We start from the raw sequence: 288,358 nt of genomic DNA, 5'->3' as shown, positions 1-288,358 counted from the left end.
AACCCTAAAATGGACACATAGATTCCTATCAGTCACTCCTATGGCAGGCCTTAACAATCCTGAAGGCAGAGTGCTTGGAATCATGTGAGATGGTGCTCTGGCATGAGCTGAGCCCGTTTGCAGCTTGCTGAACCAAGTCCTAATAGCTGTACCATATACTCAAGTGCATTATAATCCTCGCGGTTATATGCCAACTCTGGTATCGCTTTATCAAAACATGTCGAGTAAGGTGTCATACGAATTGGAATACTAACCCCTCGCCAATTCTGGCGACGGGGTTAGCATTCCACCCTTCTAGAGGGACACGACATGTATGTAACTGTGAACCCCAGTTAAAGTTAACTCGAGCCTCAGCATCACAAAATGGATGCTGCCACCACAGGCACAAGTCTGACCCCCTACAGCTGGGAGTCCTTCCAGCAAGGGGAGCTTGGACAAAGGGTTTCCTGTCAGGGGCGGTGCTAGCACCATCCCAGACAGGGTTTTGTGTATCCTGGGTAGGCAGGGCTTTAGAGGAAGGTGACTGCAAGTGGCACCCCGGTGCTCACTATGCATAGGCCGGCTAGAACCAGTTCCAGGGGCACACCAGCCCCTGGCCTGGGGAAAGTCCGGCATGGGAGAGGGGTGTAACCACCCCCCTTCCTGGTCCCACCCATGGGCAGGACCTAGTCGCGTGCCAGCCCCTTTTTCTAGTATAAAGATAGGAGCGGGCCCCCTTCCAAATTAGATCATCTTTGAATCCTGAAACTACTTTCTACGAAAGGAACTCTCGACTTCTTCTCAAGATTTCTCCCTTGTGACTAAGAGTAGTCACCCTGCACCCGCAGGCACCATCTAAGAACACTGCGGTTTGCTGCACGTCCTTCCTCCGGAATCCGAATGACCAGCATGACGAGACCCGGCTTCCCTGGCACCTCTGACCTCTACCTACCTCTATATCTAAGCTGAGAACTGTAGGTGCGACGAGACCTCGAGGGACCGGCCATCATCAGAACTGCACGACTTCTATCCAGCACGACCGCCGAGGGATCCTCGAGTGAGTGCTTTGGGGTCCGAGAAGCCTCGACCCAGAGCAGCTCCAGCACCGAAGTCCAGCCCCCCAGCATCCACGAGATCTACGTGGGGCCCTTCTGCTCTTTGCTGCTCACCGCGTTGTCCAGGTCACTTGCCCGTTGGCTACTTGCCCGTTTGACGACGAACTTCGACACTTCCGCCTCTGGTCTGGTTGCTCCAGGCTGGCCCTTGCTCCCCTCCAACAGAGGAGCACCCCGGTCCCTCCTGGTCCACTCCAGACGCCATCTTAGGTCCACCGCGTGGGCTTGCATTTGCCAAGACTTGTTGCCCCAATCCTGGGCCCAGCGACGTCGACAGCAGATACCACCGTGGGACAGCTCGCCCTCCATCCTGGTCGCCGACAACGCCTCCTGGTCCGAGAGACTGCAGAGCACAGCGTCGCCCACTCACCTGGTCGAGGTGACTCCATCCGGTGCCATCCTGGTGCCCATCTAATCACTGGCTTGTGATTCAGAACTTGGTCCCCTCTGCTTACAGGTATCCATCTTCATCGACCCAGGCTTGGGTTACATCGAACAATCTTCACTGGTCGCCTGCCAGCAACTTCTTCTTTCAGGCTCCTGGTTCATCAACGAGGATTCCCGACGACACTTGAACCCTATGCAGCCGCAGCCCCTGGGCTAGGTAAACCGAGTACCACGGTGCTCCAGCGTAGATCCACTCTCTAAGTGTCTAGATCCACTTTCGTTTTTGACCTACCTAGTCGGGTTCGCCCGAGAACACTAACTTTTGCTTTTACTAGCCTCCATAGACTTTGTCCCGCATCCCGCATGAGAGTGCACACTCTGCACCCGAGTCCCCTAGGCCTCCTGCTAGTAATCTGAAGGTTCAGTAGTCCAGTCCTAGCGATTCCAAACCCTATGAGATTAGTACTTACCTGCTAGTAATTTCGCATTCCACTTTTAGAGTATATGGTTTTTCGTGCCCCTCGGGCATATGTGTAAATTGTGCAACTTTGCGTATTTTCGTAAGAGTTTTGTTGTATGCTTAGTACCCTGTCCTCATAAAGAGTACAGGGCTGTTGTGATCTAAATAAATACACTGTTTATTTTCATAACACTTGTGTGGTGTCCTTTCACTTGGTGTTCAAGGGGTATATGTGATGGTATAACAGCTGGCTTAACACGCCCTCTAGAGCTTAGCCTGAAGACTGCTCGTATCCACGCTACTAGGATAGCTGGTCTATAAGGTTGACTTACAACCAATCATCAATAAGGGTTGTTTGGACTGATACACAGTGCTCACTAGAATAGTGAACTTTATATATCAGGCCAACTTCTCACACCTCCCATCTAGCCGGCAGTTGTATCCTGGACAAGAAAGCCCTGCTGATCTGATCGCGGCTGACCTTGAGGAGAACAGACTCTGACCCACCGAGCCCTGCTGACGTCATCGCGGCTCCCCCCTCGAAGAGTAAGACCTGAACCATCGGAGCCCTGCTGACCTCGTCACGGCCCACTCTTGAGAACGAGAGACTCTTGCTACCATCCTGAGCCCTGCGGACGCTGTCGCGGCTCCACCTGCCTACGAGTACTACGGAGTACTCCTGATCAAGCCCTGCTGACCTCGTCGCGGCTTAAAGAACCCTCTGGTCCAGCTGGACCATCGACGCTACCCTCACGACAATCTTGAATAGAAGTGAGTAGGACAGCAAGTACCATCGCCAGCCCCCGTACCCCCCAGTTCGAGGATTGAGAACTGTGCGCAGGGTGCGTGGCGTGCCTACTGGCCCTCTAAGACTGTCCCGCTTCCCCGGTCCCTTGTTACGAGACTTTCGCGATCCCTCGATCGCTGTGTATTGCTTCTTACTTTTACTTTGATAAAATTCATACTTGATAAAGATTCACAGTGTGGTGTCCGTTCGTAAGTGTGGTGTGTCGACAGTGTGTACGATCAGTCCTCCCCGGCGAGGACTTTCCCTCGATAAGACTCGGCAGGAATTGTGGGAGAGGAGAGTCTCGGTGGTTAAGAGAGCAATCTTGACCAGTGGGGTCACCGCCTTCCAACAACCAGTCAATGGGGATGATGTTGGATAAGGAAGCTAGATCAGGTTTGGAGATGATGGCGTCAAGGGTAGCTCTTTAGCGTGGGTGGGGGCATTGCAAATCTGCTTGAGGTCGCTAATCTAGAGAAGGTTATTGAGAAGGTTGGTAGTAGGATCATTGGGTTCATTCCAGTGGAAGTTGAGATCTCCAAGGAAGAGTTCATTGGAGTTGGAACGCAGTAGTGAAGAGGAGATAAGATCAGAAAGTTCTTATGCAAATGTGAGGTAATCGCCAGGAGGGTGGTATATGTTATGGAGTCGTATTGGGGGGGCGTTTTTTATTTTGAGGTCGGCTCCTAAGTATTCCAAGGTAGAATAGTCAGGGTTGTTACTTTGGGCGAGTTGTAATTCTTCTTTGAAAATAATTGCTAGGCCTCCCCCTATTTTTTCAGGTCTATCTTTTCTGAGAATAGAGTAGCCAGGGGGTGTCAGAAGGACAAGGATGGGTGTTGATTGGTCTCTGAGCCAGGTTTCCGAAAGGAAGGCAATGTCCACGTCCTCATTGAGGATGATTTCTGAGATTTCTGTCGCCTGACGGACTGCTGAGCGGCAGTTCACGAGCATGCATGAAAGGGGTTTCGGTTTGGAGTTAAGGGCAGGGAGGAGTTGAATGCTGATAAGTTGCTGTGGGGACTGGGGGAACTCAGAGACTCCGGGTTTCTGCAGGTCCCCAGAATGACAGGGATGTTGGAGTGAGGGGGGGAGGGGTCTATAGGAGGGGGAGTGTTAAGGTAGTCGTACCATAGGGCAGAAATATCGGGGCGGAGTAGGTATTTGTGGTGCAAAGTGGTCTGTCAGAGCGTGGGAGGAGGGGCGTAGTAGACCAAAGTTTGGGGTGTGGGTGCTTTCTGTGAATAGTGTTAATAGCATGGGGCCAGGGGGGGCGCACATAGGGTTTGATGGATTTAATCCGATTGAAGTAATTTCTGAGCAGTGTTATTTCAGCTGCTAGGGTCGAAAGATTGAAATCTAGGTTGCGAAGTAGCTGGAGGAGGTTGGGGAGGGGGGGCGGAGTCGGGGCTAAAGGAGGGGTTGTGGACGGATGGAGTGGTTTGGTATTGAGGGTTGGAGGCATGGAGTCGTAGTTTTAAGAGGGGGTGGTAATGTGAGAGGTTCTATGTTGGGAGGAGGATTGGGGAAGGCCAGGGGATGGGAGGGGAGTATAAGCCTGGGAGTGGTGGGGGGCGTTAGGTGCAATGTGTGCTGGACTGGAAGGGGGAAAGGGGGAAGAGGGGGTAGGTGGAGGCAGGGTATGCGGGGCCAGGGGGGGAAGTGGGAGCGGTGAGGTGGATGGGCGTGCAGTTTATGAAGACAGGGGAGGAGATATGCAGGGCATTGTTTGATGAGGGGCTAGTAAGATGGAGAGGAGGAGTAACAGGGAGTGTCGGAATTGGTCGGTCATTAGGGGATGTGGGGGTTTGGCGGAGTGAATTGTGGGGGTGGCTGGGGGATGGTTCAGGAGAAGAGGGAAGGGTAGGATAGGATTAAAGGTGAGGGGAGTGTTGTTACGGGCAGGAGTTTCAAGGAGGAGTGGAGTAAGAGTCTGGGGGGCAGAGGAGAGTTGGCGGTGGGTCTGGAGGGGGCAGGTGAGGAGAGGTGGAATTGGATAGTACTAGGGGCTGGTTCGAGTGCGGCTGACAGGGTAGGAGCATTTGCCAGGGGACTGTCATTTTGGAGAGGGTTGGGAGTAGTGGCGGCCGAGGGGGGTCCAGAGGGGGATTGGGACTGAGGGGATGTTGGAGGGGGAGTAGAAAGTGCCAGGTGGTCGGACAGAGTGTTGAAGAGGAGTTCGAAGATTAGGAGGTGCTACTCAGAGGCTTGGATCAGGATATTTTGTAGATGGAAATGGTTAATTCACCAGGAAAAAGAGAGGAGGGGGAAGTGGTGAGTTTATGACCATGAGGGATTTTAATCGAGCTAGAAACTGGAAGGTGTTGTAGGAAGGTGCTCTTCCATTTAGATGGGCGTTTGGTGTAGAAAATGTTATTAGTTTTAATGGGGGATGTGAGGCTGTGATAGTTATCTTCAAAGAGGGTTTCAGGATGACGGGTGAGTTTGTTTGAAGTTCTTTTTGGCATTTTTAGAGAGGATGGAGGGGTATGGAATTGTCCAGGAGTTGGGACCATGTTTGAAGAGTGAGGGGGGATTGTTAGTTAGATCCTGAGTGGGGGGAGGTGTGTAGGTGGTGTTGAGGTTGGACATGGTGGTGAGGCTATATTCGGGGAAAAGAAAATAAAAAGGGGAGAGTGGACAGGGAGGGGCAGGCAAGGAGGTGGGGGTAATAGCGGAGGGAGGTTATGGTGAGTAGTGATGCGTGGGAGGATATGAGAGGGGTGGGGGAGGGAAGTTATATCTGGGTCTTTAGCAGGCGGGGTGGTGAGTATAGGAACGGGAGATGCAGTGATAGCCCGTATGAAGGTCGGGGAAGTGCGGAGTGATAAAGAGAGTACGTGAGAGAATTGTGCAGGATACCAGGGGGCACAAGATATCCACTGATTTCGTTAGAGCTAAGATTTATCTCTCAAATATCAGCTTTAAATATATTTGCAAAATTATTAGCTTTCAAAATACTTGTAGTTTTGTGTTGAATAGACACTTTTAAATTTTGGTGAACACGACTAATTCAACCAACCAAAAGTGTGGAATTTAGTAGGTTGGCTGCACACAGGAGAGCTACATACAGGTGGGTGGAGAGCTACCAGTAGCTCATGAGCTACTCATTGGAGAAGCCTGGCTTAGAAACACCGATCATCATGATGGAATCAGCACTGGCAGGTCTACTTTTAGTGGGGCGCAGGGAGTTGTTAGGTTTATGACCGAGATTGGCCCCAAAGGAAGAAGAAGAGGGAAAACTATCCAGAGTCAAGAGCCCAGTATGAGCGCCTAAGCTTTGAGTACTCGAGGTATTGGAAGTTACCCCTTTGTAGTTAAGCGCACATAAAGGCACATGACTGGGAATTTGCTGATGGTGATTAGCAGTGGGAACATCATCGGATATGGGATCGGCACCCTTATTCACAGGAGTCACGGTCTGGGTACAGCAGCGGATGGCCTGGAAATGGTTGCTGGTAGATCAATTTGTCCAATAACTGCATGCTTGTTGCTAAAAGCTAGAAGCTGTTTCAAACAATTGGTCAGTGATGTAATCATGGATTTTAGAAGCCCCTACCTCAGTTTTCAAATCTATACTACTAATATAAAGAGAGAACTGTGTCCTTTGAGCCAGGTAAACTCGAAAAGTACACAACCAATCGCAACACCCAATACAGCGTTGGAAAGGGGGGTCCTGTAGATGGACATATGCTATAAAAAAAAAAAACGTTATTTAAAAAATAAACAATTAAAAAAAAGTAGTCCCTAAGAAGTAGCGCCGGCCGTGAGAGCAAACAATGTGGACGTGCGTGCTGACATCATCTAGCGCGGGGAGGAGCGGCGGACAGCAGCGGTGAAGTCGGGCTGAGATAGATGAAGCGCGGGGAGGAGCGGAACGTGTGCGGCTGACTGAAGCAATGGGAGGAGGCGGAACGAGGAGCGGTGAAGTCGGGCTGAGGTAGGTGCGGAACGTGTGCAGCTGACTGAAGCAATGGGAGGAGGCGGAACGAGGAGCGGTGAAGTCGGGCTGAGGTAGGTGAAGCGCAGGAGCGCTGGGAGGAGGCGGAATGTGTGCGGCTCAGTGAAGTGCTGGGAGTAGGCGGAACGTGTGCGGCTAAGTGAAGCGCAGGGAGGAGTGGCCCGTTAGCGCGGGGAGGAGCGGTGAACTGTGTGCGGATGATTGGGGTCCATGAAGGTGGCGGTTCGGCTGATTGGGGGCCCTGAAGGTGGCGGTTGCGCTCCAAGGGATCCCTGGACAATGTCGGGACAGGCTACGGCCCTGAAGCAGCGTTTTGCTCCCGGACAACGTCGGGACGGGCTGCTAGTCTAAGATAAAAGCAGTGTAAGAGGCCTGGTCAGAGGAGATGGGAACAGAAACCTCAGGTGCCGTGGAAGAACGCACCAAATTATTAGCGACATCCTAATCGTTTGTCATCTCGGCCAATGGGCAAAGCGGTTACTGCAAGGTAAATCATCCTCAAATGTAGACTGTAGTTGATAGACAGAATTGGAGTGTACTAGTGATGTTAGGTTATGTTAGGGAGATTTATAAAGCGCACGTACACCAACAGGTCTCTTGGTGCTAAGTTGGCACAAGTGCGTTTGTTAACAGTGAGTGTGCTTTACCCACAGTATGTTGCTCCTGGGCCTGAAGAGTATGGGCCATATGTATGAAGATACCCATTTGCGATTCTGAACTAGCGATTTTTAGAGAATCGCAACCTCAGAATCGCAAATTGGTATGTATGTAAGAAATCGCAATTAAATAGCGATTCGGTAAAAATCGCTATTTAATTGCGAGATTCCCAATAGCGATTCCTTCACCATAAGAAATCGCAATTTTGCGATTTCTTAACGGAAAAAATCGCAATTTTGCGAATTTTTCGAATCTGCCAATCGTAAACTCAGGTGCAGCTTGATGACATCACAACCAGGAAGTGTGACTACCCATGCTGCACCTGAGTTGCTGAGTCACAGTCAGAGAGAAGGAGTGGTGGAGAGGGAACTGTGCAGTTTTCTACAGAATGGCTGAAACTGGAGACATGGCCAGCCAGGAAACTCAGCAGCAGCAGCAGTGTGACGGTGCAAGGAAGAGAAAGCAGAAATTCTCAGAGTCAGAGTTGGAGGTATTAATTCAGGAAATGGTGCCCAGCCATGAGCTACTATTTGGAAAAAAATCATTGAGAGTGCCGGAGACTCGCAAGAGGAGCATTTGGGCTGACATCCAGCAGAAAGTCAATGCAATGGAGGTGACACACAGGAGTGTCGATGAACGGAGAAAGCGATGGTACGATCTGTGCCAGCGCTGGAAGGAGAAGTTTGCCAGGCTGGAGCAGTCCAGGAACACCGGTGGAGGGACCTCAATAGTCTCTGACTCTACACCACTGGAGGAACTGGTGGAGGGGACCCTGCAACCAGAAAGTGTCATGGGCGTGGCTGATCTCGACAGCTCCGAGCAACAAGTACCAGGACCAGGTAAGAAGCATGCCATCCCACCCCTGACACCCCCCAAACACCCCCCAGCAGCGACCAGGGGGCAGGAGTAAATTTGTAGTCCAGAGCAGGTACACAGGCACACACAACAATGCATTATGGGAGATGTAGTAACATGAACAGTGAAGTGGCGCCTTGTCACCCAGCCAGTCCCCAATTGCATGTGCACATCAGGAAAGAAAAGTACATGACACATGTAACCCCAAGCAGTGAAATGTATTAATTGCCAAATGCAAGTGAGAACAGTTATTGAATGTGTGCATTTACGTCCACAGCACCATCTGGAACACAGCCTACAGGCAGTGGGACACTGGCCGAAAGTCCAAAAGTAGGAGACGCAGGGCAAGAGGAGAACACAGATGGGGAGGATAGCCCCGTCATCCCTCCGAGCCAACGCAGGAGGGAGACAGGGAGTGGTCTGACATGTAGTCAGACCAATACCCCCATTGGAGGGCGAGGGGGAGGACAGCGACGTCAATGTGCACCCAGAGCCAACACAGCCACAGCAACAAGTCCGTGCACGTGCTGACCAACTCCCACAAAGCACAACCAGGCGCAGGCCTCGCACACCCAGCAGTGCTGCAGATCCGGGGGAGGGAACAGTCTTTGCCAGCCTGGAGATGCATATGTTGCAGGTGCAGCGCCTGCAAGCAAAAAACATAAATTCTTTACAGAGAGAAGTGAGGGCAGGCTTCAGGGGCATGACGGGTGAACTGACGGGTGCCCTACAGGCACTCTGTGAAGAACTAAGAGCAGACCGTGCTGCAAGGTGCCGAGAATTACAGAGCATGGACCTCTACACAAGGGCCATGACCGCCTGGCCTCTGCCACCAATGCCCTCTCCAGGCGCAGCATACACATGCAGCGCGAGGAGGCACACGGTAGCCAGGACGTAGCTAGGGCACTGGTGCAGGTTACATCTGCTGTAGACGAGCTGCGGGCAATGGGTACAACTGGGCCAGAAGTCCTAACTCCCACTGAAGAGGAGGCACTGCAAAGGCGGAGCAGCACCACCCCCCCACCCATCATGGAGAGGCGCCGTAGTAGCAGAAACAGTCGGCCTACCATGCCTAATGAGGAGGACAATGTGCAACCACCAACAGGTGCTTCATCTCGCCAGCGACGCATGTGAGGTGCAAAGTTTGTGACCACTGGAAGGGGGCAGCTAGCCACTTGACTTGTACACTACCTCCTGTTTACAGATGTGCACTGTGACTTTAACATGTGCAGGAAATATGGAGTGTGATTGGTTGGCTTTCAAGCTGTGTGACACAATTGATCCTGCAGTTAATGAATTAAACACAGTTGCACACATGAGATCTGGCATTGTGTCATACTTTCTTACCTAGAAATAGTTGTGTGTTATTTCAACTCGCCTCTGGCGTCCAGCTGCTGCACCAGCTACACCAGCTGGCATACGTCCTGGGCCAGGCCCCTCCACGTCTGAGGAATCCGATTCACTGACCTCCACTGGTGTGCCTTTCCTGGTGGCGATGTTGTGCAGCATGGCACATGCTACCGCTATTTTTTTTTTTTTTTTGCCAGCGGCCTGTTTTCTTTTTATTGAAATGAAAAATGGAGTGAAACAAAGAAAGCGGAGTCAGAAATCAGTCATGAGCACTGCAGTATACATATAGTCATACACGATCAAATAAATCCCTTTTAACGCACAGGTCTTCCCACAGGTCCGACACGGGACATAGCCAGTTCAGCTGTAGGAGAGTCACATATTTCCCCCCGATAAGCATTCCAATGCCCCCACTTCTTGTCCCACGTTTTGGGGCATCCTCGAACTTTGTAGACTGTCTTTTCAGCGATCATACATCTATCCATTTCAGCCACCCATCTCACCACTAATAGCCTGTCTGGCGATCCCCACTTCATCGCTATAGAACGCTTAACCAGCAAAAATCCTAACGCTAACCATTGCATCTCATGATCATTCAGGTCATTGGCCCCCCAGATATTAAGGACACATTCATTGGGCAGTGGCGAGAGTGGCTTACCCACGGCGCTACTCATTTTCCGAAGTGCTCCGCTCCAAATCTGTTGCACCACCGGGCAGTCCCAAAAGATGTGGTAGAAGGTGCCAGGAAGACCACAACCTCGCAAACATAGCATATCAGGGTGTCTCCCAATCTTGGCCAGGGTAAGGGCAGACATATACGCTCTATGCAACACCTTCAATTGAATCAACCTAAACCTATGGCAGATAGCCGATTCCCTCAGGGACATTAAGGCCGAGCGCCATTCCTCCTCCTCTAAGGGGCCCAGGTCTGCCTCCCACTTGGACCGTAGTGACTGGAAGGGATCAGGAAGATTATTGCATAACTTGCGATAGGTAAGGGAGATGGCTTTCTCGGGGAGAGGCTCTGATAGCAGCCTGTCCTCGAGAGGAGAGGTTTCAGGCAAGAGGGCAAGATCTGGGACAGCCGCCTGAATAACGTGGGTAATTTGCACATAACGGAAGAATTCAGTGGGCGCTAGAGCATATTTCGTCTGGAGGTCACTAAAGGTCAGCAATTTACCCTTCTTGACAAGGTCCCCCATCTCCGAAATTCCAATCATGTCCCATCTGTCAAAGCCTCAAAGGAAGCAGAGGGAGCCCAAGCTTTGCGCTGACCACAGCGGCGTCGCCATAGTGAGCCTATTCGACCACCCCAGACATCTATTTGCCTTGTGCCAAATGGCCACTGTATGAGCCATTGGCCCCACGTATCTAGCTTTAGTAGGTTTACTATAGAGAGCCCCCATATAACCTTCTCGAAAAGTCTGACATCTATCCAGGAGGAAGGCCGGGTTCAAGGGGGAGCCGTGTATCCACTGATTTACAGCCACCAACTGCGAAGCCCAATAATAGAGGCGGAGGTTTGGCAGGGCAATGCCCCCGTCATACCATCCCTGAAAAAGCTTACATAGGGCAATCCGGGCGGTACCCCATTCCACAACAAAAGCCGGAGCTCGCTCTTCACCGTCCGAAAATAGGAATCTGGAATCAAGAAAGGGCAATTCTGCAGGATATATAAGAAGCGCGGTAGCGCCAGCATCTTAAACAATGCCGCCCTGCCCGGGAGTGACAGTGGGAGCGAGCGCCAGTGGGCAACATCCCTGCGGAGCCTACGCAGTGGGCCCAACAAGTTGCGATCGTAAAACACTTTGGGATCGGGTGTAATAAAAATACCAAGATACGTAAAACCCTCCGTAGCTATCGCGATGGAAAAACCTCTGGGCAGACGGGGCGGGGGGCCATGTAACACATACAGTACCGACTTAGTCCAGTTTATAGAGTATCCTGAGTACTTCCCGAAATTGGAAAGAACATGAAATAGACTATTAATAGAGGATCGGGGAGATGACACATATATTAGGATGTCGTCCGCGTAGAGGGAGATTTTATCCGTAACAGCCTCGTTCCAGTGCAGGCCTCGAATAGAGACGTCAGTGCGGACCCAATGAGCCAGGGGTTCCAAGGTAAGGGCGAACAACAGTGGGGACAGGGGGCATCCCTGCCTGGTACCCCGATGGAGTTGAAACCTCTGAGATGTGTGATTGTTGACTCGGACTTGACCCCACAGGTCCGTATAAAGGAGTCGCACCCAGCTAATGAACTGAGGTCCAAAGCCAAAGCGGCGGAGAACCTCGAATAGGTAAGGCCATCTCGTCCAGGAGGTGTCTGGATTCGTCAGCCGTGTAGCCATCACCCGCCGTATAGACACGTTCCAAGTGGTCGGCAAAGGCCTCCGCGATGTCTTGTGGGTCCACTATTGTGGAGCCGTCTGGCTTGATGATGGTCGACACCCACCTGGACCCTTGGTCACGACGCTCCAGCCAGGCAAGCATCCTCCCCGAGCTGTCCCCGAACTCATAGACCCGATGGCGCGTATGAAGCCGTCGCCATTGTGCCTTCTCCTGTGACAAGGCCTTATAGGCCAGCTGCTGGGTACGGAGCCTAGTAGCAGTGGCATCTGATGGATTCGCGTTATGGGACGCCTCAAGGTGGATGAGGTCAGATTCAGCCTGAAGGATTTGCTTGTCATGCTTCCGCAGATAGCCCATCTTAAGGGCCAGCGCCTCTCCTTTTATCACCGCCAAGTAAGCCTCCCAGAGTGTGACCGTCGAGTCCACAGACCCAACGTTCTCGGTGAAATAGAGTTCAGTGCGTTCATGCAACGCCTCTCTGATATCTGGGATCTGAATTAGCCAGGGATTGATGATAATTGGGCCCGCGTAAATTGCCGATTATAGGTGAGGTCCACACTAAGCGGTGAGTGATCGGAGATGCCATGGGGAAGGCCCCTCGGGCGAACGAAACATCCGACGTCCTCGGTGGGGCAAAATAAATAATCGATTCGAGACATACTGTTGTGTGCATTAGAATAATGTGTGAAGTACGGCGTTTCCGGATAGTGCCGGCGCCATATATCTTCCAGCCCCATGGCGTTCGCAAAGTCTGCCAAGTCCGAGCCATGGCTATGGGAACCTCGCTTGGGCCTAGGGTCTATGTCATCACACATTGTCATATTAAAATCACCTCCTATCAGGAGCGTAACCGGGGAAAGGCCTAACAATTGAGCGCCCAGCTCCTTAAGGGAGTCTCGAACTAAAGTCGGCGGAAGATATGCTGAGATGATGTTTAAAGGGCGCCCTTCCCACGCAGCCTCAACCAGCGCAAACCGGCCCAGTGGGTCAGCCCAAGTCCGAGTGTGAGTAAGTGCAAGAGACTTTCTGACCAGAATCCCGGTGCCGCGGGAGCTAGAAGAGAACACTGCGTGGACTAGTAATTTGTACCCTCCTCTTTGTAGCGCCTGACAGGTATTGCCCACCAGGTGCGTTTCTTGTAGCAAGACAATATCGGGGGAATGACGTCGGAGAAATTGGAGGACCACGCTTCTCTTTATTTTGTGACCTAGACCATTGACATTCCAGGATAGGATATTGAGGGTTCTAGAAAGAGGCTGTGTTATGTTGGTGGAAATGGTGGAGCTGATAGGAAGGGTGACCGCCTGTGACGGCGAAATCTCGGGATACATCGAAGCGCATGACCAGGAGGAGCTCCGACCCCAGAGGTACCAATGGCATGTCTAGGTGGCCAATCTGTCTGCAAGGGACCGTGAATGAGCAGAACATCAGGACTAGATAGGACTCCGTTGATAACATAAAAAAGCATCAATGCAACAACAAAACCTTCCCAAAACCCCCCTCCCATCCCCACTCCCTCCATTGCCAACCCCCTCGACCCCACACCCCACCCGACCCCCCCCTCCCTGCTTCCCTGCCCGCGGATTCAAAACTATCCACCCCCCAACTAGGCAGAGTGCCTGTCGCCCTCCCACTCATGAACGGGATACTTGGTGAGCCGTCAGTGCCACTCGCCCGACCCATAGAATCAATGTAAATAACATACTTATAGAAAACCACTACTTAAGCTCTGTGCACCATTCACATAGTAGAAAAGTTACTTGTTAGTCAGCCGGTGCGGCCCGATCGGGCCGGAGGAAACAGGAACTCAGGAGCAGAGATCAATGCAATACGGGAGCCGGCAGCCCCCAACAGTCACAACAGACCGCTAAGGACCCTCCAATCAAAGATCACAGCTGCCTCAAAGTATTCTCTACCGCAGCATGGAGGTGTCACTCCTCTCCGTCAACGAGTCTGGTAAACAGTTCTTGGTTTCCTGGCATGAGGTCCCCCCGCCGATGCTCCTCTGGAGCAGGTCTGTCTCGTGGGGATCCTCCGACTCGGCGCCAGCCCTCCAAGCAGTCCCACACCTCCTCTGGCGAGAGAAAGAACCAGGCTTTGCCATCCATTTCGATGCGTAGCTTCGCAGGGAAGAGCATGGAGTATTTGATGCCTTTATCACGCAGAGCTCTTTTGACCTCCAGAAAGCTACGGCGCCTTGCTTGTACTTTTACCCCTAAAGTCCGGGAACATGGATATGTGAGTGTTGTCAAGGAGAAGAGGTGGCCCAGATCAGGCGGCTTGAAGGATAGCATCCTGATCCCGGAAGTTGAAGACCCTCGCGATGATGGGGCGGGGGGGGGGGGGGGCCCGGGCCTCGCTCTACCTCCCGAGACCCTGTGCGCTCTTTCAATGGAGAAATAGCTCGAGAGCTGTTTCGGCTTAAGATGTTTAGTAACCAGGTCCTCCACAAACAGATCCGTTGATGGCTCCTCCATTCGCTCCGGAACTCCCAAGATACGGATGTTGTTCCTTCTCGCCCACCCTTCATAGTCGACTAGCTGTTCACTCATCTGCTTCTGCTGCTGTTGAAGCGTGGACGTGTCATCGATTAGGGCCGCAGTCTTGACCTCCACATCTTTAACTTTAGAGTCTATTTTGCGCAAATCCGCTTGCAAGAGAGTCACCTCAATATTCACAGAGTCAATTCGGGTCTCCAGAGAGGATCTGACTCCAGCAATAGCCTCCATTAGATCCTCAAGGGTGAGCGCCTCCAATCCCTGCGATGGGGACGCAATCTTCGGGTCTCCGGGGGGGGGGTTCCGCGTCCTTATTATCTCCCCTAGCACCCCACGAGTTATGCTACCACTATCTTGCAACAGGTCTGGGGGCTGTATTGTAGTGCCCCTCCGCTCTTGTGGATGCATCTGAATCTGCTCTTCAGTATCCCAAATGTGCGATCAATGGTGCCTCTGGTTGCTATGTGTGCTCTGTTGTATCGCCGCTCCCCAGCGTTGGCAGGAATCAGGTAGGGCGTCAGTATGAAATCCCGTACAGCATATGCACTGTCACCTGTGGGGTAGGATGGATATAGTTAAACACTGTCCTGCACATGCTATCCTAAACAAGTGTGGCCTCTGTTCAAATGTATTTACCTAGTAGATATCCCTCACCAAACTCCCCTCTTGTGAGTCTACGGTGTATCCCACTGTGGCGGAAGATGTAAGAGTCGTGCGTGCTGCCAGGGTATTTGGCAACAATGTCTGTGATGATGTGTTCGGCATCACACACCACCTGTATGTTCAGTGAATGGTAGCATTTGCGGTTTCTGAACACGTACTCATTCAGGGAGGGGGGAGATATTGCAACGTGTGTCCCATCTATACATCCGATAACGTGGGGAAATTGGGCTATTTGATAAAAGTCCTGTTTGGTCTGGTCTAGTGCCTGTGGGGTGCTTGGGAAGTAAATGTGGTGTTGCATTCTCTGTACCATGGCATCAAGGAACGCATGGAAAAAGCGCGATAGTGTACTTTGTGACACCCCTCCTGCTGAGGCGATCCCCCCTGAAAACTGCCTGATGCCAAGAGGTGTACTGAGCACAGGACCTGAATGTGAGTGGGGATGGAATGTGTCCTGCATGTGGAGTGTTCTAGGAAGGGTTTGAGTTCCTCAATTAAATCATGGATACTAACTTCATCCAGTCTGTAGTGTGTGTAGATGTCCTCCTCAGTGCGCTGGAAGATTGTAATGCGCGCACGGAATATCCTCTACTGGCGTCTCCTCCTTTGTGCAGCAGCTCTGAGCCGCTTCCTCCTGGCTATCACGTATAGCCCAGCCATTGTGGAAAAAGTCAGTTGCATTCCGGGACTCCTTAAATAGTTTGCACCTGGTTACCACCTGCTCCTACTTGGTGGTAATTGCGATTCTGTAAATTGCGAATTTCCGGAAATCGCAATTTGTGATTTTTTCATACATTCCATTGCGATTTCTTGATTTGCGATTTCACATTCGCGAATTTCAGACACGAAGAAATCGCAAAATGAGAAATCGCTAGGAAATTCGCAGATTTTTGATGCTCGCAAAATAAGGAATCGCATTATTTTGCGAATTCTCATTTTGCGAGGCACTTTTGCTTCATACATTTGAAATAGCGCATTTTCATTCGCAAACGCTGTTGTTTGTGATTCGCAGCGCTTGCGAATGAAAATTGTCTTGATACATATGGCCCTATGTTTCTTAAACATCCCCTAGATTTGCTTTTGTTTGTTTGTGCTGCCTGGGGGTGAAACACTAATGGGGGGAGGGCGCGAGGCAGCGGGGGGCTGCTGCAAGTATCTCCTCACATTCAACCAACAGATTGTCATGGCGGTCAAGCACACAATTGCCTCCAGCATGTGGTTTTCTTTTTTACCAACCCCCCTCCCCCATCCCCTTCAGTGGCATTCCTTTTTCCCCATTTGTAGATGACAAGGGGCGTATACCAGAGCTGAAAACAGAGCTATGAAATGGTGGATTTAAACATTTTCAGTGAGGCAGACTAGAACAATCAAGGCAGCAAACTTACTTATCAGATCAATGCAAACTGACCCAGTCAAACAGCTTAAGATGCTTAGATGCAACTAGGGGTTGCAAGATATAGCAAACAACAGTACATTTTGGTTGGGAAAATAGATGTTAGGGAAGGCCCAGCCTCCTCCGGGTATGGACGGGCCCGCCCTTGGCCCAGGCTTTGTGAAATAGCGCTGTTGATGAATCCCAGGTGAGGGTCCCAGGGTTGTGGGACTTGGAGTCCCTATAGGTGGTGGCAATCAGCTGCAGCAGCTCCCCCGTTAGGCTGATGACAGCGTGGGTTCAGTTCTGAAGCCCCCACTTAGCAGGTCTTCAAGAAGGTCTGTCCACCACCCCCAACAAGCGCAAATGGTCCCTAAGGGAACAGCAATACTCCCTCCTCTTGTGACTTTAGAATTGTCCCCCTTAGGTTACAGAGTTTTGTGTAACACGATTGAAGGCTCAGACGGAGACACCCTAGTTCAGTAATGTTTGAGCTCAGCTCAATCAGGAGAGAGGAGTTAGCCTAACTGCTAGGGCGGTCGACCTGGAATCTGGGGAACTGGGTTCGAGTCTCCGCAATAACGCTGAACATCCTGTGATTCTGGGCAAATCACTTAATTCCCCTATGTCTAACAAAAAATGAATGTGTCCTCATGTAATGCAACTGGTGCTATGTAAAGCGTTCTGATACCCGCTTTGGGTCAAGTTTGTGCTATATAAAACTCTGTCAAAAAAAATATCCAGTTTCCTTTGATACAGTCTCACCACAACACTATCTACATGTCCTTTTGACAGCAAGTGTCTCCTATCCCTCTCACTTCTGGGATGTGACGTGGTGGTTGCAGAAGAGGCCGTTGATCTTGGTGAGCTGTTAACAGCATGGGTAGTTCAAGAATACTCCCAGTGATCAACCCGCCCCACCCCCTTCAGATCCCAGTCCTCCAACTAACAACCTCAGTGCCTGGAACCCAATCACCACTGAAGACACCATTCGCCTCATGAACTCAATCCACTCTGGCTCGCCTTCCGACCCCTGTCCCCACCACATCTTCAACAAAGCTGACTCCATCATCGCACCCCAACTCCGCGATGTCATCAACTGCTCTTTCAACTCTGCCACCTTCCCAGAAATCTGGAAACACGCCGAACTCAGTGCCCTTCTGAAAAAACCTACAGCAGACCCCTCAGAACTGAAAAACTACCGACCCATATCCCTCCTCCCTTTCCCGGCCAAAGTCATCGAGAAAGCCGTCAACAGCCAGCTCGCCGCCTTCCTTGAATCCAACAACTCCCTTGATCCATCTCAATCCGGATTTCGAGCCAAACACAGCACCGGAACCGCCCTCATTGCAGCGACCGACGACATCCGAGCACTCCTGGACAACGGAGAAACAGTGGCCCTCATCCTACTCGACCTCTCCGCCGCTTTCGACACAGTCTGCCACAGCACCCTTATACAACGCCTCAGCAACATCGGCATACAAGGAAAAGCCTTGGACTGGATCATCTCGTTCCTAGCTGGGAGAACTCAGAGAGTCCGACTTCCCCCATTCTACTCAAAGGCCACCAAAGTCATCTGCGGTGTACCTCAAGGATCCTCACTCAGTCCCACCCTCTTCAACGTCTACATGAGTCCTCTCGCCTCTATCGCGCGTCAACACAACCTCAACATCATCTCTTACGCCGATGACACCCAGCTAATCCTTTCCCTCACCAAAGACCCCAACACCGCCAAAACCAATCTTCACGAAGGCATGAAAGAAGTAGCCGAATGGATGAAACAGAGCCGCCTAAAACTCAACTCAGACAAAACGGAGGTGCTCATCCTAGGATCCTCCCCCTCAGCTTGGGATGACTCTTGGTGGCCTTCCGCTCTGGGCACAGCACCCACACCCACAGACCATGCACGTAACCTTGGCTTCATTCTAGACTCCTCTCTCTCAATGTCCAGACAAGTCAACGCCGTCTCGTCTTCCTGCTTCAACGTCCTTCGCATTCTCAAAAAGATCTTCCACTGGATCCCCCTCGAGACAAGAAAGACTGTCACCCATGCACTGGTCACGAGTCGTCTGGATTATGGCAACACACTCTACGCCGGAATTACAACAAAATTACAGAAAAAACTCCAGCGCATCCAAAACGCGTCAGCGAGACTCATATTAGACATCCCGTGCCAAGATCACATCACCGGACACCTGAAAGACCTCCACTGGCTTCCCGTCAACAAAAGAATTACTTTCCGCCTTCTCACCCACGCACGCAAGGCCCTTCATAATCTAGGACCTGAATGCCTCAACACTCGACTGCCCTTCTACAAACCCACCCGCCAACTAAGATCATCCAATCAAGCCCTCGCCGCAGTCCCGCGCATCCGAAAATCCACCATGGGTGGCAGATCCTTCTCCTTCCTGGCTACCAAGACCTGGAAGTCACTCCCCACCCACCTCCTCCTTACTCAGAGCCACATCTCCTTCAGAAAAGAACTGAAAACCTGGCTATTCGACAAATAATGAACCCCTCCCTCTAGCGCCATGAGACCCTCTGGGTGAGTAGTGCGCTATATAAATGCCCGAACTTGAACTTGAACTTGAACTTTACCCGCGAGGACACTCGCATTCGTTCTTATTGCACTGCCGCTAGGTTAGCGGCCAATCCGCAATTTACGTTTGTCACCTCATTTCTGGAGAGACTGTGCCCATGCTATAGGGCTCACCAATCAGTCTTTGCCGTCTCCATGATTCCCTTGGTTTGACCCTCAGCACTAGGGTCTGGGTCTGTTACTCCAACACCTCCTGCAGGGTTGGCAGGATATTTCTCTCTCTCAGTAGGCCGGCTGACTTCCAGACACTTAAGGTCAGAGATACAGCTCTCCCAGCAAGACAAGACTCCAGGGAATAACCCCTGTCATCTAGGAAGTTGGCTGTAAGACACCATCTCTGGGTGCACAGCAGTCCTCACGGTATGCTGCAGAGCAGAGTGATGCTCCCTGTAGTACGGTAGTCTCCATCCAGGAGTAACCACAACAGAGGCACAAGAGGTGTGAGCTTTCTATACCTGGGGTATCAACAACCACACTATGCAGTGATCAGAGGAAATACAAAAGGCTGGCTCACCTAAAAGATCCTTTCCATACTGAAAAGGAGACTTCAGTCCCACCCTTCACCGCCACCACCTTCCAAGTGGCAGTGCTACAGGAAGACTAATCAGCAGCTCCTCTCAGCAAACGGGCTTCAGGGACTTTCTGAAGGTGTCTTGTCTCCGCCCTCCAGCTTTAGGAATGTCAGCAAAACACTTCCACCGTCTGGGAAAACAATCTCACCTCCATCTTGTGCACAGGAGCAGATTCAGGGCTTCCAGAATGGAATCCAGAGGAATCCATTACACGGGCACACGTGTACATATTGCATGTACCAAACAAGACACAACATAAACACACACAGCATATATTTGGAATGTTAGCACAAGGGTTAGGATTAGTGCACTGAAGCAGAACTTCACATCGGTGGGGCCTCCACTCCAGTGACACAGATAAAAAGGTCTGATCATGACTATGCATTCACAAAACACAGTATGCTGTGCCATCGATCTACATGCTTAACCCGTGACAGGCTGGTAGTCCACTATCAGGACAATGAGGGCATACTTGACATGTCCCTCAAGGTCACAGGATAGGTGCATGACCTCCATCACGTCAAGGGACAGCATAGGCCTCTATGCACTAGATTACCACAAGGCTAGGGCCAAAATTAAATAATCTCTGGATTACCAGCTACTCACAGTTGAGTTTTCAGGATAGGGCAACATGACTTGCACCTCACAGGGGATATTCCCGTCCCAATAGCATGTTCTGGCAATATTATGTTTTCCTAAATTAACATGGCTTCCCTTATGGTCTTTCCACTCTGTAGGTGTAAATCTGATGTTTTGTGGATTCTAAACATGTGCACATGTGTGTCTTAATGTGTAGTCACTGGTCTAAACGAACATTATTTCTATGCACACATGTGGTAATAGCCGCTCTGCAGCCTGTAAACGGCAAACAATGTGGAGAGCTGCTGAGTGGCCTGTAAACCTCATTAGGGGCCTGTAAGTCACAAGCTACAGGCCCTCTACACGAGTTCAGAGCAGAAAGGATCAGCCAACCGCAATACCTGAAGTGGTGGTACCTAAGGACATCTTGGTTCCTTGGCAACACACTAAAAAGGCCTTCACACCACTGACCCTGGCTGTCTGCAGGACACACCTGAAATAATTCCCACTCACCCGTGTCAGTCTTCCTCCTTGCCTTCCCACTGCTCAACCACAATTCTAGCAGCACAGCTCAGTCCACCAGAAAACAAAACATGAAAGCAACTACAATTAATCACCTTTAACCTTCCTAACCATGGAAGAATTCATCAATGCTGAAAACTCTTGCCTTTGGGAGGAGTCTGTCTGCTCGTGCCTAGCTACCCAGGGGGTGAGCAGGGGTTATCTTGGGTGTGTATCCCCCTTACCCTGACTAGAAGCAACGGTCCCAGTTTGGACAAAGGTACCTACCTCTGCCAAGTAGAGAACCCATTTCTAACAATAAAGTAACATGTCATAAATCGAAATATTCATGTGCTGCAAAAGGATCAAACACTGCTATGAACACACTGCTATGAACAATTTGGCCTTAGTAGCTAGCCCCGCACATAACTCTAGTGAGGAATATAAGGGTAACCATGGAATCTTTCAATCATAAACAGATTGGGTTTGTCCAATGTGTCAAAACTACAAAATGTGTCACTTCTTTCCCTCATATTGGCTATAAAGATGGCTCTACCCGCATTGCCTGAAATTCTTGGCCCGCACCACTTGCTGGAAGTGTTAGCCTCCCTTCCCTGCCCCTCCCCCCCCCCCCCCCAATCCCCCTCGCAGGCCTGCCAAGTTTTCTGGGTCCATCCGTGTTGTGCTGCTCCAGTCCACGTTTTTTTCCTGGAATTCTGGGACTTGTAGTCTTGTTTATTTCATTATAAAACAGGACTACACGTCCCATAATTCAGAGGAAAAAACCTGGACTGGAGCGGCACATCACACAATGACCGCAGAAACTTGACAGCCATGCCCAAGACTCACAGGGAAAGTAGAAGCACCCCGGAGCAACACACAGTAAAGATTGTTCTAGAAATTCAAACAAGTGAGACCCCATTACGAGCCTGGTGAAGAATGAGATCTCCTGCTGTGAATGATATACCGTCCACGGGGGGAGACCCATCTATCTACGCAGGGACGCAACAACTGCTCCCGGGTGTGATTGGTTCGAAGTTATCTCACTGTGACCAATGAAGAGTGGCCCTCACTGGGCTCTCTTGGTGAAGTTCATAATAAATTGTAGCGTATGACCCCCCTGTGTGAGTGTCTTCGCACGTGCGTGTATGGATGTGTGTGTGTGTGCATGTTGTGACAGCCTTAGGGCCGCGCCTTCCCAGCAGCATAATCCTGTGGAATGAGCACCTGTGACGAGCCAGGCCCTGCACTGTGACGTCACGAGGTCGATGCCAGCACCAGCAGGGGAATCCTGTGGATGGAACACCTGTGACGTGCAAGGCCCTGCACTGTGACGTCATGAAGTCGAGGCCAGCACCAGCAGGGGAATCCTGTGGATGGAACACCTGTGACGTGCCAGGCCCTGCACTGTGATGTCACGAGGTCCAGGCCAGCACCAGCAGGGGAATCCTGTGGATGGAACACCTGTGAGTGCCAGGCCCTGCACTGTGATGTCAGGAGGTCGAGGCTAAGTGCAGAGGGGAGGCCTCCGCCGCAGCAGAGACAAGGAGAGGGCACTGAGGGGGGAGAAGGTCGGGCAGGATTAGATCGTCTTTGAGGCTCATCGCAGGATCCTTTTGTGACTAAATAGATTTTTGCTTTTTTTAGGTGATTGAATTAAAACCGTTTCAAGGCTGCTCCCCCTCCCCCCTTACACTGCCACACTTGTCATCGCCCATAAGCCTGTGATGCATGATGACAGGTTGAAGGTCTCTATTGTGACGTGTCCGTGGTATACAAGGCTGGTAACCAGGCAGCCGCAGCATTGCACTCATGAGCACCGGCCAGAGAGGACCACATCTGGCGGCCGCAGCCGAGGCCCTGAGAGGCCGAGGGGGCCGGGGCCTCACAGCTCCAAAAGAACTGGGCGGGGCTGGGTGAAAGGGACAAGGTGAGTATAGAAACCAAATGAAAACGAACTTGAAACTGAACTGAAATCAAACTTTAAACTGACTTGATACTGGCTTGATACTTACTTGATACTGACTTGATACTGGCTTGATACTGACTTGATACTGACTTGATATTGGCTTGAAACTTCCCTTCCCTTCCCTTTTCCTTTCTCTTTCCCGTTTTTCCTTCTCTACCTTACATTCCTATCTCTCCTCTCATATCCCCTACCCCTTTCTTTTAAGTTCCCTTTTTCTCCATCACACTTTAATCCTCTCCCCTTCTGTCACTCCCTCCCCTTCCCATTCAATCCATTCCGGTCCCATCCTGCACTCTCTTATCTCCTTTTGCATCTCCACCCCTTCCCTTCTCTACACCTCCATTCCCTCCCATTTGCAGCCTCTTTCCCTTCCAATCTGTTCCCATCGCCTCTGCTCCTTTTCTGCTCCCCTTCCACTTACCCATCCTTTCTTCCTATTCTTCCTTCACCTCCCTTCCTCTTCACCATTCCCTCCCCTTTCCCCACACCCATCCCTTCTTCCAAACCCGACCCTTCCCCTCACTACCCTTCCCCTCACCTACCTCTCTCATTTGCCCTCTCCCCTCTCTTCCTTTCCCTGCCTTTCTCCTCCTTTTTCTTCTCCGCTTTCTTCCCCTCATTCTTCGTTGCCTTTCCTTTCCATTCCCTTCCCCCACCCTTCCCTAACCAATCCCTTCTTTCTCTTTACCCCACCCTCCCACTACCCCTCTCCCGCCTTGTTCCCCTCCCCCTCCCCCTGTACTTCCCTTACTTTTTTACCTTTTTAATCCTCTCCCCTTCTGTCACTCCCTCATCCCTTCCATTCACCGTCTCACCTCAAATCCGATTCTGTTACCCCACACACACAACCCCACACAAACACCCCCCACACACACAACCCCAAACACACAACCTCCCCACACACAACCCCCCAAACACACAACCCCACACACACAACCCCGCACACACAACCCCACACACACAACCCCCCACACACACAACCCCCCACACACAACCCAACACACTCACACACAACCCCACACACACAACCCCCCACACACACAACCCCACACACACAACCCCATACACACACAACCCCCCACACACAACCCCCCCACACACAACCCCGAACACTCGCACACACAACCACACACACACAACCCCACACACAACCCAACACACACACAACCCCGCACAAACACCCCCCACACAAAACCCCCTACATATACAACCCCACACACACAACCCCCACACACACACAACCCCACACACACACAGCCCCACACACACAACCCCAAACACACAACCTCCCCACACACAACCACCCAAACACACAACCCCACACACACAACCCCGCACACACAACCCCCCACACACACAACCCCACACACACACAACCCCCCACACACACAACCCAACACACTCACACACAACCCCGAACACTCGCGCACACAACCACACACACACAACCCCACAAACAACCCCACACACACACAACCCCGCACAAACACCCCCCACACACACAACCCCCCACATATACAACTCCACACCCACAACCTCCCCACACACACACAACCCCACACACACAACCCCACACACACAACCCCACTCACTCACACTCACACACAACCCCCCCCCCCACACACACACACACAAGCCCCCACAGCAACAACCCCCAACACACACAACCCCCCTGTACACACAACTCCACACACTCACACACACAACCCCCTACACAAAACACAACCCCACACACATAAACAACACCACACACACAACCCCACACACACACAACCCCTCACACACACAACCCAATACACACGACCCCCCACACACACAAACCCACACACACAACCCCACACACACAACCACACACACAACCCCACACACACAACCCCCCACACACAACCACACACACAACCACACAGCCCCACACACAACCACACACACAACCAACCACACACAAAACCACACAACCCCCCACACACACAACCCCACACACACAGAAACCCCACACACCACACAACCCCACGCACAAAACCCCACACACAACCCCCCCACACACAACCCCTCCACTCACAACCCCCCACACACACAACCCCACACCCCCCCACACCCAAACCCCCCCCACACACACAACCCCCCACAGGCAAGCCCCCCCACACATGGCCCCACACACACAAACCCCACACACACACACCCCCACACACAACCCCACCCCACACACATACACACACACGCAACCCCCCCACACACAACCCCCCCACACACAACTGCACAAACTCACACCCACACACACAACCCTATAACCACACACACAACCCCCACACACACAACGCCCCACACACAACCCCCACACACACAACCACACACATATAACCCCACACAACCACACACACACAACACACAACCACACAACCCCACAACCACACAAACACACAACCACACACACAACCCTATACACACAACCCCACACACCACACAACCCCACACACCACACAACCCCCCACACACACACAACACCCCTACACACACACACACCACACACAACCCCCTACACACAACCCCCTACACACACAACCCCCGACATACAACCCCACACACTACCCCACACACACAAACATCCCCACACACTCACACACAACCCCCAACACACACAACCCCCCAAACACAATCCCCCACACACAAACCCCCACACACACAACTCCACACACACACAACCCCCACACACGACCCCACACACACACAACCCCTCACCATCACACACAACCCCCACACAAAACCCCCACCCACACACAAATCCACACAGACACAACCCCACACACTCACACACAACCCCCTCACACACAGCCCCACACACGCAACCCCCCACACACACAACCCACCACACACACAAACCCCCACACACCCATCCCCACACACACAACCCCCCACACACACAACCCCACACCCAACCCCACACACACCAACCCACACACAACCCCACACACTCACACACTCTACCCCCACACACAACCCAAAACCCCCCACACACAACCACACAACCCCACACACAACCACACACACACACAACCCCCCACACAACCCAACACACAAACCCTTACACTCACACAACCCCATGCACTCACACACACAACCCCATGCACTCACAACCCCACACACACAAACAACCCCATACACAAACACAACCACACACACAACCCCACACACAACCCCCCCACACACAACCCCCCACACACAACCCAACACACACACACACACCCACACACACAACCCCACACACAACCCATCACACACAACCCCACACACACTACCAACCACACACTCAACCCCACTCACACAAACCCCCCCCACACACAACCAAACACACACAACCCCCCACACACACAACACACCCACACACAACCCCACAAACAACCACACACACCACACCACTCACACAACCCCCCACACACAACCCCACACACACAACCCCCCCACACACAACCCCACAGACTCACACACACAACCCCCTACACACAACCCCCCACACACACAACCCCATACACAAACACAACCCCACACACACAACCCCCCACAAACACAACCCCACACACAACCCCACACACACAAACCCACACACACAACCCCACACACAACCACAACCACACAACCACACACACAACCACACACACAACCCCCCACACACAACCACACACACAACCACACAACCCCACACACAACCACACACAACACACACACAACAAACCACACACAACCACACAACCCCCCACACACACAACCCCACACACACAGAAAACCTACACACCACACAAACCCACGCACACAACCCCACATACACACAACCCCCACACACAACACCCCCCACACACAACCCCTCCACTCACCCCCCCCCACACACACAAACCCACACCCCCCACACCCAAACCCCCCGCACACACAACCCCCCCACATGCAAGCCCCCCACACACACGGCCCCACACACACAACCCCCAAACACACACTCCCACACACACAACCTCACACACACAACCCCACCCCACACACACACACACACACACATGCAACCCCACACACACAACCTCCCCACACACACAACCCCACAAACTCACACCCACACACACACAACCCCATAACCACACACACACAACCCCTACACACACACAACACCCCACACACAACCCCCCACAAACAACCACGCACACACAACACACAACCACACAACCACACAAACACACAACGACACACACACAACCCCACACACCACACAACCCCACACCACCACACAACACCCCTACACAAACCACACACAACCCCCTACACACAACCCCACACACACAACCACACACACAACCACACACAACCAACCACACACTCAACACCACTCACACAAACCCCCCACACACAACCCAACACACACAACCCCCCCACACACACACCCACACACAACCCCACAAACAACCACACACACCACACCACTCACACAACCCCCCACACACAACCCCACACACTGAACCCCACACACACAACCCCCCACACACCCAACACCCCCCACACACAACCCACACACAACCCCACACACAACCCCACAAAAATGACCTCCCACACACACAACCCCCCAAACACAACCACACACACAACCCCACACACACAACCACACAACCACATACACTCTCTCACAGATACTCTCTCACATACACTCTATCAAAGACACTCTCCCACAGACACTGTCAGACACTCTCACAGACACTGTCTCACTCTCTCTCACAGACTCTCACATTCTCACAGATACTCTTCCACAGATACTCTCTCACAGACACTCTCACAAGCACTGTCTCACAGACACTCTCACAAGCACTCTCTCACAGGCACACTCTCACAGACACACTCTCACAGACACTATCACAGACTCTCACAGACACTCTCTGACAGACACTCACACTCTCCCACAGACACTCACAGACACTCTTTCACAGACACTCTCAGACACTCCCTCACAGACTCTCTCAGACTCTCACAGACTCTCATAGTCTCTCACAGACACTCTCTCTTAGATACTCTCTGACAGACACTCTCACAAGATATCTCACAAGCACACTCTCACAGACACACTCACAGATGCACTCTCTCACAGACACTCTAACAGACTCTCACAGACACTGTCTCACACTCTTTCACAGACAGACTCTCACAGACATTCTCTCACAGATACTCTCTCACACTCTCACAAGCACTCTCACAGACACACTCACAGACAATCTCTCACAGACACTCTCACACACTCTCACAGACACTCTCACAGAATCTCCCACAGACACTCAGACATTCTCTCGACACGCTCACAATCTCTCACAGACTCTCACAGACTCTCTCACAGACACTATCACAGACACTCACAGACTCTCACAGACTCACAGACACTCTCTCACAGACACTCTCTCACAGACACTCTCTCACAGACACTCTCACATTTACTCTCTCACAAACACTCTCTCACAGATACTCTCTCACAGACACCCTCTCAAGGACACTCTCACAGACACTCTCTCACAGACTCTCACAGACACTGTCACAGACACTCTCTCAGACTCCCACAGACTCTCACAGACATTCTCTCGACACTGACACTCTCTCACATACAATCTCTCAATCTCAGACTCTCAGAGATACTCTCTCACAGACTCTCTCACAACTTTCAGAGACACTCTCACAAACTCTCACAGACACTCTCACACTCTATTACAGACACTCCTTCACACTCTAACAGACTCTCACAGATTCTCAGACACTCTCAGACTCTCACACACTCTCTCACAGACATGCTCACAGACACTCTCTCACAGACTCTCTCACAAACTCTCACAGACTCTCTCACAGACACTATCCCAGACACCCAGACACTCTCTCACAGACTCCTACTGACACTCTCACAGACACTCTCACCGACACTCTCTCACAGACACTCTCTCACAGACTCTTACAGACACACTCTAACAGACAGACTCTCACAGACACTCTCTCACAGACACTCCCTCAGACATTCTCTCAATACTCTCACATACTCTCACAGATACTATCTCACAAACTTTCACAGACTCTCACAGACACACTCACAGACTCTCACAGACACACTCACAGACTCACACTCTCTCACAGACACTCTCTCACACTCTCAATGACACTCACAGACACTCTCTCAGACTCTCACAGACATTCTCTAGACACTGAAAGACACTCTCTCACAGACATTCTCACACTCTTAGACTCACAGACACTCTCACACTCTATCACAGACACTCCCTCACACTCTCACAAACACTCTCACAGACTCTCACAGACACTCTCACAGACTCTCACAGACACTCTCTCAGACTCTAACACTCTCTCACAGACTCTCCCATAAACTCTCTCACAGACACTCTCACAGACACTCTCTTACAAACTCACAGACACTATCACATACACTCTCTCACAGACTCTCACAGACACTCTCACAGACTCTTACAGACACACTCTCACAGACACTCTAGACACTTACAGACAGACTCACAGACACTCTCTCACAGACACTCCCTCACAGACACTCCCTCACAGACACTCCATCAGACATTCTCTTGATACTCTCACATACTCTCACAGATACTCTCTCACAAACTTTCACAGACTCTCTCACAGACACACTCACAGACTCTCACAGACACACTCACAGACTCACACTTTCTCTCAGACTCTCACAGACACTCTCTCACACTCTCAGATACTCTCACACTCTCACAGACACTCTCTCACATGAACTCTCTTACACTCTCTTACAGACACTTTCACAGACACTCTATCACAGACACTCACAGACACTCCCTCACAGACTCTCACAGACACTCACAGAAATTCTCTTGACACTCTCACAGACTCACATACACTCTCACACTCTCACAGATACTTCCACACTCTTTCACAGACACTCTCTCAGACTCTCACAGACATTCTGACAGACTCTCATACACTCTCACAGACTCTCACATACACTCTCTCACAGACACTCACAGACTCTCTCACAGACACTCTCCCACAGACACTCTCACAGAAAGACTCTCACAGTCTCTCACAGACTCACAGCTAGTCTCACAGACACTAGTCTGTAATAGAGTGTGAGTGAGAGTGAGAGTGTGTTTGTGAGAGAGTGTCTGTGAGTGTCGAGATAATGTCTGTGAGGGTCTGAGAGAGTGTCTTTGAGAGTGTCTGTGAGAGTCTGTGAGTGTCTGTGAGAGTCTGTGAGGGAGTGTCTGTTAGTGTCTGTGATAAAGTTTCCGTGAGAGTGTCTGTGAGAGTCTGTGAGAGTGTCTGTGAGAGTCTGTGAGGGTGTCTGTGAGAGAGTGTCTGTGAGTGTGAGAGTGTGACAGTATGTAAGAGTGTCGAGAGAATGTCTGAGTGTCTGTGAGAGAGTGTCTGTGAGTCTGAGAGAGTGTCTGTGAGAGTCTGTGAGAGAGTGTCTATGAGAGTCTGTAGGAGAGTGTCTGAGAGTCTGTGAGAATGTCTGTGAGAGAGGTCTGAGAGTCTGTGAGAGTGTCTGTGAGTGTCTGTGAGAGAGTGTCTGTGAGAAAGTGTGTCTGTGAGAAAGTGTGTCTGTGAGAGTGTGCTTGTGAGAGTGTGCTTGTGAGAGTATCTGTGAGAGAGTGTCTGTGAGAGTGTCTCTGAGAGTCTGTCTGTGAGAGAGTGTGAGACAGTGTCTGTGAGAGTGTCTGTGAGAGACGGAGAGTTTCTGTGACAGAGTGTCTGTGAGAGACTATGAGAGAGTCTGTGAAAGTATCTGAGAGTGTCTGTGAGAGAATGTCTGTGAGAGTGTGAGAGTGTTTGAGAGAGTGTCTGTGAGTCTGTGAGAGAGTGTCTGTGAGACATTATCTGTTAGTGTCTGTGAGAGTGTCTGTGAGAGTCTCTGTGAGAAACTGAGAGTGTCTGTGAGATAGTGTCTGTGAGAGAGTGTCTGTGAGAGAGTGTCTGTGAGAGTGTCTGTGAGCGAGTGTCTGTGAGAGAGTGTATGTGAGAGTGTGACGGAGTGTGAGGGAATGTCTGTGAGAGAGTCTGTGGGAGTTTGTGAGTGTCTCTGAAACTTTGTGAGTGTGAGAGAGTGTGAGTCTGAGAGTGTGAGAGGGTCTGTGAGAGAGTGTCTGTGAGTGTCGAGAGAATGTCTGTGAGAGTCTGTGAGAGACTGAGAGAGTGTCAATGAGAGAGTGTCTGTGAGAGAGTGTCTGTGAGAGAGTGTCTGTGAGAGAGTATCTGTGAGCCTGAGAGTGTCTGTGAGAGTCTGTGAGAGAGTGTCTAGGAGTCTGTGAGAGTGTCTGTGAGAGAGGTCTGTGAGAGAGTGTCCAAGAGTCTGTGAGAGTGTCTGAGAGAGAGTGTCTGTGAGTCTGAGAGAGTGTGAGAGTCTGAGAGAGTGTGTATGAGAGTGTTTGAGAGTCTGTGAGAGTGTGTCTGAGAGAGGTCTGTGAGAGAGTGTCTGAGAGTCTGAGAGTGGCTGTGAGAGAGTGTCTGTGAGAGAGTGTCTGTGAGAAAGTGTGTCTGAGAGTGTGCTTGTGAGAGAGTGTGTCTGTGAGAGTGTGCTTGTGAGAGAGTATCTGTGAGAGAGTGTCTGTGAGAGTCTGTCTGTGAGAGAGTGTGAGACAGTGTCTGTGAGAGTCCCTGTGAGAGATGAAGAGTGTCTGTGAGGGACTATGACAGAGTCTGTGAAAGTGTCTGAGAGTGTGAGAGAGTCTGTGAGAGTGTAAGAGAGTGTTTGAGAGAGTGTCTGTGAGTCTGTGAGAGTGTCTGTGAGACAGTATCTGTTAGTGTCTATGAGAGTCTCTGTGAGAGACTGAGAGTGTCCGTCAGACAGTGTCTGTGAGATAGTGTCTGTGAGAGAGTGTCTGTGAGAGAGTGTCTGTGAGAGTGTCTGTGAGAGACTGTGAGAGTCTGTCTGTGAGAGTGTCTGTGAGACAGTGTCTGTGAGCGAGTGTCTGTGAGGGAGTGTATGTGAGAGTGTGACGGAGTGTGAGGGAATGTCTGTGAGAGAGTCTGTGGGAGTTTGTGAGAGAGTGTCTCTGAAACTGTGAGAGGGTCTGTGAGAGAGTGTCTGTGAGTGTCGAGAGAATGTCTGTGAGAGTCTATGAGAGACTGAGAGAGTGTCAATGAGAGAGTGTCTGTGAGAGTGTCTGTGAGAGTGTGAGAGAGTGTCTGTGAGAGAGTATCTGTGAGAGAGTGTCTGTGAGAGAGTGTCTGTGAGAGTGTCTGTGAGAGAGTGTCTGTGAGTGTCGAGAGAATGTCTGAGAGTCTGAGAGGGTCTTTAAGAGAGTGTCAATGAGAGAGTGTCTGTGAGCGAGTGTCTGTGAGAGAGTATCTGTGAGAGTGTCTGTGAGAGAGTGTCTGTGAGGGAGTGTCTGTGAGAGTGTCTGTGAGAGAGTGTTTGTGAGTGTCTGTGAGTCTGTGAGAGTGTCTTTGAGAGAGTGTCTGTGAGAGAATGTCTGTGAGTCTGAGAGAGTGCCTGTGAGAATCTGTGAGAGAGGGCCTGTGAGAGTCTGTCAGAGAGTGTCTGAGAGTCTGTGAGAGTGTCTGTGAGAGAGTGTGTCTGTGAGGGTGTGCTTGTGAGAGAGTGTGTCTGTGAGAGTCTGTGAGAGAGTGTGTGAGTGCCTGTGAGAGTGTCTGTGAGAGACTATGAGAGAGACTGTGAGAGAGTATCTGTGAGAGTGTCTGTGAGAGTCTGTGAGGGAGTGTCTGTGAGTGTCTGTGATAGTGTCTGTGAGAGAGTGTCTGTGAGATAGTGTCTGTGAGAGTCTTTGAGAGTGTGAGTCTCTGAGAGTGTTTGTGAGAGAGTGTCTGTGAGAGTGTACGTGAGAGTGTCGAGAGAATGTGAGTGTCTGTGAGTCTGAGAGAGTGTCTGTGAGAGTCTGTGAGAGAGTGTCTGTGAGATTCTATGAGAGAGTGTCTGAGAGTCTGTGAGAGTGTCTGTGAGAGAGTGTGTCTTTGAGAGTGTGCTTGTGAGAGAGTATGTCTGTGAGAGTGTCTGTGAGTGTCTATGAGAGAGTGTCAGAGTGTCTGTGAGAGTGTCTGTGAGAGAATATCCGTGAGTGTCTGTGAGAGAGTGTGAGAGAATTTCTGTGAGAGAGTCTGAGAATCTGTGAGAGTGTGATAGTGTGAGAGTCAGAGAGTGTCTGAGAAAGGATGAAAGAGTGGCTGTGAGAGTCTGTGAGAGAGGGTATCTGAAAGTCTGTGAGAGTGTCTGTGAGAGAATCTGTGAGTGTCTGTGAGAGTCTGTGAGAGAGGGTCTGTGAGAGAATGTCTGTGAGAGAGCATCTGTGACAGAGTGAGAGAGTCGTGGAAAGAAAACGTGTATGTGGTTTTGTGCTTGTGTGTGGTTGTGTTTCTGTGGGGATATGTGTGTGGTTGTGTGTGTGGGGTTGTGTGGTGTGAATGTCTGTGAGAGTCTGTGAGAGACTGAGAGAGTGTCAATAAGAGAGTGTCTGTGAGAGTCTGTGAGAGTCTGTGAGGGAGTGTCTGTTAGTGTCTGTGATAAAGTTTCTGTGAGAGTGTCTGTGAGAGTCTGAGTGTCTGTGAGAGTCTGTGAGGGTGTCTGTGAGAGAGTGTCTGTGAGTGTGAGAGTGTGACAGTATGTAAGAGTGTCGAGAGAATGTCTGAGTGTCTGTGAGAGAGTGTCTGTGAGTCTGAGAGAGTGTCTGTGAGAGTCTGTGAGAGAGTGTCTATGAGAGTCTGTAGGAGAGTGTCTGAGAGTCTGTGAGAGTGTCTGTGAGAGAGGTCTGAGAGTCTGTGAGAGTGTCTGTGAGTGTCTGTGAGAGAGTGTCTGTGAGAAAGTGTGTCTGTGAGAAAGTGTGTCTGTGAGAGTGTGCTTGTGAGAGTGTGCTTGTGAGAGTATCTGTGAGAGAGTGTCTGTGAGAGTGTCTCTGAGAGTCTGTCTGTGAGAGAGTGTGAGACAGTGTCTGTGAGAGAGTGTCTGTGAGAGACGGAGAGTTTCTGTGACAGAGTGTCTGTGAGAGACTATGAGAGAGTCTGTGAAAGTGTCTGAGAGTGTCTGTGAGAGAATGTCTGTGAGAGTGTGAGAGAGTGTTTGAGAGAGTGTCTGTGAGTCTGTGAGAGAGTGTCTGTGAGACATTATCTGTTAGTGTCTGTGAGAGAGTGTCTGTGAGAGTCTGTGAGAAACTGAGAGTGTCTGTGAGATAGTGTCTGTGAGAGAGTGTCTGTGAGAGAGTGTCTGTGAGAGACTGAGAGTCTGTCTGTGAGAGTGTCTGTGAGCGAGTGTCTGTGAGAGAGTGTATCTGAGAGTGTGACGGAGTGTGAGGGAATGTCTGTGAGAGAGTCTGTGGGAGTTTGTGAGTGTCTCTGAAACTTTGTGAGTGTGAGAGAGTGTGAGTCTGAGAGTGTGAGAGGGTCTGTGAGAGAGTGTCTGTGAGTGTCGAGAGAATGTCTGTGAGAGTCTGTGAGAGAATGAGAGAGTGTCAATGAGAGAGTGTCTGTGAGAGAGTGTCTGTGAGAGAGTGTCTGTGAGAGAGTATCTGTGAGCCTGAGAGTGTCTGTGAGAGTCTGTGAGAGAGTGTCTAGGAGTCTGTGAGAGTGTCTGTGAGAGAGGTCTGTGAGAGAGTGTCCGAGAGTCTGTGAGAGTGTCTGAGAGAGAGTGTCTGTGAGTCTGAGAGAGTGTGAGAGTCTGAGAGAGTGTGTATGAGAGTGTTTGAGAGTCTGTGAGAGTGTCTGTGAGAGAGGTCTGTGAGAGAGTGTCTGAGAGTCTGAGAGTGGCTGTGAGAGAGTGTCTGTGAGAGAGTGTCTGTGAGAAAGTGTGTCTGAGAGTGTGCTTGTGAGAGAGTGTGTCTGTGAGAGTGTGCTTGTGAGAGAGTATCTGTGAGAGAGTGTCTGTGAGAGTCTGTCTGTGAGAGAGTGTGAGACAGTGTCTGTGAGAGTCCCTGTGAGAGATGAAGAGTGTCTGTGAGGGACTATGACAGAGTCTGTGAAAGTGTCTGAGAGTGTGAGAGAGTCTGTGAGAGTGTAAGAGAGTGTTTGAGAGAGTGTCTGTGAGTCTGTGAGAGTGTCTGTGAGACAGTATCTGTTAGTGTCTATGAGAGTCTCTGTGAGAGACTGAGAGTGTCCGTCAGACAGTGTCTGTGAGATAGTGTCCGTGAGAGAGTGTCTGTGAGAGAGTGTCTGTGAGAGTGTCTATGAGAGACTGTGAGAGTCTGTCTATGAGAGTGTCTGTGAGACAGTGTCTGTGAGCGAGTGTCTGTGAGGGAGTGTATGTGAGAGTGTGACGGAGTGTGAGGGAATGTGTGACGGAGTGTGAGGGAATGTCTGTGAGAGAGTCTGTGGGAGTTTGTGAGAGAGTGTCTCTGAAACTGTGAGAGGGTCTGTGAGAGAGTGTCTGTGAGTGTCGAGAGAATGTCTGTGAGAGTCTGTGAGAGACTGAGAGAGTGTCAATGAGAGAGTGTCTGTGAGAGTGTCTGTGAGAGTGTGAGAGAGTGTCTGTGAGAGAGTATCTGTGAGAGAGTGTCTGTGAGAGAGTGTCTGTGAGAGTGTCTGTGAGAGAGTGTCTGTGAGTGTCGAGAGAATGTCTGAGAGTCTGAGAGGGTCTTTAAGAGAGTGTCAATGAGAGAGTGTCTGTGAGCGAGTGTCTGTGAGAGAGTATCTGTGAGAGTGTCTGTGAGAGAGTGTCTGTGAGGGAGTGTCTGTGAGAGTGTCTGTGAGAGAGTGTTTGTGAGTGTCTGTGAGAGTGTCTTTGAGAGAGTGTCTGTGAGAGAATGTCTGTGAGTCTGAGAGAGTGCCTGTGAGAATCTGTGAGAGAGGGCCTGTGAGAGTCTGTCAGAGAGTGTCTGAGAGTCTGTGAGAGTGTCTGTGAGAGAGTGTGTCTGTGAGGGTGTGCTTGTGAGAGAGTGTGTCTGTGAGAGTCTGTGAGAGAGTGTGTGAGTGCCTGTGAGAGTGTCTGTGAGAGACTATGAGAGAGACTGTGAGAGAGTATCTGTGAGAGTGTCTGAGGGAGTGTCTGTGAGTGTCTGTGATAGTGTCTGTGAGAGAGTGTCTGTGAGATAGTGTCTGTGAGAGTCTTTGAGAGTGTGAGTCTCTGAGAGTGTTTGTGAGAGAGTGTCTGTGAGAGTGTACGTGAGAGTGTCGAGAGAATGTGAGTGTCTGTGAGTCTGAGAGAGTGTCTGTGAGATTCTATGAGAGAGTGTCTGAGAGTCTGTGAGAGTGTCTGTGAGAGAGTGTCTTTGAGAGTGTGCTTGTGAGAGAGTATGTCTGTGAGAGTGTCTGTGAGTGTCTATGAGAGAGTGTCAGAGTGTCTGTGAGAGTGTCTGTGAGAGAATATCCGTGAGTGTCTGTGAGAGAGTGTGAGAGAATTTCTGTGAGAGTGTCTGCTAGAGTGTCTGTGAGAGAGTGTCTGTGAGATTCTGTGAGAGAGTGTCTGTGAGAGAGTCTGAGAATCTGTGAGAGTGTGATAGTGTGAGAGTCAGAGAGTGTCTGAGAAAGGATGAAAGAGTGGCTGTGAGAGTCTGTGAGAGAGGGTATCTGAAAGTCTGTGAGAGTGTCTGTGAGAGAATCTGTGAGTGTCTGTGAGAGTCTGTGAGAGAGGGTCTGTGAGAGAATGTCTGTGAGAGAGCATCTGTGACAGAGTGTGTCTGTGAGAGTCTGTCTGTGAGATAGTGTCTGTGAGAGTCTGTGAGAGAATGTCTGTTAGGGAGCATGAGAATGTCTGTGAGAGAGTGTCTGTTAGAGTGCCTGTGAAAGTTTGTGAGAGTCTGTGAGAGTGAGAGAATGTCTGTGAGAGTCTGTGAGAGTGTGAGTGTCTGAGTCTGTTAGTCTGTGTGAGAGAGTGTGAGCCTGTTGAGAGAGTGTCTGTGAGTCTGTGAGTGTCTGTGAGAGTATGAGTCTGTGAGTGTCTGTGAGAGTGTGTGAGTCTGTCAGTGAGTGTCTATGAGAGACTATGCTAAGACTGTGAGTGTGTCTGTGACAGAGTGTCTGTGAGAGAGTCGTGGAAAGAAAACGTGTATGTGGTTTTGTGGTTGTGTGTGGTTGTGTTTCTGTGGGGATATGTGTGTGGTTGTGTGTGTGGGGTTGTGTGTGTGGTTGTGTGGGGGGTTGTGTGTTTGTGGAGGGTAGTGTTTGTGGGGTTGTGTGGGGTTGTGTGAGTGTGGGGTTGTGTGTGTGGGGTTGTGTGTGTGGGGTTGTGTGGTGGGTGTTGGGTGTGTGTGTGGGGTTGTGTGTGTGCGTGGGGTTGTGTGTGTGAGTGCGTGGGGTTGTGTGTGTGGGGGGTTGTGTTTGTGGGTTTGTGTGTGTGTGGGGCTTGTGTGTGGGGGGTTGTGTGTGTTGGGGGGGTTTGTGTGTGGGCGGTTGTGTGTATGTGTGGGGTTGTGTGGGTGGTTGTGTTTGTGGGGGGTTGTGTGTGGGGGTGTTTTGTGTGTGGGGTTGTGTGTGTGGGGGGGTTGTGTGGTGTGTGGGGTTGTGTATGTAGTGTGTGTGTGTAGGCATGTGTGTGGTTGTGTGTGTATGGTTGTGTGGGGTTATGTGTGTGTGGTTGTGTGCGGGGGGTTGTGCGTGTGTGGGGGGGTTAAGTGTGTTGGGGCTTGTGTGTGTGTGTGGGGCTGTGTGTGTGGAGTTGTGTGTGTGTGTGTGTGGTTATAGGGTTGTGTGTATGGGTGTGATTTTGTGGGGTTGTGTGTGTCGGGGGTTGTGTGTGGCGGGGGTTGTGTGTGGGGGGGTTGTGTGTGTGTGGGGTTGTGTGCATGGGGTTGAGTGTGTGGGGTTGTGTGTGGGGGGGGGGTTGGGTGTGTGTTGGGGGGTTGTGTGTGTGGGGGGTTGTGTGTGTGTGGTGTTGTGTGTTTGTGCGGGGGTTGTGTGTTTGTGGGGTAGTGTGTGGGGTTGTGTGGGGTTGTGTGTGTGGGGTTGTGTGTGTGGGGGGGTGTGTGTGGGGGTGTTAGGTGTGTGCGGCGGGTTGTGTGTTTGGGGTTGTGTGTATGGGGGGGAGGTTGTGTGGTTTTATGGTTGTGTGTTTGTGTGGTTGTGTGTGGGGTTGTGTGTGAGTGGGTGGGGTTGTGTGAGTGTGGGGTTGTGTGTGTGGGGTGTTGTATGTGGGAGTGGGTTGTGTGTGTGGGTTTGTGTGTGGGGTGTGGTGTGTGAGTGTGGGGCTGTGTGTGAGTGTGGGGCTGTGTGTGTGTGTGGGGTTGTGTGTGTGGGGGGTTGTGTGTGTGGGATTGTGTGTGTGGGATTGTGTGTGTAGGGGGTTGTGTGTGGGGTTGTGTGTGGGATTTGTGTGTGTTTGGGGCATGGGGCGTGTGTGTGGGGGGGGGCGGTTGTGTATGTAGGGGGTTTGTGTGTGTGGGGGTGTTTTGAGTGGGGGGTTGTGTGTGGGGTTGTGTGTGGGGGTGTTGTGTGTCTGGGGTTGTGTGTGTGTGGAGGGGACTGTGGTGTGTGGGGGGGTGTGGTGTGTGGGGTTGTGTGTGTGTGGGCGTGTGTGTGGTTCTGTGTGTGTGGTTGTGTGGGGGGGTTGTGTGTGGGGGGGTTAAGTGTGTGGGGGGTTGTGTGTGTGGGGCTGTGTATGTGTGTGGGGTTGTGTGTGTGTGGTTATGGGGTTGTGTTTGTGGGTGGGATTTTTTGGGGTTGTGTGTGGGGGGTTGTGTGTGTGGGGGGTTGTGTGTGTGGGGTTGTGTTTGTGGGGTTGTGCGTAGGGTTTGTGTGTGGGATTGTGTGTGGGGGGACTTGTGTGTGGGGGGGTTGTGTGTGCAGGGTTTGTGTGTGTGGGGGGTTGTGTGTGTGGGGGGTTATGTGTGTGGGGGGTTGTGTGTGTGGGGGGGTTGTGTGGGGGGTGGGGTTGTGTGTGTGGGGGGTTGTGTGTGGGGGGTTGTGTGTGGGGGGTTGTGTGGTTGTGTGTGGGGTTATGGGGTTGTGTGTGTGGTCGTGGTGGTATGTGTGGGGTTGTATGTGTGGGGTTGTGTGTGGGGGGGTTGTGTGTGTGAGTGTGTGGGATTGTTTGTGTGGGGGATTGTGTGTGTGGGGGGGGGTGTGTGTGGGGTTGTGTGTGGGGTTTGTGTGGGGGGTTGTGTGTGTGGGAGGGGTTTGTGTGTGTGTGGGGGGTTGTGTTTGTGGGGGGGTTGTGAGTGGGGGGGGTTGTGTGTGGGGGGGTTGTGTGTGGGGGTGTTGTGTGTCTGGGGGTGTGTGGGGTTGTGTGTGTGGGTGTGTGTGTGGGGGTGTGTGGTGTGTGGGGTTGTGTGTGTGCGTGTGGTTGTGTGTTTGTGGGGTTGTGTGGTTGTGTGTGAGGTTGTGTGTTTGTGTGTGGGGGGGTTGTGTTGGGGGGTTGTGTGTGTGTGTGTGGGGCTGTGTGTGTGGGGGTTGTGTGTGTGGTTATGGGGTTGTGTGTGTGGGTGGGATTTTTGGGGGTTTTGTGTGTGGGGGGTTGTGTGTGGGGGGTTGTGTCTGTGGGGTTGTATGTGTGGGGGGGTTGTGTGTGTGGGGTTGTGTGTGTGGGGGTTGAGCATTGGGTTTGTGTGTGCGTGGGGACTTGTGTGTGGAGGGGGTTGTGTGTGTGTGTGAGGTTGTGTGTGTGGGGGGTTGTGTATGTCGTGTGTGGGGTTGTGTGTGTGGTTGTGTGTTGTGTGTGGTTGTGTGTGGGGGGTTGTGTGTGGTTGTGGTTGTGTGTGTGGGGCTGTATGTGTGGGGTTGTGTGTGTGAGTGTGTGGGGTTGTGTGAGTGTGTGGGGTTGTGTGTTGGGTTGTGTGTGGGGTTGTGTGTGAGTGAGTGGGGTTGTGTGAGTGTGTGGGGTTGTGTGTGGGGTGGTGTGTGTGGGGATTTTGTGTTGGTTTGTGTGTGGGGGGTTGTGTGTGCGAGTGTGTGGGGATGTGTGTGTGGGGGGTTGTGTGTGGGGGGTTGTGTATGGGGGTTGTGTGTGTGGGGTTGTGTGAGTGTGTGGGTGTGAGTTTGTGGGGTTGTGTGTGGGGGGGGTTGTATGCATGTGGGATTGTGGTTGTGTGTGGGGGGGTTGTGAGTGGGGGGTTGTATGTATGAGGGGGTTTGTGTGTGTGGGGTTGTGTGTGTGTTGGGTTGTGTAGTATGTGGGGTGTGTGTGGGGTTGTGTGTGTGTGGTTGTGTGGTTGTGTGTGGGGGGTTGTGTGTGTTGTGTGTGTGGTCATGGTTGTGTGTGATGTGTGTGTGGGGTTGGGTTGTGTGAGTGTGGGGTTGTATGTGTCGGGTGGTGTGTGTGGGGGTTTGGGAGGAGATGTGTGTGTGGGGGGTCATGTGTGTGGGGTTGTGTGTGTGTGGGGGGGGTTTGTGTGAGTGTGTGGGGTTGTGTGAGTGTGTGGGGTTGTGTGTGTGTGGGGTTGTGTGCGTGTGGGGGGGGTTGTGTGTGGGGTTGTGTGTGGGGGATGTGTGTGGGGGGGTTGTGTGTGTGTGTGTTGGGGTTGTGTGTGAGTGTGTGGGGTTGTTTGTGGGTGTGGGGTTGTGTGTATGGGGTGGTGTGTGGGGGGTTCTGTGTGTATGGGGGGGTTTTGTGCGTGGGGGAGGTTGTGTGTGTGGGTTTGTGTGTGGGGGTTGTGTGTGGGGGGTTGTGTTTGTGGGGGGTTGTGAGTGTGGGGAGAGTGTGTGTGTGGTGGTGTGTGTGGGGGGGGGGTTGTGTGTGTGTTTGGGGTTGTGTGTGTGGGCATGTGTGTGTGTGAGCATGTGTGTGTGTGGTTGTGTGTTTGTGTGTGGTTGTGTGGGTTTATGTGTGTGTGGTTGTGTGTGGGGGGGAGTTGTGTGTGTGGGGTTGTGTGTGGGGGTTGTGTGTATGTGGGGGGGTTGTGTGTGGAGCTGTGTGTGGGGGTTATGGGGTTGTGTGGGGGTGTGTGAGTTTGTGTGGTTGTGTGTGAGGGGGGTTGTGTGTGTGAGGGGAGTTTGTGTTGGGTTGTGTGTGTGTGGGGGGTTGTGTGTGGGGTGGCTTGTATGTGGGGGGGTTGTGTGTGTGGGGTGTTTGTGTGTGTGGGGGTTGTGTGCGTGGTGGGTTGTGTGTGTGGTGGGGTTGTGAGTGGGGGGTGGGGCAGTGGGGGTGTTGTGTGTGGGGTTGTGTGTGTGGGTTTGTGTGTGGTTATTCGTGTGTGTGTGTGGTTGAGTGTAAGGTTGTGTGGGGGTTGTGTGGGGGGTTGTGTGTGTGGGGTTGTGTGTGTGGTTGTGTGGTTGTGGTTGTGTGTGGGTTTGTGTGTGTGGGGGGGGTTGTGTGTGTGGGGGGTTGTGGGGGGTTATTTGTGTGTGTGTGTGGTTGAGTGTGTGGTTGTGTGGGGGGTTGTGTGGTTGTGTGTGTGGTTATGTGTGGGGGGTTGTGTGTGTGGGGTTGTGTGTTTGGTTGTGTGGTTGTGGTTGTGTGTGGGTTTGTGTGTGGGGTTGTGTTTGTGGGGTTGTGTGTGGGGGGTTGTGTGTGTTGGGTTGTGTGTGGAGGGGTTTTGTGTGTGTGTGGGGTTGTGTGTGGGGGGGTTGTGTATGTGTGGTGCATTGTGTTTGTGTATGGGGTTGTGTGTGTGGGGGGTTGTGTGTGTGTGTAGGGGGGTTGTGTGTGTGGGGGGGGGGGGTGAGTGTGGGGTGTTTGTGTGGAGGGGTTGTGTGAGTGTGTGGGGTTGTGTGTGTGGGGTGGGGTGTGTGGGGTTGTGTGTGTGGGGGGTGTGTGTGGGGGGGTTGTGTGTGTGGTGTGTGGGGTTGGGTGTGTGGGGGGGTTGGGTGTGGGGGGTTTGTGTGTGTGGGGGTTGTGTGTGGGGGGTTGTGTATGAGTGTGTGGGGTTGTGTGTGTTGGGTTGTGTGTGGAGGGGTTGCGTGTGTGGGGGGTTGTGTGTGTGTGGGGTTGTGTGTGTGGGGGTGTGTGTATATGTGGTGTGTTGTGTTGTGTATGGGGTTGTGTGGGTGTTGTGTGTGTAGGGGGTTGTGTGTGTGGGGGGGTTGTGTGTGGTGTGTGGCGTTGTGTGTGTGGGGGGGGGTTGTGTGAGTGTGTGGTGTGTGTGTGGGGTGGTGGGTGTAGGTTTGTGTGTGTGTGGGGGTTTGTGTGTGTGAATGTGTGGGGTTGGGTGTGTGGGGGGGTTGTGTGTGTGGGGTTTGTGTATGGGGGTTGTGTGTGGGAGGTTGTGTGTGGGGGTTGTGTGTGGGGGGTTGTGTGTGTGGGTTTGTGTTTGTGGGGTTGTGCGTAGGGTTTTTGTGTGTGGGATTGTGTCTGGGGGGACTTGTGTGTGGGGGGGGGGTTGTGTGTGCAGGGTTTGTGTGTGTGGGGGGGTTGTGTGTGTGGGGGGTTATGTGTGTTGGGGGTTGTGAGTGGGGGGTTGTGTGGGGGTTGTGTGGTGGGTGGGGTTGTATGTGTGGGGTTGTGTTTGTGGGATTGTGTGTGGGGGGGTTGTGTGTGTGAGTGTGTGAGATTGTTTGTGTGGTGGATTGTGTGTGGGGAGGGTTGTGTGTGTGGGGTTGTGTGTGGGGTTTGTGTGTGTGGGGGGCTTTTGTGTGGGGGGTTGTGTGTGTGTGGGGGTTGTGTGTGTGGGGGGTTGTGAGTGGAGGGGTTGTGTGTTTGGGGTGGTTGTGTGTGGGGGTGTTGTGTGCCTGGGGTTGCGTGTGGGGGTTGTGTGTGTGGGTGTGTGTCTGGGGGTGTGTGGGGTTGTGTGTGTGGGGGGGGTGTGCGTGTGGTTGTGTGGTTGTGTTTGGTTGTGGGGTTGTGTGAGGTTGTGTGTTTGTGTGTATTTGTGTGTGGGGGGGGTTGTGTTGGGGGGTTGTGTGTGTGTGTGGGGCTGTGTGTGTGGGGGGGTTGTGTGTGTGGTTATGGGGTTGTGTGTGTGGGTGGGATTTTTGGGGGGTTTGTGTGTGGGGGGTTGTGTGTGGGGGGGTTGTGTCTGTGGGGTTGTATGTGTGTGGGGTTGTGTGTGGGGTTGTGTATGTGGGGTTGTGTGTGGGGGTTGACCATGGGGTTTGTGTGTGCGTGGGGACTTGTGTGTGGAGGGGGTTGTGTGTGTGAGGTTGTGTGTGTGGTTGTGTGTGGGGTTGTGTGTGTGGTTGTGTGTTGTGTGTGGTTGTGTGTGGGGGGTTGTGTGTGTGGTTGTGGTTGTGTGTGGGGCAGTATGTGTGGGTGTGTGTGGGGTTGTGTGTTGGGTTGTGTGTGTGATTGTGTGTGGGGTGGTGTGTGTGGGGTTTTTGTGTTGGTTTGTGTGTGGCGGGTTGCGTGTGCGAGTGTGTGGGGATGTGTGTGTGGGGGGTTGTGTGTGGGGGGTTGTGTGTGTGGGGGGGTTGTGTGTGGGGGGTTGTGTGTGTGGGTGTGAGTTTGTGGGGTTGTGTGTGGGGGGTTGTGTGCATGTGGGATTGTGTGTGTGTGTGGGGGGGGTTGTGTGTGTGGGGGGTTGTGTGTGTGTGGGTTGTGTGTGGGGGGGTTGTGAGTGGGGGGTTGTATGTATGAGGGGGTTTGTGTGTGTGGGGTTGTGTGTGTGTTGGGTTGTGTGGTATGTGGGGTGTGTGTGTGTGGGGTTGTATGTGTGGGGTTGTGTGTGGGGGGGTTGTGTTGTGTGTGTGTGGTTGTGTGGTTGTGTGTGGGGGGTTGTGTGTGTCGGGTTGTGTGTGGTCGTGGTTGTGTGTGATGTGTGTGTGGGGTTGGGTTGTGTGAGTGTGGGGTTGTATGTGTCGGGTGGTGTGTGTGGGGGTTTGGGAGGAGATGTGTGTGTGGGGGTCGTGTGTGTGGGGTTGTGTGTGTGTGGGGGGTTTTGTGTGAGTGTGTGGGGTTGTGTGAGTGTGTGGGGTTGTGTGTGTGGGGGTTTTGTGTGAGGGGGGTTGTGTGTGGGGTTGTGTGTGGGGGGTTGTGTGTGGGGGGTTGTGTGTGTGTGTGTTGGGGTTGTGTGTGAGTGTGTGGGGTTGTTTGTGGGTGTGGGGTTGTGTGTATGGGGTAGTGTGTGGGAGGTTCTGTGTGTATGGGGGGGTTTTGTACGTGGGGAGGTTGTGTGTGTGTGGTGGTGTGTGTGGGGGGGTTGTGTGTGTGTTTGGGGTTGTGTGTGTGTGGGCATGTGTGTGTGTGTGGGCATGTGTGTGTGGTTGTGTGTTTGTGTGTGGTTGTGGAGTTGTGGAGTTGTGTGTGTGTGGGTTTATGTGTGTGGTTGTGTGTGTGAGGGGAGTTGTGTGTGTGGGGTTGTGTGCGGGGGGTTGTGTGTATGTGGGGGGGGGGGGTGTGGGGCTGTGTGTGGGGGGTTATGGGGTTGTGTGGGGGGTGAGTTTGTGGGGTTGTGTGTGAGAGGGGTTGTGTGTGTGAGGGGGGTTTGTGTTGGGTTGTGTGTGTGTGTGGGGTTGTGTGTGTGTGGGGTTTGTGTGTGGGGGGGTTGTGTGTGGGGTGGCTTGTATGTGGGGGGTTGTGTGTGTGGGGTGTTTGTGTGTGTGGTGGTTGTGTGCGTGGTGGGTTGTGTGTGTGGTGGGGTTGTCAGTGGGGGGTGGGGCAGTGGGGGTGTTGTGTGTGGGGTTGTGTGTGTGGTTATTTGTGTGTGTGTGTGGTTGTGTGTGTGGTTGTGTGTGGGGGGTTGTGTGTGTGGTTGTGTGGTTGTGGTTGTGTGGTTGTGGTTGTGTGTGGGTTTGTGTGTGTGTGGGGGGTTGCGTGTGGGGGCTGTGTGTGGTTATTTGTGTGTGTGTGTGTGGTTGAGTGTGTGGTTGTGTGGGGGGTTGTGTGGTTGTGTGTGTGGTTGTGTGTGGGGGGTTGTGTGTGTGGGGTTGTGTGTGTGGTTGTGTGGTTGTGGTTGTGTGTGGGTTTGTGTGTGGGGTTGTGTGTGTGGGGTTGTGTGTGTGGGGGGTTGTGTGTGTTGGGTTGTGTGTGGAGGGGTTTTGTGTGTGATTGGGGTTGTGTGTGTGTGGGGTTGTGTGTGTGTGGGGTTGTGTGTGTGTGGGGTTTGTGTGTGGGGGGGTTGTGTGTGGGGTGGCTTGTATGTGGGGGGCTGTGTGTGTGGGGTGTTTGTGTGTGTGGGGGTTGTGTGCGTGGTGGGTTGTGTGTGTGGTGGGGTTGTCAGTGGGGGGTGGGGCAGTGGGGGTGTTGTGTGTGGGGTTGTGTGTGTGGTTATTTGTGTGTGTGTGTGGTTGAGTGTGTGGTTGTGTGTGTGGTTGTGTGTGGGGGGTTGTGTGTGTGGTTGTGTGGTTGTGGTTGTGTGGTTGTGGTTGTGTGTGGGTTTGTGTGTGTGTGGGGGGTTGTGTGTGGGGGCTGTGTGTGGTTATTTGTGTGTGTGTGTGGTTGAGTGTGTGGTTGTGTGGGGGTTTGTGTGGTTGTGTGTGTGGTTGTGTGTGGGGGGTTGTGTGTGTGGGGTTGTGTGTGTGGTTGTGTGGTTGTGGTTGTGTGTGGGTTTGTGTGTGGGGTTGTGTGTGTGGGGGGTTGTGTGTGTTGGGTTGTGTGTGGAGGGGTTTTGTGTGTGTGTGGGGTTGTGTGTGTGTGGGGTTGTGTGTGTGGGGGGTTGTGTGTGTGCGTGGCTCTGTGTGTGGGGGGGGGGGCTCTGTGGGTGGTTATGTATGTGTGTGTGGGTGGCTTTGTGTGTGTGTGGCTCTGTGTGGGTGTAAATGCAATAGGTCATGCATTTGCGAGCGATTAACTTATTGGCATTGTAAATGACAATGACATTTATTTCAGATTTAAAAAAAAATAATTACTAATATCATGAGCAATGCCAATAGCTCTACCTTTAATAATGCCGAGACCATTGCAATGTAAATGCTTGTTATCTCTGTGTGCTGGCAATGTGCACAACTATTGGCCTGTTAAGATACATGAAATGGTTATCATTTCTGTATCTTTTTTATTTTTTTTAATAAATACATACCCAGAAACAGGTTATTTTCTATGTGAATTCATGGCTGAACAAAACTGTAACCTTTGGGCCTAAATTGTAGGTTAGTCTATCAGAACAATTCTGGAGGCTGCTACAATGAGTGGCCACAGAAGGCCAAAATATTAAGTATTAAAAGGCCAGGAATGGTCTACAGTATCATACCAGAGAGAGATACGCTCCCCTCAAGTGAACAGCAGAGATGTATAACAATTAAATTCGCTATGTGGAAAAGCGGGGAACAAGGAATAAGTATGTAGTGCTTAATTTGAGCCAGTGGTTGCAGGCGGGTCCCACTGGTCCTCATTTTTTGAGACCTGTTTTTTTTTCCCTAAACAGACTTTGATCAAGAGACAAAACACACATGAGGAAAGAAGGAGGAAGAGAATAATGGATAAAATGTGATCAAGGGAGAAAGCAAGCATGAAAAAGTAACTTAAAGAGGGAGATGAAGGGACAGCCAGAGTCTGATAGTGAATTAAAGAGGCGTGAGGTGTGGCCAAGACTATGCACCCTTGGTATTCTGCACCCCAAACTTTGATAGCACAGGCAACAAGCTTGTGAGCAAATCCTTGGGCCCCGGCACATAGGGCCAGATGTAGGAAGCCTAATACCGGTCGGTAACGGACGAAATTACCAAATTTCGGCCGTTACTGACTGGTATTAGGCATCTGGGATGTAGGGGCCTAATTTAAGGATTCGGTAATTTAGCGAATCAGTCATTTAAGGAATCGGTAAATTACTGAATTCTTAAATACCAATTCGGTAAATTACCGAATCCTTAATGTAGGGAGCACTCAAATGAGTGCTTTTCCCATTTTAGGATTCGTTATTTACCAGCAACTACAAGAAAACCCCAAAAGAAGCAATTTTTTGCAAATTATTACAGTGGCATGTGGCAGACATACATGCCCTTAGCGCATGTATGTGTGCCACATGTGCACCCATACACAATTCAGGGGTGCAACAGGGTGTCAAAGTGACACCCTGCCACCCTTCAATGTGTTCCCCTTTTTACTGAATCGGTATTTACTGATTCAGTAATTCCCATTCATTACTATGGGCCTCCAGGCCCGTAGGAATGAATGGGAATTACCGAATCGGTAAATACGGATTTGGTATTTACCGAATCTTACCGATTCAGTAATATTTACCGAATGAATACCTACATCCCATTTACCGATTCTAAAATACCGAATCGGTAAAATTCGATATTTTTGAATCAGTAAATCTGGATTACCTACATCTGGCCCTTAGTCTTTTACAAATTAAGCTAGATGTTTTTAGAAACATTGAACTACACCGTGGTGTAAAAACATTAGATATTTTTGTCAATTTTTAGCCTGAGTGTTGCTTTGGAAAAAGGGGGTGTCATAAGATGTGTCAGTAGACTCAGGAGTATTACAAGAAAATGTTTCTTTTTAAAAAGAATGAAAAATGTATTGAATCTCCTAGCTAGAGAAGGGACAAGATTAGAAACAATTATGAGCAGTTTAGGAAAAGAAACTAAGGAATCAATATAATCAGGACACTTAAATGTGGTAAGAAGGGCCAAAGCATGTGGCAGGGTTATTTAAAATATGTGGTAAAGGCAGATTTTGCAGGAAAAGGTAAATTATGCTGCATATGACCAGCTGCGGTCCATGCAGGTAAGAGGGGTGGGATCCGGTGGGGGGATTTTGACGGATGATGACGAGGGAAAATTAAACAAATAATTAATGTTCCCTTGTCATTGTCTGTCGAAATACAGACAGTGGTAAATTGGGCATCTCTGTGTCATGGTTCTGCCTGGGACTACGGAGTGCTTGCGGTGGGTTCCGGTTTTCCTGTGAGCAGCGCGCCGCTAGACAAGTCAGCAGTCTAGCCTTCAGCACAGGAAGTGCACCAGTACTCGAGAAGCACTTCCGGGTGGACCACTTATAGCTGCGACGCATAGACCCGTCGTTGCTTCTAGTACTGTTGATTACTGGCGCTCCTGCTGCTTCTGAGGGCCCGTGAGTTCCAGCGACCTCCGGACCCTTATGGATCACCGTATTCCCCCTGCTGGAGTGCCTCGCTGACCTTAAATCTACCGCGTCACGCTGGGATAGCGTGGACGCGACTTTGCTTGTTTCCAGGTGCAGGATCACCTTGACCCCTACCGCATCACGCTTGGATAGAGTGTACGCAGCTTTGTTTGTTTCCAGGTGCAGGAGCACCTTGCCCCCTACCGCGTCACGCTTCGATAGCGTGGACGCTGCTTTGTTTGTTTCCAGGTGCAGGAGCACCTTGCCCCCTACCGCGTCACGCTTGGATAGCATGGACGCAGCTTTGTTTGTTTCCAGGTGCAGGAGAACCTTGCCCCCTACTACCGCGTCACGCTTGGATAGCGTGGATGCGGCTTTTGTTTGTATCCAGGTGGAGGAGCACCTTGCCCCCTACTAGCACGTCATGCTTGGATAGCGTGAACGTGGCTTTGTTTGTTTCCAGGTGCAGGAGTACCTTGCCCCCTACTACCGCGTCACGCACTGGGATAGCGTGGACGTAATTTGTTACTTTCCACAGCACAGGAGTGTCTTTTTCTCCCTCACCACGACATGTACAGGGAAGCGTGGTCATGTTCTGAACTGCTGTTTTTGAAAGCATCATTATCAGTGAAAGTACTGGCACCGACTTTCCTCCTTGGGGAGCCACTAAAGCCGAAGCTACCTGGTTATCCTATACTATTCCGTGAAGGTCTTCTTTCAGGAGGACACGTCTACAATCCAGGTGACTGCAGTTCTTGTTTACACTCTGGTTCTATTGTATGGTTGTTGTGTGTATGACCTAGGCAGAGGGGCTGTAGACTCACTAACCGCTTGCTTGTCCCTATATAGCTGGCGACACACAGAAAAAGTCCTCTGACTGATAGGACTTCCACCCGGTCTTCACTGACGACATCCCTGCCCTGCTTCATGACAGCTTCCCCTGGTCCCATCCTTGCCTAGGTCTGGACGTTCTGCATTGGATCAGGTAGGGAGGGGAACGGAGGAGGTTGCTCACGTTGTCCCTGCGAGATAGCTCCACAAGTAACAGGTGAGACTTGTGGGGTCCTGACAGAACTAGAAGCCCACGTTGAGTATCTCGCCTGGACTTCATGAGCAACCCCGATATCACCCTACAGGACATCGCATCCATGTTGACCTGCATACAGGCGGATAACTTGAGTCTGCGACAGGACATTACGACACTGCAGGAACAGGTAGCTGCGGGACAAACAGGGGCTTGGGGTCCAGACCCTGTCAGTAGACCCACACATGGAGGAGTCTTACACCCTCCTACATTTACCTACGGGGGGCCAGTTACGACCCACACCACCAGAACCCACCCATACAGGTGGTTACTCCACACCCAGTACAGCTAGCACCCCAGAACGCTTCTATGGTGACAGCACCAAATACAGCATTTTCCTGAATCAATGCCAGCTGCACTTCATGGCACGTGCTTCTGCCTTCCCCGACGACGCCTCTAAGATTGCTTTTATCTTGTCCTACCTCGGAGGAGATGCCGCCCAGTGGTCCACAGCCTTGGTCGAAAACGATGACCCTATGCTTTATCGCCTTCCCATCTTTAAGGAAACCCTCCGGCGAATGTTCGCCCGCCACACGTTCGTACAAGCCGCAGACAATGAGCTCTTGAACCTGAAACAAGGCTCCTCCGACCTGCTGCATTATATTACCACCTTCAACAGACTGGTTATTGAAGCCAGATGGCCAGGGTCCAAACAGGTGTCTGTGTTCTATAGAGGGATACGGGACGACATCAAGGATCTTCTCTCGCAACAATAAGAACCTCCAGATGACATCGGCTCCTTCATTGACCTGGTGGTTAGGTTGACCTTCAGGCTGCAGGAGCGGAAAAAAGGAAAAAGCCAAGGGCACCGAACCCCGATTCATGTTGTTCCGAGAGAAAACCAGGAGTGAACCAGGGAAGACCCTCGAAGCACCCGAACCAATGTAAATCAGCGGCATCCAAGGTCCCCTAACCCGGGAAGAAAAAGAAAAACGAAGGAAACAAAACCTATGCCTGTACTGCGACAAGAGTGGGCATTTTGTCAAGGAATGTCCTGTGAAACCCACTAAGACCAGAACCAACAAACCCTACGCCCTTTCCGTAACCCGCAGAGAAGAAGCAGGAATCGACAAAACACAGTAGACAAAGGGGTCGGTCTTCTGGGTTCTTCCTCCATGCGGGCCCCTCTCCTGGAATCCCTTACTAACATCAGACATATGGGAATCACAGTTACATTACAGTCATTGACAGGACAGACATGGACGGTCACATCCCTCATCGACTCTGGTGCCACCGGAAACTTCATAGATACCTGTTACATGGAGGGACTGGGCATCCTGACTATAACCAAGAACAAACCAGAAAGCGTGAAAGCGGTGGACGGCACCGACCTAACCTCTGGGCTGATACGGTACCAGATGGAAGTTCTGCAAATGACGTGCGTGAACAAGCATACAGAACCTATCACCTTTGCCGTGATTGACGCTCCTCAGTTCAAGCTTATTCTGGGGCTTCCTTGGTTGGTGACCCACAACCCCCACATCGATTGGAAGACCCGGATCGTGACCCTTGACTCCGACCATTGCATCACTACCTGCTATCCACAAGAAGGCACATCAGGGGGCGATGCCATACAAGTCCGTTCAGTACCCTTGATGGGGATGGGGACGGTCACTCTGGAGGACATACCAGAAGCATATGCAGACCTGGCCTCGGTTTTTGACAAGAAGGGGGCTAACACTTTGCCACCACATCGCCCCTTTGATTGCAGGATAGACCTCATTCCTGGATCAACTCTTCCTTGTAACCATGTGTACTCACTCATGGAGAAGGAAAACCACCACTTACGTACCTATCTGGATGAGTTCCTACAAAATGGGTTCATACGCCACTCCAAATCACCTGTCTCTTCTTCTCTCTTTTTTGTGTCAAAGAAAGAGGGGGACTTAAGGACGTGCATCGACTTCAGAGCCATAAACACCATAACGATCAAGAACCGGTACCCTTTGTCGCTCATTTCCAACCTCTTGGATCAAGTAAAAGACGCTGCCATATATACCAAACTGGACCTACGAGGAGCCTACCATCTCGTCAGAGTCCGAGAGGGCGATGAATGTAAGACCGCATTCCGCATGAAATACGGTCTATTCGAGTACCTAGTCATGCCCTTCGGATTCTGCAACGCTCCCGCAGTGTTCCAGTACTTCATCGACGAAGTCTTGAGAGAGTACCTCGACCGCTTTTGTGTTGTTTATATCGACGACATCTTGATCTTCTCCAATACCATTCCAGAACACATAAATCATATTTGTTCTGTGTTGCAACAACTTCAGCTTCACGGCCTCTATGTGAAGCTGGAGAAGAGTGTTTTTCACACCACCATGGTCGAGTTCCTGGGACACATACTCACCCCTGATGGGATCAGAATGGACACTAGAAAAGTGGACGCTATCCTATAATGGCCATCGCCCTGTTCCGTCAAACAGGTCCAGAGGTTCCTGGGGTTCGCCAATTATTATAGGCGTTTCATCACCGGTTTCTCTAAAATTGTTACGTCCATCACCAGCTTACTGTGCAAAGGGGTGAAGTTCTCCTGGAACCCAGAAGCGGAGGAGGCGTTTTTGGAACTAAAGAGAAGGTTTTCTAGCGCTCCTCTTCTACGGCACCCTAATCCCGAACAACCCTTCATAGTGGAATCAGACGCATCACTAAACGCCCTGGGAGGGGTGTTATTACAACGCAACACCGAAACAGGCCTGTTACATCCTGGGGCCTTTTTCTCCCGCAAATTGCTACCAGCGGTATGCAATTACACTGTATCAGACCGGGAATTACTTGCCATCAAAGCCGCTTTTGAGGAATGGCGTCATTACCTCAAGGACGCCCGACACCCAGTGACCATATACACCGACCACAGAAACCTGCAATTCCTCCGTTCTGTTAGAGCCCTCACTTCCAGACAATTAAGATGGACCCTGTTTTTCAACGAATACCAGTTCCGGATCACTCATCGCCCTGGGAAGGAAAACGCCAAGGCAGACGCCCTGTCCAGACTGGATGACACCGAAGAAAGCATATCCAAAGCCGAACCCATGCTGATCCTTCCTGAACATAGGTTTCAAGGGGTCGTCCTTTCCTCTTCCTTCTTCGACCAGTTGCAGGAAGACCTAAAGAAAAGGAAACAGAGGAGTGGCTCGGGGACACAGAAGGGGCCACAGCACGGGATTGGTTTCTGTTCAAAGGAGACCGGTACTACCTCTCCCTGGAGGACCATCAACAACAAGCCTTGTACCTATGCCACGACCATCACCTATCATCCATCCAGGGGTCCACAAAACCCTGGACCTCTTACGCAGACACTTCTGGTGACCTTCCATGGACAATGCAGTCCAGTCCTACATAGCTCGTTGTACTGTCTGTCTCACAAGGAAAGATCCATTCCAGTCCATTGGTAGGGCTTTTGAACCCAATCCCTGTACTCCCCTTACCCCTGGCATACGGTGTCCATGGACTTCGTGGTTGAGCTACCCAAAACTAAAACCGGCTTTACCACCATCCTTACTATTGTAGACCACTTGACGAAAATGGCACACTTCGTTCCCTTGAGAAAACTACCATCAGCATCCGAATTAGCCCTGATCTTCGCACACAACGTGATCCATTTGCATGGGGTGCCTTCAGTTCTCATCACGGACAGGGGTTCCCAATTCGTATCCAGGTTTTGGGGTGAGACATGCAGAAACATGAGCATGGAAACTCGTCTATCAACAGCTTACCATCCACAGACCGATGGGCAAGCAGAACGAACAAACCAAACCCTGGAACAATACCTCCGTTGTTTGCTGTTGTCTATAGAACAAGAATGGTCGGAGGTACTCTGGATGGTAGAGTACGCATACAACAACAGCAAACATACGTCCATCGGCATGTCACCCTTTTTCTGTCTGCAAGGACGACATCCCCGATCAGAGCCATGGGAAAAGCCATTATTCTGCCATATACCCACAGTACAAGAGTACCACACCCTTTTCCATGACTTGTGGCAAAAGGCCCGGTTCAAGCTTGCAAAATTCAAAGAAAACTACAAACACCACGCTGATGCTCACAGGCTACAAGAACCAGAATACAAAAACGTGAACGAGGTATGGGTGTCAATAAAGAATCTCAATGTTCATGGACCCAAAAAGCTGCTTCCGAGATACATTGGTCCCTTTCCCATTGAGAATATCATCAGCCGGGTAGCTATGAGACTCACACTACCAAAACACATGAAAATTCACCCAGTGTTCCATGTTTCTCTCCTACGTCCTGCCCATCCTGAGACACGTGTTACTGGTCCTCCGCCCCCCATCCTCAGGGACGATCACGAGGAATATGAGGTGAGGTCCATCCTTGATTCCCGTAGAACCAGGGGGTGACTTTATTATTTAGTGGACTGGAAAGGGTATGGACCGGAGGAGCGGTCCTGGGAACCCCTGTCCCATGTGCGTCATGCACCCCTGCTGGTTCGTGCCTTCCACACACAGAACCCGTGCAAACCCCGCCCTGCTACTCCCGTTTAGGTGGGGGTTTCTTCTTGGTTGGGGGTACTGTCATGGTTCTGCCTGGGACTACGGAGTGCTTGCGGTGGGTTACAGTTTTCCTGTGAGCAGCGCGCCGCTAGACAATTCAGCAGTCTAGCCTTCAGCACAGGAAGTGCACCAGAACTCGAGAAGCACTTCCGGGTGGACCGCTTATAGCTGTGGCGCATAGACCAGTCGTTGCTTCTGGTACTGTTGGTTAATGGCGCTGCTGCTGCTTCCAAGGACCCGTGAGTTCCAGCGTCCTCTGGAGCCTTATGGGTTGCCCTATTCCCCCTGCAGGAGTGCCTCGCTGACCTTTAATCTACTGCGTCACGCTTGGATAGCGTGGACGCGGCTTTGTTTGTTTCCAGGTGCAGGAGCACCTTGCCCTCTACCGCATCACGCTTGGATAGCGTGGACGCGGCTTTTTTTGTTTCCAGGTGCAGGAGCACCTTGCCCCCTACTACCACGTCACGCTTGGATAGCGTGTATGCGGCTTGGTTTGTTTCCAGGTGAAGGAGCACCTTGCCCCCTACTACCACGTCACGCTTGGATAGCGTGAACGCTGCTTTGTTTGTTTCCACAGCGCAGGAGCGCCTTTTTCTCCCTCACCACGACACGCACAGGGAAGCGTGGTCATGTTCTGAACTGCTGTTTTTGAAAGCATCATTATCAGTGAAAGTACTGGCACCGATCTTTCCTCCTTGGGGAGCCACTAAAGCCGAAGCTACTTGGTTATCCTATACTATTCCGGGAAGGTCTTCTTTCGGGAGGACACGTCTACAATCCAGGTGACTGAAGTTCTTGTTTACAATCTGGTTCTATTGTATGGTTGTTGTGTGTATGACCTAGGCAGAGGGGCTGTAGACTCACTAACCGCTTGCTTGCCCTATATAGCTGGCGACACACAGAAAAAGTCCTCTGACTGATAGGACTTCCACCCGGTCTTCACTGACGACATCCCTACCCTGCTCAATGACAGCTTCCCCTGGTCCCATCCTTGCCTAGGTCTGGACATTCTGCATTGGATCAGGTAGGGAGGGGAACGGAGGAGGTTGATCATGTCATCCCTGCGAGATAGCTCCACAAGTAACAGGCGAGACTTGTGGGGTCCTGACACTCTGGTGTAGTTCATGTGGTTTTGTAACTTCTCCATCCTTGGTGTCTGCTGGTTGCGTAGGCAATAGCAGTTGAATATAGGCAAGCTAACTCTACTAGAGGGACAACTAAAGTATGCATTAGGACAAACCAATTCCAGAGTATTCATGCCTATGTGGATGCAGATGGAGGTTCCCTGTTGATAATGCATTTAGGGATTTTCCATGGAGTCGTAACTCTTTACGGGAGAGCAAACATGTGGCTGACATATTCTTGTAGTAAAACATTTACACTTTAAAAAAATAAAAACACTTGTGTGGCTATTCACACCACTTTGCGTTTGCAACTTCTCTGTGAAACACTTACACCCTATTTCTCTCTATATATTTCTGAATTCTTCCATCTGCCTATTTCACACCTCATCTCGTTCCTCTTTAGCACCCACTTTTCACGCTGTCCTGCTGTGCCTACTTCTTGCATTTGCTTCACTTCACCATCCCCTACACACATTCACCTCTAAGCACTTAGCTTTCTTTTAGTTTTGCCCTGGCAGTACTTCAGCAACTTTATACATCTTTTGCACGCTTTCACATATACTCACAATTACAAGTGGCATGTGCAACATTGCTGTGTGGGTTCTGCAGAAGGGACGTGGATTGGATGAACGTGTATTATGAACAACTTGATGACACAGTGCCAGGCACTGTGAAATCTCTAGAGCTCTTAATACTGGTCCGTTATGAACGACTAAACACAACCTGAGCTCGTACAGTTCACGGTACCCACAAGTAGAGCCACTGAAAGCTCGAGCCAGGTTTGAGCCTGAAGCCGGGCTCTGGCTCAGCTTGAAGTCCAGTTGGAACCTCGAGCCTGTAAAGAGCTGAGCTTTCATGTGGCTTCTGGCTGACTCCTTCCCTCTACCAAGGATGTGGAGTTACTGTCAGAGCTGCCACCTGTGGAACCAGGTGAGCCTCAGCGTTGGCACAACATTCTGTGGTTCTGGGCAAAATCACTTAATCTCCACATGCCTATAAACAATGCATATGACCTTCCCTGTAATGTAATGGCCGCTCATGTAATGCGCTCCGCCTTCGGGTCGAGTTTGCGCTACATTTAAAAACTACAGAAAAATGCACGGAGGTAAAAACAAAGCCTTGACATAAGTAGACTAAGAGATATCCATTTACTGGCTGATTTGTATGAAGTGAAACCAGAAAACCTGAATAAATCACTCCTTCCCCGTGTAAATTTTGTGATCTTTGGCAAATATTTTGTTTCACCAAAACTCTTTTTTTTCTAATAGTGTACGACAACACTTTCAAATATTTGAGTTCAGAATAGGAGCACTACAAAAATATCACGTTTAAATAAGTACATCTCAGTGCTATAATGTGCCTTATTAATGTCAAAGCTTCCACGTGTTAACGAACTAAACTTTTTTGAATTTTGAAGAGACTTTATTATATTTTACGTGATGCTCATTGTATGATTTACATGGCAAATATTTTCAGAGCTCAGCTTGTGCATGGGCTCCAAGATCCGAGCTAGACCCTTGACTGGTTCAGCTCTCCCTGTTAATTTGTCGCTCACCTACAAAATTAATAGGATGCGTTAAAAAAAACGACATAAAAACAGCATCTTGAGAAAAGAAAATACTCTCAGAGAAGTAAATGAAGTGAAACGGTTAAGGCAATTTTCATTTCAGTGAGGTCACTGAAATGGTCACCTTACTGGTTTTATAATCCTTTTTCAGATAGCCATTTTGAGACATCAATCAGCGTTTCCTGTGTAAAGTGCAACAAATGTAAAGGCCGTTTCCAAGACAGTTGTGAGACCCCGAGAGACCCGACCCACTTAAAGCCTGTGCTCCCCGTCCTATTAGCTTGCAGCCTTCAAACTTGCAGGATATCGTTGGCTACGAACAAGCGAGGAAAGCAGAGAGTATCACGCGTGAAAAGTGCTCGCCCTGCAGCTTTCTCCTCTGTAGCGCAGGTGCGCGGTTTTCTCCCACAGCTGCCATGAAGGCCCTGTCGCTCAGGCGAGGGTGGCGCCGAGGTGTGGCAGGTGCACAGCGGCTCGTTTCTTTTTCCGTCGGAGGACAGAAAGCCGTCCCCTGCCTCCGCCCCCAGCGGCCGCCTCTCGCCTCGACACCATGGCGGCGGAGCGGACCCCGAGCCGCGGGCGGCAGTGCCTCTTCCGCCGGGCCTTCGAGCGCTTCCCCTTCGGCCGCTGCGAGCGGAAGGCGCGGAGCCGCAGCTACGGTAAGGCGCTGCCGGGAGAGAGGGAGGTCGCTGCCGGGGCGGGGAGCGGGAAGAGACTCCATAACTTAAGTAAACTTTCCCAAGACCAATATATTTGTTACGAGCGCGTTTATTGCACCAACCACATCGGAGCCCAAATGGGGATCCCTTTACAACCTTATAGTGACGACGCACTGCAAGCACCAGACATTTTTATCTTGGTGCATTCTGGGAGTTGTAGTTTCTGTTTACATCTAGTGTACAGAAGTGCAGGATCACAAGAGTGTGTGGCAGAAATCCCCACGAACTACCTGGTATGTCCCAGGTGATATTAGGGGAATTTATTGTACCTCTAAACCGAACAGTAGCTTTGCAGGAAGCAAACTCCCCTATAACCATGGTGACCATCTGGTGTAGATGAAGTTCTCGTGGCGAGTCCATATGGAGTGTCAAAAGTTGCAGTAACAAGGCTACAGTGCACGAGTTCTCGCGATAACGGTTGTTTTATGTTTTTTTACTCTGGGGGTGGGACTTGTAACCAACTGTCCATATGTTTATCGAGAAGAATCAACATTACAGGCCGTGCTTTAAATGGGCCGGTACTGACTGGTACTGGTACTTTTTTATTTTGAGGGGGAGAGTACAGGCACGTCTCAAGAGAAATGCAATACTTTTTAATGGGATAGTACCTGCACTTCTCATAAACAAGCATGTACAAATGTAATCCCAGCCTCAAGCCCATCAAAGGTAATGAAGGGTAGGTCAAGCATCAGAATTGGCACCACACAGCCCCCACCAAGCCCAGGGTGGAAGCAGGGCTCGGAAGGGTGCATAAGAAAGAAACACTGGGTGTACATCTCGGAACCCCTCCAGCTCTGCGCGGAGTACTGGAGAAAGCACAAGGATAGCCCACATCCCAGCAAGTAAAGATGTGGTAATTTGTTGGTTACTACTGATGGGCAGTGTTGACTTGCTGTTAATGGGACAGCATATGTGTGTGTGCGCGTACATATGTGTGTGTGCGTATATATGTGTGTGTGTGTGTGCGTATATATGTGTGTGTGTGTGTGCGTATATATGTGTGTGTGTGTGTGTGTGTATATATGTGTGTGTGTGTGTGTGTGTATATATATGTATATATATATGTGTGTGTATATATGTGTATGTATAGATGTGTGTGTGTGTGTGTATGTGTGTGTATGTATAGATGTGTATGTATAGATGTAGAGATGTATATGGGTGTTTGTATGTGTGTGTATATCGATGTGTGTGTGTATAGATGTGTATGTGTGTGTATGGATGTGTGTGTGTGTATATATATGGGACTGGATTGAAGCAGCAAATGCATTACCTGGCCGTGTCCTTTCATCAAGGAGACTTTGTTGCAGAAGTTATTTCATTTGGCGACGAGCTTAAAAAAATACGAACTTTATTTGCAAATAAAAGAATTAAGCTGTCCTCCAGCTGCAAGCCCCACCCGTGTCTTCCTGGCCAGGTGGTTACAGCTCCTTACTATACAACCGGTTTGAGTCTATTCAGCCGAAGAGATAGTGGGGTGTGTCTGCAAACAAGTATGTCTTGCAGCCATTATCTTGCTACCCCTCCTCTCCCCCGCCCCCTTCTTATGGACAGGAGCCAAACGAAAAGGGCACAGCACAAACGACATGCCCTACCCCTTTCACTGCCTGCAGAGTTTACTCGTGGTTCACCTCTAGCCTGGGTGAGAAGGCGCCTCTAAATTTATAATGAACCTGCTAGTGTTTCCGGAGTATTGGGTTGTTGCTGAGGGGAGACTTTTTGTTTTACATTTTTTATTTGGAGCAGAGGAAAAATAAATAATATTTACAAAACGAGTAATATATTCTGACCTTTTCTTCTTTTTTTTTTATATTACATCTGCAAATGAAATCAAAATACTTCTACAGTAGCTTTTAACACTTTCCTACACGATTCGCCGCAATGAGGTCTCTCCCTGAGCTGAAAATATTCACTAGATGCTTGGCGTCTACTAACCATGTCATATCTGCTCTCAAAAAAGAGGTATAATATTGATTCGGTGAGGAGAAGCTCCCTAATTTACAAACAATAAAATACATGATGTATCCAATAATGCACGGGATTATTAGAGACCCATATCCATACAGGTTGACACATCTGAAGTCAAGATATAACCAATCCCATCTTGGCTATTATGCATTTTACTTATAAATAAATAAAAAGTACAATCAGTTCCCCACTGATGAGATCCTTTTCAGACATCGACCGATCCATATCTAGTTTGCAGTAGTTTGAAATAGTTTGAAGTGAGTGTGAAAATATAGTATCATCCCATTATACTTGTTGTGGGAAGCATTTTGCCAGCTCCAGCATAACCTGTTTGAGTGGATTCTGCTCATTGGCTATTGGAGAGTTATTTTATTTGTAAATTGTATTTATATAGTGCTTACAAGCCCTAACGAAGCATTGAAGCGCTCTCTGGCGAGTAGCACACTATTCTGAAACCCTGGATCAAAGGTTAATAGTTATCAAATTAGTTAAATGATTTTTGTGTGCATTTTATGTGTTAGGTTTGTGTTCTTGATTTCTTTTCCGTGCTTAATAGAGTTTAGAGCAGAGATAGAATGATGGTAATGGATTTAAAAGAGGTAGTAGTAAGTTGTTTTTGTAAGTAGTAGTAGTTTGTGCCTGTTAGTTGGTTGACATAGCTAAAAATAAAAGGAACATTAGAATACAGCACTTCTGTACCCATGGCCAAGTCTTTATACATTGGGGATACCCGAGACACAAACTGAGATTCTTACATCATGATTACACCAGCTTTAGTTTTCTCAAAAAGGGTGCAAAGACCTCCTTAGTGCCAGTCCATTCCATATCAATAGATAATAATTTTCCTAGTCACTATTTTAAATTTTTACTTAGTTATGTAATCTATACTTACAGAATTACCTTGCCACCTTCTTTATGGTCCCTTAACCCCTTAAGTGCTGCCGTCGGCCAACGGTCGTCGCAAGCACTACCTTGCCAGTGCTGCGCACGACCGTTGGCCGACGGGCCAGCATTCGTTCTTCGAACGTTCAGCACTGGGCGCTGAACGTTCGACGCAGCTATGAGGTTAATCGATCACCTCCCACCATCTTCCACCCAAACTTCACATGTCATAATCTTACACCCCTTCCCACCCATCTTTGAACTTTTTGACTCTCGGATTAGCAGATAAGTGCGACCATCAACCCCATTGCACCTCATAAAGCGTTCGTAGGGGTTATCTAATAGAAGTTGTGGGTTTAGTGTTTGGGCTATGCCAGTGTTTAATTTGTAAAAAAGAAATTAGTGCTGGGGCCCTTGACAAGCGGGCAGCGCAGTGTGCACCACACATTGCCACTGTACTACACAATTACTAACCATCATAGTGCTACAAGTGTGACATTTCAGACTGTTCAAGGCTGCCAAAGTTTTAAGAATGGCTTGGGTGGCAGGTATTAGTTGTTTTGAATGTATATTGAATTAGCAAACAAATGTTTTTCCGCTCATCTTTAAATTACACAAACAGCGCCTCCATGCGGCAGCTGTCGTAAGTGCAGGTTCCGGCAATTAACTGCCGGTGCCGAGCACCGTAAACCACAGGCTCAAATTAATCACTGGGCTATGCACTTCACCTGCCAGCTCTGCTATGACCTATTCACATATCAAAATCAATTGTAAAAGACATAGATGGCTAAATATTTCCCTTAATTTTTATAATGTATCTCCTCATCATGTTGTTTTCCTGCCCTTTCTTGGTCTCTGTTCCAGGGAGTGGCTATACTTTTCACACTTGCCTATCTTTCATCGTTTTATTCCTAAAGTTAATACTTTAATTTTCATATGCTCATTTTGGGTGGGAATAGCTAAACCTCTTAGCTAGGTTCTCAGCCACCGTCAAGATATTCAGTAGCCCTAAAAAAAGAAAGACATTTTGAAGGTGGCATTCTTACTTTGGTTTTTGGAACTAGATTAGTTCCAACCTAGTAACTGCCAATTTCCTCTATCCTGAAAGGCCTTCGGGAAACCATTCTTTCATAAGATTGCTCCAAACTCTTTAATTCCACTATTAATCTCTCTCCCCTCAGAAACCTCCATAAAATGCAAAATTGAGGTTTCTGAAACAGTTTTCTAGTTTGTCTATCTGATTCTGGAGCATTTTTAGGTGAATATTCCTGGTATTAAGTGCTGACAATGCTGTTCCAGAATCTCCATCCTTTCTTCTACAGCATGGATCCCACTGGAAAGTCTCAATGTTGTTCCTCAAGCCAAGCCACTGTTTTGATCTCCAAGACGTTTTTTTGGCATTTGCTGCATATGATTAATCCAGTGGAGATCTAGAAGGATGAGGTCCTCCATTGTGTCGGTGACGACCACTTTTCTTTGGCCCAAGCAATAGTTGACTTCTGATGTGGTTGCTCTTCACACTCTTCTTTAACGTCTGATGTCAAAGAGACCAATACCTTAATTTCTGAATTTTATGTCATAGTAATAACTTGCTACTGATTCAGAGTTAGACTACATATGAGGATAGTTGTTCATTTCAGGCTTTGTTCCTTTCTATTGGTGCATCTTTGTTTCGGGTATGCAGAGAGTACGAATTTGCTTAAAACAATGCTGGTTTTCTCAGGGTAGCTCACGCCTCGGCAATGATTATCTAACACCAGTTTTGCCTTGTAGATTGCTGAAGCACTCTTTGGTTCAACAACGCCTTTGGGTACCAATCTCCATTGATCTTTGTTGCTAAAGTGTCAGTGTTGTTCTGATCAAGTTGAGAAAGTGGAACATTTCAGAGATGTATCTTCTTGACCTTTCAGTCTGTAGAGATCAGCACCTTAACACCTCTTTTGCTGCATCTTTTCTTGTTTTTTTAAAATTAGTTCCGTACTTCACATGTCTACAGAAGACCAGTTGGAGTCTGACCAAAAGTTTTATCGTTTGTAGATGGTCTTGTACTATCTTTCCGGTGCCCGTCATTCTGTGTTAATTCAATCCCGTTCTCCTGAGCCGAGATGGGTATGATTGGTAGAGGGGCAGTAAAGCATGTCCCAAATTCTTTGGACTTCTGATTAAACAATGGGAAAACTGAATAGGGACCAGATACCCTATTGTTTGTATATCTAGCATGATTTGAAAAGTCAGTGTAGAGGAGCTTAAGATGTGGACTTACTTTACTCTCCAGAGATGGCCTTGACCATTTTTCTATTCACTCTGCTGGGACATTGAGGTGAAGTTTCTTCTCCCTCTCCTTCTGTTTCTTTTTCTCGAGGACTCAAGCGTTTTTCCCCTTGCGGCATGAGTTTGTAGCCATCTTTTCCCCAGCTGATCATGCTAACATCCTTCTTACGCTCTTACTGTCTATTGTAATTGTCACTTTTTGATGAAATTGTTATACTTTTATAGAAACAGCCACACAACATTGTCTTTAGACTCTATCTCTTTTTTGTGGTTTGTCGATATTAGCGTTCCTCTTTTTATGCGGAGTCTTCTAGTCCTTTTTTACAAATGTGTAATATAGGTTTCCTACTCCTCTAAAGGTGGGCCCGTCCTGACTTTGCTCTTAAAAACCTCGAGTTTCAACAGACTGACCATCATCTTCACCAGGGGAAGACAGGCAGCTACAGCTCAAAGTCCCGTTTGCACCACATCCAGCACCCTTGAGCACAAGATGTTTCACTCACCCGGATCTGCCTTTTCCATGGGAGGCATCAGCTTCCCTTGATCCTGCCTCCTTAATTGGACTTGACTGATCTCCCCTTGGCCCCTTTGATACTCCCTCCAACAATCTGCCCATCTATGGGACATGGAGCTCGGGTGTTGAATGTAGATCCGAGAGGGTTGGTGGCATCGACAACGGTAAGATGGTTGATCAGTCCAAAATTCCTACAACTTTTTTCTAGTGTCCACAAATTGTCCCTTGCCTCTTCCTGTTCAGAGAAGCAGTTATATCTTCTTCATGGAGTGTGCTGAGTTATCATCACAAGCCACCTCGGGCTCAGGCAGCGCCCCATCCCGATTTGTTCCTCCGATGTCCTCTTCTTGCCCATGTCCTGAGATACCTGCCGCACCCTGTCCAAGGCTTTTCTGTGTAGTGTTGATTCTAGACTGCAGTGGCAGCAATCAAAAACATACACTGGAGCATTCCCCAGGCTAATTACCACTGGCAGAAATCAATTCATGCTTTTTTGTTTTTCTCAGTTCCATGCACATGATACCCTAGACGTGTATCACATTTTCCAGTTTCTTAGAAATGACAACTGTGTGCAGCTAAGGGTATGCTAATTCCAATCTACATGATCACAACTGTGCTTGCACATTTGTTCAGTTATTTAGAGATGGGAATAGTGTGTGTTTAGCAGCATGTCGGTTCAGTTGTATAGAGTGGGTTTGATAACTGTGGCTACTGTAGTATGTTACTCATGATGATTTCCTCTTATTTGTTTGTTTTTAATGCTGTAAGTTTGTACCTTTTTTTAGGTGTGTATATATACTTAAAGGCATTTGCCTTCTTGGTTTTATTCTATTCTTGTTCTTCTGAATTCTGTCTCATAGTAGGGGCAGTTGCAAGTGAGGCATGTGTTGTCTAGTGGAAGAATGGAGGAGTGTTACACCCTGTGTATGGTTATTTTTGTGTGTGTTGAAACTCGAACTGGACTTGTGTATTTTTGAGTGTTCCATATGTATCATGTAGTACATTCTTGGACCTCAGCTGAGCCCCACAGTAGCATCATGTAGGATCTTCCATAGCGCTATGAAAGATCAACCTTGGACCAAAACCCAACATATGGCCATGTGGGGTCTACCATTATACATCCTGGACTTCTGTTATGTCCACCTGTCTACCTGTGGAATAACTCAGTGACTTGCCAGCAAGCCTACAGTTGTTCTTCCTTGTGCAGCAACCAATCATTTCACTATGGTGATCCACCATTTATTTATACAAAAAAAATCCTTTCTCCACCCTTTTATAACATAAACTTGGCAGTGTCTCTAAACAGAACCCAGCGATGTTACTCTTACCTTAACTGTGACCCTGAGCATAACACTTACTGTAACCCTGAACCATATCTACCCTACACCATCACCCTTAATTATCTGTTATACTATTTCTTGCCCAATCTCCTATTACAATCTTTAAATCCTTTATGTGAATGTTTCTGGTTTTAATTCGTCTTCATACAAAATTTCTGACCCTCAGACATTCCCCTTCACTCTCACCTCCAGCCTCCCCCAAAGAAATCCCGAACTCTCCATGACTACCTGGGAAGCAATCACAGTGGAAGAAACAAGCCAAGATCAAGAGGACCATCAACTCTGGGGCACCCACAGACTCCTGCCCCCGCCACATTTACAACATGGGTACCTCCCCAAACAGCGAAGTACTCACCTGCATCTTGAACATCTCCATCATAACCACGACATTCCCAGATGCTGGGAAACACAAGATGATCAATGCAGTTCACCTATCTCCCATCTGCCAAACCCAGTCAAGCTCAAGGAGAAAGCCATTAACCAGCAACTCGTCCACTATTTCGACGCACACCAACTACAAGACGCCACATAATCAGGTTTAGGTTCAGTCACAGCACAGAGACTGCCCTCATCACAGCAGCAGACATCAGGATGATCCTCCGCTGAGGAGAAATAGCTGCCATCATACTCCTTGACTTCTCAGCGGACTTCAATACAGTCTCTCAATTTATATTGATCAAAAGATTACACAACACAGGCATTCAAGGACCACCTTCAAAAGAATCTGGTCCTTCCTCGCAGGAAGGGTCCAGAAAGTCATCATGCCACCCTATAAAATCAGAAGCCAATTACCTCATCTGCAGAGTACCTCTGGGATCATCTCTCAGTACGACCTTATTCAACATCTACGTGACCCCACTGGAAGACCTCATCAGATCACACAACAGCAACATATTTTCCTTTGCAGACCGCACCCAACTGATACTCTTTGTCGGACAAGTTCCCCATGAAAAAAACAAATTCGCCACCTGCATGACGACAGTAGCCGCCTGGATAAGATCCGGCGTCCTCAAGCTCAGCTCAGACATAACTGAAGTGGATATCTTCAGAGGAAAATCCTCTGCTTTGTACACTACCTGGTGGCCGCAGACCTCAGCTCAAAACCTATCCCCACCACCCATGCCAGACACATAGGAATCACGAGCTCAACATGACAACCCAAATAAATGTGGTGACTTCTTCCTGCTTCCACATCCTGAGGATGCTGTGAACATTTTTCAAGTGTCTACCAATGCACTCTAGGAAAACTGTCGCACAGGCCCTGATAACCAGCAGACTTGATTACGGCAATACACTCTATGCCAGCATCACCAAGCAACTTCTCAACAGGCTACCAACCATCCAAAACGCTGTGGCAAGATTCATCGTAAACCTACTGCTACTCATTCACATCACCCACACCTTAAGGAACTTCACTGACCCCCTTACACAACAACAGGCATCTGTGAGTCTCCTGGGTACCCTTGCGAGTGATGAGCATGAAACAAATAGACATAACAAAATATAACATCCTAAAAATTCATATGTTTTTAAATGTGTGTTTTTTTTCTTTGTTGCAACTAAACATTTTTTTCTGTTTAGCAATTTTATCTTAAGTGATGTTTCTGTAATGCCATAATTTCTTGGAGATATACCTATTTTACAAGGTGAACACATGTTGTAGTTCCACTGAATCCCCAAAAATTCCAAGATACCACAACCTAAAGAAAGCTCCAGTAGATTAGTCTTTGCCAGCCAGGTATCTCATAAGTCAAAATTGTATGTGTGTTTCTCCCCCATCAGTGTGATGCGGTGCACTTACTAAATTTTTTTACTAAGCGAATAACTGTTTAAAACTAAAGAATGAGGAAGCAGAGAGAGGTGTCAAGGAGATGGAAATGAAAACTGGTTTGTGGTATGGATTTGTATGATCACAACACTTAACATAGTCTGGAGCCTGCAGCGTCTGATTCAAGAGTGCCATCACGGCATTGGACCTGCTGTTCACAGCTTGGCTGTCTAGCTATCCCTGTGCGGATGTGGACATTGGACATTCAATGTTTCTAGGTCCCTGAGAGTCGTGTGTGTGCTTAGTGTTGTCATTAGATGAGAAAACAATTGCAATGCAAAATCAAATCCTCACAAGAAAGAAATTTGGCAGTATCAATGCGGAAAGGCTCTCGCGCATGAGGCTTGGTGTACTGAGGTCAAGGCATTTTCCATCTTAGAATCTCTGATGGTTCTGGGTAGTTCAAACAAAAAGATCCATTAACTCACAGTAGAGGATGTCATCTCTTTATTGCACTGAAAGGTACCTTCAGAAGAGGGCGGTGTAGGAACTAGAAAAGGCTTCATTGAATGAGGTCTGGTCTACTCTGGACTATTGACATGTCTGTGTATAATTCATCTGGTATGTTTCAGGTTTCTGAGCTTCTCGGGCCGGTTGGTTTGTGTTGCAGAACTTCATGGAATGTTAGTAAGTTTAGGTGAGATCTTAGTAATGTAGCATCTAATTACCTACTTAGATGGGGGGGCTAGTATTGTATTGTATTGTAAATGCATTTGTATAGCACCTACTACCACATATGAGGTGTTGAAGTGTTTTTTCGGCGAGTAGCACGCTACTCCGGAACCCATAAAGGATTATTGGTGATTAGTATAGTGAAATATGAAATTAATTTGAGTGGTGGATATATTAGTCTGTTAGTTGAATTGAGAAGGGTAGTGGAGGGATAGAAGAGGGCAAAGGGTTGCATTTATATAGTGCTTGCTACACTGATGAGGTGTTGAAGCACTTTTAGGCAAGTAGCACGCTACTTTGGAGCCAAAAAAGAATTAGTGGTGAACTAGTCTACACAAATATGAAATTAATTTGAGGGGTGGACATGTTAGTCTGTTATTTGGATTGAAAAGAATAGTGGAGGGATAGAAGAGGGAAGGGTCTAAAGTTTTTAAATGTCTAACCACACCTTTACCACGTTAACAATATATGCTGATTATAAACGCTGCATTAAAATCTGGGCTTGGCCCCCAACAGTGCCATACCCCTGGGGTCAGCCTTCTTTGCATCTCGCTATTGGAACCACCCCCACATCAGTAATCTTGCAGGCATTTTGGAAAACTGTGGAACCCGGGGCAATGGTTTTTAATCCTGGTCTCCAAATCAGCGGCCGCTCCTCCTTTAGGGTGGAGGAGCATCGCCCCGCTGCTTTCTTGCATTGCGAGAAGCAGAAACATAAAAGAGTATTTTAAATACCATTTTATATTTCTGCTTCTTCGCGCTGCAAGAAAGCAGAATGCTGAGCATGTCTGTATTAATGCCTGGTTGGGAGCAGGCGGGTGGGCGGTTTGGGGAGGAGTGGCTTGCCCATTGCTGTGGGCCCTGCATGTTTGGTCGGCCTTCTGGGGCTGACCAAACCAGTCATGCGTACTATGCATTTTCTTTATGTAGGCCTCCCCTTAGGCGCTCAGCTGGGCGCTGTCCCCACCAATCACAACGCTGCCATTGCAGCATTGTGATTGGCTTGGGGAGGGAGGCTTCCTGTTCCGGTATGTTTTTTTGGTATTTTTAATCACCGCCCCCCCCTGTGAACCCCAAGTCACCCCCGGCGAGTCATGGCAGCCGTGACTGCTCCGAATAGGACTGAGTTGTGTAATCTTAGACATAAAGTGAAAGTAGCTCCATTTGTTACAGCCTGAGTTTTTCTTGGGCTTGCTTTTGAGATATATTAGTTCATGGCTGTTGCATCTCCCTGATTTATGACTATTGTATTTTTATATTACTCAGCATTTGTAATACTTCTTTGTTTATTGTATTGATACCGGTCACCTGGTAACTATGTTATTGTTAAGTAATCTAGTGTCTTGGGCCACGTTTGTGCCTTATAAATCAACATAGATATCCTCTTACTTGGTTTGAAGCCTATTTCTCATGGAGATTCTGGAAAGTGCAGTTAGAATTAACATGTCTAGGTTGTAGCCAATAACTGTGTGTTCTTTCTCGCAGATGTCGGGGCAGACGCTTCCCAAGACCTGCCGGGACGGTGGGCTTCTGTTGATGCACCAGGAATCAAAACGGTGTCACAGCAGCTTCCCCAGGAAAACATGGACTCTACTGCGGATTCACACACCGATCCAAGGACAAAAACACCTGGGTTGAAGTCAGGGGAGATCTCCTCTGAGATCTACGCAAACTGTGTTAACATGCCTCCCAGAACAGTTTTCACCAATGGTCATGTGTCTGACCCGTTCCAATACTTGGAAAATCCGCCTGATGGACTGTCGGAGGACTATCGGTTTCTGAACAGAATGGGGTCACACGCCTCGGACTCTGCATCACAAACCGGCACCAGTGCAACTCCAAGACAGCGGGCACTATCTTCATCTCAAAGTGTGTCCAGCATGGGTAAGATATTGGCCTTTCCCTGGACCACATACGTACAATTTCCATGATTATTTCTGTTGGTGTTCTATCTAAAAACATTAACTAATGGAAGTTGATAATGTTTGTTAGCTAAAGAATGTTAGCCAAGTATGCAAATCCTCTATCTCTAGATGTCTTTCCTTTTCCTTTCCAATTCTCATTCAAAGCCCAGTGCTGCAAATGTATAGATTTAACATTCATATTAAATCCATGTGGAAGCTTTAGTTGTTTAGGTGACTATTTAGTTGCTCCAGTCAAGCATTGATGAGTGCCATCTTGTCATTACTGTGCAAGATGTTGGAGCCAATTCACAAACGTATTCCCGATTACAAGAAGTAGCTCTACTGGGGTACTTTTTAAGGTACTGTTACATGCCTATGTGAATGGTCCTGAAACGCCCAACTTCCTACTAGTAATAGTGCAAAGAGGTCATGATCCTTTCTATTTGTAATAATTGTACATGAATGTTCAGATATGAATCCCATTTTTGATGTTTTGATGTAAGAGTTCGTAAAGAAGTAACACTTTATTTACTCCAAAAGGCCTTTGTGAATAGGTCTTTTAGAGGTTGCTCAAAAACTATAGGGCTCTAATGTAACTAGGGTATGCAGTGCCACTCAGTTTCTAAGTTCTGATTAGCAGTCGGGGCAGGAAAGGCACTCAATTTTTTTACAAACTTACAAAGCAGCAGACCTAATGCTACATATCTGCAATGCAGTTGCTGCAGTATGTTTTTAGGATTTTTATTGTCCTTATAGACGGATGTATGACCTTACAACGCATGCTTTTACCACGCATGCCTTTACGACGCGGTTTTTACAACGCATGCCTTTACAACGCATAGTGCTTTGGGGCGCTGGATAGTGAATAGTTTAATTTACTATTCCAACTCCAGTCCCCGTGGATAGTAGGGAAGGTGTTGGATAGTAAATAAACCTATTCCCTATCCTAGAGCGCCCTCCAGCTCAATGCGTTGTAATGGTTTGCGTTGCAAAAGTTGCGTCGTAAAGGCACTGCGTGGTAAAAGTTGCGTTGTAAAGGTTGTTTACCCTTCTAGACTAATCAATGTGTCGCACCTAAGCGGAGTTGGCAGTCTTTACTGCATATTAAGGCACATTTGTGGTGCTAATTTGTATTCTGCTGCAAAGCACAGTATACAGGTCAGGTTATAATGATTGAATGGTTGACTTCCAAGGAACAAGTATTTGCACAGCCAATAGTTCTTAAATCAGTCATTTACAAATGCTGTTTCCATGTGCTGCTTGCAAAAATCCTGTTTAGTGCATTAAAGCCAGATCTACTCCTACTGGCTTGGCCAATACTGTGGAGAAAAGGCAAAAAAACAACAGAGAACTGTCCTGTTTAGAGCATAAATGGTGAAGACTTGGATAGGGCAAACAGTGTGGTGATTGCTTGGCTTTGTGTAGATGTAAAATACTACCTCATGCATTCAAATGGAAGCATTTCCCAGAAAGTGGATTGGTAGACCTAACACCCAATGGCAGGGAGTGATAGAAATATATACTCTTCTGGGTGAAGCAAAAAAAAATGTGATTCGAGGAATAAGTCTTGCAGACAGTTGCACTTTCAAGCCGTACTTAATAAACCCAGAGCACAGGTGGCTTTCGTTATAATTTGGACACCAATACTCTTATCCTATTCATCCACCTAAGGTTGGTGTTACGTTAAGACCATTCAAGGCAGACACTTTGCTGCACCTATACAATAAATGTATGCAGTACATGGCCTAGAAAGATATTTCTAGAGAAGGGAAGAGATTGCTCAAACAGCAAAATATGCTTGCCTGGGGCTCCACAAATTCTGGTAGAGGAGCCACCCTCCGTGCGGACCCAAAACTCCCACCCAAACTAGTGACTATGTACCTAGCGTAAACACACTCAAGAGAGCTGGTTTTACTGAACCAGAGTCAGAAAGCATAGGTGGCTAGTGGACTCTAAGCAAAGACGTAGGGATTTCTGCAAAAAAATAACTATATGCTTAAAAACTTATAATTAACTAAAAAAACAATAAATACATAAAAGAGCTACAGGTTGAACAATAGGACACACAGGAATTTGAAGCTAAGCAGAAAATGTAACCAGTCGGCCATCCTATGATCTGAAGCGGGCTTGGCTCGTTAGAGCCCTACAGGCATTTTTCCAGTGTTGCATGTGATTAAACAGGAAAGCTTGTAAGGTTCTTTCACAGAGAATATGTGAGAGAGTATGCTTACCATCTTCGAAGACTACGTATACTACTAGGAAACTCTCCAAACCTCCTCATTACCCCACCTCCGCTAGAGTGGGTTCCAGGGCATACTGCCCTTCTAGAAGCTGAGGTTTGAATACAAAATGGTAGCCAGGTCCAAGGACTTTAGAAATGGAAGACAGCCTCTACCTGGACAAACGGATGCTTAGCAAGCGATGCCTTACCTCAAAAAAGCATGCATGGAACCTTCAGCAGTGATCATCATTGGCTGTGTGCACTTGTAATGACTTGTGCAGCAGTTTGGCACACCTTTGCCCCCCCCCCTATTCCCAGGCACTAAGCAGCATGCAGTTTTCTATGCAACAACTCAAGATGATTGCTTAGCCGGTGACATTTGAATTAAGGCACTAGCGCTTATCATTTAGGGTCTTTTTACAAGTTTCCTGGCCTACTAATTAGAGATGGAGATACTGTGGCCCAAGTTAAAGGTTCTGGCCTGTACTTCCACCCCTCAATAATCTATTTTAAGTTGGTGGTAAGCCAGTGTCTGCTATGGGCAGCATTTCATGCTCTCTTATGCTATTGTATGGAGCTTGGTGAAGGCTGGACTTACTCTCTGTTCACTGACTCTACCCTTGGCCCCCGGTGGCTTTACTGGGTGCTTTCCCAAACCTGGTTAATCTGTGTCTAGTGTTCCTACACTTAGCATAGCTCTTTCGTATGAAAGACAGAGCATATTTGCAAAGATGAATAGTAAAAATAGAATCTCTAGTGCAAAGTTATGTACATCAAAAAAGCTGTTACATATGTTGCAAAAAGATGGTAGAATCCGTTTAATACAAGCAAATTTTATTAAAAAGTGCAGTAGCTCGTAATGTGTAGAAACAAGCAGAAACATTCTAACTTTTCTGTAATAACCTTAGGAGTACAAAAAACATGCAGCCATAAATATCTCCTTTCTGCTAGTCACTAGAAAAGAATAAAGAAGACATGTTTTGTTTTCGTTCTTTAAACAGCTGCATTAATTATGCTTAGTGACATGCCTGGCCTTTTTGCTGGCTCTGGCAGCAGGCGTTGGAACGCCAGAACTCAACTGTAATAAGTTATTACAGTGTGCAGCTGTGTCATTTCTTTATGAAAGCGGCTGGGTGCTTCACGAGTTAAATATTGTGAAGAAATTAGAGACTGGTTATTATACAGGCATTGCAGAATCCCATGTATTACAAAGAGATAAAGAATGAAAATAAGTGAATATGTGCAAATCTAAGTAAAAGGCAGAAGGAGGCAGTCTTAAAGCATGGCTGATTATTGTAGTCAGACAATCTAGAAATCGGTGCTTAATTTAAACTGGTGGTTGTTGGTTGGGGTCACCAGCACTCACTTTTCCTCACCTGAGATACGCTGCGAGCAAAAGAAAGAGAAACACACTAACAGGAAGGAAGGAGAAAGACAGAAAAATGGGCACACAGGGAGAAAGCCGGAACCAGCAAGGGTAAGACGAAGGAGCAGTAGTGTCTGGCAGTGGATTGAAGAGCCCTGAGGTGCAGCCTTGGTACTCGCGCGACAAATTTTATTTTTAATAACACCGCTGCCACGGCCTTGGCTTTTCCCTTGAATTCTTCACCTGTAAGGTGCAAAAAGGCAACTGAAGTTTCACGAGGGGCTGGCCGCGGCAGCCGCAGTGCTTAATTTGTAAAAGGATAAGTGCCAGGGCTATCATCGGGAGGCCATTGTAGCTTGCACCGCACATAACCCATGCCAGCGCTGCAAATGACAGTACATACACAGCTACTAACCTTCACACTCCTACAAGTGTAACAAGTCAGACTATTCCAGTCCCCCAAAGCCAGAAGAATGGCTTGGGAGGCAGGTACCAGTCATTATTAATGTAAATTGAACAAATAAACCGCTGTTATGTTCATACTGAAATTAGCAGGACAGCGCCACCATGTGGAAGACTGTCATAGCCCCAGTGCTGACAATAAGGTGCCGGTGCCGAGTACCGGAAAGCACCAGCTCAAATTAAGCACTGACGGCAGGGTTGACTAAATTAATCTGTAAGAAAATGCATGTTGTGGTACATAATGCAGCACACTCTGGGAAAAGCTTTCCCCACATAGTTCCCAGTGGAACACCCAAGTAAAGCAATAAGCAACTAAAAACTGACCAGTCAATCTTTGTAAAGTGCCTTCTACTGTGCAGCTATACATGTCACTGTAATTTAAGTAACATTTGAACTGTTTGAGCTGAAGATTTTTTTTAATCGGCATATTCTGCAGCAGATGATGGATTATGTGGCAAAAGCAGCAAAATTATGCGGAAAACGCTGCAGCTGCAGAATCACATATTTCCAATAGTCCTTCCTGTCTTGTCATATGTTTACCTATGGACCAGACTCACGGTACCAGCAAAGTATTATACAGCTCAGCAAATAATGAATTGTGCTCTGTGGCCGCTGCTTTACAGATAACTCCATTTCTGACGCCATTCACAAGGTTTGCACTGCAATGCAGAGGGTTACCTGCATGCATAATGCTCAAAAGCGCACCACTTGTCTTGGGCCAGGTGCAGGTGAACGCCTTACCTCTCGGGGCCTGGCCCACTGTGGGCCTCCTTGACCCACTAGCTGAGCCCCAACATTCTCCGGCTTAGTTCAGAGTATACCAATACAGTACCGGATTAATCCCTGTCGAGGCCCCAAGGCTATCGAAATTTCGGACCCCCCTCCAAATTATTTCCTAAACCCCAATACACCGGATGTTTTTACAATCTGACAGCTAGCTGCCAGAAGATGAGCTTCAAAGAGACAAACTGTTATATAAATCTCAGATCTCTGGAATATGTACTTTAAGTTGTTAATGGGTGTAGGAAGGTACATCCTGACTATGGTTGCCCCCAACTTTTTGCCCTGTGTTTTAGCTGGTTTTGGACATAGTCGACCTGGGATCCTGCCAATCAGGACCCCAGGCCTACTGCTCTCTCTTTAATATGGATTCCATGTACCCTAGGTACATTTCCAATTGGTACTGGGCCACCTTATCAGACCCTGTAACTCAGGGCATAGGTGTACCCAGGGCTGCCAGGGGCTGCAGCATGTATTATGCCACCCCTGGCTGGCCTCTTAAATTTGACACAACTGGCTGCATGACAGCTGGGGCAAAGTCGTGTAATCACGCTTTGCTGTAGGTGTAGTATACCTATACCTAACCCTAAAATGGACACACAGATTCCTATCAGTCACTCCTATGGCAGGCCTTGACAATCCTGAAGGCAGAGTGCTTGGAATCGTGTGAGATGGTGCTCTGGCATGAGCTGAGCCTGTCTGCAGCTTGCGGAACCAAGTCCTAATAGCTGTTCCATGATATCGCATACCATATACTCTTAAGTGCATTATAATCCTCGCGGTTAAATGCTAACTTTGGTATTGCTTTATCAAAACATGTCGAGTAAGGTGTCATACGAATTGGAATACTAACCCCTCGCCAATTCTGGCGACGGGGTTAGCATTCCACCCTTCTAGAGGGACACGACATGTATGTAACTGTGAACCCCGGTTAAAGTTAACTGAAGCCTCAGCTCCACAAAATGGATGCTGCCACCACAGACACGAGTCTGACCCCCTGCAGCTGGGAGTCCTTCCAGCGAGGGGAGCCTGGACAAAGGGTTTCCTGTCAGGGGCGGTGCTAGCACCGTCCCAGACATGGTTTTGTGTATCCTGGGTAGGCAGGGCTTTACAGGAAGGTGACTGCTGAGTGGCACCCCGGTGCTCACTACGCATAGGCCGGTCTGAACCAGTTCCAGGGGCACACCAGCCCCTGGCCTGGGGAAGTCCGGCATGGCTGAGGGGTGTAACCACCCCCCACCTAGTCCCACCCATAGGCAGGACCTAGTCACCGGGTCAGCCCCCTTTTTTAGTATAAAGATGGGAGCGGGCCCCCTGTTCAAATTAGATCATCTTTGGAATCAAGACACGACTTTCTGCGAAAGGACTTCAAGATTTCTTCCTCAAGATTCTCCCTTGTGGCTAAGGAGTAGTCACCCTGCATCAAGCGGGCACCATCCTAAAGAACACTGCGGTCTGCTGCAAGTCCTTCATCATGAATCCGACGACCCAGCTCGACGAGACCCGGCTTCCCTGGCACCTCTGACCTCTACTCACCTCTACAGCCAAGCTGAGAACCGTGAGTGCGACGAGACCTCGAGGGACCGACGATCGCCAAGACTGCACGACATCTTTACTGCAAGCCCACCGAGTCTTCCACTGGTGAGTGCTTTGGGGTCCAAGAAGCCCCGACCCTGCACAGCTCCAGCACCCAAGATCAGCCTCACTGCATCTCCACGATCTGCGTGGGGCCCTTCTGCTGTTTGCTGTGCACCGCGTTGTTTGGCTACTAGCCGGCTGGCTTGTGGCCTTCTGAACGACACCCGATGACATCACTGCTGCTGGTCTGGTTGCTCCAGACTGGCCCTTGCTTCCTTCTTGAAGAGAGGCACCCCGGACCCTCCTGGTCCACTCCAGACGCCATTTTAGGTCCACCGCGTGGGCTTGAATTTGCCAAGGCTTTGTTGCCCAATCCTGGGTCCAGCGACGCCAACAGCTTCTATCTTCGTGGGACAGCTCGATCCTCCTTCCTGGTCGCCGACAACGCTTCCTGGTCCTTGTGATCTCTGAGCACAGCGTCACCCACACGCCTTGTCGAGGTGGCTACCATCCGGTGCCCTCCTGGTGCCCACTGACTACTGGCTAGTAGTCTCGAACTTGGTCCCCTCTGCTTTCAGGTGTCATCTTCCATCGATCCAGGCTTGGATCCACCGAACTTTCTTCACTGGTCGCCTGCCAGCAACTTCTTTCTTCCAGGCTCCTGGTCCGTCAACGAGGATTCCCGACGTCTTTTGAGTCCTATGCAGCTGCAGCCCCTGGGCTAGGTAACTTCGGCATTTCGGTGCCCCAGCATAGCCTCACTATCCAAGGGTCAGAATCTACTTTCGTTTTCTCCCTACCAGGTCGGGTTCGCCCGAGAACACTAACTTTGCAATTCCTAGCTACCATAGACTTTGTCCCGCATCTCGCGTGAGAGTGCACACACTGCACCCGAGTCCCCTAGGCCTCCTATAAGTAATCTGAAGGTTCTATAGTTAAGTCCTAGCGATTCCTAAGCCTATTAGTACTGTACTTACCTGCTAGTAATTTTGCATTCCACTTTTCTAGTATATGGTTTTCCGTGCCCCTCGGGCATTTGTATATACTGTGCTAACTTAAGTATTTTTGTAAGAGTTTTGGTTGGTGCTTAGTACCCTGTCCTCATAAAGAGTACAGGGCTGTTGTGATCTTTAATAAATAACTGTTTATTTTCATAACACTTGTGTGGTGTCCTTTCACTTGGTGTTCAAGGGGTATATGTGGTATAACAGCTGGCTTAACACGCCCTCTCGAGTCTTTAGCCTTAGACTGCTCGTATCCACGCTACTAGGATAGCTGGTCTATAAGGTTGACTTACAACCAATCATCAATAAGGGTTGCTGGACTGATACATAGTGGTCACTAGAATAGTGACCACTGCATATCAGGCCACCTTCCCACATTGGTGAGCAGCGGTTGGGATTTGAGCTTGCTGTTGTTTTACCACACGTATCCTAAGAATGTCTTGTTGAAAGATCACATAAGTACTGTTAGTACATATAACTAAGCTTAGAATACTCTGAGTTCTACTGAACCAGCTGTTGCAGCTCCTCAAGGCCTAGCACACCTTGGCTGCAACTCTTAGCAAGGGATCAGTAGGTAAACACATAGTGTAGGTAGGTGCATTACTTACACCACACTAGAAACAGTATGTCGGACAAAGGAGGAAACTCTGAGTATCCTCTTGTGTCAGTGGACCCTCCACAGGTCCCTTCTAAATATACTGCTCTTAGCTTCCATGAGATGAGACAAGTGTGTACTCTCAGGAAACTAAAACAGGGGTCTAACCCCACCACTTCCTTTCTGATTGGTCTCCTAGAGGCTTATGATGCCAGTAGGGCTGGTAACCCAGACCCTTCTAATCCAGAAGGAAGTATGCCCTCCTTACAGGGACCCTTTGATAGCCAGGACCATCCCCTCCAGGAAGCAGATGATGCTGAGGATGAGGATGATGACCAGTTGTCAGGGGATGAGGCAGATAAGGGACAGGTAGAAGTCAGCAGACTAACCAGGTCCAACTTAAGCAGACATGAGATTGGTACTAGGGGACCCCTGGGCCCACTCTCAGGTCAGCTTAACATTGGGAATGGACGAGTTAGGTCTCTATCAAGAGGCTCTAACAGATCCTTTCGAACCAATGGCTCTCTCAACTCTTCTCACAGAGGGATGTCTTCCCCTAAGAGGAGAGTGTATGAAGCTGAAGAAAGGGCAGTCAAACTGAGGATTGAAAGGGAAGAACTTGCCCTGGCCAAAGAGAGACTTGCCCTTGCTAGAGAGCAAGAATTATGTGGGCTACAGCCCACTGGTGGCAGCAATAAACCTAGCAATAGGGAAAGGAGTTTAGATACAAAGCACCTGAATAAGATAGTGCCCCCCTTTAAAGAAGGGGATTACATCCACAAATGGATTACTGCTTTGGAGAGAGCCTGCACTGTGCAGGGTGTCCCCCAAAGTCAGTGGGCAGCTATCTTGTGGCTCTCCTTTGATGGCAAAGGTAGAGATAAGCTCCTCACCACAAGGGTGGAGGATGCTAACAATTACCAAATCTTGAAGAATACACTGGTTGATGGGTTTGGTTTAACCACTGAACAATACAGGATGCTGCTCAGAGACACCCAGAAAACTCAGTCTCAAGATTGGACTGACTTTGTTGATTGTGCCACTAAGGCTTTTGAAGGCTGGCTACTGGGTAGTAAGGTTACTGATTTTAAAGGATTGTATAATCTAATTATGAGGGAGCAAATCTTAAATAATTGTCAGAACCAGTTATTACATCAGCACCTGGTAGACTCTGATCTGACCTCTCCACAGGAATTGGGTAAGAGGGCAGACAAATGGGTCAGAACCAGGGTTAGGCCTAAAAACCAGGGTGGTGACCAGAAAAAGGAATCAACCAAGCCTCAAGAGAAGGGTGGGGATAAATCCACAGAGAAGACTTCCCAAGGGCCCCAAAACTCCAACAAGGGTGGTGGGTCCCAGAACACTCCTTCAGAACAGAAGAAACCTTATTGCCATACCTGTAAACAGGTGGGCCATTACAAAAGTGATGCCAGTTGCCCTAAAAATGGTAATAAGGGAAATATACCCCCAGGTAATACTCCTAAACCTCCTGTTACCACTAGTGGTAATCCCCCAGGTGGTGGGAGTGCCCCCAAGAATGTGGTGGGCATTACTCTGGGCCAACAGGAGGACTATGGCCTAGCCAGGTTCCCTGACCACACTCTTGTCTGTGAGACTGGCATGGGGTTTGCCAACTTCACTACTGGACCCCACATTTTGGGAAAGTATAGACAAGAAGTTGTATTGAATGGTCAGAAAGTTGAGGCATTCAGAGACACAGGGGCCAGCCTCACCATGGTGAGTGACCATCTGGTCCCCTCTGCTCAACTGACCCCTGGTTTTACTTATCAGGTGACAGACATTCATGGAGTGAAGAGAAGGCATCCCATGGCAGTAGTCAAGCTCAGCTGGGGTAATGTCACAGGGCCCATGAGAGTGGCAGTGACAGATAACCTACCTGTAGATTGCTTACTGGGGAATGACCTGGAACTCTCAGCATGGGCTGAGGTGGAGCAAGAAACTCACTCCAGAATGATAGGCCTATCCAGACAGGTTAGTGGGGCAGTAATAGCTACAGCCCCAGTCCAAGCACCATTCCTCCCTGAAAAGGTTGGAAGGGCAGTGGTAGCCACTGCCCAGGCTCAGACAGACTTTCCAGAACAGGATAGGAGGGCTGTGACAGTCACAGCCCAAACACAAACTGAGTGCCCTCCTGAAAAGGTTGGCAAGGTTGAAATGGTCTCAGCCTCTACTCAAACAGATAGTGAGGTTGTGAAGCCTGAAACAATGGATCACTCCACTCAAACAGAGAGCATTGAGGAGGAAGAAGAGTCTTCCCCCTCCCAGACACTAGGTGAGAGCCAGCCTCCTCAGGGAACTGACTCTACCCCTGTTGAAGGAACTGCCCCAGAGGTAGTCAGGCCTAGCCTGGCAGAGCCCCTGATGGCAGGGGACCCTTCCCAGGTGGGACCCAGTCTGGAGCAGGTAACCTGCACCTCTCTACCCTGCCTCAGTCAGCCCAGGGCTGAAGAGGTCAGGGAGGCCAGTGGTGGACCCCAAAGGGCCCCCTGTCCAAAAGAACCCCTTAATCAGCAGATTAGGATCACTGAAGCTGGTAAACCTAGCCAAGTGAAAATAAGTCAGACTCCTGAGGGATCCCCCTTAAAAGTAGTTAGGGACCTCCCCCAGCTGGACACTGTTGGGCACAGCCAAACATGGGGCCTAAAAACCCCAGACCTGACCTGTCCCTCCAGTAAGCCAAACAGAGGGACTCAGCCTCCAGCTTTAGGTAGCCAGAGGCTGACCCTGAGAGCTCAGTGCATCTCAGCTAAAGAAAGAAAGGCACACATGATGGATGGTGATTGGAGGAAGTTGAGCCCAAAGGTAGAGGAGCCTCACTTCAGTACTCCATCCCAGCATCAGCCTTCTTCTTTCCCAAGACACACCAGAAACAGAGATTCCCTATGGTGGAGACCCTCAGATACCCTTAGGGTGAGGGGTTGCCTAGTGGACCATGACACAGGGGGAAACCAAGCCAGAGCTGGTCCTTCCTTATATGGCCACTTAGGTAATAGAGGCTTACCTGGACAAGGATAGCCTTATCTCCTTTCGTTTGGGGGGGGGGGGGTTGTGTAGGAAGGTACATCCTGACTATGGTTGCCCCCAACTTTTTGCCCTGTGTTTTAGCTGGTTTTGGACATAGTCGACCTGGGATCCTGCCAATCAGGACCCCAGGCCTACTGCTCTCTCTTTAATATGGATTCCATGTACCCTAGGTACATTTCCAATTGGTACTGGGCCACCTTATCAGACCCTGTAACTCAGGGCATAGGTGTACCCAGGGCTGCCAGGGGCTGCAGCATGTATTATGCCACCCCTGGCTGGCCTCTTAAATTTGACACAACTGGCTGCATGACAGCTGGGGCAAAGTCGTGTAATCACGCTTTGCTGTAGGTGTAGTATACCTATACCTAACCCTAAAATGGACACACAGATTCCTATCAGTCACTCCTATGGCAGGCCTTGACAATCCTGAAGGCAGAGTGCTTGGAATCGTGTGAGATGGTGCTCTGGCATGAGCTGAGCCTGTCTGCAGCTTGCGGAACCAAGTCCTAATAGCTGTTCCATGATATCGCATACCATATACTCTTAAGTGCATTATAATCCTCGCGGTTAAATACTAACTTTGGTATTGCTTTATCAAAACATGTCGAGTAAGGTGTCATACGAATTGGAATACTAACCCCTCGCCAATTCTGGCGACGGGGTTAGCATTCCACCCTTCTAGAGGGACACGACATGTATGTAACTGTGAACCCCGGTTAAAGTTAACTGAAGCCTCAGCTCCACAAAATGGATGCTGCCACCACAGACACGAGTCTGACCCCCTGCAGCTGGGAGTCCTTCCAGCGAGGGGAGCCTGGACAAAGGGTTTCCTGTCAGGGGCGGTGCTAGCACCGTCCCAGACATGGTTTTGTGTATCCTGGGTAGGCAGGGCTTTACAGGAAGGTGACTGCTGAGTGGCACCCCGGTGCTCACTACGCATAGGCCGGTCTGAACCAGTTCCAGGGGCACACCAGCCCCTGGCCTGGGGAAGTCCGGCATGGCTGAGGGGTGTAACCACCCCCCACCTAGTCCCACCCATAGGCAGGACCTAGTCACCGGGTCAGCCCCCTTTTTTAGTATAAAGATGGGAGCGGGCCCCCTGTTCAAATTAGATCATCTTTGGAATCAAGACACGACTTTCTGCGAAAGGACTTCAAGATTTCTTCCTCAAGATTCTCCCTTGTGGCTAAGGAGTAGTCACCCTGCATCAAGCGGGCACCATCCTAAAGAACACTGCGGTCTGCTGCAAGTCCTTCATCATGAATCCGACGACCCAGCTCGACGAGACCCGGCTTCCCTGGCACCTCTGACCTCTACTCACCTCTACAGCCAAGCTGAGAACCGTGAGTGCGACGAGACCTCGAGGGACCGACGATCGCCAAGACTGCACGACATCTTTACTGCAAGCCCACCGAGTCTTCCACTGGTGAGTGCTTTGGGGTCCGAGAAGCCCCGACCCTGCACAGCTCCAGCACCCAAGATCAGCCTCCCTGCATCTCCACGATCTGCGTGGGGCCCTTCTGCTGTTTGCTGTGCACCGCGTTTGGCTACTAGCCGGCTGGCTTGTGGCCTTCTGAACGACGCCCGACGACATCACTGCTGCTGGTCTGGTTGCTCCAGACTGGCCCTTGCTTCCCTCTTGAAGAGAGGCACCCGGGACCCTCCTGGTCCACTCCAGACGCCATTTTAGGTCCACCGCGTGGGCTTGAATTTGCCAAGGCTTTGTTGCCCAATCCTGGGTCCAGCGACGCCAACAGCTTCTATCTTCGTGGGACAGCTCGATCCTCCTTCCTGGTCGCCGACAACGCTTCCTGGTCCTTGTGATCTCTGAGCACAGCGTCACCCACACGCCTTGTCGAGGTGGCTACCATCCGGTGCCCTCCTGGTGCCCACTGACTACTGGCTAGTAGTCTCGAACTTGGTCCCCTCTGCTTTCAGGTGTCATCTTCCATCGATCCAGGCTTGGATCCACCGAACTTTCTTCACTGGTCGCCTGCCAGCAACTTCTTTCTTCCAGGCTCCTGGTCCGTCAACGAGGATTCCCGACGTCTTTTGAGTCCTATGCAGCTGCAGCCCCTGGGCTAGGTAACTTCGGCATTTCGGTGCCCCAGCATAGCCTCACTATCCAAGGGTCAGAATCTACTTTCGTTTTCTCCCTACCAGGTCGGGTTCGCCCGAGAACACTAACTTTGCAATTCCTAGCTACCATAGACTTTGTCCCGCCTCTCGCGTGAGAGTGCACACACTGCACCCGAGTCCCCTAGGCCTCCTATAAGTAATCTGAAGGTTCTATAGTTAAGTCCTAGCGATTCCTAAGCCTATTAGTACTGTACTTACCTGCTAGTAATTTCGCATTCCACTTTTCTAGTATATGGTTTTCCGTGCCCCTCGGGCATTTGTATATACTGTGCTAACTTAAGTATTTTTGTAAGAGTTTTGGTTGGTGCTTAGTACCCTGTCCTCATAAAGAGTACAGGGCTGTTGTGATCTTTAATAAATAACTGTTTATTTTCATAACACTTGTGTGGTGTCCTTTCACTTGGTGTTCAAGGGGTATATGTGGTATAACAGCTGGCTTAACACGCCCTCTCGAGTCTTTAGCCTTAGACTGCTCGTATCCACGCTACTAGGATAGCTGGTCTATAAGGTTGACTTACAACCAATCATCAATAAGGGTTGCTGGACTGATACATAGTGTTCACTAGAATAGTGACCACTGCATATCAGGCCACCTTCCCACAATGGGTACATTACATTAATACAGTATTTTCTCTATAGAGACTTTAATGTAAAGTTTATGATTTTTTTGAGTCGATTCATTAATGATTATCTTTTTGAAACTCTATTTAAGAAAGTTTGATTGTAATTTTCTTTCCAAATAAAATCTATATTATTTTGATCAGTTGTCACGGAGCTGCCAAAAGGAGTGGGACCCATAGGCCGGAGTCTACTTTGACTATGTTGTAATTCGAAACTTTACCAATGGGTACAGCAAATCTCTCCAGCAGACAGCATCTCCCCAGTGGAGGTCTGCTATGTCAGTAGTAACAAATATTATTCACAGGATTAGAAGCAGCAAGATTAGCAGCCAGCACCCTGCAACACTCATTATTCATCATTTGTCTGTTGTGTTTGACAACAGGAATTGATTTTATTACTTGATGTGCAACATCTCGAAAAAGTCTGCTTTGTGTAGGGTGCATTGTCCTCTAGCCAATCTGTATTTGCTTCAATGGAAACCTTGGAGGAGCCCGGGACCCTCTGTGTTTGGACCAGCTGGTAGCTGCCATTTCCTTTAGAAGCATGCCCCGGCTAAGTGCCCTTTGCTCGATAATTTGCAGTGGGTTTCAGGGCCTGTGCCACCGAGTCCACTTGTACTCTGTTACAACGTCTACACTTGGGTGCCATGTGTTGGATGGCATGCTTTAATGTGCTTCATTTGCCAGTAACGTGTTAAAAAACTTTTTTTTGGTAAATGTCCGTTTTTTTTTTTTTTAAAGAAGATCCTCTTTAAATTGTAGTTTAATGTTTTAATCTGAAGATTGCAGTATTAATGTATATTGCCCGAGTGCCAATATGCACTGTTTTACTGTCCAACAAAATTGTGAGCCTTGTTGGGAGAATGTCCTGACAACGAATGGCATGACACATAATACCATATTGGAGAAATGCCTACAACGCATTCCTAAAACAAAACAAAAAAGACGGCATCATTTTTTACAGGTTCGGCTTAGTTTCAGGGATACTATTGGGGCCACGCGAATAACTTGCTTTAGCTACTAGGAAAAGAGCCACAATGGGAATCATTAGTGGGGAAAGAACAGGGTAAAGTTTGGAGAGGAACCCAAGTTCAACCAGTGCAAACTGAACATTGCTATTTCCACAACGTCAGAATCTACTAATGAACACCCGCGTTGGAAGCTAGCCCAGTGCGCATGTGTACTGTAAGCCTGAGTATGGTGCCCTTTGAGGCGTGGAAGCTTGTGCATAACCTTTGACTGAAGACCAATACTCCATTGTAAAACAGATTAGGCACCATGCCCAGGCAGACATGGAGGACGTGCAAAACCTGTAGGCAGTGTGTTTCATGCAGCAGTTGCCAGCCCTTAGATTTACGGATTGCGGTCACCATCCAGAAAAACAACGTGGTCCATTGTGCATCGGCTTTCGCACTTTGAACTGCAGAACAAGCCCTTACCAGTCACTCGCCAGTACTCTGTGCTCTGTTTGGCTGAAGCACTTACAGCTTACAAGGAAGTAGCATGTTTTTAAAATGTTGGATTCTGGGGCATGTCTGTTGTCAGATTTGAGATCCCCATGAGAAAATAGGATCAGGGAATATGGCATTTAGCTACCCACTGGACTACAAGTTCAAAATAATGTTCAAAAGATATTTGAGGGATATCAAAAAGTGGGTTATGAGTTGAGTGGGGAAAGTACGAACCTCCAGTAATAATCACAATCCTGGTCAAGGAGAACCACTAAAATCGCTAAATAAAACTGCACTCAACACCCTGGTAGCTATGGCACAAAGCAGACCGGCTTAACAGAGGCAATGCATGAAGTATTATGTGGTACTAAAACAATAATAAAGTCGAAATGCAAAACAATAAAAATTCCAAAATAAATTAGCAATAAAGAGCAACATTTAATTAACAAAACGACAATAAGGGGAATTGGAGATATGATTTGTAAAAAATTTTTTTAGTAGAAATAGTGCCAAAAACAAGACTGTGGCACAATTTAATACTGACTGTGAAGGAGCATGTAGCTAGTTTCCATAGGAATAGTGTTTTTTCATTTGCCAATAACTTTGGCGTCGTTTGATGACGAATCCTCGTGAAATTTTAACAACTAGCTCGACACTCACTGTAGCTGCTGACTTGAAAGTTTCACGGGGCCCAAGAAAAAAAAGGGGTAAAAAAATGTGTTTTCCCCATGTTCATTTCCATAGGAACTTTAGACAGGGCTACCGCCCAACTGCTGAAAGGAATTACACCACATCTGGCAGAAGGGTAGCTGTAAGTCCAGAAAGCATCCTATATGTGATTCGGTGTAAATCCTTTCAATATTTTTTGAAATATTAAAGAACATCAAAATTTGTATATAGAGGGATGCAGAGGTTCAACTACCCCCCTGATCTTGTGTGAGACCTGATTAGCTGCCAACACTTCAAACCAGAAATGTTGGCAGCCATCTTGGGACTCAGCTTGAGCCAAGTCCCAGAAAAAATATAAAGAATTAAAGAAAAGATAAGGGGGCAGGGTAGAAATACCCTGACCCCTTATGACTGATGGGGTGAGGCAGTTTCACAGCAACCCCTCAGGGCCAAAAATAATTTTTGGGGGTTAGATCTCCTGGATACTGCCTAAAATAAAAAAACGAAGTGTGGGCTCCAGCGCCTTGCTAATTATCGGACTGGGTGGACAAGGTCCCAGGGGCATTTTCGAAATAAAGGAGGGGATGTGCAAAGGCTCCCCCTCCTGGGGCTTATTATGCCACGGGAATCACCACCTTGCCAAGGCTTGATTAAAGATAAATGGGGGGGCTCTTGGACCCCCCAGGCCCTGGGGACCAACTCCTCCCTGGGCCCTACTGACAACAAAGGAGGGGGGCTGTGTGGCCCCCCTCCTGGAGCCATAGATGGTCCTGTAGACCGCCACCCCCAGGGCCAGCTCCAGCTATATCTCGGGATGCCTACCCCTGGGACATTGCTCCCGCCAAGCCATGGCAAACAGTGCTCCGCTTATAGCAAGCAAGAGCATAAACATTGCCCTCTCTTGCTGGAAGCTGAGCAAAATTGCTATTACATACAGGGAGGTGCATGTTTAGCAGCTCCCTATGTATATATGCAATGCTGGCTCCAGCAGGAGGCGAGGAGCTGGTAGCGACTGTGGGGCCTTCAGGCTCCCCTTGTGGTCCCCAACACATGCGAATGGGTGCCCTGGGTGGTACTAGGGCATCCACAATAGACCCCAGGCCCCAGAGAATGGGGGCTCCCGGGGCTGAAATTAACCCAGAGGGTATGTCCGGCCCCCCTCCCATAATTCGTTTTTTTTAAAAGGCTGGGCCCCAGAGGATAAGGTCCCCGGGTGCAAAAACAGCCCAGGGAAGGGCGCCTTATAAATGACAAATAAACGACTGGCAGTTCGCTGGAGGCCCACCTCCTTAACCACCGCTCTATAAATGTGCCTCCTGGTGCACAACTTGTTGGGGGATGAAATCCTCTTGCGGGACAATAAGCCCTCCCTTTACCTCCAGTAAATTCCAAACAGCGGGATTGCTGAGAGGGCTTCAGATGCCACGCCCCCTTTCTCCACCACTCTGCAATGCACCTCTTGGCACTCTGCTGGTTGGGGTTGAAGTCCCTTTGATTGCTGAGGGTTCTTGGGGGACAATAAGCCCTCAAGTTACCTCCGTCAAGTCTGACACAGCAGGATTCCTGAGAGCTGGTCAGAGGCCCGACCCCTTTCTCCACCACTCTGCAAACACGACTACTAGTTAAAAAACATAGAAATTCACTTTAAAAAACCAAAGGTTACAGGGATATGATAGTTTTAAAGGATGTTATAGTTTGGAAATAGAAATTCACAGAAAAAAACAAAGGTTACAGGGACGTTATAGTTAGGCTCAGATTTCACTCCTACAAAACAAACCAGTGAAATTCAGCAGTTATAGTTATCCGGGCTAACTATAACTTACGCCACCGCAAGGCACTGCTTATGACCTCACAAATTATGTCACTGATGACATTGTCAGTGACATCACTGATGATATCTCCAATGACATCACAGATTACTCCAGATGCAAAACAAGCTGGAAGACTTAGAAAATAGACAGAGGAGACAGAATCTCCGTGTTTTTGGTATTGCTGAAGGAGCAGAGGGGGCAGACCCGAGAGCATATATTACCCAACTGTTCCAAAAGGCATTTCCCGACCTTTCAGATTGGGATTGGGACTCTCAGATCCAGCGGGCTCATCGCTTACCACTATTCCAGAAAGATAAGAGTAGCAAATTCCCACGACCGATTTTGATTTATATAGGTAATTACCTGCTCCGACAAGCTATTTCCTTAAAAGCACGGCCTAATACCCCAGTCACCATTGATTCTACTATTTTTTTTGTGAGATCCGACCTAAGTAAACTCTCGCTAGAAAGACGATGGAAACTGAAACAATTCATTGATCCAATTAAGGAACTTGGCTATCAAGCCTATCTGCAGGAACCTGCAAAGCTGAAAGTTATTAAAAATGGCCGATCTTATTTCTTTTTGGAAGTAAATGAGGTTGAAAGTGCTATTGCTACCTGGAGACAGGGGAAATGAGTAAAATAATAATTAAGCTAGCGTCTAATGCTTAGCACATAGGGTTTAGGTGATTCTTTTGGTATAATTTAGTTAGCTTTAAAAGTTTCTGTGGCAACTAAATGTTTGCATTGGTCAGCACGGGTTTCTTCCCTTTTTTTTTTTTTTTTTTTTGTTGTGTGTGTTACTATGATTAGTGTTGAATGCCTGGATCCTATCAGTGTTCTGTCCGCTCTCCGACTGCCAAGGGAACGGCAGTCTACCGAATGGGGGGACCAGAAGGCAGCCACTGGGTGGGAAATAGTCACTGGGTGGGAAAGGGGGGGGGGGAAAAAACAAAAAAAATGCATCATGAGTACAAATATATTTGTGTTTTCTTGGCCAAAATAAGCTTATATGGTTTGCAAAAATGTTTTGTTTCTTTTTGGGTAAACACTATGTCAGAGTTTTTTATTATGCCAATTAAATGTATCAATTAAAACTTTTAGTTTGGAATGTGGCAGGCCTAAACAGTCGGAATAAGAGAAGACTGGTATATGAAGAACTTAGGTTGCATAATCCACAGTTAGTAGTTATAACTGAGACTCACATTGCATATAAGGATAGAAGCTTATTGAATCAGTTAGGCTATGATCAACTAGTTTGCACAGACTTCAATGCCTCAATTCGAGGAGTAGCTATACTGAAACATAAGCAGCTTAAAATAGAAGTCAACAAAAAAATGACGGATAAGGCGGGCAGGTGGGCCATGCTACAGGTGACTCTGGAAGGTCTCCGATATATAATCTGTGGGGTTTATGCCTCAAATCAGGACGAGCCAAGAATAATTGATCAGGTCAATATGGAGTTACTTACATGGGAAGGGGAACGCATAGTGGTGGGTGATTTTAATTGTGTTATGGATTATAATATGGACACAACCAGAAAGGGTGCGTTGCAAAGGATGCGTAAGACGAGGGCTGCTATCATAGACTTGGCTAATATACATGCAATCAAAGATGCTTGGAGATATCTTTACCCACACTTATCAGGGTATACTTATTACTCATCCGCCCATAAACTCTGCTCACGCATTGATATGGTCTTTGCTTCGAACTCCATATTGTCAACTAGTAAAATGTTTATATGCCCCAGGGTGACTTCGGACCATAACCCGCTCTTATTCATAATAGAAATAGAAACAGATAGGCAACCACCTAGGTCCTTCTCCTTTCCCAGATATCTCTTCTCTGATAATAATTTTGTGAGCTTGCTGAAAGGACATATACAGGATTTCATTGATATCAATGTCTTCTACATCTCCTTTGATGGTGTGGGATGCATGTAAGGCTAGTATCCGTGGGTTCACACAACAGTTTGTTTGGCAGCAAAATAAAATCAATAGGGATCGAAATACAAAATTACTAGATGATATATCTAATATCGAAGAAAGGCTATCTAAGATGCTAGCTACATCTATCACTACAAGGGCAAAAGAAATAGAAGATTTAAATTTAAAATTGATGGAATCAAGATTAGCCTTGAAAACCATTTTTAGAGAGAAAAGTATATCTAAATTAACTAAATATAGGCTGAATCAATATGAAAGTGGGGAGAGGATAGGAAAAATTTTGGCATACAAAGTGGCAGAAGACCGAGCCCAAACACTGATCAAGGAAATAAAAGGCGATGATGGACAGCTACATCAAGATGCTAAATCAATTTTACATCAGTTTGCTATATACTACCAAAAGTTGTATACGCCTGAAACAATCCCAACAGGAGATATTATAAAAGATTATTTGACAGAAAATGGTGTACAGGATATAGAAGATGAGCAAGCAGAATATTTAGAAGCAGATATAACAGTAGAAGAAATACAGGCAGCTATTAACTCCCTAGCACTGGGAAAAGCCACAGGTGAGGACTCAATCCCCTTAGAACTTTATAAAAGGTGTATGGAGGAATTGATTCCTCTCCTGATGATGGTCATTAAAGCCATTGGTAAAGGGGATCAAGCCCCAAAATCCTGGAATCGCACTCAAATTATATTCTTTCTGAAAAAGGGGAAACCCCCACAAGAGAGAGGGTCTTATAGACCTATATCATTAATTAATGCTGATGCAAAAATATTTGCAAAAATACTAGCAACAAGGCTTGCGTTACTAATGCCACAGATGGTTTCACCATTTCAACACGGGTTTATCCCCAAACGTGATACTACCGCTCACATTAATACTGCTATATCGGCATTTGATGTTGCTAGGATATGTCCCACCCCACTCGGAATGATTCTTTTAGATGCGGAAAAGGCATTTGATCGAGTGGGATGGGACTTCCTCTGGGCAGCTTTGGTTGCATTCGGCATAAAGGGTCAGTACCTGAAATGGGTTAAATCCTTATATGACCAACCAAGGGGTAAAGTATGTTATTCAGGACAATGCTCACCTATTTTTCCAATAGAACGTGGTACTCGACAAGGGTGCCCTATGTCTCCTCTGTTATTTGCTCTGGCAATAGAACCTTTCTTGATTGCATTACACAAGCAAGAGATGATTGTACCGTTTAAAAATGGTCTTAATGTACTAAAAATAACTGCCTACGCAGATGATGTAGCGGTTTTCTCTACGAATGTCCCTGAAGCGATATCAGGCATAGGTATCGAAGCAGATAAATACGGTAGGGCTTCAGGGTATAGGTTAAATGTCAGCAAAACGCAAATAATCACAAATTTTACCCCACTAACACCAATAGATGGAATATGTAATGTTGCAACATACCTTGGGGTTAAAATCTCTTCTAATTTAGATTCAATAGTTACACTCAACTATGAATCGTTATTAAAAGAAACTTCTCTTCTTCTCAAAAAATGGCACAAACTTCCAATGGGGATCTTGGGACGTATCAACTTAATCAAAATGAAGATTTTACCTAGATTTTTATATCTTTTCAGGTCTATACCTTTAAGAGTGTGTAATACTTACTTTAGCAGACTAGAAGGTATAATTAGCAGTTTCATTTGGGGGTATAAGAAAGCACGACGGGCGATATCTCTGCTTAAACTCCCCTACGACCAAGGTGGACTTGGGTTACCAGACTTTAAATTATATTACTGGGCTGCTTTTTTAACTCGTTTTCGTAGCTTACTCATTCCTGATAAATGCCTTTACTTTCATAAACTTATATTAGGGGATGAAGCTACTATGTTCTTTTACAGACTTAACGACCCCAACTACTTTAAACGAGTACGGTTTAAGACGATTCGAGACACAGCTAATATCTGGCGATCTATCCTTGTCAGGAATAACATCTCCTTATTTCATGCCAAAACACCACTTTGGTATAATCCAGGGTTATCAGGTGTTTTTCATGATTCAGCTACTTCTATGTTCTCGGATAATGGCATAAATAATTTGGGAGACTTGTATGACCATACTGGATTTTCTACTTTTGTAAATCTAAAGATGATGTATAAATTACCAGAAAGGGCTTGGTTTAAATACAATCAGATCAAGGACTACATTATCCGTAGAACAGGCCTTGATAGCATATCTGAATCCGAAATCTGGAACTGTATGTACAGGGAATCTGACAAAGCATTGATCAGCTGCGGTTATAAGACTTTTTCTATCTTACACAAGGATGACATTAGTAAGGTTGCAGAAAAATGGAGTACAAAATTGGGTGTGAATGTAACACCAACTATGATAACCTCCTCACTAAATAGCCTAAATAATGCAGTTCAATCGGCTAGTCTGAAGTTACAGCTGTTTAGGACTTTGTTTCAACTGTATTATTCACCTGACAGGATTTTAAAATGGGCTTCTAATAATGAATCGAACGAATGTAATGCTCGTACAAAATGTCCTAAATGTGCACATAAGGGGGCAAACATTGTTCATATGTTTTTTTCATGCCCCGAGCTATCTATTTTCTGGAAAGATGTAGCTGGTGTTATCTCGACTAAATTGGCTAGGCCAATTATACTCACGCAATTGGATATTTTGATTGGAGTCGTTGGGGTAGACAATAGATCTCGAGATCTGATGAATATACTTTTTACATGTGCCAGATTAACCATTGCCAGGGCCTGGATACAAAATCATCCCCCCACGGTCATGGAATGGTGGCTTCTGGTCAAAGACATTTATAATATGGAAAATTCCTTAGCGATGATTAAGGGATTGAGGCAAAAACGGAAGATACAAGAAATTTGGGGAGTAATTATGTCTTAATGATATAACAGAAATATTGATTTTCAGTATTGTTATTTTGATGCCTTATCTTATATGAGTTGTATGACACTGTATATATATGTATTTGATGTTACTCATGATGCTAATAAAAATGTTAAAAAAAAAAAAAAAAGACATCACAGATTACATCATCCACAGATCCACTCACACCCCATACAACCTCTCATATGCTCACTCACAGATCCAGCCACTTGCATACCCATTCAGGCCAATACCAGTACTTACACACCCACTCACTCCTCCATAGAGCCACCCACACACCCACTCACCCATACAGCCTCTCGCACAACCATTCACTCATCCATACAGCTACTCATACAACCAGTCACCCACCCATACAGCCACTCACACTGCCACACACTCAGCCATTCTGCTGTTCACACATCCACTTATTCACCTAGTCACTCACTCGTTCACACAATCACTCACCTATAAAGCCCCTCTACACAGCCCCTCACTCACCTATACAAGCACTCACACACACAAAACTACTTACATCACCATTCACATATCGATAGAGTACTCTTAACATGTGCTCACTCACCCATATAGCTATTCACAGACATTCACTCTCCAATACAGCCACCCACACACCAACTCACTTAACCAAACAGCCACTCAGTCACCCATACAGCCACTTTCACACCCAGTCACTCACTCATACAGCCATTCAAACACCCACTCACTCAGTCACTACACACCCAGTTACCCACCTATAGAGCTACTCACACTGTCACCCACTTACCCATACAGCCGCTGGCACACCAATTCACTCACCAATACAGCCACTCACAAAGCATCTTGCGCACCCACACAGCTAATCACAAGCCCACTTATATACCCATACAGCCTCTGACACACCCATGCAGACAGGGATGCATACAGTAACACAGCCACTCACATAATATATGTTAGAAGTAGAATCACTCAGTAGTAGTGCACCTAGTATACTAATTAAACTTTTGTAGTAGGTTGGTATATATGTTTAACCCCCATAAACTCTTAAAAACACACTCACTCGATGATATCATCAGTGAGACCATTTGAAATGTCATCAGTGATGTCACTGACCATGTCATGAGTCATGTAATATGAGGTCATAAGCAGAGCTTTGTGGGAGCATAAGTTATAGGTAGCTCAGGTGCCATAACTGCTGAATTTTACTAGTTTTGTACGAGTGAAATCTGAGCCTAATTATAACGTCCCTGTAACATTTTTTTTTCTTTTTCTTCCAGTGAGTATATATTTGCAAAAAGAAGCAGAGAACTCTGGTTACTTCTCAAGTTTAGGTGGAAAGCAGCTCCTGTATCGAGTACCCTTTAACACCAGCGACACACTAAATTTGCTCACCTCTGCTTTTCTATCGTAATCTTTAGCACAAGATTAGCACGGTGCCATCGACACCAAGATAGAAGACGACAATGTATTTTGCCATTTCTACAGCAAGGTTTTTAAGCATAGGAATAGCGCAGTGCCATAAATGCCGAACTGTAAAACCACCCAGAGTTCTCCGCTTCTTTTTTGCATAATTTATGTGTCACTCTATGCCTGAAAGGGTACTGTTTTGACATTTACTGAGTACTCCCTTGTGTCTGGACAAAGCTATACCTCTCTGAAGAGCTCTGAGAGTGAAACACTGGCAGGGGTTGCTTTTATTCATTTCAGGCTGGCTTGGTTGGTATTATACCAATTCAAAGCTGTAATACTGTGCCTGGAGTTGTAAAAGGCATTTGTCATTTTACAGCTCGGCAAGGATGGAACTGTGATAGTCCTCCCTCCCCAAGCCTCAACAAGTCCCGGGGAGCCCACCCGAGTGCACAACTGAAAGCCATGCACAGAGTGGGATTGGTTACCTTTAAGGGGGTTGGCCACTACAGACCCTGCATCCAACCCCTGCCTGGGGTTGTATTTAAACATTGTAATTAAATATTCATTTACGTTTAAAAAGAACTCGAAAACCTCTCAAAAAAACGAAGGTTAAAGTAACGTTATAGTTAGGTATGAAAAAGATGTTTTTAAAAAAAAAAACCTTAGAAGTTCACTGAAAAAATAAAAGGTTAAGAGCCAACTGTAGCTTGTAACCCTGCCATGCACTGCTTAGGATATCACACATGACACCATTCATGACATGTTCTATGGCATAATTTGTAATACCAATGATGACTTCTCAAATGACATCACTTATGGCATCATCCAAAATTCTTGTGTGACAGTTACTGAACCAACACTGAGAAATTAAGTCGATATGAGTAGGAGAGTGGGTACTGTTAACACTGTTTACTCGATGGAGAGAGTTTACTCTGTACCACACTATTTGAAGACCGTCAAACTCTCATGAGAATTACACCACAGAGCACTAAAAAATATCTTCTAATCACAGTGTACACTCAAAGCAAAACTTGTCCAAAGAGTGACTATTCACTTGAAACACCCAAGGTTTGAAGGTGCTAAATATCATGCTACCTGCAGCCTTCATACTGGGGTTAATACTTTACAGATGACCCATCTTCTGAAGCAAAACAAGCACATTTACATGGCTTAGTACCAGGTGCACACAGTCTTCTATCTTAAGTAGAAAATGTCCTGCTGTCTAATAACTCAAGGCTGCTTACAATACTTAGTATGTAGTATGAAGAATCTTTGCCCTGCAGGAAAGGTTTTCTGCAGTAACAAAAAACGTGTGTGGAACATGCTGAGCACAAGGTGTCAACTGTCACCTGAACACACGGTTACTCTTCAGTGCAAACATTTATAACGTGTTCACTACCTATACACAATTTGATGTACTAGAAGCACGTGCGTTTTGTGAACACTTAGAGACATTAGCTGGACAAAATTAGGTAGAAAAGTAAAATGGTACTTACCTGCCACAGTGTAAACTATACAACAAACTAACACCCTCATTGGAAGATGCCACGAGGGATGTCATCAATGATTTCATTTGAGATGTAATCAGTGATGTCATAGACCATGTCATGGGTGATGTGATATGTGCATGGAGGGATGCAAGTTATAGTTAGCTCTTCTACTTATAACTTATGAATTTCTGTGTTTGTTTTTAAATCAAAATGTTAATGTTGTCACTGACAAATTAATCTAATTATAACATTACTATTTTTCAGTGAATATATATTTACACACAGTGGCAGCTGATGACACAAAGTGGTGGGGCGTAAAGTTTGGGATTAGTGTTACGTCGTAAGTGAATGACCCGGACCAACATAAAAGGAGCCCGGGGGTTATCCCCCTAGAAAAGTTTTAAAAAAGAGTGGGAAAATGGTGCCTTAAAGCAAATTTGAGAAAGTGTTGGAACTGGGGTCACCAGTCCCCTAGGGTAGCATGGCACGAGCGGGTAGGCATCCGAAAGCTTATGTGTAAAGCGACCATACAACACACGCAACCACTGAGTCAGAAACATGAGCACGCAATTAGGGACGCCACTCCAGTGAGCTTGTATAAAAACTCAAGTTAACTTTATTAAGATAGATAATCAAGTAGATGGAGCAGGATCAGGGTATTAGGAATTCATCATAAAATTAGCTTATCCGCTTTCCACTAAAATACATGTGTGAGAACACTTGGCAATAAATACTGGATGAATAAATAATAAATATTAGATGTTCCATAAATATTAAATATTGATTAAATACATTTTTAGAATAACACAGGCCTGACCTACGCCTTGCTCCTGGTCAGCACCTGCATCAAACGCATTAAGAAGTTATAACAGTAAGCATTTCAATAAATAACAGTAGGTTTCCACTTTCCTTAAATATGAAACATCACATCAGGGGGAACCTTAGCTGTGCATAACTCTTCTCCCCTATTAGGAGTAAAACATCTCATAAATAGATAAATAATGTATCATAACTGACTAGAGGTCAAAGTTATCACTCTCCTCACACAGGGAAAAGACTTCAATGTAAAACATTTCATTTAGCCAGCATTACCCAGGTCATCAGGTAAGAATAAACCTTTCTTTTAACTAGGGTAAATTATCACAACACCTGAGGCTGGTATAGCAGTGCGCTATCCCTATTAATCAGGAATAAACCTCTCCTCAAATGGGAGTAACCATCTCCTTATATACCTAGAGGTCTTTGGGAACCATTGCATTAGGCAGGAGTATGCATGACATATGACCCAGGAACCATGTAATTATGTAGTATAAACATTTCCTGAGGTAGCAAACAGCATTCAGATAACAGTGCCTTAGGCAGTAATATACATGTCATGAGAGTAAAGGCAGAACATTTCATTAGTCATAAACTAACCAGACAGTTAATTACCAGTTTCACTTGGGAGGAATAACCATTCCATTACTTAGAGCTTTACGCAAAGCGTATTTGAATGAACCTTACATTGGGCATTCACTAAGGCATTTAGCTAGAAATAAACAGTTCTCTAGGCAGAAGTTAGGACATTTCTAAAGGCATTGCCCTAGGCAGGAGTGAACATTTAATTAGCCAGTACCCAGTATTTCAATAGGCCCCAAGTATTTCCTTAGCACCCTATAAGCCCTGCATCAGGCTCCAACTAGGCATTACCTCACTTCCAACCTGACATTAGGCAAACTACACATCGGCTGGTGCATAAATGAGCAGTAAATTGCTCCTATTAATCAGGGAACATTCCCATAAGGTAAGGGAAAAACATTCATCAACAATGCAGCCCAATTTAATAATTATCTCACTGCAGGAGTACAAGGTTCCTACTGCAGAGGACCCACAGTGACCTTCGTGGGCCCAGTCCCCATGCCTGAAGGGCTTCTGTAATGAATTAGGGCCAACAGGACCCAGTCACCAGTTTTCCAGCAATTAATGAGGGCCAACGGGGCCCAGTGACATCTTCCCCCGGGGAGGGGCGAACACGGGGCCTTACCCGGCCTTCCGCCCTCCTCCCCTGGGGGATTACCTTTTTCTTCGGCCCTCCGGGGCCCTTGCGCAGGTTCTGGAGCCTCACACGACCGGGCGCGGTGCAGGGAGCAGCTACAGAGCACCAGCGCCGGTCGCGAGGCAGTTCCAAGCGTTGTGGGGCGAATCGGAGGGGGCTCTCAGGCTCCACGGCCCCCTCCCGATGAGTGCTGGCAGTGAGGGGGGGCTCTGACACTCTCTCGGAGCCCTCCCCGTCGATGACAAGCGGTTCCCGGGCCTTCTACAGCCTCACCGGCCCAGGAACCAATCGCGATGTGGTGCAGGAGAGGCTCGGCCACGCGGCCAATCAGTGCGCGGCGGGGCCGGGACTTGATGTGTCCCCGTCACGTGATACGGGGATTCCTGCCTCCGGGCCTAACGCGACCTTACTGGAATGCGCGGAGGCCTCCTCAGGCGTACAATACGGCGGCCCTCTCCTGGTACACGGGGGCCGCCGAGGGGGGTCACGAAGACGGCGCTGGTTCCGCTGGGATCCCTCACTCTCCGGCCGGGCCGCGGCGGTGACAGCGGCCCCAGGTCACGCTGAGACACAGCGCCTTTTCTCCCTCACGCCTCCGGTTGCTGAGGCGGCCCTCTCCTGGCACTGGGGGCCGCCTGGGGGCAAAGCACGGCGTTTCACTAGGCGCTACAGGTAGGCGCTTGGCGAGGTTGCGGTCAGTGGCGCTCTTCCACTACTTCCGGTCGCTTCACCGGCACAGCGACATAAGAGCGCTTTTCAGGGGTCAGCAGTGGAGCAATTAACAGCGCTTGGATGGCACACGATGCCAGCGCTTCTTAGGGGGCATGCAGCGCTCGGTCAGACCAGCAGTTCCCGGGCAGTATAGCGCTTCAGCAGGCAGTCCTAGCACTTGGGGCACTTCACAGCGCTTTACAGGGGGGGGCACTTCCACAGCCCTGCAGGCAATTCACAGCGCTCCCACAGGACACAGCAATTCTTCACCAGTCAAGCGCTTGGAGGGCAATGTAGCGCTTAGGCAGTTTCTAGGTTGGCGCTTCATCAGTAGTTGCTTAAAAATAGAGGCAGCTCACAGGACAAGCCACACAGCAGTGGCAGGTTAGCGCAGGAACCCCAGGTGGCGTCAGGGGGCACAGGGAGTGACACAGCGCCAATACCTGTTGGGTTCCTCAAAAGTCCTGTGGTGATTTGGTTTTCTTCTTGGCGGGATGTTTCTTGCGCCTTTAGTTTCTTGGTTACTGGTTCCTTAATTTCTTCTTGGCGCAGCTGTTTCTCGCGCCCTTGTAAATAGCAGTTGGGTTCTTGTTTCCTTGAAGGGGGTTAAGTTGGTGGCTGGTGTTGGTTCTCCTCAGCCAATCCCCTCAAGTGGTCCCTGGGGGTTCCCTTCCGCTGGGCTAGGTCAGGGGGGATTTACAGGTGTGCTCAATACTTGAAAGGCAGCACTCAAAGTACTGTCACTTCCAGCATCATAGTCCCTGACTAGGCCCCTCTGCCTAAACTCCTGCGTAGGTTCCTCCCCCAGGTCCTCCCCTCAGCTTCTCTCCTTCTTCTCCCCAGGAAAGTTCCCTCCCTTTCCTTTTATAGTGCCAGTTGACAGTTGGTAGTGTCAGTTGGTGTCAGTTGGTGTCACCTCACCTGTTCCAGAAGGTTCCAGGAGGTGCTAGGTGGTTCCACCATTCTACCTATGGACAGGCTGGCAGGCTAAGATGGATACATTGCCTGAGGGTTCCAGCCTGCCCCTGGCTACTAGAATGCGCCCACTAAACCACGCTGCTGCAGCAGAGGTCTGTGGCGGCCATGTTAGGTGTAGAAGGTACCTGCATTTTAACACAAGTTTTAAACTAAACAGGGCATTCTCCACCACCCAAAGCCTATACAGTGTTGTTTCAATGGGGGCATTCTAAATTAACAGGGGATAAAAAGCGAAAAATTTCTGGGGAAAGGGCCAAGTCTCACACATCTCCCCCCCAGCCAAAAGCCAGGGTAGACTGGTCATTCCCTTGACGGGCTTCCCTGCTTGGGGCGAAAAAAAAAGGTGGACGCAGGCCCAATACCACCATGACATCCTCGCTAATCCAACCACCCCACTGGTGTTCCTAGTGGGATGCGGCCAGGACAGACCTCCAATCCAGATGTCTCTGGCCCTTACTCTCTCTCAGAGTGGGGGGCAGTCGCCCCAGGCCCGTGGTACCTCTTTCCACTCTCCTCCTCAACCTAGGGTCTAAACCCTTAAGTTGAATTGGTGACAGGGGCGAGACCTACCCCTCCCTGCACCCCTCCCAGGGTTCCGCACCCTCCCACCTGGAGTAGTACCCCTGAGAGTCACAACCGGAGGAACTCTGAATACAGAGATTCCTCCCGCCAGGTCAGGCAACCCCTGAACCTGGCCACCCAACCCAGGATCTTAACCCCGTGGCTGGACCGGTGCCAGAGGAGAGTCCTACCTCCCTCTGCACCCCCTCCCAGAGTTCCGCACACCCCCCTACCCGGAGAGGTACCCCTGGGAGTCACAATCGGAGGAACTCTGAATACAGAGATTCCTCCCGCCAGGTCAGGCAACCCCTGAACCTGGCCACCCAACCCAGGATCTTAACCCCGTGGCTGGTCCGGTGCCAGAGGAGAGTCCATCCTCCCTCTGCACCCCCTCCCAGAGTTCCGCACACCCCCCTACCCGGAGAGGTACCCCTGGGAGTCACAACCGGAGGAACTCTGAATACAGAGATTCCTCCCGCCAGGTCAGGCAACCCCTGAACCTGGCCACCCAACCCAGGATCTTAACCCCGTGGCTGGACCGGTGCCAGAGGAGAGTCCATCCTCCCTCTGCACCCCCTCCCAGAGTTCCGCACACCCCCCTACCCGGAGAGGTACCCCTGGGAGTCACACCGGTAGGGTCCTTAGTTACCGGTACCCCACCCACCAGGTCAGGCAATTCCTGATCCTGAAACCCCAGTCCAGGTTCTCCACCCCGTGACTGGTCCAAACCCGAACCTCGGGTACGCTGCCACCATGGAAGTACCTGGCACACATGATTTCAAGGTCTTCGGCTCTGTCTCTGTTAGCTGAAGCCTGTGCACCAGCTTCCTCTCATCCATTGCAAGGCTCTCACTCTCCCTTTCATGCTCTAACCTCTCTGACGACACACACCCCCTTCCAAGGTTCTCTGGTGTGCCCGCCTCCCTGGGTGTGACCTGCCCCTCCTGTCCCCATCCCCTCTCCCCTCTGGGTGGGCTCCTACCCGTGCCCCAAAAGTGGTACGGAGTTCCTTCTTCCCTCCGCCCAACAGGCACCCCCATCCCCTGACAACACTCCAGTACGCCAGGTGGGGACTCAGATAATTCAGGAAAAAGGTTCTAGGATGTGGCGACAGAATGGGGTCCCACAGGCCCTGATACACTCACAGGCTAGACAGTGGAGGGGTCAATTACTTTGGCTTACACACAATAATTGTGCAGCCCAATTGCTGTGCACCCTGTCCCAATGGAGGGTGCTGCATGGTCACAAGTCCTGGATCCCACCGCTCGACACCAATATGTTGGAACTGGGGTCACCAGTCCCCTAGGGTAGCATGGCACGAGCGGGTAGGCATCCGAAAGCTTATGTGTAAAGCGACCATACAACACACGCAACCACTGAGTCAGAAACATGAGCACGCAATTAGGGACGCCACTCCAGTGAGCTTGTATAAAAACTCAAGTTAACTTTATTAAGATAGATAATCAAGTAGATGGAGCAGGATCAGGGTATTAGGAATTCATCATAAAATTAGCTTATCCGCTTTCCACTAAAATACATGTGTGAGAACACTTGGCAATAAATACTGGATGAATAAATAATAAATATTAGATGTTCCATAAATATTAAATATTGATTAAATACATTTTTAGAATAACACAGGCCTGACCTACGCCTTGCTCCTGGTCAGCACCTGCATCAAACGCATTAAGAAGTTATAACAGTAAGCATTTCAATAAATAACAGTAGGTTTCCACTTTCCTTAAATATGAAACATCACATCAGGGGGAACCTTAGCTGTGCATAACTCTTCTCCCCTATTAGGAGTAAAACATCTCATAAATAGATAAATAATGTATCATAACTGACTAGAGGTCAAAGTTATCACTCTCCTCACACAGGGAAAAGACTTCAATGTAAAACATTTCATTTAGCCAGCATTACCCAGGTCATCAGGTAAGAATAAACCTTTCTTTTAACTAGGGTAAATTATCACAACACCTGAGGCTGGTATAGCAGTGCGCTATCCCTATTAATCAGGAATAAACCTCTCCTCAAATGGGAGTAACCATCTCCTTATATACCTAGAGGTCTTTGGGAACCATTGCATTAGGCAGGAGTATGCATGACATATGACCCAGGAACCATGTAATTATGTAGTATAAACATTTCCTGAGGTAGCAAACAGCATTCAGATAACAGTGCCTTAGGCAGTAATATACATGTCATGAGAGTAAAGGCAGAACATTTCATTAGTCATAAACTAACCAGACAGTTAATTACCAGTTTCACTTGGGAGGAATAACCATTCCATTACTTAGAGCTTTACGCAAAGCGTATTTGAATGAACCTTACATTGGGCATTCACTAAGGCATTTAGCTAGAAATAAACAGTTCTCTAGGCAGAAGTTAGGACATTTCTAAAGGCATTGCCCTAGGCAGGAGTGAACATTTAATTAGCCAGTACCCAGTATTTCAATAGGCCCCAAGTATTTCCTTAGCACCCTATAAGCCCTGCATCAGGCTCCAACTAGGCATTACCTCACTTCCAACCTGGCATTAGGCAAACTACACATCGGCTGGTGCATAAATGAGCAGTAAATTGCTCCTATTAATCAGGGAACATTCCCATAAGGTAAGGGAAAAACATTCATCAACAATGCAGCCCAATTTAATAATTATCTCACTGCAGGAGTACAAGGTTCCTACTGCAGAGGACCCACAGTGACCTTCGTGGGCCCAGTCCCCATGCCTGAAGGGCTTCTGTAATGAATTAGGGCCAACAGGACCCAGTCACCAGTTTTCCAGCAATTAATGAGGGCCAACGGGGCCCAGTGACATCTTCCCCCGGGGAGGGGCGAACACGGGGCCTTACCCGGCCTTCCGCCCTCCTCCCCTGGGGGATTACCTTTTTCTTCGGCCCTCCGGGGCCCTTGCGCAGGTTCTGGAGCCTCACACGACCGGGCGCGGTGCAGGAGGCAGCTACAGAGCACCAGCGCCGGTCGCGAGGCAGTTCCAAGCGTTGTGGGGCGAATCGGAGGGGGCTCTCAGGCTCCACGGCCCCCTCCCGATGAGTGCTGGCAGTGAGGGGGGGCTCTGACACTCTCTCGGAGCCCTCCCCGTCGATGACAAGCGGTTCCCGGGCCTTCTACAGCCTCACCGGCCCAGGAACCAATCGCGATGTGGTGCAGGAGAGGCTCGGCCACGCGGCCAATCAGTGCGCGGCGGGGCCGGGACTTGATGTGTCCCCGTCACGTGATACGGGGATTCCTGCCTCAGGGCCTAACGCGACCTTACTGGAATGCGCGGAGGCCTCCTCAGGCGTACAATACGGCGGCCCTCTCCTGGTACACGGGGGCCGCCGAGGGGGGTCACGAAGACGGCGCTGGTTCCGCTGGGATCCCTCACTCTCCGGCCGGGCCGCGGCGGTGACAGCGGCCCCAGGTCACGCTGAGACACAGCGCCTTTTCTCCCTCACGCCTCCGGTTGCTGAGGCGGCCCTCTCCTGGCACTGGGGGCCGCCTGGGGGCAAAGCACGGCGTTTCACTAGGCGCTACAGGTAGGCGCTTGGCGAGGTTGCGGTCAGTGGCGCTCTTCCACTACTTCCGGTCGCTTCACCGGCACAGCGACATAAGAGCGCTTTTCAGGGGTCAGCAGTGGAGCAATTAACAGCGCTTGGATGGCACACGATGCCAGCGCTTCTTAGGGGGCATGCAGCGCTCGGTCAGACCAGCAGTTCCCGGGCAGTATAGCGCTTCAGCAGGCAGTCCTAGCACTTGGGGCACTTCACAGCGCTTTACAGGGGGGGGCACTTCCACAGCCCTGCAGGCAATTCACAGCGCTCCCACAGGACACAGCAATTCTTCACCAGTCAAGCGCTTGGAGGGCAATGTAGCGCTTAGGCAGTTTCTAGGTTGGCGCTTCATCAGTAGTTGCTTAAAAATAGAGGCAGCTCACAGGACAAGCCACACAGCAGTGGCAGGTTAGCGCAGGAACCCCAGGTGGCGTCAGGGGGCACAGGGAGTGACACAGCGCCAATACCTGTTGGGTTCCTCAAAAGTCCTGTGGTGATTTGGTTTTCTTCTTGGCGGGATGTTTCTTGCGCCTTTAGTTTCTTGGTTACTGGTTCCTTAATTTCTTCTTGGCGCAGCTGTTTCTCGCGCCCTTGTAAATAGCAGTTGGGTTCTTGTTTCCTTGAAGGGGGTTAAGTTGGTGGCTGGTGTTGGTTCTCCTCAGCCAATCCCCTCAAGTGGTCCCTGGGGGTTCCCTTCCGCTGGGCTAGGTCAGGGGGGATTTACAGGTGTGCTCAATACTTGAAAGGCAGCACTCAAAGTACTGTCACTTCCAGCATCATAGTCCCTGACTAGGCCCCTCTGCCTAAACTCCTGCGTAGGTTCCTCCCCCAGGTCCTCCCCTCAGCTTCTCTCCTTCTTCTCCCCAGGAAAGTTCCCTCCCTTTCCTTTTATAGTGCCAGTTGACAGTTGGTAGTGTCAGTTGGTGTCAGTTGGTGTCACCTCACCTGTTCCAGAAGGTTCCAGGAGGTGCTAGGTGGTTCCACCATTCTACCTATGGACAGGCTGGCAGGCTAAGATGGATACATTGCCTGAGGGTTCCAGCCTGCCCCTGGCTACTAGAATGCGCCCACTAAACCACGCTGCTGCAGCAGAGGTCTGTGGCGGCCATGTTAGGTGTAGAAGGTACCTGCATTTTAACACAAGTTTTAAACTAAACAGGGCATTCTCCACCACCCAAAGCCTATACAGTGTTGTTTCAATGGGGGCATTCTAAATTAACAGGGGATAAAAAGCGAAAAATTTCTGGGGAAAGGGCCAAGTCTCACAGAAAGGAAGAAAGTTTATAAAGCAATTGTGAACGTGTAGTCTTGAACACTTTACACACATTAAAAATGTGTCCATTTAGAATGCTATCTGTGTATGACAGTGCGCTCCCTCAACACACTTTAGTAGTATATTTGTGGCAGTGTACCCTAATATGTATCATACCGGCTACAAATCACACACGTACCAGTTTCCTGTTGAATGAGTATAGCTCATTTGCCAAACTTGTTTATTTTTCTGCTTCCTTTGCATTTTTCACAGTCCCTTTTATTTCAGTAATGCAACATTGATGACCGCACCCCCACTCTAAAAATTGTTCCAGCACCACTGCAGCCTCCAGGTCAGTCCAGTTTGATAGACCTGACACGCTTACATTCTGTGCCTCATGGTGCTCTCAGTAAGTGCTGCACTTTTCATCAGCACTCTCAGTCCCAGAATGAAAACTGCACATCTGCTAACTCTGTGGTCACAAGAGCAGAATCTTAGCACCGAGTGTGGCTTAGATTCTACATAAAACAGTGGTTTGTCGAAAGCTGACAAATGCGAACAATACAAACCATTTCTGAGGACATAAACACAGGCTTGGTTAACAGGAAGATTGGCCTTACATTATCCAAACATTTGCAATAGAATGCCTGTACACCCCCAGGATAAGTGGAAACCCAAAGACCGACACTCACTAGATTAACTATTGTAGCAATAAGTGTTAGCACATGGGTTCCTGTCATCCTTTCGGCACCACATGACAAAATGTAACCCACACTATTCCAGTTGCTGGTGGTGTTGTGTGAGCTGATCATGTGCTAAGAGGCCCTGTGTCAGGTGTGACATCCTCAGCCAGTCCTGGATTTCCTGCCTGCAGCATGTCTCTTGGACTAGAAGGCTAATTTTAACACTGCAAACATTGACTAAAAACTCTCAGGATGCAAAATGCCTCTGACTTAAAAGCCAAGAGTGCCTGGAGGTGTTCCTAATAACAAGTGGCTTCTACAAGTTGGATGAAAACTCGAATGTTCAACAGTTGACTCCCTCTCCCTAAACCGGGGCGTAGCTGGGTCAGTAGAGAGTGAGCTTCAGGTTTCCCAACAATCCAGCAGGGACATAATGTTAAAATATATTATACGGCAAGCAGGGCGCATGAGAGGGACCTAAGGGGCAGTGGAAAGGGAGAGGAATGCAGATCTGTAGAGGTAAACTAACAAACATTTATTGAGACTTTCAAAACCGAGGGAGAGAGTGTGAATGCGTTTTTGTCTGAGTGTATGTCAGAACCGCTGGTGAAATCTGAACGATATCGTCATACCCGACTGAAAGCACTTGCACCCAACTATTTACCAGAAAACACATTTATTTGGGGTGGGGGGTGTAACACCCTAAACACTCCGCCCCCCTCCCCCCACTGTGAAGTTATGCCCCTAAACAAATCTTTTATAACTAAATACATCTCCCAATGACCAAGAAATGGCAGGGATTAACCTGCAGAATGAGCAGGGGTTTAAGACGACTTCATCTCATCAGGGAGGGACGCTATTACTCAACGATGCTTTGGTTGTGTTTTCTTTACAGAAGATAACATATTATCAATGCGGGCCGCTCTTCACTAATCAACATGGGGAGCAGGTATATAAATGGATCCTTACAAGGCCTTATATTTAACGGATGCTGTAAATATGTATAGCTATGTTTTTTGCATGGAATCCCAGCTCTGTACCTCAGTTCCCTTATCTGCACATCCTGGAAGCTTGTGCGTCAGTGGTGACCCCCAGCTATTTGTATGACTATTCCTTCATGATCATATTATCGTTAAAGTTCCTGCCGCCCCGTTTTTGATTTTCCTGCCCAGTGTGACGGTTTTGGTCTTCCTTAGGTTGACCTCCAGGAAGTTGGCGATGGAATAAGAGCGCAGCACATATTGCAGGTGATGGAACCCAACTCTTGTGTAACTAAACAACGCTAAGTCATCTGCATAAAGCAAATTGCTGATGTGTTTGCTCCTATCTTTGGGAAAATGAATGTTGGTAATGTCAAGAGACCTGGACAAGTCAGACAAGAGCAAGTTGAAAAGCAGGTGGGGCCAACATACCACTGTTTTATCCCCCACTAGGTTGCAATTTTCCCAGATATGCAGGAGACTTCACCCAATTTGATGTGAACCCTGTGTTAGTGTGCAATTGAAAGATGGCCTCCAGGAGTTTTGGTGGAATGCCCAATTTCTTTTACTTCATCCAAAGGGCCGGCCTGGAACACAGTCAAATACTGCCCTGAAATAGACAAAGCAGAAGTGCAACAAGGTTTGCAATGTTATCGCCTTTTCCAATAGCAAGGATATAGATAACCGATTTGTCAGGGTGCCACATTTTTTGATAAACCTGGCTTGATTCTTTGGTATAAGCCCCCTCGACTTCACCCATTGTTTCAGGCCTTCAAAAAATAGATTGGCAAAGAAGTTTGCGTTGTTGTCCAGGAGCACTATCAGTCTGTAAATGCTGGGGTCGGATTTGGAACCACCTTTAAAGATAGGTTGAATAATGGCCCCACGCCAGGAATTCGTTATTACTGAGCTCCTTAGGAAGTGTTTCAAAAGCGGCGTGAGTTTTCACGCCCAAAAAGAAATATCCTGCTTAAAGAGAGCCTAAGGGGGCCGTTTGGCCCAGGGACCCATCTGATCTTGCCTTGGCCAGAACCGGTTGTAGCTGGCTGGTCAGAGGTGGTGAGTCTGTAATGGAAGTGTCGGAGCTTTCGGGAGCCTGAAAAGTGGCGGAGATGGTAACCTCGTCTGTGCTTGTGGGGCAAGGCTCACTCCTTTGCTGGGTGATATAGCATTTCTGGCTGTCGGAATAACTGGACATGAAGTACCTAGAGAGGAGATGGCCAGTCTAGTTCAGATATGTTTGCACTGTCAGCTCTTCCAGAACCATTCACTAGTCGGTTTACCAGAGCCCAAAATTTCCTCAAGTTGTTTTTTTAGGTCTCGGCTAGCGTTGCTGCGCACATGTGTAGCTCGCTCGGGGAGATTTTTAGGTCTCAGCTAGCGTTGCTGTGCACATCCTCAGATCGCTCGGTGAGATTTAATGTTTTTGAGGAGTTTCAGTAAAGATCTTTAAGCCCCACCCCTCTTTTCCATTGGCTGGCATCACCGTTTATGCATTGCTGCACACATGCGCAGCTCGCTCGGCGAGATTTAATGTGTTTGAGGAGTTTCAGTAAAGGGATTTAAGCCCCGCTCCTCTTTTCCATTGGCTGGCGTCACAGTTTATGATAGACGGTGGCCAGTCATTGGAAAAGAGCTTTGTATATTGCCTCCCTTTGGCTTTTTTGGATGGCCCACTTGGACGGGCTTTCCTTCTGGCGTAAAAGGTTTCTTATCTTTATGGGGCCATGTGTTTAAACGCCTGGCCCCATAAAGACAGGAGATCCTCGCTCTTTCACTTTCGGGACCGCCACTTCGTCATCCCTTTTAAATCTGTCCCCTGTTCTGCCCACCTGTTATACACCCGTCCTTCCCGCCTCCGTCGCCTTTCTTTTCCCTGTTTTGAGCTTCTCTCTCACCCACCTGCCCCCTTCCCTCCCTAGGTTGTCACACTCTTTCCCTGCCTTTTTCCACCCTTTCCTTCCTCTTGCTCCCTCTCCTCTGCTTCACTCCCACCCTCGCCACCTCCTCCTGTCTCCCCTCACCCCCTCTCCCTGGTCCCCACACTCTCTCCCTCTCGGCTGCAGTTAGTTGTGGCGGACCTCGAGCGCAGAGAGATAGGGGGTGACGTGGCACGGTGGCGCCCCACCCTCTGCCCAGCCATGGCACATGCAGCCCTTGGGACAAGATGTGCAGATGTGCACGGGTGATAGGGCCGTGCGTGTGGTAGTAGTCTCTGGGCAGGGGGGCCTTGTGGCTGTTTTCATCTTTTCATTTCAGGCTCTGCAGGTAACAAAATGTCTGCCTCCGGAGGGATGGTGAAAATTGGATGATTAAAGGATTAACTTTTTACTGGAAAGGGACTTTGAAAGAAGGATGCAAGTAACTTAATTGCAAGTCGTGTTTGGTTAATAAAAAAGCATGGTCATGGGATCTTTTTTCGTAAACTGTGCCGGCAGCGGTTGATTGGGACCATGCTCGGTGTATGCACATTCTCAGTGTTAAATGCACTTTTTGCTCTCCCTTCCTCGAGCAGAAACACCAACTGAAAAAGCATTCTTCTCATCAAAACACCCTTCCAAGGTCTCCAGCTGTCCCCTGGAGGGAGCACTTCCTGCCGATTGAACCCTTCTCTTACACGGCCTGTCAATATCCTTCTGTTTCTGGCGTCTTCATTGCTTGATTTTTCTCATGAGAAAACATCACTCATAGTTGTTGAAGTGTAACTCATAATTGCACAGAAATTATGAAACTGTCACACATGGCAAATCTGAAACCATGGCAGCAAGATGCATGCCGGTACTACAGCAGGTACATTATCAGATAAGGTGTCTTATGTCCTCATTAAGGTCAAGGTGTTAATGTATCTCAGATGAATGATATTGAATCGGTTGCTAAAAACCATAACTTATTGCAAAGTGGTGTAGTTCTCGCTCTGGGTAAGGAGGCCCCAGTTACCCCAACACCCTAGTGTGTCCTGCCCTTTACCTGGTACATACAATATGCAGAAAAGGCTTTTACTACACAACTCGTGCACTTATATATGAATATCTGATCACTTATGGCATTTTCCTCTTACTGTTTATGTGAAAAATAGAGTTGGTGTGATGGTCTTACTGTAGTTTGTGTTTGTTGACGCCTCTGTCTAACACAGGTAACGTGTCAAGGGCTGATACATAGGATTGTAAACTTTTAATACATCTTTATCACAGTGAAAAGGCTGCAAAGAGCTTAATTAGCGGAATATTGTTAAGTAAAATTTCACTTGTAACCGCAGGAAAAACATTATTAAAAAAATGATTTATAGTTCCCTTTACCTACCACTTCCCTCTCTTTGGCTAGGCTATCTGACTCACACCCCCCCCCCCACCAAAGACAGCATGTTGCATTCTATACTGTTGTGCTGCATACCTAGTCTTATCCCCTATTGGACCAGCTGTCTACTAGACATAATGTCCAGATCCTGGTCACCTGTCTACATGCTGGTGCTGAAGAGCCATCTCTTCTGGGAACATGACCTCCCTATGAATTCAGAACTTGCTTATTAGTTGCCTCTTTGTATTTGATCGCAGTCGCACCACTGTGCAGGACTTTTGACCCAAGATAAGAAACCAGCATTGAAAATGCAATAGGTCTCGCCTTTGATTACGTTAAAGCCCTTTCTTGTTGCTATACAATGCCATTAGCAAAGCAAATGGCTTTAACTTAATCAAAGGCGAAACCTATTGCATTTTCAATGCTTGTTTTGCTTTCATATCAAAGTGTCGCCCGAAACTGTTCTGCTCGTCTGGGCTCCTCTGCCCAGATAGCTTGCTTATAACGTTTTAGAGCCAGCTTAAATTCCATTGCTAACTCTTCATTGCCAGGATTTTCATGAGCTAATCTCAGAGCGAGGTTCAGAGATTTCTTTGAGCTTAGGATCATGACAATAGGAGGGAAAGCTTGGTGTGACAGTGATGGAGCAGCGTCTGCAGTACTAGGTGGTAATTTTACGAGGCACACATTAATAAGATTGGCACACTCCGTAATCGGTGAAATGTTTCCAGTGGTGGCCCCTCTAGTAGGTTTTATGCATTTGACCACGATTTTGCCCTGAGAATCCTCCCTCCATTTAGGTCGCCTAAGGTTGTCAGTGAAAGCTCCCTGGAAGCTCGTAGAAAACTGCATAATTAAATGAATGAAGAATGCATTCATTCAAATTTCCATATGTGACTCAGACTCAAAGGCCACTTACCATATGTGGGTATTTTTATTTTACATCTAAGAGGAAATTTCAGTAATATTTTGAAGCCTTGATTTTTTTTTTGTTTGATTTACATAAACCATGGAAAGTACAGTAACTGTAGCCTCCTTTTAAACACGCAAACCCCATATCTTTTAAAATCAACCACGTTAACACTAAAATCTCAGAGCGAACGCTTATGGCCCTCGATTAACTGGCATGGCTGGTAGAATACAAAGCATTCAACTGTATGTAGTTATGTAGTGTACAAAAAAGTGGTACTACGCCATGGTTTCTCACAGCATTATCGCAGACAAGGAAAAACTAGTGGTGGTAAAGGGGAATCTGCACTTCCTGTTTCGGTTTCTGCCCCTATGGAGTGGCAGGGCAACAGGAGCATTGGATGGGGAGTAGAGGGTTGAATTAAAAAACCTACCTGTTCCTGCTGCCGCTTAGCGCTTTAGTGCTCCTCCGCTCTGCTGCTGCTCCCGACAGTCCCTGGGACAACAGACTCCCCATCCAATCCAGACGCAGCTCTCGTATTATGAGGGCAGCATGGTAATTGGCTTGAGTGGGCTGTTTTTATGCTCCGCTCAGGCACAGGGAGTCTGTGCTTTTCTCTAATCCGGCTTTAAAATACATCCAGGTTAGAGAAACCTACATGCGCATGTGTGTTTGGCAGGTCAAACAGACCTGCCAGGTTAGAGAAACCTACATGCGCATGTGTGTTTGGCAGGTCAAACAGACATGCCCATTTAGAAGTGCGCAACACTCCTCCTCCCCTTCACATGGCCTGGCCCTGCCCCTCACTACACGCGCTGGCTCAGAGCCAGCAGCGTAAAAATAAAATAATTGTAAAATATAGTTGTATTTTTCAGCTGCTTTCTCCGAATCAGTGAGGCAACGCTCCTCCGCCAATGCGGAGGAGCCGCCGCTGGACACTTCACCTTGGCAGAGGTCGTTTTATCAGAACCCTTGTCATACTTGACGGTAAACATGTGCGGGTTTTAGTTTTAACGTTCTAGTTAGTTTTGCTTTTGGAATGGTCATCCTGCCCACCAGTTCCAAGTAAAAGACCTTGGTTATATTATAAATATAGCTAGTTCTTGCGCAAGCCTCTGCAGTGTCTGTGCCTCCTAGACCAAATCATTCTGATTGTATTGTGGACAGCAGCCATCTCTTTCCCTATTAGTGAAATCACCTAATTGCCTCATGTTCCCAAGGAATAATCACCCCCCCCCCCCCCCCCCCCCCCATTCCAAGGTGCAAACTACCTGGTGATCTAGTGAAACACAAGTCTGGGACAAATCTACAGGGTAAACCGAGACCACACTTCTTCTGCTGTGGCATTGGTTTTCTGTTTGAAGATTTTGGAAAAAACTCCAACATCTGTTTTCGTTTTACAACTATACCCCTGTTGAGGAATGATGTCCCGGGGAAAAGTCTGAAATTTAAATGAACTCGACCCAACACATCAGAAATTCTGGCCTGTTGTGAAGCATCCTATTTTTCTTGTAGGGCAGTGTTTGGCAGTCTGGTGCGGTCCTTATAAGCGGTTGCAACATAAAACAGCCAAAACAAATGAAATACCTACACAGAAGATTGGAACATAGATTTTCACACTTCTTTGCCATTTTCTCAGTGTTCACGGTCTATGAATTATTGACACAGCAGCATGCTATATAGAACTATTTGTGACAATCGGGCTGCTGGGTCCTCCGTTCAGTGTGATAGACGGCTATTTCAACTTGAAAAGTGACCAATAAGGCAAGGTTCCTCAGTACAATGATTGAAGTGTGGAGGAGATGTGTGTATACATAGAACACATCAGCATTAATTAATAAAGAGATCTGTGGGTCACAGATTTAATTCCCTGTAAGGTGACTCTGTATTTCGTCCTTCAAAAGTTGATTCAAATTTGTGCAATTGAGTTGGGTTATCATAGGAGTTGGTATTGCACTTTAAGTAGCCAATAGGATTAAGATTAGAGATTACTTGTTATTAATTGTGGACCATAAATATTCCCTCTGACGTATTTAGGAGGCCCAAAGAGGGGATGAACCTCGGGGGTTAAAGCACATGAAAGTAGATCAGTTGTCTCCAGGTGTTGGAACACGTAGGGAAATTTCAAAACTTGATGGGTGTAGTTTTTTTTCTGTCATGGCTATCTATGTATCCATGAGTGGAAGGATTGAATTGCATGTAGATGATCAGAAATAAAATAATGCATACCCCTTTCCTAGTCTGGCAGGTGAACTGAACTGATGTTCTTGTAACTTTCAGAGACCGATGTGGATGTGGACCCGGAGACCGGTGAGCGTTCCTTGGGATAAACTGGGTGCTTGAAGGCCGTACTGATGATTGAATGCCGAAACGTGTTTCGCCCATGTTGTCCTCCGCACTTGCTTTGGACCATGAACTTTGCAAATGGTGCAGGAACAGCATTTCCCTTGCAGAGACCTAGCAAGGAGAGGCTTGGGGATTCAGTTGACATGGTTTCGGGAAAGTCCATTTACACTTTGGTCTGCATTTCATTTGCATATTGCGGTAAAAGTCCACTAACTGCAGGTCCCCTGATTCTCAGACTGCAACCCTCCCGCTGTGTGACCCACCATCATTCCTAATGTTGCTCCTCTTATCCTTGGATTTATGACCTTTGAAAGAAAAGATCACCTTTCTATTGTGGCTGATGTTTCTTTTTTTTTTTTATCTTCTTATTACCTTTTTGCATCATTTGTTTTTAAATCGGAGGTGGGTCAATCTAGAAGAGAATTCATATGAGGAAGGACAAAGGCCGGGATATTGTGCAGATATCGCATCTGAAGCTCTCACACTGACCAAATTAATGTAACCAGGCTGCAGAGCAAGCACGTGTTGTGTTATTCTGTGAAATGGGCGCTAACACCAGGATACACATCACCGAAAGAGATCTAGTCTGATGGATTGTGTATCTTGGTGGGATTCAACTGGAATACAGTGTCCATTCCCGGCGTACTCTCCTCGAATGTTGTTCCCACTTTATCTGAAGTGAAGTGCCAAGCTTATGGCCCTCCTCTGGAATATTGCATCCATTTGTGGAGTCCTAATGGTGTTTACATATTGGAGGGTTCCATCTAGTTTGTTGTGTCAAGCTCCGGGGCCTCATCCGGAGTATTGTGTGGAACTGTGCAAGACTCTCCAGTATTTTGGCTGATTCTGGATGCCACACCTTCAGCAGGACAGACAGACGGCAACTGAATTGATACACCTAAAATAGCATTTTGACGAGAGACTCAGGAATATGAACACTGACTGTAGGCAATGAAAAAGAGAATTAAAAAAAAGTGAGAATGGTGTTACAAAAAAAATGAATACATTAGAAAGACAGGGGGTTATCTGTATTAGTGTGGATTAGTCTGGGGAAGACTGGAGCTTGTGGTGTTAAATAAATGGGAATCCTTGAAAGGTCCAGCATTTCTGATGTCCTTCAGATTGGATAGGCAGCCCTGTACCTCCCGATACCCTAAAAGAGTGAGGTCTTCACAGGGTAGGATTAATCTGGAGCAATGCTTTCTTTTTATTTTGGACCCAAAAAAAATACACAGTGGGCATTATTTTCAGAAAAAGCTGTAAATCTGTACCAAGGACTGGTACCTAACTTGGCTACAGATTTAAGACTTTTTCAAATTCTCAGTAGCGTTCCAGTCACATTTGGAAATATGTGCAAGTTGGATGAAGAAAAAAGAGTAAGTGCAAATATCCTTACTAACTTTTTTTTCCTCACAAAGGTTAATTTTTTTTCTCGGTGTAGAGACCATTTACTCTTCACCCCCAACAGTTTTCAGGGCGTTCCACCTCCCTATCCACTGTGTTCTTGGCGGACGGGTTTGAAGAGGAGTTTATGAATACAAACAAACTTTCAGGGTATTCCAACCCTGGCAAGCCCACTCCATTCTCACTGGAAGAGATTTTATCACAGGACCCTTCGAGTGAGTAAATCTTTTTACTAGTGTGGGAAAAAATGTTGGGATTACTTTTTGCGACTTTTGAAATTGTACACAATACTAAGCTATTGAAGAATTCCAGAGTCACCGGAACACACTTCCAGAGTTCTACAGTTTGATGGACGAGTTTTGTTGAAAGATTAAAAACACTGTATTGTACAGAGTAAAACTTATTTTGTAGGTTTCTATATTTCTATTTGATGCATTTTATAATAGCCCATTTATTTGTAGGAAGCAGCAGACTAAATAGTAAGCTGCCTACATAATGAGAATACAATGTAAATCTACTTTTAATTGGGGAGGTTGAAGAAATTATAGGGAAATGTAATTTCTGTGTTGTGAAAATGTTTTGCAAAAATAAAATGTTCTTTACTTATCATATTTTACCTCCTGACAAATTCACCAGTTAGCAACTTATTCCATTTTTTTCTGATTATTAACTTTCACATGTTTTTTCTTGTTTAGACTGGTCTTTTTTGTGACCTAAGTTCAGATTTGAAACAGGGAAGAAACAGTAGAAAGGCAGCCTGCATACCTCTACCTCTATTCTGGGATGAGTGAGAGATTTTTGAACTGTGACCGTACTGATTTCTCTTGGGTTATCATGTACCAAGTAGAGTTCACATTTCAATATTCCAGCACAATTTACTAGGAGTGACAAGGCAGTGTTGCTCCTTGACATTGTAACTGTGTCAGGATTGCTTTTATATTTGGCTTCACATCTGGCTTCCTTGGATATTGAGCCTGTACCTGTGATTAATTCTGAAGGGGAATCATTTGGCACAGAGACATTATCCCAAACCGTTTGATTCTGTACAGTGCCAGAGCGTGTTCCAAAGCCCAGTCGCATGCAGACTTGTTCCGGAGATCCCCGGATAATATGGAGGAAAATGCTTTAAGTATTACTACATCGTGTGTTCCAATAACAGATGGAGGTCAGTGAGGCAACAGTAGCCCCAGGCGGCACAGGTAGCGTGGTGTGGCGGTGGGGCAGGGCGCGGCGGGGGGAAGCCAACAAACAGAATAGGTGTTGCTTATTAATTCAATTGTACCTATTCTGTCTACTCTTTCCCCCCCCCCCCCCCGGCTCCCACCCCACCCGGCTCCCACCCCACCCCACCCCACTTACCTGTGCTGGCCGCCGCTGGTAGCCTCCGCAGCCCCTCCGGCACTGGCGGCAGAGTACTGGCCTGAGAGCTCCTGACTGGGCTCGCAGCATGGGGGGAGCCCTCAAGTTGCATTACACCACTGATGGAGGTCAATCATCCTCACTAAGATGGCATCCGATAAATGTGACCCGAATACCACTTCCATAGTACACAATTGAAAGGGAACCAAGAAAATAGTGGCAGAGGGCACTGGACACTATTAATATATAATTATTTTAAGGCTTGGCTTTTACATTGGTGAGTTGCCGGTCTAGTCGTTAGGGATGGAGGGTATAGCACTTTGATTTCAGTACTGATTTAGTATTGTGTGCCAAAGAACATGGCACCCCAGGAGGTGGGTGTAAGAAATTAAGGCTCTTAAATTCACTTAGATTTTATTAGTTTATTATTTTATTAGATTTATTAGTATTAGATGACACTAAAGCATAGCATTAGGCGTTGCTCATGTGTAGTTATAGTTAGGTCAAAGTTTCCAAAGGAAGAGTGTTTTTTGTTTCGTAAAAAAAAGTTGGCAGTTTCACAAATCTGCATGAAACTTTACCAAAAATGTTAATCCACCTCAAAGGGGACGGGTACACAAAAGTGTGATTTCCCATATTAATTCAGATAGGAAATTTTGTTGACTGATATGGAAACCATGGTTAAATTGAATAACACCAAATTTGCAAAAAGTTAGAAATACAAGAAAAAATGCATTTGGTGTAAAGCTCTTCAGTCATTTTCAGGAAATTCGTATTTAAAGAGCGGCTTGGTTGGCCATGAAGGGTGCAAAGGTTAGGTAAAACAAACAAAAATACAAACACACAAAAGGTGATGTGAGGATGCTTTCAATAAGTCGAACTCATCACCTTTTGTGTGTTTGATGTATCGCACCAAGTGGCCAAGAGAATAACCAGAGTGGGTCTCTTGCTCACAGTGCCCCTGGAACCAAACTGCACCTGACTGAAGAGCCCCAATAAGGGCTAAGCCGGTCTTTAGTTGCTTGTGTTCCAGGTCAGGGAAGACCTGGCCTAGCAGTCAGGGCTGGACTGGTCCTACTGGAGCAAGGGCAAGACGATTTGTATATGAAATGAAATTAAATGAAAAATGACACTTGTATAGCGCATAACTACCCGGAGGCCTCGCAGCGCTTTTGACTGATTTCCTGTGGCGAGCTCAAGGTAGATCAACAAGCTTTTGCGAACAAGTGAGTTTTCAAGGCCTTTCTGAAGGACATATGGTTATTGTTCTCTCGTAGAGAGAGCGGGAGGGAGTTCCAAAGCTTGGCCGCAGTGTGGGAAAAGGAACGACCGCCCCAACGAGCTTTGTTGATTTTAGTTGTAGTTGCTAGCTGTAAAGCGCTAGAACGGAGGGCTCTGGACGGGGCATAGGGCGTAGCTATGGGGTGTAGGATTGCCGGGCCAGTGCGGTGAAAAGATTTGTGCAAAACGCACATGGCCTTGAACTGTACTCTGGCCGCTACTGGGAGCCAGTGAAGTTCCTTTAGAGCTTTCTTAGCTGACTGCCAGCGGGGAATGTTATACAATAGTCGGGCGGCACAGCTTTGTGTAACTTGAAGCCTATGGGTCAAAATGAATGTGAATGAATATGGCTAGGTCTACTCTGAGGAGGCATTGTGGACAAAAGGGACAATGGGTTGGAATGCTACCCCGAGTAATTGCCAGTGTTAAATCTTATTGCAAGCATCCTCCCCTCTTTTGTGCAGCATGTAGTAACAGCCATTACAGTACTCTGGGTCACTGTTCCCACCTAAATGCTTTGTAGTGAATTCCTGTTTTTGAGTCTCAAAAAGGAGCACACATGAAGGTGATAAGATTATCAATATAGATCTTTTGTTGTTTGAGGTATATTAATTTTAGGAATTCTGGTGAGCTTCAGGGATTCTTTTTTTTTTTTTTAGCCCTGCAAAGAAATATTGACCCTCTGATGGGATCTGATAAACCATGTTTTAGAGAAAACGGTTTTCTCTCGTGATTTTCTCAGAGATTGCAGAAGGTGCTCCAGAGCGAGGATATTTTCTATAAGTTAACATTATCTTCCTCATTTATAGGAGACTAGAGTCCGATCTTCTGATTAAGCTATTACATTACAGCAGGACTTTTAGTAAGCATGGGCTATTTAATAGCCAACAGAGACATTGCCAAGTACTGGGGATCCCCCTCCCGTGTCGGTTTGGTCCCGGGGCATAGACTTCTGCTGCAGGGCGAATATATATAAATGGAGGGGCTGCACAAGCAAACATTACAAGATTTGGGGCCCATGTCTTGCTTCCTCGTCACCCGAGTAGTCTTAGTTATGCAAAATCATTCCACTCAATAGGTTATTTAAATGCTTTCCAATGCTAAGATTTATACTTGAGTGATGTGTCCTTGACTTGCTGTATGGGGACATGTCTTGGAATAAGTAAACCAATAAATAGAAATATATATTCAAAATATATATATAAATATTAAATTCCAGCAGCAGCAGACTGTGAGCAGATTCCCCGTGTTCTGCTACGGCTTCCCATAGTCTTTTAATGAACAACTAGAATGCTGATAGTCTGTATATGAGATAAGCGTGACAAACTTGAACACCAGCTTGATGGAATCTAAGCTGTAAAACCTAAAGCATTCCCTTTAGAAATTAGGGAGTTAATTTTGTCACAGAACTGGTTAGTGCTCTAGAAAGCAAAAATGTGGGCAAGTTCTCTATGAATTGTCAAAATATCTTCCTCATCCATGTCAGTGAAAAATTTCTGAAATACAGAGACCGCATGTTCATTATCACCAGTGGCAGTCTGTCAGTAACTGCCTGGTGATCAACTGCAGATTCACCACAGCGTTCTAATGAACAACTAGCGCACTAATATTCTGAATTTGTGAAAAGGCAGGGACTGTGGGACATAATTTTTTTGGAATAGGAGCTGTTGAAGTAAAAGCCTATCCCGAGGAGCAGGCTGAAGTAAACCAGCATTGAGGTGTCGATGCAGGCGGAAACCAGTGGGTTAAAAACGTGACAGAGGTATGAGGTTTTAGTAGTTTGATGCACAATGTATTGTTAATGGGGATATACATTGTTTAATCATTACGGGTTCCATTGTCCTTTTCCATTCTCACGTTGTAAGCTGCAATGTTCACGAGATGTCCCTCACTGAACTTGGGGACGACATCGCCCTTGGTCACCTAAACCACATTGCAACAGTGCTGATAAGACCTTTCAGTTAACGCTCTTGCTCTCAATGTTCCTCATTAAGAATTTCTTCTGAGGGCTTTTTTCCATCACTAGTACATTGTTGTATCCATTACCAAACTAATAAACCATGTCATCAAACCTGCAAAGAAAAAGACATGCAAGCAGAACATGGAAAACAGTATTCTATGCAGAAGAAATACAGGCCTAGTCAGGACAACTTTAAAGTATTAAATCAATGTTGCACCTTTAATATGGGTGTGTACTTTCAAAACACAAATGAAGATAAAATGTTAGTTGGACTCATATTACATGTGGCTTACAGTAAATCTTGAATAAATGTATATAAGTTTGACTAAGAACTTCATTTAAATGAAATATATGAAACATTAGTGCACACATTATATAAGGAATATGCTACTTACCAGTATGCATCTGTTCTTGGCATGTAGGGTTGCTGACATTTATATCTGTGCATAGATCGCCGCCTACTGTTGGGTCTGGATGATTGCACTTTGTTGTCCTGGTAGAGTCTTCAAAGTATCACGGGATAGGTCACTCCTCCCCTGGACTACAGTGCGCATGGGCATCCTCAGATTGTTTTTCGCCATTGTGGCAGAGATGAAGATAGTAAAGTAAGAGATGCCATGCAAAAGATAATGCTGCAGCTGCGACAGGCACTGGGGAGGAGGGCGGGCGATATGAATGTCAGCAGCCCTACATGCCAAGAACAGATGCATACTGGTAAGTAGCATATTCCGTTAGAGGCATGTGGGCTGCTGAATTCATATCTGTGCATAGACTGTATAGCAGTATCTCCTCTAGCGGTGGTTACCTGTGCCAGCTGCAGCAGTTTGAAAAAGAGTTTTTAGGACAGCTTGGCGTACAGCAGCTTGCTGCTTTGCTTGCACATCTACACAGTAGTGTTTTGTGAAAGTGTGTATGGTAGTCCATGTGGCTGCCCTACATACGTCTTCAAGAGGAATATTCCCTAGGAAAGCAATTGGATGCCCCCATTTTTCTTGTAGTGTGCTCTTGGGGGGGGGACTGTTAAAGTGCGTTTGGCTTTTTGATAGCATATTTGAATGCATTTATCTTTCCATCTGGCTATTCCTGACTTTGATATTGGATTCCCTTTATGTTGTGGTGAAAAAGCAACAAATAATTGCTTCGTCTTTCTAAATGATTTCGTTCTGTCCATAGTAAAGCAGAGTTCTCTTTACATCCAGTGTGTGTAGGGCTCTTTCAGCTACTGACTGGATTTTGAAAGAGCACTGGCAGTTCTATCGATTGATTAATATGGAAATTTAATACAACTTTTGGCATAAACTTAGGGTTTGTTCTAAGAACTACCCTGTTAGCATGTACTTGCATGGAAGGTTCTTGAATTGTTAGTGCTTGTAATTCGCTAACTCGCCTGAGTGAGGTAATGGCAATCAAGAAAGCCACCTTCCACATTAAGAATTAAAGTTCGCATGAGTGTAGAGGTTCGAAAGGAGGTCCAATAAGTCTGGTAAGTACTATATTTAAATTCCAGACTGAGGAAGGAGGGTGTCTTGGAGGGATCACCCTTTTAAGACCCTCCATAAAAGCCTTGATTGCTGGTACTGTTTTGAAGGTATGCTGCTATAGCAGCTAGGTGTAGCCTTATTGAAGAGTATGCTAGGTTGCATCAGGTAACATACAATGTTTTGTATGGGAGCATCTAACGGTTTGATTTCGTTATTGTTGCAGTAAATAACAAATCTTTTCCATTTAGCTGCATAGCATGCTCTAGTAGTTGGCCGTCTTGCCTCCTTTATAATGTTCATGCAATCAGGAGTCAAGTTAAGGTATCCAAACTCTAAGACCTCAGGAGCCAGATCGCTAGGTTCATCTGATTGGGATCTGGGTGCCTGATTTCTCCATGGTTCTGAGTTAGTAGATGGGGTGCGAGGTGCAGCCTTTGATGAGGAACTACTGAAAGCTCCAGGAACGTTGTGTACCATGGTTGTCTCGCCCATGTGGGAGCAACTAGGATTAGCGTGAGTGACTGTTGCAGCAGTTTGCGTGCCACCAGCGGAATCAGCGGTGCTGGGGTAAAAGCGTACGCAAATCTGCCTGACCAGTTCATCCATATCGCATTGCCCTCTGACAATGGATGTGGGAACCTGGCGGCAAAGTACTGGCATTTCGAGTTTTCTTTTGTGGCAAACAGGTCTATTTCTGGGTGACCCCACTCTTTGAAGAATGGCCGGAGAACTTGGGGGTGAATCTCCCATTCGTGTAGTTGATGGCTCTGCCTGCTGAGCAGGTCTGCTATCTGATTGTCTTTCCCTGGAAGGTGTTCTGCTAGGAGAAAGATGTCTTTTCGAATTGCCCACTTCCATATGCTCTGTGCCAAGTGGGACCGCTGTGGAGCATGTGTTACTCCCTGTTTCTGGATATAGTACATTGCGGTCATGTTGTCCGTCCGGATCAACAGTCTTGCTGTACAAGTATTTTTGGAATGCTTTCAGGGCTAGGAATATCGCTAACAACTCTAGTTGGTTGATATGCAGTTTCTTTTGCTTGGATGTCCAGAGCCCTTGTACTGTGTAGTGAAGGAGGTGGGCTCCCCAGCCTGTCAGTGATGCGTCCGCTGTTAGTACTAGTTGTGGAACCGGCTCTTGGAACAGTCGCCCCTTGGAAAGGTTTTGTGGGCTCCACCACTGCAGAGAGTTGTGAGCGCGACTGTCCACCAACACTAGGTCTTTTAGTTGTCCTTGAGCCTGGTTCCATTGCTGTGCTAGGCATTCCTGCAATGGACGCATTTGAAGTCTGGCATAGGGGACAATGAATATGCAGGAGGCCATCATGCCTATGAGCTGCATGAAGACTCTAGCTGGCAGAGAGTGTTGTGGCTGAAATTTGCGAATGAGCATCTGCATGCTGGCTATCCTCGCTGAATTTGGGTGTCTTTGCCACTAAGGTATCTATAGTGGCTCCCAGATATTTTTGTATGTGGGGCGGTTGCAGATGCGATTTTGGGTAGTTTATCGAGAAGCCTAGGCTGTGTAGCAGCTGGAATGTTTGGGACGTGTTTTCTGCACATTGTTAGTACGATTTTGCTTGCATTAGCCAATCGTCCAGATATGGGAACACATGAATGTGTTGTCTCCGGAGATGTGCCGCTACTGTCGCTAAGCATTTTGTAAACACTCTTGGAGCTGTGGTTACCCCGAAGGGCAAGACCTTGAATTGGTAGTGTTGACCTTCTATTGTGAACCTGAGATTTTTTTCTGTGAGCTGGATGGATGGGTATGTGAAAATACGCATCCTTGAGGGCCAATGAGGGTAGGAAGTCTCCTTGCTGTAGTAGTTGGATCACTTGCTGTAGTGTGATCATATAGAAGTGCTCTGACAGTATGTATTGATTTAGGGGTCTGAGGTCCAATATTGGCCTGAGGGAACCTTCCTTCTTGGGAATAAGAAGAATAGGGAATATACTTCAGTCCCCCTGGATGTTGGAAAGGGACTGGCTCTATGGCCCCTTTTTCCAGCATGCATTTCTCCTCTTGTTGTAGCAGGGTGATGTGTTCTTTGGACATAGGACGGTGTCTGGGTGGTATGTTTGGGGGGGGGGGGTAGAAGTGAGTTCCAGGCAATAACCATACTGGATCATTTCTCACCCACCTGTCCGTGGTAATTGCGTTCCAGACAGGTAAGAATTGTTGGAGTCTGCCTCCGACCGGTGTTAGGTGTTCTGGAGGTAGCGTGATGAAGTCACTGTTTTGTGCCATTGGAGGCTCTGGTGTTATTGCCTCCACGTCCTCTTCCCTTATTATTGTTTCCCCGATAACCTCCTCTGCATCACCCCGTCGCAAGACCTCTGCAACTCCCTCGCCTCCTACTTCCACAACAAGATCGCGGACATCCACAACAGCTTCAGCACTCAACCAACGCACGCCACGACCGAACCACCGCCCCCCACCACCACCCTCCGCGCCTGGACCCCGATCAGCACCGAAGACACTGTCCGCACAATGAACTCCATCCACTCTGGATCTCCTACCGACCCCTGCCCTCACCACGTCTTCAACAAGGCCGACACTGTCATCGCACCCCACCTGCGGGACATCATCAACACCTCCTTCGACGCCGCTACCTTCCCGGAGAGCTGGAAGTACGCCGAACTCAGCGCTCTACTATAGAATCCATCAGCCGACCTCAAGAACTACCGCCCCATCTCGCTGCTCCCGTTTCCTGCAAAAGTCATCGAGAAGACCGTCAACAAGCAGCTGGCAGCCTTCCTCGAGACAAACGGATCCCTCGACCCCTCACAGTCTGGCTTCCGGGCCAACCACAGCACTGAGACCGCCCTGATCGCAGCCACCGATGACATCCGAGCACTTCTTGACAGCGGAGAAACAGCAGCCCGCGGCCTTCGGCACTGTCTGCCACCGTACACTAGAGCAGCGACTCAGCAACGTTGGAATCCAGGAGAAGGCACTGAAGTGGATCACCTCCTTCCTCGCCGGAAGGACACAGAGAGTCCGCCTCCCCCCGTTCAGGTCTGAAGCCACCGAAGTCATCTGCGGCGTTCCTCAAGGCTCCTCGCTCAGTCCAACCCTCTTCAACGTCTACATGGGCCCCCTCGCAGACATCTCACGCCAGCACAACCTCAACATCATCTCCTACGCCGACCACACCCAGCTGATTCTCTACCTCACCAACGACCCCGCCACCGCCAGAGCCAACCTGCACGAAGGGATGAAAGAGGTAGCCGAATGGATGAAGAACAGCCGCCTGAAACTGAACTCGGACAAGACGGAAGTCCTCATCCTGGGATCCTCACCCTCCGCCTGGGACGACTCCTGGTGGCCCCCCCGCCCTAGGCAGCGCACCCAAACCAACAGACCACGCACGCAACCTGGGCTTCATCCTGGACTCCTCGCTCTCCATGACCAGACAAGTCAACGCCGTCTCCTCGTCATGCTTCAACATCCTGCGCATGCTACGTAAGATCTTCCGGTGGATCCCTACCGAGACCAGGAAGACGGTCACCCAGGCCCTCGTCACCAGCCGTCTGGACTACGGCAACTCCCTCTACGCCGGAACCACCGCCAAACTCCAGAAGAGACTCCAGCGGATCCAGAACGCATCAGCACGTCTCATCCTGGACATCCCCCGTCGCAGCCACATCTCCGGACACCTGAGAGACCTGCACTGGCTCCCGGTCCACAAGAGAATCACCTTCCGACTCCTCACCCACGCACACAAAGCCCTACACAACCAAGGCCCAGGATACCTCAACAGCCGCCTCAACTTCTACGCTCCCAAACGCCAGCTTCGATCGACCGGCCACGCCCTTGCCGCTGTCCCCCGCATCCGAAAAGCCACCACAGGGGGACGGTCCTTCTCTTACCTCGCCGCCAAGACATGGAACTTCCTCCCGACCCACCTCCGCCTGACCCAGGACCACCTCGCCTTCAGGAAGCAACGCAAGACCTGGCTGTTCGAGCAGTAGCGGACCCCCTCCCCTAGCGCCTTGAGACCCTCTGGGTGAGTAGTGCGCTATATAAATGCATTGATTGATTGCTGGAGTTTTTGGTAAAGGAACTTTGTGTGTTGCCTTTGTATGACGATGACGTTTGGGAAGTATTGCCTCGTGTAGCTGCCCTGTATGAGGAGTGTCGAAAGGAACTTCTGTGTTGCTGAAACTGCAATGCTCCCATTGACTTTGCGGTTTCTGTGTCCTTCATTTTATCTAAAATGGTGTCGACAGCAGGGCCAAAAAGGAAGTCTTGGTTGACTGGCTGATTGAGAATGGTGGACTGCACCTCGTTCTTAAAGCCTGAAATACGCAGCCATGCATGTCGCCTTAGTGAAACACTAGTGTTAATAGACCTGGCTGCGGTGTCTGCTGCATCAAGCGCACATTTGATGGAGGCGTTTGTGATGAACTTTCCCTCCTGTATGAGGTCATCAGCTTGGGCTTTAATAGGCTCAGGTAGGTGTTGCATTAAGCTTTCAAGCTGGTCGTAGTGTGCCCTGTCGTAATGAGCTAGCAGAGCTTGTGTATTGGCAATCCTCCATGAATTGGAGAACTGTGCTGCTACCCTTTTACCTGAGGCTTCTAGTATCTTTGATTCCTTATCGGGGGGAGGGGCTTCCCCCGTTGTCTGTGAGTTAGCCCTTTTTCGTGCATTAGCCTCCACTAGTGAGTCTAATGGTAATTGCCCTCTGATGCAGGTAGGGTCTGTTCTATACTTTTTCTCAATCCTGGGATTGATTACCCGTGCCCTGGCTGTATCCTTAAATAGGTCAGGTGCGTGTTTTAACACTCCCTTTAGCATAGGAAGTGTTCTGACACTTTTTTCTGAAGTAGGGAAGGTGTCAAATAAGAAGTCTTCCTCTACAGGGTCATTATGCATATCTACATTGTGATACTGTGCTGCCCTGTCTATTAATTGGTTGAAGACAATGGTGTCATCAGTAAGTGAAGGCTTTGTTGGATAAGAGGAGACATCTGGGATGGGTGTTATAAGGGTCAGTTGGCTCTTCCCATGGTTCATTTTGTGGCTCAGGATCCTGTGGATAATCATAATCAGGCTGAGGATCCTCCCCTGTGTTCCCCTCATTGTCCCCATAGTGAGAAGGAGAGTAAGGAGGAAAAGGAGTAGTAGGCATAATGGGATAGAATGGAATAAAGGGTCTAGATGGAGAAGTCCCAAAGTTCTTCTTTTTTAGTGGAATAGGAGAATGAGAGTCAGTGTCCTCTTCTTCCTGTGAAGGATTGTCACTTTACCAGTCTCTGGATTAATATATATTTTTGCCTGGTCGTCTGCTGGATCGGGATGGAAGAGTTCTTCCTCCACTTATCTTGGTTGTGACTTTTTTGGGTCGACAACACCTTCTGATTCGACGACCTTCGGTGCCTTAGTGCTTTTCTTCGGCTCGGGCCCTTTTTTCGGGTCGGCAAGTGTTTTTGGGTCGATCGGGTCTTTCGGTTCGACACGTTTCTTGTGCTCAACAGGCTTTTTTGGTTGACTGTCCTTTCCTGAGTCGATGGTCTTTTTAGGATCGATTGGTGTGTTTGGAGCACTGGTCTTCGGGTCGATAGCCTTCTCCGGACGGATTATAGGCTTCGATACGGCACCCTTCCCGTCGGCGACCTTCTTTGGTTCGGCGACTTTTGGCACAGTTTGGTTCAACGTCCTTTTTTGTGTCAGCGCCCTTTGACTTGGCGTCCTTTTTGGGCTTGACTGCCTGTTTCGGGTCGGCGCCCTTCGGCTCGATGGCCATTTCCGGGTCGACAGTTTTCTTGGGGTCGACGCCTTTAGGCTGCACAGCCTTCTTCGGCTCAACTGTGTTCTTTGGATTGACACCTTTAGGCTGTACGTTTTTCTTGGGGTCGACTGCCTTCGGGTCGATGACCTTTTTAGGCTCTGTAACCTTCTTTGGGATTGCGGTACTTGGCCCTGGAGTCTCTGAAGGTTTCGGTGCCGAGCCAGATGGCGGTGCTGGCGAATGTTTCTTTGGATCTTGGCTAAGGCCTTTTGGCGATGCCTCCACCGCAGCCTTTGGTAACGTGGTAATCGGTGTCGGGGGCAGTGTACTTAAGATTTGCCCCGGTGGGATCTTGTCATCGGAATCCAAGTAGTCCTCGACGGTGACGATCTCTAGGTCCGAATCTGGAGCTTTTTCGAAGTTCTTGGTCATCATCGAAGAAGTTGTCCGGTTCCGGTGAGTGTCGCTGCATCTCCTGCCTAGCGGCCCGTCGCTTCCGTATGGTTTTCTTCGACCGAAACTGGGCACAGGCTGGGCAGGTTTCTTCCTTATGGTCTGGAGAAAGGCACTTGTGGCATACTTGATGCTTGTTAGTATGCGGGAACTTGGAGTGGCATTGTGGGCATCTTTTAAACTGGCTCCTTTCCATCGACAGCAGGCCCACGTGGCGTCAAAAGGCCCAACGGCCCACATCGACGACCGATTCGAGATGGAAAGCTTTATCGAGTACAGAGGTACCGAGCGAGAACAATACCATCGAATTTGAAGGCCTTTTGGCCTTTATAAAAGTTTTGTTTCGATTCTGAAGTTGGAGTGTAGGAATAACATCCGAACCCAATGGCTGAAAAAAACAATCGAGGATGCCCATGCGCACTGTAGTCCAGGAGAGGAGTGACCTATCTCGTGATACTTCGAAGACTCTGCCAGGACAACAAAGTTCAATCATCCGGACCCAACACTAGGCGGCGATCTACGCACAGATATGAATTCAGCAGCCCACATGCCTCGAACATCAATTTATAGTTTATAAAGTAAACACATTCTAAAAAGAGAGAAGATGGTTTATCCATCAAGTCTCCAGAGTGTATATCATATAATATGGTTAAGGCACACACTGTGTATGTGATTTCTCTAATTCTACAGTGAATGCACTTCAATAATGATGACAAGTGCAAAAATATAGCCTTATAGCTTGCCGTAGCTGGCTCAACCGGCCATTATAGGCCTGCTCTAGCCTTTAATAAGGAAGCAGGTCTTTAATGGCGGGTATAGCCAGGCTACAAGGCTATTAGAACATTCCGCCATTAGAGGACAGAATGTTTTAACAAATAAAATAAAGGCATCGGGAGCATGAGGGGATTTAAATCCCCTTGGGCTCCTGAGGCCTTTGTTCACAGCAACAGTTGTGAACGAAAAACACTGAAATGTTGGAGCACAAGGCTTTAACAGCCATTAGAAACCTGAAGCACTCCATTGTCTTCAATGGAGAGCTCAATGTTCTAATGTCATTTAAATATAATCTTTGATGTAATCAATGAAGTTTAATAAGTCATGAGTGAGGTAAAATGTGTGAGATCATAAGGAGTGCATGATGGTGGTCCAATTTATGGTCCTCTCATTAAACTATTGCTGACATATTTCAGTGTTTATTTTTTAATGTTGCCTCATGTTTCACTTGAACAACTAACTATAAAGCCACTTTAACTTAGAATCCAGGAGGAGTGTTCCTCTCTTAACAGCCTTTAGGGTAAGAGGGATAGCTAGGAATGGACAATTCTTCATGGTTATTAAAACTAAAAGACACAAGACGTATATCGAGTGAAGAATTAGCCTTTCTTTCCTAGGAAGGAATTGGTTAGACATAAAAGAAATAATAATAGTAGAAATAACAAAATTTGGAAGGCATTAAACCGGCGAGAGAGAGGCTCCTTCGAAATAGGTCTTCTCCATTTCCCTTTCTACTATTTCTCTCAACTACTAAGGAAGTAGGGTAAGGGCATTAGGAGCAATTGTCTGAGACCAGCATGTGATAGCTGCTTCTGTGGATCTACAGCTACCTGGCAATAGAGTGTCCTTCCTCAGCCTTCTGGCTTGTGTAATTGCCTTTTCTAAGATACACTATTTGGTTGCTTCTTTAGTCAGTCTCTGAAGGTCTACTCTCCCAAGAATCCTGCAAAGAACAGCTATTAGAATACAGATTCCGGTACAGCTTTCCAATTTTTTTCCACAGTCCCTCAAAATATATTTACCATCTCTGGATTCCTGCTGCGAGGGGGATCCAGTCTGTTTTTTTGCTTAGCTTTCTGATTTTTTTTAATTCAGGTTTCTCCTTCACTGTCGCCGCTGTCTAAGTCCTGAACTTGAGTTGCAGTTTTACTGAATGCAAAACCAAGGTATGCCGACCTATTGATGTATAATGTAACAAAATCATTTTGGGTAGTTCAGGTTAATTTAAACGTACTGGTATAAAAAATAGTCCTCTGACAAGTGTGGGACTGAATCCAGGGCAGCCTTGTTCCCAGCATGCTGGAGACCTAATGCAACGTCTAGCCCCTAGACAAAGCAGCCTTGATGGTCTAGTTATTCATCAGAAACATTGGGGTCCTACCCAAAATGGTATTCATCCCTGGTGTGCTTAGGCAGACGCACTCCAACCCAGGCCTGAAGTGCAGATACCATGGTCTGCAGTAGGAGAACGCTCATGTGGATCCCAGCCCCTAGAGTGAAGGCAGAAGCCCCCCTTCTAGGGGCCAATGTGGAGTCAGGAGAATCAAGTTCCACACAGTGATGCTGCTTATGCAAGTGTCTACAAGGATGAGTGGTATCCCTCAAAGACCCTCTTAACCCCTCCGGAATGCATGGAAGTAACAGGTCACCACAGTGGAGCACGCCGGCAAACAACAATTGCCAGGAGTGCACTAGCAAGCGTCCTGCAGTCCCTGTGTTTTAGGGCACAGAAGGACAATGCGGATGGAGGAACCCTGCAACATAGCCATCATTTTGGGGTCAGGCAAAAGCACAAGTTACTACTTGTGTAACGATATATCTGTAAGAGACATTAGTTAGTGATAGATTCCTTACCTTAGAATATCCCCAGGCGTCAGACTGGATCCGGAAACTTTTGCGTAGCAATACCCCTGCGCGCCGGTAGGCGTCGTCTGCGGCTCCGCGTCCGTCGTCGGCGTCGTGAGCGCCGGGATGACGTCGTCGGAGTACTTAGACGGCGCCCATGCGCGCTGACGTCAGTTCTGACACACAGCTTTTCCGCGCCACATACGCAGAGCCATGATAGAACTAACACTGGTGCCATGAAACTAGGGCCCTGAAAGGGGATGACCTTAACATCGGTTCGCAGAACGGGGAGGATGGGTGGGTCGGTAAGGAATCTATCACTCACTAATGTCTCTTACAGATATATCGTTACACAAGTAGTAACTTGTGCATCTGAAAGAGACACGTTAGTGATAGATTCCTTACCTTAGAATAGATACCCCAGCAATACCAACCCCGGTGGTGGGTCTGCGAACCAATATCACACCAGAAAGTCCTGGAGGACGGAACGGCCAAAGAAGCCATCCCTCCGGACTTGACTGTCAGGCAGTAGTGTCTTGCGAACGTGTGCAGCGAGGCCCACGTGGCTGCCTGACAGATGTCCTGCAGGGGGACACCTCGGCCCAGGGCAGTTGTCGTTGCCGTGGCCCGAGTGGAGTGAGCCCGCAATCCAGCCGGGGGCTCCTTCCTCGCCATGGAGTAACATGCTTGGATACACAAGATGATCCACCTAGAGATGGTCCTCTTGTGCACAGCCTTACCCTTCTTCGCGCCCACGTAACCAACGAAGAGTTGGTCATCCACCCGGAATTGGCGAGTGCGATCTAGGTAGTAGGAGAGCGCACGTTTTGGATCCAGACAGTGGAGCCTCTCTTCCTCTTTCGAGGGATGCGGAGGCGGAAAGAAAGTGGGCAAGGTAATGGACTGCCCGATGTGGAAGGCCGTGACAACCTTGGGCAGAAAGGAAGGTCGTGGACGTAACAACACCTTGTCAGGGTGGACAGACAGGAAAGGTGGAGAAGAAGAAAGAGCCTGGAGCTCACTCACTCTCCTGGCAGAGGTGATGGCAACCAGGAAGGCAGTCTTCAGAGTAAGGAGACGAAGAGGACAGTTATGCAGTGGCTCAAAGGGAGCACACATCAGATAAGTGAGAACAAGATTCAAGTCCCACTGGGGCATCACGAAGGGAACAGGAGGGAACATGTGCGTGATGCCCATTCAGAAATCTACTTACAATAGGGGACTTGAATAAAGAAGGCTGATCTGGTAGCCTCAAGAAGGCTGATAGAGCAGAAAGGTCCCCTTTAAGAGTGCCCAGAGCAGAGCCCTGCTGGGCAAGGGAAAGAAGAAAGAGCAGCACTTCCGAAAGGGGTGCCGAGAGAGGATCCACAGCCTTTGCTGTGCACCATGCCACAAATCTGTTCCACCGGCAGGCGTATACAGACTTTGTGGAGGGACGCCTGGCTGCCAGAATGATATCACAGACTTCAGGAGGCAAGTCAAATGGCCTCAACTGCCGCCGCTCAATCTCCAAGCTTGTAGGTGGAGACTGGACAGGTTCGGGTGCAGGACCGTCCCCTGCTGCTGCGACAGAAGGTCCTCCCGAAGAGGCAGACGAATCGGGGGATCGACTGACATGCTCAGTAGCTCGAGATACCAGTATCTTCGTGCCCAGTCCGGAGCCACAAGGATGACCTGGGCCCGGTCGCGCCTGATCTTCTTCAGCACTCTGGGCAGAAGTGGTATAGGCGGAAAGGCGTACAACAGACCGCAGCTCCACTCGCGACGAAAAGCGTCTCCGAGCGAGTGCCGCCTTGGAAATTCCAACGCGCAGAACTGATGACATTGCGCGTTCTCTTCTGTGGCGAATAGATCTAACCAAGGCTCTCCCCACTGCCGAAAGAGACCTTGCGCCACGTCCGAGTTCAGACGCCATTCGTGATCCATCATGCACCGGCGGCTGAGTTCGTCCGCCCTGGCATTCAGAGAGCCTGCCAGGTGTTGAACCACCAGGGTCACGCCCTGATGTTCCAGCCACTGCCAGAGGCGCACAGCCTCCTGGCAGAGGGTCCACGACCCCACCCCGCCTTGCTTGTTGCAGTACCACATGGCGGTGGTGTTGTCGGTGAACACTTGCACTACGCTCCCCCGGACAGAGGGGAGGAATGCCTTCAGTGCTAGACGAATCGCCCGCAGCTCCAGAAGGTTGATATGGAGCCGGGACTCCGCCGGAGACCAGAGGCCTCTGATCTCCGCCTCTCCCATGTGGCCTCCCCAGCCCTGGAGGGACGCGTCCGTCACAACTACGTGCTCCGGGTGGGGTAGGGAGAGGGGTCTGCCACTGACCCAGTCGCGGTCCGTGAGCCACCACTGCAGTTGTCTCGCAGTACCCTCCGAGATCAGGACATGATCGGACAGGTTGCCCTGATGCTGGGCCCACTGAAACTTCAGGTCCCACTGCGGAGCCCGCATCCGCCACCTGGCGTGACGCACCAGAAGGATGCAGGAGGCCATCAGTCCCAGAAGCCGCAGCGTCAACCTGACCGAGACCCGGGATAACGGCTGGAAGATGGGAACCAGAGCCTGAATATCCCGAACCCGCTGCTCGGGTGGGTAAACCCGAAACTGCGCCGAGTCGAGAACCGCTCCGATGAAGAGGAGCTTCTGAGAGGGACACAGGTGTGACTTCGGCACGTTGATGGAGAACCCCAGCAAGTGCAGGAGGTCGGCCGTAGTCTGGAGGTGGCTGACGACTGTCTGGGGCGAGCCCGCCTTCAACAACCAGTCGTCGAGGTAGGGGAAGACTGATACCCCCTGCCTGCGCAGATGGGCTGCGACCACCGCCATCACCTTCGTGAACACCCGTGGGGCGCTGGTAAGGCCGAAGGGGAGCACGGTAAACTGAAAGTGCTCTTGGCCTACCGTGAACCGCAGGTAACGCCGGTGGGCCGGCAGGACGGGGATGTGGAAATAGGCGTCCTGCAAGTCCAACGCTACCATCCAGTCTCCTGGGTCCAGGGCAGCCAGGACCTGAGCCAAAGTGAGCATCTTGAACTTCTCCGTCCGGAGGAAGCCGTTGACGTTCCGCAGATCCAAGATAGGGCGTAGGCCCCCTTTGCCCTTCTTGGGCACCAGAAAGTAGTGGGAGTAACAACCACGTCCTACTTCTGGCCCAGGAACGCGCTCGATGGCCCTCTTGGCCAAGAGGGCCGAAACCTCCTCTTGCAGAAGTTGCAAGTGATCCCCCGACACACGGTGGCATTGAGGTGGCATGGATGGAGGGGATGACTCGAAGGGGAGGGAGAAGCCCCTTCGGACAATCTGCAGCACCCACCTGTCCGAAGTGACTGTATGCCAGTGGGAGAGGTGATGGCGAACCCTGCCTCCCACAGGCGTCACATGGGCCTGAAAACTCGGACTAGGAAGGTTTTGAGGCAGGGGCTGCTGAGGGAGGTGTGGACTGGCCTCGCCGCTGGCCCCGACCACCGCCACGGCGGTTCCCACGTCCGCCACCGCGTTGTTGGACATTCTGCGGCGCGTGGCTGTCGGTACGTGGTGGGGCGCCCCTTCCGTGGCCACGAAAGGAGCGAAAGGCACCCGATTGCTGGCGTGGGGCCGTAAGGCCCAAGGACTTGGCCGTTGCCCTGGAGTCCTTGAAACGTTCCAGCGCATGGTCTGCCTTGTCGCCGAAGAGGCGACGGCCATCAAACGGCATGTCCAGGAGGGTGGCCTGGACATCGGCCGAGAAGTTGGCGGACCTCAACCAGGCATGGCGTCGAACCGCCACCGTCGTTGCCATCGCCCTGCCCAGTGAGTCCGTAGTATCCAGCCCACACCGGATAGAAAAGCGTGCTGCATCTCGGCCGTCCGCCAGGGCTTGGCTGAGTTTTGCCTGGACCTCCTCCGGGCATCTAGGCAGCACCTCCGCAACCGTGTCCCACAGGGTGTGGGTGTAGCGGCCCAAGAGACAGGCGGTGTTCACAGACTGCAGCCCTAAGCTCACAGACGAGAAAACCTTCTTCCCGAACTGTTCATATCTCTTGGATTCCCTGTCGGACGGGGCCGACGGGAATGCGGTCTGGGAGTTTGAGGCTTGGATGACCAGACTCTCGGGGGTGGGATGGGTGGACAAAAAGCATGGGTCGCCCGGTGCCGGGCGGTAGCGTCTGGCCACGTTCCTGTCCACAGGGGGGCCTGTGGCGGGCTTGGACCAAGTGCCCAGAAGAACGTCACACAAGGCCTCATTGAACGGCAGGAGGGGCTCCGCGGAGCCGGACTGCTGTTTGAGGACCTCGGTGAGGAGATTAGTCCTCACGGCCGCGACGGGGAGCTGAAGGTTTAAGGCCTTAGCTGCCTTCGTCAACACTACGCTGTAAGCAGAACCCGCCTCCGAAGCCACAGTCGGGGGCGACGTAAATCCAGTGTCTGGCGAAGTGTCAATACCACTGGCCTCCCCAAGCTCATATGTCCAGTCCTGTTGCGACTGGCAATCACGTGCCAGAGGGTCCTCGGACCCCTCCCATTGCTCCTCGTCACCTGGCTCCTGGAGACCAGGATTAACAGCCAGGGCCTCCTCGTGGAGATAAAAGTCTCCAAAGGCCGACGGAATCGGCGCCCTTCCGACTCCTGAGTAGGACCGTAGGAGACATTGGGGGCGGCAACCACATCGGCTGCCGGGGACGACACCTGAAGGGACGGCGCCGGCGAGGTCGTAAGATCGACCGGCGAGGTCCCGGATCCGGATCCAGCGAGGTCGTGCGGCGCCGGGACCGAAGTCGTCAGCGGCGCCGGGGCCGAAGCACCCGACGTAGTCGGGGCCGAAGCGCCCGACCCGGAAGGACCTCCAGATGGAACCGATCGGCCCGAAGGCGCCACGGGAACCGACTGAGGAGGGAGGGCCCTCATGGCCATGAGGTACCTCTCGACCTCCTCCTGCGACGCGCCCAGGGACCCGAAGGTGTGGGGTAGGCGGCGACGCTTGCGACTCCCGCGGAGCCGCGTGGGCGGTGTCGCCAGAGTCCCCGGCCGCATCGTGCGAGCGTCGGGGCGGGTCGGAGGATCGATGGTGTCGCTCAGACCTCTCATGCCTCTTACCTGAGGACTTGGAACCAGACGATCGGTGTCCACTTCCGGAACGTCGATGACTCCGACCTCGCGACCTGTCCCTCGACCTCCCGTGGGACCGGGACCTGGAGCGGCGCGGGGCCGACTGCCTCAGCTCGAGACGCTTGCGGGACCGCTCCCGCCTAGCCTTCGACGTCAGGGCCCGGCAGTCGGAGCAGGATCGATCGTCGTGGTCGAGGCCTAAGCACTTCAGGCACCGGCGATGGGGGTCCGTGACCGACATGAGTCGGCCGCACTTCGAACAAGGCTTGAACCCGGGCATCCCTGGCACCGATAGTCGAGATAGTCGACTACAGAGAAGATCAAAAGGATCAAAAATTTTCAGTCAAAAAGTGACTGGGGGTAGAGCTTCTTCCGGATCCGCGCTAGCTGGCGCGGAAAAAAGAAGAACTGACGTCAGCGCGCATGGGCGCCGTCTAAGTACTCCGACGACGTCATCCCGGCGCTCACGACGCCGACGACGGACGCGGAGCCGCAGACGACGCCTACCGGCGCGCAGGGGTATTGCTACGCAAAAGTTTCCGGATCCAGTCTGACGCCTGGGGATATTCTAAGGTAAGGAATCTATCACTAACGTGTCTCTTTCAGATACAAAGGACTTGGATTTACTAATGGTTGCACAGGCACTCTAGTGGCACTACTCATTTGTGATACTGATGCAGGCTTTTTAAAATTATTGTAAATTGGAACAATGTTTTGTACCACTTGAGAGCATGCTCAAAACGTTAGAAAATTTCCCCCAAGATGGATTCCTGCCCTGTTCGTTCTTATTCCTGGTCATATACTTTCTTGGTACCAATAGGAAGCGATGTCTAGAGATCAGGGGTTTCATTTGTTCACATTCTCTCTATATGACGTAGCAGACCTATATTTATTAAGGCAGATGAGGGAATTGTGGAGTATGTGATACAGTAAGTGCCCCTTACTCTACTGCCTGCAGCTCTTCTACTCCCCAGAAGCTCATTTGTCAAAATGCATTGCATGTGGAAGCTGGGTTTTTGTCCAGGCAATATAACGAACAGTTTGTAACCTGTCGGTGTTGTTTTGCAGCTTGAAAATCTTTCTGGATTCACTATGCTGTGCATTATTCTGCGATCTAGTGGTTGGGTCCGGAATCAGTCTTTTCTCTTTTTTTTTTTCGTAGCCGAGATGGGCGTCTACGTCCCACCTATTGGTATCCTTCCTGTGACGTCGGCAAGCTTCCTGCGGAAGCTCCCACCCTTGGGCGCCATCTTCGGATTCTTTTTTTCTCCTGTTTTTGGGTCATTGTTATTCATCCTTTTTGCAATCATTTCAGGTTCTTTGTTCTTTTTTTAAGGAACTCCTGATTTGTCTCTTTTAAAGAGTTTTACTGTATATTGTCTTTGTATTCCCTTTTCCTCCTGTCTCATCTTTCTGGCGGAGGTGGGTGGGTTCGCTAGTGAATCCAGCAATATCTTCAAGCTGCAAAACACCAACAGGTAAGAAACTATTCGTTTTGCAGCGTGAATCTTTCACGATTCACTATGCTGTGCATAGACTTTGTAGCGGTTTGTTATGTTTGTGGCGGCTGGGTATAAGATGAGCGTTGGTTGTTGAATATATGTTGAAGCACTTTCTGTCCTACTTGTGGTTCCTTGTTCATTTGTATATCCCCGCTGTAGTGCTTAGTGAACGTGTGCACTGAAGCCCAAGTTGCCACCAGGCATATGTCTTGTATGGGTGTGTTAGAAAGGAAGGCTATTGTTGCTCCCTTTTTAGGTCTCGCCTGTCGATGCGCATGCGCATCGAGCAAGGCGAGAGTATTGGCACTTATCCGCTCTTTATCCACACTGCAAGGAATCGTGGCGATTCCTTGCAGTGCACGAGAAATTTAAGCTCAATGCGCCTGCGCATTGAGCTTAAATGCGCGTGCACATGCCCCCAGCCGCCTGCCTTGCCTACTCTCTCTCACAGCCTCCCCCAGCTCCGCCCCCTCACTACTTGATTGCACGGCCGCTAGGCCGTGCCTCCCCTACTCTCCTCCCCCCTCCTCCTCTCCTCCCCTGCCTGCCTGCCGCTAGGCCGTGCCTCCCCTACTCTCCTCCCCCCTCCTCCTCCTACTCTCCTCCCCTGCCTGCCTGCCGTGTCGCACCTCTCCCCTCTCCGCCCCCTCCCCTGCCCGCCCCCTCCCCTGCCCGCCGTCTCGCATTTCCCCTGTCGCACTTCTCCTCCCCCCTCCCCTCTCTTCCCTCCGTCTTGTTTTCATTACTCTTGGAAACCCTGCACCAAGGTGATCACTGCTGGTAATTTAAATAGCCTTCTCGCATTTCCCCTGTCGCACTTCTCCTCCCCCCTCCCCTCTCTTCCCTCCGTCTTGTTTTCATTACTCTTGGAAACCCTGCACCAAGGTGATCACTGCTGGTAATTTAAATAGCCTTTCCACTGAAGTAATCTCGTGATATGTTCGCTATTAAGACACCACTAATATTAGTAGCTCGGAGGCGATTCTCATTGAGCAAGCTGGGGCAGGGTTGATCTCAGAATAATTTGGGGGTGGTCCCTCTATCTCCCTGACGCGTTCACTCCTGCCAACATTTGGAGCCTTCAGAAACAGGCTGAACAATGTGTGGCCATAGACTTTCACATACATCTCAGCAAAGGGGAGCGGGGCTGCACACACCGCCCAGTGCTTAATCACCCCCCTTGAAACAGTGACTTGAAAAAGAATGAGCCGATCCCACGGGCCGCATGGCGCAGCGTGTGACTCACGGCAGACTGTGCGAAGGAAGACACGCTGTACCCCAAGCAGATGCTGATGCATATCTCACCACGCGCACCGCTCCTGACAAGCATGTGCAGCCACAAACAGAGACGCACACAGTATTTCATGATGTGCTTCGGGGGCTTGTAAATATATTTCTGTTCTCTACAGTGTCTGGTTAATAAGCGTTCAGCCACGGGACTAGAGTGATCTTCCCAAGATCCGGACAACAGCCCGAGTCACTTGAACTCGGGTAAATTGCATCCATAAATAGCAATTTAGTATCTTCATGACCTCAGAAGCCCGGTCGGAGCAGCTGACGAGGAGGGATCCGGTCAAAGGGGGCAGAGCGGGGATGAAAGGCTGAGCACTCCACAAGGCATGGTTTTATAAACCCCGCCCCTAACCACCCCCCTTATACCATAACGTAAACCACTGCATGCCCGACGACTGCTACCTCCGACAGCATCACCATTCACCAACAAACTCCCCGCTCTGCCCCACTCCATTCAATAACACCAGCCGAGCTCCGAGTGTCAGAACCGGACACAGGGGCCCGCAGGAGGCTGAGAGCTTCTCTTCAAGCACAATCCCAGCGCCCACTTGAGCCTTCGTTAAACACATGACGCTTTACAGGATCCGTTTCTGTGAGGCTTCTTTCCCGGATAGATCTCAGCCAGTGGCAGATAACTGAACATTGATGGACCTCTGGACTTTAGTTTCTCGAGGGAGCTCATAAGAGGAGAGCAGGAGTCTGTCTGCAGGCAGGGCTTAATTTGTGCCGGGGGTTTCTGCTGCTCTGCCCCTGCACTGGGTCGGGGCTATACATTTCTTCACCTGCGGTCGGAATTCCTGATAACTGTTCAAAATGAATATAACTAGGTAAGAGAACGCTGGTATGTGTTAACATGCAGGCTCACCTTGGTTCAGGCATGGTGAATGAGTATTGCTTATTATTACATTATTAGTGGTGTCTTCTTGACATGACTCGGCCAATCACTGCCGTGCTCTCTAATGCAGTCATCACTGCGCCTGCTTGGGGCAGCGTGTGAGATTCCCGGTAGATATCCGCAGCAGAGGGCTGACTGCTGAACTGGGCCAGGCAGGCTGTGAAGGCACAGGCCCAGGACAGACTTGGCAGGGTGGGCACTTGAGGAATAAATGAAAGCACAGACTTGACGTTCGCCTTGCTGCCTAGCCCAGTACACAGTACTGGACATAAAACTGCCCTCGATGTGTTGTGCTCGTAACCAACTCCACCTAATAGCCCCATGTGTGCATTTACTCACTTGTATTTTGGCTTTCATATTTGAGTGATAATGGACAATATACGCACTCATTATTACATTTACTTCTTTGGGTGTCCGTGTAATAACGAAGATAAGGTCCCAGGCATTCTGTTCATGTTCCCTTCTGGAACATTCCCAGATGGTATTTGTAGAGCCTTCCAGCAGGATACTCGGTCCGGGTGTTTTTCAGAATGTCGCCTCCTTCACTCACTGGTCTTCCGCGTCAGTCACAAGCAAGGATGGAGTGGTACACCCCCTAATATTTATTTCGTTGGGCTTGGTCTGGCAGTGCCAGTCGGATTCAATGTCTGCTTAGCATTGAGCAGACCTGTGGCTGCCCCTGCGTGCACTCCAGTTGCTGTTCTGCAGCATTACGGAGACCAATGCTGTACAGCAGGAGGTGACAGATGAATAATTGCCGGCCGACTCCTGGATGTATTCTTTAAAAGTCCAGCTTCCTGGGGACCTTCTGTGGCCCGTCATCACCCCAAGGCTCTGCCTAGAGCTGTAGTGAAGGGACCATTGTTGGCACTTTTGCCGTTATCAAATAAGTGGTACAAAAGGGAGTGGTGAGGGACGGTGCATCTGAATCAATCAGACACTCACACCCTCACCCCCCCACCCTCACCCCCTCACCCTCCACCCTCACTCACCCTCAACCCCTCACCCTCACACCCTCACTCACCCTCAACCCCTCACACTCACTCACCCTCACCCTCACTCACCCTCAACTCCTCACCCTCACTCACCCTCACCCACACTCACCCTCCCTCAACCCCTCACCCTCAACCCTCAAACCTTCACCCTCAACCCCTCACTCACCCTCACTCTCACTCACCCTCACTCAGCCTCAACTACTCTCACTCACCCTCAACCCCTCTCCCTAACTCACCCTCACTCACTCACTCACTCACCCTCACTCACTCACCCTCACTCACTCACCCTCACTCACTCACCCTCACTCACCCTCACTCACACTCACCCTCACTCACCCTCACCCTCACCCTCACTCACCCTCACCCTCACCCTCACCCTCACTCACCCTCACTCACCCTCACTCAGCGCAACCACAGCAAATGCTAAAGATTTACAAAAAAACCCATAAACAATTCTAAAAGCACTAACTCTAATGCTGCGAGACCTATTGCATTTCTAATGCTTGTTCGTAGTAGAGTGGGCTTGTGCTCCTCCTAGTAGCTCTTGCCCTGCCTGCTTGTGGCAGAATTGTATAGTTGGTGCGATGGTGCCCTTTGTTACTGGTCTTCCCATGAAACTGGTCACGAAGGACACGAATAACTGCTTTGCAAAGTGTGGGTCCGTTCTCATTACCACCCTGTCATAGTGTTTTTGGATGTAGGGTTCTTGTAGTGTTAGCGCTTGCAACTCTCTTACCCTGCGTAGCAAGGTAATTGCCACTAGAAAGACTGTCTTCATTGTGAGCATTTGTAGTGAGGCTTTATGGATAGGGTCAAAAGGCACCTTCATAAGTTCTGTTAGGACTAAATTAAGGTTCCATGCCGGTGATGACATCCTCTTTGGTGGGGCGATCCTTTTAGCCCCTTCCATGAATCTCTTTACTAATTGTGATGTAAAGAAGCTCTTTCCCGTCTCTCCTCTTGTGTAGGCTACTATCGCTGCTAGGTGTACTCTCAGCGAGGTAGAGCTTAGGTTCACTTTAAGCAGGTGTTAAATATTTTAGCACAGTTGATTTCTTGGTCATTTTCTTGTGTAGTTTTTTTGCCTGATGCACCATTGTGTGAATCTTTTCCATTTCGCCACATAGCACCTCCGTGTGGTAGGTCTTCTTGCCTCCCCTAGCACCCGCAGTGTGCTCTCTGGGAGTTTCAGATGTGTAAACTCTAAGTCTTCTGGAGCCATGCCGCCAGGCAGAGGCTCTCTGGCTTTGGGTGCAGTACCTCCCCATTTTGCACGGTGAGCAAGTCTTTACTTTTTGCGAACTTGTGAGGTGGTCCCTGCGCCATCTCCATTATTTGTGAGAACCAGGACTCTCTGGGCCCTCCGTGGTGCCACCAGAATCAGTGTCATGTTGCTGGTTCTGCATTTGTTGAGTACCCTGTGTATCAGTGGTATCGGGGGGAAAGCGTAGGCAAATGTTTTCGACCAGCTTATCCATAGGGTATTCCCCTGGGACTGTTCCCCTGGTTGCCTGGATCCAAAGTATTGGCATTTTGCATTCTGGTGTGTTGCAAATAGGTCTATTTTCGGTATCCCCCACCTTTTGAATAGCTTTTGCGCTTCCTCTGTATTGAGTTCCCACTCGTGGGATGCTGATGTCTGTCTACTGAGCCTGTCTGCCTCAACGTTGTCCTTTCATGGTAGGTGTATAGCCAGGAGCTCTATTTCTAGTGGGATGGCCCATCTCCACATCTCGTGCAACTGACTGTGTTCCTCCTTGTTTGTTGATGTAGAACATTGTTGTCGTGTTGTCTGTTTGTATCAACACTCTCTGCTTGTACAGTTGTTTCTGGAAGGCTTTTAGGGCAAGGAACACTGTTTTTAGTTCTAGGTAGTTGATGTGCTGGATCGCATCTGTTGGAGTCCACAGAACCCGCACCTTGAGCTGGTTCATGTGTGCTCCCCATCCTCTCTGGGATGCGTCTGTGATGATGGTCACTGTTGGGTTTGGTGGTGTTAAAGGCTTCCCTTTGTTATGTTCCTCTTGTTCCACCACGCTATCTCTTCTTGCACTGCGTGCGTTACAACCACTAGTTCTTCCAAACTCCCTGTAGCTTGTGACCATTGCTGTTGGAGCCAGTCCTGGAATGGTCTCATGCAGTCATATATTGGGGACTAGGTGTATACAGGACGCCATCATCCCCATGATCTTGCTCGCTGTTCTCACTGTCAGAGCTTGCCCATTCTGGTATAGACGTGTCTCCTTCAGCAGGGCAAGTGTTCTCTTGTCGCTGAGGGAACACCTTGCTCTGTATGGTGTTGATCTGTGCTTCTAGGAAGATCTTCACTTGCTCTGGTTCCATGGAGGATTTCCCCCAGTGTATAGAGAATCCTAGTTCTGTCAGCGTCTGTGTTACTCGCTGTGCATGTCTTTGGCATTGTTTGTATGAACTTGCTTTTATTAGCCAATCGTCGAGGTTGGGGTATACATGAATCCCTTCCCTCCGTAGATGCGCTGGTACTGCTGCGAGGCACTTGGTGAAAACCCTTGGTGCAGATTTTAGTCCGAATACCAGGGCTGTGAAATGGTAGTGTGCTTCGTTTATGACAAATCTCAGTAGATGTTTGTGTTGTCTGTTCATGGGGATGTGTAGATAGGCATCTTTTAGGTCTATGGTGGATATAAAATCTCCTTCCCTTATCTGAGGGATGACTTCTTGTAGGGATGTCATTTTGAGTTTTTATGTATTGGTTTAGGGACCGTAGATCCAGGATGGGTCTTAATGTTTTGTCCACTTTTGGCACGAGGAGGAAGTAGTTGGAGTACACTCCCTTGTTTCTTTCTTTGAATGTTACTGTTTCTAGCGCCTCCTTGTGGAGAAGTTCTTGTGCTTCCTCCAGGAGTAGCGCTAGTTCTTTTGCAGAGTGAGCCTTTCTTTTTGGAGGCCTCTTTTCCAGTTCTATGCAATATCTGAACTGTATGATGTTCAGTATCCATTTGTCTGTCGTTAATTTCTTCCACTCCTGGAAGAAGTGTTTTAGTCTGTCTCCTACTGGTGTTACATGTTCGTTGATCTCTGATTTTTGCATGTGTAAGTTCTCTTTGCTTAATTTGTTGTGCTCCTCCCATAGAGGTGTTGTGTGGGTGGGCGGGCACGCTGGGTGGTGCAGAGTCACTTTAAGGTGAGTTGCTGGCCCCCTCTTCTTGTTTGTCCTCGTCCATTCGCCCTCCAGCGAAAGGACTAGGCCTTGGGCTGGTATTGCCAGGTTTGCTGTTGCTGCTGGCCCTGCTGCGCTTGGTTGTTTCCCTGGTATCTCTGTTGGAATGTCTGATGTGACGTTCCCGGCTGGTTTCCTCCCCTTCTGTTTGGCCTCCGTGTCGGGGTGCCCTTTCTCATTCCTCTGAATTACAAGGCCCCCATGGACCTTGCATTTTCATTCTCTTTTTTTAGTTGCGTCAGTTTCTCACCCACTGGCGCTCCGAACAGGGTTTCTCCATTGAAGGGGGTGTTCAGGATGTTATTCTGTACTTCCGGCTTGAAACCTGAGATCCTCAGCCAGGTGTGTCTTCTTTCTGTGACCCTGATCATCATTAGCCTGCTGGATGTGTCTGCTGCATCCAGGGCCGATTTCAGACATGAGTTTGCTATGTTCTTGCCCTCCTCTACCAGGTGTGTTGTTCTCTGTTGGTATTGCTCAGGGAGGTGTTTGAGTAGCTGTCCGACCTCCTCCCAATGCTGGTACGTATGTCTGTTGAGTAGGTCATTAGAGTTGGCAATGCGCCAGCGGACTGCTGCATTCCTCTCTATTTTCCTTCCAGTGAGGTCTATCCTCTTACTTTCCTTGTCTGGTGGTGGACCGGAGTTTTTTGGGCACGTTGGCCCTTTTTCTGGCTGTTGCTGCAATGATGGAGTCAGCCGTGAAGGATCCCTGGATGTAGGTAGGACTCTTAGAGGAGTAGTTGTACTTTTTCTCTGGCCTAGGTGTGACAGACCTGCAGCTTGCTGGTTACTTGAATGCCCTGGTCCAGGACAATTGGGAGCATGGGGAGGAATTGACTCCTGGTTTGAGTGGGGAGCAGGGTCTCTAAGACGAAGCAGGCTTTTGGTTTTTCTTCCTCCAGTTTCACTCCATAAGCTGTCGCCGCATTCCTGATGACCATGTTGTAGATACCAATGTCATCTGGCAGCAAAGGCCTCAAAGGATACGTTTCCACAGCCTCTTCCGGGCTTTCGGCGTCGAGATCCTGCCTATCCAGGTCCTCCGCCACCGAGGATGCCGAGCCCAAACTTGTGTGCTGGTCTTCCTCGCTTTCCTCGTCATAGTATAGGCACTCCTCTTGGTGTTCTTGGGGCTCTGGAGTTTTCGGCGGCTCTTCGGCGTCAAACTCCTCTTCAATCTCGACCCCGACGATAGTGGTCTTTGACGGGATGGTGAACCTTTCCATCCGCTCGTCGAATTCTCTTTTCCTCTGCAGGATGTTATCCATTTCGGCCTCGAGCCTTCTCTTTTTCCTCTCCATCTTCGCGGCCTGTGCGGCTTTTCTTGTGTTTTCGCCGCCTGGGAGTCCTTTTCGAAGGATCTGCTGGGCTGTTTGTCCCTGGAGGCAGCTGCGGCTGTCGAAATTTTCGGCCCTAGTGCTCCTTTCGTGGACTTAGACTGTTTTTCGAGTGCCTGTTGGGGTTTTAGGGGTCGACGTCTCTCCTACCTCCTTTGTTGTTTTTTTATTGGTCTCTACAACTGTGTAGTCATCTTCCTTACTGGAGAAGCCTAAGTCCTGAAGCAACGGAGGTTGACCTTTGTCTTGTATGCTGTAGTTGGCTCTCCTCTGTCTCTCGCTCAGCCTGAGCGTCTTCGGGGTAAAGACGGAGCAGGCGTTGTAATCCTTGTTCTTGTGGTCGACTGGCAGGCAGAGGTTGCAAACCGGGTGCTGGTCCTTCTGCGCGTATTTGTGGTGGCAATTGCGGCAGAATTTGAACTGTGTTTTGTCCATTCCTGCGCTCAGGGGGCCCCCTGTGTGTGCATTCTCCGTTTGACGTCACAGTTTCCGATGTTCTCCTCCTTCTTAGTCATCCCGGCGGTCTTGTTTCTCGATGTATTCTCCAATCTTTTTCGGTAGATATCAGTCTTTTTCCTCTTTTTTTCCTCCAAAAATCTCTGGAACCTCTCGGTGACGATCCAGACCCAACGGCAGAAAAAGAATCTGAAGATGGCGCCCAAGGGTGGGAGCTTCCGCAGGAAGCGTGACGTCACAGGAAGGACACCAAAAGGTGAGACATAGACGCCAAGCTGGGCTACGGAAAAAAAAAGACTAAGATTCCGGACCCAACCACTAGACCGCGGAATAATGCACAGCATAGTGAATCCAGAAAGATTCGCACTGCAAAAATGTAAATAGTTTCCAAGTCACTACTGTGCTTCAGTTCCTTACCAAGTTGTGGGAATTAGTTGGGCTTGTGGCAACTGCTGATTTACTATTACATCAGTGCACAATTGCTTTTAGTACTTTAAAATTCTGCAATATGTTTGCAGCATTTTGTATTTACCCATGCATGTAGGGTTTGGAATGCTAATTTTAAACACAGGTGTTATACTGTTTTTGCCGTGCTTCTTGTATATAAATGTCACTTGATTAATGACATTTATTCCGATTTCATGTCGGAGTGAGGGCTTCCCGTCCACTTCTACCTTTATAAATTCCATTTGATCATGTTTCTTTTCAAGTTCTTTAGTACAGCTAATGCCAGTCTAGGCTCCTAAAGGTTTGGTGTAAGCAATGGCCCAGGAGTTATGTGGCAGGGTAGCCTAAAGTATGTGGCAAGAAAAGGGAAATTATCTGGCATATTTTATAATAGTTTAACTTCATAATTTTGTCATTTTGAGGCCACGCTGTCTATTGGCGTAAATACCTATTGTAAGCTTACAGTGTGCTCTGGGCTGGCCTGTGTGTTACCCAGCGGGGGCTCCTCCGTAATGACGGAGAAGTGTCGCCCCACTGCTCAAAGCCAGCAGTTGCAAAATAAAATGATAGCCAAAAAATTATATAATCATTTTTATTTTTTAAGTGACTGGCTGAGTCTGTGAGCCATGCATGTCTAGGCAAGGGCGGGCAAGGCCATGGCAAGGGAGGAGGAATAGTAGGCACTGTAAGTGTGCATGTCTGTTTGGCTGGCCGGCTCAGGAATGCATTATAATATGGGAGTATGTATGTATGTAAAAGCAATCTTTTCAAAAACATGTAAATAAAGAGCCATTGAAATCCAGTGTGCATTCAAGTAGGACTACCGAGTTGGCAGTTCGGGCTGGACTGTTCCCATGAGGAACAGGTTCAAGACTGATTTGCATAGGGCAGGGTCTGACTTGAGGGGGCGTAGTGAGCTAAAGAACAATGATGGATTCAACACAGATCTGTGACTGGGGGAGAGTGTCTGAAAAGTTTTAGCGCTCGGTCCATCATCTCCTTATGTTTGATTTTTTAATACATGCACTCAGAGGGTACCCCTTGAAACCTACCACCCCAGTAGCGTGTTGGATGAGTGGCCTAAGTCCATCCTAACACCACAGATGAGTTTCTGACCCCCTAGGATATGAGAGCCCTGCTTTCAGAGGACGGAACGATACCTGCTCTTGGGAGAGGTGTTATCACCGTTTCACCAGGAAGGCTGGTAAATCATCATATCAATGCAGGAGGCTTCAAAGACTTCTGCCGCCTTTGATATACAACCCACCCTTTCCCAGATAGGGGAGATGCCACCCCCTGCCCTGGGCCCATCTTGCCTTATGACAGGTGGGAAAATTAGCTATGCAGGAGGCGTGTTGCACTACCAGGCTGGACACACCTCAAGGGTGACCAAGCCTGACGTGAACACAATTTTGGAAATGTTGCCACTAATAATAAGCATTTGGTGACACTTCTTAGAACCAATATTACTACAAGAAAATAATTCAAAACTGATTCCAGCAAACAGTTATTTTTTTTCTCAGCGATTCAGAAAATACCATACCATTCGCCTTGACTTCTCTCTTGCATGGTATCTCCATGCTGGCACCTTAATCTACATGCAGTCCAATGACTTACTATTTCGGACAGTTGCAAACTGTATTTTAGCCTTACCTAAATTTCCCAAGTCTACAACCAACCACACTGTGATAAGGTATAGGGCACAAACAGATCATTTACCTTCCTCATCATCTGAATCAATTTGTTAGGTGTGGGCAGACTAGTTCTGCTATTTCGACATTAAAGGTTTCCACTTTTGATCCAAAGTGGACTACTCAGCCTATAAGCCAACTGAAATGCAGTACCAGCACAGATAATGACACTATGAAATGCCTGTGTTTGTCTTATAGGATTTTTAAGGGAGTGCGAAGAGAACGCGTGCAAGCTTGACAGGCAGCCTGAAAATGTATCATGTGTGGCTTCTCTGGTTTTGTGGTCAAGCTGAATTCATCAAGTCAAGAAGATAAATTTCATAGCCCAACCATGAGATGACAGGGGGCACGTAGCATGTGAATCTAGAATTAATTCACAGTTCAAACTTGCATTCATTCACAAAAACATAAAACACATGCTTCAGTCTCAGTCTTCATTTTAGAAAATATTGTATCTAATGCCTGCCCCATGGGCAGTAAATCCACTCCCTGGGACTGTTGTTCTTTAATGCATACGTGAAGACAAACATGAGACATGAACTGATTCAGCATCTCTCCATAAAGACATGGACTCCCAACATAACTGTTTTGAATGTGTGCCACATGTTTTTATTTTCATTTGTATTTTTGGTAACATACAAAGAGATTTCCAATGATATTTGTATTTTTGGTAACATACAAAGATTTCCAATGCTAACTTAAATCAGTAATCTTTTTAATCAATATAAACAATCATTGTGATTGGCAAACAGAGCAATTCTTGGTAGTACAGCCTCCTCTGTCCGTTACCCTTCAAACTGAAACATTACAGAACAGAACATAAAGGCACCACTGTAAACATTTAGTTTTGAGTTCTTGGCAATTTTACTTATTTCTTGAAATACTGATTTAGTGCTTACCAAGGAATTCACTAGATCAGTATTACCCACTGGTCACAAAACATGTGCAGACCCCAAAGACATGTTCTAAAGTTTGTAGGTAAATTGAAGCATGCAAAATGAGTAGGGGTGCATGCAAAGCTTCAGGGAGGGTGATGCAAAGAGAAACTGGCATGGGACGAAAGAGTTGGGTACAGAGAAGAGGAGGAATGTATACAAATATAGGATGTAGAGAGAATGCACACATACAAATGGGATCAGTACTAATAAGGGAGGACTGAAAAATTAAAGGGTATATTCAACTGAACAAGTGTGGAAAGAGGCAAAGGAGATTAAAGCAAAGAGACAACAGGCCGCTTCCCAGGACACCAAGGGGTGTGCTACAAAAACAAGACAGGGAGGCATTTAAAGTCACAAGGTGTGCAGAGACAGGTGGTATCTAAAACATTGGTTAAATACATACAAACAAGTACAAAGAGAGCTGGGGTTTTGCACAATGAGATTCACAGCTTGTTTTCTAAGAAAGCTCTACTGTATTAAGGAAATATAATGAAACCCTACCTGAGACAAATCCCTATCAAAAAAGAGCCCTACTAAGAAACATATCTTCTATTTAGAAGAAAATCAACAGTCAACACTATGTTAATGACAAACATCCTAAACAAAACATGAGGAATGTGGACTGCGTTGCCTACACTGCCACTGATAGATATCATGTTTTATCATAACAATAAAATGAACAGTTAATGATTACTTACACTTATTCAGACTCTCCCTCTGATAAATCCGCTACCTAGCCACAAAAACCAACATAGGTGAGGCCTCCAAAAAAGCACTGGATTCACTGATGGATTTACCATTAAGAATTATCTCCTTAAAATGGGCTCATGTGTATCATGATACCCTCACTAAATAGCTCTTTCAAACAGTCCCGTTCTCAACCAATTATTCATCCTCCCAAATGGTGGCTAAACGGGCGATTCCCAATTTGTTACATATGTCTATCTTTTTACACTTGGCTATACACTGATTGGCACATTAATGATACTGCTCCAGCCCTACTAAAATGAAGAACCCTTTGAAATTTCACATAGACCAGGATCCTTCTAAGGCCATGCAACAATTCAGCCTGAAGAGGAGTAATATAGAATTAACAAAATACACTTGCCAACTCCCTTAACTAGAAAACAATGGATATCCAGTGCAGACATGAAAAAGCACAAAAGAATTAGACAAGGAGGAGCCTGGTTAGGTTGTGCCGGCTGCAGAAATAGAAAAAAAAGATACTTAATGGACATTGGTTGAAAAAGAGATAAGAACAAGACAGTCCATGTCAGTATTTGTGCAGTTAGGTAAGAGTGATCGAAGATCTACATACAATGTGGGCATCCTTCTAAAATTCATGAGTATAGAATATTGAGCACCATCAGGAGACATGGGGGGGATATTCAAAGCATGTGAACCTCTGAAATACCCCAACTTGGTCATCTTTATTTCCTTGACCCAAGTAAATATTAAGGCCAAGCTTCTCAAGAACTGCATATTGTGGGCCCTAAATTATATTGCACTCATAGGCAGCAGGACGATAATGCTAGCCGACCAAACACAAAGCTACTTTTGTCGACTTGCAGGTACTTGGGAGTCACACTCCAGGACAATATTTGTATGGTGCTTCTCAATTAACATGGATTTCACCATCAGCATGACCTGACTATAAAGGGTTTAACAACATTTTTCTCATTAAATAGTCTAATTTTGAGGCTAATTCTGATGATAACCATTTGTTATGGGAGAAAGCCTTTACAATGGGCAAGAGGCACGTCGTTTGCAGTGGCAGTGCCCTCTTCAGGCATACACGCCTGAATCTGGTACCTTATCTTCACCACCCTGCATGTTCCAGAAAGTCAAGATTCTGTAAACCCTCAGCATGGGTACTGAACATGAATACTTAAGAGCACTGTTTTAACTTCTGAAACATCCTCACCCATTTTCTCGTAGGCCAAGCCCCATAAAAATGTGAAATAAATACAGTTGTCCCAAAACAGAAAACAAAGGGGAATAAGTGCATATTCAGGGGTTTCAGTGTCAAAGCAAAACGTACCAGGACAATGAGAGAAGCCAAAACCCTTGCTCTCAGCAAGTCAGTGTTCACTACAACTGTATTATTAAACATGTTTCATTATTCGTAACACAGGGTGATAACACCCACTTTATAAAAAACGATATTCCCATATGTAACTAAAGATTCTCACTAGCATGAATAAAAGCTGCCCTATATTTATTTTGTAACAAAACAGGAGTTGCTACGTAGGAGGTTTACATTACAAAGGAATATGCAGCTGCAGACAGTTTTACTGATTCACGGAGCAGAGAAGAGGGAATGTTTAACAGGCAATGAGATGCAGCAGAAATTATGCACTTGTTATGCTCACAGGGAAAACCAATCAGTCTGCCCCTTGACCCCCACAGGACAAGGGTTAATCAGTGCTCAGCAGCCAAGTGGGTAAGCAGAGGCATACTGGCCTTCTGCTTCTCCTGGTGCCGAGTCTCTCTAAACAATAGGAATAGCCTATATGTGCATACATTGAAAATATATACATATCTAACAAGGAGGATTGCCACTGGATTTTATCCAGGTCATGTGCAAACATTACAAGACACCTTCAAGGCCACTGGTGGATCTAGGAATGAATGTATTAATAAAGCAGCGAGGAACTTTGATCCAGAGTTCTTTTCTGCAGGGAGGGAAGAAACACTTTAAGGCAGGCTGCGCGCGCAAGATCTCCCCCTGCCCCTGATAAAGAAGGCGTTATTTAACAAACAAGTACACAACTCTATAGAAGGAGGGTTTTCACTGAGCACTGGAGAACAATTTTTTCCAAGGCTTGATGATGGGAGCACTTTGGTGGTGCCACGCCACCCTCCGTGCCAGGCACTCAACAGTACACTTTCATGTCCATTTTCCGGCTCTCACTTTATTAAGATAAGCATTTCAACTTTCGGCTTTGTCACAGAGCACATCCATCATGTATCTTTTGTGCTTGAACAAGAGGAGAAACTTTATGGATTGATAGCCAACGAGCTGAGAAACCAAATTAAGATAGGAGTAAAACACCAATGTAATAGGAAACCGGTGAAGTGGCGAGGGCAACAAATTCAGCTGCCGAGACCTTGAACACCTTTCTGGATACTAACAAGATGAAGGCCCCTGCCCCTGAAACCCACTTCTAGCCCTTGCTTAATAGGGCGACTTATTTGTGTTGGGGTTTGGCTTTCTTTAATGCACTGCCACACCAGCTCAGTTTATTGGCTCATAGTCAGAGTACTGTTTTTTCTTCCAGATGAACACAACAAGGCCTCCGACCAGAAGCAGCAGTACCGGCGTCCCCAGGGCGACTGCCATGATACAGATGACCAAGATGGAGAAGGACTCCTCGGGTGGGGACCCAACGCCTACTAAAGATGACCTGTAGAGAAGCAAAACCCACACACATTAGAAACCTTGGCATCATCAGTAGTTGGAGCACAACATATTAATCTGACTTACTGAAAAATGTCGCCACTGTATTCTGAGAACAGAAGCGTTCTGAATAAAGAACAATCTTCAACAAAACCGAAATAACTACAACTGTTACATTTTTCCTCTAAGCTTCGAGTGCATTTATTGAAACCGAGAAGAAACAGGATTATTTTAAGAGTGAAAAGGTGGCAAAGAATCCATGTTGTAACTTTTCCTGAGTTTTTTCTAAAATCTGAATGAACTGTCCTTTTCAGCTTTCTGTATATCAGGAGCACTCACCTTCCTTTCGAAATCTAAAGAAATGCTCGCTCTAAATAGTACTGTTCTCAACCACCGGAATTAGGAGTGGAAACTGAATAAAAAATGTAACAAGTGAAATAATAAATGACTGCTGATTTGAATCAACACAAATGAGATGGGGTGGAAGCAACAGATGAGGCACGGCGGGTGGTTGGGGGAAGCAACTCAGATGAAGCCAGGAGGGTGGGCGGGTGAAGCAAAACAGATGAGGTGGGTGAATAGGCGAAGCAACACAGATGAGGCAGGAAGGGCGGGTTGGTAGGAGAAGCAACAGAACGAGACAGGGAGGGAGGGCGGGTGAAGCAACACAGAATGAGACGGGGAGGGCAGGTGGGTTAATCAACACAGACGAGGAAGGGAGAGAGGTCGGGTGGGTGGGTGAAGCAACACAGATGAGGGAGGGAGGGTAGGTGGGTGAAGCAACACAGATGAGGCAGGGTGGATGAAGCAACAGATGCGGCAGGGTGGGTGAAGCAACACAGTTGAGGCAGGGAGGGCAGGTGGGTGAAGCAACACATATGAGGCATTGAAGACACACAGATAAGGCAGAGAGGGCGGGTGGGTGGGTGAAGCAACACAAATGAGGGAGGGCAGGTGGGTGAAGCAACACAGATGAGGCCGGGTGGGTGAAGCAATACAAATGAGGCAGGGATTGAAGTAACACAGATGAGACAGGGAGGGCGGGTGGGTGAAGCAACAGATAAAGCAGGGAGGGCGGGTGGGTGAAGCAACACAGATGAGACAGGGAGGGAGGGTGGATGAAGCAACAGATAAAGCAGGGAGGCTTCCTGGGCCCCAAACCGGCCCCCACCCTTGTGGCGCACTGGGGGATTGCCCGGTGCCCGCAACGGCCAGTCCGGGCCTGGCGGGTGGGTGGGTGAAGCAACACAAATGAGGCATGAAGCAACACAAATGAGGCAGGGCGGGTGAACCAACACAAAATAGACAGGGAGGGTGGGTGAGTGAAGCAACACAAATGAGGCAAAGAGGGCGGGTGAAGCAACACAAAAGAGGCAGGGCGGGCGGGTGGGTGGGTGAACCAACACAAAAGAGGCAGGGCGGGCGGGTGGGTGAACCAACACAAAAGAGGCAGGGAGGGCGGGTGCGTGGGTGAACCAACACAAAAGAGGCGGGGAGGGAGGGTGGGTGGGTGAACCAACACAAAAGAGGGAGGGCGGGTGGATGGGTGAACCAACACAAAAGAAGCAGGGAGGGCGGGTGGGTGGATGAAGCAACACAGATGAGGTGGGGTGGGTGGGTGTATGTATGTATGTATGTATGTATAAACTATTTTGTAGCGCGCTCCGTTACTTGAGAGTATCCTGGCGCGAGAATGGGGTGAATGGGGGAAGCAGCACAGATGAGGTCGGGTGGGTGGGGAAGGAGCACAGATGAGGTGGGGCGAGTGGATGGGAAAAGCAGCACAGATGGGGTGGGTGGGAATAGCGTCACAGATGAGGTAGGGCGGGCGGGTGGGAAAAGCGGCACAGATGAGGTGGGCGCACAGGTAGGAGAAGCGGCATAGATGAGGTGGGCGGGGAGGTGGGAGAAGCGGCATAGATGAGGTGGGCGGGGAGGTGGGAGAAGCGGCACAGATGAGGTGGGGCGGGCAGGTGGGAGAAGCGGCACAGATTAGGTGGAGCGGGCGCGTGGGGAAGCTGCACAAATTTTGTGTGGCGGGTGGGTGGGGAGGGCGGTTGGGGAAACTGCACAGATGAGGTGGGGTGGGCTGGTGAGGAAACTGCACAGATGAGGTAAGGCGGGCGGGTGGGAAAACTTCACAGATTTAGTCGGGCGGGCGGATGGGGAAACTGCACAGATTAGGTTGGGTGGGCGGGTGGACAAACTGCACAGATTAGGTTGGGTGGGCAGGTGGACAAACTGCACAGATGAGGTGGGGTGGGGAAACTGCACAGATAAGGTAGTGAGGTTGGGTGGCTAAGAAGCACAGATAAGGTGGGGCAGGCGGGTGGGGATGCAGCACAGCTGAGGTGGGGCAGGAAGGGTGGGGATGCAGCACAGATGAAGTGGGGCGGGCGGATGGGGATGCAGCACAGATAAGGTGGGGCTGGTGGGCGGGGAAGCAGCACAGGTGAGGTGGGGCAGTAGCACAGGTGAGGAGGGCCGGGTGGATGAGGAGGGCCGGGTGGGTGGGGAAGCACCACAGGTGAGGTGGAGCGGGTGGGGAAGGAGCACAGATGAGGGCCGGTGGGTGGTGAAGCAGTACAGATGAGGTGGGGTGGGTGGGGAAGCAGCACAGATGAGAAACGGTGGGTGGGGAAGAAGCACAGATGAGGTGGGGAGGCAACAAAGATGACGCGAGATAAAACAACACATATGAGGCGGAGATGGCGGGTGGATGGGGGAAGCAGCACAGTTGAGGCAGGGTAGGGCACAGATGAGGCTTGCAGTAAGCAACAGAGGAAGCAATGCAGAAGCGACACAGATGAAGCAGGGTAGAATCAACACAGATGACGCAGCGAGTGTGGGTGGGGAGAAGCAACAAAGAACGCATTAGAAGCAACAAAGATGACGCATTAGAAGCAATACAGATGACACAGGGAGGGAGGGTGGGGAGAAGCAACACATATGATGGAATCGAGGGTGAGTGGGGAGAAGCAACACATGATGTAGGGTGGGTGGGGAGAAGCAAAACAGATGATGCAGGGAGGGTGGGTGGGGAGAAGCAACACAGTTGACACGGAGGGTATATAAGGAAGAGTTAGGCAAAGCAGATGAGGCAATGAGGGTGGGGGCGAGCAACACAGATGAGGCATGGTGAACAAACAAAAGAGGCAAGGTGGGTGGAGGAAGCAACACGTGGGTGCAACAGATGAGGAATTAGGGGAAGCAACATAGATGAGACAGGGAATGTAGGTAGGGGAAGCAAAACATATAAAACCGGGAGGGAGGGTAGAAGCAACACAGATAAGACTGGGAGTGATGATGGGTGTGGGAAAGCAACACCTAAGAGGCTTGTGAGGGAATCAACACATATGCAACACGGTGGGTGGGTGGAAGCAATATAGATGAGGTAGGGAGTGTTGGTGGATGGGGAAAGCAACACAGAGGAGGCAAGCTGGGTGGGTGAATGGGGAAAGCAATACAGATGAGGCAGGAATGAACCAACACAAATAAGGCATAATTGAAACAACACAGATAAGGCGGGGGAAGCAACACACATGAGGCGGTGTAGGTGATTTGAAGCAACACAGATGAGTCATGAGGAAAGCAACACAGACGAGGATTGGGGGAAGCAACACATGAGGAAGGCAGGGAGGGTGGGTGGAGGGAATCAACACAGATGAGGCAGGCTTGTTAGGAACACAGATGAGGCTTGGGGAGAAGCAATACAGATGAATCAGGGAGGAAGCAACACAGATGAGGGAGGGTGGATATTGGGAAGCAACACAGATGAGGCAGCGAGGGTAGGTGGGAGTAAGCAACACAGGTGAGGCAAGGAGGGTAGCTTAGTGGAGGAAGCAACACAGATGAGGCATGGGCGCAAGAACACAAGTGAGGGAGGAATGAGAGATGGGGAAAGCAACACAGACTAGTTGGGGAGGAAGGGAATGAGGCACACTAAGTGTGGAGAATTACATGAGGAAGCCAGCTAGCAAAGAGGCAGCTGGTAGAGTTCTTCAGCACAAAGAAAAAGTCCTGCCTAAAATAAAGAGCAGTGGAAAGATACAAGTAATGTGTCCAAGCTAGCAGGAGGGAAAACCACAAGGAGAGGAAAGAAGCCTACAGGCAGCTGACCAATAAGAAGTAAGCAAATGACAGGGAAGCCAACCAATGGAGGCCTCTACTCACATTGTTAGAGAACAAATGGGTTAGAAGAGACCACACATGCACTGTCTAGGCAACACATAAAAAGGGATTCAAAGGAATATTTGTGTGGCAAATAGCAGAGGGAATGGTGTCAGGTTTTGATAATAGAATAGTTTCCTCGAAGTAGGAGTCAAAGTCAAAATAAAATTAACTTTAGACTTCTTTTACACTCCGATCTCTCCCACATTCCATCTATGGGCAGAGTCCTTATCAATGACAGCAGAACAACAAGTTACTTACCTTCGGTAACGCCTTATCTGGTAGAGACTATCTTGCTGCATTTTCCTCAACTTAGAATTATCCCCAGGCATCAAACTGGATCTGGACATTTTTCTTGAGCAGTACCCCTTCTCGCCGATCGGTGGCGTTGTCTTCCGCTCTGGAAGTGATGTACATGGTGCCTATTTAGGTACTACCCCAGCGCACTGACATCAGTTACTTTTTGCAACTTTCCTCGACAGAAGCGTGGAGCCCCGAAGCACACTGACCACTGGTGTGGAATACTAGGGTCCTGAAAGGTAAAAGCCCTGTCCCTAAAAATCCGTTTAGAGAGTAGGGAGGATGGATTGGTCAGTTAGAAATCTACATCTAGATAAAGACTCTAACAGATAAGGCAACTTGTTCATCTGATAGAGACTTCTATCCGCAGACACCTTACCTTTGAACAGATACCCAAGCAATACCTGCCTAGAGGTTAGTCCCCAAACCAATTTCACACGAGGATGTCCTGCAGGACTAAACGGGCAAAATGCCAATTCCTACAGACCTGTAGTAGAACAGACATCCAGATAGAGATTTGAAAAACCTGGTGCACAACTCAACTCACTCCTTAGAGTGTAGAATCTAGTATACAATGTTCAATTTGAGTATAACATATATCATACATATTTTCAAAGTAATCATCAATTCGTGAACATCTGGTGATGAAAAAGTCTTCAGACAATGTGTTGGTACTTTATGGTTTTAATTTGTAGATTGGAAATTGTTGGCTGTCACAAAATCCACGATTATGGTATCACTGCATCAAAATAATACATTCCCAATGCATTTAGGTCACATCTTGCCCTTCATCAGGGGTATCTGCAGAAATCAGTACAATATATTAACAAGAATGAATTTAAGAGGAAATGTATATGCATATGCTTACTAATGGGGTTAGGCTAATACATAATAAAAGTGACGAAAAATTGGTGAATATGAATACTAAAGTGCTGCGAACAGTGAACAAGAAAGGATGCCAATAAAGAAAAGCAGAAGTGAACAAGGTGCTGGTTAGGACGTGCGAACCCTAGATATTAAATGGAAGGAACCAGAAAGTTTCATGTCAGTTACACATGCACTATATATCTGGGATGTGTGATAGCGAGTGTTATAAACCATTGTGTGCTCAATCTCGCGTGAAAACAAGATGCCAGGAAGATGAGACTGGTTCTTACTTCAAATGGGTAGCTTCTAAGTACCACAACCTTTAAATACGGCCCGAGAGGAAAATCCTAAGGGGCTGTGAAAACAGCGTGTGGTCAATCGGTGAGACTGTAACAGGAGAAATATGAGTTTAAGGATAATAAATACTGGGTGCTAGGTACATGACATTTATTCTAGTGTACAACAATGTGACTTACCCGACTGACTGTCCAGACAGTCATGCTTGGTAAACGTGTGCAGGGAAGCCATCATTGCTATTTGGCAGATGTCTAGGACTGGAACTGTGCATGCTAATGCAGTGGTGGCAGCTTTGACTCTGGTGGAATAAGCATGCAAACCCTCAGGGGATTGTTCCTTAGCCGGTGCATAGCAAATTTTGATACAGAGCACGATCCACTACGAGATGGTGCTCTTTTGTATGGCCCGTCCTTTCTTTGCTCCGACATACCCCACGAAGAGTTGGTCGCCCAACCGGAACTCGTGTGCGGTCAAGGTAGCACGACAATACTCTTTTTGGGTCCAGATGGTTAAGTTGCTTCTCTTCCTTGGAGGTTTGAGGCAGACAGTAAAAAGTAGGCAAAGTGATGATTGAAAAAGGGGGCTCCTATCTTGTCACCAAGAGTCTAAGATGAATCCACTTTTGTAGGCTGGCTCTGGTCCAACTCTACCATGAAATTTCAGATAACCCCAGAAAAGGGGTAGGAATGTCCCATGGGAAGGGAGGAGTGTAGGGACCCCTGTAGTCACTCTTGCCTCAAGGCGCGTCCCTCATGTTGCTCCTATGCTCCATCCTCGTTGCTTCCCCGCTGGTACCAGGTGGATTCATCTTGGTCTCTTAGAGAGAAGATAGGAGCCCCCTTTTTCTTTCACGCCCTGATTATAGCCATGGACCCTCCTGGCACTACGGCAGAAACATGTTGGCAACACAGAGGGGGATGGGGTACTATTCCCCCTAGTCCCCACTATTGGTTTTAATATCAAGCACACTCTGCACAATTACATTTCCAAGCAGTGTTTTGCATTGATTTTTAACATCACTCACTCACTCTCTTAGCACGGGCCCCCACTTCGTTATAGAAGTGCCTCCCTGTCTCCAGGTGTAGGCCCACTCTTTATCAAACGTGGTTTTTAAAGAGCGAGGACTGCCGATGATAAGGCATTACACCTGGTGGTATGTGAGGACAGTCCATAAATTTTTTTGAGATGCCCAACACCACATACGTTATCTGGAATAATGTGCCTCATCAGTCAATAAGAATCAGACACTGAGTCAAGGTAGCTTCTTGGTGTGTGATACATGTCTATTGGAGGCCAGCTTACCCTGTCTGCCCATAGCCTCCTGTTCCCTCTCCTATTAAACAAAATGGTGTTTGTGTGCATGTTTCTGTACACTATGCCACACATACTAACTTGGTGAAGGGAAGCCTAGCTGCCAAGATAACGATGCAGACTTTGGGAGGAAGGACAAAAGAGGTCAACTGTCGCCGCTTAATCTCCACACATGAAGGCGGAGCATTGACAGGTTCAGGTTTAGAACCATCCACTGCTGCTACAACAGAAGATCCTCCCGAAGGGACAGCCTGATCGGAGGACCGATGACCATCCTCAACATCTTGTGATACCAGACTCTCCGTGCCCAGTCCGGAGCCACAAGGATGAGCTGGACCCGGTTGTTCCTGATCTTCTTGAGAACGTTGGGCATTAGAGGTAAGGGCAGAAAGGCGTACCGGAGGCCAGAGCTCCACTCGAGATGAAATGCATCTCGAGTGAAAGCTGAGCTGGAAACCCCAACGTGCAGAACTGCTGACATTTCGCATTCTCGGCGATGGCGAATATTTCAAACCAAAGCTCTCTCCACTGCTGAAAGAGACATTGCACCATCTCCAGATGGAGATGCAATTTGTGATTCGCTAGGCATCTGCAGCTGAGTTGGTCTGCTCTGGCATTCATAAAGCCCGCCAGAGACACATGGCTCTCTTGATACAGTATCCACGTCCTCACCCTGCCTTTTTGTTGCAGTACCACGTGGCGGTGGTGCTGTCCGTGAACACCTGCACTAGTCTTCCCTTGATGGAGGGTAGAAAGGCTTTCAATGCCAGCCGGCTAGCCTGGAGCTCCAAAAGGTTGATGTGGAGTCAGGATTCCGCCGGAGACCAAAGGCCTCTGTTCTCCACCTCTACCAGATGGGAGCACCATGCCAAGAGTGATACATCTGTCGCTACTGTCAGATCTGTCTGGGGGAAGGGAAAGTGCCTGCGACTGACCCAATTGAGGTTTGTTAACCACCATTGCAGATCTTTTGCAATTTTCTCAGAGATCTGGACCATGTCGGAGAGATTTCTTTGATGCTGCACTCACTGGAACTTCAAATTCCATTGCAGAGCCCACATATGACAACAAGTATGTGTCAAAAGCAGGATACAGGATGCCATGAAACCCAGCAGCCTCAAAGTCAGTCTCACCGAAATGCAGGATAGAGGCTGAAACATCGGTATCATAGCCTGAATATCCTAGACTTGCCATTCAGGTGGATAGGCCCGAAACTGCACCATGTCCAAAACAGCTCAGATGAAAGGAAGCATCTGAGAAGGAGTCGGGTCTGATTTAGACACATTGATGGTGAACCCCAGTGAATGCAGGAAGTCTGCTGTAGTCTGGAGGTGGGAGACGACAGCCCAGAGCAAGCCCGCCTTCAACAGCCAGTCTGATCTCTGCAGCGGATTTGCAACCACCGCTATCACCTAGGTGAGCATCAGAGGGGTGCTGGTAAGGCCAAAGGGAAGCACAGAGAACTAAAAGTGATTGTGACCTACCATGAACTGCAGGTGACTAACGTTTGTGGTTAGACAGTACAGGATGTAAACATACGCGTTCTGGAAATCCAACACTACCATCCAGTCTCCTGGGTCCAGGGCAGACCGGGCCTGAGCGATAATGAGCATTTTGAACTTCTCCTTGAGGAATAAATTGAGGGAGCGCAATTCAAGGATAGGACGAAAACCTAGGTACTTCTTGGGTGCCAAAAAGTAGCAAGAATAGCAACCATGACCTACTTCTGGCATCAGCACCTTCTCTCTGCTCCCTTGGTCGAGAGAACTGTCACTTTCTGACAGAAGGGACAGGTGGTCCTTCGTCAGCCTGTAGCAAGTATGTGGCATGGAGGGAGGGGTAGATAAGAAGAGGAGAGAGTAGCCTGGATGATTTACAAAACCCACCTGTCCGATGTTATGGACCTCCAGTGGGGCAGGTGATGGCGAATCCTGCTGTCCATGGGTGCTCATGATGGTAATAGGGCCAATAAGGAGGGATTTGAGACTGTGGCTTCTGGGCGGTCTTAGACTGACCCAATCGCTGGCTGCCCAACAAACCGGACTGGTAAGCGCTTAATTAAAAGGTAGCAAAGGTTCTGATGGGGACACTCCAGGCGGCAGCACATCGGTCAAGACATTCGTCTTGACTGCCACAGAGGGCAAGCTGAGGCCCAGGACCCCAGCCGCCCTCCTCAACACCAGTGTAAATAAAGCTTCCTCCTCCATAGCCACTGTAGGAGGAGAAAGCATTCCAGTATTTGGGGGAAGTGCTCAGTCCATTGTCTACGCCTAGATCCTCACACCAGTCGAAAGTGTCAAAACTGGTATTCTTCAGTGTCCAGCGACTCCTGCCATCCCTCCTCGAGCCCTAGTCCATAAGAATAATACTCCGGGTTCGACCAGGATAGCAAAGCTTAGTTCGCACTCGACTTTGAGTATATCAATGGGGATGGTAGCGCCAGCTATGCCGGAAGCATGGGCCTCAGGGCTGGCGACAGGGAAGTTTGAGATGGCACGACCGGTGCCGATCCGAATCAATCTGTGGAACCCAGGGCTCGGCTGGCGCCGAAGCAGCCGGTGTGGATCCAGTAGATGCCCCTCCCGAATCTGCTGGGCGTGAAGGTGCGCTGGAGGGAACGCTTCGCCCAAATATGATGTGCATTGCCATATACAAATATTTTAGTTATGCAGCGATCGCTCAAGCTCCTGGAAATTCGGGGAGGCGCTAAGTCGGCCCAGGCGCCATCTCAACCACAAAGCCAGGCCTCGAGTGATGCTCACTCGTCTTGTTGGCTGACGGATGAGGTGCAGTCGAAGCATGCATTAATTTCTTCTTCTGGTGGAACTTACCAGATTGGCTGTCGACTTGGAGTGTGACGATGATCTCAGACTCTGCAACCGCTCCCGGGAACTTCCTCTCGACCAGAATCTGGATTGTCGCAGCATCACACGTCAAGCCGCTAGGAGCTTGAGGGATAACTCCCACAAGGCCTTCAGGTGCATGCCGCGACAATCCGAGCAGACCATAGGGTCGTGGTCACGCTCGAGGCACAAGAGACAAACAAGGTGCAGGTCCGTCACCGGCATTGAGAGTTGAAAGGCGCCATAGGGCTTGAAGCAGGCCTTCTTAGATGACATTCTTGCCAAATCAGGAGGAAAAAACCTCAAAAACCTTTGCTTTAATGTTGAAAAAAGTTAATCAAAAGCGGACTAAGGAATAACTCTTCCCGGATGTGCACTGTCTGGTGCAGAAAGAAAAGAACCGACATCAGCGCAAGGGTGGAGCCTATACAGGCACGGCGCACATCACTTCCAGGGCAGACAAGGCAGATGCCACGTGTAGCTGAATGATGTCACCTACTGATGCGCAGGGGTACTGCTCAGGAAAAATTTCTGGATCCAGTCTGACTCCCGGGGATAATTCTACGGTATGGAATCTGTGGCTAGAAGTCTCTATCAGATTGGGAGGATTGAACTTTTGTGCTGAATAAATGCTAGTTTGTCTTAATCGTGAATAAGTCAAGAGCTGGAGTGCCTACGTTGGTATTCAAGAGTAGAGCCGGACTGAGAAAGAAAATAGCCCTGGGCAGCAAAATAAATGTGGCCCCTATTAGTGAATTAGATCATTAAAAATTACCTATGTGAGAAAATTGGGACATTTTTCAACTTGCAAAAACATGTGTAATTGTTTTGCAGGCTATGGGAGACTGCATTGATTTAAGCTTACTGCAGGCAATGGGGTGTTCTTCTGGGTGAGGAAATGGCGCCCTCCTGAGTATGCATGATTAGAACTAGAACCAATCAAGCGCTGCACGAGGTAAGGTAAAACACCCTGAGCCCTCGGGATAGATCCTATGGTCCGAAAAACAAGCGTATATACAGGCCTATGGACACGTTATTCCTATTTCTACTTACAATAAGTGTACAGTAAGTGCAAACCAATATTTAAGAGAGAGTACATAAAATTCTTTAGGAGGCGCTCCTAAAAAAATGTTATGTACTATGTCTCTTAAATATATCTTTGCACTTACTGTACACTTTTTGTAAATAGAAATAGGAATAGCGTGTGCATAGGCCTGTATATACCCTTATTGCAGGCAATGTTCGTTTACAAATCAGGAAAATCAACAGTAAAACCGGCTCAGAAGACCATTAAACACACCCACAAATGGACAAAAACGGGCCCGAACACTGGCCTGTCAGTGAGCCCATTGGACACTGCCTGACTACCTTATAGGCCAGTCCAACTCTGTTCGTGACATTCTTGGATGTGAATTCTGCAAATATTGTTCATGTTTCTGCTATCTCCAATGGGAACCAACTAAGTTTTTCACTGGAGGTGTAGACCAATGCCAGGTACAATTGACAATGCTAATATTACAGAATCTCTGTCTGCTTGGTCCTGTTAAGCTAATTGGTTGGTGCAAGTGGGAGATGGGTACTTAAGCACACAGCCAACCTAAGCAATGCCCTGAAGAACAACAGTGGCCATAAGGACAATACTATAAAAGTCCAGTGTGCAAGAGCAATTAGAATGTCTAGTCTCTGCCCCAGGAGGAGAGTATCCTATCATTTTTATTGTGTATCATAACTTCCCATGCTCTTTTTACTGACTTGTAAGTAAAACTGAGTGTTTACTTCGTCATGCAGTGTCTGTACCTTTAACACCTCTCATGGTAAGCTTGGAACACTTGACTACACTGCCGCAAGGAACTCTAGTGTCTAAAGGGAGTAACTTAATTATCTAATTGGAGTGTATGTGTATTGGTGAACCTGAGCCACCAGCAGTAAATAACAGTTACCATACAGTTTACTTCCTAGCAACAACTGACTGCTCCAGAATTAAAAGGACTCACACTTGTACAGTGAAGAAAAAACACCTGCCTCAGGAAAAAAAGCACACACCACCTATATGAAAGTGCCCGTACTGACTGCCAAAGAAGCATGCACCTCCTTTACACTTGTATATAGATCTCAGAATGCTTTCCAAGGCAAGGACCAATTTTGTTTGAAGTACAGAATCTAATATCACTCAAGCAGACAGTTGGGGATGAGACAAGTCTCATTTATGTATTGAGAAGTTATTTTTACAAGACTGTGTCCGCTTTTGGTTACTCCAGAGTGCTAAAAGGAATGACAGTCTGATCATGGGACATACTCCAGTCTTTAATGGTGGGCCCAGTACAATATTAGTCCTTGCTTTTTCCAACAACAGGCATTTCAGTTGAAAGCCAGCCAGAACAGTACATTTTTCAAGCCTTTTCTGAAACGCATGCAGTTGGGGTTTAAAAGCATGTGACATATTTCAGCTGGCTGAATGCACTTTGGTTAATTAGAGATGCTGGTGATAGCCATGAATCATATAAGTAAAGTAATGTCAGTCTGTGTAGGTATATTGGTCCTTTGCATCTGCAGGCCTTGTGTGTGCCGCTTAATAGAGTTTGGACATCCTACAGACTGTCATCACACTTATTCGGGTAACGCCTGGCTGCCCAATTGTGGAGACTTTGCATCCAGCCAACATACTTTTTGGGACTTCAAGTTTAAGCTCCATTTTGATGGCGGTGCTCCATGTTGAGTATAGTATCTCTTTGCTCACTTCAGAAATCATTTTCAACAGGTACCCTGAAGACCTAATTGTGATTTATTCCTGTAGTGTATGCTGAACAGCAGGCCCTCAGAGAAGCATGGCTTAGAATACAATCAACCAAATAAATAAAGTACCGGATGATTACTTTGGACCTTTGTTATGTCTTTTTGAAAATCATGCTGTGATTACCTCCGGTAGTGAGCCTGAACCGCTTAGCTGCTAAAATTTGCTACCTATAACTCCTTTAAAGCATTCACACATTTTTGAGGAAACTTCAACTGTAGAAAGTAAAAGGACTTCGGGTGCAAGCTGTTAACTATAGGATCTTTGCTTCTGGGTGTTTAATCTTTAACTCCTCCATTGTCATCTTGTCTTTAGGCACTGGTCGTTGTGCCACTTTCTTTTTATAAGAGCCTGCTTCGAAAGACTTTCAGATAGATCCCAACCAAAGCCAGAAAAACTGCCATGCATGCACTCATCAGCAAAAGACCGCACTACAGTAACACTCTCAATGGATGAATCAACAAGAAACTCCTTTGCAAACTCCAGACTGTCCAGAACACCGGAGCCAGACTGATCCTCAACATTCCCCGTCGCAGTCATATCACCCAGCACCTCCACGATCTCCACTCACTTCCAGTCGAAAGAAGAATAACCTTCAAACTCCTCACCCACGCATTCAAGGCCCTTCACAACACCGACCCACATACCTCAACAGCCGCCTCTCTTTCCACGCACCCAAAAGCCACCTCCGAGCTCTCTCTGGCCACCGTTCCACGAATCAACAAGACCAGAAGGGGAGGAAAGTCCTTTTCTTACTGCGCAGTCAAAGCCTGGAACTCCCTACCCCTCCACCTCTGGCCATCTCCCACATTGCCCCAGTTCAGGAAGGACCTCAAGAACTGGCTCTTCAAAAGACCCCAGCACTCAGTGGAGCCGACCTCCCTCCCCCCACCGCGATACCAAAGGGGATGATGGACGGAGCATTTGAGCAAATCAAACACTCACCCCCAGTCAACTGATCTGGGTTTAATACATCACCATTCTTTAGCTCACTCAACCACCCAAGTTCAGACATGGCCATATGCAAATCAGTCTGACCCTGTGCCTCATGGGAACAGTCTAGACCGAACTGCCAAGCCATGTCTTCCCTAGACCGGAAACAAGCATCCTGGGACCGGTTTCGGGTTCATAACCCTCATCAGCCAGGCTATCTTGAATCCAGTGGCAAAGTGAGCAAGGGACCCACGTCTGCGCATACCCTGCCAACTTAGGGCAAACAAAGCGATACCAAAGGGGTTCATGGACGGAGTCTTTGAGCAAATCAAACACTCACCCCCCCAGTCAACTGATCTGGGTTTAATCCATCACCATTCTTTAGCTAACTCAACCACCCCAGATCAGACATGGCCATAGGCAATTCAGTCTGACCCAGTGCCTCATGGGAACAGTCCAACCCGAACTGCCAAGCCATGTCTTCCCTGGACCGGAAACAAGCATCTTGGGACCAGTTTCGGGTTCATAACAGTCATCAGCCAGGTTATCTTGAATACAGTGGCAAAGTGAGCAAGGGACCCACGTCTGCGCATACCCTGCCAACTTAGGGCAAACAAAGCGATACCATTTGTCACCCCGAGTGGGATGGGTATGCTCAGACGTGAGTCCCGTGCTCTCCATTCTACTGGAATCAAGCTATCCTGGCTGAAGAGGGGTGAAGCCCCCAAATCGGTCCTAAGACGCTTGTTTCCAGTCCAGGGAGGACCCGACCTGGCAGTTCAGGCTGGACTGTTCCCATTGGGTGCAGGGTCAAGACTGATTTGCATATGGCTGGGCCCAAACTGGAATGGCATGGTGAGCAAAAAAACGATGGATGTAGGCCCAGATCTCTGTACTGGGGTGAATGTATGACATTGTTCTGCATTCTGTCCATCAATAGTTCTTTCTGCATTTCTCCCTCCCCCACCAGCGCCTTGAGACCCTCATGAGTTAGTAGCTGCACTTTACCAACCCTGATTGATTGATTGACAAGATCAGCAGACATGAATACAATACCTAATGGGCCCTCTAATCGGCCATTAATGTATCTGAGAGATGTTGGGCATTTTTAATTTGTTGATTATAGAGGAATTAGTGGAACATGTAAGGATGTTTCCACCAGTTTATTGACTGTGCATTTCCCTGAGACTGTGGATGTTGGTACCTGGTTGTATGTTCGTACAACACATGCATTACCACTCTTGCATTTACAACGAGGTCCAAACCACAAATTAGTCTTTACAATGCATTTAATGTACTCAGAGGAGCACCTCAGCCTGTGAGTGACAAGTTTGTTGTGATGACCTAGAGTATTAGAGGAGCCTTCAATCTGTACAACTATTCGTAAATAATTGATATTGTTCCTCTGAATCCAGAAGAACATTTGGCATGATTCGCTCAATATTTCTCCTGGTGATACCTTGTTTTGCAGTCAATCAGCATCCGCCCTTCGGTTCGAGGAAGGAATCCAAAGTGTTGTGGTGTCCTTGCGGTCTGCAGCACTTTTACCAGGTAGGGAAGCCTACGGTGTTTCGCTCCAAAAACACAGTATTATGTATGCAGAGAAAGAGCGCAGTAAGCACTCCTTCCTTTATTGTTTAGGATCACTGTGTGCAAAGCACTTTGACATTTTCATTTAAGGGTATAATAAGGAAAAAGATAAGCGCTGGATGCACTCCCCCCCCCCCCCCCCTTTACTGCTTGGAAAAGCGTATGGAATGTGTTCCGACGGTTTCTCTTTTGATTTTGAGTTTGTAAAGGGAAATTCAATGCGCTAGAGCGCTCGCCTCAACGTTACTGGAAAACAGCACGTGAATGCGCTTGACATTTTTGTCAAGAAAAAAGCATGGTAAGCGATATATAAGAACAGTGCCTAAAGTCAAGTTGGATGTTAGTTGGAAAGCAGATAGCCCTGCTAACAAAAGTGCTTTTGTACCAATCCTTAATCTTTTGAGTGCACATATTTTCATTCTTCCTTACAACCTTGCTTGTGGCATGTATCGAGGTTCTGGGATTCAAGACCATATTTTTTCTGTTTCTGGAATTAATGCACTGATGTTAACCTACTCTACGTTCTTTTGTGTATTTAATAGTTGAGGTTTTATCCTACCCCTGGATCCTGTGAGAGACCTATGGTGTTAAGCTCTTCCTATAGACGCTTCTAACCTTCAGATGAGATTGCCTGCAGGGTGTTCGGTAATACAAAAGATTCAGTGGGGTGTAGATTTTTCTTAAAAGGTTACCAACACCTTGAGTAATTGTTTCTTTTCGCTTATACGTCTCTCTCCTTGCTGTTCCTTCCCTACAATCCTTTTCCTCACTTGATCACCCTAACCTTCTGTGCCTTTATGGTATGCAGAATTGGGGATATTGAGTGGTAGACCCTATTTACATATCATACTGATCCTGAGGAGCACTCATTCCATCACAGAACAATGACAGCCATATGGTGAATGGTCCAGTGCAGTTACACTGTGCTGAACTGCTCCAACTTCATCATTTCTGAGTTGGTATTTTTTTTCATAGCCAGGAGGCTTCAATGCAGAGTTTCTTCAAGGGGGCAATACATGATTCTGTAAGTGGTTTCTACAACCGTAGGATACTTGACTGTTAATGATATAGGTAAAGCATGCAGGAAATTTCATTGGCATCACAGTTGGCGGAGGGGAGGCTACTTACAGAGACACCTTGGCAAATTTGTGTTCTCTTCCATGAAAAAAAGTGTGAGGGGAGAATGGTTTTGTGTGTGATGTGGCTTTACCATATGTGTGGAACCTCAGGCTGGCCAAGGATAGCTATAAGAAGGTGAGCAGGCATGAGACAGCATGGGTATTGATATAACGGGTTCCTCTGAACTCCTCAATGTTACTGCATGCTCCTCCCATCCCCACGCTGTGCAGGCCACTGTAGCCAGCTTGCTGTGTGACTGGATTTGATTCACAAAAGTCTTCATCAAACAGGGAACAATCATTTGTACTCATCACACTGCTTCAAACCAATATGGCAGGTGAGTCTGTGTCTTTAGAGGAATCATCATCTTCTCAAACTCTTAGAACATTATAAGAGGTTCATTTCCAAGAGTACAAACTGCACTTGAACCCGATTGAATCCTCCAAATCCTAGTACTACACCAGATCAGTGGGTTTCTCAACCTGCTGCTCTGGTGGTGTAATTTGGCATTGTATGCCAGGAAAAGTCTGCTAACCACGACTTTCAACAGAAACTCTGCATCCCGCTGGAAAAGGAATCCCCCAGAGACAATAGATCGTTATGTCCTCCCCCTCAGGTGCATGCAAAAGGGAAAGATGGAGCAGGTAACAACTAGTGTGCTTGTCTCTTACAATGTTGGCAATTAGCTAAGCTCATGTAAAGAGCAAACCGTAACCCTTGCAGATGTCGGCTTTCAGAAAAAAAACACAAACACTCTTCAAACAGTAATAGTATGGATATCCATAGAAATATTTTTTTTTAAATCTAAATCAAATATAAATACCTGCGGTTAGAAATGGCACGACCTGCCAGTGGATTTTATTAATTAACATCTAAAGTTGCAAACAAGTTAATAATGAAGTAATATCACCTGAAATAAGGTGAATCTGATGTAACTGCAATGCAAGGGGATAGGTATGAACACACGGTTACCCTGACCTGTGTAGGATCACTGTTAAATCATCCTGCTCTTTTTTCCCCTAATTTAATCCATTTCCAACTAGGAACTTCTTTATCGCCTCAGCCGTAAAGTTCCCCATAGTGATCTGGTAACGGCCAAAGAAAGCATAGCTCATCTTCCCATAAATAATTTTACATCAACATATTTTTAAAGATAACTTTAGAATGACTTGGAGAGTAACTACTGGTCTAAAATTAATGTAAGCGTACTCACAACTCCTCTACAGAACTGTATGAAACCAACTCATGACAGACGCAATTTACTACAACTATACACATTTGCAGGAACATTGTAACAACAGAGGGCAAACTGTATGTGTTCAGTGGTCTACAGAACAGCTTAACTACTGGTTAGATTAGCTGCCTACACTAGAAATAACTTGTGGGAAAAGATGGGGCTTAAAACTAACAACATTTTGCTTGTTGTTATAAGCTCGTGATTGCGATAAAGAAGAAGCAACAGGTATAGGATGATTGAGTAATTAGACAATATTGTGTAGTGTATCGGTTAAACTACTCTGGCCTCAACAGTTTAGGCACTAGAACAAAAGTGGGTAGTTGCTAATCTCATCAACCAAATATTACTTAATGAACATTAAAAGCAATGAATTAATTGTAATGAAAGGTTTAATGCTAGACTTTTAGGGCATATAGTCTTGGATCTGATGCAGATTTTTCTTGTGTGTCAGCTGCTGTAGCTCTCCTGATTTTCAGATACATAAGATGGCACACTGAAGATGTCTTATACTACGTTCCAGTGAACACTGTAGCAACAATTATAAGACTCACTGTGTCACATCACAGCCATTTACTCACTTACCAACTTAAGTAGTGGGTATTATTATAGAAGTCCCCATCAGCAATCCCAAAGGAAATGTTAAGAGCTTGGATTATGTGGTGCTCTTGCAGGTTCTCCCCAAAGTAGGCTTGGGCAATCGTTCTGGCCACGTTCAGAGTACCATTCTGGTCCCGGAGGTCGTAATACTGGCATGGCAAAGCCTCATCCCGTCTAGCCTTGGGCGAGTTGTAGGCCACAGACTTCCATTGCATAAAACTCTGGGTGTGGCTCTTGTTTCCTGCATGCGACAACATCTGGGCCATCTATTCAAAAATGAAAGGTGCAGTCAGAAAATAAACTGTAAGACAACATGCAAAAATAGAGTCTCTCTAGCATTGGTGTACTAGTTCTTCGCACATACTGCTTCAATCAACCAATCCTTCTCCTACCTCCAAAGAACAAAAGTGTGACTTGCTGAGCATTTGTGCTAATATTTCAGGTGTTGCAAAACACATTCAGCTTAACAAAGGTAACTTTTGGGAAGAAGCACTGAACAGCGGAGAAGACCCTCAGAGATGAGCTATACACAAGCACTATGCAGCTGATCAAAGAGCAAAACAATAAAATGTTATGTGAAAGACCTATGCCAAGATGAATAATGTCAACGGCACCTATAGTTTCTTACAATGATTTAATGTGGCATGAATTTCTCTACCTCCACTTTAGTGACAAAAATAAACAAAGCCAGAAAGAAAAGTTTACATTGTTTTAAAACTTTTTTTTTTAAAAATCTAATGCTGAAAAAGAAAAAAGTACTTTTCTTTAACGTTTACCCATTGTTCATACTTTTTTTGTCAGAAATTAAAGTTAAGTCTGCTCTAGCGACTGGATATAGAAGTTCACAGTATATTGAGCATCTCTACTACCAAATGCTGAAGAAATCTAAATGTCGTGGTGGACCTCAGCTCCGAGATGCTGTTTTTGCACATGTAATGTTATTTCATTGGGTGCATTAATAACACTGAAGTTAAACTTTGGGCAATTAATCTCAGGGTCATTAATTTCCAAATCTTATTTCTATAACATGTTAATTCATTTGGGGATTTTAAATTCAGATTAATCCAATGCTAGTTAGAATCGTTTTAAACGATTATAGTGACCATTCAATTGTAATTATATTGTATTGCGCTCTGTGTAAAGGGACACACACACCCTACCTGCACCAAACTTCTTACACCTTTGACAATTTTCTTAACATTTCATTTATTATTTTTCTTATTACAGGGAGAGCTCCCATTTTGTTTCACTGAAAGTAACTGTTGTTTGTTTCTTATATTCTTCACATATGTTGCATCCCTCCATCTACTTATTCCATATGCTTAGCTCAATATAATTTGGTTTCCTTTTAATCTTTCCATTTGTCCCGATGTTTCAAGTTCCCGTTTTTTTCTGTACCAACACTATAGATTTAGCTACAATCACATCAAAGAATTTGATTGCACAGGTCCCCATGAAATGGAGTAGCTTAAGCACTCAGGGACTCTATTTAAGACCATAAGGATCCAAGACTGAATAGACAAGTAAAGGCAATTTTTACAACTCTCTGAATCTATTCCATTTTTACATCTCTTTTGACCAAAATATATTTCTCTTAGCAAAAACATTCATTTGTTTGAATGGTAGTTGAAGCTTGTTCTCCTGTGAGAGTTTAAAAAATCCCCAGCTTCAATAAAGACTACAGCCTTCGTTTCGTCATTCTGGAAGGCATTTTCTAAAGAAGCTTACATGTACACAGTAAGTCAACTCACCATCAAACTACATACATGTCAGTTCTTTTTGTATAATTAGGAAGTAGGTAGTAAGTAGTTGTGGTAAACACAAGATGGACGGAGTGCTGACATTTTTCAACCACTCGCCCCTAGTCAAGAGATCTGGATTTATTCCATCATTCTTTTGCTCCCTATTCCACCCCAGTTTGGACCCAGTCATATGCAAATCAGTCTTGACCCTGCTCCTCTGGGAACAGTCCAGTCCAAACAGCCAGACCAGGTCCTCCCTGGACAAGAAGGAATCGTCCTGTGACTAGTTTCAGGGTATTATCCCATCATCAGCCACGCTAGCTTGAATTCAGTGGCACAGAGAGCAAGGGACCCATGCCTGAGCATACCCATGGCTACTTAGGGCGAATATAGTAAATACAACAAGATGATGGACGGAGTGCAGAAACTTAACCACTTACACCCCTGCCATGGTATCTGGGTTTAATACATTGTTCTTCTGCTCACTATGCAACCCCAGTTTGGACCAAGTCATATGCAAATAAGTCTTGAACAGTCCAGCCCAAACTACCAATCCAGGTCCTCCATGGACCAGAAGCAAGCTTCCTGGGACCAGTTTCGGGCATCACCCTTCATCAGCCAGGCTAGCTTGAGTCCAGTGGCACAGTTAGCCCGGGACCCACATCTCGGCATACCCGGCGCACTTAGAGCGAAAAAGGAAAAGAGGCACAAATGATGGACTTGAAACCTGCTCCTCATGGATCAGATAAGTGAGTAGTTGTGTACGATTTCCAGCAAGGAGCTAGGCTGTTCATGCTCAGCTCTGGGATAAACTCTCTTTCAAATTATAGGAAAATGTGTTCTTCGCATAAAAAGGGACAACCAACATTCTCCCAGAACTCGAAACAAAGTACAACAAGAGACATGACACATCCTCATCCTTACACACAGAAACAGCACAATCATACATGAACAAAGTAATATACAAAACACTACAACTATGCATTGTGCTTCTTGTGTCAACTCTGCCACACTACCTCAAAAATTGTGGGTGTATACTCGTCATCAATCGTCCGCACAGACTTCATTGTCTTGAGGCCTCCCTTTTGCTCCAGCATGACCATCTCCAACCCAAAGCGTGAGAAGTTCCCTCTGGGGGTCACACCTTCAATCCGAAACTCAAGCTTAGAGCAGTTGGCAGTATGCAGGAGGCTTGGGGGGACATTTTCTCGGCCCGTACTGTCAAAAGCAGTAACCTAAAAAGAGGATATAACAATTATTTAACAGCTCTGAAATGAGAATCTACCTCAAATTAAGATACACACTCCAAAAATATTTAAGATACCTACAGTTGAAAGCTTTCTAACAAGTAAATAACTGTGTATAGGCCCATCAATGGCAATACCTAGTTTCTGCTCATCAACCACTATATTTTCAAAGGCATCTCCTTTTACTGTTGCAAACCAGACTCTACTTACAAAAATATTTCAACTCTACATAGCCAGCACCTGTTTCAAACAAATCCAGAAGTGTGCCAATAAACATATGTAATAAAGTCATCCTACAACAATGTAGATCTACAGCACCAGAAAGGATTTACATGCTACCTTTCTCGTATAATGAGTAATCCAAGGCCACCCATCAGAAAATCTTAAAAAATAAAGTTTTTGACAATATATTCCATTAAGAGTTTCCTAAATTTACCTTGATGTATGCCACTTTAAATGAAAACCAATTTTTAAAAATGTTCATTTCTAGTTTCAAGTTATAAAATGCAACTGAAAAACAACCCAAAGGTTTTCAAGAGAGATGATTCACTCTATGAAAACTCATATGTTTCTAGAGTAAGGACTGGATTTGAACACGTTGGGAGATTCAAGGCATTTAACAGAATTTTAAACAAAATAATGCACAACTCCAAGCACCTGAAGCCCCACGTTCAATAGGTAGTCAAAGGCTATTGCGTAATATTTAGATTTAAATCAGGAAGCAGTAGTACCCGGACGCAGACATTATTTTAAGACTTAAAAATGTATATCAATTTAGGGATAAAGAAAATGTCACTTTGCAAGCATCTACTCATAACATGTAGTGCTGTAGTTTCACATGCTCTGCATCCCATTGCCATCTAGTGTTTGGCTCGGGAATTTGCAAGCTGTTTTTTTTCCAAAGAAGTCTTTTGAATCTAGAGATATATGGATTCATCCCTTAATTGGCAACGTGTATGGGCATCAACTCCATATTAGATTGTTTTGCGCACAGCAGGTGAGAATAGTATGGAGAGGTGGGAGAACACTATATGATGTACTTGTGTATTCACGAATAAGAAAGAGAGAAGAGATCTTTGATCAGGCCCATACATGACCAGGGAAGGAAGGTGGTCACATGTGAATCTAAAGAACACACTATGAACAGATACTTACAGGGTAACATTTTCTGTTCATAGCATGCGTTGCTGTAAATACACATGCTCAGTATAGACTATAATGCAATACCTTTCTATAAGTGGTGGCTAGCATATGGATGATGTAGAACTCTGAAAAAAGGCTGTATAGCCAACCATAATCTGTTGTCTGGCTAGAATATCAACACAACAGTGTTTAGTAAACATATATGGGATTCACTATGTAGCTCCTTTACACATGTAGGCTATGGGGATGTTTCAAAAGAAGGCCATAGTTGCGGCCTTCTTGCAAGTAAAGTGAGCTCTGGGAGTAATCGAGAGGGTTTTCTTGTATTTTTTGATTGCATGTCTGCATACATCCGTCTAGCAATTTCTGCGTTACACATAGGTTACCCCTAATGAGGCTTTGCAAAGGCTATAAACAACTGATCTGTCTTGCGAAAAGGTTTTGTTCTGTCTATGTAATAAATGACAGCACACATCATTTCTACTGCATAAAGCACCATCTCTGCTCCGGGGTCTGACTGAGAGAAGAAGACTATGGTCTATTTAAGGGGATGACTCTTTTTGCATGCTTACCTCTACATTTTTGGACTCATGCTGTTGGTTTATCGACTTCGGGTACACGGAGGTCTGCTACACAGAGCTCAGTAATTCAGCACCTTAGAAAGTGTATGGAAAATTGGCTACCCCCAATTGACAGAGATTGACTTACTTATAAGTATCTAGTATACAGTACCCTGGTACCCTGGACATGTGAGGAAGAGTGTCCACCCAGATCTGCAGCACTTTTTGCACTACCCTGTGTGTGACAAAGTACAAAATGGCTCCAAGTCTGTCACTGCAGCATGGAAAGGCTGGGGTAACACTGCTAGTTCGACTTTGCCATTCAAACCAATGGCTAAGCCCCACTTACCATAACAATATGCAAGTCCCCCCTCAGGTAGAGAGCTGTATATTATTAAGTAGGATATGTATTTTCTATATATGTCCTAACAACAATACTTCTAAATTGTCGTATTGTTGCGGGGGGGGGGGGGGGGGGGGTTAGTAGCCCCATTAACTTACACAGGGTAACTGGCTGACCTCTCAGCCTGGATAACTTCTGAATGGGACTACTTAGATGGGTACTGTAAGGGGTCAAATTAATCGGGACATTTATCCAACTTGATGCTCAAGTTGAATCACTATTAAAGAAACACAACTTTGAGAAATTTCGTACTCTGTGACCGAGTTTGTCCTAGTGGCCTCACATGGTCACTAGCCACCGGACTGCTTTCTGCCCTCTTGGAGAGTCTTTGCCTGGTTAGTTGTTGTTACTCTTGTTGTTGCCTGATTAGGAGTCTATGCTTGTAGAACACTGTCTTAGTGGTTTATGCTTTAAGATACAATTGTATTTGGTTGCCTAAGTAATAGGTTATGTCTGTATATAACTGTTTTACTGCTATACGTATTAATGCACATGTGTTGGAGCATTGCTTTTGTATACACCATTGTTTCTGTTTTTTTATGGATTTATTGTGATGTATAGGATTATTCTCATTTTAATTGTATTATGTGTTTGGAATCTAAAACATATTTTGTTTGAATTGCAGAAATTAATTTTGGGAAGACAGCTAATATATTCCTGATGAAGGCGGCTATATTTTAAATGTCCGTTGAAACGCGTTGAATCAAAGGGAGAAGTGCAATACACATTGAGCAAGGATTATTCTGACTGTTGTGGAATCTTTACCTTCATTTGCACCTCCCTTAATAATTTTAGGAACTACTTAGGTTTAGATTGTGTATATGAATTGTTCCGTTCTTATATTGTCTGTGTTCCCAAATGTTATTTAATTTTAAACTTCTGTTTGTTTTTAACTTGTTTTTTACATATATGAATAAACTGTGCACACTGAATCTATTTGTTTTTACAGAACTGCTTTGTTGTATTTTGCATTGCTCCAATTTGTAAGTACCGATGAATGAATGACATATGTTTAGCTGTATGTAAGAATTGTTGTCTTGTTGTCGAACAACCCAAAGGGAATTTTCTTTTGACATACATCAGTTTTGGTACCCTATCCCTTTGGTGTGGGGTCCCTCTCTCTTTTATTAGAGTGCAGTCTGAATGACTCCTAGGCTTAGGAACAATAGCAGCCTGCTACAGGGAGCGGTTTCACATCCCCTTCACAGGAAGCCACTCAAGTGGTTAACCCAAATAGAGAGCTTCAAAGGCGAAACTGCCATTGGTGGGCAAATAGCAATCACACTCCTGAAGGGCTGCCATTTGTTCAGGTAGACAGGCTGGTGGCGGAAACAGAGAGGGGAGACCTGTGCCCAAACCAGATTTGTAGTGGGTGTGTAGCCCACAGGTAGCCACACCTCTAGGTTGGCCTACCAAGCTCTTAACATCCAAGGAAGGGTTCTGACATCTTGAGAGTAGGCAGAATTGTGCACTCTGGGATTGCAAGATGTCACAAAGAAGGAAGGGACCTGGAAGCTATTGGCTAGTGACCGCATCAACCTCCCAGGTCACTTTCTGGTCACAAATATGGCACCTCTGGCACCCTGAACCTTTAGATAACACCCAAACTTGAAAGAGGACCGAAGGAGGACTGCCGTGCAGACCCCTGGACTTGGCAAAGAGGCTGAACCGTCTGCTTGCACTGCACCTGTAGCACCTTGGGCTAGTGAAAAGATGACTGTGCCTGGGGCTCCTGGCTTTGGAAAAAGTCGCTCCCAAGCCCCAGACCTAAGAAGTGACTCCCATGGCCATCAACGATGAAGTAGCCCACTTCCGCAAGTCAGTAGCCACTCCAGAAAAATCGTAGCTGACTGCCACTGGGTACCCGTAGAGACCAATCCACGGTCAAAAGTTGCACCCAAGTCAGCCAGAAACCCAAGAGGGACACCAATCTCCACCAAGGTATACCACTGTGGACAGAGACTGGTAGTCTAGCCGCAACTAGCCTTCTGCTGTCTCTAAGAGGACTTTGAGGGACCGCAACCTCTGTCGAGAAATAACTACAAAGACACCTCCATCAATAGCCCATCACCCAGAGTATCCTTGAGCATCTTCCATCTCCTGCATCCGCAGCATCATGATCACTCCATTGAACATTAAAGTCTATAGCAGTCGCACTGCAAAGTTTGGAACTGGACTAGAACGTACTCCTCTTTGCCCCCCAGACCTTTCCCCTGTCGAATTTTGTAGCACAAGTAAGGCCAAAATAGTCGAACTCAAATCTTACAACCTTTACAAAAGTTTACAAACTTTACAGTTACCAATGCTTGTTTGTGGTTCAATTAAGTTTAATATTTCCTTTAAAAATCTGTATCTCCGGAACCCTCCAGTGGGTTCTGCTCATCTTGGTCTCTAAAAATGTATTAAAATGTAATCTAGATTTATACATTTGTGTTGTATTTCTTTCATGTTGTGTGGCTTTATTTCCTTGTTTGGAACTATTAAATGCTTTACACTAGTTCTTTTGTTTAAGATTTGCTGCTTGAAGCCATAGCTACCCAGGTTTGAGCTTAAGGTTTTACAAAGAACATGACTGGACCCAAGGGTATTTGCGAGTGTATTACATGGTAAGGCCGCACAGCCATATCATATACTACGCCCAAATCCTCACAGTCTTGTTAAAAAGTGGAAAGAGGAAACCATCTTGGGATGGAACTTAGGCTTTGTCCTGAGCACTACCGTGTCCTTGTGGACTTCAATGCAGGGCTCTTGGAGTGTGCAGGTTTGCAATTAATCTATGCGGCATAACATAGTTATCGTTATAAGGAAGGCTACTTCCAAGAGAGGTTCTGGAGAGGGCAAGAACGAAAAGGTCCAGACTAGGGGGACCCATGAGTCTGGTAAGGACACTATTAAGGTTCCGCACAGGTGGTGAAGGAAGCATAGGAGGAATTACCATTTAAGACCTCCTATGAATGCCTTGACTACAGGTATATGGAGGAAGGAGGAATGTTCCCCGTTTTTAATGAATGCAGATATAGCCTCTAAGTGGAGTCATTCTGAGGTCTAAGCTCAAGGAGACGATCCAGCCTGTTGGCTGCTTCTCATGGGGGCTGATGGACATCTTGAGTAGGGCTGAGAACCAGGGCTAGATAGCCCAGGTAGGGTGTACTAGGATGAGGGTCTGGGATGTTTCCCACATCGTCCACGCCACCTCCGGAAGGAACGGAAAAGCATAGGCAAAGATTCTTGACCAGTTGATCCGCCTGTGACCTATGGGCTGAAAGGCATTGTTGCAATGAACGCTTGTGTAGTTAGGCCTGGAGTACAATAGAGATGCACTAGGCAATCACACCCAACAGATCCATTACAGTTCTGACTGTGAGGTGACATGGTGGCTAAAAAAAAAAAAAAAAAAGGGACAAGCTGGTCGAAGGATTCAACCAATTGTGGCTTGGGTAGATTTTGCAGGTAACAGAGTTAAACATATCTCCTAAAAAGGTGTGGAATTGGAGGCATTGTAGATGGAACATGGCCACATTTACTGTGAAGCCAAGGCTGTGTAGAACTGTGATGGTCACCTGTGTGTGCTATGGGCACAGCTGACTGCTTAAAGGAGCACTAGGACCTCTCCTTCTAAAAGATGGAGATGTTGCCTTCTGGGAATGTGACTGTGGGGTGGAAGGTTGGGTGGGAGTACGAAAAGTTCTAAGAAGTAGCCATGCTGAACTTCTGCTAATACGGACTTGGGAGCCTTCCTCAGACATGTGTTGTGTGATTGACGAGGGGGCAATGAGAGTCACTCTTTGATGGTTAGATGTAGAAGGCCCTTTTGCCAGAGCCTCCTTTGCCAGTGCACCTGTTGGTTACTGCTGTTTGTAGGTCTGCTGATGTCTCGGATAGGAGGGAGGAGGGTCTGGGAAGGTGGTTTTGCTGCCTACCCTGTACTGGTGCCTACGAGAGAGCCCCTTCGGGGGGTTGTTTGAAGGGCACCCATGGCGTTGCCGGTGTCTGTGTCCTTTTTGAGTTTTCCCAGCATCTGGTCAACCTGTGGGCAAGAAAAGGGTTTGCCATGGAAGGGCAGGTTGAGAAGATGCTGTTGGTCCTCAGGCCGCACGGTCAGCTGCATCCATATCAATGAGGGAGTCAGCATTGGAGATGATCTTCCATTCCAACACCAATTCCTCTCTTCTTGGTCTCTATTACACGGTGAGTAGCTTAAAAAGATCCTGCATCTCATCCCAATGTGTCCTATCGTATCGGGAGAGCTGGTCAACAGAGTTAGTGATTCTCCAATGGATGCCTACACCGCTACTCTTTTCTCCACTCCATCTATATTCTTGCTCCTCCGGTCTGGAGGGGGAGAATCTCCTGTGACTGGAGTGTTTGCACAATTACACGCAGCGTGGACCACGAGGGAGGCAGGTGGTACATTACCACGTATGTAGGGTAGGTCGTTATGAGAAGACATATTTTGTATCCACCTAGTGTGTTACTAACCTTGCTTTTAGAGGCTCTTTAACAATTTCTGTGGTCGTTTTCACCATCCCCTTAAGCACAGGGAGGAATTGGACAGTCGCTGGGTCATGGACAGCATCACCACAAAGTCATTGTCCTCCTGGAGGACATTCATATCTACTCTGTGATATGTGACCATTCAATGTATCATATCATGATATGCAGTTGAATTATCTGGGGGGGGGTCATAGTGGGGTACAGATCTATTTCTGTATTGCCACTTACACAGTGTTTATAATATTCTTAGGCTTGCTGAATTTGTCAAGAATGGCTCGTACTCGTCAACCCAGTCTTCACTTCCACATTCATCTGCTTCTGAAACCTGTACCCCCTCTCTAGGTTTGAGTGTCATTCTATATTCAGCTTGATTCCACCATCCAAATACAATTAAATCCTTTTGTTCTACGTATATGCTTCCTCTTATCTTGCTGGATTTAAAAAATACACTTCTGCACTGGATTACCCCTATAAATCAGTTTTACCACCTTTCATAAAATGAGTTCCAACCATCACAGCTTGTTTGTCCAACACAGCAGACAAGATCTCCAACCAGGGCTACCATAATTCTCCCTTATCGTATACAGTTTGCTCAATATCTTACATATTTCCATAGTAAAAAGATAAATAGGCTATTACCTTTGAGGCATCTAGGATGATCAGGATATGGAACAGACCGGGTGGTCAGGGACAGGCGCCGGCCCACACACTTTTGATCACTGGAGACATTGGTGTCCAGGCAGTGAAGAGGAAAACAAATCCTGATTAAGGAACGACTCAAGTACTGCTGTGCCATGCTCACAGAGAGGTAGAAAGAAGCAACATGCAGGGTGCAGCCACAATCGAGGGAGCATTGAGCCGATTGCCTGTCTATTAAAGTGTTGTGGCTAATGTAGCATTCCCTTCACTCCCTGAGAAAGGAGAGAGAAATATCCTGACTAGCACTGGAAGTTGTATATTTTGTAAAATACCTGAAGTAAGTGAGAGGTGACAGGAAAAGACTTGCTGTGCCAATGTAAAGTAGCAACGATCACACCAAAAATGGTGTGTTTCAAGGAAAAAAATTAACATGCAACAGCGATGATTCACATTGCAGTGAACCAACCCAGCAGTCTGCCAGCTGGATCAACATGCCAGAAGCTCAAATATGACTGAAAATGCTGAGCAGAATGTGAGGACACCCTTCATCCAGAACAAAACATCAAGGTGAAGGGCAGATATAACTTGCGAGGGACTAACTCAACAACACTCTAAGTGGCTGCCATAGAATTATGAATAGAGGAGGTGATACAGACCCATCCACTTTTCTTGATTATTTACATTGGAAAATCAAACATGACCTGAGCTGCGTGATACATCGTGAGAACTTCCGTTTCCAAACCATGACCAAAAACTAAGGCAGACACGCTAGAAGTAGGCCAAAATTGACATACTCAAAGCTCTCTGGAGAGAGAAGGCACACCCCTAACGAAAAGCCAGCTCAGACCAATCACATGAGACCAGGCCCCCACATCATGCGGGCACAACAGGATTCCTCCAGGCCATTAAACAGCACCAAATTGGCATGGGAGTCTAAACTAGACAAGGCAGGAATAGATTTGTCCAATTAGCACCAAGATCAATGGAATGCCGTAGACAGAGTCACGGAGGCAGAGGGCAGGCTACTGGAACTTGAGCACAGTGAAAAACCGTAAATGGACATTCTACTGTCTAATCTACACCTCCAAAATATTATAAGAATGTGCAGAAGATGCTGAAGGGCAGGAATGGCAAAATAACATCTGATCTGTTGGATTTCCAGAAAGGATGGAGAACACACAACCTAAAAACTTTTTAAACAAGTGGATTAATTCATGGCTCCCCGATTCCAACATGCCCACTTGTTTTGATATTTAAGCTCACTGAGCCTTAATGGCGAGGCCTCCCCTAGGAGCTCAAATGCGTTCTCTTACAACCAGAGAAGAAACAAACTAAGCAGAGCTATACCCAAGACCTCCTGCTTTAGAGATGAGCAAGAATGGCAATTATATGCCTGTTGGTCTCGCTTGCATCATACTAAAAAAGCAGTTATTGAATTAGCTCCATTTAAGACAAAATGTTTTACTATTTATCCAGACAGAATACAATCTCATGCCCTGATAACACATTCTTTTGACAGATTAGTTCATATGGCCTTCTTCTCTCAGCTTGGTTAACAACAAGGCCTTGAGGGACAGTCAAGTATTTTTATTTTTGTTAAAGTTATCTTAAGTTATCCTTGGTTGCTTATTTCTGTTCCTCTTTATTATTCAGATTTAAGCGTATTGGGTACAGATGAAGTGGTTTCTGGGAGTGTTCAGAAAGGGCATATCTTGACCTTGTTGACAGATGCTTCTTATTCTGAAGTATGGGGTGGGGGGGATTTGGTAGTTTCATTCTTGGGTTTCCTGGTTAAAGTGGATTCCATTCGCTCAGATAAGCACAAAAAAGCACCCTAGGATAGTTATAAAAACATCCCTCCACATGACGGTTACACAGGAAGCTGGACAGCCCCCTTCGGCAATGGATATGGAACATCAATGGCATCTTGGAGAAGAAAAATCAAGATTGTGGTGGTCATAAAAGAGGCCAAAAGACATCCTTTCCTACAAGAGACAAATCTGATGGGAACCAAGTGCGGTTTCTTAACAGAGTATGGATTTTCCAAAGATCTATATGTTGAATTCACACATGGCTCAAAAGGAATGGACCTCCAACTCACTCTCCTATCCCGATCGCTAAAGTATGGTGCGTCGTATTTGGGCTGATTCATTGCCTCCTCTGTACACAGCACACCTCTAACATACATATCTGCCTCAACTGCATAACACAAATCCTATATCAGCCACAGCCGATTGATACTCGGAGGTGGTTACAATAGGGTACTAGATAGCATACTAGACAGGTCCCACAGCTCCACTTGTGCTTCCTGAGGTAGCAGACACCTTACAGAATTTGCCACAGCAGTGTGCATTGGAGACGTGTAGTGTCACTTCCATTCCAACAAAAGGAAATGGATCTTTTAGTCATGTGAACATAGATTTTCCTCTATAATTGTTTACTTGAGTCCCTTAGGTATCACTGGTTAATTGTTTCAAGTCTACGTTGACAGATGCCTGGGCATGGCGGATGTGGTGTAATACTACAGAGACAGAGCCTCACAAAGGTTAGAGATCGGTCAATGGCAGTTTGGCCCACTCTATTATCTTGTGTTTGCATCTGAGAGGTGGTTTATGGGATAGTCACACCCTGCACATATTCTCTACAGTGGACGTGTCCCAGCTAGACTATCGCAGGTCAGGGCCATTTTAAAACTTTAGCACAAAGCCTTGGCTATTGCTAATAGCAGGGCAGACTTATGAAGGAGATCCCTCTGAAGTGGGGAACTATGTTGCACAAAGAGAGTAATGACCTCACAGCGATTTAACAGGTTGTGCAACATCAGTATCTCAACGATCGGTGAAGTTGTGGCCCAGAATTCCACAAGACCATTTGAAGATAATCAAAATGAATTTGGCATACACAATTGCCACTTTTTCAGCTACCTAAAGCTTCATCATGCCCTCTTCCACCACACCCATACCTTTAAAGACCGCCCAGACTTCAATCCCCTTAAAGTCAAACTGCTAAAGGGTGAAAAGGGTATGCAAAGCTTTGCAGTTCCACTGATCCCAGGTGATTCACATCCAGACTTCTTCTTGGCCTTGAGTGGCCTCAGAGGTGGACGTGAGAGCATTTGCATGACTGGAAGAAGGCAATGTTGCTCCGCAAGAGCAAGCAATTGGCACCAAATTTAGATTAATTCAATTAAAAAAACCTACACCACACATACCTGACCTGTGTGGTGGTTTGGTAAAGACCCTCCCCTACGTGTCTGAAATATGGATGTAAGAGTGGGCTCTCCTACACACGGCATGAATGTGGGATAAGCTTCACTCTACTGCAGTGTTTACCAAACTGTGGTTCGTAATCCACTGGTAGGTTGTGAGACGGTTTTTGGTGGGTTGCAAAAAGCCAAGTAATAAATATAGAGGTCTTTAAATTCTGTATTTATCTAGTCACATTTGCTGTGTTTCAGTGACAGAGGTCACATTTTAAGCTATGTCTTCTGACAAATTGCTGCTTATCAAGCTGCTCACCCATGCTTACAAGGCACTACATAATGAAGGTCCAAAGTACCTAAAAAACAAGTAAAATTCCCCCAACAGGAAACTCCCTAGCAGCTATCTAGCGCATCTGTAGGCAAACAGGGGAGGCCGCTCATTCTCCCACCTGTCGGCTTATACCCGGAACACCCCCCGTGCACCACAGTGCCTCTCCATCACTACAGCAGTTCAAGAAGGACCTCAAGACCTGGATGTTCAACCAATAGGAACAGGAAGTATGATCTATGCAGCATGATGCCACAGCGCCTCGAGAATCTCATGGGCGAAGCAGCCGCGCTCTACAAATCCTGATGGATTAAACTGAAATTCAGGGAATGCATGAGGAAAATTGCTTCCAGAGTGTCCCACGATTGCCTACAGTTCAATGGGGATAAATCAGAAATTGTGCTGTTTGGCAAGGCCCATCACTACTGGACGAATGATTGGTGGCCACCTGAATGATGCCCTCCCCCTCAACCCAAAAAGGTGGCCAAACACCTAAGCATTTTAATTGAGGACAGCCTCTAAATGAGTGCGAGAAGGTGAAATCTACACGCAGCACCTGTTTTGATATAATGCGTATGTTGAGAAGAGTATTTCAATGGCTGCCTCTCCAAACCAGAAAGACACTCACACAGGCACTGGTGGTTAGCCACCAAGATTATGGAAATGTCCTAATGGCAGCAGCTGATTCTCTCCTGTCTAGACTACAAATAGGTCAGAACACCGCAGCCAGTCTTGTCCTCAAGCTTCCACCTCGCACATCTTCTGAACCTAGGCTTAGACACTGCACTGGCTTCACATTAGGAAGCAAGCAATTTTCAAGCTTCCGTGCCTGGTACACAGGTTAAGGGCTAACATATCTTCAAAACAAGCTCTCAAATCCATCTGCCCACCAGAAATTTAAGATCCAAGGAGCAGTTCTTGCTCTGTTCACGCTGTATTCGCACAGCAAGACATTGCGGTCGATCCCTTTCATACCTGGGCCCCCTTCATTGAAATGCTCCCGCTTCACATTCACGTCTGCTCTGACTGTGTCTGCTTAAAAAAAGCTACTAAAACCTGGCTCTTTTGACCATATTTCTTCTTTTTCTTTCTCCGCTGGGACTGCGCTGCAAGCGCCGAGATACCCCTGCGGGGGTGATTTGTTGCGCTATATTAATGTTTCGATAACTTAATGTTACTCTTCTGAATGCAATGAGGTCCATGAGGAGGATCAAAGGCACCAATAAGCACTCAAGACAAAGAAAGATACCAGGTAACACATCACAGGTATCCTGCATATCAATGCTGCAAAAGTAGTATTCTCAACTCAAACTTTTAGCCCTATGCGTTCAGAGCCTAGCCCTGTGTATGCCGAACAGCAGACAAGCTGTGCCGGCAGGTAAGCAGTGAGAAGAGCCTGGTACCAGACACTGGGCAGGCAAATGTGTGAAAGATACTGCAGATAACAGCCATCATAATAGGTCCAAATGTACCCCCTACACTTGACGATTTATACAACGCAGCTCCACTGAGCCCAAATAGGAAAAATTTAAAACAAATGTGAGACGTCTTTTGGTGCCCGTCATTACTTGAGGCTGCTGTGTCTTCCGATGGCAAACTGACAGCAACCTGGCAAAGTTCTCTGATCAATAATCAAAAAGGAGAAAGGTACCCCTATATAATTTACAGGGAGGGGGTAATCTAAACAAGCAAAAGTACAAACCCTGCTGTAAAGTAACCTGTTAGGCCACAATATATACTCTCTCTCTAAGCCAATGTACTTAACCAAAAGTTATCTGATCAACTGATGGCCAGCACAGAATATCCAGTCACAATCTGTTCCATAAGCAACAGTAGTTCTATGATGGAATGCATGGAGAGGACCCATATAGGAACGATGGCGGTAAAGGTGCACCTAGAAAAAGATTACATAGTTTGCTCAGAATGAAGTTTCTATTTAATTTGCTGCCCGTAGATTTTAGCTACAAATTATAGGCGCTGCACACTTCTTTTTTTAATGGGAAGCCTAAGTACGTTCTGAAAATGTTCAGCTGCAGCAGGGAGGCCCCTTGTGGGTTGACTCAAACAAGCATTGAAAATGCAATAGGTCTCACCTTTGATTAAGTTAAAGCCATTTGCTTTGCTAATGGTATTGTATAGCAAAGCAAATGACTTTAACTTAATCAAAGGAGAGACCTATTGCATTTTTAATGCTTGTTTCTGTAGCTGCGGAGCGCAGATCTCCTGCCGCGATTAGAACTTGCAGTTGCACGGACCCTTCGGCTGCAACGCCTGCAAGTTCACCTGCATCCGGACCTGCCACGCACCAGCACCCGCCAAGACGAACACCAGCAGCAACCACCTCAAGTGCATCCTGCTCAACACCCGCTCCGTCCACAGACACGCCATCGAACTCTGGAACCTCATCGACACCACAGCTCCTGACGTTGCCTTCCTCACCGAAACCTGGATGAACGCCTCCTCCGCTCCCGACATCGCCATCGCCATCCCAGAGGGCTACAAGATCACCCGGAGGGACCGCACCGCCAACCAAACGGGAGGAGGCATCGCCATCATCCACAGGGACACCATCCGCATCACGACCAACACCGACGGCATCCTGACCACCGCCGAACACCTACACTTCCAGATCCACACCGACCCGAGAACCACCCTCAGAGGCACCCTGATCTACCGACCCCCGGGACCACGCACACACTTCAGCGAGGACATCGCCGACTTAGTCAGCCCGCATGCCCTCCCCTCCGCTGACTACATCCTCCTGGGGGACCTCAACTTCCACCTGGAGAACAACAACGATCACAACACCTCCACCCTGCTCGACAACCTCGCCAATCTCGGCCTCAAGCAGATGGTGACCACCCCCACCCACCTCGCCGGTCACACACTCGACGCCGTCTTCTCATCCAGCAAAGACATCGCCTTCACCCACGCCACTGGACTTCACTGGACGGACCACAGCTGCGTCCACTTCACCTTCAGAAGAACGACGACCCACCACCACCAGCAACAGGTTGCCCGTAGAAGCTGGAACAAGATCACAGCCGACCAGCTCGCCGCTTCCCTGAGCCAGCACCCTCCCGCCAGCTCAGCGAACCCCAGCCAGGCCGCCGACAACCTAACGAAGTGGATCAGCAACTGCGCGGACGAACTCGCCCCACTGAGGACCCCGCCCAGCAGACCCGGCAGCAAGAAGGCCCCATGGTTCACCGACGAACTCAAGAGCTCCAAGAAGAACTGCCGAGTCCTCGAGAAAGCCTGGAGAAGAGAACCAACACCGGACAACATGACCACCCTCAAGCTTGCCACCCGGAAACACCACCAGCTGCTCCGCGCCACCAAGAAAACTGCCTTCAAGGACCGGCTGGACAACAACGCACACAACAGCAAGGAACTCTTCAACATCGTGAAAGAGCTCTCCAACCCCAACGCCGGAAACAACGACATCACCCCTTCGCAAGAACTCTGCAACTCCCTCGCCTCCTACTTCCACAACAAGATCGCGGACATACACGACAGCTTCAGCACCCAACTGACGAACGCCACGACTGACACGACCGAACCAACGCCCCCCACCACCACCATCCGCGCCTGGACCCACATCAGCACCGACGACACCGTCTGCATGATGAACTCCATCCACTCCGGATCTCCGACCGACCCTTGCCCTCACCACATCTTCAACAAAGCCAACGATGTCATCGCACCCCACCTACGGGACATCATCAACACCTCCTTCACCACCGCCACCTTCCCAGAGAGCTGGAAGCATGCCGAACTCAGCGCTCTACTCAAGAAACCAACAGCGGACTCCACCGAACTCAAGAATTACCGTCCCATCTCGCTGCTCCCGTTTCCGGCCAAAGTCATCGAGAAGACCGTCAACAAGCAGCTGACCACCTTCCTCGAGACGAATGGATCCCTCGACCCCTCGCAGTCGGGCTTCCCGGCCAACCACAGCACCGAGACCGCCCTCATCGCTGCCACCGATGACATTCGAGCCCTGATGGACAACGGAGAAACAGCGGCCCTCATCCTCCTAGACCTCTCCGCGGCCTTCGACACCGTCTGCCACCGCACCCTAGTGCAGCGCCTCAGCAACGTCGGAATCCAGGAGAAGGCACTGGAATGGATCGTCTCCTTCCTCAGCGGAAGGACACAGAGTCCGCCTACCACCGTACAAGTCAGAGGCCACCGAACTCATCTGCGGCGTACCCCAAGGTTCCTCACGGAGCCCAACCCTCTTCAACGTCTACATGAGCCCCCTCGCGACCATCGCACGCCAACACAACCTTAACATCATCTCCTACGCCGACGACACCCAGCTGATCCTCTCCCTGACCAACGACCCCGCCGCCGCCAGAGCCAACCTTCACGAAGGAATGAAAGAGGTAGCCGAGTGGATGTCGACCAGCCGCCTGAAGCTAAACTCGGACAAGACGGAAGTCCTCATCCTGGGATCCTTGCCCTCCGCCTGGGACGACTCCTGGTGGCCCCCCGCCCTGGGCACCGCACCCAAACCGACAGACCACGCACGCAACCTGGGCTTCATCCTGGACTCCTCCCTCTCCATGACCAGGCAAGTCAACGCCGTATCCTCGTCGTGCTTCAACATCCTGCGCATGCTACGGAAGATCTTCCGGTGGATCTCCACCGAGACCAGGAAGACGGTCACCCAGGCCCTCGTCACCAGCCGACTGGAATACGGCAACGCCCTCTACGCCGGCACCACCGCCAAGCTCCAGAAGAGACTCCAACGGATCCAGAACGCCTCAGCCAGACTCATCCTCAACGTCCCACGACACAGCCACATCTCCGAACACCTGAGAGACCTGCACTGGCTCCCAGTCAACAAGAGAATCACCTTCCGTCTCCTCACCCACGCTCAAAAAGCCCTTCACGACCAAGGCCCGAGCTACCTCAACAACCGCATCAACTACTACGCTCCCAAACGACACCTCCGATCAGCCAGTCACGCCCTCGCCGCCGTCCCCCGCATCCGAAGAGCGACGACAGGAGGAAGGTCCTTCTCCTACCTGGCCGCCAAGACCTGGAACTCCCTTCCGACCGACCTGCACCTGACCCAAGACCACCTCGCCTTCAGGAAGAAGCTCAAGACCTGGCTGTTCGAGCAGTAGCAGCACCCCCCCCCCCCCCTAGCGCCTTGAGACCCTCCGGGTAAGTAGTGCGCTCTACAAATGCCTATGATTGATTGATTGATTGATTTGTTTTTCTTTATAGCAAAACAAACAAAACCACTTTGGCTCATCACCAACAAAGCTGGTAGTAACAACAAAACAAGATTTTTACATGTAAGAAAAAAGCAGTAGAGACACCTGTAAGTAAAGGCGCACAGCGTAGACCAGCTAGCAAACGTACAATAGAAACGGTCCCAACAAACGAGGAATCTTCTGTGCCTTCTGACATGCTTAGGTTGTCAACCATAACTTACTCCTGCAATTATCTATAACTGTACTAATTTATATATAACGCCTACAGTTTGATCTTTCTTGTAAAAGGCGCAAAACAGCTCACTTTACAGTACGAGAAAATGTCTGTAACCCGAAGGAAATTCGACATACAGAAGGGTTTTATGCTATGCACTTTAATGTGTCAAACAAACAAGGGAACCCATAAGGTATCACATAGGGACCTTGGGCATTAAGTATTATAAAGAACAGTGGTCCCTATAACAAGAATTATTGTGAGCAATGATCATACACTAAATAGATTGTATGTCTTCTGTCCATCCGGACAGGATTTTATTTTGAGTCAGAAGAATAGTTTTGATTGTTAAAAATGTCAAGCGGGCACAGCCGTGACCTTCAACATTTACAGGACAACAACAAAAAGGACAGAAATGGAAAAAGCACAAAATATGTCTGTACATTAGCTTTTCAATGGGACAGACGTCAAATTTTAGACCACACCATTGCAATTATTCATGTTACATACACTTTTTGCATATGGGGTTTATGTGTCGACGTTTCGATGCCTTTCTTAGATTGTGGGCATCATCATCAGGACATTGGATGACATTATTGTTGTCTTAATTATTAAAACCATATCAATTGGCAGAATTAAGACGGCCGGTGAACCTGTATTCTCGTGGTTAGCCTGGCGTTGTGCGCAGAGTAATCTGCAGCTTCGCGGTACGTTATAGAAATCGCGCGTAGGTTTAATCACAGCATTATTTAGGGGATCCGCCGAAATGCACAATGGCTCTTTCGGGATAACTTGAAGGCAGCCGCGGGTCTGGCGATCTGGTGCTCCATTTCGGCGGATCCCCTAAATAATGCTGTGATTAAACCTACGCGCGATTTCTATAACGTACCGCGAAGCTGCAGATTACTCTGCGCACAACGCCAGGCTAACCACGAGAATACAGGTTCACCGGCCGTCTTAATTTTGCCAATTGATATGGTTTTAATAATTAAGACAACAATAATGTCATCCAATGTCCTGATGATGATGCCCACAATCTAAGAAAGGCATCGAAACGTCGACACATAAACCCCATATGCAAAAAGTGTATGTAACATGAATAATTGCAATGGTGTGGTCTAAAATTTGACGTCTGTCCCATTGAAAAGCTAATGTACAGACATATTTTGTGCTTTTTCCATTTCTGTCCTTTTTGTTGTTGTCCTGTAAATGTTGAAGGTCACGGCTGTGCCCGCTTGACATTTTTAACAATCAAAACTATTCTTCTGACTCAAAATAAAATCCTGTCCGGATGGACAGAAGACATACAATCTATTTAGTGTATGATCATTGCTCACAATAATGCACTTTAATGTGCCACAAATACATGTATTATTCAGCGTGCAATTCTAATATGACTTTTTTGTAAACTTTCTTTTATAATGATTTCCAAGGTTTATCATACACATACCCTTTGCCCCCCACATAATTTATAAAATGCACAAACGTCATAGTCCACAGCGCTTACTGTCACTATAATCGGATTAATGCCAGTGACAATTGTGGGAAGGCAGAATTGCAGCCCTTTAAAATGTCCCCATGCAGCAGGCATCGCTGCATACACAGCACCCCGTTTGGCACTTACGTATTTGTTCTGGATGATGTTTCTCTTGGGCCTTTGCTTGTTCATCTTGATATCCACAGGGGGCCTGGGATAAATTGCATGAATTAAAAAACGAAAACGCATCGGAAACAAAAGTCCAGGAGGTGGGAAGGTACAAAAATAAAAATAGATCCGGTCTCTTCGGTTGGTTATTTATGGTTCAATTTGCGCATGTCTTGTAATCCTTTGTTGTTGGTTTCTTTCTATGGCCCGAACATTAGCAAACACGAGATGTGGGAAAGGTATTCAAAAGAATATTAAAAATAGAATACTTTGGTAAGCCTATCATGACATGATCGGCATTTTTTCTTCCAGGCTTAGCAACAAAAAAAGGAAGGAGGTGGGGAGCCCTGAGCGGTCTGCAACAAAAAAAGGAAGGAGGTGAGGTGCCCTGAGCTGTCTGCACCCTCAGAGACGACAGATCCGGGGCAAGGGGGTGCAGCGAGGGGTCCCTGGCTACATCATAAGGGGGTAGAGGGGGCTGGGAGCTGCGGGCAGTGGGCTGCGCGCGCAGGCCTGCGGCTATGGGGGCCTGATGGATCCGCGGTGCTGGCTGCGCTGCCCTGGCTGCTGCTGTGCCATTTGTGTTTGTGTATGTAGCTCCCCAGCCAATAGGAAACGAGCTGCTCGAGCAACTTTAAAAGGACTTCTCCCAGCTTCCAGGAAACAGGGAACTGTGGCCAATTTCTGTTTTGCAGATCGAGGCGTGCACAGTGGACGATGAAAGACACAGTCCCGCAGTAGGGTAGAGACATATGTGAGTGGGTGTAGGAAAACCGAGGTATAGGCTTCACGCTCGCTGCTATAAGTTGTAATTTCTCCAATAGAACAGGCAGCCGCTGTTGATTTTTGCATTGCGCTTTCACTTTAAAGTGAAAGCGGGATGCAAAAATAAACACGCAGCACCAAGTCTCCTTTTTTGTCCGGCCCATCCGGACTGGATCGCAGGGCTTGTTTACATAACACGCCTCTTGCGATAAGAAACTGCTTCACGACAGCTGTGATGCAGGTGATCCAGTCCGGATGGGCCGGACAAAAAAGCCAAAAGGAGTCTCCCCAGAAAGCTTATTTCCAATGGCAGGCCACCGTTTAGCATAAACGGTGGCGCCAGCAAATGGAAATAAGGAGAGGGGCTTAAAGCCCTTTTGTCAAACTCCTCATGAGCAATAAATCTCACCGAGCGAGCTGCGCATGTGCACAGCAAGGCTAGGCGAGACCTAAAAAGGGAAAACATGGTTGGTTTTAGGTTTGGTAGCAGGAGCGGAATAACAACTTTTCTGGCAACTGGGTGTTACACCTGAAATTTTAAGACTAAATCACATGAAAATCATATTTAATAACATCAAAAACCTTTCTGCATTGGGGCATAGACGGTTTTAAGAGCGGGTTAAAGTTAAAAAGAGGCACATCTCAAACAATAAAAGCATTTTTACCAGAGATTAATTTTCAGAAGGCTCTTACTCGAATAAAAAAAAAAATAAAAGCACAATCCTATAGAACAAATAGGAATTTTTGCAGATATTATGGAATTTTTAGAATGAATGGGAGCTTAAAACAGAAGAAAAAAGCATGTTGGACCATCACTACACACAGTGTTGATGTGACCTTGCCTATAAATACAGAGAGCATTGATGTGATTGATGTGGAGAGGAGAACTCCAGTGTAATAAGACATATTCAAAGCTGTGCCTATTGCCACTAAACTCTGCATCAGAAACAGTACAGATATCCAAGATAGCAGTAGAAAAATAAGTGTCTATTGCAGAGTAGGATTTTCTGAAGGACAAAGAAAATATCTGGAAAAGAGCCCACTCACAAGTTGGAAAATCTAATCCTCAAATCAAAGACCGCCCAAAAGCACAATATGTTATATGCTATTGGTATTTCTGGAAGGGCAGTTACTACAGAGCCAGTTTCTTGAACAGTGAATAAAGATGTGATAGAGCTCAGGCAGATAGGCGAGGCACAATATTTAATAATACAACAGTAGTTTAGGACACAATCATCTGTAGCAGAGGAGATGTAGTGGTGTTAGATCAAGAATGGAATGCTTATGTCAGAAGCTCAGCATTGTTATCAGCTTCTAAGCTGCTGCGCTTGGTCCCTTTTCTTAGTAAATCAGTCTCATTTATTGCAGTAGGTTTGGGTGCAATTCATTTACAATCCTACCCTGCCTACGCCATTTTGTCAGAGTGTGGCAGGGGAATTGCTTAAAAACGGGCAATCAGACTGTGCCAAACAGTAGTATTTATGAAGACCGAAATGCATTGTCCATTAAAAATCTCAAAAGATCCTGAATGCTACAAGAGCCTAAGAAAGCAAAGCAAAGTCTTCTTCTGCAACAGTATTCACCAGGAGGCAGAGTTAAATGTGATCCATGAAAAGACTACATAAAGAACTTCAAAAAACTACATGAGTGGTGAATATGCAGGACTGTGAAATAAAACTCAATAGTAGGGAAACAGAAAGGTGCATAAACACATTAATGTACACATCAAAGTACTATTTGTTTTGTTCACTACTAACCAACCTTCAAAAACCAAAATCAGCTGTTTACAAACATATTCTTACCCTAAAAGAGATGCTGCCATTCTGGAAGTGGCTAGAGTCGGAAGCATTGGAACCACGGAACACTGCTGTCTGAGTACCTGCATTGACGATCCAGACCCCATGCTCCCAAACAAGGTCCTCCAGATTGTATGCAGGGTAGAAATAGGACTTTGAGATGTGAGTGAAGTCCGCAGTGTTGTTACCATCGTAATACTCAAAGACCTACAACAACAACACATAATTGTACATTACAAAAGCAGTTTTGCATCAATGATAAAGTTAGTTATATTCGATAAAAATCTTTCTGGTGGATACTCCCTATACTCCATCTACCTGTAAATTCCTCACCTGTTGAATTATCCTTAGGAGCCACGCTGGATCTGGATCTTACAATAGCTCTCCTTTGAAAGTCGGGAGTGCGGGCTCAGTCACAGTGCCAGAAGAATTACCCACATGACATGATTGGAACAATATGGCTACAAAATCCATTCCCTCTCTATTTTTTTATTTCCTATAGAGGAGGAGATGAGGAATCAACAATCAATTTGAGACTGCACAGTGTACAAATCTAGGCTGGAAACCTTTCAAATGTGGTTTAGGGCCATTCTTCAGACAGTGGAGTGGGCGAGATTGGGAAAGATTCCTCGCCTCTTTAACAGATTTTGAAGTAGACACCCTTAAACAGGGGAGGTTGTTGTGAAAGGCAAGGAAAAGCAGAAAAAGCCGCAATATATCGTTTGATGATGGTCACTGCACAGCCCTCCTATGTCAGAGACAGAGCGAAACAAAGAACCTCTGATAGACATTCCTTCAAGGGATGCATGCTCTGCACACCATCAGATAAAAACATCTACTTTCATAGTGGACTCACTTCGTGGAGGGGCAGGGGCCTGAGAGTGCTTCTTGGGCCACTTCCCTTTGCCCCAGCTCAATTACCAGGCATAAAGATGGAGGTTCAGAAAGTTGGGGTGCAGCACCTCACCCTCCGACTGGGAGAGGAGATCTGCTTTAGGAAGTAGGCGCAGCAGGAGACAGGCAGAAGTATATAAGGCCTGCATACAAAATTCTCCTTAGCCAGTCTGTGGCAATAAAAATTATTTGGACCTGGTCCTGGCAAATCTTTCTTATACCCCAGGAATCAAGGGTAGGAAAGGAAACATCTAGTTAAGTGAAAAAGTTCCACCTCAACTGACACGTGACCCACAAATCTCTTTGTAGAAGATACCGGAGGGCACAGAACTACGAACAATGGCCATTGTCATCAGTGGACAAGAGATCCATCAGAGGTGAGCCTAACAGGGCAAAGATAACTGGGCCACCTATGGATAGAGATGCCACTGGTGGTAGGCAAGCTGACTGACTGAGACTGTCAGCTCTGGTGTTCAGAGAACAGGCCAGATAGTTTGAGATTAGTCAGATCCCATGCTCCTACGCCCAAGTCCAATCCTTCAGCACTTCCCAGAATCTGAGCTCTGCCCCGAAACATCAGAATCGTATCCTGTATGTCTTGGATCCTCTGGGGAGGAGTTAAAGCTCAAAAGGAAGGATGTGTCCATTACGGGCTCTATGAACACGAGGCACTAAAAGGGCTTTAGTTAAGACTTGGTCATTAAAATGGAAAGCCCAAATTAAACAGCAGAATTGAGTCATCCGAAAGTGGTCCCACACCATCTTCAGACAGGCCTGTAGAAAGGAGGATGCCCTGTCCGCCCACCAGCCACACATGCTCCATCAATGGGAGAGCTAAAGTGGCTTTCAAAGGGATGAAGAAAAAGAGGATGAAGAGTGTTGCTGGGCCTGATGAACCCTGCCTTTGCCTCTGCACTGACAGAGGAGCTGATTTTGTTGCCTGGGAGGTTTGAAATTAAATTGTTTTGAGAACATTAAAAAAATTCTAAAACTATCTATAATCCTTCAGAGGTGAATGGAGGCCCAAAGATTGGGCTGCAGGTGTTTCCTCCTTAAACCTTTTCAGGGAAGCGTCCTCTGTTTCTAAAGAGCGGGGCCCAGTTGAAAGGCATATCCAGCTATGCCGCTTGGCCATCGCCTGAAAGGACCGTGATCAGAGCTAAACATGCCTGCATAATGATACTTATGAGCCTAGCCACAAAATATTTGGTGTCTATTCCTGCCCGGATGTCTAGAAGAGTACTGTCCATGACAGACTAGCTTACAAAAATACAGATTCAGGCAAGTTTGAGACAACTACTGCATCCATATCTCACATAACAGGCTTATATCTTCCCAGGAGGCAGGCAGCACTGGGCGCAAACAGGGCCGGGTTGCTTGTTGAAGAAATATTTGTCTCCACTGCATCCAATTTCTTAGATTCACTATCAGGTGGACTTACTTGGAATGCTTCAAAGTTTTGTTTTGAGCAAGATGATGGAAACGCTACTGGACTCCTGGGTGAAGGATGCATCAGCAGTAAGGTTGGGTTACGCCGACCCAACTTATATCTCTGTGCTACTAGACAGTTTACAGCAGGAACTGATGTGGACTTTTTCCGTACCTCATTCCCTGGTTTCTTGGATACCTCTTTTACAGGCAGTAGTGGCTCAGATGAGGATGTTTGAGGTTGTAGGACCTCAGTTAGAATTGTAACCCTAGGCTCTTAAGTAGACAGTGGTATTCTAGAATGTCAGCTGCTTTCCTCAGGACAAGATGAAAAGTAGTTCAATACATGGGGGCCTGCCCTGAAGAACTACTCCATTTTTTTGTCAGGGAAGTGTTCAGTCCACTTGCGTTCTCCAGGGCCAAGTAGAACGCTGTATCAGGAGTGGGTGGCAGCAAATGGGTTGCTTCATTACTATCATCTGTATCATGCTGTACCGCTTCTAGCCCTTTAAGATGATCGAGTCAGTGCTGAAAACGTCATGCATCATCTGCCTATAATACAGGCATAAAAAGGCAACTCTCAGTTCCCATTTATACCTTCTCTCCACCAATATTCACTGGACCTCCTTCCTAGACGTCATTAGAATAGCTGCAGATTTCGGTATGGGCTACTCTGTAGGAAGCACTGATGTATGGGTGTCCGTGATGGGTCTAGGTTAAAGATATAGGCACTGGGATGGCTCCAGTCAGCAGCAAAGGTGTTCCTTTCAAAACAAAGGTGATGTATGGCACCAGTGGGAGACCCACCAGAAGAACCCCAAGAGGAGCTAGAAATGTCCCATGGGGCCCAAAGGTGTGCCAGATGGAACAATGCATGCTGGAACATCTCCAACACTGCGTGGAAGAAGAGGGCAGGAGCATCCATGGCAACCCTGGGTAAACGGGAATCGGCACCATTATTAGCACAAATGAATAGAGGGATGGAACAGGCCACAGGATTGGTGCTAAAGTAATATCTACTAACACTCATTCAGAAGACAACTCAGCAGGAGATGGAGGAACCAGAGAGGATTTACTTACCAATTGACTTCGAACATGGAGACAAACAGTCTCCAGTTTTCCTCTTCTTCTTGTGTTTCCTCAGTTTCTCTCAACAGGACTTAAGATGAAGGTGAGAAATGAGAACCAGAGGGGGAACCCAACCTGGATCAAAACCCGGGTCGAGCAGAACACTGCTCGCATGAAAAAGTCCTGCTACTACCCCAGGACTTCCGATAGACCTCCTGGGGGTTCGAAATGGACATTTGTCCTCTGCAGGCTGAATAGGGCTTGAAACCTGACTTCTGGATAGGGTACTAAGCACTGCACAGGTTAAGAAATTTGGAAGAAAAAAAGCAGCGAAGAAAATTACCAAGTGAGAACAATAAGGATAGAAGAAGCTCCAGATTGAGACAAAGAGTGAAGACATTCTTAGGATTCTTATTGTACTATTAAAAGTGTGCTAATAATTTTGTGATAATTATGTACTTTTTTTTAATTTTATTTTAAAACAGTTTATTGCATATTTCACAGTGTACACGGTCTTTTGCCTACAACCCGGAGGCCGGCGGCTTTCTACCAAAAAGTATTATACACAGCTTTGATTGCCAACAACCTCAGGGGCAGGCAGCGAAGTTATTGCTATAACAGTGCATCTGAGATTAATCATTCGCAGTGCAAATATTCGTATCCTAACCCAAGAAACAGCTAAACCCCTTGCTCCCACCCCCCCTGCCGTCCACAAGCTTCAGAAACCTTCTCCTACTAGTGCATCTTATAGTCTAGCACGTTTCAGCTGTCTTGCCGGTGTCCTTATACACTGTCCTAAGTGTAGAGTGTATCTTATCCTTCCGCACAATTGTGCGCCACCCTCGATGCGGCCTACCCTCAGTGTACCGTCCTATGCAGAAGTGTGTCCAATATTTAAGTCTAGTCTGTCTGGTAATCCGCGCCCCCCGATCGCAGCCAAGCAGCAAATGGTTCCCATATATCAGATGGTCTAGATCTACTAGGCATCAGTTCCCAGAAGATCGTTAACTGGTCCTTGCAATATGTAACTGCACTAATCCAATCCGCTATCGTGGGTGGGTTCGGCTTCTTCCAATGTATGGCTACCTGTCTTTTTGCCAGCAGCAGCAACATAGCCACGGGTTTCCGGTGCACTGTCTGAACTCCCTGCACAAACCCCAGCAGGGCCAGCATCAAGGTACCAGTCAGTGGACCTCCCGTTATTTGACCTATATGTTTAAATATGTCTGTCCAATAACGTGCCACAGGTGCACAGCTCCAGGCCATATGTGTAAACGTAGCACCTTGGGCTCCACACCTCCAACATCTTGCATCCAATTGTAGTCCCATCCTATGCAATTGTGACGGAGTGTGTTATAAGCGGTTTAAATAATTAAAATGAATAAGTCTGAGCCTATGGTTTGGTGAGAGATATTCTAGCTGCGTGCAGCAGAACGTTCATTGCTGATCTGTTATGGTCAAGGCAGCTTCCTCTTCCCATGCCTCCCTGGACATAGAGCTAGTGAGTGGGGATTCCTTTTGTGTAATGCTATATATACGGGTGATAAGCTTTCGGGGCGACAGGTTTGCCAGCACATTCTCTAGCGCAGGCAAAATGGGTGGCTCACTTGGGAACTCCTTATATTTGGACCTGCAAGCTGCTCTGATCTGATAATATAGTAGCATATCCGAAACAGTGGGAGGTTGCAAGTCGCACATACCGTGCAATGTCAAGAACTCCCCGGCTGGAAATAAATTGCGGCCCTTTTCCAACTTATATGCCCGTGCCCTTAGTGCAGTAGCCTTGTCCAATAAAGGACCGAGCAGTGGATTGCCACCTAGGGGCATAGATGGGGCATAAAGAACCTTCTGGCGTGCCCTCTCAGCAATGCCTTTCCATGCCCAGCGTACTGCCTCTACTGTATCAATTTCTTGTCTCAGGCGTTTGTAGGGTTGGAATACAGCCGTATTGAGCGGGAGTAGTGCGATTCTATCAATTTCTATTGCCACGTGTGGCTGAAATGGGGTAGGATGTTGCCAGAAGTGCAGAAACTGCGCCTGTGCGCTGTAAGCATATAATTTAAAATCCGGGGCTCCCAGTCCTCCCTGTGAGAAAGGCAGCGTCAATACCTTCCATGTAATTCGGGGCTGCTTACCTGCCCACACCAGCTCAAGAATGTTGGTGCAGAGACGCTTAAAAAAAAAAGCACATTAAGCGGCATAGGAATATTAACAAAAAGATAAAGAAATTTGAGGAGGATTACCATCTTTGCAATGGCTATGCGCCCCGTCAGGGATAGCAGGAGAGTTTTCCTCCTCAATATCCTGCTCTCCAGCCAATCCATTGCCCTGCCGTAGTTGGCAGTCCATATGTCCTGCATCGTTCTACTGATATATATGCCCAGATATCTTACCTCACGCTCTCCCCACTGAATCGGAAACTCCGAATTAAAAGGTGTTGTTTTATCGGTAAGTGGTATCATCATTGACTTTTTCCAGTTAATCTGAATCCCCGTCAACCCCCCATATCTTATGAACTCCCTCATTAACACATCAAAGTTGTCTCCGGGGTTAGTCAAGTATATCGTTATATCATCGGCATACATAGAAATGAGTATGCCTCTCGTGGTGAACCTTATGCTTTTTGGAGTGTGGTGTTGGCAGAGTTTCGCCGCAAGTGGCTCTGTGGCAATTGCAAACAATAAGGGCGATAGTGGGCATCCTGGACGTGCACCTCTAGTGATGTTGAAGGGTTTAGATAATTGACCATTAATCCGAACTCTAGCCGTCGGGTCGGTATATAGGACGTGAATCTGTCTGATAAATACTGGGCTGAGACCCAGTCTCGTCAGCAGAGCAAATAGAAACGTCCACTCCAAAGAGTCAAACGCCTTTGTGGCGTCCAACAGTGCAGCCGTGGCCTGCACATGAGGTGCCAAATAGTGCAGCACATCGAAAATCGTACGCAATCTGTGGTAGCATGGGCTGTAGCCTGTTCACTATCAATTTGGCATACATTTTAGCATCTAAGTTTATCAGAGATAATGGGCGGTACGAGTCTGCTTTGGTAGGGTCTTTGTCTGGTTTCAAGATTGTTATTATGGTGGCTTCACGCAGTGTCGGTGGAAGTACCCCCATCTCCATGGCCACCAGGTACATCTGCAGTAATCTGGGGGCCAGAATATCAGCATATTCCTTGTAAAAAGCTGCTGTTAGTCCATCTGCCCCTGGGGCTTTGTCCCCTGGCAAGCCACTTATCACTTGCTTAACATCCTCAATTGTTATTGGCAGCTCCATATATTTCTGGGCGCCGTCATTAAACCATGCCAGCCCTATTTCTTCCAGATAGTCAGTTATATCCGCCTGCGAAGGGGTTGTTTGGGAAGTGTATAATTTGGAATAATAGAGTGTAAATTCCTCCAAAATAGCAGGCGGTGTTCTGAGCACTCCTCCAACCTCCGTTTGAAATTCAGTTATATAGGTGGCACCTCTAGGCGTACTAAGCAGACCCGCCAATGTCTTGCCTGGTCTCCCGCTCTCCCCGTATTGTCTGGTCTGTATATATTTGTGCAGATATGCAGTCTCTCTCTCTGCCTCTTCCTGGAATTCTGTTAGTTTAGTTCTTATGCTAGCGGCAGTCGCCTGTGATGGATTCTGCATGTGCAGCCGTTCTAGCTACCCTATTTCGCGCTCCGATCTGCCCAGCGTGGTCCGGATGTCCCTCAGTACTGCGGTTTTTAGCGCTATACAATCTCCTCTGATAACCACGTTAAAGGCTTCCCACAGCATACTTGGCGAGTCGACCGACCCCTCGTTCAATGCAAAATACCCCTCAATCTTGTTACGGAGCTCCTCGCAAAAAAAAAACAGGTCTCGCAGAGCGCCTGATGGGAATTTCCAGGCAAAGGGCTTTGTGTATGCAGGGGGGAAGGTGTAGCCTTATCTGGACAGGTGCATGCTCCGAGAGAGTACAGGAGAGATGCGTGGCATCCTCTAGCCATGTGTGTATGTCTCTCAAAAATCCAGTCTCGACCACGCATTTCTATGATGGGTGACGCATGTCCCCTCTTTAGTCGTTGGGTGAGTGGCTCTCTAGGAATTGATTAGATAGAGGTCATCTCATGTAGCGCCTACGCTGCCTTCGGATGGTGCGTCCGTGAAGATCCCTGCCTATCTACAGCAGTTGAGTACTACATTAAAATCTCCTCCCCATAATATTGCCGTGTGTCTCAGTGTTCTAATCTTGTGCCATATGTGTTGGGAAAATTCCGGACTGTCTGTATTTGGACCATAAGTGTTAACTAGAGCCAGAGGCGTGTTACAAAGCTCTCCCTGCAATATTATGTGTCTGCTGTCCTTATCCGTAATCGTGTTATGCGTACGCCAATGGAGCCCCCTGCGCATGAGTATCGCAACTCCTCTAGAATAGTTGGAATAACCAGCCTCAACCACCACCTCCCAGCGTCTGGTCTTAAGTATCCCTGCTGCTGAGCTAGTCAGGTGCGTTTCATGCAAAAAACAGATATCCACCCCCTGTCTCGTCAAATAAGATTGTATGAGCCTAGTCTTTCTACGATCATTGAGACAGCGCAAGTTCCAAGTAAGACATTTCAGTTTATTAATATTATCTAAGCCGGACATCACAGCTAAGTAATTTGCAGTCTATCAATGTAGCCTCGCACAATACCACAGTATCTCTGAAAACTGAACTCTTGCACTTGTTTACTAGTACATCGTGGCCGTGCCCAACAGCAGCACATGCAGTGGATCAAATCAGTTCTCCACCCTTATATCTGAGCTTCAAACGGCAGTCCAAAAAGAACATCCCAACTGCCCTCCCGCCACCCACAACAAACCCCCAATCAGGTTGTGTAGCCCCCCGCCCCCCCGCCCCCACACCCCTCCCGTAACATCCCCCAGACCAAAAGATACAGCCAAACAAAGGGAATCATCCCACGGGGTACGTCAGGTCTTCCGGCATCATCCCCTGCGCTTGTGGCAGGGTAGCCAAGCTGCAACTCGCACACTTACACACACTGACCCCGTCCATAGTCAATGATTTGTTTCAGTCATCTGGGGCAGTCCCCAATAGACAGTGCAGAGCTTCCCCCACATATAGTATCAGAGCATTTGTCTTACCCCAAGTCTTCCATCCATGTTGCTTCAGCTACCTTAATCGCCGACTGGCGCTATCTTCGCCAGCGCGCCAGCCAATGTCAATCATTATCACTGAGTCTGTCCTGCAATTGTCCATCCGTCAGCGTCTTCTGCGACTTGTGTTCCTTCGCCATCTGCTTCGCATATCTCAATGCAGCCTTAGCGTCTGTGAAGAAGGTGGGCTTCCCGGGACCCTGGACCCTCAGCTTAGCCGGATATATCAAGGCGTATTTAGCTCCAATTTGTTGAAAGATCTTCTAAGCAGGGATAAACTCTCTCCACGCCGCCTGAACCTGCAAGGTAAAGTCTGGATATAGAGCAATCTCATTGCCTTTGTATTGGATGACGCCCTTTTCGCCGCGCGAGCCGGAGTATCATGTCGCGATCTCTATAGTTCAACACTCTCGCCAATATTAGCCTTGCGGGCGCGCCTGGTTTAGGTCGTGGTCCCAGGGTTCTGTGCACCCTTTTTATGAGGAACATCGGGGACACCTAAGACTCCTTAAACATGGAGTCAGGAGACAGGAGCGTCTCTGGCATACCAGCTGGGATCTAAGGGACAAAGAGGCGCATAAGATCTTATTGAGGGGCTACAAGGTGGAGGTTATAAGGGTGAAACAGGAATATTTCACTGCTCTTACCATTTCACTTTCCTCCCCGAAAGAGCTCTTCAAGATTGTTGACTCTCTGACATCCCTGCAGATCCTGGATCCTGTTATTGCCTCTCAGCAACTCTGTAACAACATAGCGCTTTTCTTTCAGACCAAGATCGCGGATATTTATTCAGCTTTAGAGCTACAGAGGTCTATAACTTCTGTCCCCTCTGTTTCCGCACCAGTTTTCGCTGAGAACTCTTATTTGGGGCGCCTGGCCTCTTTCCCTCCTCTCTCTCTCCAGGATTTAGAGAACCTCCTGGACAAAACTAGGTCTGGCTCCCCTTTAGATGCCTGCCCGCTTAAGATCCTCAAGCAGTGCAGGGAATCTCTCCTGCCCCCTCTTGTTGAGATCATGAACAGGGCTATGAGGGACGGCATCTTTCCTCAGCAATGGAAGAGGGCAGTGGTAAAGCCGTTGCTCAAGAAACCATCTCTCGATCCTGGGGTATTAAAGAACTTCCGCCCTATTTCACTGCTCCCTGCTCCTGCGAAGATGCTGGAAATCCATCTGAATAAGCATCTTGCGGGCTTCGTGGAAAGCTCAGGTCAGCTGGATTACTCGCAGCATGGTTTCAGGAGGGAACATAACACTGAGTCTGCCCTCACCATAGTGCTGGATAATATCCGCACACGAGTTGATGGGGGTCAGACCACCCTCCTGATCCTGCTAGACCTTACCGCCGCCTTCGACACCCTTTCTCCCTCAGTTTTAACATCTCGCCTGAGGGAGATTGGGGTGAGGGGTCTGCCTTGTGCTTGCTGACCTCCTTCCTCGGCCAGAGAGAGCAGAGGGTGAAGCTGGGGTACTTTCTATCTCCATCCCTGTCTGTGCAGTGTGGGGTCCCTCAGGGGTCGGCATTAAGCCCGACCCTATTTAACATCTATGTGACCCCACTTGCCAGACTGATTAGATCTTTTGGGATGGAGGTAGTTTCCTATGCCGACGACACCCAGATCCTCGTCTCTCTCTCCCAGTCGGCCAGCTCGGCTGCCTCCAACTTTAGATCTTGCATGGAGGCAGTCGCTCAATGGATGATCCACAATTCATTGAAATTAAATGGGGAGAAGACGGAGGTCATGGTGTTCGGAGGAAAGGAAGAGATATGGTCGGCGGATTGGTGGCCGGACTCACTGGGAGCTTGTCCTGTCCCTGCTATATCAGCTTAAAACCTAGGAGTCCTGATTGACCCCACCCTCAGCATGCGTCAACAGGTCAATAGGACAGTTTCAACCTGTTGGGGAATTATCCATGTACTGAGGAAGATTAGACACTATCTCTCTCAGCAGGCTAGAAAACAGGTAGTGGTTGCACTCATTGGCTCCCGTCTGGACTATTGTAATGCGCTGTATGCGGGACTAAACAAGGGTCTGCTGCAGCGCTTGCAAATGGTCCAGAACGCGGCGGCCAAATTTGTTTTAGACCTGCCTAGACGTGCCTCGGCCACCTCCGCCAGAAAATCGCTACACTGGCTCCCCATCGAAGATCGGATCCTCTTTAAAACAACGTGCATGACTTACGGGGCCTTGGCCAGAGGCAGTGCTACTGGGATCGGATCCATCCTGTCTCCCTATAGCCCCTCGAGGAATTTACGCTCTACCAACAAATCTCTATTATCAGTCCCCTGCACCCGTAGAGCTAAATGGGGTGGCAAAGCCTTCTCCACTCTGGTACCTAAGTGGTGGAATATCCTTCCGGTGGATCTTAAGTCCCTTCCCACCATGCAGTCATTCAGAAAGGCTCTGAAAACTCGTGTCATACTCGTAGTTGTGTTCTGCCTTCTGTGTTTTGATCTGTTTTTGTTAGGCGCCTTGATGCCTTCGGGTTTTAGTTGTGCATTATAAATTTTATTTCATTCATTTTATTTCATTCAGGCTGGAACCAAAGAGGTCTTTCATCATGCCTTCCACATACAGCTCCATATTAGGAATATCTGTGGATTCCGCAACTCTCGTGATACGTACATTGTTTCTGCTCGAGCGGCTTCCAAATCCTCATTAGCTCTCCACTATTTTATCACATAAGTGATAAATAGACGAGAGTATTGAGGGCCAAATAAGCTCTGAAACCAACGGCAGATTTGCCACAGTTCATGTGCTCCGTGCGCGTGCACAAACCAGCTACGTCACAAACCACCATTTGTCTGTCAGTGCCTCACACACTTCAAAGGCTCCGCTCCCCGCCCCCCCGCCTGCACTTCGCACTCTCCTACTTCCCTCCCACCTCCCACAGCCGCTCTTTTCATTCACGCGCTCTGCAGGTCACCATTTGCCAGCATGTGTCCACCGCCCTGTTTGCTGCCAAACTCATCTCCTCTTTTCTCTGTCGCTTCAGGTACTTCCTCCCTCCCCCTTTCCTGCCCGTTTTCTCTCGCTCCTATCTCTTCTCTCCCTGTCCTCTCCTCATTGTTTTTAAGCCCCCCTTTCCTGCACCCTTCCTTTCTTCGCTCGTATTCTTATGGACATAGCCAGCGGACTTACACAGAAGATTGCTTTACCTCCTATTTCTATTAACAACATGTTTCTGTTGGAGGTACAGCCCCACCGCCTTTTACATTAGTGCTTTCTTCTTAGTGGTAATTAAATGTTATGCGCTGTTTCCTATTACGAAAACTTGCCGCAAACAACTTTGCTTTTATCGTGAAGCTGTGTTACTTAATGCGCTCAGCCCACAAATGCAACAAAGCAACAAGCAAATATTGTTCAAACTAACACACGCTTCATCAGTTAATGCGCTCAGCAAGAACATATAAAAGAAATGACTCCTATATTGTAGCAAACTACAGAAAAATCCAACGGCGTTCCCTTTTACTGTGTTGTACTGTATGTGCTGTTATTGTAAGCAAAATACATAGCCAACAGCAGTTCATGCGCTCTGCAAACATGCTACAAAGTTAATCAACAGGTATTGAAACCAGCAGTATAAAATGTAACTGCACTCCCTTGCTTGCTAGCAGTTCGTGCGCTCTGAAAACACATCATTTCAGTTGCTTATTAACAACTTCAAAGTATATTAGCACTACAATTGTATAACCCTACTACAATAGTGCCTTTTAACCAAAAACCTAGTATTTTTGATATTTATTAGTAGATTTTTACTTCTATCTATTATTTGCTTCCTCGGCACACACACTTATTTTAAAATTAAGACTACGTTATTGTCTGTCCTAACGTCCGTTTTGTTGTAGCCTCAGCCGCAACATTTACAAGCCTCTTTTTCATTCTGAACTTCTCTTTTACAATGCAAACACATCATTAGACCCTTGCTGCTTGACTTGGTGTTAAAGCCGCACCCACATACTTCGCATGTCTTCTTCACAGTATGTTCTTTAGCGCCGTAGAGACAACAAAAAACTTCAAAGTAGCTGCGTACCGTGGCGTCCGTCTGCTTAGAGCCCAAGGTAACTACTCCACAAGTTTAGAAAACTACCATGTAAACGTTAACAAGGCTGTATTGTTGCTGTTAACTACAAAGCTTGCTTTTCCGCTCTGTTTTTTTATTGCCAGTTATTTGCCCCAAAGCCACAAATTTACATTAACCCCTTCGATGCTCATGACGAGCTCAGCTCGTCATGAACAATGGGAATTTATGATGGTCAGCGCACAGAGTGAATCTGCACCGCACCGATGGTGTTAAATGCGCTATTATTTAAAAATATACTTTCATTGTCAAATTCCCCACTAGTACTGCCCCCTCCCACTCTTTTTACTGTGCTATATGCCGTCCGGGTTTTGCAAAAGCAAACAAAGTTTTCAGCAATCTCTTTAGACGGTAATCAAAAAAGCCAAACAGTTAATAAACAAATAGTCAGAACCTCTTGACAGTCCAAATTATTCCATACATTTAGCAAACAGGCAAAACATTTACACGTTTAACATTACACACATGATGTTTTTTAACTAAAAATTGTTTTAACTACTGCCAATTGTGTGCCTTTAAGTACAATATTAGTTATCAAAAATTATGAGGAGTTGGACTGTTTCACTACTAGTACTGCAAAACTTCCCCCTTTAAATGCTATACTTAGCTCAGTCTTAGTGTAAGCTAATATAACAGTATTCATCTTTCGGTGCCTTCAGCACAGGGCTAAATTGTTGCAAAGCAAATACTTATAACACCTTTACACTCTGCATCACTCGATGCGCTTAGCAAACACACCAAATAGTTAGTGAGCAGATATTTAAAGCAGTTCTATAAACAGCCAACTGCGCCTCTTTTTACACTGTTTTACTCATTCTAATGTCAGTGTAAGCAAAAATGCACAGACCGCATCAATTGGTGCACTTAGCAAACAGCCCAAAAACATACATAAGCACGGACTTTTAACAAACTGTATCAACATCTCATAGGCACTGCTTCACCTATATAGCACAAGAATGTACATACTTTATGCTGCAACATCCGATAATGTAAATGTTACTAAATTTTCCAGTTTCAATACTAGTACTGCCTCCCCCCTCCTTACCCCATTTACTATGCTATACTTAGCCCATTAGTAGTGTAAGCTATAATAAAAGGTCAAATAAAAGTTTGCATCAATGGTGCACTCAGCACTAAGGCCACAAAGGTAACAAACATTTTTTAAGCAGCTTCACTCACCACATCACTTGCTGCCCTCTATCTATCGCCCTCCCTCTATCTATCACCCTCCTTCTCTTCCACCCACCATCTTCTCAAACTCCTGTTCTCTTTTCTTCTCCTGTGCTGATCTGCTGCTCTCTCCCACCTCGCCACCTTCTCTAACTCCCTGTTCTCTTCTGCTGTGCTAATCTGCCGCTCTCTTCGACCCCACCTCCTTCTTTAACTCCCTGTTCTCTTCTGCTGTGCTGATATGCTCCTCTCTTCCACCCACCTCCTTCTCTAACTCCCTGTTCTCTTCTCCTCTGCCGATCTGCTGTTCTCTTCCACCCGCCTCCTTTTTAACTCCCTGTTCTCTTCTCCTATGCTGATCTGCTGCTCTCTTCCACCCGCCTCCTTCTTTAACTCCATGTTCTCTTCTGCTGTGCTGATCTGCTGCTCTCTTCCACCCACCTCCTTCTCTAACTCCCTTTTCTCTTCTCTTCTCCCGAGCTGATCTGCTGCTCTCTTCCACCCGCCTCCTTCTTTAACTCCCTGTTCTTTTGCTGTGCTGCTGCTCTCTTCCATGCTTCCTCCTTCAACTCCCTGTTCTCTTCTCCTGTGATAATCTGCTGCTCTCTTCCACCCACCTCCTTCTTTAACTCCCTGGTCTCTTCTCCTGTGCTGATCTGCTGCTCTCATCCTCCCCACCTCCTTCTTTAACTCCCTGGTCTCTTCTCTTCTCCTGTGCTGAACTGCTGCTCTCTTCCAGCCCGCCTCCTTCTTTAACTCCCCGTTTTCTTCTCCTGTGCTGATCTGCTATTCTCTTTCACCCCGCCTCCTTCTCTAACTCCCTGTTGTCTTCTCCTGTGGTAATATGTTGTTCTCTTCCACCCACCTCCTTCTCTAACTCCCTGTATTCTTCTTTTCTCCCTCTGCTGATTTGCTTCTCTTCCACCCAGCCTCCTTCTATAACTCCCTGTTCTCTTCTGCTGATCTGCTGCTCTCTTCCACCTCGCCTCCTTCTTTAACTCCCTGTTCTCTTCTGCTGTGCTGATCTGCTCCTCTCTTCCACCCACCTCCTACTCTAACTCCCTGTTCTCTTCTCTTCTCCCGTGCTGATCTGCTGCTCTCTTCCACTCTGCCTCCTTCTCTAACTCCCTGTTCTCTTCTCTTCTCCTGTGCTGATCTGCTGCTCTCTTCCAGCCCGCCTCCTTCTCTAACTCCCTGTTCTCTTCTCCTGTGGTAATATATTGTTCTCTTCCACCCACCTCCTTCTCCAACTCCCTTTTCTCTTCTCTTCTCCCGAGCTGATCTGCTGCTCTCTTCCACCGCCTTCTTCTCTAGCTCCCTGTTCTCTTCTCCTGTGCTGATCTGCTGCTCTCTTCCACCCGCCTCCTTCTTTAACTCCCTGTTCTCTTTTGCTGTGCTGATCTGCTGCTCTCTTCCATGCCGCCTCCTTCAACTCCCTGTTCTCTTCTCCTGTGATAATCTGCTGCTCTCTTCCACCCACCTCCTTCTTTAACTCCCGGTTCTCTTCTCCCATGCTGATCTGCTGTTCTCTTCCTCCCGCCTCATCTCTAACTCCCTGTTCTCTTCTCCTGTGATGATCTTTCTGCTATCTTCCATCCGCCTCCTTCTCTAACTCCCGGTTCTCTTCTCCTGTGCTGATCTGCTGCTCTCTTTCACCTCACCTCCTTCTTTAACTCCCTGTTCTCTTCTCTTCTCACGTGCTGATCTGTTGCTCTCTCCCAGCCCGCCTCCTTCTTTAACTCCCTGTTAACTTCTGCTGATCTGCTGCTCTCTTCCACCCACCTCCTTCTCTAACTCCCTGCCCTGCCATCACTCATCCATCTATCGCCCTCACTCTGTCGCCCTCACTCTATCCATCTATCGCCCTCACTCTCTATTTATCTATCTATCTATCTGCCTCACTCCATCTGTCTATCTATCGCCCTCACTCTGTCTATCTATCTATCGCCCTCACTCTATTTATCTATCTATCTTTCGCCCTCCCTCTATCTTTCGCCCTCCCTCTAGCTATCTTTCGCCCTCCCTCTAGCTATCTTTCGCCCTCCCTCTAGCTATCTTTCGCCCTCCCTCTAGCTATCTATCGCCCTCAGTCTATCTGTCTATCGCACCACCACAGCATCACTCAGGGGGCACCACAGCATCACTCAGGGGGCACCACAGCATCACTCAGGGGGCACCACAGCATCACTCAGGGGGCACCACAGCATCACTCAGGGGGCACCACAGCATCACTCAGGGGGCACCACAGCATCACTCAGGGGGCACCACAGCATCACTCAGCACCACCACAGCATCACTCAGCACAGCACCACTCAGCACCACCACATTATCACCCAGCACCACCACAGCATCCCATCACCCAGCACCACCACAGCATCCCATCACCCAGCACCGCCACAGCATCACCCAGCACCGCCACAGCATCACCCAGCACCGCCACAGCATCACCCAGCACCGCCACAGCATCACCCAGCACCGCCACAGCATCACCCAGCACCGCCACAGCATCACCCAGCACCGCCACAGCATCACCCAGCACCGCCACAGCATCACCCAGCACCGCCACAGCATCACCCAGCACCGCCACAGCATCAACCAGCACCGCCACAGCATCACCCAGCACCACCACAGCATCACCCAGCACCACCACAGCATCACTCAGCACCACCACAGCATCACTCAGCACCACCACAGCATCACTCAGCACCACCACAGCATCACTCAGCACCACCACAACACCACTCAGCACCACCACAGCATCACTCAGCAATACCACAGCACCACTCAGCAATACCACAGCACCACTCAGCATCACTCAGCAACACCACAGCATCACTCAGCAACACCACAACATCACTCAGCACCACCCCAGTATCACTCAGCACCACCACAGCAACACCACAGCATCACTCAGCACCACCGTGGCACCACTCAGCACCACCACAGCATCACTCAGCGCCACCCCTAGCATCAATCAGTGCAACCATTTAACAACAGGTTCTAATATGTTCTCTCAATGTTTCAAGCTTTATTAAAAGTGTGACAAAAAGATGTTAATATTTCACTTCTGTTCTTGGATTTTCGTCACAAAAAAAATACACTGAACATAATCTTCACAAAAGTTATTTACAAAAGTTTAAGCTAATGCCATTATAAATTACAATCACTTTTATTTAAGCATTAATTATTAAAAAAATTAAAAGCCATTGTTACTTGTAATATCAGTACATCTAAGTCACGTAAATACAACACATATTGTATTACAAAGGCTATAGTTGTCACATTTGCGAAAGTTATAACTATTGGCATTGTAAATGACAAAGCTATTAATTTCGCTATTTTCAAAACCAACAAATAAATAAAGAAATTGTCATTTACAATAACAATAGCTCAAACTTTCCTAATGCGAGACCTATTGCATTGCAAAGGCTTGTTTTTTTGTTGTATTAACTCCAGCGCTTTGTCCATTCCCCGAATTTACTTTTCCATATCTGTTTGTCCCTTCTCCGTCACACGCGTCTCTAGGACACTCACATGCCCCTCCTGTTTATCCATACGCTGGGTGATTCTATCCATTCGTTCAGCTAGTTTGTCCATTTTGGAGTCTATGCCCTGCAGGCCGGTCTTCAGCTCCTGAAACATTGCCCGGATATCTTCTGCAGGCAAATGACTCGTGGCCCCCTCCTCCATCGGGTCACGATCACCCCCCTCAGTTTCAGTAGATTTACTTGCATTTTTCTCAAAATTAATACGGGGTTGTCGCGTGTCCAGTTTCCCCATATTGCCGCAGTTCCAGGTACTGCAGTCTCCGTAGATAAGATATGGCAATTGTGCAAACTGTTTTTTCCCCCCTTGTACGTGTCGGTAGTGTACCCAATCCACCAAAATCAGTCTACTCTCCGGTCCGATGCCGCCAATCGTCCCTCTCGTCTCAGTTGTGGCGAATTGACAAGATGGTATACTGCGATGGTATGTCCGATGTCCCGTGCCATGTTTCTTCCCCGTATCCACCTCAAAAGCGGGCGTGCATAGTTCGGAGTACGCTGAAGTTGTGTGCAGCCTCTATTAGTGGAATATTGTATGCGTGGTAGGGTGTTTAAATAATATCCAGGGGCAAGCAGACAGCATAGCCCCGCCAAAGATCACCTCTAGCCAGCAATCCGCGCCACTGCCCTGGGTTTTCGCATGTCAGGCGCTTCCCATACCGTCAATCCGCTGCTCTGTTCAGGGGATCCTCTGCAGTCCTTTCACCAGGGATCAAATGGCGCTCACCACATCATACTGGGCCCCGTCTCATTTACTCAGTTTGTCCCTGAATGGAGGGCCAGCTGTACAGGCGCCGGCGCCGTCCAAGAACGCGCCACTGTCCCAGGTAATCAGCGTACAGCACCCGTGCTCCAGTTTTAGCACCCACCCAGGCACAGCATGGTCCCCAGGCGTAGCCCGCAATTAGGCCTCACAAAGTTACTGAGGAGTATTCCACAAAATGGCGGCCGGCCCGGGCGTCTTCGTCATACGTCTCTAAAGCCCGATTCTGTCCTACGCTATCCGCCACCCAAGCAATGCCAGCTCTGCGCAGTGGTGGACTCACCGAGCCCGGGTATCACCAGCTTCTGCCCCGGGTCTAGCCGCCGCTCCAGGCCGTGCCTCGAGTAGTCTTCACCAAGGCCTCCTTTACCAGGGCCCCTGGCTCCGGTCAATGCAACAGTTAGTCGCGCTCTTAGTAGGGCGCTCGCGGCAGCCCCGCAGCGGCCTCTCAACCTCCAATCAGCCCCACAAGCCTCCGGTAGGTCTTCGCCCCCTCACCGGGTCAATCCACTGCCACCAGCCAGAGTCTGCCGAAACGCCTCGCCAGGACAGCCCATACTCCAGCCCCGGCTCAGCGTGAGCTGCCAGGCCTCAGCTCGATTCAGAAAAGGGGGTGGTGATGAGCAGAGTGTCTGAATTAAGCAGACCACTCTTACCCAGTCCAAAGATCAGGGCTTGATCCATCACCATTATTTATCTCACTGCACCATCCCAGCTCAGAACCTGGCTATATGCAAATCAGTCTGTCCCTGGCCCAGTGCATCATGGGAACAGGGCAGACTAAACTACCAAGCCAATTCTTCACCAGAAAGGAGACAAGCTACCGGGGACCGGTTTCTGGCATTTCAGCCGTCTTCGGCCCGGCTTGCTTGAATCCCGATGGTGCAGTGAGAAAGGGACTCATGTCTGAGCCAGGCCTCAGCTCAGCGACAGTGTGCAGTCGGTGGCTCTCAGTCTCTTCAGGGTGCGCGATGGTCAAATTTACAGCAACGTGTGCAGGGGGAGCTCCGCTATCGCATTTAGGGCAGAGTCCGGTGTGCAGTGACTGTATGAACGGATATTTGTCGGATTAAAGGGCCCGGCAGGCGGAGCCGCTTCAACCAGCGGCCATTCCGCTGCTCTGCTAAGCCACGCCCCCTGTGATAATGATGTACTTATGTTGGAAATAATAACAACTAAAAGGTGTAAATTGTAAAGCAGAGTTCCAAGAAGTGTGAGACATTTAAAGAGGGAGGGTGTCTGAAAAGCACGGTATTTAGGAATTTACAAAAGAGAAAGAGCATACTTTTCACACATACTATACAAGTTGGCTTGGAGTAGTGGTGTCACATGTTCAAAGTAAAAAAATATATAGCGTTAAAGGAAACTATTCAGTGGTCGGTGGGATCCAAGCAGGGTGCAAAGTAGGCTCAAGTACAATCAATGAGACTATGAGGGTGTAGTTGATCTGCAGAAAATACACCCAACTGAAGAAAGTCATCCTGTACTTGACAGACAATCGATATGAACATTCTTTGGAATACAGTGAAAGAACAAAGAATTCCAAAGCAATGGTCCTAATACGGCTGCATCAAAGTACTTCATTAAGGGTCAGATAAGGAAAAGATAATGAATGCACCAGCAACATTGCAATTAATGCAAGGGCCAACTAGGGATACAGCCTTGTTCTGATTTTATGAAATTATAAATGATGTAGGAACATTCCTTTCTGGCATTAATATGGAAGGGAAGTTGGGTGATGAAAAAACTGTGATTCTACTATTTGCCAATGGTGGATTATTCCTAACACTAAAGGAACTCAGAATATGTCATGCATTAAAAGGCTTTGGAACATACTACTACAAAAAGAAACTCGGATGAATCCAAGATTTTAAAAAATTACGATTATGAACCAAAAGACCCACCTTGAATACAATGTCATGCTAAACAGGGCTTCAATAGAAAGTTACATATTTTGACTACCTGACATAAGGCTTGACAACAACTTATCATGAGCTTAACAAAAATGAAGATAGCATGAAACAAACCATGGGAACAACACTCCGCTGCAAACGCAACGTTGAGGATAGGTCCAGTAAAAACCATCCTAGACGTGTACAGAATTAAGGCAGTGGCAGCAGAAACATTAGGTGCAGAACTATGAGTGTCACTAAAAAATGCCCGAGATACAAATGAAAGGTTTCCAAAGAAAACTTCGGCTTGGGCCCCCACCTAAGATCATAAAATTGGAACGTGGACTCCATACTACAGAAGGCAGAACCAGATGCAGGGAATACTGTTCTTAGATAGTAAACATTAAAAATTCCCGCGTAGAGATGATCCAAAAGTCCATGTACAGCGTTATTAGCATAAAAGTATCGAAGAACAGTTGCTGGATAAATCAATTGGAAATGACTCTAAAAATATTTGGCTACTGCATATTGGGGAAGAATTTAAGAACATTGAATGCAACAAGCATAACAGCCATCAAAGTCGATTTCTTGCAGAGGAAAGCAAAATGTGATTACTAGTGGTGCCAAAGGAGCTTCTCTGACAAAAACATATTTGGCATTAAAAACCAACAATTAATGGCAAAGCCAATAGGTCTGGCATTGGCTATCAGTCTTCTGGATGTGTCAAAACTTGATTTTCATTTTTTGCAAAGCGTACATGTTGGGGGAAGATGCAGGTTCCCCCTCAATTTAAAGAGAATATATTCTCGATCTTAAAAAGCATACATTACCGTAATAGTCCATGTCAGTAAAGAAGTGCTGTGTGTGTCTATGTGCTCCTTGTGTGCCGTCACTCACAGTACAGTTAGCCTATGCCAAAAGTGGGCTGGCCCACTGCCTCATGCAGTTTGCTGTAGTGGGCAGAATAACAATGCGAACGGCACACTAAGAGGCCATAGCTGAAGCGGGCTGGCTGAAAGCTCATATACATACTTCTAGCCAGAAATTTAGTAAAATCAAAAGATCTTATCTAACCCTAGACCTAAAAATGGCCAAGAATCTTAGCTCAACACCACCACCACTAGGGGACTGACTTTTCATGTATTTAAAATTTGAGGTTAGAAGTCTACTTCAAGTATTTAACATGGAATGGTCAACTAAAGACAGCTGCAATGGTTAATGCACATGCAGGCTGGGAGGACTAGGGATAATACCTTACTTTAGGAAGGTAGGATCCTTCTGCATGGTTACCCCCACTTTTTGCCTGGTGCTAAGCTGTTATTGACTAGTCTGACTGAAATCCTGCAAATCAGGACTCCAGTCTATCTGCTTTCTCCCTACATTTGTTAGGTTCAGTACTTCGGTACATCTCAGGTTGGATACTAGAGTAGCCTTATAAGTCTCTAGTATATGGTACTAAGGTACCCATGGCATAGGTACCCCAGAGGTCCCCCAGGGCTGAAGCATGTATTAGACCTGCTCTCTCCCCCAGCAGCTACGCTGTTGTGCCGCTGCCCCAGTTTCACCTCTGCTAGTAGGTGTTTGAGGCCCTCCTCCACCCGCAGGCTCCTGCCTGCCCTCATCCCTGGTGGTACAGTGGGAGAGCCTTGCTCTTCTGCTGACCCGCTGCTGTCCGTCTCAGTGCCAGTTTCTTCTGTCCTTGTTAGTGTTTGTTATTGTGCCTTTTTGACTGTTTTTTTGTCTTTCCTGTTGTTCCTGTTTGTGTCCTCCATGCCCGTTTCCTTCCCTCCGCTGCTGCCCCTCCACCTGCCGGTTCGCGCTCCCGTCTCCCAGCTGCACTTACCTCCTCCCTTTCCTATTTAATGGCGGCCGCTGCTCGAGTGTCCAAGCAAGACCTCTGACCTCCTTGTCCGAGACCTGCTCTCTCCAACAGCAACTCCGCTGTTGTGCCGCTGATCCCATTTCACCTCTACTGGTAGGTGTTCGAGGCCCTCCTCCATCCGCTGGCTCCTGCCTGTGCCTGATTCCTGATGGTCCAGTGGGAGAGCCTAGCTCTTCTGCTGCTCTCTGTCCCTTTGTTCTGTCCTTGTTGGTGTCTTGTTATTTTGCTTTTTTTCTTTTTTTTCCTTTTTTCTGTCTTTCCTGTTCCTGTTTGTGTCCTCCATGCCCGTTTCCTTCCCGTCGCTGCTTCCCCTAAGGCTGCTCCCCCATGCCGGTTCCCGCTCCCGCCTCCCAGCTGCGCGTCCCTCCCCCTTCCCTATTAAAATGCGGCCGCTGCAACTGGGTCTTGGTCAAATTGACCAGATAAGTGTCTAATTATCGATAGCATGGCAGGCAGGAGGTTGCACTAAGTTTTCAGGATGCAGAGAATATAAAAGTAAGAAGAAATAATTTAGTGTTCGGAAACAGTGAAGTGTCGAGGTGGTCTCATCTTAGAGAGGTTGGTACACTTTTAATGTGAAATGAATTGTACTGTTTTAAATGTGCACTTGTATAATTAATTATTTCAATCTAATAAAGTATTGTTTGATTTGATTAGTGAGCTTGGTGATCAATGAATTGGTGAAAACACGTATTATAATATCAAACCATCACTTTCCTTTAAGTGTTTTCTCTGTTTCTACTGTGAATGATGGGTCAAATGTTGTATAGTATGCAACTCATTCGAAAGTCTTGGTGCTCAACATCGACTATCTGGGCTGTGTTCCTAATCTTCATTAAACCTATTCTATTCTTATAATCTGAATGGCTTTACTACACATTTCTTCAATGATCCAAGTCTGTTAGCTATGTTTGACAGAGATTCCATTCACCATCACTCATATGCTATCCAATAGTATACTAGAGTCTGTAGAGGACCCATACAACATATTGGTATTATATTGCTCTATGCAAAAACTGAAGTAAATAAGCGGAGACGTGTAAAAAGCTATTATAAACCAGGATTCCAACAGCAAATCAGAGCTAGGTGAATACTCTAAAGATTATGTGAGCCTGGATAGGCACGACAGGCTTTGAGAAGAACAAAATCCTTTCTTTCTAGGTCCCAGGTAGAGTTTTGTAAGCAGAGAAGGAAAGTGGTTATAATACGGCCTCTTGTGTATTCTGCTTTGGAACACTGATGCATATTGGAAAGCATTGAAAAAGAATCTGGAAGGACTTGTAGGTGCTGGGTTATACGCAGGTTCATTGAATGCTTCCTTGATTTGCTGGGCAATAGCGGTGCAGTTTTTGAACTCCTGTAGAGAGATTGTTCCTCTTACTTCTAGTCTTTTGGAGTGCCTCAATACTGTCACCATGTAGAAACGGATACCTTTGTAACCAACATCATTTGTTTTTGCTCATTAGAGATCTTGGGCCAATGTCTTTTTCTTCTTGACAACATTTTTAGGTGGAATCCATTGTATTGCTGCATGTACTGTCACAAGGAATTCTTTTTGAAAGTGAACCTCATAGCATACAGTACTTTTATTACACAACATCCAACGTTCATAAAAGATACTATACCCAAGCATTGTTAGAAAGCTTGCAGACTTGGTTAATATGCTCCACTGTCATCTGGCTCACTCAGCACAAATGCAAGCCACATCTGACAAGCCAGGTAGACTTTTAGCCTACCTATTGCATCAGGAGCACCCCCATAGGCCAATCCACACCATATGCGATGACCAGAGCCGTATACCCCACAAGAAACTCGATAATCGTACGGCCATGACCAAGCATTATGCAACACTAAGTCTATCACCCACAGAGACCACCTGCAGATCAGCCCCTTCCTCGGTTCGATAGAACCACCTGCGATTTCCCTAAACCAATACATGGCGCTTGAGTCCCCATCACTATTGATGAAGTGCGCCTAGCTTTAACACTAGCATCAGGTAAGGCGCCGGGCCCCGGCTGGCTCCCAGTGGAATTTTTCAAGACGTACGTTGATACACTGGTCCCATAACTAGATGCTCTCTAAACTCTACACTAGAAAGTTCTTTGTTGCCAGCTTCACTGCGATAGGCCAGCTTAGTCTCATTGTTGAAGCCGGGCAAAGACTCCACAGCCTTGGGCCTATAGATCCTGTAGCTATTCAAAACGCAGATTATAAAATCCTGGGGAAAATACTCGCAGACCGTCTCGCGCCCCTCACCCCTGCCTTGGTACACCCAGACCAGAATGGGTTTATCCCCGCTCGTAGCACTTCCCTCAATCTTCGTAGTTGTTTTTTTAGAGTTTCAGTGTATGTACCGCTCCGCTGGCCACACTCGGGGAGCCTGGTTTTAGACATCAAGAAGACCTTTGACTCTCTTGAATGGGATTATCTTTTTGCTGTTCTGGCCAAGTTCGGTTTTGGGCCCACATTCATCGGCATGGTCAGGCTGCTTTATAAACACCCGACTGTCCGTGTGAAAACGGGTCCTTACATCTCTTAACCTATTGCTTTGGACGCTGGGACTAGGCAGGGCTGCCCCTTGTCCCCCACTTTTCTCCCTAGCAATGGAGCCCTTGGCGGAATATGGCTGCACTCTGGTAGTTGTGGGCATACCTCTAGGAGATGGAATCCACACAATATCACTGTATACAGATGATATCCTAATGTACATGAAAGATGTTCACGCTATTCCTTCCTCATTGGCTCACACTCTGAAGTCGTTTGCCGATGTGTCTGGGCTGCGCATCAATGCGGCAAAGTCCTCTTTATACCCCTTTTCAGAATCCACCTAGGACCCTTTTTATACCCTGAATGGGAACCAAGTAATGTGGTGTGCCGATTCCTTTCGATACCTAGGTGTCCGCATTTATCAGCGAGAAACTGACCTCTTCGACAGAAACCTAGGTAGAACGACGACTGCCATCCATGATCAGCTCACCTTTTGGGGTACCCTCCTGCTATCTCTCTCTGGTAGGATCGCTCTCACCAAAATGGTGATCCTTATTTATTATTATTATTTATTATTTATTATTTTATATTCTTGTAGAGCGCCAGACTAGACTCCCGAAGGGGTATCTCTGCGCTATTACTGTACCATGAAACTGTGCTAGTTACGAGAGCATGAGTGATAAAGAGTGCGGAAACTGGAAAGTTATTTATGTGTCGGGATATAGGTAGGTCTTTAAATTTTTCCGGAAACACAAATGACTGGAAATTGATCTGAGTTCTGGAGGCAAGGAATTCCAGAGTATTGGGCCGGCATAAGCTAATGCACGGCCACCCTGTCTGGTTTTATTTACTCTTGGTGTCTGTAGGAGCTGCTGATGACTGGAGCGCAGGGAACGCCCCGGGATGTAGGGCTGAAAGATCTTGGTCATATACTTCGGGCCCTCCCCTATCCTGCTCTTATGAATTGTGCATAGAGTCTTAAATTGGACTCGCTTCCTCACTGGAAGCCAGTGGAGTCTCTTCAGCAGGGGGCTAGAGGGGGTCCTAGCTGGAACATTCAGGACAATCCTTGCTGCTGTGTTTTGGATTACTTGCAATTTGCTGAGCTGCTCCTCGTTTGCTCCGAGGAGCAGCCCATTGCAGTAATCTACCCTGCTGATGACCAGAGCCTGCACGAGCGTTTTCCTATGATGGTCTGGTAAATAGGGGAAGACTCGTCTCAGCATCCCGATAGCCCGGAAGCAGGTACCGGCCACCTGATTGACATGTCCCTTGAAGGTGAGTTGCTGATCGAAAAGCACTCCCAGGTTCCTAACAGAACTCTTGGGGGTGGGGACAGGGCCAAGCTCCACAGGCCACCAGTCAGATGACCAATATGTTGCCGCTTGTCCAAAACACATTACCTCCGTTTTCCCCACATTGCACTGCAGACAGTTAGTTGACATCCAGTCTGCAATGGCTCTCATACCATCTGCAAAAGATCTTTTTATTGCAGATGTGAGAGTTTTGAACGGGAAAAGGAGTTGGGTGTCGTCGGCGTACGACACCGGGGTGAACCCGAATGATCTGGCCAGGTTGGCTAGGGGGGCCACATACACATTGAAGAGTGTGGGACTAAGGCATGAGCCTTGTGGCACCCCCTTATTGAGCTCCCTTAGTGTGGATTTATGGGAGCCCAGCCTAACTTCTTGGACACGACCAGTCAAAAAGCTTTTCATCCAGGTCAGAGCCTCACCCTCCACACCCACCTCACCTAGGCGGTCAAGAAGCACCGTGTGAGACACCGTATCGAAAGCGGCAGAAAGGTCCAACAGCACCAGAATCAGTGAGCTGCCCTCATCCAGTGCCATTCTGATGTTGTTGGTCACTGTTTGAAGGGCTGATTCTGTGCTGTGGTTGGGCCTGAAACCAGATTGTGAATAGTCCAGGCCCTCCGTCGCTTCCAGGTGTTGAGAGAGATAGGTGTTCACATGTCTCTCTGTAACCTTACCCAGGTAAGGCAAGAGGGAGATCGGTCGTAAATTGGAGAGGTCAGTCCAAGGAGAAGATGCCTTTTTCCTGATCGGGTTCACCACCGCCCTTTTCCAATCTGCAGGGACCTGGCTTTTAGTTAGGGAGATGTTAATCACATCCAGCATGTGCGGGCCCAAAATAGGAATCATGGGGCCAACCATTTTGGTTGGAATAAGGTCATTAGGCGATCCAGATTTAATGTGGCTGCAGAGGGCAATGAGCTCTGTGTTGGTGACCGGAGGAAAGGATGAAAGGGTGGGTTTATTACCAGATACCGGTGTTTGAGGATAGAGAGGGCCTGTGTTGGGGGTTTTTAAAGCATCATTGGCTGCCACTATTTTTTCGTAGATGTTCTTTATTTTATCCTCAAAATATCTCGAGACTTCATCACATAGGTCTTGTGAGAAGTCCTCAGAGCTGTCACAGGCAGTCGGCTTAATAAAATTCTGCAGAATGTTAAAAAGCTCCTTAGAGCAGTTGCCTGCCTGTGCAATCTGCTGTGTTAAGTGTTGCTTCCTGGCTTGCTTTATGTTTTTGTAGTACTTGGATTGAGTATCTAGGAAAGCTACTCTCCTGCTCTCGGTCTTCCCTTTCCTCCAGGCTTTCTCAGCCCGTCTACAGTTTTGCTTAGCTACCCTCAATTCATGGGTATACCAGCTGTCTTGTTTGGACACTGGGTATTGTTTGTGCTTTCTTAAAGGGGCTATAAGATCAATGGCTTGCTTAATTGAGACATTAAGCTTAGTTAAGGCCATATCAGCAGTGTCGGTTGCTGAGATTCCGGGGTCTATCCAAAATTCCTGGATTTTGTTGGCCGTGACTTTGTGCCACTCTCGACGCCAAATAGGGGGAAGAGGAGCACTCTTAGCCGTTTTTATAGGGGTAGCTAAAAAGAATTCCAGTATGGAGTGATCTGTCCATGCTATTTCTTTTGCCGGGGAACAACTAACTTTAGCACAGTTACAGAAGAGTAGATCTAACGTGTGTCCTCCTTTATGGGTGGGTCCATGATTCTGTAATTCCAGACCTAAGCTGGCAAGGTCTGTAATCAAGGCAGTGGCATCAGAGTGTGTGGGTAGATCAACATGTATATTGAAGTCTCCCAAAAGAAGAAAATCTTCTTTAGATTTGATATGAGGGGCCAGGATTTCTTGAAGAAGAAGAGCAAAACTCGAGTCAGTGCCTGGGGGTCGGTATACCAAAGCACCTTTCCAGGTAACATGATTGGTAAGGGAGAATTTAAAAATCATTAATTCTAGTTGAGGGTGCATGTGCTGCTCACTTATAGTTACTTTTATACTATCCTTATGTATAATAGCAAGGCCACCTCCAGTTTTTATTTCTCGGTCAAGATGTTTGATTTTATACCCAGCCGGGATCCCCATGGCAATGGCAGTGACTGTGTGTGGCTTTAGCCATGTTTCGGCCAGGAAGCAGATGTCAGGTTTCATGGAATAGATTAGATCCCAGACTTGATGTTGATGCTTAGGTAATGACCGTACATTAAGAAAAAAACTCCTGAGACCCATAGGAGGGGGTTTAGAAACTGAGGGGGAGGTACTGTTTCGAGATAGACGCCGACATTGCAAACAGGAGAACCCTCCCTCTACCTGGTGCCAAGGAATGTTCGTGCTACATGACCATGATGGTCTGAGGGTCAGAAGCGCTTGGGCCGAGTAGCGGATTATTCGTGTGCCCTTACCAGTCGGAGCTCGTTCGGCTGGATCAGAGTCCATCACCCCTCGCCCCGTCCTGTCGCGGACGGGCGCAGACGGGCTTTTCTTCGGCGCTTCTTAGGCGCGCTCGAAGGCGCCCCCTGCGCGCAACCGCTGCGCGCTTCCTGGAAGGGCGTGGCTAAATAGCCCGGAGTGAGGTAGCCACTAGAGCGCTAACCTCTACTCCGGGACTACCGGAAGTGCTGCTGCCTGGCTCTGCCTGTCCGCCCTCCGCTCAACGGCACTGGTTGCCGAGTCGGACCGAGGCGGGCAGGCGATGGTATCGAGCTCCTCTTTTACTTCCCTAGACTGCCCCTCTATGTCCCCCCCTCCTTTCTTTAATGGATTGGAGAGAGCGATCAGAGATTTTATCTGGGGCACCTATCACCACTGTATTTCCATTAATAAGCTTTACTTACCCACAGATCGGGGCTTCCTTGCAGCTCCTAACATAACATAAAATGTGTATTTGTAAAGCGCACATTTACCCCGCTGGGGTCTCTTGGCGCTGAATAACAGATGTTTATTGTTACCCACCTCAATGGTACTCATTTTATCGACCTCGGATGGATGAAAGGCTGACTGCACCCGCCGGGATTTTAACCTGTGACCATGAAGTCGAACACAGGCCCCTGCAGTGGATGCATTAGTCCACTGAGCCACCAGAACTGGCTAACTTAGAGAATTACTATCTCGCTGCACAACTGCAACGGATTGCCAGACGGCTGGCCTCTGTTATGTTGTATATTCCTTTAATGTGTATTCTCTCCTTGCCACGAGTTAAGAATGTAGAGTGTAGAATATACTGGTGTTCTAGGGTTTCACCATTGTAGGCTGAGCTGCTGAGGAGAAGAGGTCGTTTCCTTGGCCCTCACCTGTTTGTCACATTACTTAATAAACACCTTTCTACAACCTTCAACGTCTGGATTACCTTACTACAAATTGGCGACGAGGGAAACTGGCGTTAAAGCGGTCTTAATTTATCAAGAAAATACGTCGAATGAAATTTTCCGTTTAAAAGAAAGAAAAGAAAAAGGAAAACAGAGGAAGAAAAGCGGACCTGAGCAGAAAGCTTTCCGTGAGTCTCATTATTGTTTTTTTTTACTACCGCTTGCTGACTGCGTTTCAACTAAATATGCGTGCTTAAATCAAGGCCTCTAGGAACAGCCGTTAACAAGCAGCCTACCGGCATCTTTTAACTGCGCTCGCCATTCCACTGCATGCGCTGACTTCGGAGGAACCCCGCGCGTCTTTCACCAGCGCGTCCTCTATCACGAACTGACGTCAGACGCAGGTCACGCAGCGTGACCCCAACGTGGCGGCCATTTTGACAAGGTTGTTTACTACTCGCATTTACTATCGGCATTGCGAGGAGAAGCTTCAACGAAGAGGAGTTTCAACGCATCGCATAGAGGCCACGTTTTTCTTTAAAAAAGAAAAAGAAACAGCTGAATCTTCAGAGGTAATTTCCGGACATTACAGTAAGGTGATTTTTACATATTAAAAAAAAAAAAAAAAAAGAGATTTATATACATTTCTATATTGTGACATTATACAGGTGAGAAGGTCGAGGGAAAGTTTATATTCTTTATCAATTGTATTTTACCTTCTGGTGCATGGAAGAAGGTGATTCTAGTATTACTACAGTTAATAAGGACACGAATATGGCACAACAAAATTTTTCAATTAGTCCTCCGGAACCATTTTGGGTGAAAGGTACCCAGCCAAGCATAAAATGGTTAGAATGGAAAGAGTATTTTATCAATTATTTGGAAGCTGTAGATGAAACCAAAAAAATGAAACCTGAACAGAAAAAGAGACTACTTCTACATTCACTGGGACCCGTAGGATTAAAAACATTTTCAAGAATGAGTAAAACTGATGATCCTGATCTTGATGAATTTGGGAATGCCATCAAAAACATGGATAAATACTTTGCTCCCAAAGTATGTATCGGGGTCATAAGACATACATTTTTTCAAAGGAGGCAAACTAAGGAGGAAACTGTAGATGAGTGGATGGATGATCTTAAAAAGCTTGCCATTGATTGTAAAGTTGATAATTTACATGATGACTTAATTCGTGATCAACTTGTGATGCACAACAACAACTCAGGGCTGCAGGATCGTCTTTGGGTTAATGGAGATGCACCTCTTGACGATGTGGTAGCCATCATGAGAAAATCTGAAATGTCCGGAAGGTGTGCCACTGTAGTGAAGGAGACTGAGAAAGATGTGTCCAAGCCGTCGGGAACTGTCTGTAAGATTCAGGCCCCTAATAAGAATTTTCGTCAACAGCAGCAACAAGGGAGATGGACTGGTCAGCCTACAAGAGTTCAAAACAAGAACATGGAGGATAGGAGATGCTATAGATGTGATAGTAAAGAACATCTAGCATTCAGTAGACTGTGTCCTGCGCTAAAGAAGAAGTGTGGTATTTGTGGACTTTTAGGTCACTTTAGTAAAATGTGTCGCAGACGCAGCAACGTGAAGTATGTGTATGAAGAGGAGGGGGAGAGTATGGAAGAAGTAGATGATGAGGATGAATGTTGCATAAAGAGTGTTCGTGGGAACTATGTGATTAATATCTCAGAGGATTCCCTTAAAGGGAAACCAATTTGTGAGATATCTCTTGGTGGAGTGGTGATAAGTGTGTATGCGGATTCTGGTTCCCCATATACGATTATAAATGAAGAGGTTTGGAGAAAAAAATTTGTAAAGAAGATTGGTGAGCAATTGTACCCATCAGATGTTTGCCCAATCAGCTTTACAGGCAACAGAATTGGAATGATTGGCTTTAGGTGGCTTACATTTCTATTTAAGGGCAGGTCCACAAGAGCGAAGTTATATGTAGCAAAGGTGGGACCATCAGTCTTAGGATGGTTCGACCAGAAGAAATTACACATCATTTTAGACCCAAACTCTAAAGAAAAAGTTCTAATTTTGGATGACTGTAGTAGAATGGAAGAAACACTCTCTGAAAAATTTCCCAAAGTGTTTAGTAAGGAGCTAGGTGCTCTGAAGGGATTTGAACATAGGATAATTTTAAAAGCTGACGCGCAACCCAAGGTTCACAAGGTAAGACCGATACCTATGCTGATAAGGGAGGAAGTCAAAAAGGAGATTCAGGAACTACTTGCAAAGGGTATTATTGAAGAGATTGAAACATCAGAATGGATTTCTCCGATTGTGGTAGCCCGAAAACCCAACGGAAAAATTCGTTTATGCATCGATTTGCGCCATTTGAACAACAATATCGTGATCGAAAAGTTTCCCCTTCCAAGAATCAATGAGATGGTATCTTCCCTGAAAGGTGCTACATGGTTCTCCACGGTGGATCTCTCTGCCGCTTACCACCAGGTAATGTTAGATCCCGACTCTAAGAACCTAACGGCGTTCATTACACCGTTTGGTTGTTACCAGTTCAGGCGTATGCCTTTTGGTTTGGCCTCAGCCGCTGCTGTTTTTCAGCGGCTGATGCACAAGCTTTTTGGGGACATGGAGAATATCTCATTTTTTCAGGATGACATCCTGGTTGCTGCAAAAGGTAAAGAGAGTCATGACTTAAAACTTCAACAGGTTTTGGAAACCTTACAGTCAGCTGGCCTGACTGTAGAGTTATCCAAATGCAAGTTCAGTCAAAGGAGTGTTGCATATTTGGGACACATAATTAGCGAGGAAGGTGTTGAACCTAAACCAACCTTAATTGAAAATATTGTTAAGTTCTCTGCCCCTGTTTCCAAAGATGAGGTGAGAGCATTTCTTGGCATGGCCGAATACTGTGCCAAGTTTATAAAAAAATTTGCAGCGAAGGTTTACAATTTGCGTGCACTGTTGAAAAAGAACACTAAGTTCGTTTGGTGTGAGTTGTGTGAAAAAGAGTTTAAATTGATCAAGAATGAACTACAAAATGTGAATGCACTTGCCATTTTTGACCCTAATATCGACTGTTTGTTGACCACTGACGCAAGTGACAAGGGTTTAGGTGCCGTGTTGTCACAACTTGATGAGGATGGTAAGGAGAAGATCATTTTATTTGCTTCCAGGGCCCTTTCCCCTGCTGAGAGTAGGTATCCCATTATCGAAAGAGAGGCCCTTGCATGTGCATGGGCATTAGAACATTTTCGAGCATTTGTTTGGGGAAAGCCTGTGACAATTCGCACAGATCACAAACCTTTGATCCGTATATTGTCGTGTGATGGCATCTCTGGTGCGTCTGCGAGATTAGCCAGGTTGTCTATGCGGATGAAGGAATACATCTATAAAATGGTTTACTTACCTGGGAGGGACAACCGTATTGCTGATTGTCTATCAAGACTTCCACCTCCTCTCGAAGTATGTGAAGATGACCCTTGGAGCGAGTATTGTGTGGCTTTAGTGCATGACTGTGGTGAGCCTGCTATAAATAAAATTGAATGGTTGGCGGAACAAGAAAAAGATACTGTTTTAAAAAGTGTTTTAGAATACATCTGCAAGGGCTGGCCCAAAAAGAGGAGTATTCCTGGACTGGACGCTTTTTGGCAAATCCGTACGGAATTGTCATCTGAAAATGACTTACTTTTTAGGGGTGATAGAATTGTCCCACCCGTATCCTTGAGGAAGAAAATTTTGCAACTTTGTCATGAGGGGCATTTTGGTATTATGAGGACCAAGTCTACCGTTAAAGGAATGTTTTGGTGGCCAGGAATTGACGGTGAAACTGACGTTTTTGTTAAGAAATGTGCAGTTTGTGGGTCCGCTGACAAGACCCTTAGAACGCTTAAGCCCAAGATGAGTGATGGTTTAATTCCTGACTTCCCTTGGGACACTATCGCAGTTGACATTATTGGGCCTATTGGGGATTCTAAAGAGTATGGGTTAGTTGCCATTGACCTTTTTTCCAAATGGCCTATTGTAAAATTTGTAGACAAAGTGGACACTCTGACAGTGCTTGGCTTTTTAGATAAAATATTCATGATGGAAGGTTTGCCAGCCTGTGTGCTATCTGACAATGGTGTCCAATTTACTTCCAAGCAGGCTAAGGAGTATTTTGACAGGTGTGGTGTCAAACACAAAACTACCGCGTTGTACAACCCTAGTGGGAACGGCACTGTCGAAAGGTTTAACAGAGTAATTAAGGGTGTCATTCAGGCCTCAGTGCATAGTAAGCTTGACTGGAAAGTACAGGTTCAAAAAGCTGTCTGGTCATACAGAGTCACTGTGCAAAACAGCACTGGCACTTCCCCGTTCACCATGATGAGAGGCAGGACAGCGAGATGTAAATTTAATCCCGCATGGCTTTTCGATGGGAAAATAGTTTCTTGGTCTCCTGTTGAGGTCAAAGATAAATTGCTGTCCAGTCACGAAAAGAGCAGAGAGTTTTATGACTCTCATCACAACACTAAAGAGGTCTTTGTCAAGGTTGGTGATTGGGTAAGGGTTAAGAAACCTTTCAAGGTACCCAAGGGGGAAAGTCGCTTTGAACCACCATGTAAAGTTGCGGAGATTTTGAGGAATTCAGTGAGACTTGAAGATGGAAGAGTGTGGAATCTTAAGAACATTGCTTTAAATCCTGATCAGAATTATATTGAATTTCTTCCTAATTCCAGTGTCAATAACTTTGATTGGGTGGAAGATCATTTTCAGAATAGTCAGGTTCAATCTCAGCTTGGTAATGATTTTGTTCCTGTTGATATGCCTATGCGATCCAATCTTCCTCCGCATATTGAGGGGGGAGTGGGTGAGGGTTGCAGTCATGATTTGATGTCTAACACCAATGTATCTACCTCCACGACTATTGGCACATCTGGTACCCAAGATAAGGTCGGTGCTTTGCCGGACAAAAGGACAAGAGCTGCCCCCAGGTGGCTAAAGGACTTCATTGTTTAAACAGGTTGTTCCTGCTTTAGGATTTTACTGTTCCTCTTTGTGTTTTTTTCCCTTCCTTTTATTCCCCTTTCACTTCACCTTTTTTCCTTTCATTGTGTGGGGGGGGGATGTGTTATGTTGTATATTCCTTTAATGTGTATTCTCTCCTTGCCACGAGTTAAGAATGTAGAGTGTAGAATATACTGGTGTTCTAGGGTTTCACCATTGTAGGCTGAGCTGCTGAGGAGAAGAGGTCGTTTCCTTGGCCCTCACCTGTTTGTCACATTACTTAATAAACACCTTTCTACAACCTTCAACGTCTGGATTACCTTACTACACTCTCGACAACTCACTGACACAGCCACACTAAGGAAGCCCCTATCATACCTTTCCCTTCTTTACCTGTTTCACCCTTGCTCAAAGCATGGGGCCATAGACTCCCTGTTGCTCAAAGTAACACAAATACTATTGCAGAAGCCTTTTTGTCACCCGAACCACAATACCATATGCCCCCACTATAACACTTAAGGGAACGCCCAGAGAACTGCAGGTCACCACGGCGGGCAAGCTACACAACTGGGAAGAGGCAGACATCCACAACACTTGAGATCTCTTACGGGCTGGGGGCCTCATACCTTACACTCTGCTGGTCTTAGAGGAGGGGCTGCACCTGGGCTGCTTCTTCCTACACCATTCCCTTATACCAGCCCTAGCGGCTCGCTGGGGAGACTTAACCATTGAGCCCTCCACACATTTCACGATTCAGTACCTGCATGTAATGAGTTCCGGGTGGCACCTAACTTGGTGGTTCGCCGCCTCCATTAGACAGCATTCTGCAATCTTGTTACATCCTCTGAAGCTACATTGAGAGGCACACTTGGAACGCCCCTTCACTCACTCTGAATGGGCGGCTGCATTAGAGAGTCCCACTCATATACTCCGCAACCAGCGCTTCCACCAGATCCAATTTTTTATCATACACAAAGCGTATTTTAGCCCAGCTAAAATGAATAGGTACTTTTGCTACACAGACACTACCTGCCCTCGTTGCCAAATGGTTGCCGTAGACCTTTTACATATGCTATGGCACTGTCGCTACCCTTAGTAGATACTGGAGCACGGTGGCCGCTATCCTTACCCGCTGCACGGAACGTGACCTCCCCTTTCACTGGGAATCCTGTCATCTGCACCTCTTCGCCAGCAGTAAAAAACACAAAGTCACATCCCACTTTCAATATCTGGGCTTGGAAACTGCCAAGCGACTGATCACTGGGAGATGGAAATCCCCTGATTTCCCTCACGCCCTGGCGTGGTGTCGCTCTTTACTGACATGGGCCGAAGCAGAGAGCATTGCCCTGCACAGGGAGAATTTACTGGGTTTCGGCAAACTTCCACTAGCGGCCAATTGGGACGCAATATTGGCAAGCTTGCTGGGTGACAGAGCCATGGATTTGGGGGGGGTGTATCCCAAGATGGAGAGCCGGCCATTGGGGTGACAAATTGGGGGTTCCCATTCATCCCTACAGAGCCAAGGCGTATCGTTACTAATGGTCTCTTTCACAATCAGTCAGTGGTTATTCATATATCACATGCATCACTTATTTGCTAATGTGGGCGGTGCTTACGTAGGCGGGTTTAATGCGGGTGGGCATAGTGGCGGCATACCACTAATAGTTAGTCCTGTATTATGCTTTATTCTTTTTGACCTCATTTTACTATACCCCATTTCATCTGTGTAGAATCTGTTTATGAAAAATGGTGCAATGCACGCATTCGCATGTGATATTCATGGGCATTTACATTGTGTCAACACCATTATCTCATCATTATACATTAGTTCTTTAGGTTTATTGAATCCATACTGTGATGTCCTGCAGATTCGAACACCCCCCTATTCCTGGGGTCATTCATGGTGTTACTCTGTATATATCACTGTCTTCATTTGTTTCCTCATCGGAAAAATAATAAACCGGCTTTTCCACACAAAAAAACATGTTCTGCTGTCACCAATGATCTCTTACTGGTTGAAAAAGCAGAATGCAGACTGTTCCTTCAACTCTTCAGGAAATAGTGAATTTACATTCGTGCTCAAACACAGCTTACTCTTTGGAAGACATCAGCCAAAATAGATCAATAGCCACTGTGAGGAACCAGCATTTCAATAATTGCTTACAATGTCTTGCATATCCCCTTTAAAGTTTGAATGTTGCATTCTTCAGCCCATAGCAATAAATGTCCTGAGAGATATTTATGGCAGGGATCAGCTAAATAGGATTCAGGAGAGATAACCGAAAGTTCACCTAGCTGGAATTATCTATAGTCATCTGTGAAATGCAGTCTTATTCAGAATTCAGAAATGCCTGGTTGATCAGAATGTCAAACAATCGCAGAAAAGTAAGAACATACAGCTTGGGTATTAGTGGCAAGTTAATAAAGTATTCTAATCATGAACCCATGCTGCATATCCCAGCATAGACAAACCTCCATATCACTTTAGGAAGACGGTAAATCTCACTTGAAAGCAAATATCAAAGGTAGCCTCTGAATGGCTCACAAGACGTGCATGTTTAATTATCAAGTGCACTTGAGGTCCTGTTGTTAAAAGAGTTCATTGCTATATTTAAGCTTTTTGGACAGTTTCTGGACAAAGCAAAGCTGGAATCATTGGGTAAGGTGCTTGAATCAGAATGTGCTCTAATTCCATAGGAACTCCTACCATGTTCCCACTGCCCCTTGCTAGTCTCAACTGGGTTTGTCATAAGTTTTATTTTGTGCCACCCTGCCCGGTCTTTATAATTGTTCTCGGTGAATCTCCTTTGCCAACCTTACGACACATTACTAGGTTATACAAGAGCTCAGGTTACGCTTACAATTCAGTTTAGGTTTCAAAGGTTATTGTAGGGAACAGATGATCTACTTCCTCTGTTAGTTACTGAGTATCATATTTTGTTGCAGTTACCTGCCATTATTTGCACTGGTTAATCTGATGTAGCACCACTGATTGACTGTCAGTAATCTTGCCAATTTTGGGAGGGGATTAGTGCATGCAGGACTTTAGAATGTATTATTTTAATGAACTTGTCATACAACAGACTGGTTACCCTTGATTTGGCAATAGATAGAAACAACCATACCCATCCGGTGCCTATTTTGTTCTAATAATATATATTATTTATGCTCACAATTGTGTTACTTCGATGAAGTGCATTACGATCAGAAATAGTGCTGGCAAATTACAGTAATCAGGACAAGTATTTACACAGATGACATGAATAGAAACCATGATGGTAGAAGGTGAAAGAGGAACTGTGAGGTGGATTTAATGATGTCTTGGTACATATACTGGTTGATGACCCGTAAGACGAACACATTATGGTGTAATGCTAGACATCGTAACAAAGGTAACAGTGAAAATTAACACCCTCTGTACATACCCAAATAGATCTCTTTGTTCTGCTTACTGAGTGATATGCTCTCAGACAACCAGATGACTTACATACTTGAGTATCCCATCCTTGTGGATTAATTCACATTTGATGCACATCAACATTTGTTCTGCTTCTTGGTTTGATGGAACTCAACCTTCTTAGGACTTACCCTGGTAAACATTAGAGCCGTGGAGTGTTGAACACTTGTGGAAGGTTCAATCTGAATCGCCTCGAAGGGGCTTGAGGATACCAGTTTGGTCCAATTCAAATTCAGTTTGCTATGTGCACTGTTTGTATGCACAAGAAGCATGGTAGGGGCTCCCATGGTGCTCCACACATAGTGCACAGTGTCATCCAGTCCCACAGCCCTTATATGTAGGAGATTCACTGTTGTTCCGTTGTATGTGGAATTGAATTCAATGTGAATCTGCAAGAGAAAAATCACAAATGTTTTCAACATTTCTTTTTCTGAACACAAACACTTACTCAAACAACGACATTTTGGTAGCTCTTATGAGAAAAACGTTTGCCCTCATTTCACGGAGGGCCAATAGAATTCTGAGCTTCCCATACAGTTAATAACCACCAATCCGAATCTAGTGATAGGCATTCTCGAAAGGGAAAATGTGAGCTTGTTTCAGAGAGGTTAATGATGTGAATAAATATTCAACAGTGCCGCTTACAAAGGGACAATAATAAAATTTCAAGACACACAAAGACATGTCTTATACAATCAACTGTGATCCTGCCAATCATGAGCAATAAATGATCACAAAGGATAAACTTTACTACTAAAATTCTTGCATGTTTTGCACACCAAACAGCTAAAAGCTCATCTTGCTAACATCAATAAGTAAAGAGACCAAAGTGCGCAAACACCCCTCCCCACCACATAAAAAGTGCTGCATTTGCTGGAAGAAGCAGTGGCCAGAAGGTGAGGGTTGGGTAGCAACACCTTTAATAAAAAATAATAGATTGGCAAAACCAATAGGTCTGGGTTAAATATGCTACCACATTCAGCTTCAACACATTAGAGCAAGACACACGGAAGGGAGCCAGTAAGAGCAGACACAGAGGTCTATGGTTGTATAATACTCCCTTGTGCAGTTCAGTGTAGGCACTCGAGTGGAGGGGGAAGTACACACTTATAAAGCCAATAGCATTAGTTGAGAGATTATACTCCATGGACCTGAGCCAAAACACGATTGACCAAGTTTGAGGCCAACAGACAAAAGAGTTGTCAAACACAGCCAGAGATCAAAAGTGGGGGACCCAAAAGTCCACTCTATTTTATTGTTGGCTATAGGACAACTTGACATCCGCGTATGAAAATTCAGACCTAACACTGACTCACTTCAGGCTTTCCTCAAGCATAGCAATTTTAAACCGCTCTTTGGCAATTTCTGAAATAAATTAATTACTGGCAAATTCAACAACAGCCTGTGTGGACGGCAACTCTAGGAGTCATGCTTCAGAAGGTTTCAATCCTGTGCCAAAGCCTCCAAGCTGCCAACCGACTATCCTGATAAGCCACTGACTGTGACTGAAAGCACCATTACAGGGCAACTCTCGGCTATAAGTAGCCGTAAGAATTCACAAAGACTCCAGGCACTATACCGCAGACCAAAAATACGTATATAGCAGACATGCTTATGTTTATAATAGAAATGGACGAGATAGTCAGAATCAATTGTCAGAAAGAACGCCACTTTAAAGGGTCATATTTTGGATTTGACTGCATCACTAGGTATAGTGCTGAAGAAGGCTAGAAGGAATTGAGGTTAATTCACCACCCGTGGCAGCCAAAATGTAGGCTGGGGAAGAACTTTATAGAGCAGAATAAATGCTTAATGACACACGTTAACATGGACAAATCAAACAAGATGATCCAGTGAGAACATCAGTATGTGACATCAAAGCAGTGAGTTTCTGCAGCAACTTATCCATCTGGATGATTTCTATTTTTAGACCAACAACTATACACAAACGACCAAAAGCTGGTCTGTGGCATGCACAATATTTGAAACTATCAGCACATTTCTTCAAAGGGTGGTGAAAAAGAAATTGAGGTCAGAGCACATGCAGCATGACATGAATAATTTCCTGTTTGTTGGTGCTGCAAAAAAAAGCAGAAGAGAGTACGAGGATGCTGAGGGATGTGACTAGGTTGGAGGTGCAAACAATGACCTTAACCTTCCTGGGCACTGAATAGGACTAAGTAGCTAGATTGCTCGTACACTAACTACTGACACAGAGGGCTCATGCATGATGTACAAAGCATTTTCAGATTTCACTCAGTAAAGAAAAGCCAGTGTTTGACCAGCTTTTCAGGGAATCTGGACCTGCCAGATGGGCAAGCTTGAAAGGGCCAGTGTAGAGGTTATCTTTTTGGTCCAGTCGCAGCTCATGGGACCAAAACAAAATGGCAAACATAGAAGCCATTTTAATATGGCCCATTTGGCAGTCTAGACCCCCCAAAAAGCCAGTCTAACACCAAGTAAAGCACATCATATATTAGGGCAGCTTAGTGCTGCCTGCAAGGCAATAACACCAGAGACAGTGTTTTTCAGACAGGTGGGAATGGAAGGAGTGTCCAACCTCATTATGTAGTTAAAGAGAATAAGGTACATGTCATTGGCAGCACACTTACTTGGATGGATACCATGGTGTGACAACGTGGTTACCATCAGACCAGTATTTTTGGGAAGTACAAACTTTCTTGGATGCAGCAGAAGTGGGGTGGGGCAATGGTTGATTAAAAGGTTTTGGGCAGGTAAATGGTAGAAAGAAAATTAGCCAGAACAGTGGTAGAGAAAACTGAAATATTGCACCCCTAGAATCATTTCCAGTTATCATGAGCAGGTGTACTTCCTTTTCAACAGAATATGATTTTCAAAGGATGATTCCTCATTCAAATAACACACATTGATCCTGGTTGATTTGAGTGAAAGTTGTTCTTTTAATTCACCTTATTTGTTATAATCATTTCACTCATTTTTGGTTTGTCATCCAATATTTGACGATCGAAGATTAACCCTAGGAACCGTTAAGAGATCTTTCCACTGTCAAATATTGGATTTTAACCACAATGTTTCACTAATAACTCGAAAATGTACAGTTTCACCGTTGACTTCGTAATGTTAAAATGTAAAGATTAGCCTTGAGAAAGCCCTGGCTCTAATAGCCAAATAGGGCGAAACACTTGCCGGCTGTTCTCCGTTTTCTAAAATTTGCACTATGACAATCCAAAATTAAGTGAAATGATTATAACAAATGTCGTGAATTAAAAGAACAACTTTCACTCAAATCAGCCAGGATCAATGTGTGTTATTTGAATGAGGAATCATCCTTTGAAAATCATATTCTGTTGAAAAGTAGGTACACCAGCTCACAACCCTTCACTCAACTGTATATTCAAGGCTGTAAAGGTCCAGAGCCTTGAGCACAAGTGCCTCCAAGAGCAATAGGTATTTATATCCAGAATCAGGATCCCTGGGTCGTTCTCTTTTCTCCCAATTGTACACTATAAATTCCAATATCTTCTTTTGAGGCTTAAAAAAGCTTCAGGGATCTCCGCTGAATGAAAAAGTGGTCATGGTCAACCATATGCCAGAAAACATACATAAAGAAACAATGAGGTCCACTGGCCTACATACAATAGCAAAAGAATGTTTCCTCGCGGAACGGTGCAAGAAAATATTTGATTTATCAAACTAAAGTTTGAATTTTATAATGGATGCCAGCAGCAAGAAATAATGATTTTAGTTTATTCCAGTTTAGGTTTAGGAACGTCGCTAATAAATTGTTGATTTATTCTCCCTTTTTTCGCCTCCAGCCATTTGCTAGGTTCATGACTATGCTTAAAGAACATGTTCTTTCTGATTTTTTTTTGCTCTTATTACCTTGCAGAATGTAAATAACAATGAAGCATGCAGGCTAGAAATAAATATGACCAAGGCAATGGCACTGGTTAATAGGGAAAAATACATCAAAATGCAACTTGGGAGGAACTTAGTTGGAAACATTAACAGAATAGAAGTATCTAGGGGCCTTGTTTGACAAAAAAAAGATTGGTTCAACTCACATGTATCAATTTAGAACTAAAGGCGGGAGGGGGGGGGGGTCACAAGGCGTGCAAAGTTAACATCAATAGAGCATTGATAGCCATGAACTACTGTTTGGTCCTTGTGGTAATATAATTTGTACCAAGCTGTAAGGAGTTTAACTATCTGTGCAATACATTTATGTCATCATGCCTATATGTGGGGTTCTGTACCTATTAACTTAGGACACAACAGAAAGGCACATTTTAAGTCAAGTCAAGTCAAGTCAATAAATTTATATAGCGCGCTACATACCCAGAGGGTCTCAAGGCGCTTGAAGAGGGGTGGGGAATTACTTGTCAAATATCCACGTTTTAAGTTGCTTTCTGAATGCTAGGTTGTTCTGAGTAAGACGAAGGTGAATGGGAAGTGAGTTCCAGGTTTTAGCTGCCAGGTAGGAGAAGGATCTACCTCCCATGGTTGTTTTGTTGATGCGAGGTACAGTGGCGAGGGCTTGGTTGGAGGATCGTAATTGGCGGGAGGGGGTGTAGAAGGACAGTCGTGTGTTGAGGCATTCGGGTCCGATTTCGTAGAGTGCTTTGTGTGCGTGGGTTAGGAGCCGGAAAGTAATCCTCTTATTGACGGGGAGCCAGTGGAGGTTTTTCAGGTGACCAGAGATGTGTTCTTTACGCGGGATGTCTAATATGAGCCTGGCTGAAGCGTTCTGGATGCGTTGGAGTTTTTTCTGGAGGTTTGCGGTGGTACCGGCGTAGAGGGTGTTTCCGTAGTCCAGTCGGCTCGTGACCAGAGCGTGGGTGACTGTTTTTCTAGTTTCAGTGGGGATCCAGCGAAATGTTTTTTTGAGCATGCGCAGAATGTTGAAGCAAGATGAAGAAACGGCGTTGATTTGTCTGTTCATCGAGAGTGAGGAATCCAGGATGACGCCCAGGTTACGTGCGTGGTCCGTCGGGATGGGTGCTTTTCCAAGGGCCTCTGGCCACCAAGAGTCCTCCCAGGCGGAGGGGGAGGTGCCTAGGATGAGGACTTCTGTTTTGTCTGAGTTCAGTTTCAGACGGCTGTGCTTCATCCATTTGGCTACTTCTTTCATTCCTTCATGGAGGTTGGTTTTGGCAGTGTTAGGGTCTCTGGTGAGTGATAGGATCAGTTGAGTGTCGTCGGCGTAGGAGATGATGTTGAGGTTGTGTTGGCGTGCGATGGTCGCGAGGGGGCTCATGTATACGTTGAAGAGGGTGGGGCTGAGTGACGATCCTTGTGGCACGCCGCAGATGACTTCAGTGGCCTCTGACTTGAATGGTGGGAGGCGAACTCTCTGGGTTCTTCCGGCAAGGAACGAGGTGATCCAATCCAGCGCTTTTCCTTGGATTCCGACGTTTCTGAGGCGTTGTAAAAGGGTGCTATGACAGACCGTGTCGAAGGCTGCGGAGAGGTCGAGGAGGATGAGGGCGACTGTGTCTCCATTGTCCAGTAGAGTTCGAATGTCGTCTGTTGCTGCGATGAGGGCGGTTTCAGTGCTGTGCTTGGCTCGGAAGCCGGATTGTGAGGAGTCGAGGGATTTGTTGGTTTCGAGGAATGCAGCGAGCTGGTTGTTGACCGCTTTCTCGATGACTTTGGCCGGGAATGGAAGGAGTGAGATAGGGCGGTAGTTTTTGAGTTCGGTGGGGTCGGCAGTGGGTTTCTTCAGGAGGGCGCTGAGTTCGGCATGTTTCCAGCTTTCCGGGAAGGTTGCGGAGTTGAGGGAGCAGTTGATGACGTCTCGGAGGTGCGGTGCTATAATGGAGTCTGCTTTGTTGAAGATGTGGTGAGGGTATGGGTCTGTGGGGGATCCTGAGTGGATAGAGTTCATCAGACGGATGGTGTCTTCAGTGGAGATTGGCTTCCAGTCATTGAGGATGTTCAGGGGTGGTGGGGGTCCTGCAGGGGGTTGGGTGGGTTGGTCTACGGGTCGGTTGTCGAAGCTGTTGTGGATGTCTGCAATTTTGTTGTGGAAGAATGAGGCTAGGGAGTCGCAGAGGGCTTGAGAGGGGGTGATGTCGTTGGAGTTGGCTGCGGGGTTGGTAAATTCTTTGACAATGTTGAATAGTTCCTTGCTGTTGTGGGCGTTGTTATCTAGTCGGTCCTTGAAAGCGGCTTTCTTGGCATTCCGGATCAGTTGGTGGTGTATGCGGGTGGCGTTTTTGAAGGCGTCTTTGGTGCTGGTGGTTGGGTCTTTTTTCCAGGCTTTCTCAAGGGAGCGACAGAGTTTCTTGGATTTCTTAAGATCATCGTTGAACCAGGAGGCCTTCTTGCTGCCTAGTTTGATTTGTCGTTTTTTCAGTGGTGCTAGGATGTCGGCGCTGTTGGATAACCATTGGGTGAGGTTGGTGGCTGCTTGGTCAGGGTTTGAGGAGTGGGCTGGGGGGATTTGAAGAAGCGATGAGGAGATCTGGTCGATGGTGATTTTGTTCCAGTTTCTTTGCAGAGTGGGTTGGGGGTGGTTGTTGGATGTGGATCTTTTCCACCGGCTCCAACAGAACTATGCACTTTACTTGTAAAAGAGCAGTACCTTCTTACCAGCAGTTTGGAACTTACGTGAACAAGCATTTGCAATGCAATAGGTCTCGCATTAGGAAAGTGTGAGCTATTGGTATTGTAAAAGTCCATTTTTTTAATATGTGTTGGCTTTGAAAATATATAAATGAATAGCATTGTTATTCACAAAGCCAACAGCTTATACTTTCCTAATGCGAGTCCTATTGGCTACGGCAATGCTTGTTGGTAGCAAGCAAGGACAGTGTTGTTGTGGTGCTGAGTGACGTGGTGGTGTCCCCGAGTGACGTGGTGGTGTCCCCGAGTGACGTGGTGGTGTCCCCGAGTGACGTGGTGGTGTCCCCGAGTGACGTGGTGGTGTCCCCGAGTGACGTGGTGGTGTCCCCGAGTGACGTGGTGGTGTCCCCGAGTGACGTGGTGGTGTCCCCGAGTGACGTGGTGGTGTCCCCGAGTGACGTGGTGGTGTGATGTGGTGGTGGTGTGATGTGGTGGTGGTGTGATGTGGTGGTGGTGGTGTGATGTGATGTGGTGGTGTCCCGTGGTGGTGTCCCCGAGTGATGTGGTGGTGTCCCCGAGTGATGTGGTGGTGTTCCCGAATTATGTGGTGGTGTCCCAGAGTGATGTGGTGGTGTCCCAGAGTGATGTGGTGGTGTCCCAGAGTGATGTGGTGGTGTCCCAGAGTGATGTGGTGGTGTCCCAGAGTGATGTGGTGGTGTCCCAGAGTGATGTGGTGGTGTCCCAGAGTGATGTGGTGGTGTCCCAGAGTGATGTGGTGGTGTCCCAGAGTGATGTGGTGGTGTCCCAGAGTGATGTGGTGGTGTCCCAGAGTGATGTGGTGGTGTCCCAGAGTGATGTGGTGGTGTCCCAGAGTGATGTGGTGGTGTCCCAGAGTGATGTGGTGGTGTCTCAGAGTGATGTGGTGGTGTCTCAGAGTGATGTGGTGGTGTCCCAGAGTGATGTGGTGGTGTCCCCGAGTAATGTGGTGGTGTCCCCGAGTAATGTGGTGGTGTCCCCGAGTAATGTGGTGGTGTCCCCGAGTAATGTGGTGGTGTCCCCGAGTGAAGTATCCTCTTAATAGACCTGTAAACAAAACCCTTGTTATGTATATAACATTGATTAACAAAGCATAGGATGTGTTATGAAGAGAGACGAGTAGGCACAGATCAATACTGCAATGAATTTCTTAGCCAAGATTGATTTCATATGGTTTCAACGCAATGTGCTGGTTATACATTTAGTATATTGAGTCCTTGTTATAGTGCAAAATTCACGTGTTTATGTTTTATGAGGTTTGACCCTGAACACATTTGTTTTGGCAAGGCAGACGTCATCAATAACAGTGCTTTATCAATTATGCCACTCCTACTAGGCCTAATCTCAAATACAATTTGCCCGTAGTCGTTTAGTACAGAGAAGTGCTAGTGAAGTTGCGAAATAAGAAAGTCTCTGACACTGAGCATACAGCTGACAACACTAGAGAACAGAAAGGCGATAAGACGCGCACGGTCTTTTAACAAAGCTGATTTAACTTCTGACAAAATGTTCCCGTGGGATATTCATGCTAATTATACCAAGAAGAGCAGCAACTTGATAGTAAGTAAATCATTAAATCAGGCATTAAATACCCCTGCTTGGCAACTAAGAGATGTATAAACCAACAAATATAATATACAAATGTAAGAAGACTGGGAATACTGCAAAACTGTAGAAAACGCGCTTGTAAAAAATAGAAAAGAAGAAAAAATAGATCAATGTTGTGGGGTGCTTCGTCTTGCAGTAAGGAACAATACCTTCAGCAGGTAATCTAAACTACAGCCAGCCTCTTCTAAAGCATAGGCAGGGTGAGAGAGTGTGGCTAACTCAACTGGGCATTTGTTAGGTGAAGTCACCCGGCGTGCAAGGCATCAGCTGTGCAGTCACCTTGCAGTCCCCGCGGGCCCCGACCACACTTCAAATTATATAAAAAATGTGGTGGCTTGCCCAATATTATCGGTCTTGCCAGTGTGTATGTGTTTCTTCCAGCACGTTTTATCCACATTGATGATGTTACCCACGTGTACCACTGTTGGATCTTTGCCGCCAACACGGTCTGTATTTCTAATTCACCGCATTTTTATGCGAAAATCTCAAGCAGGTATGCCTCAGGTAAACGACATCTGGACAGGACACAGTACTCCGCCTCCATGGGTCTGCGTGGGGTGCCCCCACTCTGTGGACACCTGTGCTGTGTATCAAAAAGTGCAGTGGTCACAACTCACATGGGCTTGTGTGAGCCATGGAAAGAAGTGCAGTGGTTCGCTCCCATATGGGCGTGAGGTGGAGACAAAATGCAATGGGTCACAACCCACGGGGCCACCCTATGCTCCGTGAAACAGTGCAGGGGGTTGTTCTGACCGACTTTTTCGGTCCTCCTTTGAGGGAGGATGATTGGAAGTGACTCCAGTCTATTATCATTCTAGTGCAAGGAGTAGAACCATAGACAGGGCCTATTCAAAGGGCACAGTAATGCACTTTCGTACCCTTTTCCTTAGATCAGGGCTTATAAATTTATGTTAGGGGATAGATTCATTAGTATTAGTGATAATCCGTCCTTTTGCAAGAGTGTTAGTATACCTTCTATGGAGTTATGCTTATTTCGGGCCTTGTAGGCCTCAAACGGGAGAGACTCCATCTTGCTTTCTGCCCCGGCAGCTTGAGATGCTTCTAGGTCAAATGTAATGTTTTAGTTTCGAAGTGTTGTTCGCTTGGAGAGAACCGGCTCAGGCTGGCCCTTATCGAAAGACTGTATTTTTCTCCACTCCGAAGACACAACATCAGATCGGCCGACTGAGAACGTGTCCTTGGTACGGGAAGGTACAAGAATTTGGTGGGCGGCAGGTTACTGGCCGTAACTTTCCATGAAAGGACAAGCTTCCATATTAGCGAAAGCATGAGGCAGTGAGTTAGTCAGTCTGTAGGCGGCACCTAGCCGTTAGCATCAATGCCATTAATTATTTCCAGGCAGACAGTCGCCATTTTGAAGTCCGAGAAAGACCAAGAAGCTGATACTCTCTTAGAAAGATTGAAGTTATTTTAGTTGGAGCAGCTGGCGAGCTTTGACCTATACGATCAGAGCATTCCGAATGAAGCAGTTAGTCAGGAGAACGAATACCAGAGTGGCTGAAACGGAGTTATAAGATAAAAGCCGAGAAGTGGAGATGGTCCGTGATTGAGAGGAGAGAGGAGTAGCGCGGAACAGCCAGAGAGAAAGCAGCTAATGAAAGGAAGGTTCCAGTGACTTGGAGGGAAGCAGAGAAGACAGAGCATAGCGGTGCAAACGTGTACCCGTGACTGCCGAAGTGTGACTTTAAGACGAGCCAAGGCACAGACAAGAAGGGAACCTAGATGACTGCTAAATCCAGACTTCACATTGATAAGGTGACGTTGACCTTTTTTTCTTCATAGTGTGCACATTCTAACCTTTCACTTTCCTTTGCAGGATATATGTCATAGTGTAATATTGTGTTTTTATGATCATTGTAATAAAGTACCCCAGTTCTTAGTGAACCAGCATGTGCCTCATATTCTTGTTCAATCAGGGTAACCTGTTCTTCTAGTCAGGCATTGTTTTCATGAACGGATGTAATTCCCGGTCAGGTAAGAAGTGACTGAGCAATGAGGGAGAGAGGGACCCCTTGATGTGAAGAATAGATTGTACATCATCTCATTCGGTAAACCGTTGTATAATTCATAATATTGTAGTATCATATCCCGAGTAGCCAATGAAAGATTCCTTCCAGAGGTATTCATAGGAAAGTGATCGTCATTGGTAAGCGGCGTTAATGAGAACACCAGGCGGGACACTGGTGCCGATACCAGCAGGATTGCGGCTTGGGATGTAAGTAACGAGAACACCAGGGAGGATACTGGTGCTTAGATCCGCCGGATTATGGATCGGAATGTGAGTGAGAGAACACCAGGGAGGAGACTGGTGCTTAGACACGCAGGATTGCGGCTTGTCGAGCGAGCACTGACTGTGGTCAGTGTGTAATGGTAACTAATCGGAACTGCCCTAGGGTAGACTAGTCTGGGCCTAAGTTGCCGTGAGACTAACTGGTATGAGTGGGATATTGTAGAAAACCTATGCATGTATATTGCTAATTCCCCATCCTTAGGTACAAGGCGTATACATACCTATTGTAAATACGTCCTAAGGAGGGAGGTGATTACGTTCCGGCTGGGTTGGAGGTGCTCTGAGGAGCTGATCCTATCTGGTCCGAGAATCCGGCCGTTACAGGGTCACGTCACGAGCTTAGAGCATGCGAAGCAGTGCAGGGGGCCGTACACTCTAACAAGAGTTCTCCTACGTTATGGTTATCCATTCATAATAAATACAATACGATTACCTCGCTCTGAGCACCACATCCCCTTAGATAACGGTCCAGTGGCTCATTACGAAACGGAATCAGAGAAAAATTGTCTGCGCTCTAAAATACTTTTTTGAAAAGCTGTTGTGACGTTGTAAAGCATGGCGTGTGAAATGTGTGGTAGTGCAAGTCCGGGCTCTCGGGGTGATATTTAAGGAGGGTGGGGGTATTAAATGCATAATTAGGTGTGTGCTGCTGGAGAATAGGGGGTGCTGTCTGCGGCATCAGCGGGGCCGAGGATTAGGGGTTTATAAAACAGGACCACAGCTTTCACTGTGTGTAATCAGCATGCAGAGTGAAAAATACAAGGAACACGGTGTTCCAGTCTTTCAAATCTCAAGCAGCATCACGCATTACTCACATGTAGTAAATGCATGTACTTCTACACACCATACATCAAATTCACCTCTCATCCAAAGTACAGATCTGCATGCTCATGTTAAACAAGCATTGGCCGCGCAGCCGGGCCGCGAAATGAATAATTAAAAAAACAAGCTTTTTTTGCGTTATTGAAGGTGTAAAGCTCAATGACTATGTTCCTCTGCCCACAGAGGCACGCCAATGATAAACAATGAAACTCACCAGGAAACCTCACAGACTTCTAATGAATGCAACTTATTTAAATTTATGGGATGAAAATCGAATACATGCTGGAGCGTCAACAATGCCGGTAAAAAGGGAAGAGGTTTGTAACTTTATTTCACTCTGCACTGCTTTGTTCTAGTCTGTCAAATGTAGGGCTCGGCGCCACATAACCAGCAAGGAAGGATCGGAGTCAAAGTGGCTTTTTAGGTCTCGCCTTTACCATTCCGCAGGAATGGGAAATGGGGAGAATTCAAGTCGGCAAAATCCTCTTCAAACCACGGGCTTTCAGCCGCGGTTTTCTTTAAGTTCACGTGAATCACGTGATTAAACATGCACGCGCATCTGCAGCATTTCTCTTGCAGGCTCGCAAAAGGCTCTCCTCCCTCCCCATATCAAAGGCATCAATCACCCTCCCACAGGCTTCCCCAGTGCTGCCCCGCCCCCTGCTTCACAGCCAGGCCATCTGTTCCCTGCCAGACCTCTCACACCTCCGTCACAGCATGCCTGTGTACTTCAAAGGCTTATTACTTCACACGGCCGGCCACAGGCCGTGCAACCAGAGCACTTCAGTTGGTGTGCAGCCCCCCTCCCAGCACTGCCTTGTTACTCTAGGCAGCCGTGAGTCCCTAAACACTTTTTATATTTAATTAGCAGCAGCAGCATTTCTCCTGCGCCAGGCCACATCAAAGGCTCTGTGCCACTTTCACCCACACAGCAACACTTACAGACACGCAACGCCACTCACACCCACGCAAGCCCACTATCACCCACGCAATGCCACACTCACCCAAGCAACGCCACTCACACACGCAACGCCACTCACACACGCAACGCCACTCACACACGCAACGCCACTCACACACGCAACGCCACTCACACACGCAACGCCACTCACACACGCAACGCCACGCAACGCAACTCACCCACGCAACGCAACTCACCCACGCAACGCAACTCACTCAAAGCAACACCACTCACCCACGCAACCCCACTCACCCACGCAACCCCACTCATCCACGCAACCCCACTCACCCACGCAACGCCACTCACCCACGCAACGTCACTCACCCACGCAACGCCACTCACACACGCAACGCCACTCACACACGCAAATCCACTCACACCCACGCAGTGCCACTTTTACCCACAGCACCACTTTCAGACACACAACGCCACTCACACCCACGCAAGCCCACTCTCACACACGCAACGCCACTCTCACACACGCAACGCCACTCTCACACACGCAACGCCACTCTCACACACGCAACGCCACTCTCACACACGCAACGCCACTCACACACGCAACGCCACTCACACACGCAACGCCACTCACACCCACGCAGTGCCACTCACACCCACACAGCACCACTTTCAGACACACAACGCCACTCACACCCACGCAAGCCCACTCTCACACACGCAACGCCACTCTCACCCATGCAATGCCACTCACCCACGCAACGCAACTCACACACGCAACGCCACTCACCCACGCAACGCCACTCACCCACGCAACGCCACTCACCCACGCAACGCCACTCACCCACGCAACAACACTCACACATGCAACAACACTCACCCATGCAACGCAACTCACTCAAAGCCACTCACACACAGTGCCACTTTCACCCACACTGTGCAGTGCACAATAGGTCTCGCAGTAGGAAAGTTGGAGCTATTGGTTTTTGTAAATGACAAAGCCCTTTATGTTTTTACAATGAAAACAAAAATAAAAGGCATTGTTATTTGCAATTGTAATGGCTCCAACTTTCCTACTGCAAGACCTATTGGCAACGCCAGTGCTTGTTTTCTAAAGGCACGTTAGGCACTTTGTGCGTTTTGATTTGGCTTAATAAGGTACACTGTTTTTGAAAAACGTAAAAACAAATATTTAAAACATGCAACGAGACGACATGGATGGCATGAGAAACGAATGCTTCAGAAAAACAAGTAACGGATTTAACTTGACGATTTTAAAGCATTTGCAGAACATCCTTACTGGTTCGTTTGAGACCCATATGAGAAAATTCAAAACACGCTCTCGGCATTGCTGGGGGGGGGGGGGGGGGGGGGGGGTAGAGAGGCATTCCTTTGAAGTCAGACAAATGGTGGAGTGGTAGTGTGCGAGCGGAAAGCGTGGATTAAAGAAACAAGCATGAACAAGCTCTTGGCATTGCTGTGGGGAGGGGGAAGGAGAAATGCGAGTCATGGCCACTAGGCCGTGAAGTGTGAAGCAGTGGGCGGGGAAGCGTCAAGTCAAGAGATTTATATAGCGCGCTACATGTTGAAGCAAGATGATGAAACGGCGTTGACTTGTTTGGTCATCGAGAGTGAGGAGTCCAGGATGACGCCCAGGTTCCGTGCGTGGTCCGTCGGGATGGGTGCCTTTCCAAGGGCCTCTGGCCACCAAGAGTCATCCCAGGCGGAGAGGGAGGTGCCTAAGATGAGGACTTCTGTTTTGTCTGAGTTCAGTTTCAGACGGCTGTGCTTCATCCACTCGGCTACTTCTTTCATTCCTTCGTGTAAGTTGGTTTTGGCGGTGTTAGGGTCTTTGGTGAGTGAGAGGATCAGTTGAGTGTCGTCAGCGTAGGAGATGATGTTGAGATTATGTTGGCGAGCGATGGCCGCAAGGGGGCTCATGTATACGTTGAAGAGGGTGGGGCTGAGTGACGATCCTTGTGGCACGCCGCAGATGACTTCAGAGGCCTCTGACTTGAATGGTGGGAGGCGGACTCTCTGGGTTCTTCCGGTGAGGAACGAGGTGATCCATTCCAGTGCTTTTCCTTGGATTCCGACGTTTCTGAGGCGCTGTAGAAGGGTGCTATGACAGACTGTATCGAAGGCAGCGGAGAGGTCGAGGAGGATGAGGGCGACTGTGTCTCCATTGTCCAGTAGAGGTCGAATGTCGTCTGTTGCTGCGATAAGTGCGGTCTCAGTGCTGTGTTTGGCTCGGAAGCCGGACTGTGAGGGGTCGAGGGATTTGTTGGTTTCGAGGAAGGCGGCGAGCTGGTTGTTGACAGCTTTCTCAATGACTTTGGCCGGGAATGGAAGAAGCGAGATGGGGCGGTCGTTTTTGAGTTTGGTGGAGTCAGCTGTGGGTTTTTTCAGAAGGGCGCTGAGTTCTGCGTGTTTCCAGCTTTGGGAAGGTGGCGGAGTTGAGGGAGCAGTTGATGACATCTCTGAGGTGTGGTGCTATGATGGAGTCTGCTTTGTTGAAGATGTGGTAAGGGGAGCCTTTGAAGAGCAAGGCAGGAGGATAGAAGCGCTTTCACGAGCAAATGCACTTCTACAAATCCTCAGCTTTCTGGTTTGACTGGAATAGGTCTCTCTACGAGACCTAAAAATGGGTTTAATGCAAAGAGCACCTTGCCAATTGCAGGTGTTGACGTGCTTTTATATTCTTCTCTTTTATTTTAAAATTGTGCAAATTGTCTTTTTGCAAAGGTTTTAACAATGCAATTACATGAATTATTATTCTTAATAAAGCACGCTTGCAAACCTGCCTCAATGTTTCACTTCAGAACAAAACTCCATGATTATACACGTTTACATCAACTAAGTGCGATGTCAGCAGTATTCAATACAGTACAAGATGGGCTAATGACAGATCTGCATATAGAGAGACTATGAATACGAGTACATGGTATGAGCATAGGGACATATAGGCATTGGGATGAGACTGCCGGGCATGTGGGAGAAGTTTTTTTTTAATTATATACACATATATACACACACACACACACACGTTTACATTATTTTTTACTATAAGTTTACTATAAGCCTGCAGCACGCAAAGGCTATCCCTGCTTCCGCCAGAGGAAATGTAGTGTCCCCTACACCCCTGTATGATGATCGCGGTTCAGGAAGGAGTGTCTTTTACAGGGTTGCGGGTTGATCCAAGTACTCGAGAAGCGAGGATTCACTTCAAAAGTCAAGTTGGAAGCTAGGGGTTGAGGTGCACAAGTGGAAACGCATTTTGGTCAAAGTACCCACACTTGTTAGGGGCTGTGAATACGGACTGCGGTGTATTGGCACAGCTGCATGTGAATCCTTGGCACTTGCTGCCCAAGGGAGCGTGCTTGGGCTCGACGAGTCAAACTGGTAACACGGGATTGAAGGGAACTAATACAGCTGAGCGCGCAAATGGGTTTAACTTCCGCCATTGTCGGGGCACCCTCCAACAGGCAATATAACTGCCCCTTGGTTTGAGGCTTATCGCCCTCTCACAACTCTGCTGGGTGCTCCCACCAAAAGGCATCAGCCGATGGAAAAAGTCTCTCCCTGGATCTGTTCTCAACCAGGGAAGCGAACAAAGTTGTGTCTCGTCCCTAGTTCTCTCTGCCTCCCGCAGTTCCCTCGCGTTTCATGTTGGTCTTCGGCCCCTCTTCCGGCCCACCTCACCCTCGCAACGCACTAACTCACCTTTCTCTTGAAGCCTTCCTCTTCGGCGCCCCCCAGCTTGAGGAAGACCCCCAGGATACCGGGTAAACAGAGCAGCCATCGCCGCATCATCATCTTCTCCGAACACTCTGCCGGGTTCGAAGCACGTGACCCGAAGCCAAACCAGTGGCACGTGACCGCGCGCGAGCAGCTGAGCAGCAAAACATCCAGACAGGTCACACGACTTCGGACCAGAGAAGACAGAGGACGCGCCACAGAGTTTACATCAAAGAACTAGAACGCAAACTGTCCGTGGTATGCAAAGACAATGAGAGGCTTCCTTTGACGCCATGTTGCAAAATTGGGAGCTTTTGAGTTCATAGCTCTTCTTATGAATTAGAACGGTGACAATGTGAAAAACATGATTTTTAATTGTACCGTTTTAGTATGTCCGCTATGATCACTGGTAGAGGAATAATGCGCAAGAAAAGATCACGTGGAAGGGTTGAATAAATATGCAGCAACAAATGAAAAGTGTAAGGCATAATGCAGTACGTTTTATTACTATACGAGTTAGACATGTTTACATTTGTTAACTCTGTGCAATCAAAAGTTGCCCCGTTCTGAATAAGTTACTTACTTTTTATAACCCTTACTCTCGTGGTTACTCTATCTAACCGAAGGTTGTAATATCGCCAGGCGCCAAACTCTGCCAAGTTTCCAAAGTCCTTGTTTGATGTGCTCATCAGTCTAGATTTTTTTTCCCGAATTCTGGCGCTTGTAGTCTTATGCTGGGATTGGAAAAATATTACTCGGGCTTCGACGCTATAGTTCACACCCAACTCTGGCTAGCCCTGAGAGAACTAGGACTCCCATCATATTTACTTGATATCTTGATCCGTTTACAACACACAACACATACGTAAAGGTCAGTGTGGAGGTGAGGTTCCTCCTATTAAAGACAGAATACTCAGAGCTGTGCAACTTTGTATTTATTAATATATTTCTTCTCCTCACGGAGAGCGCCGAGCTTGCTGCCACTCAGCCCTTCTCCGACGCCCGATCTGGCGCCCTTCGCGCGCAACTCAAAATGGCCGTTTTCACGCTATGTGATGACGTAGCGTGAACACTAGAACGCCAACACTACATATCTCCCCCTTTTTGTATCACATGAATAAGCAGTCTTGGGGGTTATTGTCCATCACCCATCTCAAAGTCCCAGAACCTGGAAGGTCTCACAATCACTCGCCCCCCTCTCGTGCATCTTACCGGGGTGGACATCGCTTCTCTCCCACTGGTCATCACGGACCCCTTTTCTCTTCCTTCTTGGGTACCCAAACTCTCTCTGCATGTCAGCTCTCTCCTCTCTCGCCTCTGTGTCTCTGCTCTGGGAGTTTCACCGCCTCCTTGCTCCAACACCGGGTCCGCACCTTCCATGTTTCCTTCCAGGGTGATGTTCTCATTCTCAGTTGTACTCTGATCTGTCTCTCCTTGTTCCCGATCTTCGGGAGCCCATTATAAGATCTTGTTGCATCGAGCCATGCGATCCTGGGACCACACATTTCCATCGCTCAACATTGCTGCTCGATCGTAAACCTCTTTGACTTGGAGGGGCCTGCTGTATTTGCAGTCTCCCTTTTTCTGCAACACTGCCAGCTTGACCCTCACCCATTCTCCTTCTTCCAATGACGTGTCCTTTACATTCTTCCTTTTGTTATAATGTTCTGTATATATGGTTTGAGCTTTTTCCAAGTTCCTTTGTACTACAGCCGGAGACCATTTGCTAGTAACAGTCTTTTCCTTCTATGCCAAATTGTCTTTATTAAAGGGATCTCTGCTTCTGAGAATCTGGAAGGGGCTGTACCCCGTACTTGTGGGCGTGATGCGGTAGGCCCAAATCATGTGTAGAATCTCCTTCTCCCAGTCCTTCCATATAATGATAGCTGCTTGGATGGAGCCCATTAGTACTCTATTGAATCGTTCCACTTGTCCATTCCCCGCTGGATAATATATGGACGTATGTTTGGGGATGATCCCATTCCTCTTCATGTATTTAAGCCACTTTTCTGAAGTGAATTGTGGACCATTATCGCTCAATATGGACTTGGGAATGCCTTCCCTGAGGAACGTTGCTGTGAGGAACTTAAGTATGGTTTCCGTATCCATCTCCTCTTGGACCTGTACTTCAGGCCACTTAGAGTATCTGTCTACTAGGACACATAGGTATTTTGGAGTTCCTTGCTCATCCAGTATTGGTCCCAGTATATCAATGGAAAGTTCCTCCCAAGGATTCTTCGGGGCAGCAAATTTTCCTAAGGCCGGCCTTAAAGGTGTCATGGTTTTGTCAACACGCTGGCATTGGTCACACTCTCTCACATGGCGTTCAGATTGTATATCCATGCCAGGCCACCAGTATCCTTGTTTGGCCCTCAGTTTGGTTTTTCAGATACCTAGATGGCCTTCGTGCAGTATCGCCAGTAACCTCTGGATTAGCCCCTCCGGGGGTACCACCTTATCCCCTCGGTATACAAACACACCTTTGTCGTCCAGGGACAGTTCCTCTCTCACTTCATTATACTTCCTCAGGTTCCCATTTAGATGCTTCTTTTCGGGCCAACCTCCAACTATGTGTTCTATCACCTCTCGGATGTTTCTGTCCGCCTTGTACGCATCCTTCCACTCTTGATTACTTATTACCTTCTCCGGGTCTTCCATCAATGCCACCATCTCCTCACTCACTTCCTTCTCTTCATCGGCGTTTTCCATTGCTGCAGCCCTGCTCAGGTAGTCAGCCACCTTGTTCCTGCTGCCCGGGATGTATTCCACATCATAGCGATATTCCAATAATTTGAGGGTCATTTTTGCAATTCTGGGTGTTGTGCTCGCATGTCCGGTAGACGTGAGAACTCTCACCAAGGGTTTATGGTCCGTTTTAAGTTGGAACCTCGTGCCCCACAAGAACTGACGAAATCTGCCCATTGCCCACAGTACCGCAAGCATTTCTTTTTCGATGACACTGAACTTCTTTTCCGTGTCTGTCAGGGCTCTGGATGCGAAGCTTAATGTCTCGTTCGTTCCTCCGCCCCTGTCTTGCATAAGGACTACTCCCAGCCCCTTGTCGCTGGTATCCGTTGTCAACACTGTATGACCCTGCGGATCATATCCCTGGAGGGGTATGGCCGGGACAACATCCCTTTTGATACATTCAAACTCCTTCTGTGTCTCATCCGTCCATGCAAATGCCGTCTTCTCTCTCGTAAGCTGCCTCATGTGGTGGGTCTTAGTGGCAAAATGTTGTACGAACTTGCTGTAATATTCAGCCATCCATAGGAAGGACCTTACTTCTTCCTTGCTGGAGGGGGGTGGAGCATCACATATTGGTCTCACGTTCTCCTTCTTTGGTGTGATACCCTGTTCACTGATTTCATGTCCCAGATAGGTGACAGAGGCCATCCCTAGACAACACTTCTCCCACTCTGCGGTCAGTCCTTTATCCTCTAGCACATTCAGTACCCTGGCCAACTTGGTGTTGTGGTCTTGTTGGTCCTTGCCCATCACGAGGATATCATCTTGGAAGTATTGGATCCCTTCCATGTCTTTGAAGAGGCGGTGCATGAGTTTCTGGAAGACGGCCGCCGCGGATGCGGGGCCAAACGGCATTCTACAGAATTGGTAACACCCTAAGGGAGTTATGAATGACGTCAGCTTCCTACTCTCCGGGTGTAACGCTATCTGGTGGTACGCCGACGTTAGATCAATGGTGGAGTAACATTTTTTTCCTTTCGTTTTCGCCATCATTTCCTCAATGCGGGGTAACAGGAACTGGTCCACCACTATGCATTTGTTTAGCTTGCGCAGGTCCACTCACAACCGGACCTTGCCATTCGGCTTCATGACTACCACCAGAGGTGCAAGCCGCTCCGCACACGTGATGGGTTCAATTATCCCGTTCTTCTCCAGTTCACGTAGTTCCTGTTGTACCACTTCCCTCACTGCGATCGGCACATTCCTCACTTTGTGTGATACTGGCACGACATCCATCTTGAGGACGATCTTGTGAGAGAATTTTTCCAATTTCCTCAACCTTTCCGCCAAACACCTTCGTGAAGTCTCTTTTCCATTTTTCTAGGTCCGGCCATTGTTCCGGCGCCGTCATCAACACCTGTACCGCTCCACCGGGGTCCGAGCTTGATGCCCAGGTCTCCCTGGTCCATCCATCCTAGGACCGAAGGGCCCTTTTCCGCTACGTATAATTTACAAGCAGCGCTGCGTCCCCTGAACTCAAATTTCAATGGTCTATACCCCACTATTGGGATGCGGTCTCCGAGGTACGTGACTGGTCTGATGTCCGGTGGTTCCAACTGCGGAGCCAATTGAGGCGTGAATTTCTCAGCCCATACTGCTCTCTTGACTATCGTGTATGGCGATCCTGAGTCCGCCACGATGCTTATCATCACTCCACCTATTAGCATGTCCAGTAATGGTTTGCTCGACCTCCTGGTGCCTACGCTTAGAACTTGATACTCTATGCGTAGTACCTCGTCCTCTTCCTCTTGACATCTTCCTTCCGTGCCTTCTTGGACTTGGTCTACATACTTCACCGTGTTGCGGCCTGCTTTCCTTCGGCATACCTTTTTGTAATGCCCCATTATGCCACAGAACATGCACTTGGCGCGGAACGCTGGGCATCTCTAGTCATGTGCTTCATGAGCCGAACTGCCACAATGGTAGCAGGGATTCTTGACTCCTTTCGTCTGCTTTCTTTGTGGTCCTGGCTTCCCCGGCCACCTGTTGGGTCCTCTGTACGTCACACCCATGTTCTTATTTCCTCCTTTGGGTTCCTCTTCGTCTATCTTATTTACCATTTGCCTTGCTGCTGGTTCTCTTTTAGCTGCTTCTGCGCATCTCCGTGCCAACTCCGCCTTCTTCACTATCACGATCACTTCATTCAGTGAGGCATCTCCACTCACCCATAGTTTGTCCTGCACCGATTTATTTGTTGTTTTCATCACAATTTGGTCCTTGATGAACTCATCATGGAGTGCACCGTTTTTGCATGTCGTCGCTAACTTTTTTAACGCCGCCACATACTCGTCAATTGATTCTCCAGTTTCTTGTTTCCGCTGCTGAAAGTTGTAGCGGTCTATCGACACGCACACTGCCGGCCGGTAGTGCTCGTTGAGTTCTTCAATCGCATGGGCGAAGACATCATCGTCTGTGTCTTGCCGGGGTTTGGGTACTAAGTTCTTGAAGACCCTGATCCCTTCCGGGCCTAGGTTGTGCAGCAAAATTCTTCTTTTACTTTTGCTCGTGAACGCCTCCTCATTTTCATCTTCCAGGACCTCTATGTAATTTAGGATGTACTCTCTCTAGTCATCCGACTTCATTAGGGGTTCACCCGGTTTGGGTAGAAATGGTATCGGGGCCATCGCCGAAGTCGCCTGCCCGCACATGGTCTCGCGCTTATCTGACACTGTATTCTGGCTCCTGGGACTCCCTGGCGCACTGTTCTCCTCTCCCTGTTCCGGTCGGAGGTGGGGGCTCTCTACATCACCTTCCTCACTGCCATTTGATTCCGCCAGTGCTTTTGCTCAGTTGGGGCACCCTTCGTACCTTGTAGCGCCCCTGCGTGCTCTGCTTGGCGTGCGGTGGCCGTGGGCAGCTATCTTCCTGCCCCCTTCCCACTTCTTGGTTCGGGTGGTTCTACCCCTATAGCTCCGAGGTGAGCAGTGCCCCTGTACCTGGTTCCTTGCTTTTTTCCTTTGGCTCTGGTGGTTTCCTGCGCTTCTGCAGCGCTCTCTGTGATCCTCTAGCCTCTCAGTTTGGGGCCTGCCTGTGTGCTTCTGTGTGGCTGTCCTCCTTTGTTGCTCCTGTGGGTTGCTTCCTGTGGTTGACTGTCCCTCAGGTCCCAGCCTTCGTCGCCACTGTGGAGGTGAGGTTCCTCCTATTAAAGACAGGACACTCAGAGCTGTGCAACGTTGTATTTATTAATATATTTCTTCTCCTCACGGAGAGCGCCGAGCTTGCTGCCACTCAGCCCTGCTCCGACGCCCGATCGGGCGCCCTTCGCGCGCGACTCAAAATGGCCTCCGTTCACGCTACGTGATGGCGTAGCGTGAACACTAGAACGCCAACACTACAGTCAGGTGGAACTCTGATGGTAGTCTGTCAAAAGATGTATTGGTTCTTAAAGGTGTTCGCTAAGGCTGTGTCCTTGCCCCAACATTATTTACCCTTTACATTAATGGGCTAATAGGAGAGCTGTATAATTGTGGTGGCGACCCCCCCAAAATTGGCAGGCAGTTTAGTACCCTGTCTGCTTTTCGCAGATGACACGGTACTCATTGCGAGAACACCCAAGGGGACCCAGAACCTTCTTAACAAATGGGTCCCTTCCCTAGGGTGGGTACAACCCCTATTATGCCACACTCCCATAGGAGGGGGGCATACGCCTCACCCTGGTTGGCTGAGTTCCCCTATCTGCAAGATGGCGGGTACTGAGAGTTGTGCTTCACCCGCGTCCCCCACCTGAGGGGTGGAGTTGGCAGAGGTGGGCACACCTCTCCTCCTCACTTATTTTTCCCACCAGTTCTCCTGCCCAAAGTGGGGGTCAGATACAGTGGGGACCAGTTGCTGAAAGCAGCAAGTGGCCTGGGGAAGCTCACAAAGGTGGCAAGTCTTTTAAGCTCCCCCTTCGTGGACCCAGCCCATCCGGTTTCAGGGCATCACCCTTCATCAACAAGGCTAGCTTGAGTCCAGTGGTGTAGTGAGCACGGGACCCACGTCTGGGCAAACCATGGCTTAATTTGTGCCGGTGCTATCCTGTACTTAGTGTAGGAGAGTAGAGTCTGCAATCCTATGATCACCCCAGATTTTTGCTTTTTGCTTCACTGGTTTACGACTTTCCCTGGCTGTGGGCCTGCTAATCAGACCAACAGCCTAGCTGTTCTCTCTCTAAATTGACACGTGTACCTTAGGTGCATTTACCAATTGGTACTGGGCCACCTTATCAGTCTCTGTATTCAGGGCATAGGTGTACCCAGGGCCTACCAGGGGCTGCAGCATGTATTATGCCACCCCTGGCTGGCCATCTAAATCTGACACAACTGGCTGCACGACAGCTGGGGCAAGGTGGTGTAATCACCCTTTGCTTTAGATATAGTATTCCTATATCTAACCCTAAAATGGACACATATATTCCTATCAGTCACTCCTATGGCAGGCCTTATCAATCCTGAAGGCAGAGTGCTTGGAATTATGTGAGATGGTGCTCTGGCATGAGCTGAGCCCGTTTGCAGCTTGCGGAACCAAGTCCTAATAGCCGTTCCATGATAACGCGTACCATATACTCTTAAGTGCATTATAATCCTCGCGGTTATTTGCTATCTTTGGTATCGCTTTATCAAAACATGTCGAGTAAGGTGTCATACGAATTGGAATACTAACCCCTCGCCAATTCTGGCGACGGGGTTAGCATTCCACCCTTCTAGAGGGACACGACATGTATGTAACTGAGAACCCCGGTTAAAGCTAACTCGAGCCTCAGCATCACAAAATGGATGCTGCCACCACAGACACAAGTCTGACCTCCTGCTGCTGGGAGTCCTTCCAGCGAGGAGAACTTGGACAAAGGGTTTCCTGTCAGGGGCGGTGCTAGCAACATCCCAGACAGGGTTTTGTGTATCCCAGGTAGGCAGGGCTGAGAGGAAGGTGACTGCAAGTGGTACTCCGGTGCTCACTGTGCATATGCCGGCTTGAACCAGTTCCAGGGGCACACCAGCCCCTGAGCTGGGTAAAGTCCGGACAAGGGAGAGGGGTGTAACCACCCCCCTCCTGGTCCCACCCATGGGCAGGACCTAGTCGCGTGCCAGACCCTTTCTTTAGAATAAAGGTAGGAGCAGGCCCCCTTCCCAAATTAGATAATTCTGAATCTTGACTACTTTTCACGAAAGGACTCTTGACTATTTCTGAAGACTCTCCCTTGTGGCTAAGGAATAGCCACCCTGCACCCGCAGGCACCACCTAAGCATCGCGGTTTGCTGTAAGTCCATCCTCTGGATCAAGACTGCCCAGCTCGACGAGACCCGGATTCCCTGGCATCTCTGACCTCTACCTGCATCATCAGCCCAGCTGAGATTCGTGGGTGTGACGAGACCTGAAGGGACCGGACATCTTCAAAACTGCACAACGCTTAACCAGCACGACCGCCGAGGGATCCTCGAGTGAGTGCTTTGGGGTTTGAGAATCCCTAACCCTGAGCAGCTCCAGCACCGAAGTCCAGCCCCCCAGCATCCACGAGATCTGCGTGGGGCCCTTCTGCTCTTTGCTGCTCACCGCGTTGTCCGGTCACTTGCCTGCTGGCTAGTGGCCCTCCTGACGACGCACCACAACGATTACACTGTGTGACGCTGGGTGTCGGCTGGGGTTCAGTTATTGGCAACAGGCGGGCTCGTGGTAAAGAAGGTTTTATTGAAGTAAACCAGTGATCAGTACAACTCTTCCTAATCGGGTTGAATCTCCTTGGGGATCTACTCCTGCTACGCCTTCGTCGTGTGACCTTCTCCTTCTCTCGGACCCCTTCCGGGCTTCGAGGGGGTGATTCTTCCTCGTCTGAGTCCGTCGCTGCGAATGCAGGGTTCTCGTTCCCCAGAAGGCAAAAAGAGAACAAGGGAGGTATCAGCTATCTGTATTAGAACTCGATGTCAGGGTAAGGGAGGAGGGAAACCACCGGTGCTCTGAATCACAAATGTGCACTATCGTGAATGGGAGGGGCGTGTGCACAGGGTAGGGGTCCCGGGATGTTAGGTTTCCCGTGGTCTGGTACCTAATGTACCTCTAAGATCCACCCAGCCCCGCAATCGGTCACGCACCTGTGAAAGCCACGCACCTCCCCTGGGTGAGTGGCTGGGCGACTCGCGGGAACGGTGGCCTCCTGGCTTCTCTCCGTCCGTAGCAGGCGCCGACTCTGCTTCCTGTAGGTGACTCTCCGTCTCTCCCCCGGCCTCTGATGTTCCACGCCGCTCTCGTCCTCCGCCTCTCTTACTCTCTACTGCCTCCTCCGATCTCCTTCTTCTCTCGCCGTCCTCTCCTCCGGTCTCCGTATTCTCCTCGCACTCAGTCCGCTCCTCTCCTTCCTCCTCCGTCCTCCGGGTGATCAAGCACACCTGTGCCTCGGGGCGGAGTCCTTTTGTCGGAAATGCGTAGTATGCCGACTCCTCCCAGTCCGCCTCCTGCCATGAGTTAAAGGGCCAGTCCTCGCCAGCATTATCGGCAATACCGGCTTCAGTGTCCTGAGAGGGGAGAGAGACAGGGGAGTATGGTAAAAGTACATTGCTGTCCTCATCCCCGGAGTCCCCCTTGTCACAATGCATTCTGGTAGTTGTAGGCGGTGGTGTCGGTCCGGTGACTGGGGACCTCGTGTACACCCCGTTACACACCTCCCCCCTAGGATGCTCCCGATCGGGGAGCGGATGCCGCGAGAGGAAGTCCGCACTTACATTCTCCGTTCCTTTTGTGTGTCTGACGGTAAATGAGTAGGGCTGCAACGCCAGAAACCACCTCATTACCCGTGCATTGTTCGATTTATTACGGGCCATCCACAAAAGGGGAGCATGGTCTGTGTACAGATCGAACGGGTGCCCCTCTAAGTAATAAGCAAGCTTCTCAACTGCCCACCGTACCGCCAAACACTCCTTCTCAATAGTCGCATATTTTAACTCCCTCGGGAACAGTTTACGACTCACATAAACAATGGGGTGCTCTAGACCATCCGCCCCTTTTTGAGACAACACCGCCCCAATCCCATACTCCGAGGCATCGGTATGAAGGATAAAGGGAACTGAGAAATCGGGGGAAGTTAATACCGGGGTGGAGGTGATGAGGCGTTTCAATTGCTGAAAGGCAGTGTACATGGAGTCAGTAGGGCGTATAAGGGTACCTGATTTACCTGGGTTCCGTAAGGCGTCCGTAAGGGGGGCTGCTATGTCTGCAAACGAAGGTATAAACCTACGGTAATACCCCACCAAGCCCAGGAACGCCCTCATCTCTTTTCGGGTGGTCGGGAAGGGGGTATCGGCAATGGCCCTTACCTTCTCAATTTGAGGCTCTATCACACCGTGGCCCAGCAGGTACCCGAGGTATTTCACTTTCTGGAAAGCGATCTTAGATTTTTTTGCGTTGACCCAGAGACCGGCATTCTCCAAAGCCAAAAAGACCCGGTGCAGATGCTGTAGGTGGTCTTCCCAGGTTTTACTGTGTATCACAATGTCATCCAAATAGGCTGCTGCGATGGAAGAGACCGGGGCCAGAACAGTGTTCATGAGTCTCTGAAATGTAGCAGGGGCCCCATGTAGCCCGAAAGGTAGGACAGTAAACTCGTAGTGCCCTGTATCTGTACTAAAGGCGGTTTTCTCTTTATCTTCCTCCCTCAAGGGCACCTGCCAATATCCCTTGGTTAAGTCCAGGGTCGTGATGTATCTTGCTTCTCCCAGTTTTTCTACCATTTCGTCGACGCGCGGAATGGGGTATGCATCGAACTCCGAAATCTCATTAAGCGCCCGAAAATCCATACAAAATCGTCGACTTCCGTCGGGTTTGGGGATCATCACGATGGGACTCGACCACTGGCTTGTAGATGGTCTGATTACCCCCAGGTCCAACATGTCTTTCACTTCCTTCCGGATGGCTGCTCTCCTTGCTTCTGGGACCCTGTAGGGTTTCATCTGTATGGTTTTTCCAGGAATGGTCTTGATACAGTGTTCCGCCATCGTCGTTCGTCCGGGTTGATCCGAGAACAGGCTCTCGTGTCGTTGTAGGAGTTGTCTTAGGTCGTCAGTTTGTGTTTGGGTTAGGTCTTCATTTACGTTCAGCTGCTCTCTGGTGGTGTTGTTCTCCCCAGGAGTACTGAGGGCCACCTGTACATCCGTGGGGGGTCGCCCGAGCCATTTCTTAAGCATATTTATGTGGTATGTTTGTGTCCTCTTTGTGCCGATCTGTAAGGAGTAGGTGGTTTTACCTATCGTCCCCACCACTTTGTAGGGTCCGACCCAGGAAGCCTTAAACTTTTGTGTTGATGATGGCAGGAGTACCAGAGCCCAGTCTCCTTCCTTCAACTGTCTCCACTTCTTTCCTTTGTCGTATGCTTTCTTTTGTCTTTGTTGACTGTCCTCTAGATGGGTGTAGGCCAAGTCTCTCAGTTTTCCCAACTTGCTTTTGAGACTGTGGGCATATTCCAGGGTGGAAGAGGTTTCTTCGGGTATCTCATTTTCCCAGGCGTCTTTTGTCATTTCCATCAGCGATCTGGGCTGTCGTCCATACAAAAGTTCAAAGGAGGATACTCCTAGGCTACTTTGCCGTTGTCCCCTGATGACATAGAGAGCCAGAGGAAGTAGTTGATCCCACTCGTTGCCGTTGACTTCCATCATTTTTCGTAAGGTGGTCTTTATGGTACGATTATATCTCTCCACTAACCCATCCGTTTGTGGGTGGTATACGGAGGTTCTAATTTGATGGACGTCCAGGTTTTTGCACACTTCTTTCATCAATCGTGATACAAAGGGGGTTCCCTGGTCGGTCAGGATTTCTTTGGGGAACCCCACTCTGCTGAACAATTCTATCATTTTGTCGGCGACCTGTCGTGTAGTAGTGGCTGTTAGTGGGAAGGCCTCAGGAAACCTCGTGGCGTAATCCACAACCACCAATACGTACTGGAATCCTTTCTTGGTTTTGGGTAACGGTCCGATGATATCCATTCCTACTCTCTCGAATGGTTTGCCGATGATGGGAAGAGGCTGTAAAGGTACTGCTTGGGGTCTGGTCATGTTCTTCCTCTGGCATACGATACATTCCTGGCAGTATCGGCTAGCGTCCTTATAAATGCCGGGCCAATAGAAATATCGCAGTATGTTCTGCGTCGTCTTCTCTGATCCTATGTGGCCGGCCACTAGATGACTATGTGCAAAGAAGAGTATTTGGTCCCGGAAGGAGAGGGGAACCAGGAGTTGGCCTTCTTCCTCTTCTTTACCCTGTCGGTACAATAGGTCCTGACGGATTACAAAACGGGGATACCTTGGTTGGGGATTGTCACCATCCTGGTGCGCCTGTTCCCAAGCGTTGCAGAGGGAGGGATCGTTGATCTGGGCAAACTTAAAACTCCGGTCTAGCACCCAGGGCTCGGGTGCCAAAAGAGCTGGTTTGGGGGACATAGAGGGGATCTCGAGTTTTTGTAAACTGTGTCTAAACCAATGGAGGAACCGGGGGTTGTCTGTCCCAATGATTAAATCTTCAGGAAGGGTGCTAAGGACTCCTACCCGTATTAACTGCTGGGGGCCCTTGGGGGGGTGAATGGGGACCTGAGCCAGAGGGTAGGTTTTGACATCCCCGTGTACACATCGGATGGCTACTACTTGTCGGGGTAAATACTGGCATTTAGCTACGTGTTTCGTTTGTATGACCGACTGCCTACAGCCTGAATCTAGCAGTGCCTGGATAGAGGACCCGTTCACCTGTACACTTACTCTGTACGTGCTCCCCATCTCCGCTGAGTAGAGAACAGCCCGGGGCAAATATCCCACTTCCATAGGCTCCTCGGGAGGTCTTTTGGTGGGACAAAACCGGGCAATGTGCCCCCAGTTACCACATTCGAAACATTGTGGCCCTGCAGAGGTGGGGGTCTCAGGTTTCCAAACCCGGAGCTTCGGGGGATCCACAGGGCGGGACGGAGGGGGTCGCCTGTCTGTTTTTACCGGTGGTTTATGGACACGATCCGGCTCCCAGCCGGATGAGCGGGGCTGGGCCCTCGTGAAGTTGGTTGCCATGTCGACTGCTTCTGTAGTAGTCAGGTTGGGATGTTGCCTGAGCCACCTCTGGGTAGCGAAAGGCAGCGCTTCGAGATATTGTTCGAGATATATTCTATCCATGATTTCCGCCTTAGTGCTTGTGGCAGGGGTCAACCACTTGTCCGCAGCCATTTTCAATCGTACAAATAGAGTCTTGGGGTTCTCCCCTGGAGCACCTCGTTCCTTCCTAAACCGGAGTCTATATGCTTCATGGTCCAGTCCTAAATGGTCTAGGATAATCTTCTTTACATCCTCATAGGGAGTATCCCCGTTTGGGTTGGCAACCTGGTAGGCTGCTTGGGCCTCTCCAGACAGGAGCGGAGCCAAAAAGAAAGGCCATTTGCTGATGGGCCACCCACAGGCTCTGGCAGCCCTCTCAAAATTGAGTATGAAGGAATCCGGGTCATCCCCTTGACGGTATTTCTGAAGGGACACCGCTGAGGTGCCGTGTGGTATAGGTTGCGCCTCTCTGACGGTCCCGGTAGTCCCCGGATTCACCCATACTTGCTGGGTTTCCTCTTTAGAGGCTAGGGCTTTCTTCAGAATCTCTCGGTCAGCCTGTGCAGAGGTTAGCTGTTGCTCGGCCACCCATCCAAGCTTCTCCTGTCCTTTTATCAGCTGCTGTATGAGGGTCTCCATCTCTGTATCGAGGTTTATAGTGCCCGCATTCTCCACCACTGTGACGCTGGGTGTCGGCTGGGGTTCAGTTATTGGCAACAGGCGGGCTCGTGGTAAAGAAGGTTTTATTGAAGTAAACCAGTGATCAGTACAACTCTTCCTAATCGGGTTGAATCTCCTTGGGGATCTACTCCTGCTACGCCTTCGTCGTGTGACCTTCTCCTTCTCTCGGACCCCTTCCGGGCTTCGAGGGGGTGATTCTTCCTCGTCTGAGTCCGTCGCTGCGAATGCAGGGTTCTCGTTCCCCAGAAGGCAAAAAGAGAACAAGGGAGGTATCAGCTATCTGTATTAGAACTCGATGTCAGGGTAAGGGAGTGAGGGAAACCACCGGTGCTCTGAATCACAAATGTGCACTATCGTGAATGGGAGGGGCGTGTGCACAGGGTAGGGGTCCCGGGATGTTAGGTTTCCCGTGGTCTGGTACCTAATGTACCTCTAAGATCCACCCAGCCCCGCAATCGGTCACGCACCTGTGAAAGCCACGCACCTCCCCTGGGTGAGTGGCTGGGCGACTCGCGGGAACGGTGGCCTCCTGGCTTCTCTCCGTCCGTAGCAGGCGCCGACTCTGCTTCCTGTAGGTGACTCTCCGTCTCTCCCCCGGCCTCTGATGTTCCACGCCGCTCTCGTCCTCCGCCTCTCTTACTGTCTACTGCCTCCTCCGATCTCCTTCTTCTCTCGCCGTCCTCTCCTCCGGTCTCCGTATTCTCCTCGCACTCAGTCCGCTCCTCTCCTTCCTCCTCCGTCCTCCGGGTGATCAAGCACACCTGTGCCTCGGGGCGGAGTCCTTTTGTCGGAAATGCGTAGTATGCCGACTCCTCCCAGTCCGCCTCCTGCCATGAGTTAAAGGGCCAGTCCTCGCCAGCATTATCGGCAATACCGGCTTCAGTGTCCTGAGAGGGGAGAGAGACAGGGGAGTATGGTAAAAGTACATTGCTGTCCTCATCCCCGGAGTCCCCCTTGTCACAATGCATTCTGGTAGTTGTAGGCGGTGGTGTCGGTCCGGTGACTGGGGACCTCGTGTACACCCCGTTACCAGACTGGCCCTAGCTCCCCTCCAAAATAAGAGCACCCCGGACCCTCCTGGTCCACTTCAGACGCCATCTTGACTCCCCCGCGTGGGCTTGACTTTGCCAAGGTTTGTTGCCCCAATCCTGGGTCCAGCACCGCCGACAGCAGACACCTTCGTGGGACAGCTCGCACCTCCATCCTGGCCGCCGACAATGCCTCCTGGTCCTAGAGACAGCAGAGTCCAGCGTCGCCCACTCACCTGGTCGAGGTGACTTCATCCCGTGCCATCCTGGTGCCCACCTAACCACTGGCTAGTGATTAAGAACTGAGTCCCCTCTGCTTTCAGGTCATCTCCATCATCGAGCCAGGCTTGGATCACTTCGAACATCTTCACTGGTCGCCTGCCAGCAACTTCTTCTTTCAGGCTCCATAGACTTCAACGAGGATTCCCGACGTCTTTTGAACCCTATGCAGCCGCAGCCCCTGGGCTAGGTAACCTGAGCATTTCGGTGCTCCAACATAGGTTCACTATCTAAGTGTCCAAATCCTTTTTCGTTTTCAGTCTATCTAGTCGGATTCGTCCGATAACAGTAACTTTACGAATACTAGCATCCATAGACTTTGTCCCGCATCCCGCGTGAGAGTGCACACTCTGCACCCGATCTCCCTAGGCCTCCAGCTCCTAACCTTAAGGTTCAGTAGTGTAGTCCTAGCGATCCTGAAGCCTCTGGATCTTGTTACTTACCTGCTAGTATTTCGCATTCCACTTTTAGTGTATATGGTTTTTCGTGCCTCTCGGGCATTTGTGTAAATTGTGCAACTTAAAGTATTTTCTTAAGAGTTTTGTTGTGTGCTTAGCTCCCTGACTCATAAAGAGATCAGGGTAGACTTGTTATAAATAAATATCCTTTTATTTTCATAACAACTTGTGTGGTGTCCTTTCACTTGGTGTTCAAGGGGTATATGTGATGGTATAACAGCTGGCTTAACACGCCCTCTAGAGTTTAGCCTAAAGACTGCTCTTGTCCACGCTACTAGGATAGCTGGTCTATAAGGTTGACTTACAACCAATCTTCAATAAGGGTCGTTTGGTATGATACACAGTGATCACTAGAATAGTGAGCACTATATATCAGGCCAACTTCTCACATTGGTGAGCAGCGGTTGGGATTTGAGCTTGCTGTTGTTTTACCACACGTATCCTAAGAATATCATTTGAAAGATCACATAAGTACCAAGGTACATATAACTTAGCTTAGAATACTCTGAGTTCTACTGAACCAGCTGTTATAGTGTAACAGGGCTTAGCACACCCTGACTACAACTCTTAGCAAGGGATCAGTAGGCAAACACATAGTGTAGGTAAGTGCACCACTTACACCTCACTAGAAAAGCATGTCTGACAAAGGAGAGAACACAGAAGCTCCCCTTATGTCAGTTGACCCTCCACAGGTCATGTCAAGATATGCAGCTCTTAGCTTCCAGGAGATGAGACAAGTGTGTACCTCCAGGAAGCTAAAACAGGGTTCTAACCCTACCATCCCATTTCTGATAGGTCTCTTAGAGACTTATGATGCCAGGAGGGCTTCTAACACAGGCCCTTCTAATCCAGATGGGAACATGCCTCCCCTAGAGGGAACCCTTGGGGACCCTGACCTCAACCTCAATGGAACAGGAAGTGAAGAGGAGGAAGAGGAACAGGAGTTGTCAGGGGATGAGGCAGACAAAGGTCAGGTAGAAGTCAGTAGACACACCAGGATCAACTTAAGCAGGCATGAAAATGGACTTGGGGGACCCCCAGGCCCACTTTCAGGCAGGCTTAACATTGGGAATGGACGAGTTAGGTCTCTCTCCAGAGTCTCTAGCAGATCCATTCATACCAATGGCTCTCAGGCCTCTTCTCACAGAGGGATGACATCCCCTCAGAGAAGAGAGCATGAAGCTAAGATGAGGGAAGTCAATCTGAGGATTGAAAGGGAAGAACTTGCCCTGGCCAAAGAGAGACTTGCCTTTGCTAGAGAGCAGAAATTGAGTGGGGCAGACCCCACTGGTGGCAGCATTATCCCTAGAGATAAAGACAGGAGTTTAGATACTAGACACCCGAGTAAGATAGTGCCCCCCTTTAAACAAGGGGATGACATCCACAAATGGATGACTGCTTTGGAGAGGGCCTGCACTGTCCAGTGCGTCCCCCAGAGTCAGTGGGCAGCTATCTTGTGGCTCTCCTTTGAAGGCAAAGGTAGAGATAAGCTCCTCACTACTAGAGCTGAGGATGCTAACAATTACCAAGTTCTGAAGAATACACTGATTGATGGGTTTGGCTTAACAACTGAGCAGTACAGGTTGCTGTTCAGAGACACCTAGAAAATTCAGTCTCAGGATTGGGCTGACTTTGTCGATTGTGCCACTAAGGCTTTAGAAGGCTGGTTGCGAGGTAGCAAGGTTACTGATTACACAGGGTTGTATAATCTTATCATGAGAGAACAGATTTTAAATAACTGGCAGAACCAGTTGTTGCATCAGCACCTTGTTGACTCAGATCTGACCTCTCCCCAAGAATTGGGAAAGAAGGCAGACAGATGGGTCAGAACAAGGGTCAAGCAGAACCAGACTCAGAACCAGGGTGGTCAGAAGAAAGCAGACCAAAAGGGTAGTAACAAGAGTGAACAAAATGACCAGAAGTCTTCAACAGGTCCCCAACAAACCAAAGAGGGTGGGGGTCAGGCTTCACAGCAGAAAAAGAAGACTCAAGAAGGCCAGTCAAAAAGGTGGTGCCAATACTGTAAAATTAAGACTCACTGGTTTAGTGAGTGCACCAGTGCACCAAGAAAGGAGGGCAAACTCCTACCACTACAGCCCCTAAGGCACCTGCACCCCCTAGTACAGTCAGTAGTGGTAGTGCACCTTCCAAGGGATTAGTTGGGTTAACCTTGGGATCTGAGGGGTATGACAACCTAGTTGGCACACTCACTCAGGCTGTCCTTGTCTGTACAGGGGATGTGGATATATCCCCTGATGCCAGTCCCAATACTTTGGGCAAATACAGGCAGACACCTTTAATTAATGGAAAAGTGGCTCAGGCCTACAGGGACACTTGTGCCAGTGTCACAATGGTGACACCTAACTTTGTGGACCCTGGACAGATCATGCTAGGTACAGATTACCTAGTGACCAATGCCAGCAATGTCACTACCCACCATAGTATGGCAATTGTTGATTTCTCCTGGGGAGGGGTAAGTGGCCAAAAGAAAGTTGTGGTTAGTTCAGACCTCCCAGTAGAATGTTTGTTGGGCAATGATTTGGAAACATCACTATGGTCAGAAGTGGAGCAGAGGACTCACATGGAAATGTTAGGCTTGCCAGCACATGTCCTTGCTGTGACTAGGTCACAGGCCAAAAGATGCCCCACTGAACAGGTGCTGGATCCTGGAACAATGGGCCAGACACCTTCCAAGAGAAGGAGCAGTAGGGTTAAGGCATTGCCTTCCCCCTTGCCCCAGGTTGTGGATCAAGTCTCAGAGGAGGCTGACCTCAAAGAACTGAGGGAAACTGAGCCTAAAGAACTTGAACCTGATCAGGTTGAGTTTCTGGGCTCAGGGGGACCCTCCAGGGAAGACCTGGGGAAGGCACAGTTAGACTGCCCTTCACTTGAACCCCTCAGACAGCAGGCTGCTGCTGAGGCTGCAGGGAACTATCCGGATCCCTGTAGTGATGGGTAGGCGAAAGGGCACTGACCGAGGCTCTGAGAACCATTAAACCCCTAATGGCTCTCTCCCTTGAAGTCACACCTACCGGGTACTGTTGACACCTGTACTCCTTGACCTATAGGCAAGAGCGGTTATACACAGGTAGTACAACGGTTACAAATTGATGTTTATAGGTTGACACTTTCAGGTCTTCCCATTGTGATAGATGTAAAATTTAAATAAGGTCCTGAAGAATCGCAGCATAATCGCAGAAGCGAGAAACATGTCGACCTCACGTAACGCTGTGTAGTCCTAGATCGTGATACAGAACCTAACTTTCTGGCGATCATAGGCCACCCACTGGTTTTACTTATAGTAGGGGAACCACCAGAATAAATTGCTCTCCGGTATCCCTTGCTATATTTTAACACACCCACCTACACTATCCACTTCTTACCTGGCCCCTCACTTGCACTTCACCCACAGGCTGTTGGAAAAAAGATCTCCGATAAAGAGCCCCTCCTAGAGGTGAGCCCTTTGGACATTGCACCGCCTGCCCAACGAGGAGCAACGGCCGATGATGAAGCATGACACTCGCAAGAGTGTGTGAGGCCATTCATTCCAACTAATGGGATGGGCAGGGGAGCACTCCACTGAGCACTACCCCCCCATCAATTTTCCTCCCCTCTTGACTGTATCACTATTTTTCTTCGTCTAGGAACAACTGAGTCCTCTTCTTGTTAATCGCTGCAGGGAACGCCACAGGTGCCCACAGGGTATACTGGGATGATGGACTCCTGTACTCTGAGTCAAGAGGCACAGCACCTATCCTAAAGAGTCCAGACTACTCCAAAACATTCATTGTCCAAACAGATGCTTCTGAGTTGGGTGTGGGAGCTGTTCTATCTCAGCTGAATTTTGATGGTCATGACCAGCCCATTGCTTTTATTAGCAGAAGGCTGACCCCCAGAGAGAAGAATTGGTCAGCTATTGAGAGGGAGGCCTTTGCTGTGGTTTGGGCTCTGAAGAAATTGAGGCCATACTTGTTTGGCACTCATTTCAAGATTCAGACCGACCATAAGCTCCTCTTGTGGCTAAATCAGATAAAGGGTGAAAACCCCAAACTACTTAGGTGGTCCATTTCCCGACAGGGGATGGATTTTACAGTGGAGCATAGACCTGGCACTGATCATGGCAATGCAGATGGGCTCTCCAGGTATTTCCACTTATAGCAAGAAGACTCACCTGGTCAAGGTTAGCTTATTGTCCCAAAGTTTGGGGGGGGGGGGGGGTCATGTAGGAGAGTAGGGTCTGCAATCCTATGATCACCCCAGATTTTTGCTTTTGCTTTTTGCTTCACTGGTTTACGACTTTCCCTGGCTGTGGGCCTGCTAATCAGACCCACAGCCTGACTCTTGACTATTTCTGAAGACTCTCCCTTGTGGCTAAGGAGTAGCCATCCTGCACCCGCAGGCACCACCTAAGCATTGCGGTTTGCTGTAAGTCCATCCTCCGGATCAAGACTGCCCAGCTCAACGAGACCTGGATTCCCTGGCATCTCTGACCTCTACCTGCATCATCAGCCCAGCTGAGATTCGTGGGTGTGACGAGACCTGAAGGGACCGGCCATCTTCAAAACTGCACGACGCTTAACCAGCACGACCGCCGAGGGATCCTCGAGTGAGTGCTTTGGGGTTTGAGAAGCCCTAACCCTGAGCAGCTCCAGCTCTGAAGTCCAGCCCCCCAGCATCCACGAGATCTGCGTGGGGCCCTTCTGCTCTTTGCTGCTCACCGCGTTGTCCGGTCACTTGCCTGCTGGCTAGTGGCCCTCCTGATGATGCACCACGACGATTACACTGCTGGTCTGGTTGCTCCAGACTGGCCCTAGCGCCCCTCCAAAAGAGGAGCACCCCGGACCCTCCTGGTCCACTCCAGACGCCATCTTGACTCCCCCGCGTGGGCTTGACTTTGCCAAGGTTTGTTGCCCCAATCCTGGGTCCAGCACCGCCGACAGCAGACACCTTCGTGGGACAGTTCGCACCTCCATCCTGGTTGCCGACAACGCCTCCTGGTCCGAGAGACAGCAGAGTCCAGCGTCCCCCACTCACCTGATCGAGGTGACTTCATCCGGTGCCATCCTGGTGCCCACCTAATCACTGGCTAGTGATTAAGAACTGAGTCCCCTCTGCTTTCAGGTCGTCTCCATCATTGATCCAGGCTTGGATCACTCCGAACATCTTCACTGGTAGCCTGCCAGCAACTTCTTCTTTCAGGCTCCATAGACTTCAACGAGGATTCCCGACGTCTTTTGAACCCTATGCAGCCGCAGCCCCTGGGCTAGGTAACCTGAGCATTTCGGTGCTCCAACGTAGGTTCACTATCTAAGTGTCCAGATCCTTTTTCGTTTTCAGTCTATCTAGTCGGATTCGTCCGATAACAGTAACTTTACGAATACTAGCATCCATAGACTTTGTCCCGCATCCCGCGTGAGAGTGCACACTCTGCACCCGATCACCCTAGGCCTCCTGCTCCTAACCTTAAGGTTCAGTAGTGTAGTCCTAGCGATCCTGAAGCCTCTGGATCTTGTTACTTACCTGCTAGTATTTCGCATTCCACTTTTAGTGTATATAGTTTTTCGTGCCCCTCGGGCATTTGTGTAAATTGTGCAACTTAAAGTATTTTCTTAAGAGTTTTGTTGTGTGCTTAGCTCCCTGACTCATAAAGAGATCAGGGTAGACTTGTTATAAATAAATATCCTTATATTTTCATAACAACATGTGTGGTGTCCTTTCACTTGGTGTTTAAGGGGTATATGTGATGGTATAACAGCTGACTTAACACGCCCTCTAGAGTTTAGCCTAAAGACTGCTCTTGTCCACGCTACTAGGATAGCTGGTCTATAAGGTTGACTTACAACCAATCCTCAATAAGGGTCGTTTGGTATGATACACAGTGATCACTAGAATAGTGAGCACTATATATCAGGCCAACTTCTCACACTTAGCACCAGTACTTAATTATCAGGGCCGGGTCAACAGTACATGCATTGCTGCACGCAATTGACTTTCTTTTACCTCACTACTGGTACTGTAACTGGACTTGGCAGTGTTACAGTTATTTTAGGGAACTCATTCGCAGTATCTGCTTCTGAGCTTGTCCATCTGTCTCACTCCAGTCTCATTAATCCACAGTCCCAGTCAGAGTCAGTGCAATCCATGTTCCGCAAACCGTGGCCGCGCTGCCCTTAGTTCAGTGTTCCCGGTCAGTGATTGATTTGGGCTGGATAGGATTTTGGTTTTTCAATCTGGAGGGGTTGGGCGGCAGCAGGCAGTGTGAGCGTGCGCAGATTTCAGATTGCACATTGCCATGCCCCAGCACACCCGCGCATGGGCCGGTCGCACCCCACCACCGAGTCATTGTGACAGGTTCACACTTCAACGGCCATTCATGTGAACTCCCCAGCCGGCGTGACAATGACGTTAGTGGAGGATCACAGGCTTGCAGCAGTAGTAGTGTAGCCAGCCACTAGCCACCACTAGTACACTAACAGCTCAATAGCGGCACACCAGGTGAGATAGGCACTGCAGGCTATCAGGCCCGCCTGGGCGAGTGTGCCCTTATTTATCAGTTAAGAACGCACGCACCGCAGTGCACTGTCTGCAGCACCCTGCAGTCAGTGTGTGTTTGTCCGCGTTCTGGCTTTGTTGTGGTTTGGTTTTGAACACTGACTGATGATGACCCCCCGCCCGCCACCGCCCCCCCCCCACCCCCCCCACGTTCCCTTGACCCTACATCCCCCACTCGTTGATAAAGTAAGTTGCTAGAGTTGCTAAACTAAGTCCACTGCAGAAAGAGCACGCAGATTGTCTGCGTGCGTCTACGGCCGGTAGTAGTTCACCTCTGGCCTTTAAATGTTAGCTGTGTTTTTTATGTTGGGTTACCATGTATTTGTCGCGCAATAAACAGACCACGCAGTGTCAGCGTAAAAGGCCATTTTATTAGACCAGAACTGCGAATCTGTACATAACAATAAATCAACAATAACAGTAACAGCAAACCCCCACTCACACTTCCCCCCCCATTCGTTTCATTCACTCCGCGTCATCACCAAGCCCTAGAGGCTCCAAACACCTTTCTCTTGCCCGTCAATCACCGTCTTCCAGCCCCCAGTCATTGCAACATTCCATTCACGCTTCTATCTGTCCTATGCAAACTCCCCCCCCAAGGGATGGGTGTGCCCGCTCTTGACCCCCTGTCCCTTCGAATCCTGCCTACAGCAGCTCTGGCCTAAACTGGCAACGCTATGGACCGACCCAACAAACCACCTCCAGCTGCCGGGTGGGTGGGTGGCCTTTCGAGCTCCCTCCCGATGGTGCCAGGCGCGGAAAAGAGGAAGTTCCCTTCCTCCCCCGCGCTTAAATACCCACCCCTAACTCCTCCCCTTCCCCTACCTGGCCTATCCCCTGCGCGAAAGACCCCGGGGGAAGACTAGTCTGCGACTCTGCTTTCCCCAGGGCCCGGCATCGCGCAATAAACAGACCACGCAGTGTCAGCGTAAAAGGCCATTTTATTAGACCAGAACTGCGAATCTGTACATAACAATAAATCAACAATAACAGTAACAGCAAACCCCCACTCACACTTCCCCCCCATTCGTTTCATTCACTCCGCGTCATCACCAAGCCCTAGAGGCTCCAAACACCTTTCTCTTGGCCGTCAATCACCGTCTTCCAGCCCCCAGTCATTGCAACATTCCATTCACGCTTCTATCCGTCCTATGCAAACTCCCCCCCCCCCAAGGGATGGGTGTGCCCGCTCTTGACCCCCTGTCCCTTCGAATCCTGCCAACCAGTGAAACCCCTGTAGGGCGGTTTACTGCCCCACCCCCCCACAGGGCTGCCCGTCCGACACCGTACCAATCACTCCCGCCGACACCAGATAGACTCGTTCCACAACTGGCTCACCACATCCCGCAACTCCATCATGTACCACGCATTGCCCAGCCGAGACAAGTGCACTCCGTCCTCCCTAAAAGCTAAAGGCTCCTCCAGTCGAATCCCAGGATGTGCAATGACCTTAACGTCCCTGTCCGCACAGTAGAGTCTCATCGCCCTATTAAGCTTCCTCCGGGCCTTCTCAATAGCCCCATGTTTCATAGCCCCTCTCCACACTTTTCTGGGGACCAGCTCCGTCCAGGCAATGCAGGCCCCGCCATCCTTGATTTCAAAATTTCCAAGTCCCTTTGCATAAGTTGCAGCAATGCCAAACCAGACAGTTGCACAAGGTCATTTTCCCCCAAATGAATGATCAGCAAATCCGGGCATCCCCTCTGTGGGACCATCTTCGCGAGCCAGGGCAGTAGTGCCCCCCATCGCATACCGCTCTTTCCCCACCATTTCACCTCATGCAATTGTCCCTTCAGTTCCAGGTTACGGCCGTAAACCTGCTGGTCCGCATATTTGGAAGCCCAGTGCACAAAGGAGTGCCCAACGATCCAAGTCACCGTCCTACCGCCCGGGCCACCCACGCAACCTACGAAGAAAAAGATGTTAGAGCAGGCAACAAAACAGTGCAACAACCAACAACCTGCCTGGGACCAATCTACTTCCTCACATACCTCTCACAACAGCGCGACTTCCAACGCCCAATCCTCCTAATCCTGTCCCATGACCAACCCAGGCGGGCCGCCGCAGTCGCAGCCCCAATGCGAAAAGAATGAGTGCCAAAACCAGATCCATCCATCCCCAAACGCCCCAAAGCCATACGCAACACTGCCAACAGCTGGCCAGCCGTCACTCTCGCACCAGACGCATGGCGAAAAATCTCACCACAGTGCTCCCCAGCCGTCCCCAAGAAAGACCTCCACTCCAGAACCGGGCAAACCGCCCCGCCAGACTCATTCAACCATACCCATTTGCCCCTGCCCACTTGATCCGTCTTCGAGCAACACAGCCAAATCCCCAATCGCCCCGCATCCACGCGCACTTCCTCAAACAACCTACCCGCCCCCGTCTCGTGCCCAACAGCTCAGATACCCGGAAAGCCCCAAAAAACATCCACACCATGCATAAACAAAACAGGCCCACCTCAATCGGGTCATAACAGCATTCCGGCAACACCCCAAACAGCCGAACCAACAAGTCAAACGTCACTACCTCCCGCAGCCGGCTCCCCCCAGCCCCCCTCTCCCGGCCCCACCCCGCAACATGCGAGCCAACACCACATCCTTGGTTGGGTCAAAACCCAAAAACAAAACACAGTAAAAAGAAATTCCAGCCAACTTCCCAGAGATCGTAGCCGCAGTCAACCCCCGGTCCATGCAAGCCAACACGTAACCCCTCAGACCTTCCACCACAGCCGACTCCCCGCTCACGACACCATCCACTATCCAGCCCATGAAAGTTCTAAATTCAGACCATGCCAGACGATAAGTCCTCCTCGTGGTCGGAGCCAACGAACCCTCCACCAGACCAATCATCCTCATTCCCCCAAGGCCCAGATGAGGGCCGGCAGCTCGGTCTTGCAGGCGTCCGCTCCCGGCGCCAGGTGTCGGAACCGCTGCCACTGCGAACGAGACAAAGCATCCGCAATGTCATTATTCGCCCCAGGGACATGCTTAGCCCGAAACACCACATTCAACTGCAGGCACGCCAACATGAACCTGCGCAACAGCCGCAGCACTCGCAGGTCCCTCGCCCTCTGATGATTGACCAGCTCCACCACCGTCATGTTGTCAACGTGAAAGAGCACAGACCTGTTCCGAAAGTCCTCACCCCACACCACCAGTGCCACCAGCAATGGGAAGAACTCCAAAAAGGCAATGCTCCTGCCTTGCTTGATCCAGGAGGCCGGCCAGCTCTCCGCACACCACCTTCCATCCCAGAAAACACCAAACCCCGCTGACCCAGCCACGTCAGAGTAAATTTGGCATTGCCAGACCGCCCTTTCTTCGTCAAAATCCAAGGACACCCCATTGAAATCCTGCAAGAAAGTAATCCATGTCCTCAAGTCCGTCCTCACCCGCAAAGAAATCCTCACTCTGTGATGCGGAAGCACCGCCCCCGACATGGCCATGCCGAGCCGCCTGCAGAACGTCCGCCCTGCCCGCACCACCCTGCACGCAAAGTTAAGGAATCCCAGAAGCTTCTGTACCGCCCGCAAAGGGATCCGCCGTTCCCCCACAGCCCACTCCAGACATGCAAGAATCTCCCTCACCTTGGTCGCAGGCAGGCACGCCAACCACTGCACCGAGTCCAGTTCAATCCCTAGGAATGTGAGGCAACAGCTGGGACCAGCCGTCTTCTCGGGCACCAAAGGCACCCCAAACCGCAAGGCCAAAGCCTGGAACCGTGACAGGGCCCTGCCGCAATCCCCGGACCCCGACCTCCCCAGGAAGAGGAAATCGTCCAAGTAGTGAGTGACTTCACGTCACCCACTGACCCGCACCATGACCCACTGCAAGAAAGTGCTGAAAAGCTCAAACAGAGCACAGGAGATGGCACAACCCATGGGCAAAACCTTGTCTACGTAGATGGCACCCCCAAACTGCATGCCCAAAAGCGCAAAATCCGCCGGGTGAATAGGCAGGAGACGGAAAGCCGACTTAATGTCACACTTCGCCAACTCCGTACCCGGCCCACAAGTCCTCACCAGGCGGACCGCATCGTCCACCGACGCATACAGCACTCTCGAGTCCTCCTCTGCAATGAAGTCATTCACCGATCGACCCTCCGGCCACGACAAATGGTGAATCATTCTGAACTCCCCTTCCTCCTTCTTCGGCACCACCCCCAACGGAGAAATGATCAGGTCCGGCAACGGCCAGTCAGTAAACGGGCCAGCCACTCTCCCTTCCGCCACCTCCTTCTCCAACATTGCAGCAACCACCCCCGGCAACTCTTTCGCAGACCTCAAGTTCTCAGCCCAACGACGTTCCCTGGGACCCTGGTAGCCCACCCGAAAGCCCTCGGTGAACCCCCAGAAGAGCCGCGCCGCGGCCTCGTGATCAGGATAGCACACGAGCCACGGGGCCATCGCCTCCACCCTAACCGGAGTAGCCGCCCTTCGGACCAGGCTGGCCCCGCCCCCTCGCGTTCCTCCACTGCTCAGAGGGGGTGGTGAGCGTGAGGCACTGCGTAAGGGCGTGCTTGCCGCCGCACTTCGAGCACTCATGTTTGAACTTACATGGGTACCTGGAGCAGTACCCCCGATTGTAGCTCCAACACGCCCCCGTGGAGTAACCCCCAGGCTTGGACTGCTGACCTGAAACAATGAATGAAATGAAATGAAATGAAATTTGATTTGTAGAGCGCATGGCTGCCCGAAAGCGTCCCAGCGCTTGCTTAGGGAACCCGTCCTGGTATTCCCCTGCGAGATAACCCATTACTGGGCATCCCCAAGGTGAAAGCCAGGCATCCCGCTGCGAGGGGCCGTTGTGGAGATTAAGCAAGCTATTGCCCAGAGTTACAGAGTGGGACTCCATGATTGGAATAGGCACCGAGGCGAGAATTGTCAGGTCCGGGGAAATTTGAGCCCAAGACCCGCCGAGGCGGGGAATTGAACCCTGGTCCGGGCCAGACCTCTGCATCAGGGTCTGCTGCTCCAACCACTTGAGCCACACTTCTCCACAATGGTGCTGGGCACAGTTCCACCCCCCGCCCCGCCCTGGGCGGGACACGGCGGAAAAGACCGATACAACACCGGCAAACCACTGGCAGTGTGGGTAGACGCCGACGAATGCGAAGACGCCATCCACTGCATCCAAAGCTCCTGGTCTACTTCGCCCCAACTCTTCTCCGGATCCGCGCTAACCCTGGCCCGAAACTCCTCGTCGTAGCTCAACCACGCAAACCCCCCCAAACTGCATCTGGGCCTTGCGAATGATGTCCATGTACTTAAACAGCGCAATCGCCCGGTCCAGATACTTCTGGCAATAAACACTGGCATAGATCAGGAAAGCCGACGTCCAATTCTCCATAGTCACCGGCACCCTAGGCCGCCTCGTCAACTCCCACTCCTCCTTAGAGCCCTCCTTGGCCTGAACCTCCCGATGAAGCAACTTAAAAACGTCCACAAACTCATGTTTCCAGATTTTCTCTTTCAGTTTCTCTGACAAGTGCGACCCAAGAGGCATCGCCAGTCCCATATAAGGCATCTTCTTAGGCACCTTCACCCCCTTCTCCTCTTTGCCATCCCCTTTGTCCGTCTGCACCCCCAAAGTCACCGACTTACCCTCCACCTTCTTACCATCCGCAGGTGGACCGCCGGATGGCTTCTCCCCCTCCCGTACAGAACCATCCCCCACACCCACCGACCGGCAGGTGCGTTTCCGGCCTTCCCCCCCCCTGAGGAGCGTCATCCCAAGCTGCCCACCAGGCTCCCTCACCTGTGAGTGCCGGTGTCCGCTCCCGGGGCCTTCCTCTGGACTCCGTCCCCCGGACCGCCACCGATCCGGCCTTCTTCTTCGTTCCAGTCTCGACCTGCAACACACCAAGGTCGTTGTCTCCCGCTGCGCCTTCCAGGTCATCCCGCACCTCCCCTCCTTCCAACTCCTCACTCTCCGCACTGTAATCCAGCTCAAGCACCGGTTCCAGATCCACACCCTCGCTGACCACTTCCTTCACCGCACGCTTTACACCTTTCTGCACACTCCCTCGTCCACGCATTCCAGAAACGCCACGTGCCGAAGTCGCCCGATCCCGCGGTGGAGGGACAGCCGCTGCAGACTGCCCTACTGCTTCCGGCCTGCGTCTCGGAGCCGTGTTGCGCCCCGCAAGACCCCCCCGGGCTCTGCCGACAACCGCCGACTTGGATCCCCTCCCGCCCCTCAGGTCGCTCGAACCTGAGCGGGCCCCGGCACCATCGGGCCTCAAAGCCGTCCCGGCCGTCCCTACTCCGGCCGCACCCCCCGGAGGGGGTGCGGCCTGCCCTGCCTTCTTCACCTTGGCCCTCCTGGCTTCTTCTTCCTGCCTCTCCGCCTCCCGCTCCTCCTCAGAGGTGGGGGTGGGAGGACCCTCAATCTCATGGCCCCAAACCGCACCCACCCGGGCACGCGTCGCCTCTGCCCACCTGACCTCCTGAATCTGCTCCAAAATCCGCTCCCCGCATGACCTCTCCTCCCAGGAAAGGGAACCCCAAATCTGAGGGGGAGGGGGCGGGCAGTAGCCAAAGAAATCACCCCCTTGGGGGAAGAAACCCACCTGCTGGAAACCTTGCACCCATCCAGGCCCGCCAATGGGGACCAGAGCGGGGGACCCGCTCCGGCCCGCGAAAACCTCGGGCGCCACCGGCCTCGTTACGGCCGGGGTGCCCGCCCTGGAACCCCTAGACAAGTCAATGGGGGCCTCCTCCCCTAGCACCCCCCCTCCCGCAAGCCAGCCCCAGGCCCGTCCCCCTGGAAAGCACCACTGGCAAGGTGGCCGGCAGGCCCATGGGCCCCGCTTCCACCCGGGGACCCGACCAGGACCAAGGCAGGCCCAGCCGGGGCACCCGCCTGCCCATCCCCTTGCACGGCGCCGGCCGGCACCAGCAGGGGCCCCTGTAGCGGAAGCACGTCAGGCGCGGCCCTCACAGCCGATCCCGCGGCCCCAGGCAAAAACTCAAGTGGAGGGAAAGCCCTCGCGGAGGAGCCCTTACGCTTCCCGCCCCTCGCCGGATCCTTGGGAACACCGCCTCCCCTCCTGACTGCAGGCCCCCCCTCCGGGTCTCGCTCGTCCTCCTGGCAGGCGAACACCGCTGCCATAACTCCGGCCGAGGCAGCACGTGTGCCCCTGGTGGCCCCCACCCACACCTGTTCCATGACCCCCGGCCTAATGAGGTCATCCCGGCCGGCCCTCGCAAGCAACAGCAAGGCCTCACGGACCTGTTCCGCAGACACACCAGACATCCTGCCCAATCAAACCGCCTACCAAGCGAAAAAGACAAAAACCCAGCTGCCGTGAAACAGCTCCGAACGAAATCCAACCAAAATTAGCACTAGGCCTCACAGAAACTAGTCCTAACTATCTCCTTTCGAGCTCCCTCCCGATGGTGCCAGGCGCGGAAAAGAGGAAGTTCCCTTCCTCCCCCGCGCTTAAATACCCACCCCCTAACTCCTCCCCTTCCCCTACCTGGCCTATCCCCTGCGCGAAAGACCCCGGGGGAAGACTAGTCTGCGACTCTGCTTTCCCCGGGGCCCGGCATTTTGCTCTGCTGAAGGGAGTTCACAAGGGACAACGATGTGCACAGATCTATGGCACAATTAAAAGTTATAATATGAACTGAAGGATATTAGCAGAACATGGTGACAAATTAACTCATTAGAATTGGCAGTGATTAGAGCAATAATATAAAAAAACAAATAAACAATGTCTTTTATTTCAAACGCAAACACGTACAGATTTAAAGTAATCTGGGCCTGCCACCTGGCCGACCACGTCAACGAACAAACCGCCAAGTTTAAGTTGTAGTAGAAGTAAGCAGTAAGTTAGTTAACTTAACAAGTAGACAGTGTAGTAGCGAGTACGAAGTAGCGTTGCCGCCATTCGCCCGCCGGCGCCTCCCATCCCATGACGATTGATGATCCTCATAAATGATGCCAAGCAACTTAAAGGAGAATGGAGATTCATGATGATGTGATGAATCTCTTAGTTCTTCCTAATCTGTTCTCAATCTTATATACTATGTTGATAGCGAGGTGGTGGCCCTTAGTTAGTTCAGTGTTCCTGGCTGGCCCATGGTAGGCGGGTCGGACTCGGGACACTGATTTGGGCTGGATTTTGGTTTGAGGGTTGGTGCTGGGCGGCAGCAGGCAGCGTGCGCAGTTTCATTTTCCCAGATTGCGCATTGCTGCAGTACCACTCCCCAGCAGACCAGCCGCACCACGGCCAGTGCAGCCATACCGCACCACCGACCGAGTCATCTCAGTCCGAGTGCCAGCCCAGTGCGACCCGATGACGATGTTGGTGCTGAGGACTCAGGACTGATTCAGAAAAGGGGGTGGTGATGAACAGAGTGTCTGAATTAAGCAGACCACTCTTACCCAGTCCAAAGATCAGGGCTTGATCCATCACCGTTATTTATCTCACTGCACCATCCCAGCTCAGAACCTGGCTATATGCAAATCAGTCTGTCCCTGGCCCAGTGCATCATGGGAACAGGGCATACTAAACTACCAAGCCAATTCTTCACCAGAAAGGAGACAAGCTTTCGGGGACCGGTTTCGGGCATTTCAGCCGTCGTCGGCCCGGCTTGCTTGAATCCTGATGGTGCAGTGAGCAAGGGACTCAGAACTGGCAGAACGCAGCAGTACTTACTACTTTGTAGTAGCTACTACACTAGCCACCCCACCACTACTACTACCAGTATGGTACCGTAGGCACCATGGCAACAGACAGGTGAGGCAGGCAGACAGGCTAGCAGGCCTAGTGCCCAAATCCGTTAATAAAGCAGATCTTCCTAACGCACCGCAGGGCAGGGGCAGTGCACTGTCTGCATACTGTGTGTGTCTCGGCCGGGCCGGCCGCCCATCATGTTCCTCTGACATCAAAATAATATTTTTCTCAAAATATTCAGACTCAATGGTCAGATACCAGGTGCCAGGCCATGGATTTCTGCACAACCACTACCAAATCAGCCGAGAAAACTGCAACTATTCCAAAATGAGCATTTTTTTTTTTACCTGGTTAAGTTGGCTAAGTTGGCAATTTAGGAAGTTTCTAAACACTTCACACCATTCTGATTTCTGGAGCATTTTTTCCTGGAGCATTCGTAAGTGAAAACTTTATTTCACAAAAATAGGTTTTGCTGAGTTTTCCTCCCATGTGCAGGTACTTATATAGTTGATTTTTAACTCATTTTTAAATTCATTGTTTAGTTAGTGACAATCAAAAATCTCACTCAGTAAATGTGGACATAGTACTCTAAGCTAAGGCATTAGTGTGTTAGAATGCATCCGTTGTAGTCACTGAGGAACTGAGAGGCCCGGGAGGGGATTCCTCGTGGTCCCAAAATACGATCCAGTCTGGTGGCCAGGATTAAAAACATAGGTTTTCTGCTTCATCGCCACCAAGGGCATGTGTAGGACCCTAGTCCGTGGTCACTGGCTGCTCCCGTGGCGTGTCTCCTCCCATCTTTAAGAGTACCGAGAGACACAACATCGCATACACACCCAAGGTGAATCAATACGTGCCCATTCCTAAAACTTTCCAGCGGCCCCTTGGTGGCCATGGATTCTTTGCCAGGCATCCTCTAGAACAGTAATGGGCACAGTCCTCAATGTATGCATGTTATAATTCTGCCCACAGGTTACACACTGTTCAACATCCCCTGTTATTGGTTTATGTGTAATTGGGCATCAATAAACTTCCCTCACACTTGCTTTAGTGTTAATATTCCCAAGGTGACCTTCAAGAACCAGAGCAATTAAGTCCTTCCCAGGGCACTTGAAAGAGGACACAGCTCAACTCTCATTACACAGACCCCTGGCAATGAGGGATGATGATGGACCACATGTCATTCACCTCTGCATCCCACCTTTGTTTGCCTTAACCTGAAACAAAGCATGACCACTCTTCTTTGCCTTTATCCACTAATTGCATGTTAAATATATATCCACCACCAGGACAACTGATCTCTCATGCTGGCCGTTGGCATTCCCCACTTCTTTCTTTAGCAGACAGCTCAGTGATCCATCACAACATTTTTCATATCTTTGTCGCCACTATTGTAATCTGAAGATTGGACTGTAGAAAGTAGTTTATTGCTAAAACAATCCTGAATAGGGTAATGTGTGCTAGCAAAAGATCAGCGTGTTCTCTTAGTTGGACAGAGAGAGGAAGACACATGGGCAGTACTGCACATGGGTACCTCATGTCAGAAGAGACAAGAGTGCAGTGTTTTCGTAGCATTAAGCTAGGGAGATAAGGTATACGGTATATCATCTGACGGTTAGCAGTTCCAGTTGAAGATGTGGGTGGAGCTAATACATTGGGTTGAGCCAGTGGAGGAAGTGGGTGGAGGCAGAGAAAATTAGGTGTGGCCTCCAACAAACATTTGAGCACCTGCACTTCATATTTTACAAATTAAGCACTGACCCAGCCCTATGCCTCCCAGTCTTGACCCTGTGCCCCTTGCACATATATTATAGATACACTTGGTCATAATTAAACCTTTATTGTATCAACACACACTGTTTTTATCATTGTCCAGTAGTCTTAAGAATACCTTTTTCACATATAAGCCATACCAGGACAATTTTTAACTCACATACTTTTTTTCTTGCATTCATCACTCACATACCCGCTCCACTGTATTCCAGGTGTCGCAGCACACCTTGATGGCACTCGACTGTCAAGGTGGCCCCGATGATGAAGCATGTCACTGACCAGGTCGGTGAGTGAGGAGTTTATTAAAATCAAAGAAGGACTTTCTTCTTTTTCTCATTAGAATTTGATCCCACCAAAAATCGCCCTCTGAGCCTTTTTTATGGTGATACTCCTCCTTTTTTGTTATATAGATACCTAGCCTAGGGGATCAGGAGTACTCTTCTGTCCACTGAGGTGGATAAAAATCCCTTTACTCTCTCCATTTGTTTATTGTATACACTACTACTGCTGCAAGCCTGCGATCCACCACTAACGTCATTGTCACGATGGCTGAGGAGTTCAGATGAATGGCAGTTGAAGTGTGAACCAGTCACAATGACTCAGTGGTGGGGTGCGACCGGCCCAAGCGCGGGTGTGCTGGGGCATGGCAATGTGCAATCTGAAATCTGCGCATACTCACACTGCGTGCTGCCGCCCAACCCCCGCAGATTGAAGAACCAAAATCCTATCCAGCCCAAATCAATCAGTGTCCCCCCGCCCACTGGCCGGGAACACTGAACTAAGGGCCGCCCGGCCGCGGTTTGCGGAACATAGATTGCACTGACTCTGATTGGGACTGTGGATTAATGAGACTGGAGTGAGACAGATGGACAAGCCCAGAAGCAGATACTGCGAACGAGTTCCCTAAAATAACAGTAACACTGCCAAGTCCAGTTACAGTACCAGTAGTAAGGTAAAAGGAAGTCAATTACGTGCAGCAATGCATGTACTGTAGACCCGGCCCTGATAATTAAGTGCCGGTGCTAAGTACCGGAAAGCACCGGCACAAATTAAGCCATGGGCTGGGTCCAAACTGGGGTGGCGTAGTGGGCAAAAGAACAATGGATTTAACCTATTTCTTTTGACTGGGGGAGAATGTTTGCATTGTCAGCATTCCGTCAATCAATTGTTTGCTGTAATCCCTAAATTTCCGGGTTGCTAAATTTGCATTTACTCTCCCACATCTGCCGTCCACTAACCTGAATGAGCAGAAACAACTTCTTTGCACCTCCCAGAATAGGTATTCTGGGGGCTGTGAGCATTCTTTTTTTGACATCACAGTGTCAAATCCTGCCAGAATGTTAAATCCTGCATGACAGGCTTGCTGCGTTTACGTGTGACATGTTTGGGCACACTTGATCGGAAGAAAAACAGGATGTCAAAACAATTTGAGTGTATCCACTGTCTGGTTGCTAGAGAAACCCACTTTTAGTCTAGCAGGCTTCTGTCTACAAGTTTATTGTGGGTACAGTGGCTGTCCCAAAATGGATTTTAGTGTTATATGTGAGTGGACATGAGGATTACCATGGTAACCTCCCCACACACATCCCCAGCTTTCAGAGCACAAGTTAAGTGTAGCAGAAGACTTTCACCATATTGAAAATGGCCAAAGTGGCTAGGGTTTGCCCCGGCAACTTTACCTCATTGGTTATGGCGTGCCCTGGAGTCATTCCCACATGCTAGACCTTCACAGGCATAAATGTGACACCTCCAAACACCCATTATAAAATAGTGCTGGACCAGAGGAAGATCATAAGAGGAGTGCCTGGAAGGACTGGGCCGACTCTCTCTTGCACCCAGAACAAAGACATGGAATCCAAGGGTCAGAAGTAGGCCTTATGTTAAAGCTGCAGAGACACTACAAAAATCTACAAGAGACCTTCTTCAGGAAGTACCCAGCTGACTGCTCGACATTGGAACCTGCTGTTGGCCTCTGCCTGACATCCAGTGATTTTCTAAATGCATCTCCTGAGGTTTGGGGGCTATCGAAGTATAATCCTGAGTTGGTTTGGGACTGAAGGAACTAAGTCAGAAGGCAAAATCTTTGACCAGGATGAACCTTGTTAGTGTATCCATCACCCGATCAATCGTGGCCAGCCTCAAATTGCAACTAGGTCCCAGTCTACCATGACCATTGATTATCACTGACACTTAATGCTTATTTGTACTATTCCTACTTACAACCATAAAAAATGGTGTCTCTCCTTTCCCCTATTTTTTTGGTGCCATTTTGGCTTTTAAATTTCAATATATTTTTTAATTCAGTTTGGGATTTTTATTGTTTTGCATTTAAACTTTATTACTTGTTTGGAACTGTATATAAATACTTTACATATTTCCTAGGTTAAGCGTGTCTGCTCTGTGCCATAGCTACCAGGGTCTTGAGTGCAGGTTAATTTAATTACTTTGAGGGTTCACCCTAACAAGACTTGTGATTGTGATTTCTCCTTTAGGTGGGTAGTCAGCCACCCCCAAATAATCATCCAGTTTTTGCAGAGATGCAGGATGCAATGCATCAGTGCAAGCTCCTCTAACACAGAGAATGGGCTTAGGGCAAGTGGCAGTAGAAGCAGGGTATGGTACTGTCTCACAGAGTAAGTTACTTACCGTCCATAGCAACGTATCTGATAGAGGCATATTCTAGCTGTACATTACTTACCTTGGAATTTCCCTCAGGTGATAGTAAGGATCATGAGATTTTTCATCAGCAGTACTCAGCCGTTCTCAGGTTACGTTGGTCAGCTCTGTGTCCCTTGTTGGCATTGTGTGCGCTGGAAATTACATCGTGGTACATACATAGATGCCGCCCAGGCACGCTGATGTCAGTTCTCAACACAACTTTCTACTCCAGAAGTGCAGAGCTATGAAGACACTGACCACTGGTATGTCAAAACTAGCCGCCTGATTCATCATTCATATTTGCGCTCGCAAAGGGCCAGATTCTGAGAATCTGGCCCTTTGCGAGTGCGATTTTTGCATTTGGGATTCAACATCCCAAATGCAAAAATCGCTATTTGCTAATTCGCATATTTGCGAGGATTTACATTTAAGGAATCTCTATTTGAGATTCCTTAAATGTAATTCATCATCCATTTTACAATTGCGAAATCGCAATTTCGGGCCGCAATTTACTGCAAGGTCAAACCTCGTGGTAAATTGCGAAAACTCAGAAAAATGCATTTAAATGCATTTTTCTGAGTTGCACGTTACACACACACATGTCCTTTGGACATGTGTGTGTGCAACACCTGTGTTAATTTCCATTGCAGGGGTGCTACAGGGTGTCCTTTGGACACCCCTGGCACCCTTGTACTCGCAATCTCATTTGCGATTAGCTAATTGCTAATCGCAAATGAGGAAGGCCTCCCTCTCAATAGCTGACCAATGCTTCTCCCTGGGGGTCAACCTTCTGCTTATGAAAGCTACTTTTTAGTCCTGGCCATCTCTGTTAAGTTAGGTTAATACTGCACCTACCCCTATCTCAGAGCAAGGTTTTGGAGTAATCAGTACTTTGCAGGATGGGAGCAGTGCACATGGTCTGCTTCAGGTCAGCAAATACCTTCTGACAGCTAACTGCCCACTAGACATTCTCAACACCTTGGCTGCTAGAGGTTCCCCCCGGTGCTGCATTCCCAGATTTACCATTGTTCATGACGAGCTCAGCTCGTCATCAGCACAGCTCAACCGTGCCTCATGACGAGCGGCATCGAAGGGGTTAAGCATTCTTTGGAGGTGAGACCAATAAGGGGGGCCACTATGGATCCATAGCCCTTAACAAACCTGTAATACACAGTCAGGCCCAAGAAAGCGCTGACCTGAGTCTGGGTAGTGGGAGCATCTCAGTCCATTATGGTCTGGATTTTACTCTCTGATAGGTTGAACCTGCCTCCACCTACCAGGTGGCCCAAGTACACAACCTTGCTCTTCCCTGTCTGGCTTTTTGTGGCCTTGATAGTGAGGCCTGCCTTCTGCTGGGCCCTCCAGAACATTCCTGAGATGGACCAGGTGATCCTTCCAGGTTGAGCTAAAGGCAGCAATATATTCTAGACTTGTTAGGACTTTGTTGACCAATGTCAGAAATGTGGCAGGTGCATTTTTGCAAGCCAAAAGGCATTACATTAAATTAACAATGCCCATTAGGGGTTGAAAATGCTATCTTTGGGTTGGCATCCTCAGAGTGTCAAATTTGCCAGTAACCTGTATTCAGGTCAAATGTACTTGGCAGAGGTTAGAGTATCAATCAACTCATCTGCCCTGGGAATTGGATAAGCATCAGTCCTAGTGACTGCATTGAGACCTCTATAGTCTACACAAAACCTCACCTCTCTCTTACCATCTTGGGTGTGAGGATTTGGCACAAGGACCTAAGGACCAGCCCAATTGCTATCTGAAGATTCAATGATCTCCAACTTCAAGCCTCTTTTGACCTTATCCCTGATGCAGTCTCTGACATGGTCAGGCTGTCGGTAGATTTTACTCTTCACTCTTGACAGGCATAACCACTTCATGGGTACACTGGGTCGTTTGACTGGGAGGCAGAGAGAACAAGTTGGGAGACTGATTGAGGACGTGCCTACAATTAGCTTGTTGCTGGTCAGTGAGGCTGCCTGCCAACGCTACTCTATCAACTGACTCATCAACAGGGTCCTGAGAGAGGAGATCAGGGAGAGGGGTACTCTCTTCCTCCTGTCCATCACCAGTGGCCATGAGTAAGCTCATGTCAGCCATATCAATAAAAGGCTTTAGACGGTTCACATGAAGAAATATATGAGGACTTCTTGGAGTGACTAGGTCAATCAAATAGATTACCTCACCTTTTTTTCTCAAGGTTAGTGTGGTGGCCACTCCACTTGTCTTGGAGAGCTGCTGGGGCCACAGGCTCCAACACCCACACTTTCTGTCCTGGCTGGAAAACAGTCAGTACAGGCTTTGGCCATGCCAAGCTTTCTGAAGCTCCTGGCTAGCCTCAAGGTGTTTGCTGGTATTCTTTATGTACTACGCCATATGTGAACGTAGGCCAAGGACATAGTCCACAATGTCCTGTTTAGAAGGTTTGAGAGGCTGCTCCCAGCCCTCTTTAACCAGAGTTAATGGACCCCTAACTGGAGGCAAAGAGAAGGCAGGGTGGTAAGACAAAATGAAATAATAAAGTGGATAGCACTCCTTTTATTTAAGAAAAATTATTATTTTAGTACTCCTTCTTTTAACACATGCGTGCTGCAGAGGTGGCACGTTTGTCCACACACCGTGCCTACAATACTGTCAACCTAACTTGAGTGAATGAACCACTCAACCCCTGCGCACTGTTGCTACTGGTGGAAAAATCACACCAGATACATCATCATTCTGAATTTTAATCCTGATTTCAACAATTTAAACTTTCACATATACCAATTTCACCATTCTTATTCGAAAATATGATTTTTAATCATCAGTTCATTTTTAAGTAAATTTCAACATATATTGAAAAATCAAAACATTTCACTGCATCAACAAAATCTTTCTTGACTGTGTATAGTTGATGTAGCCCGATGCATTTCGAGTCCTATGTGGACTCTTCCTCAGGGGCCTGTAAATATGAACATTTTATATCAGCAACTTTGTGATATTATCTTTTAGTATCAGATTCAAGTTTGAAAAACATGCGGATGAACAAAACAACAATCAATCACTTTACATTTCATCTGAAAATATAATGAGCAAATCATGCACTGATAGGACTCAAAACTCCACCACCACACCTCGAAAGTGAAATATAAACCATTGCTCTATACTCACAACAGAACCAAGAAATTAGCGTTCCTGTAAACACAAAATACCTGACTTTAAACAACTGCTTAGCTCGTATACCGATTTCCTGAGATCAAAAAACGTCAAACGAAGCATACTCTTACCTCGATTCTTTTAGTGGAAACCACCGCGTTTCCGTGTCTATAAGAGTTTACCACCTACAAAAATAATACAAAACCATCCTTAGCTTCGTCTTCCTAGTTAATAAATCCAAAACACTATCTCCTAAAAACGCCACTCCTTACCATGAGGCTGATCACCAACACCTTCATCTACTTCCTGCCGATTGTAAGTAAACACCGGACTTTCCGGGTTAAGAAGCGTCAAACTCAGTGTTGGGTAAGACATCCCATTTCGCCTGAGCTTGTCTGGGAGTTTCATGATCATTTCCTTTAAAATCCTGTTGAACGTTTCAACAAGCTCATTGTTGTGTAGATGGTAGGGTGCGGTAAACTTGTAGATTACACCACACTCTTTCCACATTGCAGTTATGTAACTAGATATAAAGTTTGTATCTCTGTCTGACAAGACCTCCCTAGGAAACCCCACTCTGGAAAAGACTTCACAGAAGGGCTCTAGCCAACACAGGAGCTGCAGTGGTCCTAAATGGAATAGCCTCTGGATACCTAGTGGCATGGTCCACCACCACTAGGATGGAACTGTGTCCATATGCTGTTGGAGGGTTTAAGGGACCAACAGTGTCTATCCCTACCCTCTCAAAGGGAATCCCAACCACTGGAAGTGGAATTTAGGGGGCCTTTGTAGTGCCACCTGACTTACCACTGGCTTGGCAACTGATACAGGAGCAACAAAACTCCTTGGTATCTTCAGACATGTGGGGCCAGTGAAAGTGAGGGACAAGTCTGTACGAGTCTTGCTTTGCCCAAGATCTCCTACAAGGGGAATGCCATGTGCTAGTGATTTAAAAAACTGAATTTCTGAGGTATTACCAACCTCCTGGTGGCACCAGGCTTGGGGTCTCTAAACTCAGAAAACTGGAGCCCATCTTCCCAATAGATCCTATGGGACCCACTGACGTTCCCTGCTTCTTCAGCAGCAGCTTGCTGTCTGGGATGTTCAAGAGCAAGGTAGGATTTCTGTTTCAGGCACGTCTGCCCGGGAAGGACCCCCTGCCCCCAAGGACTCTGCCGTGTTGGCTCTAGTTCTTCTGGGACAGTTCCTTCACAGGGGCTGAGGTCACCTCCCTCAGTAGGCTGATCCTCACTGGGAGCCTGGGAGGAAGATCATTTCTTTCCCTTCCTGCTCCTTCTTTAAGGAGCTAGCTAGTCCATTCTTCCAGGATCCAGAGCTCCCTCAGTGCCTAACTGTTTGGCCTGAGCACTAGTAACAGCAAATGCACTGGCAGAGATTCCCATCATCTCTGCGTGTGTCCTGAACTCCACTTACGACCAGGCTGAAGCTCCTAAATCATTGCCCAACAGAGAGTCCACAGGTAGGTCTGGGGAAAACACAACTGTTTTAGGGCCAGTTACCTCTCCCCAGCAGAGATTTACAACTGCCAAGCAATGATCAGTCCTGACATTGCTTGCATTGGTCACTTGGTAAATGTGGCCCAGTTTGATCTGATCAAGGGGACACAATGTTTCTCTGTCACCATAGTGACACCGGCCCATGTGTCTCTGTATGCCCCAGCTTCTTGATCATTGATCAGAGACGGTTTTCTGTACTTGCCCAAGTTGGTGGGACTTACAAGTAAAGTGGCAAGTTCCATGCCACTGTCACAGAGAAGGACAGCCTTAGTGGGTGTTCCGACTAGGCCAGAACCCACTTCAGAACCGAAGGTGAACCCTACTAATCCCTTGGGAGCACTACTACTACTTGTAGTGGTGCTAGGGGCGCTAGCTGCCTAAGGAGCTGTAGTAGTAGCTTCTTTTGTGTTCGATTTAGAGTAATTGGCATCCCTTGCTCTATGGTCTTTCTCCTTATACAGGTAACACCAAGGTCCCTTGCCAGAGGAAGAGGAGGGTTGGGACCCACCCCCAGAGAAACATTTTTAGGGACCTTGTGAAGACTCCTTTTTAACTTTACCTTACTCCCCACCCTTCTCCTAGGCCTTAGAAGAATGTTTCTTCTTCTGGTCACCACCATCATTGTTTTTCTGCTTTACCCTGATGTGGACCCATTTGCCTACTTTCTTTACCAATTCTTGGGAAGAGGTCAGGTCAGAGTCGACCGGGTGCTGGTGCAAGCTAATTTGGACAATTATTAAGGATGTGCTCCCTCATCAGTAAATTGTACAATTCCCTCATAGTCAGGCAGATTATTTCAATGATGCCACTTTTCCAGAGCCTTAATAGCACTGTCTACAAAATCAACCCAGTCGTGGGTGTGTGCCTTCAGTGTGTCCCTGAATTTAACCCTGTATTTCTCAGTGTGTAAACCAAACCCATCTATGAAGGCACACTTCGAGACTGTGTAATTGTCAGCATATTCCTCCTTGACAGTGAGAAGTTTATCTCTGCCTTTGCTAGCAAAGGAGAGTCACAGGATAGCTGCCCAGTGCCCTTGAGGGACCTTCTGTACCTTACAGGCCCTCTCTAAGGCAGTGATCCTTTAATACATATCATCCCCCCCTCCCGGTAAGGAGGGTCTATCTTGCTTACGTTCCTAGTATCAAACAACTGTTCCATGATCCTAGGCTCGCAAGTGCTGCCACCATGGGACACTAGTCCCAAATTCTTCCTAACCATTTGTACTTCTAGGGTCTCCTTACCAAGGGCCAACGGCTCCTTCTTGACCCTGGGCTTAGCTCTCTCAAGTTTGAGGAAGTGGTATTCCCTTTTTAAGGAACCCTTTCGCTTGCTAGAGATGGAGGTCCCTATAGAAGTCTTAGAGGCATTGGAATGGACAGAGGACGACCTAGACCTCCCCAGAACTCTTTTCACCCTCTCAGGAGGGAAAAAGGGGTACATACCTCTAGGGATCTCCTCTGGGTCTTGTGACCCATTCCCTGGGAGATCAAAGTTTACCAATATGGGGTCTTCAGACTCCTCCTGGTCATGCTCAGAATTGTGGTCACTGGGGTGAGCCACCCTTGACCCCTCTTCTTCAGCCCCACCCATACCAAAGTCACCCTGTCCTTCTGACCCTTCAGGATTCTGAATGTCATACTCCAGGTGCATCTCTAAGAGTTTCTCTTTGTTAGGGTTACTACCTGTCTATAGCCTTTTAGATGCAGCTAAGGTCCCGACTTCCTTTAACTTCAGACCACTCTACTTAGAGTGCTGAGCCCCACTGGCCTCCCCAACTAAAGACATGGTAACTAGGTGTAGAGCGGTGTTACGTAGACAAAGAAGGGGGTTCCCCGTGGGTAGCTTTAGGATATGGGCAGGTAGTAGGGGGGAAAAACCAATTTAAATAGAAAAGGAGAGTACCCTGCCTCAGGATATACAGGCCCTAGCTAAGGGGTCCAACAGATATATATGAAGGGGTGATTAACCTAGGGGTTGACACTACACATGACGATCACATGGTCAAATCAAATAGACTGTGCAGTTCATGTTAGAAAATATATATTTTTTATTGTTTTCTGATAACAGGGATATAAAAAAAAAAATTTAAGAAATATTTTTTTGTATCATAAATACATTTAAGTCATAAATAAGACAAACATAGATATAAGGACAACAACATCAAGGAAGTTCGTCCTACCCAGTAACGGCCACACTTAACACACACAGTATCATTCACTTCAATCCCTACTCACTCTTTCTCATCTAGTACCATTCACCATTCATTCTACCATTCATTCTTCTAATCCTTGCGAGTACAGCACATAGGTGGTTAATGTGTTGTATAAATCGGGGTGTTAGTCCAGGTAGATGGTTTTAGCTACGGGTCCTGATGTAGTAAGGACAATAACCGTATTCCTGGAGACATACGCCGACGCGCGTTTCGGTGACAGGCCAGTTAGGCCGCACCTTCGTCAGGGCAAGGGGCAGTATACTGGGAAGGGCACAGGGGTAAAACTCTGGTTGCGCATTTAGCTCTGTTATTCAAGTATATCAGGCATCTGATGGCGTCATTAGAATACAGGGGCGCCGATGCTGCTGGTATTTCATAGGCCAGACTTCAGGCTAATTCAAATCCGGGGATGCTGGCTCGTAGGGGTGAGTTTTTCTTTCCAATATTCAGAGGGCGCAGAGGTACACAATTGTAGTGGGCGTCTGACGAGCCTTTCATAGATTGAGTAGCCGTTCCTAGACGGGGGTTCCAATAGTGCTTTGCTATGTCAATTCTTTCAATAAATAGCGGGTGGATACGATGCCATCTTAATGTGCAGGGTTGCCTCTGTGGGGGGCTGGCTGATGCAAAGCCTTCGTCCCACGGGCTGTTTTCGTCAAACTGGGATTCCGCCGACCAGGTCTGCCGTCCCACAAACGGAGACTGGCCTATGAAATACCAGCAGCATCGGCGCCCCTGTATTCTAATGACGCCATCAGATGCCTGATATACTTGAATAACAGAGCTAAATGCGCAACCAGAGTTTTACCCCTGTGCCCTTCCCAGTATACTGCCCCTTGCCCTGACGAAGGTGCGGCCTAACTGTCCTGTCACCGAAACGCGCGTCGGCGTATGTCTCCAGGAATACGGTTATTGTCCTTACTACATCAGGACCCGTAGCTAAAACCATCTACCTGGACTAACACCCCGATTTATACAACACATTAACCACCTATGTGCTGTACTTGCAAGGATTAGAAGAATGAATGGTAGAATGAATGGTGAATGGTACTAGATGAGAAAGAGTGAGTAGGGATTGAAGTGAATGATACTGTGTGTGTTAAGTGTGGCCGTTACTGGGTAGGACGAACTTCCTTGATGTTGTTGTCCTTATATCTATGTTTGTCTTATTTATGACTTATATGTATTTATGATACAAAAAAATATTTCTTAAAATTTTTTTTTTATATCCCTGTTATCAGAAAACAATAAAAAATATATATTTTCTAACATGAACTGTACAGTCTATTTGATTTGACCATGTGATCGTCATGTGTAGTGTCAACCCCTAGGTTAATCACCCCTTCATATATATCTGTTGGACCCCTTAGCTAGGGCCTGTATATCCTGAGGCAGGGTACTCTCCTTTTCTATTTAACCCCTTCGAGGCTGATGACGAGCTGGGCTCGTCATGGTGTAGCCTCCTCAAACACTGATGACGAGCCCAGCTCGTCATGAACAATGGGTTTTTTAAAAAGTCAGCATAGCAGCAGAAGAAGCACAGCGCGCATGTGGTTAAAGTAGAGCGGTGTTACACCTACCTACCTTAGTTAAAACAAAACTTGGAGAATGGGTTGTGGTAGACCTTTGACTGCCAATCCAAAAAGTTCAGTAGAACATACTACTTACAAAAAGTATTTTATATGTGCCTATGCTAGGGGAAACAACCTTCACAACGCAACGTTTACAACGCACTACCATTACAACAAAACTTTTACAACGCAACATCCATTACAACGCATGCATTTACAACGCAACCATTATAACGCATGACACTACAACGCACACCACTACAGCGCATACCATTACAACGCAGTCATTACAACGCATACCAATACAACGCATAGCATTACAACACATAGTACCCTTACACTACACAACCCTTACCCTACTGTTGCACCCCCTGGAGTTAGAATAGTAATTTGTACCCCTACACTATCCAACACTTACCCTACTGTTGCACCCCCTGGAGTTAGAATAGTAACTTTAACCCCTACACTATCCACCACTTACCCTACTGTTGCACCCCCTGGAGTTAGAATAGTAATTTTTACCCATACACTATCTAATACTTACCTTACATGCAATGTAATGTTATGCGTTGTAATGGTATGCGTTGTAAATGTAGTATGCATTGTAGTGGAATGCGTTGTAAAGGTAGTTTCAAAGAATTCGTGTTATGGTATGCGTTGTAATGGATGTTGCGGTGTAAAAAATGCGTTGTAAAGGTAGGCGTTGTAAAAGTATGCGTTGTAACGTCATACATCCCTATGCTAGTGATAGTTTTTTTTTTAACCACGCCTAGATTAGCTGGTTAAACAGTGCAGACTTAAATTCCAACCACTGCACACCAATGTCGGAGGCTGGTTTAGTATATAGAGCACACTTATTTAAGTGAAGCACCTTGTACTAATCCAGGCAACCCTTATGGTGATTTTAGTAGTCTTTGATTACAATAGAAAGCTCTCAAAGTGGTAGCTGTGGAGAGCAGCCTTCAGGCTTATCTTGAAGGAGTGGTGATCAGATTGTTTTACCAGTTTAATCATGTAGTGTAGCTTAAACGAAATAGAACCACAAAGTCTATATATACAAATATGTCTATTTATTACACAACACTTACTAACACATTGGTATATCTCCTACCTGAAGATATCAACACAAATACACAACAATACTTCAATTGCAAGTCTCCTGGGGGAGACCAAACCATATACTAAAAAAGTGGAATGTGAACTACGACCAAAGTCAAGAGTTGGACCAGGGGCCTCAGAGGAGCTAGGGACACACGTAACAATCCAAGGTAAGTACCCATGAACCACACGGAGGCTGTGAGTAGAGTGGAAACACAACAGTGTGCCCAATAGAAGTCAACAGGGAAGTCGCGGTTGCAGTTTGGAGAAGAAGGAGCCTTTCCAGTGAACCCTCAAGAAACCTTGTAGAAGACAGAATGTTGGAGAGTCATCCCACCCATGGATACCCCAGGAACCAGGACCTACCCCAGGGAAGCTGGTGCGAAGTGGTGTTGAAACCGCAGTAGACCACAATGGAGGATCTCAGGAAAGATGGCACTGGAGAAGACTCTGCAAGAGTACAGTAGAATCCAAGGGTGGATTCTTGACTTGAAGAGCCTACAAGTAGAGGAGACAGAGTCTATACCACTCAGGGGGGACCAGAAGGCACGCAAGAGCAATGCTCACCAATGTTGGATGTTTCAGGAGTGTTGACGGTGACATTGTTGCTGCAGCTGTGGGCACCAGGCGATGCTAAGAAAGACCAGGAGCTGTGCACAAGCCGTCCCATGTTGGAAGTCGAGAGCCAGGTGTTGGTGTCTGGCAGGTGCACCAACAAGCCTTGGCAGCTGCAACAAGCATGGAAAGCGGAGAAGGGGCAACGTTGTGACCAGCAAGATCCAAGGGACTCATCACATGCAGGGGAGTCAGAGCAGGCCCGAGCAAGTAGGGGAGGCCACTGGAGCAGAAGAAGACTCTCAAGAGCACCCACAGGCCAAAGGCATAAGAGTCGCAAGAGGACCTCAAGCAGCTCACCTAAGAGGAAGGCCCACGGTACAGAGGATGCAGTGAGGACGCTGTACTTGGTAGGAAGAGATGCTGGATCTTCTTGTAG

General features: G+C 48.0%; 2 protein-coding genes across 3 annotated transcripts; one reads left to right on the top strand and one right to left on the bottom strand.

Moving 5' to 3' along the window:
* Positions 1 to 47,647: 47,647 nt before the first annotated feature.
* On the top strand, positions 47,648 to 112,512 carry LOC147673704 (uncharacterized). 2 transcript variants are annotated; one of them, XM_086947623.1, is made up of 3 exons: positions 47,648 to 48,172; positions 67,393 to 67,791; positions 110,498 to 112,512. In XM_086947623.1, the coding sequence occupies exons 1-3, from the start codon at positions 48,001 to 48,003 to the stop codon at positions 110,545 to 110,547; spliced, it is 621 nt and encodes a 206-aa protein (XP_086803749.1). In that variant the 5' UTR covers positions 47,648 to 48,000; the 3' UTR covers positions 110,548 to 112,512. The 2 variants fall into 2 exon arrangements, with proteins under 2 accessions (XP_086803749.1, XP_086803750.1); XM_086947624.1 differs by lacking the exon at positions 47,648 to 48,172 and adding an exon at positions 56,125 to 56,375.
* Positions 112,513 to 144,345: 31,833 nt separating this feature from the next.
* On the bottom strand, positions 144,346 to 243,125 carry GLMP (glycosylated lysosomal membrane protein). The gene is made up of 6 exons (XM_086947622.1): positions 242,912 to 243,125; positions 227,075 to 227,332; positions 189,571 to 189,771; positions 168,914 to 169,132; positions 166,141 to 166,421; positions 144,346 to 148,107 (listed from the first exon to the last, which is right to left on the bottom strand). The coding sequence occupies exons 1-6, from the start codon at positions 243,002 to 243,004 to the stop codon at positions 147,939 to 147,941; spliced, it is 1,221 nt and encodes a 406-aa protein (XP_086803748.1). The 5' UTR covers positions 243,005 to 243,125; the 3' UTR covers positions 144,346 to 147,938.
* Between the last annotated feature and the right edge of the window lie 45,233 nt (positions 243,126 to 288,358).

The sequence above is a fragment of the Lissotriton vulgaris genome, chromosome 12 (assembly GCF_964263255.1).
Source record: "Lissotriton vulgaris chromosome 12, aLisVul1.2, whole genome shotgun sequence".
NCBI lineage: Eukaryota > Metazoa > Chordata > Amphibia > Caudata > Salamandridae > Lissotriton > Lissotriton vulgaris.
This window is presented reverse-complemented; position numbering and strand designations above follow the sequence as displayed.

Bases quoted from the DNA above. Each gene is read 5' to 3' on its own strand.
- LOC147673704 (XM_086947623.1), top strand. From the start codon at position 48,001: ATGTACAGGGAAGCGTGGTCATGTTCTGAACTGCTGTTTTTGAAAGCA. The intron at 48,173-67,392 runs GTGACTGCAGTT...TCTTTCTCGCAG, and splicing joins AGGACACGTCTACAATCCAG to ATGTCGGGGCAGACGCTTCC. The intron at 67,792-110,497 runs GTAAGATATTGG...TGTAACTTTCAG, and splicing joins TCAAAGTGTGTCCAGCATGG to AGACCGATGTGGATGTGGAC.
- GLMP (XM_086947622.1), bottom strand. From the start codon at position 243,004: ATGATGATGCGGCGATGGCTGCTCTGTTTACCCGGTATCCTGGGGGTC. The intron at 227,333-242,911 runs GTGAGTTAGTGC...TTTCTCTTGCAG, and splicing joins AGGAAGGCTTCAAGAGAAAG to ATTCACATTGAATTCAATTC. The intron at 189,772-227,074 runs GTAAGTCCTAAG...TTGTTGTTGTAG, and splicing joins CGGCTCTAATGTTTACCAGG to GTCTTTGAGTATTACGATGG.